The sequence below is a fragment of the Coenobita brevimanus genome, chromosome 23, assembly GCF_032717465.1.
Source record: "Coenobita brevimanus isolate Jiangsu-jjx chromosome 23, ASM3271746v2, whole genome shotgun sequence".
Classification (NCBI taxonomy): Eukaryota; Metazoa; Arthropoda; class Malacostraca; order Decapoda; family Coenobitidae; genus Coenobita; species Coenobita brevimanus.
This window is the reverse complement of record NC_136976.1, coordinates 53,855,062-54,143,419: the sequence shown is the minus strand read 5'-3', so window position 1 is coordinate 54,143,419 and position 288,358 is coordinate 53,855,062. Positions and strand designations below refer to the sequence as shown.

Below are 288,358 nucleotides of genomic sequence, written 5' to 3'. Positions count from 1 at the left end.
CTGCCTTCGTCAGGAGACGGCCTGTATCTGCTCCCGCCTTCATCAGGAGACGGCCTGTAGCCGCTCCAAAGGTGTCCTTCCTGAGAGGGTCTGTAGCTGCTCAAACCGCCTCCTGAAGGAGACGGCCTGTAGCTGCTCTAAGGGTAACAAGGAGACGCCCTGTAGCCGCTCCTGCCTTCGTCAGGAGAAGGCCTGTAGCTGCTCCGAAGGTGTTCCCCCTGAGACGGCCTGTAGCCGCTCAACATTCTCCCTGAAGGAGATGGTCTGTAGCCGCTCCCACCTTCATCAGGAGATGGCCTGTAGCCGCTCCGAAGGTGCCTTTGGGTCTGCTGGCAGCCACCCACTTTCCCAGGCCATGGCCAGTAGCCAGGCCTTGGCGACAGCCTGTAGCCGCACCCCTAGGAAGCCACGGCCAATAGCCAGGCCCTACGGCAGGAGACGGCCTGTAACCGCTCCTCCGCCCGGATCTGACACCTGTTCCCGGACCCCTTACACAGAGGGAGTCTTGGACGTAGAGGAGTACTGGAGAGGCCCTGTAGTCTCACCCAGCCTCTGCTCCCTACAACTGGCTCTGGAGGAGACCCATCTGACGGACCCCGACGCAGACCGGTGCTGCAGCCCCTTCCTGTCGGCACCGCCAAGCCCCGGGGACCACAGCCCTCAGGAACCCCAGACCGCCCCCAGGACTCCTGGGCTGGAACTCCCCACACCTCATCAGCGGAGGTCCTCATCCTCCATCAGGAGCCTGAACAACTGATTCAGGCAATTGTTCAGCCCCAGCCCTGAGGACCGCACTCCTGTCCCCAGCCCTGAGGACCGCACTCCTGTCCCCAGCCCTGAGAGCGCGGGACCCTTCGCCACCCACAGCCCTGGACGAGAACAGACGCCCCTGCGCGTGATCCCGTTGCCTCTAGGTACAGAGGCCCCCGGTGGTGCCCAGCCCCGTCAGTAGCGGAGCTGTGCCACCCCTCTACCCGTGCACCTGACCGCCACGGCGCCAGATTCAACCAGAGTGACAATAATTGTGTAGTGTCAGTGATCAAATAGTGCAAAGGCAGAATAGTGAACTAACCCTCTAAGGGAAGTCAGTAATAATACCAAAGTGGTGGAGTGAACAATAGCTACAGTGAACAGTGTATGTGACCAAGGAGTATAAGAGACTGATAAGAGTGGCGGAGTGAGTGACAGTAACAGTTTAAACACAAAATACGAGTCGAGGGTAACGAGGTACTCTACCATCAAAAAATATCTCAAAATACTAAGACCCCAGTGCCTTAAGCAACACTCCCCAGTGAGGAATAACCTTAACAACTCCACACGCATAGAAAACCTGGACTTCCCTAATTAAGGACACTCTGCCTCAAGTGCTATTCACTGTGACCCAAAACAGTATCCTGCAAGATACTGCTAACCATATTTAGACATAAGAGTTTTTAATCGCCTAGTGTACTTGTGCCTGTAACATCTACTCGTTCCCCTGTCCAACTAAGCCATACACGTGTAAGGTTGTTGCCTGGAGTTTTTGTGACCTGCCTCTCTCTTATTTGTCTAAGCCCCGGTCTCGAAAGAGAGGCCCGCTATACGCTAGGCGTTTACGGGACGGGAAGCCCAACCTAAAATACCCCTGTGGCAGGAGGGACACAATCTGGCCGCACTATGGGGTGATATTATTACTCTGCGGCCAGGTTGTGTTAGGAAAAATACTGCCACCGTATTCCCTGCGTGTCGTAAAAGGCGACTAAAAGGGGCGGGGTGAGGGAACTAGGGACCTCCTCCGTTCCTAAAAAGAGACTGGCCAGAGAAAGGGATGGGGGATTGAGTTATCCCCGTACCCTGAAGATTGGGTCTATGAATGTGCGTGGATGTAGTACGATTGAGGCTAAAAGGGAGGAGATTGGGAGAATGTTTATGAGAAGAAAGTTGGATGTGTTAGCTTTGAGTGAAACGAAGATGAAGCGGAAGGGGGAGGAGTCTATGTTTGGAAGTGTGAATGCAAGATTGTCAGGTGTTGATAGAGGAAGGGCAAGAGAAGGTGTGGCCTTGTTAGTGAGTCCGAAAGTACAGCAGTGTGTGATTGAATGGAAGGAGGTGTCATCGAGACTGATGTGGGTGAAAGCGAAATTTGAACGTGAGTTGTGGGTGTTTGTGAGTGCATATGGGCCTGGTAGTGAAAGGGATGAAGAAGAGAGGGAGTCTTTCTGGAATGATGTTGATGAGTGTCTGCAGAGTTTTGGAGCGAATGTGAATGTGGTAATGATGGGAGATCTGAATGCTAGAGTGGGAAACGTAGCAGTTGAAGGTGTAGTTGGTATGCATGGTGTGCCTGGAAGAAATGAAAATGGGGAACGAATGATAGGGATGTGTGTTGAGCGAGAGATGGTGACTGGAAAAACGCTGTTTGAGAAGAAAGATATTTATAAGTATACATGGGTGAGACAGGAGGTTGGAAGGGTTGTTGATAGAGCTTTGATGGACTATGTGATTGTGTCTAGGAATGTAATATGAAGATTGTTGGATGTGAGAGTTCTGAGAGGGGAGGGTGGAGGTGTGTCAGACCACTACCTGGTGGAGGGAAAGTTAAGAGTAGGTAAGAGATGGGTGAGAGCTATGAGGGTTAGATGTGGCAGGGAGGTTTTGAAAGTGAGTGAGTTGGATAACAGAGAGAAAGATAGAGTATCAGGAGAAATTGAAAGATGAGTGGAACGCAGTGGAAGATCAGGAAACTGGCAGTGTGGAGAAGGAATGGCAGTTGTTTAAGAGTGCTGTGGTGGAGCATGCAGAAGAGGTGTGTGGTGTGAGACGTGTGGGTGGTGGTTTAAGAAAAGGAAGTGAATGGTGGTGCGAGGAAGTAACTATGGCTGTGGCTGAGAAGAGACGTACATATGAAGTGTGGCTGCAGAGGAAGGATGAGGTGTCATATGAGAGGTATAAGGAAAAGAGGAATAGGGCGAGAAGGGCTGTCCGTGATGCTAAAGTGCCAGCAGATGAGAGGTGGGGTAGGCGGCTGACTGAGAATTTTCAACAGAAGAAGAAAATGTTCTGGAAGGAGGTGAAAAGGGTGTGAAAAGGAGAGTCTGGGAAGGAAGAGTGAGTAAAACCCCTGGGGGTATGGTTTTTTTTCAAGAATGCTCCCCCAGTATCCCTGCTTGTCGCAAAAGGCGACTAAAAGGGTTGGCAGAGGGTTAGTGTCCCTCCCCGGAAAACAACTAGCTAAAAAGACAAACAAGAAGCCTCGGACAAGGACTGACCAAACGATGACGACCCAGGACCGGACAAAGGACTTGGTAATGGCAACATGGAATGTAAGAGGAGCGAATGATGAGGTGAAAGAGAGAGAGATTGTCCAGGTGCTGGAGGGTGCGAAAGTGGATGTATGTGGAATAACTGAAACAAAATGGGGAGAAGAAAGTGTGAGAGAATGGGAGTATGGATGGGGTATATGTGCAGGAGTAGGTGAGAATGAGAGGGCAAAGGAAGGAGTATGTATAGTTGTGAGTAAAAGATGGAAGAAGAGCATAAGACAGTAGAGATCAGGTGGGTCAAGGATTGTGTGGGTAAAGTTGAAAGTTGGAATACAAATGTGGGCGATTGTGTGTATGTATGCGCCAACGCAAGATCGTGCTAGCAGAGTGAGAGAAAAGTTCTGGACAAATGTGGAAGTGTGCATGGAAAAGTTTGGAAGAAATGAGAGAGTGATTTTGATCGGTGATATGAATGGTAAAGTAGGGAATGTGAAGGTGGATGGAATAGTTGGTGAGTGGAGTGTGCCTGCTGAGATAGATGAGAATGGCAGTGCATTAGTGGACATTTGTGCTGGGAGGGGGTTGGTGATAGCCAATACCCTATACATGGCGAGTGATGAGAAGGGTGGGTGGTGAACTGAATGAAAGGAAGGCAATGATAGATTATGTGTTTGTGGATGAAAGGATGCGAAGATGTGTAATGGATGCAAGAGCTTATAGACGTTGGGGAAGTGGACTTTCTGACCACTACTTGGTGGTGGCCAGAATTAGGATCCAAGGAAGATGGAGAAATAGAAGAAGGGAAAGACGAGAGGAAGGAGTAGTTGCAAGGAGAGTGGAAAGGTTACAAGAGGATGAGAAAAAGGCAGAGTATAAGAGGGAAGTGGAGGAACGATTGGGCAAATATGAATTGGAGCAGATGGGAGACGTGGAAGGTGTGTGCAGGATATTTACAGAAGAAATATGTGCAGCATGTGATGTGGTGTGTGGGAGGAAGAGAAGACGGAGGGGGGTGCAAGGAACAGTGTGGTGGACTGAAGAGGTGAGACAAGCTGTGGCACAAAAGAAGAAAGCATACAATGAATGGATGAGAAATAGGGGCATGGAAGAAGTTGAGAGGCGGAAGAGAGAGTTATATGTAGAAAGAAAGAGAAAGGTGAAAAGATTAGTAAGAGAGAGTAAGAAGAGAGTGGATGAGGAATTTGGAAGGAATTTGAGTGTAAAGTGGAGGGACTGTAAGAAAATGTTCTGGAAAGAGATGAAGAGAGTAAGACAGGGTGGAAGTGAGGTTAGCAATTCACACTTCGATAGCTTGATTTTCAGACCCGCAGATCTTAAGGTTTCCATCACTCGTTTTAACTTACTGAAATGAGTGTCCATGTCCTTGCCCACAATTATTAAGTTATCTAGATACGCCAAGACGTCCTGCCCAGTCATGTCACCAAACAACTGATTTATCATCCTCTGAAATGTCAAAGGAGCATTCAGTCCAAAAGGCATCCGGAGAAATACAAAATGCCCACGGTGAGTGCTAAAGGCAGTGATGGGAAGTGACTTTTCGGTCAGCTCAACCTGCCAATACCCTGATGCTAGATCCAGGCAGGTGAACACGGTATTTCCCTTACCCAGGGACTGTAGTAAGTCTCTGAGATGCGGAATCGGATAGCAATCCGGTACGGTTACCTTGTTCACTTGCCAAAAATCCTCAACAGGTCTCACACCACCGTCCTTTTTAGGCACCAGAAAGAGTGGTGCATTCCAAGGCGAGGAAGAAGGCTGAATGACTTCATCATGAAGCATCTTCTCAACTTCCTCTTCCACTGCTTTCCTTTGGCTGTGTGGTAAACGGTAATCAGGCACATATATCGGATTTGTACCAGGGCACAAACCAATATGATGCTTCACCTTGTCCGTTCTACCCAGCGGTTCTCCTGGAAGTGCCACTACGTCGGAGAATTCTTTAAGAAATGCTAGCAATGGCGTTTTATGGTCAACACTGTCTGTTACCTTCACGTATTGTTCTAGCAATTTTCCTTTCCCAAGACGTGTAGGTTCTGACTGAGTCGTTGTTTGTGATGTAACTACGGGAGAGATCAACTTCCCTTTCGGTGGCACCATAGGACATCAAGTCGCCTATATAACAACCATCTCTGAGCTTAACTGCGCCACCACTCATATTTGTGATGAAGAAGGGGGTCTTCTGGTCTGGTCCAACACTGCTCAGGGTGGATTCCAGCAACAATACTTTATGTTTTATGGTCTCCGATAAGCATGCCAAGTCAGTTCCGTCCGACACATCAGGTACTCAGACAGAAATTCTGCAGACAGTCCGACTGGGTAAGTGATGATTCCCACTCACTATAGCCCTGATCTGCTTCCAGTCCGTACCCTCCGTTTCGTGTTCGTCTGGTGATTCCCTTGATGCTTCACTTGTCGGGGTTACAACTGGTTGAATGGCTCCATTTTGGACACCACTGTCTCCAGCTTTGGTAGCTGAGGGAACAAGGCCCACAAACTCTTTCCCATTAAAGGGAATGGAATGTCCCTGAGGGTTTATAATCACGTTATACTCCTCCATGGATTCAAGGCACAATAATATGCCCGCCCCCGCCGCTGGACCCCCCACAACGCTACAGAGCCTCAGCCCTACCCCCCACCCAAGGAGGACACCACGGTGGGCCAGGTGAGTGCGGGACCAGCCCAGAACAAGACGGGCACTGGGGCACCCCAGCCTTGTGTCCCTCTTCCCCTCGACCTACCCAACCACGACATCGCAGGAATGAGGCACTACTTCTCAACCAGACCAGCCCTCTGCAGGATTGGTGTGGAACTGCACCAGATACAGTCCCAGGCAGTGCCGCGGTAACGGCCATCATCCGTACCGGAGAGGGAACGCCCATCATACGTCCCTCAGCTGCTTTCCCCTGCAGCACCACGGAAACGGCCATCGTCCATACCGGGAAAGGAACAGCCATTGTATGTCCTTCTGCTGTAGCCACATCTGGTGACTGCCTCGGCGAATTAGCTATTGAGCGCTCGCCGACTGGCACAGGAAGGAGTGGGACCATGACGATGGCCATCGTCTGCGTCGGGGAGGGAATGGCCATCGTACGTCCCTCACCCACTTCCTCCTCCTATGGGAGTAGCCCTGGAGTCGGTGAGTTAGCTATTGAGCGCTCGCCAACAGAAGGCAGGAGAGGTGGAGCCGAGGTAATGGCCATCATCCGTACCGGTGAGGGAATGGCCATCGTACGTCCCTCATCCACATCCTCCTCCTCCTTCGGGAGTAGCACTGCGGTAATGGCCACTGTATGTACCGGGGAGGGAATGGCCACCAAATGTCCCTCAGCTACTTCCTGCAGGGCAGGCAGATCCGCAGTAATGGCCATTGTCCGTACAGAGGAGGGAATGGCCATCGCACATCCCTCATCTGCCTCTTCCTCCTTTGGGAGCAGTGCCGCGGTAACGGCCACTGTACGCACCGGGGAAGGAACGGCCACCATACGTCCTTCTGCTGCTACCCCAGAGGGCTGTGGAGCCGCGACGACGGCAATTGTCCACGTTGGGGAAGGAACGGCCATCATATGCCCTTCATCCACAGCTCTGGGTTTCCCCGGAGGGGAAGGTCCCTTGTACGGCCTGCCCTCCACCTCTGGGCTGCGTGGGACGCCCATCTTTCTCTCCCTTCAGGTGTGGTTCCCCAGAGGCACTGCCATTCCAGGAGTGTTGGTGAGGTCCTGTCACTGAAGGCAAGGTCCTTACCCTGCATCCAGCCCCTGGACGACGCTGGTTCCTGACAGACGCCCCGCAGGCAAGGTGCTGCAGCCAACCCCTGATGTCGCCCCAACCTAAGGGCGGCCGCAGTTCCAAGTCTCCCAGGGCCAGCCCATGGACCCCAAGGCAGGACTGCTCCAGCTCCACTGGCCGTTGACCCTCCGCCCGAAGTGAGAGGTGGCAGCCCCAATTCCTGGCCCTGTTCGGTCCTAGTCCCGAGGGCCACCTACCAGGTCGAGGCCCTAACAAGGAAGGGCCTCCCTGCACCCCAGACCAGATATGCGCCCGGGTCACGACGCCCCCGAGAGTGATCCAGTGCCTCCTGTAGGAGGACTCTCCGGAAGGCCTCCCTCCTACTCCCGGGTGCCACCTCAGGTAAACCCAGGCCAAATGATACAGTGACGACGTCCTAACTCCCAGTGTCGTGTGAAAAGACTTAGTAGTGACAGTGACCTCCAGTGATACAGGGCAGTGGGACAGAAATAAAACCCACAAGGGTCGCTACTCCAGTCAACCCTGAGTATTGTGCCTATAACTAAGTTCCCTAGAAATAGAGTGATACCTAGAGTGTGTGACTCCGAGACTAACTTACTACCAACAGTCCAGTGAAATGAAGTATGTAAACCAGTGTCACCACAGCTCTGTGTTATTCGCCCTATATTGACTCAAGTGTAAAGATCATGCTATGTTATGTGTTATTAGAGTACTAAGTTCCCTAGAAACAGAGCGATATCTTAAGTGTGCGACTCGGGGACTAACTTACTAACACTATTCCAGTGAAGTAAATTGTGTAAGTAAACGTCACCACAACTCTGCTATTCACCCGCACGCTAACTCAGTTGTAAAGACTGTGCCCATGATACGTTATAGTAATATTAAGTCCCTTGTCATTTTATCCCAATCATATCCATTGTACCTCTGTATGTATATTGAAAAGAAATTGATCCAAGGCAATAGATGTGTTAAAGTGTCCTGCCGAGTTTTTATGCCCTGTTCCTTTGTAAGTGTTTTACTCCCGGTCGAAAGAGGACCCCTCTCAGTCGCTGGCGTCTTTGGCACGAGTAGTCGATCCAAAGACCACCAGCATAACACTCAATAACCCATCAGCTGGCAGAGGGAAATCCTCAACCACATAAAACGTAGCACATATTACAGGAGATCGTTTATCTGCCCTCAGGGTCAGCGGTATCTGGCTTACGATCTTCATTTTACTCCCTGTCACACCTGTCAGAATCACATCGGGTGCTGATAACGTCCAATTTGATTGAGGAATCAGATGTTTGAGCCTCTCCAGCACTTTACTAGAAATAATGTTTGCATATGTCCCAGTGCCCACCATCAAAGACACCTGGCCTTTGCCTATAATCCAAGGAATCAACAGTAGATCCACCTTCTTAATAGCTGCCACACACGCATTGGTGGATTGTATGATTCTTCGGGTTACTTCTGCGTGCGGCCCTGAGCTTCCCCCAGACTAGCTTGGTTGCCCAGTTTTTCCCGATTGGCAAGAACAATGGGGCAATAGTCCGAAGAATGAGGACACTGCCCATGTATGACGCCATCTTTGCACCTTTGGCTCTATAGCCATGGCCAGGTTTTGCTGTGGAGGATTAGTACTTGGTTGTTTGTTACCCACCTGCTTTTCAGAACTAGGCCCAGAAGTGGCGGTCGAGTTGGCCTTGGCTGCCTGGCGTGCCGCCTTTTTAGCATGCCAACACTTATTTGTGTGACCAGCCTTTTTACACACAGTACAGAATCTTTCATTACGGTTTTTCTCTGTGTGCACGGCTAAGACACTACCGCCCTCTCCTTTTGCCTTCGCTTTTAACTTGAAACTCATGTCATGCAAGGCTATTTCAGGAGGTCTTTTTGTCTGCCCAAGTACCTGATTTGGCCTAGCAGGGGTTAGACAAAGCAAATATTGGAGGTACTCCAAGAGTCTAGCTACCCTCTCAAAAGTCAATCCCCAAGTCGTGTCTCCCCAGCCTAAAGTTAGCAAGGCTTTGTTAGCTTGTGCCCGGAATCGTGCTAAGTCTGTTCTTCGCTCTGCTAAAAATAATTTCATCCGTACTAAATGCCTCAACTCTCCAACTCGAATTCTTCCCGCTCCTTCTGGCACCTTGGCAAAAACCTTTCTAACAACTTTACCTCATCATCCTTCCATCCTCTTTTCCACTCTGATGGCTCTGGAGCTATTTCTTCTACTGATAAAGCAGACCTCTTCGCTCAGACTTTCTCCTCCAATTCCACCTTAGACGATTCCGGTGTCGTTCCTCCATCACTTCCCCCCTCTGACTTCCTCATGGCTGACGCTAAAAATTTCTTCAGCTTATGTATTTTCTGCCATTGCTGGCCTCAATACTAATAAGGCATATGGGCCTGATGGAGTCCCTCCTGTTGTTCTCAAGAATTGTGCTTCTGTGCTTACATCCTGCCTAGGCAAGCTCTTTCGCCTTTGTCTATCAACTTGTACCTTTCTTTCTTGCTGGAAGTTTGCTCTCATTCAGCCAGTCCCAAAGAAGGGTGACCATTACCAACTTACCAACTCTCTAGCTATCGTCCAATTGCTTTAACATCCTGTATCTCAAAAGTTTTCGAATCAATTCTTAACAGAAAAATTTTACAGCATCTTTCCTGTCACAATCTTCTTTCTGATCGTCAGTATGGGTTCCGTCAGGGACGCTCCACTGGCGATCTTCTCACCTATCTTTCAGACTCCTGGTCATCCTCCTTTCGGGACTTTGGCGAAAGCTTTGCCATTGCCCTGACATCTCTAAGGCTTTCGATCGAGTCTGGCATAAATCTTTAATTTCCAAACTGCCCTCTTACGGATTCTATCCTTCTATCTGTGCCTTCATCTCTAGCTTCCTTTCTGATCGATCTATAGCCGCTGTTGTAGACGGCTATCGTTCTTCTCCTAGATCTATCAACAGTGGTGTTCCTCAGGGCTCTGTCCTATCACCAACTCTCTTCCTTTTATTCATCAATGACCTTCTAAGCTGTACATCTAACCTTATCCACTCTTATGCTGATGACTCCACCCTTCACCTTTTCATTCGGTTCCCGCATCGTCCATCTCAGCAGTTACTTCAACAGACAAGGGATGAGGCTATGGCATACCTAATGTCTGGCTTGGCTCGTATCTCTGACTGGGGCAAAAATAATCTGGTTATTTTTAATGCATCAAAGACTCAGTTTTTACACCTATCAACCCGACAAAATCTTCCACATGTATACCCACTAATGTTTAATAATATTCAGCTTAATCCTGCATCATCATTGAGGATGCTTGGGGTTTCATTTACTCAGGACTTATCTTGGAAAGATCATATTACATCTCTTGTAAAATCTGCTTCCAAAAGATTAGGTGTGCTAAGCCGACTCCGTTCCTTCTTCACCCCTGCACAATTGTTGACTCTATACAGGGGTTTTATCCGCCCCTGTGTGGAGTACAACTCTCATGTGTGGGGAGGCTCCCCACATACAGCTCTTCTCAACAGGGTGGAGTCAAAGGCTTTTCGTCTCATTAACTCTCCTCCTCTTACTGACTCCCTTCAACCTCTGTCTCTTCGTCGCATTGTTGCATCTTTATCTCTTTTCTATCATTACTTCAATGGTCACTGCTCCTCTGAACTGTCTGCATGCATTCCTCCACCTCTACGACGGGCGCGTAGCACCCGTCTAGCAGCAAACTCTCACCCCTTTTCTGTCCAACTCTCTAATGCAACAGTTAACCGTTACTCCCAGTCCTTCATTTATGTAACAGGTCAACTCTGGAACTGTCTCCATCTGTCTGTATTTCCTTTTTCTTTTGATCTCCAGTCTTTCAAAAGCAGTGTGTCCAGGCATCTCGAAATGATCGGATCTTGAATTTGGCTCTCTCTTGTATTTTGTTTTTCTCTTGGAAGGAACAACAATTGCGGGCTCGCGGCCTTTGGTTCCTTCTTCCTCGCATAAAAAAAAAAATGCCTGCTTTTGCTAAAACCTGACCTTCAGTAAAATAGGATACTGCTGCGCCCTATTTACAAACCTAAACACCCACGCATCTGATACGTAACAATCACTTTCAGAGGTGTTAATTAGTGCCTCCTTAAACTTCTCATATTCATAACCAGTAGGGCCAGTTTGGAATAGTGAGGCCTCAAGCATCTCAGCTGCTGGGGAATTTGGCTTAATATGTGCTTTAACATGCCAGATCTCCCCATCACTAACAAGTTTCAGACTTTGTATCTGGGCCTCACAATCTCTCAAAAATTTATGGATATCGTGCTCATCTTCCCAGTAAACTGTATACTCGGTTGTGCTGTAGGTAGCACTTTTATACAGTCTAAGCTCAAAGATGACTGTCCGACAAAGGATCCTTGAGACTGCCTAACTGGCGCTACAGGAGGTAAAGTCTGAGGTACACTAACAGTGGGTAGATCAGTAGTTGCCATACTGGGTGCATGCCATTAGGGAGGAGGATTCACCTGAGTTTGCATGCCAATAATGTTAGTATTCATGCCCCATAGATTAGCATAAGGAACATCAGAAAATAAATTATACTGCCCTTGCTGTCCAAAGGTTAATGGTGTACTGAACATGCCCGAGGTGTAAGTGGGTGAGTGGTTGCATTAATATCAGAGATTAGTGGACCTTGCATATCTGGTTGAGTGACAAGGGGTGCTGCTGCAGCCTGTTCCTGAATGTCCTCAGTCACTTCTACACTGGGTGTGCCTTCAGCGAGACTAGTGGCCATTTCGGAGGCAATTTGACACTCAGGAACTGTTGAATAAGTACGACCAGAACGCAAATGCAAAGTGTTTAAGTCTTGTTCACTTTCCAGTTCCTTAGCAGTGTCCTGACTACCTTCAACCCCAAGATGTCCTGCACTCATATCATGTAAGGTTTGAATACACTTATCTAATGTCTCTATCCATTCACAAAATTCTGAGCCTAATTCACTAGACTCCAAGGAAACAGCTCCTTCCGTAGTTGGCTTATTTGTATCTCCCCTTATCCTTCGTTCCCACCTCTTCACCGTATCCATCTAATCCCTGTCAGAAATTATTCCCTTCCCAGTCACAGGAAGTTGACATACACAAATAGGTTAGTTATGGATTTAGCAGTAGAGAACGAAACAGATAAGATACACAGAAAGCACATCTATTTAGGGTAAACTGAGAAACTTTATTTTTACACACACTGCCTAACTAACGTGTGCTGCTTAAAGAGTGTATGTCTTGTGGTATACGATGCATATACACTACCTAGGTGTCAAATGATGCTGAAGTTCCAGGTAGATTCGTACTGCAACTCCACACACTCCTCCAGGTTTCTGTCTCTCCAACCACACGAAGATATTCTCTCTTCTCTCGCCATTAGCATGTACCCCTTTTGATACTGGTGCTCAGAAAACGTTCATTTCTGCAGACATTGTGAAGAAATTAAAGTTACCTATTACTGGCAAGATAAATCTAGCTATTACAGGATTCTAAACAACTAAGGAAGCTCAGTCTTTTGATTTAGTTAGACCTGTAATACAATTAGGCAGATATAAATGCCGAATAACAGCAGCTGTACTTGGTAATATGGAGACAAGTATATATATATATATATATATATATATATATATACAGTATATAAAGACTGAAGGAAACCTCTGATCATCTACAAGGTTGGCTAAACGGAATGTGGAATCAGATATTGTGGAAGATTCCTACATTGGACCTTCAAGAAGAATAAGGTAGTGTTGTTCAAGAGTCCAGGAGGTAACCTTATTAAGGTAAATGTTCGTATTTACACACAACTCCCAAACAAGCTTAAAATTGTAATGCTGTGTTTTAGGGGCCGGCTTCCCGTCCCGTAAACGCCTAGTGTGTAGCGGGGCTCTCTTTCTAGACCGGAGCTTAGACAAACAGGAGGTAGGACACAAAAACTCAAGGCAACAACCTTACACGTGTATTACTAAGTTGGACAGGGGAACGAGTAGATGCCACTGATACAGATACACTGGACAGTTATAACTCTTACGTCTAGATATGGGTTATCAGTATCGCGCAGGATCAAAATGAATAGCACTTGGGGCAGAGGTTTACGTATTATTAGTTATAGGAAGTCTGGGTTTTATATATTCGTGGAGTCGCTGATATTGTTTCCTGTTGGTAAGTGTTTCTTTGGCACTGGGGTCTGGATACGGTTTTAGTATTAGGAGGTATTATCTGGTGGTAGCGTATTCACTATGATGGACCCATCTCTTACTGGGTGGCCGTGTTCGCGGTTGCACTGTCACTGTTACTCACTCAACCATTTTGGTATTATCACTGACTTCCGTTAGATAGTTAGTTCACTGCACTCCCTCTATGTTACTTGGTCACGGACACTGTACTACCACTGTCACTCCTGTCGGATCTGGGCATCGTGGCGATCAGGTAAAAGGGCGGCGGAGGTGTCACAGCCTTACTACTCAAGGGGCTGGGTTCCGCACAGGGGCGTCCTCTCTCATCCGGGGCTGTGGGCGGCAAAGGGCCCCGCGCTCTCGGGGCTGGGGGCAGGAGTACGGCCCTCAGGGCTGGGGCCGAATAACTGCCTGAACTTCTCACTCAGGCGCCTGACAGAGGACAAAGATCTCCGGTGTCGGGGTGCGGGGATCTCCCACCCAGAAGTCCTGGGGGTGGTCTGGGGTTCCCGAGGGCTGCGGTCCCCGGTGCTTGGCAGCGCTGTCAGGAAGGGGCTGTGGCACCGGCCTGTCAGGTGGATCTTCTCCAGAGCCGGTTGCAGGGAGCAGAGGCCTTGGGGAAATCACGGGGCCTCTCCAGTACTCTTCTAGGCTCGGGACTCACTCTGTGTCGTGGATTGGAGAACGGGTGTCAGCTCCTGATGGAGGAGCGGCTACAGGCCGTCTCCTGCTGTAGGGCCCAGCTACTGGCCATGGCCTTCTAGGGGTGCGGCTACCAGCCATCGCCAAGGCCCAGTTACTGGCTGTGGCCAGGGGGAGGGAGCAGCTACCAGAAGACCCAAGGGGACCTTTGGAGCGGCTACAGGCCGTCTCCTTCAGGAGGGTTGAGCGGTTACAGACCATCTCAAAAAGGGCACCTTCAGAGCGGCTACAGGCTGTCTCCTGGTTCCCCTCAGAGCGGCTAGAGGCCGTCTTCTGGTTCCCCTCAGAGCGGCTACAGGCCGTCTCCTGGTTCCCCTAAGAGCGGCTACAGGCCGTCTTGAGAAGGGCACCTTCAGAGCGGTTACAGGCTGTCTCGAGAAGGGCACCTTCAGAGCGGCTACAGGCTGTCTCCTGACAAAGGTGGGAGCGGCTACAAGCCATCTCATTGGTGCTGGCAGGAGCTGGAGGAACAGCTCCACCCCGAAGCTGGTTGGGGATGGCTCGCCCGGAAGGTAGTCTGGTATTCCTGCTATGGTGGCAGCGGGCAAGCTCCGGGTCATAGGGACGCGCGGCCAGGGCGGACTTATGCCGTTGTCTCCCCGAGTCCCGGAGAGTTGTCGTTGCTCCTCTATGGGCTCCTTGTGGGGGTGTCGGGTCGCCACCTGTGGCACTATACTGCATTTTAAAAATTGTACTTTTCAGAAGGATTTTAGTGTTTTTCGTTTGAATCTGATAATCATTTCTGTCGGAAATCGCTTTTTTTTTTTTTTTTTTGCGGTCCCTCCCCTCCCCGCAAGAATAATGGGGGACCTGTGGGAAAGCGGGGTTTTGGGTGAGGAAAACATGCAAAAACGAGTAATTTCCGACTTAACTGGTATCAAAATCAAACCAAAAACACTAAAACCCTTCGGAAAAATATAATTTTAAGCTTCTTAGGGAGTTCGTGTTTCCTAACTGTGGGGCTTCGTCCCCCAGGTCCCCCCAGCCCTGGCCGTGCTTCCTAACTGGGGGGCTTCGCCCCCCAGACATTAACTAAACCCCATCTAACCTAACCTAACCGGGTGTAAATACGAAATAATGTCTTTACCCACCAGTTTACAGCTCCTTGAAGTAATTACGGTAATTTTGCAGCCTTCCCAGTTCATGGCTGGAGACGAACTGACTTTCAAATCCTGCGGGCCCTAGCGTGGAGCGTTTGAAATCCTACTTTGTGATTGGCTGAATCATGTGCGACGCATGCGCTTTATCCACCCACACACATAACACGCACAAACGAACACACACAACTGTCTGACCACTGCAGGGGGAAGAAGGCTCTCTCCCATTGAAAATAATAACAATATAAATTGTATAACTTATCAACGGTTGATGTACGACGGAAGTGACATAGAAGAAAAAATGCTTAGAAATGCGTTAAGTATAAGGTGAGTTAGCCCATTTTCTTGTCAGTGAGTTGGGTGTAAATACGAAATAATACCACCTTATTATGGGTCAACTGCCTTTTCCAAAACAAGTTAAAGGAGAGGCTAAACTAGTAGACTCAGTCTTTGTTACCCCCACACAGTCATTGATGGTAGCTAGAATAGGTACAGAATTAGAACCTACTCAGATAAATGACTTGTTGGATGAAAATATTGAACCTCTACACAAATTGTGGGACCTAGACAGTGTAGCAATACACTCTGGGGAACCAACCCCTGAAGACAAAATACCTTTGGATTTGTGTAATCAGTCTGTGGAATTTAGAGATGGACAGTATTGGGTAGGATTACCATGGAAACTAAACCATTCGGAGTTACCAACAAATTACCAAGCAGCTAAGGCTCAGTTAAATTCTCTTCTAAGGAAGTTGAGAGATAAACCTGAACATCTAACCATAAAAGATAATACCATAAAAGATCAGTTGAAGAATAAATTTATAGAAGAGGTTGAATTTTCTGTTAACCACAAAGAGGGACATTACCACAGCATGCTGTAAGCAAGGATTCAGTAGCTACTCCCATAAGGATAGTTCTCAGTTGTAGTAGTAAAGCGTTCAAGGGATCAACTACTCCCATAAGGATAGTTCTCAGTTGTAGTAGTAAAGCGTTCAAGGGATCGGCTAGCTTGAACGATTGCTTATACTCTGAACCTACACTAACAGAGAAGCTAGGGAATGTGTTACTAATATTTAGAGAGAAACCTTATGCTTTTACAGCAGACATTTTCTCAGAATAGGACTGAGAGAGGAGGATAGAAAATTTACAAAATTCCTCTGGCCTCGTGATCCTCAAAATGAAGATAGTCCATTGAAAACTTACTGTTTCCGATCTGTGCTCTTTGGCTCTTGTTCCATTCCTACTTTGCAACACTTTGAAGCATCATTTTGGAAAGGCCAAATGCCCAGAAATAGGGCAGGCTTTTTACATGGATAATTTGCAAGGTGTTGCTGATACAGAGTTGGAAGCTGTGAAGGCTTATGAATTAGCCATCTGAATGTGGGAGGGCAAATTTGCCGTTATAGAGCTGGAATACAAATTCACCGCATTTGAGGAATAAAATGCAAGAGGACTATCCAAATTCTGACATTCTCAAAATTCAAAATGTGTTATAGGTCTTGTGGTCGCGCATCCTGACCCGGTTGATCACCATCCCCTGTATCCGGAGTAGCCGCTAACACAAGGGGTACCAGTTTATCCATAGTTTTTATGCTGGTATATCCCCTACATTTTATTTTAACGTGTCTCAGCACCCCCTCTGAATCGGGGTGCGTGGAGATCACCTTAGCTAATGGCCACTAGGATCTTGGTTGTTCTGTTCTCATTAAGACCACATCCCCTATCCTAGACGTCAGAGAGGGGACAAGATACATGAAGGGGGTAGGTAGATACCGGTACTTACATACTAAGTGGCCTTAGACTAACCAACATCTTGGTTCACCTTACATTACGAGTGGTCCAGACCGAGGAGGAGAGAGACCTCTTCTCCCTCTCCTGCGGGTTATAAAGGGCTTGACTCTGCCTACAACATATACTCTAGGGCGCAGCCAATGTCACCTTACCAGGGCAGCCCATCTCTCATCTCATTGGCTTCTCACTAATCTAGGGAGAAACAGGAACCAATGGTTGGTAGATCTGCTCTGAAGGGGTTGAGTTTGACAGAACTCCTCCCTCCATGAATCGGTCTCACGATGCTCCGCTGACTCACACTGGGGTGGTCTAGATCAAGGGGCGCTGCCAGGCTTGTTCCAGTTATGCCATGGATTTGCGTCCAAGTTCTGAGGGCAACATGAAAATTTAACCATGCCTACCCCTCATTACTGGCTTAGGGATGTCATCAAGGATCCATTCAGAGGCAGGCAGTCCAGTAGGCCACGGGTCATCGAAAAAAGCTTCCTCCATAATCCTCAGGAAGAAAGGGTCACCGGTTACAGCCAGTTCATATCAGGTAACCAGCCCACGTGCTCCACGTGACAATATTCATTTACATCTTTCAGCACATATTATGGCCAGTAGTTATTAAAGGGAGTGATTTTATGCCCACTGATTGCAATATATATATATATATATATATATATATATATATATATATATATATATATATATATATATATATTGTTTTTTGAAGGAGGTGTGTGGCAAAATCCACCACCCCTTTTTGTTTATTTATAACCACTGTCTGAATGCCATATTACTTGCTGAAAGTGTGTGTTAAGATCCAGCACCTTTTGTTGTTTAAGTACTCTGTAACTTTCTGAGCAGTAAATACCATCAGTCTGATCAATTAATCATGGAGAATGGAAAGTAACATGCGCACGGAGAATGGAAAGTAACATGCGCAGAAGGGATATGCGCGAAACAACTCAAATATATCACCATTCGGTTCCACAGGGCGACACAAACACACAAACCTAACTTCGCTGTCTTGTGTAACATGTTACATTTGCGTAATTTGAGTGTAATGAATGAATCATACAATCTTTAGTAGCATAAGATATATTCCCTCAAGAAAGGTCTCCCTGTCAAAATTTTTCAGCATTTACTTATGAGAGCTCCAGTTTGTCTAAATCTTTAATAAATGTCATTTATTTTTTGCAATCTATGAACCAGAAGAAGTAAGCTGTGCAAGACTAATTTCGGTAGGAAACAAGGAAAACCCCCCCTTGTTTGGCAAAGAATTGTGATTTCCGTGAATTTGGGTAGATTCAAGTTCATTAAGGTGCTTAGCAAGAATGTTCGCTGTAATGAAAACAAGACAACGCTGTCAAGGCTGGTTGCCTGTGGGGTTCGTTCGTGGTCAGTAACCAGTGGTATCAGACAGGGATGTACTGGGTCGACAACTCTTTTCAAAATACTTACATAATTATGAAAGAACTAGAAAGTAGAGGATGTGGTTTTGAAAACGAGCTGTTTAGGATATGTACACTATTCTATGCAGATGACGGGATGCTGTTAAGTCCATCAGTGGAAGAAATGGAAAGAAACATAAGAATTCTAACAGAAGTCGGAGAAAAATGTGGCTTGGAAATCTGTCTATCTATCTATTGCCAGACGCCTCAATCCCGTTTGGGGTGGCCACAAACAAATCGCCTCCAAGTCACCCTGTCCCCTGCCATTTCACTGCCCTGCTCCCAACTCCCACCCCCCTCTCTCATATACCTCTCCATCTCATCCTCGGCCTCCCCCTCTCTCTTCCCCCCTCCACCTCACTCACATACACTCTCTTCGTCAGTCTTTCACCCGCCATCCTCTCCACATGGCCAAACCACCTTACCATAGTGTGTTCCTCATAACGCTTCCTATCACATCCACATCAACACCACAACGCTCCTTTATATCCTCGTTCGTCAGCCTGTGTCTCCATGTGACTCCACAGGCTCCTCTTAAATAACTCATTTCCACTGCTGTCACTCTTGACTTGTGTCCTTCCAACAACGTCCAAGCTTCACTTCCGTACATTAGAGTTGGTATCACAATACTGTCATGTAGTAACTTTCTCACCTCCATGCTCACTTCCCTGTTTCTTATCACTGCTTTCAAAGAACCAGCAACCTTTCTTCCCTGCTGTACCCTTTCAAGCACTTCACCCTCCAAACCTCCATCCTTACTCATCACACTACCCAGGTACTTAAACGTACTCACATTTTCCAATTCCTCACCAAAGGAAAAAGTTGAAGTTGAAGTTGTTGTCGTTATTTATCTGGTCCCACTCTGCCAAATGCGCTCTGCAGGATCATCACGTATTTAAATCAAACGCAATACAAAAATCACATTGCTTATCCTTCCCTGATTGTTGAATCCTCCAGGTCGTAACATTCTGAGAACAAGAATGTCTTTAACTTGTTTTTAGAACTCTGTGCCCTCGATCAGCCTTATATCAAGTGGAAGACTGTTATAAAGTCTTTGGGCAGCAAACTTGAAGGCACGAAAGCCAATATTGGATGAAACTCAGCTCCAACAGTGTCAGTCCAACACTAGCTCGACGAGTGTTGATGCCATCTTCAGATGGTTGAGCCACATGCAACAGGTCTCTCAAATATGATGGGCAACCAGTATGGAGTGCTTGATGAGTCAAAACACACACTTTAAATTTAATTCTGGTCTTGATAGGCAGCCAGTGAAGCTCAATCAACACCGGAGTAATTCTATCACGAGAAACACCTTTAATCAATCTTGCAGCCCTGTTCAAGATATTCTGGAATTTTTTTAGCTGTATCTTTGGCAGATTGCAGTAAATTGAGTTACAATAATCCACTCTGTTAATTACACAATTTATCACAAGTTTCTTCACAGAACCCTCATCTATGTATTTCTTAACAAAAGCAATATTCTTTAAATGGTGGCCAGAGATCCTAACAACATTATTTACCTAGCATTCAGGGACAAGTTACAATCTAGTAAGACACCCAGATCACACAATCTATCAGCAACATCAACTGGATTACCGTTTATATTCTTATTAATATTGCTCAGATTTCTTATTCTGTCCCTGCTGCTTACTATCATGTACTCAGTCTTACTTTCATTTAACTTGAGCTGCTTAAAATCCATCCATTCTCGGACACTCAAAAGAACATTATTTAATTTCACAACAGTGTCATCTATTTCATAAATGGAAAAGTAAAACTGAGTATCATCAGTAAATAACTTAAATTTCAGTCCATGTCTTTCCAACAGTTTAGATAAACCAATTGTTTAAATACAAAACAGAATTGGACCTAGCACACTCCCCTGGGGGACACCTCTACTCAACGTTTCATATGAAGAAAATGAATTACCAATTTATACACAATATTTCCTATCCAACAGGTAGTTTTCTAGATACCTCAATGCTCCATCCATGACCCCAATAGATCTTAAGTCATCTAAAAGCAGCTCATGAACAACAGTGTCAAAGGCAGCACTCAGATCAAGCAAAAACCAACATCGCACATATACCGTTATCAATTATTTCCAGTAGATCACTGACTACAGAACACACTGCTGTCTCCATGAAATATAATTGCCTGTAAGCAGACTGACTATCTGGCAAAGCATTTACATTTTGTAGGTGGTCAAGTAACTGATCTAGAATCACATATTCCAGTACTTTAGATACATATGACAAATTTGAAACTGGTCTGTAAGAACTCAAGCTTTGGTTATCAAGTGCACCCTTCAACACTGGTTTAACAATGGCTGTCTTCCCCGATACAGGAAACTTACATGTAGAAATACTAGTGTTCACAATCATCACCATAATATCTATAAGGCTTGAAAATTTTTCAGTCTCCACCACTTCAGATATAGGCATTGGATCCATTGCACAATATGTCTTCTTAGCTCTCTTAATAACTCGAATAAGAATATCCTTATTTATCATCTTAAAATGCAGCAATTTAAGCTCAGTGACTGACTCACTATCAGCCAGAAAAGGCACTTCAACAAAACTGTTTATTATATTCACAATTTTTTTTTTTTAAGAATCCTAAAAAAGCAACTGCCAGATCACAATCACTAAAGCCATCTGGGAGTTTTTTCTTCTTTGAACATCTAGTTAGATTGTTTAAAAGTCTATATAACTTAGCCATATCTGATCCTGCTTCCTGAATCTTTTGATTATAATATTGAATCTTCCTTCTTCTTACCAGATAATTAAACTGATTTTTAACACTCTTATATTCTTCCCATGCACTCACAGTTTTCAACCTACGCTATTTACATTCTTTACGTCTCTTTTCTCTTTTCATTCTCAATACCTCACTATTAAACCATGGTGACCTATCCTTAACTATTATATACTTTTCTCGGTAAGGACACCTACCATCATATTCATCTTTAGTCACCTGATTATACATACTCATAAGACAGTCCACACACTCAGATTTTAATAATGAATCACAATGTATACAAGAATGATTTAACCCTTCAGTAATTTTCCTGGTCACCTCATCAATCAAAATCTCTGGAGAAAAGTCTGATTTATCTCTAATACAGATTTTTTTGGTCAACCTTGTTCTTAATAGAAAGAGTTTGAAAGTCACAAGCCTATGCACTGGAGAGATTGTACACTCTTCCTCTACATCAACATCACTTATCAGATTTGTAGAAACATCTCCAATAACTAGATCCAGCATATGACCAGTAGATGAAGTTAAAGTTTTCACAATATTTGACAGTTGATAAGATTCCAATAAATCACAGAACCTTATCTTACCACAGTCATCTGGGTCATCACAGAACCTTATCTTACCACAGTCATCTGGGTCATCCATCCATATATTAAAATCACCAACAATGAAAACTTTTAAAGAAACAGTATCAATCAAATCAAGCAGTGCTCTGTATTCTATAAAAACACCAACACTTGATGAAAGGGGTCTATAAACAACAACAAAAGACACCCACTGATTTTGACATTTAAAATTCACTTCCATATATTCAAAACTACTTACATCCAGCCTCCTGAGAACCCTTAGATGAGAAAGAGCATTTGATGCAAACAAACCGACTCCCACCCCCCCTATTCCACTCTGCCTCGAGATGTGAAGAAAGGTGTGTGAGGGAGGAGTCATTTCATTTATCTTAGCACAATCATAATTTTTTAACCATGTCTCTGTTATAGCCATAACATCAAACTCTCCCTCATTTAATAATTCTCTAATCTGAATAGTTTTATTTCCCACGGATTGAATATTCACCAGACCACAATTTAAGAACTCATTGGCATCAGTATCCATGATCCGTGATAGCTGCTACATTCATAATCTCAGCATCCAAAGCTTTACAACATCTAGAACTTAATTTATGATCAGTTTCTGGTCTCTTCTGTCTTATGCAATTAATACACCTGGTAGAGGTCAAGGGACAACTTCTCGTCTGATGATTCTCAGAGCAGATACCACAGACTCTGTGCTGATCCTTAAATTTACATTTATTCTCTGTATGACCATACCTTTGACAATAGAAACAAGTCAGCACATAGTATCTATCACGCACTATATACCTCCCCCACTGTAACATGACTTTATCACCATTATCATGAATTACCTTCCGAATCTCAGGTGTACATCTAAATATATAGTGGTCAGTCCTCCCTGCTGCTTGTTTCTTGAGTAAAAACTTCATTTTATTCCTAACATCAGAAATCAATCTTAACCGTGGATTTCTCTCAATCAGTGCTTCTAAAACATCTTCCTCATCACTATGAACATTACAAATCATAATTTTTGGTTGCAATTTACCAACTTTTTTTGCAACTGCACCCTCTACATTGCTTTGAACTAATTTTGCTGCATCATTCCTAATACTCTCATCCTCAAAGTTAACTACAACATTTCCACCAGGAGAGAATCTGGTATCAATAATTGGAATGTCTCTCAATGCTTTTGCCACCTCTTTCTTCTTATCACCGATTTTGTTGGAATTATCACTAGATTTAATAATAAGCAAATTTTTCTCCTTCACCTTGTCAGCATATGTACCCTTATTCTCACCACTCAATTGAGAAATACCTTTAATGGCTTCATGCAAAAAGTCCATTTTTCTCAAGATGTCATCCAACTTCCCAATCTACACCAGTACTCATATCATCACCTGACGCTTCCAACTCTGCAATCCTCTTCTCACATAGCTGCAGCTCTTCCTCAATCTTCTCCTTCTCCTCCTTTATTTGCTTTAACTCAACCATAGCCTCACAATGGTATTCATAACATGATCTACAGCCCCAAAACAGATTCTTTATATTCTCTTCTTTTAAACCATCCAAATACACACATTTTCGATGAAACTACCTATCACACGTGGAACAACCAATCCAGTCTAGGTTTTTTCCAAATGTATCATTGCAGTTACCACACCGCACTTTCTTTTTAGTGCCGCTGTCCACAGCAGCCATCATTCAGCATTTCTGTTAACAATTCTTACTAGTGACTGCCGCCTCCTCTGTCTTAGCTCTGGGTTCCAAGAGAGATTCAGGCCACCAGGAACACCACACCACGCTCATCAGTCAAAATGTCCACTGCAGGACCAGCCTATCCCGACCGACATCGGGACAATACAGCCAATGTTTCTCTACCAAGTGGCTTTGGCTGTCTGGTAGAGATTGTATGTAGGGTGAGAAGTGCTTGTAAGTGTAACTGTTGTGTTGGAGTGGCTTTGGATGTGTGTGTGTAGTCTGTGAACCAAGTGTTATCGGCCCGTGCCAGCCGACTGGGTGCAAGCATACTTTATAATATGCGACACTGGTTCAACCACAGCACCCCTTATGTCCGCCAATGCAGTACGTGGCCAGAAGAACGCTCCCAAAGTTTGTTACCCTGGTGGGGTGCGAACCCTCGTTCTTCAGTGTACGAAAACACACACTTGACCACTGTAATAGTGCTTCATATGAAGGAAAAACCAGCTGAAACTGCTGCCATACAAGTAAAAGAAAATATAAGTTACTTAGGTGTGATAATAGAAGATAAAAGGAACATGTTTAAAATCTATTTATCTATCTATTGCCAGACGCCTCAATCTCGTTTGGGGTGGCCACAAACAAATCGCCTCCAAGTCGCCCTGTCCCCCACCATTTCACTGCCCTGCTCTCAACTCACACCCCCCTCTCTCATATACCTCTCCACCCCATCCCTCCATCTCATCCTCGGCCTCCCCCTCCCTCTCCCCCCCTCCACCTCACTCACATACACTCTCTTCGTCAGTCTTTCCCCTCCATCCTCTCCACATGGCCAAACCACCTCAGTGCATTCCTCATAATGCGTCCTATCACATCCACACCACAACGCTCCTTTATATCCTCATTCGTCAGCCTTTCTCTCCATGTGACTCCACAGGCTCCTCTTAAATAACTCATTTCCACTGCTCTCACTCTTGACTTGTGTCCTTCCAACAACGTCCAAGCTTCACTTCCATACGTTAGAGTTGGTATCACAATACTGTCATGTAGTAACTTTTTCACTTCCATGCTCACTTCCCTGTTTCTTATCACTGCTTTCAAAGAACCAGCAACCTTTCTTCCCTGCTGTACCCTTTCATACACTTCACCCTCCACACCTCCATCCTTACTCATCACACTACCCAAGTACTTAAACGTACTCATATTTTCCAATTCCTCACCATCCAACCTCGCTGTACATTCACTGACTTCACCTCTCTCAAAGACCATCACTTTACTCTTCCCTACATTCACCTTTAGATTCCGTTTCTTACACACTCTCCCAAACTCATCCACCAAGCCTTCCAGCTCCCCTTCGTCTTCACTCAACAACACAGTATCATCTGCAAACAACAGTACAGGGAGTTTCCAAACACTATCCTCTCTCACCAGGGCCACTCCAACATCCACTACCCTACCTTGTACCTCTTTTATTACCCCATCCATGTACAGATTGAACAACCATGGAGACATGACACATCTCTGTTTCAACCCAACTTTCAAAGAGAAAAATTCACTTAGTTCACCATCCACATCCACTGCAGCCTTCGCACCATCGTACATACTCTTCACAGCATTCAACAACTTCCCATCTACTCCATATACTCTTAATACTTTCCACAATCATTGTCTATTCACCCTGTCATATGCTTTCTCCAAATCCATGAAAGCCTCATACAACCTCTTTCCCTTCTCTAGAAGCTTTTCCACTAAAGATCTAAGAATGAATATCTGATCTACACAACCTCTTCCCTTCCTAAAGCCTCCCTATTCTTCTCCAACTAATTTCTCTGTTCTTTCTGTAACTCTGTCAATAAGTATCCTACCATACACTTTTCCTATTATGCTAAGAAGACAAATGCCCCTATGATTACCACACACTTCTTTTTCCCCTTTTCCTTTGTACAAGGGAATAATTATACCTGACTTCCAATCCTCCGGGACTCTACCTTCCTCCCAGGCCAATCTGCACATCTTCCACATCCATTCTACTACTATCTCTCCCTCATGCTTCAGCATTTCACCACACACTCCATCAATTCCTGGGGCTTTCCCCAATTTAACTTTCTTCATTGCTTCCACAACTTCTATCCTACTGATTTCTTCCTGTCTTCTCACCTCCCTCCTTCTCCCAGCCATTCCCCAGCCACTTATACTCACATTACTTCCATCCTCTGTGTTTAACAATTCCTTAAAGTGTTCTCTCCATCTGCTCACTTTTTCTCCCTTCTCCACTAGTAATCTACCATTTTTATCTTTCACTCCCCTGCTAACTTCACTTCCACCCTGTCTTACTCTTTTCATCTCTTTCCAGAACATTTTCTTACAGTCCCTCCACTTTACACTCAAATTCCTCATCCACTCTCTTCTTACTCTCTCTTACTAATCTTTTCACCTCTCTCTTTCTTTCTACATATAACTCTCTCTTCCGCCTCTCAACTTCTTCCACGCCTCTATTTCTCATCCATTCATTGGTTGCTTTCTTCTTTTGTGCCATAGCCTGTCTCACCTCTTCAGTCCACCACGCTGTTCCTTGCACCCCCCTCCATCTTCTCTTCCTTGCACACACCACATCACATGCTGCACATATTTCTTCTGTAAATATCCTACACACACCTTCCACGTCTCCCATCTGCTCCAATTCATATTTGCCCAATCATTCCTCCACTTCTCTCTTATACTCTGCCTTTTTCTCATCCTCTTGTAACCTTTCCACTCTCCTTGCAACTACTTCTTCCTCTCATCTTTCCCTTCTTCTATTCCTCCATCTTACTTGAATCCTAATTCTGGCCACCACCAAGTAGTGGTCAGAAAGTCCACTTCCCCAACCTCTATAAGCTCTTGCATCCATTACACATCTTCGCATCCTTTCATCCACACACACATAATCAATCATTGCCTTCCTTTCATTCAGTTCACCACCCACCCTTCTCATCACTCGCCATGTATACCTGTGGATCCAAAAGCAGAAAATGATTTTAAAAATGCAGAAAATGGCAAATATAGTACCGGTATATCGAATTATAAGTAAGAGCAGCAATAAATTATTAATTGGAAAAACATTCTGGAAAAGCACAGCACTCCCAGCAGTGCTGTATGCTAGTAATGTAATAAATATAACAGAGGGAGAGAGAGAAAAAATGCAGAAAATAGAAAATAGTGTGTGCAGACAATTCTGGGAGCTCCAAGAAATGCAACAGTGTGCTCAATGAGAGGAGAAATAGGTATTTCTAATATTAAATCAAGAATTGTGGAAGAGAGGATAAAATACTGTATATATATAAAAAATATAAAAGAAAGAGGAAATGAACTATTGGAAAAAATATGGGCTGTGGTAAAAGAGGACCAGGAAAACCGTGGAGAAAAACATCACTAAAATATATGGAAGAAAGTGGAATAGAAATTAGAAACCTGAAAAAGATTAAAATAGTGGAAATAAAGCAAAGAATTAGAGAGAAAGATACAATAAAGTGGAAAGAACAGATGGAAAGTAAGGAGTCATTAGTGATATACAGAAAGAGGAAGGAAGAAATGAAAGAAGAAACATGATAAGAGACCATCTTCAGTAATATGGTATAGAGCCAGAAGTAACTGCTTACCCCTCCAGAACACAAAGAAACACCAAGGAGAAAACACAGTATGTAAAATGTGCCAAATAAAAGAAGAAAACCTGCCCCATTTTAAACCATTTTGCCCTAGTTTACAGGAAGTGAGAAACAGTATAGTAGAGCTGCAGAGACCCAAAATAGAAGACAAAGAACTGGTGATTGGACAGTTTTTATTCCAGGCAGAGAATATTGGAAAAAAGAAAGAACAATTGTATGATATGTGGAAAAAGAGAGAAAAAGAACTGAAGGAAAATAATACAGAAACATAGAGAAGAGGTGTGCTATTGGAAAGGCTATACACCTCAAACTAACCTGAACCTGAACCTGAGTTTACCGTCAGTCTGCTTGGGGTAGGATATTTTTATTCAACGCTTAATAGTTGCCGGATTTTGATGATTTTCGGATAATGTCTGAGGTCTGTGGAGTCTCCCTTTCTTTAGTAAAAAAGTACTAGGAGTAGCCTAAATGAAATATGGAAGTGAATAAATGGCAGTTGTTAGGCTAATATATTGTTTCATCCTTTTCCTCAAGCACAAAGATTAAGATTTCAGACACCATTAAAGATAGAAGGAGATAGAGAAAATCATGAACATAGAGGCAGTTTCATTAGACTAACCTTATATACCTCTAGTACTAGTCTATGTGTACTGTATTTGAGCTTTTTGACAACCATCAAATTTGGGATTTCCTACAGACTTATCATTTCCCAAACGGACAGACTTATCATTTCCCAAATGGACTTATCATTTCACAAACGGACACGGGCTTTCCATATTTCCTATGGGAACAAGTCTTTCATAGTGGTAGGTGGGGGCGCTCATCATCCACTCACTCAATGTAGTGCTGCTCTTGGGTGTCTGCCCTTTCCTCTCCTCCATCCTTCTTTCCTTCCATCCTCTTCTGTCTTTCCTTCATTCTTTCCTTGTCCTTCTGCCTACGGGTAACTTTACACTCCCTCTTCTGTCTTTCTTTCCTTCATTCTTTCCTCTTCCTTCTGCCTGTGGGTGACTCTACACTGAGTGACAAACCAAATGGTTTCCCGTACACCAGGAAACCATTTACTACGCTGGGTGGTAACCATATAACCAAATTTTGGCACCTGGTGGTTTAGTGGGTAATTATTGCACTCCAGTCGGATTGAGCCTGTGAAGGTTTATATCCAATATCCAAGGGATGGTTGGGGTTGATTGCTCGTGTATTGCCACTCAGGGATGAGTGAGGCTGGTCATTCTCATCTTAAATGTCAGGACCAACTGTGTAGCCCAGGGCTCCTACGCTTCTCATGGGGCAATGTAGGATTGGATGATGGATGGATGGTTGGACAAGTCTTTCACAGGTTACCTGTTATTATTCCTGGATTACCACAACTACTGGGGATTTTTACAAATTTACCTCTGAAGACTATAAATGAGGATTTACAATGCATAAAGATTCCGCCCATGTTTGCCAGTAGCCGGCCACATTTAATGTTCCTAACACGAATTTTTAAATTTCAAAATTGGCTATCAAATGTGAGATTAGGTTGGCTTAGGTTTGGTTTCATTAGGTTAGGTTTGGTTAAATCATTAAGTTTCTCATTGCTTTGACGCAGAATACATTAGTGTGTCCAGTCGGTGCAATGGTTGGTACATAACGTGGCCAAAGTCAACTAAACATGGCCAGTCAGAGAGATCGTCGGTAAACATTGCCTGGCCGGTTCCTTAACCCCTACACCACGGGGATGTTTTTGTGCTCCTTGCGCGAGGATATTCGCGCTCCGACTGACTTTTTAAAAATATTTGCCAAAAATCAGTTATTAGTCCTAGAATAGAAAAATTTTATATGCATATGGCACATACCTTCAGCTTTCCCCTGGGATGTTTGTTGAGCCTTTGTCGTCTACCATAGGACTTGTGGAGACTTCTGAAGTTGGGTAACGAAGTCTCCACTTTACGCCTCCCGATACCCCATAATATGGTTACCACTGCCTGATACTATAACTACAAAAACTATTCTATGATTTTCAAATAGTTTGGAATCCATATTCCAAAAAAAAAACACTGTGAAAGCAATGTAAATTACGAGCGCATACTAGCTTTCCTCCCGTGTTGGTTCCCCGATGGTATTCTTAGGCAGAGCTGTCATTTATTATTTATAAACACACACACACTTTATATTCCTAGTACTTTATTACACTTATTTATATATACAGTATTTATCTATAAGTTTCTTTTGGTACTAGTAGTTTATTTTCACTCCAGGCATTCACTTTCTTGTTCTGTATACTAGTGTAGAGAGCGAACCTGTCACTTTCACTTTCGTTACTCCCAGTATTCATACATGCTAGAGCGAAACTTTCACTTTCACTTTCATTACTCCTAATATATATACAGTACTCATATTCTTATACACTACTTATTTACATTTCTATTTACATTCTTTATTTTATTTACATTATTTACATTTCTATTTTATTTACACTGTGTTATGCACTGTCACTTGCAGTAACTTATAAAACTGTTTTCCACTGTTCATTTAATTTACATTCATTGCTTTCACTTGCTGTTTACACATTATTTACTATCTATCTATCTGTAGCCCGATGCCCTAATTCCACAAAGGGTGGCCGCAGACAAAACGCCTTCAAGTCGCTCTGTCACCCACCATTTGACTACCCTCCCCCCAGCTCACCCTCCCCTCCCTCATATACCTCTCAACTCCATCCCTCCACCTCATCCTTGGTCTACCCCTCCCTCTCCCTCCCTCTACCTCACTTACATACACCTTCTTAGTCAGTCTTTCATTCTCCATTCTCTCCACATGTCCAAACCACCTCAGTGTATTTCTCCTAATCTTCTCAACCACATCCACATCCACCCCACAACGTTCCTTCACTTCTTCATTCGTCAACCTGTCCCTCCATGTCGCTCCACACACTCCTCTCAAGTAACTCATTTCCACTGCTCTCACTCTTGACTTGTTCCCCTCTCGCGAGGTCCACGCCTCGCTTCCATACGTAAGGGTAGGGATCACAGTACTATCATGCATTGACTTCTTAACTTCCATACTCACCTCCCTATTTCTCATCACTGCTTTCAGTGAACCAACAACCTTCCTTCCCTGCTGTACCCATTCACGCACTTCATCCCCTAAAGTTCCATCCTTACTCATCACACTACCCAAGTACTTGAATGCACTCACGCTCTCCATATCCTCACCATCCAACCTCACTGTACATTCTATGACTTCATTCCTCTCAAACACCATAACTTTACTTTTGTTTACATTAACTTTCAGCTTTCTCCTTCTACACACTGTCCCAAATTCATTCACCAAACCTTGCAACTCCCATTCATCTTCACTCAACAATACTGTATCATCAGCAAACAGCAACACCGGAAGCTTCCAAATCTCACCCTCATTCATTAGAGCCACCCCCACATCCACTGCCCTGCCCTGCATCTCCTTTACAACCCCATCCATGTATATATTAAACAGCCATGGAGACATCACACACCCCTGTTTCAGTCCCACATTGAGATTTAAAAATTCACTCAGCTCACCATCCACTCGCACTGTAGCCCTAGCTCCTTCGTACATACTCTTCACAGCATTCAACAATTTCCCATCCACTCCATATATTCTTAATACCTTCCACATACCTTGCCTGTCTATTCTGTCATAAGCTTTCTCGAAGTCCATGAAGGCAGCATACACTTTCTTTCCTTTCTCTAGATACTTCTCCACTAAACATCTTAGAACAAATATCTGATCTGCACACCCTTTTCCCTTCCTAAATCCCCTTTGTTCTTCTCCAACTAGCTCCTCTGTCATACGCCTAACCCTATCATTGAGTATTCTGCCATATACTTTACCAGTCACACTAAGAAGGCAAATACCCCTATGGTTACCACATACTTCTCTCTCCCCTTTTCCTTTATATAAAGGAACAATTATACCTGATTTCCAGTCCTCTGGAACCCTTCCCTCTTCCCAAGCCAATCTACACAACTTCCATATCCATTCCACAACAATCTCACCTCCATACCTCAGCATTTCACCACATACTCCATCAATTCCTGGGGCCTTCCCAAACTTGATCTTCTTCATTGCTTCCACTACTTCCATCCTACTGATCTCTTCCTCCCTCCTCTCATCTCTCCTTCTCCCAGCCATTCCCCAACCACTTATACTCGCACTGCTGTCACTCTCTACTTTCAACAAATCCTCAAAGTGCTCCTTCCATCTCCTCAATTTCTGTCTCTTCTCCACCAACAATCTGTTATTCCTATCTTTCACTCCCCTACTATTTCCCCTTTCACACTGCCTAATTTTCTTTACCTCCTTCCAAAACAATTTCTTACTCTCCCTACATTTCACACTCAGATTCCTCCCAAACTCTTCATCCACTTTCTTCTTACTCTCCTTCACCAGTCTCTTCACCTCCCTTCTCCTACTCACATATACCTCTCTCTTCTCTCTCTCATCTTCTCCCCTAACTCTACTCGCTAACCATTCACTATATGCCTTCTTCTTTTGTTCCACAGCTCGTTTCACCTCATCATTCCACCATGTTGTCCCTTGCACACCCTTGCATCTCCTCCTCATTCCACATACCACCTCACACGCTGTGCCTACCTCTTCCGTAAATATCTTACATACGTCATCCACCCTTTCCATCTGCTCTAGCTCATACCTTCCTAATCTTTCTTCCACTATGCTCTTATACTCTGCCATTTTCTCACTATCTTGCAAATTCTCTACTCTTCTCATAGGAGCTGTTTCCCCCTGTCTTCCCCTTCATCTCCTCAACCATTTTCTTTGCAGCTTCACCCTGGCCATCACTGAGTGATGGTCCGAGACTCCATTCCCTCACCCTCTCCACACTCTTGCATCCAACACTTGTCTTCTCATTCGCTCATCCACACACATGTAGTCTATCATTGCCTTTCGTTCAACAAGTTCACCATCCATCCTCCTCATTACTCTCCATGTATACCGGTGGATCATCTTATGTCAATAGTAGGTGTTGGCTATTGCCAACCCCTTACCAGCACAGATGTCCACCAAAGCACTACCATTCCCATCTGCGTCAGCTGGCACACCCCACTGACCAACCACTCCATCCACTCGTACATTCCCAACGTTGCGATTCATATCTCCAATCAAAAGCACTCTCTCGCTCCTCTCAGATTTGTCCATACATGCTTCTACTCTCGCCCAAAACTCATCTTTCATTCTTGCCACTCAGTCCTCTGTCGGAGCATACACACACACACAATCGCCCATGCTTGTATACCTACTTTCATCCTCACCCATACAATCCTTGCACCCACTGTTCCATACTCTTATATTCTCCTTCCACTTCTTGCTTACCATCAGACATTCTCCCTCTCGTGCCCTCTCATTCTCATTAACTCCCGCACATATACCTAAACCATATTCCCGTTCATTCACCCTTTCACCTTTCCATTTAGTTTCAGTCAATCCACATATATCCACTTTTGCATCCTCAAGCAACTGAACAATCTCTCTCTCTTTCACTTCATCATTCACTCCTCTCACATTCCATGTTCCCATCCTCAGAATGTCCTTTGTCCGTTCCTTAGTCGTCAATGTATGGTCCGTCCTGGTCCGAGGCGCTTTATTCGCTTTTTTTAGTTACACATTATTTATATTTCCACTTGCACTGTTTTAGAGTCACCAGAAAGATTGTAGTCACTGTCCATCATTATCATTGATAAATTAGCCAGTTCACGTTCCACAGCAGAGTCACTTAGCCCTTTACCACTTTCCACACGAGGTTTAGTAGGGGTAGAGGTCACAGGGCCCTTTGCATGGGGCTAAAAAGTGGCGGAATTGGACAGGCGCAAATTCAATGTGGTTTCGAAAGACAACAGTAAACTGAATGCTGTGGACTAGGGGCAGTGAAGGGTTGCAAATGTCAGCGTGATGACAGGTGGTAATATATACGCTATGAAATGATTGGCAGGAAATCTAGACAATACATAATAAATTAGGTAATTCCAGGTGAATGTAAATATCACTTAGGCTTCTCCCCTCCTTTCTTATATATATTTTTATTATGAGAACGGGTCATACGGCATATTTCAAGGGGAAATAAACAGGGAAAATTAGCGAACGAGTGCACGTGAGGTGTTGCCAGGTGATAATTAGCCCATTCCAGTTGAATGACAGTATCAGTTACCTTTTCTCTTTCTTTTATATATTATTTTGTATAAGAATAGGGCAAAGGGCACATTTCAATGGATAAAATGAGTGGAAAAATCATCCAGCATTTGTCTAGCGCAGCGCATCTGGTCAGGCAGGAGGAGAGGGTAATGAAGGGAAGGTAAGGAGGGGGGAGTCAAGGACAGGAGAAAAATGGTAAATTGTCAACAGTGGATGGGAGTACAGGTGACAGCAGAACTGAGTATAGCTGGACACTGGTAATACTGATAGATGATACAAGCCACCACTTGAAAGCCCGGGCGAATTCAAAATAACACAGAATCACAAAAGTGACGCCCCACAGTATGATCCCTTGCTCCTTGCTCCCGAGTGTCACGAAAGTGACGTCCCGCGGTTAAGGGGTTAAATACCCCCAGAAAAGGTATATTTTGCCTTCATCCAATAACTTCTTGCACTCACACACACAGTGGAACGATTAACTGTCTGTGTTGTTTATGTACCAAAGGTACTTACCTTGTGATTGTGATTTTGTTATAGATGGAATTGCCGTGCCAGTTTGGTATATAAATGCCTAGACTTTTCTTCTCTGAAATGTGCTCACTAATGAATGTTAATAGTAATGAATTTATGTTTAAATTTAAGTGAAAGGGTGTTTTGGTAGCCTATCATGTTGATGCACATAATGGAGTAATTCAATGTATATTAGCCAATTGCATTAAATAGATTAGGTTAGATTTACAACAGGTTAGGGTAGGTTAGTTTAATACCCAACCCTAAACCCATCCTAAAGAGATGAGATTGAAATTGATTGTTTAGATTGCATTAGTCATTTTCACTGTGTGGAACATGGCTCCATTTACCCATGCTGATCATGATAGCTTTGCCAGTCTAATGGCCTATTAGGCCAGGGTGAATGAGAGCTATCTCTTGGTTTGATTGAACCATCTGCTGTCAAAATAATACCATAACTAAATTGGCAGACGCTGCATGTGATGGTGATGTTATATTGATGATTGAATTGAATGACAAAACCTTAATGGGCACAGTTGACCCCCTGAGAGTACCTTCATCTACAGTACTTTTGACACACCTGAAGTATAAAGTTTAAATGTGATTTCAGCACATGCTTTGTGTAAACAGTAAAACTTACAAAACGGTGAGCACTCTACCAGTGACCTCAAAAGACCCAGTTCTGAAATTTGAACCCCTGAAATCATGCTTGGGTCACCCTGATTCAGACTATGGATTTTTTCCATGTGGCATCATGGGTCATGTGACTTTTGTCTACAACACCATACCAGACAGCAAATTGTCGGATGCCTAGAGAGAGAGAATTGCAGATTCCACAATGGTATTCCACTGTTGTGCCTTCAGGAGTAAGATGTGGCAGAAAGGTAGAAGTGGGGTAAACTGCCGGTTTCCAGCCAGTGAGGACAGGCAACAGAGGTGGATAGCTGCCTTGAAGAGGGAGAATTGGCAGCTGACAGCCTACAGCTGACTCTAGCAGGCATTTCATATCAGATGAGCCACCCTCCACTCCCTCCAACCCTACCCCATCCCCCCAACCACCTCCCAACCACCTCACACACACCGCCACCCCACCTACACCCCCCCACCACCCTCCCACTGCCACCCTGACCCCCCCCCACTGCCACTCCTACCCCATCACCATCCCCACCACCCCTCCAACCCTATCATCATCCCCACCACCCCTCCCACCCCATCACCGTCCCCACTACCCCTCCCACCCCATCACCATCCCCACCATCCCTCACTCCCACCCCCCAACAACCCTGTACCCCCACTTTCAAACTCCCCACACCCCACGCCCCCCAACTCCCCTCCACAAGTCCCCCCAGCCCCCCACAATACCCATCACCACCACCCAACCCCCTTTCCCTCCACCCCTTACCTGTCTCACACCTTACCACCCATCCCCAACCCTCCCCCACACCCTCACCCCCCAAACCACCCTTAATCCCCCCCCCACTGCCATTCAAACCCTACACCCTCTCTCCACCTCCTTCCCCCACTCCCACACCCCCACCCTCCACTCATTCATGAACTTTACTCAAATCCCAGTCAGTATATACGATCCCTCCCCCCTTGGCCCCACGTCAATAATTTACTGATTACCAAGAAATTTACATGTACTGTTTGTCAGTTCCAGCTAGATACATTACACATATTTACCTTGAGGGATGCCCTAGTGAACTTTCACGGGGTGTTCACCAAGCAGTGATAGAGATCGCCATATCTGAGATATGATTTTGGTCTCCCATACTTGAAATGGGTGAATTTCTCCCTAGATGTGGTGTAAGTGTCCAGCCCCAAACACTTTATCTTGTTCCTGTACAGATCTTGGAGGCGTTAATCCAGATTTCTGCATATATCAGACTGTTCAATTTCTGACAAATCTGTCTGGACAGCCAGTATCATGAGGAGTTTGCTGTCCAATATGGAGTCGTAAACAAAACCATGTGATTTCTGTGATGTCACTGGGAAAGGTCTATATATGGGTCTGGGGTTCTATGGCCCTTGGTTTGGACATGATTGAAAGACAAAGAACGCGGCTCTTTTATATACCGTATATAGATTTATCTCAAATGAAACAAAATATCACCAAGGAAAGCTAAAGTAACATAAAACTTTTATAAGAGATATTAGTTTTTTTTAAATTACACCCAACTGACAGACAGTGAACTTGATAGGCTTATTATTAAACTTCAACAATTCAAAGAACTTTCTCTTCTGTGAGTATAAGCATCTCTCATAACTGCTTCTTACATACTTAGTAAAGAGGTGTGGGTGATTCTTCAGGTCTTTAATAGCATATCGTAATTTAGTGGGACGATGTATTTGGACCTATTGGCACTTTTATATCTGCAGGTGGTAGGTGGTGGCAACCATCATCCACTCACTTGATGTAGTGCTGCCCACGTCTTCCTTAGCATTTATCATTCTTTTTCTGTGCCTGCCCTCCTCTCTTCCTGTTTCTCCCATCTTTCCTGTCACTTCTTATTTCTTTTCTTTCCTTTACAGGTGGCTTTACATTGAGTGACAAGCCAAATGGTTTCCTGTAAGCCAAGAAACCATTTACAGTGCTGGGTGGTAACCATATAGCCAAACCATACATGCTTCCTACGTGTCAGCAGGTGGGTTGGTGGAAGGTTTGTGCCCCTCCCCGTAATACAAATAACTCAAAGTCAAGTGACCACCCCTTACGGGATTATGGCGTCTGGTAATAGATAGATAGATAGATCTGAAGCTGTCTCTCAGTCTTTTATTTTATCTGTATTAAAATTAACTCCAAACCTAACCTAACTGCTCTGCCCAACCTGCCCTTACAGCTTTAACTTTAGGTGAAATAATGGATGGAGATACGACTGGACACCTCCCCTCCTTATGATTTGTTGAAAAGTTCATTTGTGATCGTTCTGTATAGAAGACAAATTCCGTCAAATTGCATTAAGTAAATAGTGAACTTAGCTGTTATTTCTGTCTAAGTTAGTGGGGTGTGGTACTAAATTGATACAGTGATTGAAGTCCTGTTTCCAATGAATTAGTGTATTGTTTTGGTTACTTAGCATTGTCGCGCTAGCAGGCCATTCACCCAAGAGCATGTTAGCCTGCTAGGGTAGGGTGAACACAGCCATGGCATCTTGTCACTCAAACCAAAAGAAGCCTAGCATTTCAGTCCAGTTTAAATAATATTTCAGTGGAAATAAATTTTCATTTATCAAACATACCTTACGTGGAATAAAAGTAACTTAGAATATGAGATACTGTACGTCAACTGACAAAAGGAAATTGCCAAATTTGATTATTAAATGAGAACAGATTGACTATATAGTATAGCTCCTACAGCTCAGGGATGCCTTTTGTTATATTCTGGCTGTTAAAGTATCTTATTTATCTTAGGAAAGGTATCCACTGACTGATAATCTTTCAGCTCAGGATAGTAAAGTTTTCATCATACTGAATGGAATAGTGGAGATAGCCTACTTCTGTTCGATTCATCATCAGGGTCTGTCCTAACTACAGTTCTTGTAAACTGAATAGAATTGTCTGGCAGTAGCAAAAATAATAAACTTGTCATCATACTGGGTGAGTGAGTGGAATGTTAGTGCTTTATTGTATAGGCTGGTACTGGTAGCTATTTTGAAGTCTCAGCTGCATTTCAAGTTTTGAAGTATTTTCTGTTAATATATCACCATTTGCTAACACTTTTCATTTGAGACACTTCTGTTACAAATTTACTTCTGCCTTCCATTGAGGTCATTAATCCCTCCTTCCCCCACTGGGGTCATTTGAAATGAAAGTTTCAGAGATCATTTTCTTAACGCAGCATCCAGATTATTTAATGAGTTACTTTTATCAGAAAGCACTCTGCTTCTTAGAAGTCAGTTAAGAAACAACTGATGACTTTCTTTTTCTGATCTCCTTAATGGTACCGGTATTGTTAAAAATGATTACATGGTGTAGAAGGGGCCATTGTTATGATAGAGTTCTGCTTACGAATTCATAACCCGCATTTTTGTGAGGCTTTTAAGCTGGTGCCGTGGCTGTTCTGGCAAGGCAAATTAGACTACTCAAGACTGGTTTAAAGCAGTTGTGCCCCAGAGGCTAGACTGTCTTGAACCGGTCCCGCACACAACAGTGTGTGGTAGCACTGGGTAACAAGGACAGCTATGAGCATTCCATCCCCTGGGGTAAACAGCCAGTACAACAGACTTGGTGGACAGAAGCAAAAGATATGGTAAATATTTTTAAAATTTGATTTTGAACAGCTGACAGTCAGCAGTGACATGGGAGGGTGATATAGATGTGACCTGAAATGAGTACTGTACTTATTTAAATCCAAACTGAAAAAGTCACTTACTTTATTTATGACTGAACTGTGAGGTAGTAATATGTGGAGAGAAATGCAAAGTTTGTGAATATCTTTGTATTGTTAAATTAATAATGGCATATACAACTTTTTCCTGGCAGTAATTACTTAAGGATAAGTGCTGCAACCATTGCTGCATGTTTTTTCATCCCATGGAATTAAAAGGGAACACAGATGAAATATGTGCAGCATGTGATGTGGTGTGTGGGAGGAAGAGAAGACAGAGGGGGGTGCAAGGAACAGCGTGGTGGACTGAAGAGGTGAGACAGGCTATGGCACAAAAGAAGAAAGCACACAATGAATGGATGAGAAATAGGGGCGTGGAAGAAGTTGAGAGGCGGAAGAGAGAGTTATATGTAGAAAGAAAGAGAGAGGTGAAAAGATTAGTAAGAGAGAGTAAGAAGAGAGTGGATGAGGAATTTGGAAGGAATTTGAGTGTAAAGTGGAGGGACTGTAGGAAAATGTTCTGGAAAGAGGTGAAGTGAGTAAGACAGGGTGGAAGTGAAGTTAGCAGGGGAGTGAAAGATAAAAATGGTAGATTACCAGTGGAGAAGGGAGAAAAAGTGAGCAGATGGAGAGAACACTTTAAGGAATTGTTGAACATAGAGGATGGAAGTAATGCAAGTATAAGTGGCTGGGGAATGGCTGGGAGAAGGAGGGAGGTGAGAAGATGGGAAGAACTCAGCAGGATAGAAGTTGTGGAAGCAATGAAGAAAGTTAAATTGGGGAAAGCCCCAGGAATTGATGGAGTGTGTGGTGAAATGCTGAAGCATGGGGGAGAGATAGTAGTAGAATGGATGTGGAAGATGTGCAGATTGGCCTGGAAGGAAGGTAGAGTCCCGGAGGGTTGGAAGTCAGGTATAATTATTCCCTTGTACAAAGGAAAAGGGGAAAAAGAAGTGTGTGGTAATCATAGGGGCATTTGTCTTCTTAGTATAATAGGAAAAGTGTATGGTAGGATACTTATTGACAGAGTTAGAGAAAGAACAGAGGAATTAGTTGGAGAAGAACAGGGAGGCTTTTGGAAGGGAAGAGGTTATGTAGATCAGATATTCATTCTTAGATCTTTAGTGGAAAAGTTTCTAGAGAAGGGAAAGAAATTGTATGCGGCTTTCATGGATTTGGAGAAAACATATGACAGGGTGGATAGACAAGGATTGTGGAAAGTACAGTATTAAGAATATATGGAGTAGATGGGAAGTTGTTGAATGCTGTGAAGAGTATGTATGATGGTGCTAAGGCTGCAGTGTGTGTGGATGGTGAACTAAGTGAATTTTTCTCTTTGAAGGTTGGGTTGAAACAGGGATTTGTCGTGTCTCCATGGTTGTTCAATCTGTACATGGATGGGGTAATAAAAGAGGTACAAGGTAGGGTAGTGGATGTTGGAGTGGCCCTGGTGAGAGAGGATAGTGTTTGGAAACTCCCTGTACTGTTGTTTGCAGATGATACTGTGTTGTTGAGTGAAGACGAAGGGGAGCCACAAGGCTTGGTGGATGAGTTTGGGAGTGTGTGTAAGAAACGGAATCTAAAGGTGAATGTAGGGAAGAGTAAAGTAATGGTCTTTGAGAGAGGTGAAGTCAGTGAATGTACAGCGAGGTTGGATGGTGAGGAATTGGAAAATGTGAGTACATTTAAGTACTTGGGTAGTGTGATGAGTAAGGATGGAGGTTTGGAGGGTGAAGTGCTTGAAAGGGTACAGCAGGGAAGAAAGGTTGCTGGTTCTTTGAAAGCAGTGATAAGAAACAGGGAAGTGAGCATGGAAGTGAAAAAGTTACTACATGACAGCATTGTGATACCAACTCTAACATATGGAAGTGAAGCTCGGACGTTGTTGGAAGGACACAAGTCAAGAGTGAGAGCAGTAGAAATGAGTTATTTAAGAGGAGCCTGTGGAGTCACATGGAGAGACAGGCTGACGAATGAGGATATAAAGGAGCATTGTGGTGTGGGTGTGGATGTAATAGGAAGTGTTATGAGGAACACACTGAGGTGGTTTGGCCATGTGGAGAGGATGGAGGGTGAAAGACTGACGAAGAGAGTGTATGTGAGTGAGGTGGAGGGGGGAAGAGGGAGGGGGAGGCCGAGAATGAGGGATGGGGTGGAGAGGTATATGAGAGAGGGGGGTGTGAGTTGGGAGCAGGGCAGTGAAATGGTGGGGGACAGGGCGACGTGTAGGCGATTTTTTTGTGGCCACCCGAAACGGGATTGAGGCGTCTGGCAATAGATAGATAGATAGACAGAGCCTGTGGTGCCTGTGTTAGCTGGGTGGAGGCACAAATGCAGTGTCTACCCATGAACCAAACCTCCACACTAATCCCCACACCTCATTGTGGGAAGGTGCTGTTAGCTACATGGGAACATTGGTTCACTGCACAGGACAGCCCTGCCAATGGTTGATGGGTCTGCTCAGTCAGACAGACTGGGGTAGAACAACAACAGCAAGAACATGGCATAATAAGAACCCATTATCATGATTCTGATGGTGACACACAGATGAGTTATCACATACAATAATCCCTCCACTATCCGGTGTACCGGTTGATAGCTGCCTTAAGACCAAGGTTGGTGGGCTAATGAAGTTTCCGTCAGCTGAGGCCAAAGGTGAAGCAACGGGGGTGCTGAGTGATCATTTTGGCTCTGAGAGCACTTCTTGCATATCAGAGCCAAAGAAAATGTTGCCTAAAATGACTGTGACAGGCCTTTCCTCTTCCTTGGGTGACTCTGCCATCATCCCAAACATCCTGAGAATAAACAATAAAATTAAGATGCTCGTTGATCGAGGTTGTACCCTCAACCTTCTCTTCACAGGAACAAAGAATGATACCAAAACTGCTGTCTTGAAGATGTTGCCAGAGGTGAGATCCTCTATTGTAGAACAGGGCAATTATATCTATGTGGATCTTACGAGATGCTGTGCTTTTGACAGATTCTGGGTTGCACAGTGTCATCACTGTCAGGGCTTTGGTCATACATCTGAGAGATGTTCTAGGAAAAGTGATGAACCTAAATGTGTCTTTTGTGCTGGAGCCCATAAATCTAAGGATTGTAGTAACAGAAATTCTCCCAAATGCATCAACTACTCCTCTTTAAGACATCAAGATGCTAATTCAAATTCACAGTCAGTTGCCCATTTTGCATCAAGTAGAGATTGTCAGATTATTTTTTCTCATAGGAATAGATTGATGGAAAACACCAGTTTTGACCATTCAAAAATGCTGACTGCATCTCTCTTGAACCAGTTAAGGATGGGTCTTTTAAATATTCGTTCTATTTGTAATATGATAGACTATATTAATGAAACTCTGAATCAGCATGAGCTTGACATTTTGTGCTTGACTGAAACCTGGTTGTATGAGTCTGATATCAATATTATTCGTAGTGCTTTGCCTAAGACACATTCTGTTATTAGTATTCCCAGGCCTGCTGCTGACCATCCGGAAGGAGGCGTAGCACTCATCTGCTCGGCAGCACTTGCAAACGTTTCTCTCATTGACTCAGACCTGACCCCATCTTCATTTGAATATCTTCTTCTCCTTTCGGCTCTCCCCTTAGGGGTCGCCATCAGATCACCCTTCTCCATCTTACTGTCTTCTACATCTTCTTCTCTTACACCTACCACCTGCAGGTCCTCCTTCACAACATCCATAAACCTTCTCTTTGGCCTTCCTCTCTTTCTCCTGCCTGGTAACTCCATTTCCAGCATCCTCCTCCTGACATACTCCTCATCCCTCCTCCGCACATGTCCAAACCATCTCAGTCTCGCCTCTCTAGCTTTGTCCCCAAACTGACTTACGTGTGCTGTCCCTCTAATATGTTCATTTCTAAACATCTTCATTTGAATATATGGAAGTATTAATAAATTTCCATCAGAATACCATTAGAATTGCAATTGTCTATCGGCCAGGTCATCCGGGCACAGATCAAGGTTTTATGGAGGATTTTGGGCAGTTTCTTGAAGGGTTTTCTCTTAAATCTGGAGGGCTTCTTGTTTGTGGAGATTTCAATTATTGGGTTGACAGTCCAGAGTCAAAACCATTTACTTCAGAATTCCTTGAGTTGATCATGCAGAACAGTTTTTTCAATCATGTGAGCAGTCCAACTCATGTCTCAGGACATGTCCTTGACTTGATCTTATCCCCTGTTGGTTGCAGGCATGTATCGGGTGTGGAGGTTGACTCATTTGAGCCCCTCATCTCTGATCATGCTCTGATAACTCTTAGTTTTGATGTCCCGAAGTCCCCATCATATAAGAAGGTCATCAGGTTCAGAAATTACAGGAATGTTGACCGCAACTTGATGTGTCTTGAAATTGATCAACGTTTAAACTCCATTGATTCTTCAAGTCTTTCTTCTAATGAATTGGTTGATATTTACAACAATGAGCTTAGGTCAATTTTCGACCATTACTGCCCTCAGGTAGTAAAAACAATCACTGTACGTGATAATTCTCCGTGGTACGGTCCATCCATTAATTCTTTGCATAGACAACGTAGAAAGGCAGAATGTGAGTGGCGCTTGCAGCAGACTGAAATAACTCGTTTTGCGTTACGTTTTCACTAGAAGAGCAGTCGTTCACACTGTAAAAGCCCAAAAGGCTAGGTACTATCAAAATAATGTTGATTCATGTGGTGATGATAAAAAAAAACTGTCTGCACTTGTGAATGATTTGGTTGGTTGAAGGAATGTAATTGTTAAACCAACTTCTGCATATGATGTCAAATTGGCTTCTGATTTTGCTTAATTTTTTACAACTAAGATATCTCACATAAGAAGTGATTTAGACAGCAGTTCTCCTAGTGAATCATATTCAGTTGACTTCCAACCATGGTGCACAGGGGATCATTTGCTTTCAACATTTCATCTGCTGGATGTAAACAAAGTCAAATGTTACATCAGAGAACTAAATAAAACATTTAGCTCACTCGATCCCTGTAACATGTCACAGCTGCCTGATGTGTATGAGTACGCTGCAGAATTTATCTGCAGCATAATAAATAGATGCTTCTTAGAAAGTAATTTTGTGCAGTCTGAGAAATGTGCTTTGCTTAGGCCCCTATTTAAGACACCTGGCCTTGATGTCGAGGGCATGACAAATTACCGTCCCGCCTCTAACCTGTCTTTTTTATCCAAGATTATTGAACGAGCCATACTCGATCAACTCATACCACTACTGGAACACAACAGAGTTGTTCCTGTTGTTCAGTCAACATACAGAAAATACCATTCAACAGAAACTGCACTAACAAGGATTCATAGTGACATGGTGGCAAACACTTGTAGTGGGATGTCCTCTCTCCTGGTTCTGTTGGATCTGTCTGCAGCTTTTGATACAGTTGAACATAAACTATTGTTGGATGATCTGTATTTTTATGGCATTCGTGATAATGCTCTTTTGCTCCTTAAGTCGCATTTGTCAGACAGATCTCAGAGAATGGTTGTTGATTAAGCTAGCTCTGATTCTGTTCCCATTCTGTTTGGAGTCCCTCAAGGATCAGTTTTGAGTCCAGTTCCATTTACTGTCTACACTAGTAGTTTATCATCTTTACTTGATGCTCACCATGTGTTCAGTCATTTTTATGTTGGCGACACCCCGCTCTGTGTTAAGATGTCAGATATCAATGATACTAAGACAAAGCTTGAATCTCTAATGTCTGATATTAAGATCTGGATGGCTAAGAGGAAACTTAAGCTGAATGATGGTAAAACTGAGATCATCATCATCAGGGGAAACAGAAGGAGTGATGACACTGATAATGCCTTGGCTTTGAACATTGGCGTGTCACAGCTTCATGCAGTCAGTTCTGTTTGAAATCTGGTTGTTTATTTTAATTCAAAGTTAAATTACAAAGTACATATTAATCAGGTTGTCAGAGGGTGTAACTTGCATATCAGAAATCTGTACTCTGTGAGAAAATTCCTGAATAGACGGTGCCTCTTAACATTGGTCCATGCAGTGGTCTTGTCTCATGTTGATTATTGTAATTCACTGTGGGTTGGTCTTCCAAATAATATACTAACAAAAGTTCAGTCTGTGTTGAACAGGGCGGCACAGCTTATCTTTGGTCTCCCCTCCGAGAACCTCGACTACCCTGTTCCTGATTGAGTTGCATTGGTTACCAGTAAAGGCTAGAAGTGAATTTAAATTGTGTCTTATTCAAGGTTCTTAAGTTTGGTGAACCGAAGTATCTTGCTGAATTGTTAAACTCCCATTGGCACACCCGGGTGTAATGTCACTCAGTGAAGATGATTTCTTGCGTCTTAACGAGCCAGGAGCCATTTACCAGTCATCTTTCTCTGATTGTTCTTTTGTTTATAGAGCCCCTAGATTATATAATAGATTGCCATTGTCCATAAGACAATTCTCTTCTGTTGAATCCTTTAAGAGACAGCTGAAAGCCTTTCTTTTTTCAAAATGCTATGACCTGGAGAGAGGTACTATGACGGATGATTATAGGGTTTAAATATTGCCACTCTCATATATTTATGATGGAGCTTGTATGATATATGATAGAGGTCGCAATTCTTGTAGCCTAATTGTAAAAATAATGTACGTGTGTCAAGTGTTAGTGAATTCCCAAAGGAAGAACTGGCGCTTTTGTGAAACAAAAGACCAAATTATTATTATTATTATTATTAATTGAGCCAAAGGCATGTCTAGAAAGTGATTCCTTCCGGATAGTGGGCCCCTGCCTCCTGGACTGGTACTTAAGGACCCTAACCTAGCCTTACCCAGAAAAACACCTACATAACTCCCTACTGTACAGGCATAGCACCTAAGACCCTATTCACACCAATAAGGGACATAAAAGAGTGAAATAAATGCAAAGGAACCAGAGAATGAGGTTTTAGAGGTCTATCTATCTGTCTACTGCCAGACGCCTTAATCCCGTATGGGGTGGCCACAAATAAATCGCCTCCACTTTGCCCTGTCCCCCGCCATTTCATTCCCCTCCTCCCAACTCACACCCCCCTCTCTCATGTACCTCTCCACTCAATCCCTCCACCTCATCCTCGGCCTCCCCCTTCCTCTACCCCCCCACCACCTCACTCATATTCACTCTCCTCGTCAGTCTTTCACCCTCCATCCTCTCCACATGGCCAAACCACCTCAGTGTGTTTCTCCTAATGCTTCCTATCACATCCACATCCACACCACAACGCTCTTTCACTTCCTCATTTGTCAGTCTGTCTCTCCATGTGACTCCACATGCTCCTCTCAAATAACTCATTTCCACTGCTCTCACTCTTGACTTGTGTCCCTTCAACAAGGTCCAAGCTTCACTTTCATACGTTAGAGTTGGTATCACAGTACTATGATGTAGTAACTTTTTCACTTCCATGGTCACTTCCCTGTTTCTTATCACTGCTTTCAAGGAACCAGCATCCTTTCTTGCTTGTTGTACCCTTTCAAGCACTTCACCCTCCAAACTTCCATCCTTACTCATCACACTCCCAAAGTACTTAAACAAACTCACATTTTCCATTTCCTCACCATCCAACCTCACCGTACATTCACTGACTTCACCTCTCTCAAAGACCATCACTTTACTTTTCTCTACATTCACCTTTAGATTCTGTTTCTTACACACTTTCCCAAACTCATCCACCAAGCCTTGCAGCTCCCCTTCGTCTTCACTTAACAACACAGTATCATCTGCAAACAACAGTACAGGGAGTTTCCAAACACTACCCTCTCTCACTAGGGCCACTCCAACATCCACTGCCCTGCCTTGTATCTCTTTTAGTACCCCATCCATGTACAGACTGAACGACGATGGAGACATGACACATCTCTGTTTCAGCCCAACCTTCAAAGAGAAAAATTCACTCAGTTCACCATCCACACACACTGCAGCCTTAGCACCGTCATACATACTCTTCACAGCATTCAACAACTTCCCATCTACTACATATATTCTCAATACTGTACTTTCCACAATCCTTGTCTATCCACCCTGTCATATGCTTTCTCCAGATCCATGAAGGCTGCATACAACTTCTTTTTTTTCGAGGTCAGTATGGAAAGTACAGTACAACATGAAACATTCTGGGTACTTACAACAAGTCCCTGGCCATCTCGATGAATAACCTGCCTCCTCTCAGACTCTGACAGTAAAAAGATGTACCTGAAGCACCTGCAGTAATCAAGTCTTCCACTGAACTTAGTCATTTGCATTTTAAATTCTATTTTCTTAACACTGCGCACTCTGTTCTTACTTGTACTCCATTGTACCTTATTGAAATCAATGTTGCACTCTTCACCTAAGTCTTTGCACTCAGAATTCTAATTTCTTAACACTGCGCACTCGCTTCTTACTTGCGCTCCATTGTACCTTCATGAAATCAGTGTTGCACTCTGCACTTAGGTCTTTACACTCAGAATTCTAATTTCTTAACACTCCGCACTGTTCTTTTCACTGCACAACACTGTAAATTCCCATGTGGTCTAGTGGCAAGTTCTTGCCGTTTATTCGCTGTCAGAGTCTGAGAGTAGCTGATGCAGGTGGCCTAGGGACGCGTTGCTGGGTCGTGGTGATGGAGTATCCACTGCAGACAACTCTGAAGAGAGGTGCAAACTCACGTCCAGTGGCGACTCCACCGTACCTGATGTGCTGGGCTGTGGCTCAGAGAATGAAGGCCTGTTTTGGGGAGGCAGTGATGTAGAACGAGGGCATGGCACAGCGGGGATCATGGATCTGAAAAAACTGTCAGTGGTTGATTGACGCAAGAAACAACGATTTTGGCGATTAGTGATGCTCTTCCTGAAAGTGCGCACTTCCTCCACGAGTCGCAAGGGCCCCATCTCCCTGTCGCAGTCCAGGTGTTCCAGGTAGTCGAGAACGAACTTGACGTGCTCCCGGAGTGCGCTCAGCTTGGGGATGGCTGGAGTAGTGGCATGCTGAGAGGAGTCCACATCATCATCGCTTTCCTTGTCAGAATCTTCGAGCTGGGTACTTGTACCTGCAACTGAAGATGCGATCTCGATATCAGACGTGCTCTGATACCCAGGGTTGCCCTCGTCGTCATCCAACCACTTACGCACTTCGTCCACATCAACGTCATCGCCATGCGCACGAAGACGTGTGTGGAAGTCATCCACGTCGAAAACTAGATAATCGTGCACCACATCGGCTCCGAGAAGCAGATGAGACCAACCATTTTCCAGCGTCCTGACAGGGAATTCCTTCCATGCACTGGCCCAGTTGTAAATGGCAGACTTGATGTTGTAGCAGTGAAAGTTTTCCAAAGTTCGCTGGCCTCGTGTGTCCCGTCCCTCCCTGCGCTCGTCCTCGTCCTCAAGAACAACTATCACATCCAGGAATTTCCTACGGTACAGTCTCTTCGTTGCCACGATCACTTCTTGGTCCATTGGTTGGATGAGAGAAGTCAGATTAGGTGGCAAAAACATGCACCTAATGCGTCCTTTCTCAGCCACCAATTCCTTGTCAGATGATGTCCAGGTGCATTGTTTAAGAGAAGGAGGGCCTTTCCCTGGCCGTGCGGGATTCCCAGTTTCTCCGTCTGGTAATGGATGGTCTCCTTGATGAAGTGCTGGTGAAACCAGTCTTTGAAGATCTTGGCTATGAACCAAGCCTTCAAAGAATGGTACCAAACGACAAGAAGAACATCCATCACCCCATGAAGACACCGAGGCTGCTTTGCATGGCCAAAAATAACGGGCTTGAGCCAGTGCATGCTGTTAGCATTGGCACAACACAAAGCAGATAACCGTTGCTTGCAAAGCTTGCAGCCAGGTACACGCATCTCTGTCTCCGCGGCTAGAGTGTTCATTGGTAAAGAGTGATAGAATAGACCAGTTTCGTCAGTGCTGTAGACTTGACCGAGAGTGGGGCCCTCGCTGTTGATCAAGGCCTTCACCTGCCGAAACTCCTGTGCTCCCTCCTCGTTGACCTCCAGAGCTTTGCCATGGGCCTTACGGTTGGTAAGGCCATGCCGTAACTTGAAAGCAAAGAGCCAACCCTCGGATGCTTTGACGTCTTGGGTGTCGTGTAACCTTGCGAACTTCTCAGTAGCAGCCTTTAGCTCTGTGCCACACACCATCACACCAGCAGCACATTGTTGACGATACCAAATCAACGTGGAGCGGTCGATTTCAGCATACCAGGGAGTAAACATCATCTTCCTCTCCACGTCGCATTTGTTCTTCGATGAGAAGTCAGCCGTGTACTGCATGACTTTGTCCTGGGATCGCTTGTTGTCAAACAATGTAGAGCGGGCCAGGTTGAATTCATGGAAGATGCATGAGGTTGACCATCCCGCGTCCACCTTGTCCAATATCTCCCTCTTCTCCAGAGTCAGAACCACTCCATTCCTCTTCTCAGGTGGCAGGGCCATCATCACACACACGAAGAAGAGGCAGGAAAGGAACAGCAGAACCTGCAGGAATTAGGGCACCACCACAAAAGTGAGCATGTGGGCGGCCATGGCGACGAGTGTGCACTCACGACGAATGACAGGCGGGAAGTGGGGAGGATGCAGGGGCGTTCTAGCGGACGTCAGCGGAAAGACACACCAAAACACAGCTGGTCCGTGCTGCATGCCGAGTTCAAATTATGGGGGTGGAAAAAATTCGGATTTTTTTTTGGGGGGAGGGGGGAATTTTTTGCGTTTTTGGGGCAATTTTGGGGTTACAAAGTCCCGGGACCAAAATGTCTGGTAAGTGGGGGGTCTGGATAGTACAAGGATTACTGTATTTTCTTTGATGTGACATAGAAAAAGCTACTTTGAACACAAATAGCTATGATGTTTGTAGCTAAATTTATTTATCATCATCCCATTCTTTCTGTTTGCATAATTCAGTTGATTCCTTCATGACTTTGCCCATTCAGTCCTAGAGCCAATAGGAGCATCATTAAGGATGGTTTTGGTCTAAAATACCTTTTCGCAGGCATGTACGAGGTCCAGAAAACTTGGCATGATCTTAAAAAGTCTCACGAAAATACAATTATTGTATAGTCATGTTATTGTTTCATGAGTTTGAAGGATTGTGAATTCTTTAGAAGAATGGGGGCCTTTGATAAATAAAAGATCAACCATTATTATTACTGTTATAAGAAAAATGTTCACAAATGATTGGAAATTAATGGGGAACACTTCAAAATATTGTATGTGAATGCATTTGTTGCTTCTGCTGAATATTATCCCTATTTAGAGATGAAAAAAGGGCAGGAGAGAGAGAGAGAGAAGATGGAAAGTCTTGTGGAGAGGAAATAAAGAACATGGGAGATACAGGTAGGCCATGAGATTTATGTTGGACTCAAAGGAAAGGGTGAAGTTTGGAGTACTGGAAGGAGTATATACCCCTTCAGTTTGATACTACTGTACCACACAGCAGTGTTATTTAGCTTTGGAGATTTCAGAATGGAGAGGTTGGATATAGTATTCATTAATCACTGTACTACAGGAGATATCCCGTAAGTTTAATAGTATTGTTTGGAGTTAGGAAAGATAAAACTAAAAGTACACCACCAGACTGAAGGGGTTAAAATTATCTGGATGCAGCAAATTAAATCAGTAACTGCAGTAGTTCAGGCTACCAAACTGGTGCTTTGATGCAGCTCAGGGCATATCTCTTGTAGCCATTATAATAGATATTAAAGATTATTAAATTTAGTTGCACAGCCATATTTAAGGATATTAAACAAAACCCGGCAAAAGCCTAAGTCTGGCATGCTTCAGTCCTAACCCAGGTTGAAAAGGGGGAAGAAAAATACCGGTATGTGGCTTTCATAGATTATGTCTTTTCAGGTTTAATTTATGTATTTTGCAGTAATATGGCTGCACAACTAATCTTAAGGATTACAGTACTGAGTTGTTAAAGGCTGTGTCTAACCTCACCAGTTCAGATTGTCTCTCCAAAGCTGACTACTTTCTGTTAATAGCAAGAATGAAATATGAAAGACATCATCATAGTGCAAGAGTTAACTTAATCCTCTATTATTCAAAACTAAGCACAGTAGTAATGTAGGTTTGGTGTAATCATTAGAGGGTTGATAGGGAGGGTTGATTAAGGCAGGATTAACATTCAGATTTTTTTTTTTTTTTTTAAATTAAATTGCAACTAATGAAATTGGTCTGGAGTTAGTTAGAATTAGATATTATAGTTGATGAGACCATGAGATGCATAATATGTCTTTCTTTCTTCCCTCAGACTGAAGGAGTAACATTGCTTGAGTGAAATTATGAAACCTGTACCAGACAATCAAGATATCAAGGAATCTCCGTTGAAAATAACAGTAGAGATATCTGTTACACAGTATGCTGCACTCCAAGGTAACTTTTATAAGCATACAAAACAGCCATCAGTAGATATATCTTACACAGTATGCTGCACTCCAAGGTAACTTGTAAGCATATAAAACAGCCATCATTTAACCAAGTCACTTTGAGTACTGAATACTATACATTAACATTATATTATGTGTAGAGACCATTGACCATGCTCATATGTGTAACCAACTTCATCTGTCATTTCACATTGCTTGTCAAACATCTCTTACACCAGATCTCTCTTGTAGCTAGTACACAATTCCTAGTTCAGTCATTCATTGTTGCTGTACCCATCCATCTTGACATTCTTATTTCTGTATGTTCCAGTCCACTTGTGTCATATTTTCTCATTGGCCAGGTCTCACTGCCATAGAAAATAACATTTCTAGCACAGTTTGTAAAGCATACCCTTAGCACGAAAGGAGAACCCCTTCATAGTCAGGAGAGGCAACAGTTCCCTAAAATTCTTCTATCCACTTTTCATGCTGGCAGTGGAACAACCCTCTGCATCTTCTGTGCTCAGCATATCCCCTAGGTATCAAAACTCTTCCATGCATTCTAAGTGGCTGTCACCTGAGTCAACAGCCCATACACCCCTGCATACTAAAAATTTCTCATTCCCTATAGTCTGCCACTAACTCCCATATATCTCTTGTGAACCCATCAGTTACGAGTTGTGCACAGAATAGAATTCCTCTTACCACCCTCTTTGCAAATAGCACACAACCTTGCAACGCTGATGAGGAGCCTACGTGTGGTGGCTCTGTTAACCCATACTCTCCCGTTTTTTTCGGGCCTCTCCACCCCCTGAAAACTCGATTTTTTTTTTTTTTTTTTTTTTTTTTTTTTTCAAACATTCCCTTTTGATGAGAAACTCACCAAGAAAGTTGCTTCCATCACCCCTAAGTGCTCCTAAGGTGGGTCCCCCCTCACCTCAGCCAGGTGTTCTGTGGTCGGGCCGGTGCGGCTGCTCCGTTTATTACAGTGGGAAGGAGGAGGGTAACTAATCAAAACCAACCTAAATACGTATATTTACATTTATTTGCTATGAAAGTACATATACATGGCATTGGGGTTGGCTGATTTATCCAGATAATTAAGAGATTATAGTAAACAGAGTTACTGGTAGATAATTCGAACATAATTCAGAAAATATCCTCACCTTGTATGATTCTCTGGTATGCTCACAGTTAAAATACTGTGACCAGTTCTGGTCACAGAGAAACTCGAGAGAGTGCAACAAAGGATGACCAAAATGATACCTAGATTGAGAAATGAACCATACAAGGAGTGTTTAGAGGCCCTGAATCTCTGAACCATAACTAAATGCAGGTTATGAGGAGGTTTAATTCAAGTACAGTATTTAAAATATCCAAAGGACACAATAACATGGCTATCAATAAAGACTTCACAGTTGATAGCTCGAATTATGCTAGAGGCGATGGGCATAAAATAATCGGTAAACAGTTCCAGTCGCATGAAACTAAGCATTTCTCCAATAGAGTTGTAAATATATGGAACAAATTGCCCTCCAGTGTAGTCACTGTGATACAGTACTAAACCCTAAAGGTTGCTTGGATATGTATCTCTCGTCTGCCCCCCAGCTTAGTATATTTACTGCTGAATAACATATTTCTGTACATACAAACTTATTTTTCTTCAGAGCCCAGATGATAAAACCCACAGAACATTATTGATAAATATTGTTAACTTAATGTTACTCTCCTTTTCAGGTAGGTAGTGTAAAATAAGATTTTCTTTCCCTCTTTCTCATGAAATTTTCATGACACTTTTTCTGTGCTGCCTGGTGGTCCTTCTCACTAATTCCTGCCACTTCAGCTGGAGGGTTTGTTGGGGGGGGGGGAGAACCCTCCTGCTTTTCTATCCTTGCCCTTAACTGATAAAATAGTTTTGTTAGTTACAACCCTCTCTATACCAAACAGCCATGAAAGGAACAACAGCTCTGTTGCTGTCTGCTTTCCTTTATTAAAAGAGGGGTAACTCCTTAAGCTGTTTGGGGTTGTTACAGGAGAAACTGAACACAGTCAGTATACCAGGCCAGTACTGTGGGGTGTCACAGAAGACTACCAAGATACCAGATCAGTGCTGTGAACGAGAACAGCAAGAATACCTGTACTAGACTCATACAGAGAACAGCCAGGATACCAGACCAAAACTATGAATTATGTAACTCATGAGTAATGGGATATTGTTACAAGATTACCCAGCCTAACATGTGGGAAGAGGTTTACTGTCCCAGAGTTCTCATAGTCTGCAGGGAAACCATTGTTTCTAAGTGGTGAGCAGGGTTCCCATTCACTTAGTCAGTGCTGAATTGTAGTGGATGCCATGGTGAAGAAGACTGTCCTACTAAGAAGAGCATTGTGGAAGCTTCCAACGTTGTTATGGGTGGATGATAAGTTTTTAGTTATCCCCCCTCCCCGGCATCTTCCGGTTGGTGTTCAGCACATACAGGAAGGAGCCCAGAACAGGAGATAGTGGAGAACTATGAGTAACTTCAAGGAAGTGCTGGAATTTCATCAGCTGCTTAATAATGAAGCAGGTATGAGGAGAAATTATATTGTAAGTGCCTGTTTGTGTGTAAAATATATTGTTGTTATCAATCTTTACAGATAAGGTCAAGTCTAGATTAGGTACCATTCGGCCACTGATGGTAGGAATGTCACCATCTGCTGCAGCCAAACAAGGGTTCCAGGAGCAGTACATCACTCTGGGTACTGAAACAAGCTCATATCCTGCACGTCTAGTCCTTCATAAAAGCTTCACTGAAAATGCAACCATAATTTTGGAAGGTAATGTGTACCGTACTGCATTATGATAGAGAGTTGCTGATTCTTTCTACAGAGCACTTTGTTGAAAGGTTCTTGCACATTTGTGTTTTCATTGTTCTTTTTAAAGCCTTCCCAGCCATTAGAAATTCATATTGTTTATAAAGGCTCCAACATGCTTGCACGTATGGGCCTTGGTCACCAAACACTGGCTGTACATGCTATGCAATCTTTGGCAGCCTCCTTATTCAGTCCCTCATCCCTGAGGTCACAGTTTATGACCTTTTCCCATTTTTTTTTTATTTTTGGTCTGCCTCTTACAGCCGTACCCTCAACATTCACATTTCTCACCTTCCACACCAGTTATCATCCTTCTTCCTTTCAACATGCCCAAACCATCTCAATCTACACCACCTCATCACAACGCCAATACATTCAAGTTTTATGCTTCCTCTCAACTCTTCAGTCACAGTCCTAGACCCCCCCCCCCCAGTCCTCTCACTCAATGACGCACTATACATCCATGTAGTCATTGTCATTTTTGTATGTTTAAGCCCGTGAATATCCACTTCCTCTACAGTCTTGGTCCCATTACCGTGCAGTATTACACTCATAACACCAGCCGCATACAAAGATCCCATAGCATGGAGGGAGAGCCCTCTTAATGCTAGGAGAGACAACAGTTCCTTGAACTTCCTCCAACCACTCCATACCCTAACCACAGAGCTAGCTCAGCCCCACCTCAGCACATAACACATCCCCTTAATAACAAAACTCATGAGAGACTCACCAGTAAGATCAGTTTTTCATGCTTGTCAATCTCTACATGCTCTCCCCAACACACCACACACACAGGATCAGCATCATTTCTCAGCCCATCTGTAATACCACTGTATCTTTTGTGCACCCACTTAATACAAACACTGCACAAGATGACATTACTTCCCACACCCTTGTGACAAACTGCATATGGTCACACTCCCATCCTCTGCTTTGTTACTGCAACCATCAGCCCCAAGATGCCATCTCCCTTGTTTCCCATTTCGTTATTCCACATCCTAACCCTTTCCTTCACCTCCCATTCATTCTCTGCACCCAACACCATGTCATTAGCATACAACATCTCCTATGGAAGTCCATTTCAGAAGTCATGTGAGAGAACTCTGAGCTCTTCAACTCAAATTCTTCCCGCTCCTTCTGGCACCTTGTCAAATCCTTTCTAACAACTTTACCTCATCATCCTTCCCTCCTCTTTTCCACTCTGATGGCTTTGTAGCTATTTCTTCTAGTGATAAAGCAAAACTTTTTGCTCAGACTTTCTCCTCCAATGCCACCTTAGACGATTCTGGTGCTGTCTCTCCATCTCTTTTCCACTCTGACTTCCTCATGGCTGACATTAAAATTTCTTCAGCTGAAGTAATTAATGCCGTCACTGGCCTCAGTACTAACAAGGCATATGGGCCTGATGGAATCCCTCCTGTTGTCCTCAAGAATTGTGTTTCTGTGCTTACACCTGCCAAGGTAAACTCTTTCATCTTTGTCTGTCAACTTGTACCTTTCCTTCTTGCTAGAAGTTTGCTGCCATTCAGCTTGTCCCAAAGAAGGGTGACCATTCCCAGTGCTCTATCACCCAATTGCTATAACATCCTCTATTTCAAAAGCTTTCTATTCCTAACAAAAAAATTTTAAAGTATCTTGCCTATCACAACCTTCTTTCTGATCGTAAGTATAGGTTTCGCCAGGGACAGACCATTGGTGATCTTTTCACCTACCTTTCAGACTCCTGGTCATCTTGCTTCTGGGACTTTGGAGAGAACTTTGCCATTGCACTTGACATATCAGAGGCTTTTCAGTTGAGTCTGGCATAAATCTTTAATTTCCAAACTACCTTCTTCCGGTTTGTATTCTTCAATCTGTGCCTTCATCTCTAGCTTCCTTTCTGGTCATTCTGTAGCTGTTGTAGATGTCCACTGTTCTTCTCCTAGAGCTATCAATAGTGGTGTTCCTCAGGGCTCTGTCCTATCACCAACTCTCTTCCTTTTATTCATCAGTGACCTTCTAAGCTGTATGGCTAACCCTATTCACTCATACGCTGATGACTCCACCCTTCATCCTCCCATTTGCTTCCCGCAGCGTCCATCTCAGCAGTTGCTTCAACAAGAAAGGGATGAGGCTATGGCACACCAAATGTCTGCCTTGGTCCATATCTCTGATTAGAGTCAAAATAATTATTTTTAACCCATCCTGTCTGGCACATCTTCCCACAAACTCTTCCCACAGCTGGGCATTCCTGAGAAAATCATGAAAATTGTCTGTTTGTAAGCCTTCATGTCTCAGTTAATATTTGACCAAAAATAAAAAAACAAAGTGTCATAATACTCACCAATCCTTCGACTTCAAGCTGATTGCATCAGGTGGTCTGTTAAGTGCATGAAGAGAGAGTGAGTGAGTGGGGAGATGGGGTAGTTTTTGTTGTTTTTTGGCGGTGTCCATATGCGTGGCAGAGGTTTGGTGCCACTACCAAGGCTTAGACTAGCCCTCCACAATAATAACACTTCAGTTAACACTTCCAGGAGATAAAAAATCCACTACAAACACTATTTACGTGAAAAATTTCCATAATTGGGCATACTTGCTGCTGGGAGTCCGGTAACCATAGCAATGACCTTGAGGCAGGCTGCCTGCTCGCATCATCACCACACCACCTTACACACACACACACACACACACACACACACACACACACACACACACACAGGTCGCTGACAGAAGCGGAGCTCTTCCTGGATCGTGTGGAAATAATTGCTAAATCAGCAGCGAAAGGGAGACCAGCCTATTGTGATTATGTAAATGAGTGCGTGAGTGGTGGTCCCGTCAATCAATGATAAAAAAAAAAAAAATTGCAATGTCGGTCAAAGAGTACAAGATACAGTGGAAATTCAGAGATTCCATATGGTTGCACAATGGTGGAGGGCGACGGAGCTTTGTTTACACATGGTGAAAAGGAATTTGAGGGTTTCTCTGAAGACGACGTGGGAAGTGGAAGTACTATGTTGAACCAAACAAGAGTAGCTGGAGTAGAGAAAACAGCGGAGAGGAATGTCCAGGAATTAAAAAAGGTATGGGTAGTAATTAGAGAGTTACAGGAACGAACCCAAGAGCAGGAGAGAGAGATCAAAGTTCTACAAAGTAAACTGGAAAAAGTTTGCACACGCAGTGTAGAGCAAGAAAGAGAAGTCACAGAATTGAAAGTGAGTAACGAATCTGCATCAAATTAAATAAAACAGCTCAAGAGGGAGAATAAGAGGTTGGAAGAAGAAAGGGACAGGATGAAAAGTAAACTAGTGGAGTATGGCTCTAAGTCAAGGTTGCAAGATGAGCACATTAAGGAAATCAAGGAACAACATAAGGGGTGGAAGAAATTTCAGGTGGAAGGAAACATAAATTTGAAAGAGATTATAGAACAACAAATTAAGGAAAAGGTGGAGAAGTGGTTAGGGTACTGAGAAGTAGAGAAGCGTTAGTCAGGGATGTAGCAGATAAGAAGAAATGTGTAATAATTTCATGAGTAAAAGAAGAACATATGACAGTAAGATCAGAAAGAGAAAAAGAAGAACCAAGTAAGGTTAAAGAAATAATATCAGTAGTTATGGAGGGTAACAATGACACTCAAGAAGAGATTGAAGAAGTGTTTAGGTTAGGGAAGTACGAGGAAGGGCGAGGCCATTGAAGGTAAAGTTTAAGTCCCAGGTAATGGTAAATGAAATCATCAATAGATCTTGGAAATTATCAGACAAAGAGGGGTTCAAAAATGTTTCGATAAGGAGAGATGCAAATGAGGAAGAAAGAGCTAAAAGAAAGGAGTTAGTAAAGGAAGCAAAGGCAAAAAATGAACAGAGAAGGAGGAAGAGAAGACAGTGTTTTATTGGAGAGGTAGGGATCAGAAATTGAGGAAGTGGTACCAACGGAGAGAAGGAGAGAAAAGGGTATAAAAAACAAAAACAAAATTGAAAGTAGCATGTACTAATGTTGATGGTTTAATATTGGCTTGGTTGGAAATCAATGACTTCTTGAGGGTTCATGAACCTGATGTTATGTGCTTTGTAGAGACTAATTTAAGAGAGGATGTTGATGTCCATATGGGATATGGTTAATGCACACTGTGGAGAAGAGACAGAAAAGAAAAAACGGGAGGAGGAGTGATGATAGCAGTGAAGAACAACATAAATGTAGATACTGTGGAAATGGGAGAGGTTAGGGCTGAAGTGATAAATATGAAACTAGAAACTGGAGAGAATGGTGGGAGAGATATGGCAGTAGTATATGTTCCCCCTAAGACAAAAGCATGGAATGATGATGATTACCAGATGTCGTCAGAAATGCTAATTATTTATAGAAAGTGATTGAGAAAAGCAACAATATAATTTTAATGGGGGACTTTAATTGCAAAGAGGTGAACTGGGAGGAGTGGAACTCGGGAGGCGGTGAAGATTCGTGGGGCACTATATTGTTAAATATAACAATGAACAATGTGATGACACAGTTGGTCAAAGAAGAGACAAGATTCTGAGGTGAGGACACACCAGCAAGATTAGATTTACTGCCAACCAAAGAACCATGTAATAGAATCTTTGAAATATCTTTGTCTTACAGGAAAAAGTGATCATGTGGTCATTGAGTTCCAGATGATAATAGGGAACGCAGTGCCAAGAGACAAGTTTATAGACAGGGAAGATACAACTTTGGGAAAGCAAAATTAACAGGATTGAGAAAATTTTTCGAAAATGCAGATTGGAGAAAATTCAGGGAAACTAGAGAGATACAGAGGAAGTGGAAAATCTTTATAGATCTCTATAATTCAGGAGTGGAAAAATATGTGCCAAGAGTAAGGGGGAAAGAAAACAGGAAAAAGGAGTGGTTTAATAGAAGGTGTATAATAACAAAAAAAGAGAGGGACATGGCATGGAACAACTGGAGGAAGAGAGGTAAAACATAACAAAGGAAGAATATAAAAGAACTAGAAATGAATATACAAGAATATGTCGAGAGGAAGAAAGGAACTTTGAAAAAGGTATAATAGACAAATGTAAGGATGAACCCAGACTGTTTTATAGATTTGTCAATGGCAAATTGAAACAAAAGGAAGGAATCACCAAACTGAAAGTAGATGGAGAGGTCTATAAAGATGCAGCAGTGCAAGCTAAAATAATGAACAAACATTTCCAGTCAGTTTTCACTAATGAAAGTGAGTTTGTGGAAGGGGAGGGAGTGACTAGAAATGTAGTGATGAAAGATATAAAAGTGGAAGTACAGGAAGTGTATAAATTACTGGAAACTCAAGATGTAAGGAAAGCCCCAGGACCAGACGGAACCTCTAATTGGGTACTGAAGGAATGCAGAGAACAACTGGCGGATAAGATTGACGGTTTAATTGTGTGTTCTCTGGAAGAGGGGAAAGTGCCTCAGGAATGGAAAAGGGCAAATGTGGCACCAATTTATGAGGGAGGAAACAAGGAAGAACCCCTGATTTATAGACCAGTGTCCCTAACCAGCATGGTCGCAAAATTGTGCAAGAGAATCCTGAAAGATTGGAAGAGATGAATATTTTGGCTGAAAGTCAGTTTGGATTCAGAAGTGGAAGGTCATGTGTTTCCAACTTGTTGAGCTTTTATTCAAGAACAATTGACGTGCTACAAGAGAGAGACAGTTGGGTGGATTGTGTGTATTTAGATTTGGAAAAGGCCTTCGACAAGGTACCCCATAAGAGACTAATGTGGAAACTAAAGCATATAGGAGGACTGAAGGGAAACCACCTGGAATGGATGAGAGACTTTCTGAGAGACAGACAAATGGGGACAGTAATAAAGGATAGGATGTCTGGATGGAGAGAAGTAACAAGTGGAGTCCCCCAGGGCTCTGTGTTGGCGCCAGTAATGTTCCTGATTTATGTTAATATGGTAGAGGGAGTGAACAGTTATGCAAGTCTGTTTGCTGATGATGCATGAGCCTGAGGAAGGTAGAGGCAGAGGAGGACTGTAAAATGCTGCAGGAGGATCTGGATAGGATACATGCCTGGAGCCAGAAGTGGGAAATGAAATTCAATGCAAAGAAATGTAAAATATCGAAAATGGGTAAAAGTACCAAGAGGCCGTCACTGAATTATTTGATGGGTAATGAACTTTTTTTTTTTTTTTTTTACATCCGACTCTGGGCATAGGCTTCACAGCCTGCTCTCAAGGCCCAGTAGTCCTCCTACATACCATACACCTCTCTACATGTCACCACTTCAGCCCTAACACCCACCGTCCAGATTGATTACATGCTAGGGCAGTCTCATACGGGATTGGTGTATTGGTATTAGCGGGGGTATTTTTATGACATGTCGGCGGGTCTTCTGGTAGATCAGTAAAGTCTGATTATATGAAATTCAAATCCTTTAACTGTTCCCTGCACCCAGCAGGGATTTGAACCTGGGTCCGGTAGGACTGCAGGCCACCTCTCTACTGATTGAGCCACCACCTCCCTACCACAAAATATCTGGAAGAGAAAGATTTGGGAGTGCTGGTCCAGGATAGTTTGTCTCCTGAGAAACATATTAACAAGACAGTTAGAGAGACGTATAAACTCTTGACTAACATAAGAGTAGCATTTCATTACATGGATGAGGAGATGATGAAAAAATTGAAAGTGGCCATGATCTGCCCCAGGTTAGAATATGTGGCAGTAGTGTGGTCCCCACACAAAATGAAAGATATAAACAAGATTGAGAGAATACAAAGAACAGCAACTAAGATGGTCCCCAGTCTGGCATGTCTGTCGTACAGAGGGAGGCTGGAAAAGCTGGATTTGCCTTCCTTAGAGGAAAGGAGAGTTAAAGGGGCGACATGATTGCAGTGTTCGGGACCATGATGGGAGGAGATAAAACTGACAGAGATCTGTTTGTATGGGATAAGAGAGTAACAAGAGGACACGGAATGAAACTGAAGAAGCCAAGCTGCTTGAAGGATATCAAGAAATATAGTTTTCCTTATAGATGTATAGACTTGTGGAATAGCCTGGACAAAGAGATCGTCCAGTCTAAAAACTTAAATGAGTTTAAAGCAAAATTTGACTTGTTGAGAAACAGAGACGGGACCCCACAAGCGTAGCTCATTTCCTGTATATCACAACTAGACAACTAGGTAGATACACACACACATGCACACACACATACGGAGATGTATGTTTGTCTTGCATTGTCGCTAGATTCGGGCACCGCTGTGTGACTAGAAGTCTGAGTACTACAAATACTACTATTATTACTACTACCACTACAACAACTACTACTACAATTACCACCACTATAACTATTGCTGCTATTATTACTACTACTACTACTACTACTACTACTACTACTACAGCAACTACTACTACTACTACTACATAAAACCTAAAAAAATATATCGTGAACAAAATAGTTATACACGTACTGTCCATAATCGAAAATCGTGTATTTTCCACTATAACAAAAAAATTTTCCTGTGATTTAGACCTTTTCATCATAATAAATTTACACACAAAAAAACTTTCAGTAAAAAATAAGGCACTTATTTCAACATGAATCAAACTTTCTGTTTCCATTATTCACATAAATTGACAGAGCTGTGGTGCGAGACACCACGTTTCCTCCTCCCTCCCTCCTCCCGTTCCCCACTCCACTATATTTTCTACTATATCAGTTTTGCTCCTCTGATTTGTACTATTTCATCATAATAACCATACACACACGAAAACTTTCAGTTAAAAATAAGGCGCTGATTTCATCTTTGAAACAAACTTTCTGCTTCCATTATTCACGTAAATAGACAGGGGTGGCGCAAGGCTCGACGCACCACATTTCCTCCTCCTTCCCTTCTCCGCCTCCTCCCTTTCTCCATTCCCTACCTCCTCTTCCATCTCTTCATCCATGCCAATATCCCCCTCTCCAGGATTGTCAGTACCCTCTGAACTGTTCCCAGCATCGGAAATAGCAGATGAACGTACAGGGGGAAACGATGGGAGGAGTCACGTCCTTTTCCCTCCTCACACGACACATAAATATAGACACTGATTATGGCGGATGTTCTCCTGAGAGGAAGAGTCACTTTCTCCACTCATAGTTGGCGTAATGTCACTTTGAGTTCTCTCCCTATCGCACTATTGCTAAGGTCTTTTCTTTTCTGGCCTTTGGACTTTGTTGATGTTGAAATCGGCGGCCATGAGTGCTCACCCATGGGTCTGGACACAGGAAAGAATTTTTGCATAAGTTTATTCATGACAGAGGTACGCAGGCAACTGGAGCGTGGCTGGGATGCATGCTGGAGGGTTGCCAATGGTTTCATGTGGTGGAAATAACCAGCTGAATTTTCAAACAAGGGTGTGAATTACTAGATCATGTATACATGTCACCCGGACAGCCCCGGGAGGACATGTATACATGGCACCTGGATGGGATGGGTTAATGCATCAAAACTCATTTCTTTCATCCATCAACCTGACAGAATCTTCCACAGGAATACCCTCTAATTTTTAACAATATCCTGCTGAATCCTGCATCATCTTTAAACATACTTGGGTTTTAATACTCTTGGGATTTATCTTGGAAGGAACATATTAGCTCCCTTGTAAAATCTACTTCCAAGAGACTAGGTTGCTAAGCCAACTCCAGACCTTCTTTACCCCTGCACAGTTGTTGATTTTATGCACGGGTTTTATTTGCCCCTGTGTAGAGTACAACTCTCATGTGGGGAGGCTCCCCACACACAGCTCTTCTCAACAGGGTGAAGTCAGAGGCTTTTCATCTCATTAACTCTCCTCCTCTTTCTGGCTCCCATCAACCTCTGTCTCTGCCATACTGTTGCATCTTTATCTCTTTTTCTATCACTACGTCAATGGTCACTTCTTCTGTGAACTGTCTGCTTGCATCCCTCCACCACTACAGTGGACACGTAGCACCTGTCTAGCAACAAACTCTCATCTCTTTTCTGTCCAGCTCTAATCCAAGAGTTAACCAGTATTCCCAATCCTTCATGTTATGCAACAGCTCAACTCTGGAACTGTCTCCCTCTTGTCTTCATTTCCTACTGCCTATGATCTCCGGTCTTTCAAACACAATGTGTCCAGGCATTTCGAAATGAGTGGATCTTAAATTTGGACCTCTGTTATCTTGTTTTTGTTTTTTCTTAGAGGGAGCAATTTGCAGGTCACTGGCCTTTGGCTCCTTTTTCCTTGCATTAAAAAAAAAAAAAAAAAAAAAAATGACAACCAATAAGAGGCTCAAGACTGACCTTAATGCATGCCAATATTCACAGAAAACCTATCATTCAAATCTCCATTCATTCTCACCTGGGTGCAAATGCCCACATACAGTTTGCTCACACAGTACCGGTACATGTGATCACAGTGCGCAGATTGCATGGTACAGTACACGAGTGACTAAAAATCATAACCATAAAACTTTGAATGCTTGAGTTTAGCCCACAATATGTGAGGCAGAGGCAAAGAGTGGCCCAAAACCGCTATTTTCCCTGACTGTGCAACCCCCCTCCCCGCACGACGTGCCCATGATGACTTATTAGAGGCTCATGGGAAGGGTGCTCAAGAGGACTCTATGGTAAGATCTTGCCAATAATAGCTTTGACAGTAACGTTTTTGGCAAAAACGGTAAGTTAGAATACTGTAGATACCCAGTTTCTATTATGATGTTTGGATTTACTTAAATAATGCTTATTTTGTGAATGCCAAGTTGTTATACTGCAAGTACATCCATAACAAGTTGAGGAATGAAACAGGCAAACAAGAAGAGATGAAGGAAAGTGTCGAAAATGTGAGCAGTAGCGAGGAGGAGATGGAGGATCCTCCTCTCACCACCTCCCTTGACTCGCCCACCGCTGTCCCCTCCACCACCATGGTCCCATCGTACTCACCAGCTGCCTCACCTGCCATCTCCACAGCCCCACCTGTCTCACATGCTTCACCTGGCATACCTGCAACCCCCACCATAATGACTGTTGCTGCATTCTGGAAGAAATTTAGCTTATGACAGGCAGTAAATTTCTTCATCAAAGCCTGGAATAATACAACATTGGCAACCATTATATGTGTGGTGCAGCTGGGGTGGTGGGGGCTCTCTAAGTGTGTTGCTGAGCCTTGGAACCTCTGTTATTAAAGTCCATCATGCCTCTCGTCTACTGTTTTTAAGGTGTCTGACCATATTTTTGTTATTTTAGCTGTATCTGGAGTATACTCGTGTCGTAAAAATTTTCCCATTATTGTACAGTATCTCTAAGGTTAGGGGTCCCGCCGATATGTTATTTTTCCCATAAAATTATGTATTCACAGTACGCGAAGTTCAGTGCGCGACGTCATGGACTGCCCATCCACTCGCACACTGTGTAAGGGAACTGTAAATAGCCATAACCACTCAGACCAACCACTCATTGATCCCAGGCTTTCTCAGTGCCCACTTCACCACATCCCTAGGTACTCTGTCAAAGGTCTTTGCCAGATCAACAAAAACAAAGTGATCCCTTGGGTATTGCACATAATTGAAACCACATCTAGTGTATGATAACCGTGTGTTTTGGGAAACAGTCTTACTTCTAGTAGGGTTATTCAGTGACAGACGCAGTTTTCTGTATAAATATATTTACATATTTACAAAAGCCTACATAAAACTATTCAAATTTAACTGATCACAGAACTGTTACATAACCTACTGTAGTAAACTGATTGGAATACTGTATTTTCCACTCATTTCCATGCCTTAACAGTTCGTCTTGGATCTGCATGGTGCATCCATAGTCAGCCTCGGGGCTGCATAGACTTCTTCCTAAAGGTTGCACACACTCCGTCCTTGGGGTTTGCACATGCTGTGTCCTGGGGGATGCACATGCTACTTCAGCACTGGCTGGTTGGTAAACCACCCACACACCTGCTACTTTGGTGCAAACTTCCATTTCACTCGTCTATAAACCTCTTCCGCTGGTTCCCAGTCTTCATTTCAACTGGGGTCAACTCATGGTGAAGTGCTGGAACAAAGGGAGGTGCAGCTGAGGGCGTAGTAGTGTATACTTCTGGTTTGACACAGTCAGTGGCTGGTGCTTTTCTGTTCTGTCTCATGCCGAGAACATGACAATATATCTCCTGACTTTTGAAACTCTGTTTCGAGGGTGCAGAGCTGCTTTGAAATACAAATTGAAGGTTCAGTGTATCAAAGCATCTAGGAAGTTCAGTTATTTCAGGTAATCTGTCCAGTTGTTACCTAACAATATTACGATAATAAAAGGAGAGGACCTATGGGATTTATCCTAATTAGTATCAGGCACCTCACATGTAAACCACAGATATCCCTTGTACAACAATTTTAGTTCCACTGAAGACATATGTACATACTTATACAAACTGTTAAGTATCAGAAACACACATAGGCATAGTTAGGTTAATAGAAAATGATGAAAAGAGCACAATAAGAAAAAAATATGTACCATATAGAGTCCTGTGATGGGCTTGAGTAAAGGGTTCTGAGGATAAGAAGTGGAGAGTCAGTGGTCTCCACCACCTGCGATTAACTCCTTGAGTTGGGCCTCATCTTTGAATCCCTCAAAGCCATCAAAAACCACAGATTTTGCACCATCATTATCAGCAGAAACTAGGCGCATGATATTTTTTTTTTTTTTTTTTTTTTTTTTTTTTTTTGCCAAGAAAAAGCACAATAACAGCAGGAGTGTAGAGTTTCATCTAGCAGTGATAATGAAAACCTCTATAACTTAGTGCACGATAACCGTGGGATCATTGTACAGCTCCATTTTCATTCATGTATATTTTTCCTGAAACTGTCAGACCATAAGTGGTCCTTTTCCTGGCATAAATCCGAACTGCATCTTATAAGTACCCTACAGTAAAACCTCGATATAGCGGACTTCAGTAAACCGGAATTCGCTTTTATTGGACTTGAGGAGCTACCAGACTAACGGCCATATTCTTAAAAATAATTCCTTCCCTAAACTTTTCCTTCCCTTCGAAGGATTTTTCTTTCCCTTCAGTATGCGTAAAGATTTCCTTGGAAGGGAAGGAAAAATGTTCAGGTTGGTAGCCCTGTTAAACTAAAATGACCCATCCTGCTGATATTTGGTATGATGGAGCGTTAAATTTATAAACTAATACATCAACACACGCATATCTCGTGCTGGATAATGAAAGCACAACACATTTGAGACGTGGGAGGTGGCCACCACATCTACAGTATACTGTTGGTTTGTATTCAGCCATAAATGTCATTCTGGCCAACACCGCAGCGTGTTCACTCCTCAAGACAATATTTTGATAAATTATATTCGAGGAATATTATTACGCTTAATGTTGTTATTAGTAAGTGTAAGAATCACTTGTTAACGTCCGTCTCGTGTACTCGCATGGCGGCGCTCACCTGTTTTTTTCCTGCTGGAAGACATGAGCCGAACCACACGTGTGACCTTGACGGCAGATTTTCCTTTTTCAGGCAAATTAACAACTAAAATGTTTCTTGAAATGAATCCTCGTTTGACCCTGGCCATAATGTATAAGATTTGTCAGTGTCAGATCATAAAAGACTGGATGAATATCGGAGGTAGTACGTCGTCTGCTCTGTTTATGTCTGGCTTATTGTCTCAGCCGACATGGGTAACACTTTTAGAGAGACAAAAATAGCGCTTAAACATTAGTATAGCGTTGTAAACTGCATCAATAAAATTATACAGTAACTTCTGTCAACATTTTAAATATATATAAGACAATGAACCACAACAGGAAGCACAAAATTTATGAAGGAATTTTTGAAGTGAAGGGTCAAGGAATTCCTTCAAGTTCCAACAATTTCTGCTGCCCAGAGGAAAAATCTTTCCCTTCGCGCGGCCCAGGAAGGGAAGGATTTTTTAAAGAATACCAATTCGGTTAAAGATTTCCTTCCCATGCCTCTACAAGGGAAGGAAATGTTTAAGAATACGGTCGTAAATTCCTGTATATCAGAAAAAGTCTGATAAAGCCAGAAGCAGTCCGGACAGCCTGACCACTTCAGTTATGTTCACTACAATAAGGTAAATAAAAGACATGTTTATCAGTGTACAGTACTGTATTATTATGTATATGATACCATTTGATTAATGTAGTGAAGTTATAACACAGTGTAGTACTGCCATGGTAGTCAAAACAGTTTAAGAACTGTTCATGTGATCCGGACTAATGTCTGATATATCGGAAAAAGTCTGGATTAGCAGGGGGAAGTCCGGATGTCGCTTTTATCAGAATTTCGCATTTTTCGGAATGGTTTGGGCCCCAATTAATCCGTTATAGTGAGGTATTACTGTATTCACTCTTTCTTTTATCATACCGTCTTGGACTGTCTACATTACCTTTATTATCTGGTCAAAAAAATTTTATGCCTCCATTAATTTCTCCTTCTAGAGCAGAGGTGGGGAACATCCAGCCTCTGGGCCGTATATGGCCTGCAAGACCAATTGATCAGGCCCGCGTGGCTCTCCTCTCCTTTCACTGATCCACTTGGTGAACAAGCCTACACCTTTTCTATCCATAATGATCTAGAGCAGCTTGTACAGCACCCTACCCGTATCCCTGACCGCCTTGGAGAGAGCTCCAACATACTTGACCTCTTCCTTACAACTGATCCTTCTGCTTACACTGTTAATCTTTTCTCTCCGTTGGGCTCCTCCGATCACAACCTTATCACATTAACCTGTCCTATCGCTCTGGTACGGCCTGTGGACCCTCCAAAGAAATGTTGTCTGTGGCACTTTGGAGTTACGGATTGGGAGGCCCTCAGGCAGTACTTCTTTGATTTTCCACGGAATGATTATTGCTTCCATGGCCGGGAGACATCTGAGTGTGCCTTGCGCATTACGGAGGTTATTCTCTCTGGTATGGAAGCATACATTCCATTCTCATTTCCTTTGACTAATACAAGAAAGCCTTGATTTAATCATGCTTGTTCTAATGCTGTCCGCAACAAGAAGAGGACCTATAAAAGGTACCGAAGCCAACCCACCCCTGAATCACATCTTTGATATGTTTTTTTTTTTTTTTTTTTTTTTTTTTTTGTGTCCGACTCTGGGCATAGGCTTCACAGCCTGCTATCAAGGCCCAGCAGTCCTCCTACATACCATACACCTCTACATGTCACCACTTCGGCGCTAACACCCACCGTCCATATTGAATACATGCTAGGGCTGTCTCATACAGGACTGGTGTATTGGTATTAGCGTGGGTATTTTTACAACATGTCGGCGGGTCTTCTGGTAGATCAGTAAGCCTGATTTAATGAAATTCAAATCCTTAAACTGTTCCCTGCCCCAGCCGGGATTTGAACCTGGGCCTGTTAGGACCGCATGCCACCCCTCTACCGGTTGAGCCACCGCCCGGAATCGTGCTAAGTCTGTTCTTTGCTCTGCTAAAAATAATTTCATCCGTTCTAAATGCTCTCAACTCTCCAACTCGAATTCTTCCTGCTCCTTCTGGCACCTTGCCAAAAACCTTTCCAAACAACTTTACCTCATCATCCTTCCTCTTTTCTACTTTGATGGCTCCGTAGCTATTTCTTCTACTGATAAAGCAGACCTCTTCGCTCAGACTTTCTCCTCCAGTTCCACCTTAGACAATTCCAATGCTATTCCTCCTTCACTTCCCCCCTCTGACTTCCCCATGGCTGACATTAAAATTTCTTCAGCTGATGTATTTTCTGCCATCACAGGCCTCAATATTAATAAGGCATATGGGCCTGATGGAGTCCCTCCTGCTGTTCTCAAAACTGTGCTTCTATGCTTACATCCTGCCTAGGCAAACTCATTCGTCTTTGTCTATCAACTTGTACCTTTCCTTCTTGCTGGAAGTTTGCTTTCATTCAGCCAGTCCCAAAGAAGGGTGACCATTCCCAACCCTCTAACTAACGTCCAATTGCTTTAACATCCTGTATCTCAAAAGTTTTCGAGTCAATTCTTAATAGAAAAATTTTAAAGCATCTTTTCTATCGCAACCTTCTTTCTGATTGTCAATATGGGTTCCGTCAAGGACGCTCCACTGGCGATCTTCTCACCTACCATTCAGACTCCTGGTCATCCTCCTTTTGGGACGTTGGCGAAAGCTTTCCATTGCACTTGACATCTCTAAGGCTTTTGATCAAGCCTGGCATAAATCATTAATTTCCAAACTGCCCTCTTATGGTTCCTATCCTTCTATCTGTGCCTTCATCTCTAGCTTCCTTTCTGGTCATTCTATAGCCGCTGTTGTAGACGGCCATCGTTCTTCTCCTCGATCTATCAACAGTGGTGTTCCTCAGGGCTCTGTCCTATCACCAACTCTCTTCCTTTTATTCATCATTGACCTTCTAAGCTGTACATCTAACCCTATTCACTCATACACTGATGACTCCACCCTTCACCTTTCCATTCGGTTTCCGCAACGTCCATCTCAGCATTAACAAAAACAAACAAGGGATGAGGCTATGGCACACCTAATGTCTGACTTGGCTTGTATCTCTGACTGGGGTAAAAATAATCTTGTTGTTTTTTATGCATCAAAGACTCAGTTTTTACACCTATCAACTCGACAAAATCTTCCACAGGTATACCCACTAACATTTAATAATATTCAGCTTAATCCTGCATCATCGTTGAACATGCTTGGGGTTTCATTTACTCGGGACTTATCATATTACATCTCTTGTAAAATCTGTTTCCAAGAAATTAGATGTGCTAAGCCGACTCCGTTCCTTCTTTACCCCTGCACAATTGTTGACTGTATACAGGGTTTTTATCTGCCCCTGTGTGGAGTACAACTCTCACGTGTGGGGAGGCACCCCACATACAGCTCTTCTCAATAGGGTGGAGTCAAAGGCTTTTCATCTCATTAACTCTCCTCCTATTACATACCCCCTTCAACCTCTGTCTTTTCGCCGCACGTTTGCATCTTTGTCTCTTTTTTGTCGCTGCTTCAATGGTCACTGCTCCTCTGAACTGTCTGCATGCATTCCTCCACCTCTACGACGGGCGCGTAACACCCGTCTAACAGCAAACTCTTATCCCTTTTCTGTCCAACTCTCTAATGCAAGAGTTAACCATTACGTACTCCCAGTCCTTCATTTATGCAACAGGTCAACTCTGGAACTTTTTTTTTTTTTTTTTTTGCCAACTCTGGGCATAGGCTTCACAGCCTGCTTTCAAGGCCCAGTAGTCCTCCTACGTACCGTCACCTCTACATGTCACCACTTCAGCGCTAACACCCACCGTCCACACTGAATACATGCTAGGGCTGTCTCATACAGGACTGGTGTATTGGTATTAGCGGGGGTATTTTTACGACATGTCGGCGGGTCTTCTGGAAGATCAGTAAAGTCTGATTTCTATGAAATTCAAATTCTTAAACTGTTCCCTGCTGCAGCGGGATTTGAACCTGGGTCCGTTAGGACTGCAGGCCACCTCTCTACCGATTGAGCCACTGCCTCTCCCTGTGTCTGTATTTCCTTTTTCCTATGATCTCCAGTCTTTCAAACACAGTGTGTCTGGGCATCTCGAAATGATCAGATCTTGAATTTGGCTCTCTCTTGTATTTTGTTTTTCTCTTGGAAGGAACAATAATAGCGGGCCCACGGCCTTTGGTTCCTTTTCTGACCACTACTTGGTGGTGGCCAGAATCAAGGTCCAGTTAGGATGGAGAAATAGAAGAAGGGAGGGACGGGAAGAAGGAGTATTTGTAAGGAGAGTGGAAAGGTTACAAGAGGATGAGAAAAAGGCAGAGTATAAGAGAGAAGTGGAGGAATGATTGGGCAAATATGAACTGGAGCAGATGGGGGACGTGGAAGGTGTGTGCAGGATATTTACAGAAGAAATATGTGTAGTATGTGATGTGGTGTGTGGGATGAAGAGAAGACGGAGGGGTGTGCAAGGAACAGCATGGTGGAATAAAGAGGTGAGACTGGCTGTGGCACACAAGAAGAAAGCATACAATGAATGGATGAGAAATAGGGGCGTGGAAGAAGTTGAGAGGCGGAAGAGAGAGTTATATGTAGAAAGAAAGATAGAGGTGAAAAGATTAGTAAGAAAGAGTAAGAAGAGAGCAGATGAGGAATTCAGAAGGAACTTGAGTGTAAAGTGGAGGGAATGTAAGAAAATGTTCTGGAAAGAGGTGAAAAGAGTAAGACAGGGTGGAGGTGAAGTTAGCAGGGGAGTGAAAGATAAAAATGGTAGATTACTAGTGGAGAAGGGAGAAAAAGTGAGCAGATGGAGAGAACACTTTAAGGAATTGTTGAACATAGAGGATGGAAGTAATGTGAGTATAAGTGGCTGGGGAATGGCTAGGAGGAGGAGGGAGGTGAGAAGACAGGAAGAAATCAATGGGATAGAAGTTGTGGAAGCAATGAAGAAAGTTAAATTGGGGAAAGCCCCAGGAATTGATGGAGTGTGTGGTGAAATGCTGAAGTATGGGGGAGAGATAGTAGTAGAATGGATGTGGAAAATGTGCAGATTGGTCTGAGAGGAAGGTAGAGTCCCGGAGGATTGGAAGTCAGGTATAATTATTCCCTTGTACAAAGGAAAAGGGGAGAAAGAAGTGTGTGGTAATCATAGAGGCATCTGTCTTCTTAGTATAATAGGTAGGATACTTATTGACAGAGTTACAGAAAGAACAGAGGAGTTAGTTGGAGAAGAACAGGGAGGCTTTAGGAAGGGAAGAGGTTATGTAGATCATATATTCATTCTTAGATCTTTAGTGGAAAAGTTTCTAGAGAAGGGAAAGAAGTTGTATGCGGCTTTCATGGACTTGGAGAAAGCACATGACAGGGTGGATAGACAAGGATTGTGGAAAGTATTTAGAATATATGGAGTAGATGGGAAGTTGTTGAATGCTGTGAAGAGTATGTATGATGGTGCTAAGGCTGCAGTGCGTGTGGATGGTGAACTGAGTGAATTTTTCTCTTTGAAGGTTGGGTTGAAACAGGGATGTGTCATGTCTCCATGGTTGTTCAATCTGTACATGGATGGGGTAATAAAAGAGGTACAAGGTAGGGTAGTGGATGTTGGAGTGGCCCTGGTGAGAGAGGGTAGTGTTTGGAAACTCCCTGTACTGTTGTTTGCATATGATACTGTGTTGTTGAGCGAAGACGAAGGAGGGCTGCAAGGCTTGGTGATGAGTTTGGGAGAGTGTGTAAGAAACGGAATCTAAAGGTAAATGTAGGGAAGAGTAAAGTGATGGTCTTTGAGAGAGGTGAAGTCAGTGAATGTACAGCGAGGTTGGATGGTGAGGAATTGGAAAATGTGAGTACGTTTAAGTACTTGGGTAGTGTGATGAGTAAGGATGGAGGTGTGGAGGGTGAAGTGCTTGAAAGAGTACAGCAGGGAAGAAAGGTTGCTGGTTCCTTGAAAGCAGTGATAAGAAGCAGGGAAGTGAGCATGGAAGTGAAAAAGTTACTACATGACAGTATTGTGATACCAACTCTAATGTATGGAAGTGAAGCTTGGACGTTGTTGGAAGGACACAAGTCAAGAGTGAGAGCAGTGGAAATGAGTTATTTAATAGGAGCCTGTGGAGTCACATGGAAAGACAGGCTGACGAATGACGATATAAAGGAGTGTTGTGGTGTGGATGTGGATGTGATAGGAAGCATTATGAGGAATACACTGAGGTGGTTTGGCCATGTGGAGAGGATGGAGGGTGAAAGACTGACGAGGAGAGTGTATGTGAGTGAGGTGGAGGGGGGAAGAGGGAGGGGGAGGCCGAGGATGAGATGGAGGGATGGGGTCGAGAGGTATATGAGAGAGGGGGGGGGGTGAGTTGGGAGCGGGGCAGTGAAATGGTGGGGGACAGGGCGACGTGGAGGCTATTTGTTTGTGGCCACCCCGAACGGGATTGAGGCTTCTGGCAATAGATAGATAGATAGATAGAAAAAGAAAAAATCATTAATGCAATTTCATAAACTCATGAACGAATATATATATATATATATATATATACAGGCATACCCCGGTTTAACGATGTAATTGGTTAGGTAAAGCCCCATCGTTAGGCGGGGTATCATATATCGGGATACTTTTAACATGTATTTCAATGTGGACCATTTACCAGCCTTGGGTTTCCCCCCAAACCAGGTCCAAAACCCACCCAGATGAGCCAAAAAACAGGTTTAAAGGCAATCTAAATGGTCTAACAGCTGTCAGAGAAGCTAATCTAAGCCTAACACCTGTAAATAACTCACTAAAAGCAACAAATCAGATCTGAATATCGTCAAATATAAATCTGGAAAAAATTAAGCTTAGTAAACTGTTCCCCAAAATGGCAATGTTCACCCCACCTATGGCTAGAACACATTAATCAAACTCTAAAAACAGTTTATAAATCAACCTAAACATGCAACTTTAGTCTGCGATAACCTCAAAATCGGTAAGAAAAGTCAAAACCCATCATTAAACAGGGATTTGGCCATCATTAGGCCAATTTCTACCCCCATTGTTGAGCCTGGGTATCGCATCTAGGGGTATCGTACATCGAGGTATTACTGTATATACATACAGTATATATATATACACTCAACCCCCTGCTATCACGCACACATCAAATGCACAACCATACATGGTATCACGCACCCCAAGACCGCCATCACGAGTCGAGTTTGAAGACAGGCTAAGCGAAACTTATTCATACGGCATTTCATACGAGGTTTGTAGAGGATACAATGGTTAATCGGAACGGTAACGTGGTAAAATTCCTGATTATAGCACGGGTATTTGGAATGCATCTGAATGGATTCCTGCCGAGGACACGACGGTCAAAACAGTGACCAAAATCCATTCGGCTCGAAAGAATATACTGTATTGTACTACAGCATTGAAATTTACCCTAACACTGAATACTTATTAATATTGTATTTTAGAATAAATATCAATCGTTTTGAAACCTTTATAAAGAGTTAATATTTCTTATGCTGAAAAAACTGTGATGTCGATAAAGTAATCACGTGTTTACAACTGAGACGGGGCTCTGACAACAGTGTGAGGAACGTGTGTGATAATGTCCAAGTTTTGTTCCACTTAAATGTTCCTCAGCCATTCCTGATAAAAGGTACCATGTGATACCCCCTTTAGCTGTGGACACTAAAGAAATGGAGACAGCCAAAGAGATCTGGCGGCAACTACTGTAAGCCACTCCCAAGCCTCGGAACCCATCAAACCACCCAAGCCGTAATCCTTATAAAAGTTTGATGGCCTTTTATGTTGTTTATTTATTCATTATACTGTTGTTATTAATATAATAATGCTCTATTTCATGTTAGAGGAGAGATTGGTGGGAAATCGTAGGCATAAAGTGTTAAAAGTTTGAAAAATGGGCCACCGAAAAACCAATGAGAAATTTTCCCATTGATTGTTCAGTTCAGCTAACGCGTATTCAGCTATCACGTGCGTTACCTGTGACCAATTAGGCGCGATAGCAGGGGGTTGAGTGTACATACATATATATACAGTATAAATATGTTTATATATATATATATATCTGTCTATCTATCTATAGCCCGACGCCCTAATCCTGCAAAGGGTGGCCGCAGACAAAACGCCTCCAAGTCACCCTGTCACCCACCATTTGACTACCCTCCCCCCAACTCACCCCCCCCCTCCCTCATTTACCTCTCAACTCCATCCCTCCACCTCATCCTCGGTCTGCCCCTCCCTCTCCCTCCCTCCACCTCACCTACATACACCCTCTTAGTCAGTCTTTCATTCTCCATTCTCTCCACATGTCCAAACCACCTCAGTGTATTTGTCCTAATCTTCTCAACCACATCCACATCCACCCCACAACGTTCCTTCACTTCTTCATTCATCAGCCTGTCCCTCCATGACACTCCACATGAACCTCTCAAGTAACTCATTTCCACTGCTCTCACTCTTGACTTGTTCCCCTCTTGCAAGGTCCATGCCTCGCTTCCATACATCAGGGTAGGGATCACAACACTATCATGCAGTGACTTCTTAACTTCCATACTCACCTCCTTATTTCTCATCACTGCTTTCAGTGAACCAATAACCTTCCTTCTCTGCTGTACCCTTTCACGCACTTCATCCCCCAAAGTTCCATCCTTACTCATCCCACTCCCCAAGTACTTGAATCCACTCACATTCTCCATATCCTCACCATCCATCCTCACTGTACATTCTGTGACATCATTCCTCTCAAACACCATAACTTTACTTTTGTTTACATTGACTTTCAGCTTCCTGCTCCTACACAGATTCATTCACCAGACCTTGCAACTCCCATTCATCTTCACTCAACAATACTGTATCATCAGCAAACAGCAACACCGGAATCTTCCAAATCTCACCCTCATCCACTGCCCTACTTTGCACCTCCTTTACAACCCCATCCATGTATATATTAAACAGCCATGGAGACATCACACAACCCTGTTTCAGTCCCACATTGAGGTCAAAGAACTCACTCAGCTCACCATCCACTCGCACCGTAGCCCTAGCTCCTTCGTACATACTCTTCACAGCACTCAACAATTTCCCCTCCACTCCCTATATTCTTAATACCTTCCACATACCTTGCCTATATATTCTGTCATAAGCTTTCTCCAAGTCCATGAAAGCAGCATACACTTTCTCTCCTTTCTCTAGATACTTCTCCACCAAACATCTTAGAACAAATATCTGATCTACACACCCTTTTCCCTTCCTAAATCCCCCTTGTTCTTCTCCAACTAACTCCTCTGTCATAAGCCTAACCCTATCAATGAGTATTCTACCATATATTTTACCAGTCACACTAAGAAGGCAAATACCCCTTTGGTTACCACATACTTCTCTCTCCCCTTTTCCTTTGTATAAAGGAACAATTATACCTGATTTCCAGTCCTCTGGAACCCTTCCCTCTTCCCAAGCCAATCTACACAACTTCCATATCCACTCCACAAAAATCTAACCTCCATACCTCGGCATTTCACCACACACTCCATCAATTCCTGGGGGTCTCTCCCAACTTGATCTTCATTGCTTCCACTACTTCTGCCCTACTGATCTCTTCCTCCCTCCTCTCATCTCTTCTTCTCCCAGCCATTCACCAACTACTTGTGCAGACGTCGGAATAAGTTCGTTTCCTTTTCTGCGGACTAAGGTGTTTGTAACACTGCTCGATGGAAAGGTATCCCCTCTTCCTCCCTTCCTCATAGTCCCACACTCCCATCCAACCCCCCCCCCCTCCACTTTTCTCTCCGACCCCATAACCCCACCCGGTACCCTCCATACTCTCGCTCACAGCCAGCTAGGGGTTTCTGTACTTCAAGCACCTCTCTGATTACGTGTAGTCTGAACAACTAATAAAGGAATAGCAGAATATATATATCATAAACCAAATTAGGAAGAGTTTACTACACTGTGTGTGTGTCTGTGTGTGAGAGAGAGAGAGAGAGAGAGAGAGAGAGTTAAAAGACAGGGAGTGACAGGCGGAGAAAGAGAGCAAGTGGTAAAATGAGAAATGAGACGGCAGTTACGGAGAAAATAAAAAGGGGAGAGGCAAGGAGAGAACAACTAGAGTTAAGAAAAGACACACAGATTGAGAAGAAGAGACAGTGAGAGGTGATATGAGATACAAGCAGTGAGAAAGGGAAAGAGAAAAGGAAGGTGTGAATCAAAAGGCCGGGAGACAGGAAAGTAGAGACAAACAGGGAGACAGCTGAGAGAAATGGGAACGGAGCAAACATAGAAATAGGGATAACAAAAGGAGAAAGTGGGAAAGACAGCTACGGAACGGAATACAGAGAATGAAAATGAGAAAAATTAGAAAAAGAGGCAAGGTAACACGGAGGAGGAAGAAAGTGTTATTCTGGCAGGGATGCAGGGAAAGAACTAAGCAGGATAAGACGAAAGCATTGAGGCTGAGTAGAATGAATGACATTCAAGGAAAAAGGGATGGAGAGAAACAGAGAAATTAGAGAAATTTGCAGAGAAAAAGTAGAAATTAAGGGTGGGAAGAAAATAGTTTTATTTTTAGGGCAAGAAAGAGGAGGGGGATGTTAAGATGGGAAGACAAGGGGAGGGAGAGGGAGGGAGGAAGGGAGGGAAAGACAGTGGGAAGAGTGGAATTAGAGAAGAGATTTCGGGTGACGGGGAGAGGCGGAGAGTGGAGAGAGAAAAAGGAGCATGCAGTTATTACTGGTGAAAGAAAGCAGTGACGAAAATGGACTTAGTACAGTACATGAAAAGAAACACGGATAGAGTAATGAAGAAAAAAAGGTAACTCATGTGATACATGAAAAAAGTAAGACAAAGTTGTGACAGGAAGGGAGAAAAAATAGTGAGGTAAGGAGGGAATGACAGAGGGGGAGAGAGACGAAGGAAAGGAAAGAGAGAGGGAGGAAGGTAAGGACTGAGCAGATACCTATAAAGAAAAGGGAAAGAAGGAAAAGGAAACTAGGGACGAGACAAAGGATCCAGAGAGAGGGAGGGGGGGGGGGACAGTACACAGGCACAGACAGATAGGTCGACAAATATTCAGAAAGTGTGCGTTTGTGAGTGTGTGTGTGTGTGTGTGTGTGTGTGTGTGTGTGTGTGTGTGTGTGTGTGTGTGTGTGTGTGCTTCCGTCCCCATGTCACTCCTATAACACTGTTTCATTTTTTCACCTGCATGTTTTCCTCGTCCCTGCTTCTGTTTCTCCTCTCACTCACTTTTTTAATCAGTATTTCTCTTGATTGTTCTTACCATTCCAAGTCTCTCTCTCTCTCGGAATAAAGAGATTGTTCTCACAGTCTTTATCTCCTTAATACGACCATTTCCTGAGTTGCTGTGGAATTTTGGTCGCTTGAAAAAAGACATACGTTGACTTAAAAATAGTTCAGGAGACTAAGGTATCAGGTTCGCCTGAGGGCTGTGGGACTTTTTTTAGTAGAAACTCGTAGACTACGAGGTCAGTTCATTAAAGTGTTTAAAATCTGAATGGATTTCACAATCATTACATAGAAAGTTGCGTACTACTAACATGGACTCGGCACACATGTTGGAGAGAATACTGTCAGGAGCTAGTTGTGAGTTGTTGGTTGTGAGAGGTATTTTTTTGTTTTCACCCTTGATAATGCAGAATCAGTTGTACACTCGTGGGCTTGTATTTTGTAGGAATTCATTGTAGAACTGAAGCTAATCTTGTAGTCTCGCCTGCTTTTGTAGAAATTCACTGTTGATTCGAAGACGAGGTCCGTACTTTTGCTGCCAACCAAATGTCACATTCAACACTATTTAGGTTATCCAGTGAAAGCCTCTGTGACCAATTTTGCCCTGTATACATTCTTTCTAGTCCAGTGATTGGTAGCCAAGTATTCCTCTCTGTTACAACCTTTTTTCTCTTCCTGAAAAAGTCTTCTTTTTTTTCCTTAACTGTGGCTTCTACACCCTCATCCTACCATCATGTTATCATATGTCTTGGAGGGCCCCTTGTCCATCCCCACACTGAACCAGTAACTCTCAGGAGATTGTTCTTGATAGCTCTGCACTGCCCATTAACACTTGTGTATAGAGCTCCCTGTTCAACCACCATTCTACTCACATCATACTGCTTGGTTTTTCAGTTTCCTGTATTTTCTTCCTGGGTGCATAGGTCCACTTCTTCTCCACCTGCTTCTTCAGCACCATGTTACATGTCAGTAATTTGTGTTGCTGCACACACTTCTTGCTTCCTGTAAATTTAGTGTCCTTCAGTAACCTTCTGTCAGCCATCCTGACTAGGATATTGTCAATCTGGTCACTATTACTCCTAGACTCATGTGTAATCAGCCTGCTGACTTCCTGAAATGCATGTTGCACACAGTCAACTTCACTGCCCCCCAGATTTGAGTATCCTTTCCACTTCCATGTTCTGTGTAGCATATGCCCATCCTCCATGCACCCCTTCATATCCTTGAACTGCTGCACCCACTTGACCATTTAAACCCCCACCCAATACTGCAATCTCATCATCCTCCAATTTACCAGCCACACATATCAGATCATCTTAGAATTTATCTTTTTCTTCATCATCCAAGCCAACCTAAGAAGCTTATGCCAATATAACTGAAATCATGAGTTTACCAAATGGTATTTTCACTGCTATAATCCTTTCATTTACTCTCATTGCATTCATGACACATTCCACCCATTTCTACACCAATACACCCACACCACCATATCCATCCACACTTCCTTGCCAAAATAGCCTATACATGTACACCTGAGATAGTAAATTCACGACCACGTACTCTAGGTGTCTGTGTCATCTGTGCTGGTAACACTGTGTGGGGGAGGGGCCAGAGTATGTGGAACATATTCCCCATCCCCCCTCATAATCCGTATCAGGTTTGGTTTGGTTTCGTAAAATTCGTCTGCAATAATGGACGCTATCGACATGGGGTTACTGATCCTAGATATACTGTACTTATCACCTATATCAGTGGAAGGGAATTGTGATATGTGTATTATTAGTTGCAGCATTGGAGCTTTTAATACTACGGCTTGTATGGAGCGGTAATTGGTTCGGATAACAATACAGGTGTCACTGATGCATCTGAGATATCGTGTTAATGGCACCTACGACCACAGATCAGACGCTTGACTTCTGGCCACCAGCAAACGTGGCTCAAGACCCTCAAAAAGTAAGCCTCCGTTCTAGAATTGTTGCCAAGAAACAAGCAAGAATATCTATTGCTGCCATAGCAGAGGATGAAGGCGTGTCCCAAACAACAGAAAAAAAATGGTGGAGGAGGTGAGAAGCAGAAGGCGATCTATGTGACCATCCGAGAGGTGGGAGACCGAGAAAAGCAACACCTGATGACGACCGCAGAATCATTGAGCAGGCAACAAGGACACCAATCATCAATGCTGTGCTAGTCAGGGAGCAACTGCAGTTATTATCCTCATAAACAATACTTCTGCTAAACAATGGGACATCAAACATCACATAGGCAGGAAGGTAAAGATGGTTGGAGGTGCAGTGGTTAGATGCATTCAAGGGCAACAGACACAGCAAGATTGGGCCAGGCAGGCAGCACACTAGTGGGGGTGGGGAAGGACAGGGGGACGGGAAGGGAGATACGCTTGGCAGTGCTGACTCAACAGACGAGAGGAGAAACAAAGGAGAAAATAAATGAGGGAGATGGCACCACGGAGACCTGAGACACAGTCTCTCTCTCTCTCTCTCTCTCTCTCTCTCTCTCTCTCTCTCTCTCTCTCTCTCTCACACACACACACACACACACACACACACACACACACATTGAGAAAAGCAGCAATATAATTTTAATGGGTGAACTGAGAGGAATGGGACTCAGGAGGCAGCAAAGATTCGTGGGACACTGTATTATTAATTATAACAGTGAACAATGTGATGACGCAATGGGTCAAAGAAGAGACATGGTTCCGAGGTGAGGACACACCAGCAAGACTAAATTTACTGTTTACCAAAGAACCTGATGTAATAGAATACTTGAAATATCTGTGTCCAATTGCAAAAAGTGATCATGGGGTCATTGAGTTCCAGATGATAACAGGGAACGTAGAGCCAAGAGATGAGCTTTATAGGCAGGGAAGAGAACTTTGGGAAAGCAAACTTTACAGGATTGAGAAAATTTTTCAAAAATTCAGATTGGAGAAAATTCACAGAAACAAGAGAGATACAGAGGAAGTGGGATATTTTTCAAGGCCTCTATAATTCAGGAGTGGAAAAATTTGTGCCAAGAGTAAGGGGGAAAGAAAACAGGAAAAAGGAGTGGTTTAACAGAAGGTGTATGATAGCAAGAAAAGAGAGAGACATGACATGGAACACTTGGAGAAAGAGAGGTAACAACAGAACAAAGGAAGAATATACAAGAACTAGAAATGAATGCACAAGAATACGTAGAGAGAAAGAAAGGAATTTTGAAAAAGGTATAATAGACAAATGTAAAGATGAACCCAAACTGTTTTATAGATTTGTCAATGGCAAACTGAAACAAAAGGAAGGAATCACCAAACTGAAAGTAGAAGGAGAGGTCTATAAAGATGCAGCAATGCAAGAAGAAACAATGAACAAATGTTTCCAATCAGTTTTCACTAATGAAAAGGAGTTTGTGAAAGGGGAGGGAGTGACTAGAAATGTAGTGATAAAAGATATAAAAGTGGAAGTACAGTACAGGAAGTGTATAAATTACTAGAAACTCAAGAGATAAAGAAAGCCCCAGGACCAGATGGAATCTCTAATTGGGTACTGAAGGAATGCAGAAAACAACTGGCAGATAAGATTCATGGTTTAATTGTGTGTTCTCTGGAAGAGGGGAAAGTGCCTTAAGAATGGAAGAGGGCCAATGTGGTAGCAATTTATAAGAGAGGAAACAGGGAAGGACCCCTGAATTATAGACCAGTGTCCCTAACCAGCATGGTCGCAAAATTGTGCAAAAGATTTCTGAAAGATAGATAGATAAAATATCTGGAAGAGGTGAATATTTTGCCTGATAGTCAGTTTGGTTTTAGAAGTGGAAGGTCATGTGTTTCCAACTTGTTGAGTTTTTACCCAAGAGCAATTGACGTGCTACAGGAGAGAGATGGTTGGGTGGATTGTGTGTATTTAGATTTTAAGAAGGCCTTCAACAAGGTACCCCATAAGAGACTAATGTGGAAACTAGAGCATATAGGAGGACTGAAGGGAAACCTCCTGGAATGGAGGAGAGACTTTTTGAGAGACTGACAAATGAGGACAGTAATAAAGAATAGGATGTCTGGATGAAGGGAAGTAACAAGTGGAGTCCCACAGGGCTCGGTGTTGGCGCCAGTAATGCTCCTGATTTATGTAAATGATACTGTAGATGGAGTGAACAGTTATGCAAGTCTGTTTGCTGATGATGCAAAGATCTTGAGGAAGGTAAAGGCTGAGGAGGATTGTAAAATGCTGCAGGAAGATCTGGATAGGATACATGATTGGAGCCGGATGTGGGAAATGAAATTCAATGCAAAGAAATATAAAATATTGGAAATGGGTAAAAGTACCAAGAGGCCATCATTGAATTATTTGATGGGTAATGAACCAATCACGAAAGCGAGAGAAGAGAAAGATTTGGAAGTGCTGGTCCAGGACAGTTTGTCAGCTGAAAAACACATTAACCCCTTAACCGAGTGGCAAGGTGAAAGATGAGTTTTAGGCGAGAGTAGAAGCATGTATGGACACGTTTGAGAGGAGCGAGAGAGTGCTGTTGATTGGAGACATGATTGGAAAAGTTGAGAATGTACGAGTGTATGGAGTGGTTAGTCAGTGGGGTGTGCCAGCTGAAGTACATGGGAATGGTAGTGCTTTGGTGAACGTCTGTGCTTGTAAGGGGTTGGCAATAGCCAACACCTACTTTCGTCATAAGATGATCCACCGGTATACATGGAGAGTATTGAGGAGGATGGATGGCGAACTTGTTGAACGAAAGGCAATGATAGACTACGTGTATGTGGATGAACGAATGAGAAGACAAGTGTTGGATGCAAGAGTGTGGAGAGGGTGGGGGAATGGAGTCTCGGACCATCACTTAGTGATGGCCGAGGTAGAGCTGCAGAGAAAGTGATTGAGGAGACGAAGGGGAAGACAGGAGGAAGCAGCTCCTGTGAGAAGAGTGGAGAAATTGCAAGATAGTGAGAAAATGACAGAGTATAAGAGCATAGCGGAAGAAAGATTGGGAAGGTATGAGCTAGAGCAGATGGAAGGGGTGGAAGGCGTATGTAAGATATTTACGGAAGAGATAAGCGCAGCGTGTGAGGCGGTTTGTGGAGTGAGGAGGAGATGCAAGGGTGTGCATGGGACAGCATGGTGGAATGATGAGGTGAAATGAGCTGTGGAACAAAAGAAGAAGGCATATAGTGAATGGTTAGCGAGTAGAGGTAGGGGAGAAGATGAGAGAGAGAAGAGAGAGGTATATGTGAGCAGGAGAAGGGAGGTTAAGAGACTGGTGAAGGAGAGTAAGAAGAAAGTGGATGAAGAGTTTGGGAGGAATCTGAGTGTGATATGTAGGGAGAGTAAGAAATTGTTTTGGAAGGAAGTAAAGAAAGTAAGGCAGTGTGAAAGGGGAAATAGTAGGGGAGTGAAAGATAGGAATAATAGATTGTTGGTGGAGAAGAGAGAGAAATTAAGGAGATGGAAAGAGCACTTTGAGGATTTGTTGAATGTAGAGAATGAGAGCAGTGCGAGTATAAGTGGTTGGGGAATGGCTGGGAGAAGAAGAGATGAGAGGAGGGAGGAAGAGATCAGTAGGGCGGAAGTAGTGGAAGCGATGAAGAACATTAAGTTGGGAAAGGCCCCAGGAATTGATGGAGTATGTGGTGAAATGCTTAGGTATGGGGTGAGATTGTTGTGGAGTGGATATGGAAGTTGTGTAGATTGGCTTGGGAAGAGGGAAGGGTTCCAGAGGACTGGAAATCAGGTATAATTGTTCCTTTATACAAAGGAAAAGGGGAGAGAAAAGTATGTGGTAACCATAGGGGTATTTGCCTTCTTAGTGTGACTGGTAAAATATATGGTAGAATACTCATTGATAGGGTTAGGCATATGACAGAGGAGCTAGTTGGAGAAGAACAAGGGGGATTTAGGAAGGGAAAAGGGTGTGTAGATCAAATATTTGTTCTAAGATGTTTAGTGGAGAAGTATCTAGAGAAGGGAAGGAAAGTGTATGCTGCCTTCATGGACTTGGAGAAAGCTTATGACAGAATAGATAGGCAAGGTATGTGGAAGGTATTAAGAATATATGGAGTGGAGGGGAAATTGTTGAGTGCTGTGAATAGTATGTACGAGGGAGCTAGGGCTACAGTGCGAGTGGATGGTGAGCTGAGTGAGTTCTTTGACCTCAATGTGGGACTGAAACAGGGTTGTGTGATGTCTCCATGGCTGTTTAATATATACATGGATGGGGTTGTAAAGGAGGTGCAAGGTAGGGCAGTGGATGTGGGGGTGGCTCTAATGAATGAGGGTGAGATTTGGAAGATTCCGGTGTTGGTGTTTGCTGATGATACAGTATTGTTGAGTGAAGATGAATGGGAGTTGCAAGGTCTGGTGAATGAATTTGGGACAGTGTGTAGGAGGAGGAATCTGAAAGTTAATGTAAACAAAAGTAAAGTTATGGTGTTTGAGAGGAATGAAGTCACAGAGTGTGCAGTGAGGTTGGATGATGAGGATATGGAGAATGTGACTGCATTCAAGTACTTGGGTAGTGTGTTGAGTAAGGATGGAACTTTGTGGGATGAAGTGCGTGAAAGGGTACAGCAGAGAAGGAAGGTTGTTGGTACACTGAAAGCAGTGATGAGAAATAGGGAGGTGAGCATGGAAGTTAAGAAGTCACTGCATGAGAGTATTGTGATCCCTACCCTGACGTTTGGAAGCGAGGTGTGGACCTTGCAAGAGGGGAACAAGTCAAGAGTGAGAGCAGTGGAAATGAGTTACTTGAGAGGAGCATGTGGAGTGACGTGGAGGGACAGGTTGACGAATGAAGAAGTGAAGGAACGTTGTGGGGTGGATGTGGATGTGGTTGAGAAGATTAGGAGAAATACACTGAGGTGGTTTGGACATGTGAAGAGAATGGAGAATGAAAGACTGACTAAGAGGGTGTATGTAGGTGAGGTGTAGGGAGGGAGAGGGAGGGGTAGACCGAGGATGAGGTGGAGGGATGGAGTAGAGAGGTATATGAGGGATGGGGGGTGAGTTGGGAGGAGGGTAGTCAAATGGTGGGTGACAGAGCGACTTGGAGGCGTTTTGTCTGCTGCCACCCTTTACGGGATTAGGGCGTCGGGCTATGGATAGATAGATAGATAGTGGCCTACACCTGGAATTGGCTAATTATCACCTGACAGTGCCTCACGTGCACTCATTCGCTATTTTTCCGTGTTTAATTCCCCTTGAAATACGCCGTATAATCTATTCTCATAATGAAAATATATATAAGAAAGGAAGGGAGAAGCCTAAGTGATATTTACATTCACCTGGAACTACCTAATTTATTATGTATTGTCTAGATTTCCTGGCAATCATTTCATAGCATATATATTAGCAGCTGTCACCACGCTGACATTGGCAGCGTTGCACTCCCCCTAGGCCACCACAGCATTCAGTTTACTGTCATCTTTCAAGGTGAATCCATGTCGGATTCGCGCCTGTCCAATTCCGCCGCTTTTTAGCCCCATGCAAAGGGCTCTGTGACCTCTATCCCTACTAAACCTTGTGTGGAAACGGGTAAAGGGCTAAGTGACTGCTGTGGAACGTGAACTGGCTAATTTATCAATGAAAATGATGGACAGTGACTACGATCTTTCTGGTGACTAAAACAGTGCAAGTGAAAATGTAAATAATGTGTAAACAGCAAGTGAAATCAGTGAATGTAAATATAACTGAACAGTGGAAAATAGTTTTGTAAGTTACTGCAAGTGACAGTGCATAACACAGTGTAAATAAAATAGAAATGTAAATAATGTAAATAAAATAGAGAATGTAAATAGAAATGTAAATGAGTAGCAATATAAGAATACGAGTATATATACTAGGAGTAATGAAAGTGAAAGTTTCACTCTAGCATGTATGAATACTATGAGTTATGAAAGTGGAAGTGAAAGTGACAGATTCACTCTCAGCGCTAGTATACAGGACGAGAAAGTGAATGCTACTTATTTTACAGAGAAATTGATTGCCTACAGTGACAATAAACTATTATTACTGAAGGAAACTTATGGATAAAGACTGCAGATATATATATAAGTGTTATATAGTAATAGAAATATTAACTGTGAGTGTTTTTATGAATAATAAATGACAGAATACCAGCGGCGAACGAGCACAAGTGGGAAGCTGGTACGCGCTCGTAATTTTCATTGCTTTCACAGTGTTTTTTTTTTTTGGAGTATGGATTCCAAACTATTTGAAAATCATAGAATAGTGTTTCTAGTGATAATATCAGGCTGTGGTAATCATATTACGGGTTGTCGGGAATTGTAAAGTGGAGACTTCGTTACCCAACTTCAGAAGTCTCCACAAGTCCTAAGGTACTCGACGAAGGCTCAACAAACATCCCAGGAGAAAGCTAAAGGTATGTGCCATTTGCATATATAATTATAATATTCTAGGACTAATAACTGATTTTTGGCAAATATTTTTACAAGGTCTGTCGGAGCGCGAATATCCTAGCGGGACATGCAAAGAGCGCCAAAACAACCCCGAGGTTTAGAGGTTAACAAGGCAGTTAGAGAGACATATAAACTCCTGACTAATATAAGAGTAGCTTTTCATTATATGGATGAGGAGATGATGAAAAATTTGATAGTGGCCATGATTCGCCCCAGGTTAGAATATGCAGCGGTAGTGTGGTCCCCACACAAAAAGAAAGATATAAACAAGATTGAGAGAATACAAAGAACAGCAGCCAAAATGGTCCCCAGTCTGGCAGATCTGTCATACAGAGAGAGGCTGGAAAAGCTGGATTTGCCTTCCTTTGAAGAAAGGAGAAAGAGTGGCGACATGATTGCAGTGTTCAGGATCATGATGGGAGTAGATGAAATTGACAAAGAAGATCTGTTTTTATGGGATAAGAGAGTAACAAGAGGACACAGAATGAAACTGAAGAAACCAAGCTGCTTGAGGGATATCAAGAAATGTAGTTTTCCTTATAGATGTATAGACCTGTTGAACAGCCTGGACAAAGAGATCATCCAGTCTAAAAACTTAAATGAGTTTAAAGCAAAATTTGACATTGAGAAACGAGACGGGACCCCACGAGCGTAGCTCATTTCCTGTATATCACAATTAGGTAAACACACACACACACACACACACACACACACACACACACACACACACACACACACACACACACACACACACAAGGAACTAGTAAAGGAAAAAAATGACCAGAGGACAGAGGAAGAATGTAAAACTTTTTCTTGGAGAGTGATGGACATGAAAGTAAGGAAGTGGTATGTGAGGAACTAGAAGTGAGGGAAACAAGGGGTATGGATATGACAACGAATAAGAGAGGAATGAGTAAGATAAGACCAGTGCCCTAAATCTTAAGTATCATGTATAGTAATGTGGATGGGTTAATATCCAAGAATGGGGAAATTGGAGACTATATACACTCCATCCTCGTAAATCGCAGCAATTTGGGTCTGACCACTGCCGTGATTTACAAATTCCGTGATTTATGAATAATAACTCATGTGAAAAATTAATTTGGGTCTGGACTTTGACCAACCTGCCCCCACAGCACCCTACCTACGCCCATCTAGGCACCATCAAACACAAACATACAAATTTAAGAATATTCAGTGCATGTATTAAACAGAAATAAGTAATGTTAAGGGATCTCACCTTAACCCTATGACGAAGTTGCGTAAGTGAATGGAGTGGGGTGGTGTTGGGAAGAACTTAGAACCTCTCAGCACTTGTTCTTCCCAAACTCTTTCACTAGCTTTGAAAACTTCCCTCCCTTCTCAACATGACGAATGAGCTCCAAACGTTGACTGTACGACAACGGCGGCAGCCTCTCGACGCCATACTGCTTAGAGCGCTTCATCGGGGGGTCGGGAGGGGCCATGGCAGGTAGGAGGGGGAGGGAAGTTGGACAAAAAAAGGCAGGTAGCTCTCGTACTCCACGGCGACGGTCTGTAGTGTGCGAACTGGCGGGGCAAGAACAACAACAACATGGCGGCATTAGTATGCACACTTGCCACCAGGGACGTGCTGTGATTGGTTGTTGGATCGCGTTTTTCAGTTTGAATGCCGCGGTTTACAGTTCTCCTCGGAAAAGGCCCACTTGGGTGCCTAGGTCCGCGATTTTCATGACTTAGTAGTGACTTAAGGTTGGCGGCAGTCTGACAGCCACTTAGCCATGATTTACGAATCCGTGATTTATGAACACGCGATTTACGAGGATTGAGTGTAAATGAAAATAAACCTGAAATTGTTTGCTTGGTGGAGACTATAATGCCCCAAGATGTTGATACTAAATTGTTTGGATGGAGTATTTATAATATTTGGAGAAAAGATAGAGAAGGCAAGTTTGGGGGAGGTATAATGATTTTAACCTGCAATGACCTAAGAGCAAAAAATATAGAAATTGAAAATACCATGGCTGAACTTTTGGGAGTTGAAATAGATGATAGTTATGGAGAAAAAATAGATGTAATAGTATTTTATATGCCTCCCAAAACTAGGGCATGGACAAAAGAAGATTATGTACAGTTAATAAGAGAATCCATTATTAAACTAAAGATGATACTTGAACAAAGAAATCGAATAATAATAATAATAATAATGGGAGATTTGAATTGTAGAGAAGTTGACTGGGAAAGTATGGATGCTGGGAACAATGAGGAATTATGGGGAAATAAGTTAATGGAATTGGTGATGGAAACCATGTTAACCCAAGTAATTAAAGAAAATACAAGAATTAGGGGTGATGATGAACCATCAAGGCGTGACTTAGTATTCACAAAGGACCCAAATGATGTGAGGAACACAACCTACCAATGCTCCTTTGGTAAAAGTGATCATCTGGTTATTGAGATGGAAGTGGTGGGAGTAAGGGAGGGAGAAAGGGATGAAAAACACAGGAGAAATAGATCCAATTATGGGAAGGCAGACTTAGCTTCCCTGAGGAACTTTTTCCAAAATGTAAACTGGAGTAAAATGAATACGATCACAAATGTTGATGAGAAATATGAGTTTCTGATAGAAGTGTATAAAACAGGAGTTAGTAAATATGTCTCAAAATTTTCTGCAGCTATGGAAAGGAAGAAAGAATGGTTTAACAACAGATGTAGAGTGGCCCATGAGGCAAGAACAAGAGCATGGAATAAAGTGAGAAGAAGGTATAGTGAAAGGGCTTGGGAGGAGTACAAGCAGGTAAGAAATGAATATGTAAGGGTGCGGAGAGAAGAAGAAAGGAAATATGAAAAAGATGTTGTAACTAAATGTAAAAAAGGGCCGAAATTATTTTATAGGTTTGTGAATAGTAAAATGAAAGTTAAGTACAGTATAATATGATTGAGGGATGGAGATGAAACCTATGAAAGAGAAGACGAATTGTGTGAAATAATGAACAACAGACTGCAATCAGTCTGTGTGCTGGAAGAGGAATTTAGGGAACCTGAAATAGAACCCAGGATGACGGGAATGGTAGAAATTACAGGGGACGTGAATGAGGTGTTGCAGCTGATGAGGGATGTGGATGTAAGAAAAGCAATGGGACCAGATGGTGTGTCTGGATGGATCCTGAAGGAATGTGCAGACCAGTTAGTGTGGCCTGTTTATGTAATCATCAAGACTTCGCTGGAAAATGGACAGTTACCTAAAGATTGGAAAAGAGCAAGTATTGTGTCAATTTTCAAGGGAGGAGATAGGGATGATCCACTCAATTATAGACCTGTATCACTAACTAGTATTGTTTGTAGAATCTGTGAGAAAATTATTAGAAAAAGATGGATAAAGTATTTAGAAGAAAATGAAGTGATAACACCAAGACAATTTGGTTTTAGGGAATGGAGATTATGTGTTACCTACCTATTAAGTTTCTACAGTAGGGTAATAGATGTCATACAAGAGAGAGAGGGATGAGTAGATTGTGTCTATCTTGACCTCAAGAAAGCATTTGACAGGGTGCCCCATAGGATATTGTTGTGGAAGTTGAAGACCTTTGGAGGGGTGCATGGGAATCTGTTAAAGTGGATGGAAGATTATTTGATTGGAAGGCAGATGAGAACAGTTATAAGAGACAATGTTTCACAGTGGAGAAATGTGACTAGAGGAGTACCCCAGGGCTCTGTCTTAGCCTCAATAATGTTTCTGATTTATGTAAATGATTTACCAGAGGATATGAATAGTTACATGAGTATGTTTGCAGATGATGCTAAAATCATGAAACATGTTAAAGGTTTCATTTCATCATTGTTTCAGTTTTAAAGGTTCCAACATGCTTGCATGCATCGGCCTTGGTCACCTAATGGCGGCTCTCCATGCTGCGCGATCCATTGAAGCCTCCTTGTTCAGTCCCTTAACCCTGAGGTCACACTTAATGACCTTGTCCCATGTCTTTCTCGGTCTACCCCTCATAACCTCAACCCCAATAGTAACACTTCTCACCTTCCTCACCCAATTATCATCCCCCATCCTCTCCACATGTCCAAACCATCTCAATCTACCTCTCCTCATCACAGCACCAATACACTCCAGTCCCATCCTACCTCTCAGCTCTTCCATCGTAAACCCAGCCCCCCCAGACCTTGGACGCAGGGATGCATTACACATCCACCTAATCATTGTCGTTTCTGTACATCTGAGCCGATGAATATCCTCCTCCTTCACTGCCCCAGTCTCACTACTATACAGCATCACACTCCTAACACGTGCTGCATACAAAGACCCCTTAGCATGTAGGGAGAGTTCTTTCAATGTCAGGAGGGCCAAGAGCTCCCTGAACTTCTTCCAACCACTTCTTACCCTAGCCACAGAGCTAGCTTAGCCCCACCTCCAGCACACAACATGTCTCCCAAATAACAAAACTCTTCCACACACTAAAGAGATTCACCAGCAAGTTCAATCCTTTCACGTCTGACAATCTCCACCTTCTCTCCCTGACACGCTGTACACATAAAATCAACATTATCTCGCAGTCTACCTCTGATACCACTACATCTCTTATGCACCCATTTCTCACAAACACCGCACAGGATGGAATTACAGTAATCCCTCCAATATCCAACGTAATAGAGCCATAGGCAGGTCCGGATAGTGGTCCTGTCCGGATATTGGGCCCCAGCTTATGGACTTATACTTATGGACCCTAACTCAGAGAAACACCTATACAACTCCCTCTGGACATGCATTGCACCTATTTAAGACCCAAATCACACCAATAAGGGACATAAAGGACTGAAATAGATGCAAAAGAACCATAAAATGAGGTTTTAGAGGTGAGTTTATACAATATTAAACATTCTGGGTACTTACAAGTCCCTGGCTCCTGGACTGGTTTGAACCGCCAGTTTGCGGTCCACAGTTAATCCTCTGCACTCTAAATTCTAATTTCTTAACACTGCACAACACTGTAAATTCCTGTGTGTTCTAGTGGCGAGGTATTGCAGTTTATTCTCTGTTTATTCACAAAAAACAAGCACCTGTGGCTTGCACTGCTATGAGCATCTGCTCTTGATCGGAGTTAGACTGTGACTGTTGATGATGGCGGGGTAACAGAGTTGCCAGATCGCAGCGGCCACATTACCAATCTCCTCAACTTTCATTACCAAATTTAACTTCATTACCAAATTCGTAAAGCTAGCATTTATTCTTCACTAATTATATATCTATCTATCTATCTATTGCCAGACGCCTCAATCCCGTTTGGGGTGGCCACAAACAAATCGCCTCCAAGTCGCCCTGTCCCCCGCCATTTCACTCCCCTGCTCCCAGCTCACACCCCCCTCTCTCATATACCTCTCCACCCCATCCCTCCATCTCATCCTCGGCCTCCCCCTCCCTCTTTCCCCCTCCACCTCACTCACATACACTCTCTTCGTCAGTCTTTCACCCTCCATCCTCTCCACATGGCCAAACCACCTCAGTGTGTTCCTCATAACGCTTCCTATCACATCCACATCAACACCACAACGCTCCTTTATATCCTCATTCGTCAGCCTGTCTCTCCAAGTAGAAATACATGTAATCACTCTCCTTATAATTAACACCATGTTGATTATCTTCACGCTATGTAGGGTAGCAGATTAATCAGAGAGAGCAAACAATCCACCATCTCCATCCTGTGTATCCTCATACATGTGAAAAATCCATTTGGTAATGCATTATTCTGATTCATTACCAAACGAATTTTTCATTACCAAATTGGCCCACACTTGGTAATGAAAAATACCAAATGGCAACCCTGACAGGGGAGGGGGGAGGAAGGAAGGGGTGAAGGGACCATGGTGTAACAGCTGTTTGGCGCCAGGCGGCAATTTCAAATTACGGGTGGGAAAAAAGTCAGATCCCCCCCCCCCCAGTTTTTGGCCCATTTTGGGAATATTGGATCCCAGGATGATTATGTCCGGTTAGTGGGGATGTTTGGATATTGGGCATTCGGATATTAGAGGGATTACTGTACTTCCCACGCCCTTGTGGCAAACTGCACGTGGCCACTCTCCCTCGTCTTTGACAGTACGGCCACCAACCCTAGATATCATCACTTTTGTTCTATTGGCATTTACCCTTAAGCCCTTGTGCCCCGTACCATCTCTACACTTCCTAAACTTTTCCTCCGCCTCCCTTTCGCTCTCTGCAATCAACACCAAATCATCAGCATACCACAACTCCCACGGGAGTCCGTTTCTAAAGTCACGTGAAAGGGCTTCAAGTACCATGATAAACAACATGGGACTCAAAACTGACCCCTGATCCACATCACCATTCACGGAAAACTCATCACTCAAATCTCCATTCACTCTTACCTGGATGTGAGCACCCACATACATAGCCATAACCACCCTAACCAGCCACTCCTCCAAGCCAAGCTTTCTCATTGCCCACTTCACCACCTCTCTAGGGACTCTGTCAAAGGCCTTTTCCAAATCAACAAAAACAAAATAAAGATCCCTTCTCCTACCAATATATTTTTCCTGAAGCTGTCGAACAATGAATATGGCATCAGTGGTCCCCCTACCTGGAATAAACCCAAACTGCATCTCATCAATATTCAATCTTTCTCCAGTCTTACCTTCTAAAACTCTCTCCATTGCCTTCATTATCTGATCTAAAAGCTTTATACCTCTATAATTTCCTCTTTCCAGGGCATCACCCTTCCCTTTATACACATTTACAATTACACTCTTCAGCCAATCATCTGGGACAACACACTCATAAATAATCCTATTTATCAGGTCAGTGACTAACCTCACCCCTATATTGCCTGAGGCCTTCAACATTTCGGCAGTCAACCCAGACACACTTGCTGCCTTCCCCACCTTCATCCTTCCAATTGCCTCACTCACAGTAGCAGCATCAATCCAAGGCCAAGGGCCAGACACTGGGTGTGCTGGCTCCAAACCTTCCCTGTCCCAGTCAAACTCCTCATTCAACAACCAGTTATAATGCTCTCTCCATGCATCTTTAATATCCTCACTGTTCACCACTACTCTTTCTTCATCATTCTTCACACACTGCTCACCTATAATATCGCGATTAACCCTCTTCACCTGACCTGCCACCCTAAATATCATATTTTTCCTTTCCCCATGATTTAGGTTATCAAGTAAAAGTCTCTGTGACTCAGACTTTGCCCTGTATACTTCTCTTCTAGCCCTCCGCTTGGCAGCCAAATATTCCTCTTTGCCACCACCCATCTTCCATTCCCGGAAAAGCCTTCTTTTCTCCTTAGCTGCAGCTTCTACACCCTCATCCCACCACCAAGTTACTTTATGTGTTGGTGGTACTGATAGTTGTAAAAAACTGCAAGAGGAGTTGGACAAACTCCACAGATGGAGCCAGACTTGGAAAATGGAATGTAATGCCAAGAAGTGTCATGTATTAGAAATGGGGAAGAGTGAAAAAAGACCTCACTGGACATATAAAATGGGCAATGAGATAATTTGTGAAAGATGAGAAAGACTTGGGAGTGAGTATTCAGGATGACTTGTCACCAGAAAGACGTTTTCGTTTTTGTTTTCATTTTCGTTTTTAAAGGTTCCAACATGCTTGCATGTGTTGGCCTTGGTCACCTAATGGCGACTCTTCACACTGCACGATCCATTGCAGCCTCCCTGTTCAGTCCCTTAACCCTGAGGTCACACTTAATGACCTCGTCCCATGTCTTTCTCGGTCTACCTCTCATAACCCCACCCCCAATATTAACACCTCTCACCTTCCTCACCCAATTATCATCCCCCATCCTCTTCACATGTCCAAACCATCTCAATCTACCTCTCCTCATCACAACACCAATACACTCCAGTCCCATCCTACCTCTCAACTCTTCCATCGTAAACCCAGCCCCTCCAGGCCTTGGACACAGGGACGCACTGCACATCCACCTAATCATTGTCATTTCTGTACATATAAACAAAATCATTTGAGGAACTTATGGATTACTGACCAATATGAGAGTGGCTATTAATTATATGGACGAGCAAATGCTGAGGGAGTTGATAGTGACCATGATAAGACCAAGACTAGAGTATGCAGCTGTGGGATGGTCACCTCATTTGAAGAAGCATATTGATAAACTAGAGAGGGTTCAACAGATGGCAACAAGGATGACGCCATGTTTAAGGGAACTCACCTACGAGGAGAGACAGGAAAAACTGAAGTTACCAACGATACGTTACAGAAGAGAAAGAGGTGACTTGATCACGTTATTTAGAAATGTAAGAGAATTGGAAAGGGTAGATAGAGAGGATCTTTTTGTGTTGGATGATGGAAGAACAAGAGGTCATGACTTCAAGTTGAGGAAAGGTAGATGTCTTAATGATCTTAAAAGGTTCAGTTTCCCAAACAGAAGCGTATTTGGAATGATTAGACGAAGAGGTGGTGCAGGCAAAGAACATTCGTGTGTTTAAAACCAGACTGGGTAAATGTAGATATGGAGACAGGACAACACAAGCTTAGCTCAATTCCTGTATACTGCAAATAGGTAAATACACACACACACAGGAAGTACAGGAAGTTTAAAAATTACTGGAAACTCAAGATGTAAGGAAAGCCTCAGGACCAGATGGAATCTCTAATTGGGTACTGAAGGAATGCAGAGAACAACTGGCAAATAAAATTCACAGTTTAATTGTGTGTTCTCTGGAAGAGGGGAAAGTGCCTCAAGAATGGAAGAGGGCAATTGTGGTACCAATTTATAAGGGAGAAAACAAGGAAGAACCCCTGAATTATAGACCAGTGTCCCTAACCAGCATGGTCGCAGAATTGTGCAAGAGAATCCTGAAAGATAGATGGATAAAATATCTGGAAGAGATGAATATTTTGGCTGAAAGTCAGTTTGGATTCAGAAGTGGAAGGTCATGTGTTTTCAACTTGTTGAGCTTTTACTCAAGAGCGATTGATGTGCTACAGGAGAGAGAGACAGTTGGGTGGATTGTGTGTATTTAGATTTGGAAAAGGCCTTTGACAAGGTACTCCATAAGAGACTAATGTGGAAACTAGAGCATATAGGGGGACTGAAAGGAAACCTCCTGGAATGGATGAGAAACTTTTTGAGAGACAAACAAATGAGGACAGTTGTAAAAGACAGGATGTCTACAGACAAATGAGGACAGTAATAAGGGATAGGATGTCTGGATGGAGGGAAGTAACGAGTAGAGTCCCACAGGGCTCAGTGTCGGCGCCAGTAATGTTCCTGATTCACGTGAATGATATGGTAGATGGAGTGAACAGTTTGCAAGTCTGTTTGCTGATGATGCAAAGTACTTGAGGAAGATAAAGGCTGAGGAGGGCTGTAAAATGCTGCAGGAGGATCTGGATAGGATACATGATTGGATCCGGATGTGGGAAATGAAATTCAACACAAAGAAATGTAAAATATTGGAAATGAGTAAAAGTACCAAGAGGCCATCACTGAATTATTTGATGAGCAATGAACCAATCACGAATGTGAGAGAAGAAAAGATTTGGGAGTGCTGGTCCAGGATAGTTTGTCATCAGAAAAACATTTTAACAAGACAGTTAGAGAGATGTATAAACTTTTGACTAACATAAGAGTAGCATTTCATTACATGGATGAGGAGATGATGAAAAAATTGATAGTGGCCATGATCCACCCCAGGTTAGAATATGCAGCAGTAGTGTGGTACCCACACAAAAAGAAAGATATAAACAAGATTGAGAGAATACAAAGAACAGCAACCAAGATGGTTCCAGTCTGGCAGATGTCGTACGGAGGGAGGCTGGAAAAGCTGGATTTGCCTTCCTTGGAGGAAAGGAGAGAGAGGGGTGACATTATAGCAGTGTTCAGGACCATGATGGGAGTAGATAAAATTGACAGAGAAGATCTGTTTGTATGGGATAAGAGAGTAACAAGAGGACATGGAATGAAACTGAAGAAGCCAAGCTGCTTGAAGGATATCAAGAAATATAGTTTTACTTATAGATGCATAGACCTGTGGAATAGCCTAGGCAAAGTGATCATCCAATCTAAAAGTTTAAAAGAGTTTAAAGCAAAATTTGACTTACTGAGAAATAGAGACGGGACCCCACGAGCGTAGCTCATTTCCTGTATATCACAATTAGGTAAATACACACACACACACACACGCTCTCTCTCTCTCTCTCTCTCTCTCTCTCTCTCTCTCTCTCTCTTTCTCTCCTGACTTTCTCCCACTCTCCCTCCTCCATTTTCCTTTTCTTCCTTCCCTTTGTATTTTTTCAGTCTCTCAGCTTCTCACACTTGTCTTCCCTCACTACCTCATTCTCATATTCTCTTTCATTCCCTTCCTCCCTTGCCTCTCTATCCCTCTTTGTTTTCTTCTCTTCCCCTCACATTCTCCCTTTCTCCCTCCCTCATGTTCCTTTTCTTCCCATCCTCTCTCTTCTTGCACTCCTTTTGTTTCTCACACCTTCTCTTTCCTCCCTCCCTCTTCTCCTTGGCCAGGCGACTTTGACCATTCGGCAGAGAGGTAACATGGCCGTTTCTGCTGAGCAGGTGGGTTAGGGTCTATTACCAGTGCACGGCTTGAGGCCGACCAGGTGACTTTGAACGTTCGGTGAGAAGGCAGACAGCCATTTTCGCTCAGCTGGTGGGGGGGGGTTAGGGGATGGGGGGAGAAGAGAGGGGATGGAGAGAGGACAGGGAGAACCATGCGCACCACGCCACATCCGCTTTCAGATGTGCGCGTTTCAAACCTAGGAAACGGTGGAGTGTTTGGATGAGTGAAACATCGGTCGTTCGCATTGTGGGAATGTTCCCCAATTTTTGTTGTTCGATGTAGTGAGTTGTTGGTCATCAATGTGCTAGATATTGGGGTATGCCTGGACAGCCATAGTTCACACCTAAAATGGTGAAGTAAGTGCTAGCATCTATGGTCATTGGGTAAAACATCTATGTACAGTATTTTTCATCATTATACAGCCGATTCCAATACGATTCTGATTATCGGATAATATTCCCACTCTGATACCTATACCGATAGTAATCAGCTTTTGCGTGCCAATTTACAGCACTAACTATAGCACTTGGCTGTAATTATGTGCTATATTTGATACACTTTATTATTTTATCCCCTTCAGTTTGATGAGTGACTTTTTAATCATTTTAGTGCTCTCTTTCTATTTCTCACATCTTTCCTGTCACTACTTATTGGTTTTCTTTCCGTTACAGGTGGCTTTACATTGAGTGACAAGCCAAATGGTTTCCTGTAAGCCAGGAAACCATTTACAGCGCTGGGTGGTAACCATATAACCAAACCATACATGATCCCTATGTGTCAAGTGGGTTGGTGGAGGGTTAGTGCCCTTCCCTGTAAAACAAATAACTTAGAGTCAAATGGCCACCCCGTACGGGATTATGGCGTCTGACAATAGATAGATAGATAGATAGATAGATAGTCTGGTGATCAATTTTATGTTTTTTTTCATGATCTGTTTTCCTTGGTACGGTATATCCAGATGATTTTACTGAACTTTGAAGAGACCTTTTGGACTGAAGGGATTAGATATATTTATATTGCTTTCATGTATCCACTTTTGTGCAAGAGACCTTCAGTAAGGAAAAATTTACTAAAAATTACGCCACCAGATTCAAGGGAAAGATAAATTGAGCTAAGACCAGAAGAAATTATATAACTGAGATAAGTCCTTGCAATCAGCTGCTTCAAAAACCATCTCGGTTACTGTAAACCAGAGTAGTCGTACTAAATTTTTGTTGCTTTTTTCATTAATTATTAAGGTTATGGAAAGTACAAATGTGATCTGCTTCAGTTTATTGCCTCAAGTTATAGATATGGTATATGTATGAGGAAATTATATTGTGAAAACAGAGTTGCTGTATATATACTGTGTGTATGAGGAAATTAGATTGTGGAAACAGAGTTGATGTATACTGTATGTATGAGGTTTATATTGTGGAAACAGAGTTGATGTATACTGTATGTATGAGGAAATTATATTGTGGAAACAGAATTGCTGCATAAAATAATAACCATACTGATGTGTGGGCAAACATGATAGCATGAGGTAATTGTGCCAGTCTGGACTAAATCCGCATTGGACAAACAACAGACATTATGGGAAAAATGAATAATGTCAGACAAGCCTTGAAAAAGTTCCCCCAAAATTCAGCTTGACTACATTTTGACACAACTAAGATTTTACCAACCATTAAGGTGAGTTGTAATGGGCTTGGGGGGGAAGGGGGAGGGGTTGCTGAGGCTGTAGGAGGTCCTACTGACTCCCTGGAGGAGGGCCCTCAGGATCCTGAGGAGGCCTTTCTGCCTTAGCCTTCCTCATAAATCCCTCATAGTCACACACTGACACATCATCGTCTTCATCATTAGGGGGAAGTGCAATACTGCAATTTGATTGGCACATGTCACGAGTCACGAGGAAGGCGTACTGGACTGGTGCGGCAGTACCAGGGAAACGTTCCTCAGTGTTGGCCATCTTCCCACATGCTCACGGGTAGTAGTACTGGATGCAGCATGTCAGTTCTAGAGAACAACTCCTCGGATTTGTCCCACTTTGCATGGCCAGTCCATACTAGCCCAACAAATCCGTACCACAGTCATAAATTATTTAATTTTTTTGCCGACCATACTGGGTGAGAATAGTACTGGACAAACGTGTACTGGACACGAGGGTACTGTATTTTTGTGCATAAATACTGTGCCAGTGGCATTTAAACCTTCAAGCAAACATTAAATATTGCTGAGTACAGAACATTGTGAGAAGTAAAACCTCACTATATCGGACTAATTGGGGCCCAAGCCAGTCCAAAAAAAGTGAAAGTCCGATAAAAGCGACATCTGGACTTCCTCCTCCTTTTGTTAAGCACAGAGGCTTGCATGTCATTCATTCATTTATTCTCTCTCTCTCTCTCTCTCTCTCTCTCTCTATCTATCTATCTATCTACCCCCTCACACACACTGGGCACTTCTATTTTACTTCACATATTTTTGTCTTCGTCGTCACCTTCATCTTCGCTTTCCCATTCATTTTTACTTTCACTTTCAGTTCACTCTGACATTCACATTCACTTTCATATTTTCTTCCATGCTCATTTCACATTCACCTTCACTTTCACACTCACTTTCACTATCACTCATTTTGAATTTCCCTTTCACCTTCACTTGCAACCTTACTTTCTCATTTTCACATTGACCTTTACAATTATTCACTCACCTTCACTTTTACCCTCCCTTCTTTTACTATCACATTCACCTCCACCTTCACTTTCACTTTCTTCCACCTTCATTTTCAACTTTTCTTTCACCTTCACTTTAACTTCATCTTTGCTTTTACATTCATTTTCACCTTCACTTTCACTTTCACCTTCATTTTCTCCTTGGCCTTTACTTTCACCTTCACTTTCACCATCTTCACTTTTACCTTCACTTTCACCTTCATTTTCATTCACTTTCATATTCACTTTCACCCTCACTTCACCTTCACTTTCACTTTCGACTTCTCCTTCACTTTCACATTCATGTTTACTTCCACCCTTACCTTCACTTTCACCTTCACTGTCACCCTCACTTTCACCTTCATGTTCACCCTCACTTTCACTTCCTACTTCATTTTCACCTTCACCTTCACTTTCACATTCACATTTACTTTCACCCTCACCTGCACTTTCACCCTCACTTTCACCTTCCATCTTCACCTTCACTTTAAGTTGACTTCACTTTCACCTTCACTTTGACATTCACTTTTACTTTCACCTTCATTTTCACCCTCACTCACCTTCCACCTTCACTTTCACTTTTGACTTCACTTCCACCTTCACTTTTACTTTTGCCCTCACTTTCACCTTCACATTTGCATTCACACTACGTTCACTATCACCTTCACAGTGCCTTCACTAATCTTCACTTTTTCATTCTCTCCCGGAGACAAAGAGAAGGGGAGGAAATATATAAGGAGAGAGAGAGAGAGAGAGGAGGGACCAAGATTATGCCTATCTCCCTCATTTGTTTATGCCAAGGGAACGCCACTTGTCATTTCTGTATTTATTCTCTCTCTCTCTCTCTCTCTCTCTCTCTCTCTCTCTCTCTCTCTCTCTCTCTCTCTCTCTCTCTGTTAACTTTGACATTCCATATTCACATGTGTGCTCTCTTTCACCCTCACTGTTACACTCATTTTCACGGTTATTTTCATTTTCAGTTTTACCTTCTCTCTCTCTCTCTCTCTCTCAACGGAGAGGGGACGAGGAGGAAGGGAAGGTATGGAGGAGGAGAGAGAGAGAGGAGGGACCGATGTTATGGTATCTACTCCATTTGTTTGTTTATTCGTTTAGTCAAAGAAAGGACTGCTTCTGGCTTTATTGGACTTTTCCTGATTCATAAGAATTTAGTCCACTTGGCTCCTCGAGTCCGATAAAAGCGAATTCGGCTATATTGAAGTCCGTTATATCGAGGTTTTACTGAATTAGAAAATCATACAATGCTAAGAACTGAACATTGTGGAATATTTGAGAATAATGTAGGGTACAGTACACAGGAATCGATGTTAAATATGATGAAAATGTATTAACAGCATCAGTGAACAGTACAGTACATTAGTGTACAGTATAACAGAACAGTACATCGCTGAATAGTGTAGAGCTCTCAAGAGCAATCTCCTGAGAGTTACTGATTCAGTGGGTGGAAGGACAAGGGGCCTCCCAGATATAAAATAACTTGGTGGTGGGATGAGGGTGTAGAAGCTGCAGTTAAGGAGAAAAGAAGGCTTTTCTGGGAATGGAAAAAAGTTGGTAACAAAGAGGAATACATGGTTGCCAAGCATAGACCTAGAAGAGAGGTTGACAGGTCAAAATTTAAAACTCAGGACTTTTACTTGATAACCTAAATAGTGTGGAGAGAAAGAATGTGATATTCAAGGTGCAAATCATATGAAGAGGGAAAACAGGGATATCGTAGGTGAGCAGTGGATGAAGGAAAGGTAGTGATGAACAGTGGGGATATTAAAGATGCCTGGAGAGAACATTACAACCGGTTGTTGAATGAGGAGTGTAACTGATACAGGGAAGGTCTGGAGTCAGCAGATCCAGTATTTGGCCCTTGGCCTTCGATTGACGGTGCTAATGTGAGCAGGGCAGTAGGCAGGATGCAGGTGGGGAAGGCAGCAGGTGTGTCTGGGTTAACTGCTGAAATGCTGAAAACCTCAGGTAACATAGTGGGATTAGTTACTGACTTGATAAATACTATTATATATGAGTGTGTTGTCCCAGATGATTGGCTGAAGAGAGTAATTGTAATTGTGTATGAGGGGAAGGGTGATGCCCTGAAGAGATTGAATAATTGAGGCATAAAGCCTTTGAACCAGATAATGAAGGTAATGGAGAAAGTTCTAGAAGGTATTATTAGAGAAAGAGTGACTATTGATGAGATGCAGTTTGGGTTTATGCCAGGCAAAGAGACCACTGATGCCATTTTCATTGGTCAACAGCATCAGGAGAAATATATAGGAAAGAAAAGGGCTCTGTACTTTGTTTTTGTTGATTTGGAGAAGGCCTTTGTCATAGGAAAGAAAAGGGATCTGTACTTTGTTTTTGTTGATTTGGAGAAGGCCCTTAACATAGGAAAGAGAAGGAATCTGTACTTTGTTTTTGTTGATTTGAAGGCCTTTGACATAGGAAAGAAAAGGGATCTGTATTTTGTTTTTGCTGATTTGGAGAAGGCCTTTGACAGAGTCTCTAGGGAGGTGTTGAAGTTGGCAGCGAGAAAGCTTGGGATCGAGGAGTGGCTAGTTAGGGAGATTATGGCTATGTAAGTGGGTGCTTGCACCCAGGTAAGGGTGAATGGAGATTTGAGTGGTGAGTTATCTGTGAATGTTGGTGTGCATGAGGGGTCAGTCTTGAGCCCCTTGATCTTTATCGTGGTACTTGAAGCCCTCTCACGTGACTTCAGAAATGGACTCCCATGGGAGATGTACTCCGATGATTTGTTGTTGATTGCAGAGAATGAAAGGGAAGCGAAGGAAACATTTAGGAAGTGGAGAGATGATATGAGGCACAAGGGCTTAAGAGTAAATGCAGATAAACAAAAGTGATGGTATCTACAGTTGGTGGCAGTACTGTCAACGAAAAGGGAAGAGTGGCCACGTGCGATTTGCCACAAGGGCATGGGAAGTAATTCCATTTTGGGGAGTGTTTGTGACAAGTAGGTGCATAAGAGATGTGGTGGTATTAGAGGTAGACTGTGAGATAATCCTGATTTCATGTGTGCAGTGTGTCAGGAAGAGGATGTGGAGAAAGGAGTGATCTTGCTGGTGAGTCTCATGAGTGGAAGAGTTTTGTTATGTGGAGGACATGTCATGTACTGGAGATGGGGCAGGAGCAACTAGCTCTGTAGCCAGAGTGAGGAGTGGTTGGAAGAAGTTCAGGGAGCCGTTGCCTCTCCTGACATTGAGAGGTCTCTCCTTCCATGCTAAGGATCTTGTATCCAGCATGTGTTAGGGGTGTGATGCTGTATGGTAGTGAGACCTGAGCAGTTAGGAAGAGGATATTCGCAGGCTGAAATGCACAGAAATGACACTGATTAGGTGGATGTGCAGTGCTCCCTTGAGTGCAAGGCCTGGGTTGACTAGGTTTGTTGAGAGGTGGGATGGGACTGGAGTGTATTGGATGGGGCTTATAAGTCTGCACTGTCTTACTGAGTACTGCTTGCAGTTACCCGTAAATGAACAAAGCAGTGTGTGAAATATGTTCACAGTTTTTGTCACCATTTGGTGCATTAATATTATTGCCACAATCAGCCTCATACAGCTTTGGCGCAATAACCTGTTGGTACATATAAGAAACCGCATACTTTATGCTCAAAGCTGTAGATTCATATGTCCGCCATAAACGTTATACTCTTCACAATTACTGATGGCATTTTGAAGTCTGCAGACAGCTTCATTCATTTAGCACCACATCTTAGTGTTTCCAACAAGTGCTAAAGAAAAAACTGATACAGTAATAAACATTTTCTTTTAAAAAGAGTAAATATTAATTGTGTAGCTTGGTAATATCTAGGGATTATGTAGAAAACTGAGCGGTGAATAAATTTCAATTGGTTATATTTCAATAAATACCACATATATTGGCAACCACGCCTGTAATGAACACTCATTGCTAACCCATACTATAAGATGCCTCTTGTTAGCTGAATAAATACATCCTAGCAGGAATAAATAAGAAAGAATTACTGTATAGAATTATAAAGTCATCTGATAGTAGCAGAAATTAACCACAGTAGACATTGCACCTGAGGGATTAATGGAGATTGATTTCAGCCCCATTCCTCACCTGAGCTGAGTAGTACAGTACTGTATCAATGAAGAATAACAAAAACTAAATGCATAAAAATAATAATAATAATTTTATTTTAAGGGTTACTGTTGATCATCCATCTGTTCATAATGCAATCCTGTGTTGCTCCAAACTGTTATTACTACTACTACTACTACTACTGTTACTACCACTGCTTCTGCTGCGACAGGTTTCCAAGAGTACGTGACCATTCTTCTTTTGTTATACTTTCTTCCACGTATTAATTTTTTTTTTTTTTTTTTCCTTTTGCAGATGAAATGTGTGGGTCTGAGTTTATTGAAGGTCAAGATGTGAGTGTTTGTACGGACTGCCAGTTTTTGTTTGCAGAGAGTGTGTCATTCTGTGTCCTCATAAATACACAGCTTCAGGGATCACAGGCATTCAAGCAGTATTTAAAAGAACAGCTTGTTGTCTGTGGTGTGATATTATTGGCTGGTATGAAGTTTGTAATACAGTACTTGAGTCAGGATATCATTCTGAAAGTTTTGGATGTCAGGTTTTTTGGACTACAAGTTGATGTGCCTTTTAAATGTATTTTTCAGACACATGTTCATGTAGAAAGTCCTAAAGAACTTAATTCAAAAATGAATAATGTGCATTATCAAGTGACATTTGATAGTATTGGTGGCTACAAGTCAGAGATAGAACAGATACAGCAACAGATTGACATGTTGTTTTCAAATGTTTCATTATGTGTACAGCCAGTAAAGGGAATGTTAATCAGTGGACCTGCTGGATCAGGAAAAAGTTTAATATGCGAAGCATTGCGAACCAAGTACGGCAAGAAGTGCATCTCTGTCAGCCTGGATGATGTCAAGAGTAAATACCGTGGTGAAACTGAGCAGAATTTGAAGCAGTGTTTTGACCAAGCAGCCAGTAGGTATGTATGCTGTTTTTGTTGTGTTCCCAGGCTCATCTGTATGTGAACCTGGTAGCCTGTAGGTTTAAGATGCCCTTTTCATGCAGTCCACCATTGTCTGTGCAGGAAATGAGGAGTTCAGGGGTATTTGTATAACTTGGCAGCTGAGCTGCCCAGTTATATTGTTGCCATTGTGTGAAGGCATCCATCTCCAGCATCTGAGTAGTGTAATGCTACAAAGTGTTGTTGCTGGCAGCTGAACACACTTCCGCTGCTAGAGTGGATTGATCTTAAGGCTGTGTTTCTTTGTGGTTTAGTGATTTGAATTCACCTTTTGAAGTGATACCCTTGGTTTATGTGTTAGGGTTTGATTTTTTTTTTTTTTTTTTTTTTTTTTTTTTTTAATGCCACCATAGTTGTATACCCAGTATTTGCTGGTCATCATCATTGTTGTCATCTTCGTTGATCATCATCAATATTATCATCATTATCATCATTATCATCATCAACAGTCATATTTTCCACCACAATTGGGAAGATTATCTTTCCCTTAATGCTTTTTACTTCAGTAGCCTAGCTTCAGGTCCATAAAGTTTGAAGGACCAAATATGGTAATGATTACAGCCAGTCATGTTTTACCTTCTTTAGTGTGTAGTTGTGAATATTTAAGGCAAAAAAAGTGACCTAGCCCTCTAGCAACATTTTGCATGATAGAAAAACCTCAGCCACCTTTTGGACTTGAACCATTGGTCATAAGGTACTGCCATCTCTGACTCAACTACTCCACCACTCGACCACCAGGAGCTTTGGTCATATGAGATGAATTTTAATGTTTTTTTCAGACAGTCCTTTGTGTAAGTAAGGAATGTGCTCCAAATATAGCTCAGCTTGTCCCACTCAGTTGATACTGTAAATTAAGGGAAAGGGGGAAACGAATTTTATAGGTGGTAATGCAGCTTTATAGTTTGGTAGTTTGGTTTGTAGCTTACCTACCACATAACCCCTTCAGACTCAAGACAACATTCATTTTGTTCCGGCATTATCTGGACTTTTCAACTTGCAGCATTTAGGTGTTGCCAAAATAAATCCATTCATTATTAGAGATCCATCCCAGGTTGAGTAAAATCATGTGGAGATAGCAAAAATAAACCAGTGAAAGACATCCTTTGGCTGGGAAGATTAATAGCAAAAATAGGATATCAAAATGGGTAATATAATGAGGATAGACTGTACAGTAGCTCAGACAAGTATCTGTGTAGGAGAGGGTTGATGCCCTTTGAATCATACATGTAACGTGTGATGTCTCATGAGGGTTGGTACACACGGTTTCACTCACTTCCACTTGGTTCCTATGTCCAGGTTTGTGTTGCTGTATGGGAATTGGGGTATTAGTTTTATATGTGATTACCATCTGCCTGTATAGGAGGACAGGTCTTACCATTCCTACTAACTGGATTAAATGAGGCGCTGAGTGGAATAACCTCTCGTACGCCAAATATAAAAAATGGGAAAAAACGCTGTTGAAGTTTGTTTACTTTCAAAATGCCATATCTTTTCAACCGATAAAGATATTCTGGTGACTTTTTTTTTCAAATTTAGCTGAAAACATCTGCATGCATGTTAGAGTATGTAAATCAATGGCATTTTGAAAGAGCAATACATTATCAGCGTCTTTCTCCCCTTGCCTGACAACAATGAACTGCATTTTCCCCAAAATGTGTGTTATTACAAGCCAACCTGATGATGTATGCATGTACTTTCACAATATCCATTAATATAGCACAAAACCAGCACAAAGAAAAATAAAATATGGCTAAGAAAATCTGTCTGTACCATACTGCTGCCCATACCGTACTGTTGACCTTGAACACTCATAGTTACATTTTCCTCCTACAATATTGTTATTCTAAAACCATAATAAAAATTAATGAACAATGTTATAAGAATAATAACACTTATGTCCTCAAAAATATTGGATTTAATGATTGGCCAGCAACTCAGTGCGTGGTGGCCTGTGGCGCTTGAGTGGTTATTACTAGCATTCTGGGACTTCCCCCATATGGAGCTGACAATAGATGCGTGTCTTAACATGAATACATAAGAAAAATCGACCTTAATACCAGTCGAATAACTGAGCCTGATGTTGGTTTCCAAGGTTCAGGACCTTAGGAAGACAATGCTAAGCCACAATGATTTTCTGACTGGATTATTCAGGCTAAAATGGACCTAATGTCCACCTAGCAGAGTATAAGCACCTTCGTGTGCAGCATGGTCAGTCAGTACCCTCTATGAAATGGGATTTTCACTCTTATTGGGGGCATTTTGTCACATGATTCATTATTGTACTAGTAGAAGAGGGTTTGGGGAATATGTTGGTGTACTTAACTCCAAAATGGCCACTGTGGCGGACAAGAGGTTATTCACAGACTCTGGATGCAGTTTGTATGAATCATTTTGACAAGTAATGTCATGTAATGATCGAATAATGAAAATGAGTTCATTGTTCATGATGCTGGTTCAAGAAACTTCCTGTTGCTGGTTATGAAACACATCAACTCATGCAGGCATGTTGGAGCCATTATAAATAATACGATATGATACAGTAAGGATTAGGGGTATGTTTTTTATACCATTTGTCATGGAACAGACACTGGAAATTCAAGAAACCATTGTTACCCTTTACAGTGGGGGCTACAGCATCTGTGAAATTTCCTGTCAGGTTGGCAGCATCTAAATACCACTGCAGTATGGATTAGGCAAAACCACAAGACTGATGCTGCAAAATGGTGTAGTAACTAGTCATTGGTAAATGTAGGTCACTGCTGAAGTGGAAGCCTAAACTTTCACAGGTTCTGTAAAATAATAGAATTACTGTATCTGTACATTTATTCGTTGTCCAGTTGCCTTTTAAAATATATCTGTGAGTGATTTCATTAAAGTTATTTACAGCATTACTGATATGATTAATGAATACAGCAGCATTTATCTCTGCAAATCAGTGTTTGGCATCCACATTAATACAGGGCTACTCACCACTGACCTCAACAGCACTCATATCCCAAAATTTATCATTCATGGTTTCATAATGTTTCCCATGAAATATGCACAGATACCATACTTGTTTGAGCTGCTGTACTTTCCTTGTAGCTGTTTCCTACAGAACTTTGTTTACTAATGCCAGAGGATGTGTGTAATGGTTGGGGGTGGCTGACATGGGGCAGGGTTGGTCACTGCTTGATCTAGGCTGGATTGACAGTAAACTTTTCTTATTTGCCATTCTCTTCAGAGTACTGTACCATGTTTACTACTGGTGGATGGCTTGCATTTGCTCATTGCACTCAGGTAGGCTGGATTGATGAACTTTTCTCTCTTTGTGTCTCCTGCAGAGCCCCATGTCCATTAATGTTGGATGACCTAGATTTACTTAATTGTATTATACAGGATTTGAGCTAAGCTTGTGTTGTCCATTAGCTTTTCTACAGATATTTATTATCCAATCTAGATTTGAATGCATGGATGCTCTCTGCTTGCACCACCTCTCCCTCTAAATTATTCCAGTTGTCAATAGTTCTCTTTGGAAAACAAAATTTCTGTACATCACTGAGGCCTCAACTCTTCTTCAGCTTGAATTCATGTCCTCTTGTTCTTCCATCAACTTTCACAAAGAGGTCCTCTCTGTCCACACGTTCTATCCCTCTTACTCCTTTAAATATTGCAATCAAATCTCCCCTCTCTCCTCTCTTCTCTCTCAGGGTTGGCAATTTCAGCTCTTCTAATCTCTCCTAATAAGACAACTCCTTCAACCTTGGTGTCCATTTTGCAGCTATCCTTGTATTCGTTTTAGCTTACTGGTATGCTTTTTCAAGTGTGGTGACCATATCGCTGCCGCATATTTCAGTCTCGGTCTTATCATGGTCAACATTAACTCTCTCAGCATCTCTTCATCCAAATGCCACTCTCATGTTGGTCAGTAGCCCATAAGTTTCTCTAGTACAGTAATCCTGTTTCTCTGGTGAAAGGTTATCCTGTATAGTCACACCAAGATCCTTTTCTTTTCATGCCATCCTTATTATTTCATCTCCCATCTTGTACACATACCTTGGTCTCATAACACTGACTCCCATTTCCATTACATAAAACTTATTATGGTAGTGTTGAATTCCGTTCTTCACATTTGACTTCACTTGTTGAGTTTATCTAGATCATTTTGCAATTCCTTGCAACAGTTTACTCCTTTAATAGGTTTAATATGTTTGTATGACCCACGAGGTGTAAGGGCCTGGAGATAGGCTGGATTGACAGTAAACTTCCCTTTTGTCTTCTGCAGAGCTCCATGTTTACTAGTGGCAGATGACTTAGATGATCTTTGTAGTGGGGCTGTAGGAGGTGGTCGAGATGGTGCTAGGATGATCACTGCTCTGCTCCACCTCTTAGATGGTCTGTCCCCAGCCACTTCACAGGGTAAGATTTTGCTGCAAGATTTATCCTTAAACTTTTGTTAACCACTTTGTTACTGTAAATCAGTTCACATCACAAAAATTACTTCCTGAAGATGCACAGTGACACAAATTGCATCATAAAACTTTCTTCTTAAAATAGCACTTGGACATGATTTGAGTCACAAAAATGATGCAAATTGTGTTATGCTATCTATCTATAGCCCGACGCCCTAATCCCGCAAAGGGTGACCATAGACAAAACCCCTCCAAGTCGCTCTGTCACCCACCATTTGACTACCCTCCCCCCAACTCACCCCCCCCTCCTGCATATACCTCTCAACTCCATCCCTCCACCTCATCCTCAGTCTACCCCTCCCTCTCCCTCCCTCCACCTCACCTACATACACCCTCTTAGTCAGTCTTTCATTCTCCATTCTCTCCACATGTCCAAACCACCTCAGTGTATTTCTCCTAATCTTCTCAACCACGTCCACATCCACCCCACAACGTTCCTTCACATCTTCATTCATCAACCTCTCCTTCCATGTCACTCCACATGCTCCTCTCAAGTAATTCATTTCCACTGCTCTCACTCTTGACTTGTTCCCCTCTTGCAAGGTCCACGACTCGCTTTCATGCATCAGGGTAGGTATCACAATACTATCATGCAGTGACTTCTTGACTTCCATGCTCACCTTCCTATTTCTCATCACTGCTTTCAGTGTACCAACAACCTTCCTTCTCTGCTGTACCCTTTCACGCACTTCATCCCCCAAAGTTCCATCCTTACTCAACACACTACCCAAGTACTTGAATGCACTCACACTCTCCATATCCTCACCATCCAACCTCACTGTACATTCTGTGACTTCATTCCTCTCAAACACCATAACTTTACTTTTGTTTACATTAACTTTCAGCTTCCTCCTCCTACACACTGTCCCAATTTCATTCACGAAACCTTGCAACTCCCATTCATCTTCACTCAACAATACTGTATCATCAGCAAACAGCAACACCGGAATCTTCCAAATCTCACCCTCATTCATTAGAGCCACCCCCACATCCACTGCCCTACCCTGCACCTCCTTTACAACCCCATCCATGTATATATTAAACAGCCATGGAGACATCACACAACCCTGTTTCAGTCCCACATTGAGATCAAAGAACTCAGCCCACCATCCACTCGCACCGTAACCCTAGCTCCCTCGTACATACTCTTCACAGCATTCAACAATTTCCCATCCACTCCATATATTCTTAATACCTTCCACATACCTTGCCTTGTGTTATGCAACCTGAGAAAAAAGGTTATAATAAAAAATGCTGCTCAACTGCCAGTTGGGACTCCACCACCTAGGAGAGCATTGTGTACAGAATAGCTCACCCAGAAACTTGTGGCTGTATATACAGAGGTTAATCCCTTAACATTGATAATTCTTTTTTTTTTTTCTTTATACAAGCAGTCTTCATTATAAGTAAGGGATGTTAAAACATCACATCCTTTTACATACAGTATATTGGGGAAAAGCGGTAGTCTAGTTCATAGGTGCTGTGAAACTTAATGGGTAATTTTTCTTAAATTTATTGAGGTCTTAATAGCAAAAAAATTTACTTATCACAAAGACTGCCTACTCTCCTATATTGTTCTGCACACTGTAGACATTTTTAATCAGCTTTTCGAGCTGAAGGGCTAGATACAGGCATACCCCGAGCTTTGGCACATCGCTAACCGACGATTCGCTAGACCAGACAAAAGAAATGGGGAACATTCCCACAATCCGAGTGGCTCCCTTGCTTTGAAATGAACCCGTCTAAATGCATGTGTGGTGGTGCACAAGGCTGTCCTAGTCCTCCCTCCATCACCCTCCCCACCCACCCCCAGTCCCTCCTCCCTCCCCTGCCACACTCAACACTACCAGGCATGTCTCCCTCCCCCAGCCCTGGTTGTCTCCCTCCCCATCCTTCCACCCTCCCCCATCCCCGCTTGTCTCCCGCGTGTTTGTTTGTGTGTGTTTGTGTATTGACGTATTGTGATATACAGGAAATGAGCCACACTCTTGGGGTCCTGTCTCAGTTTCTTAATAAGTCAGATTTTGCTTTGAACTCGTTTAAGTTTTTAGACTGGATGATCTCTTTGTCCAGGCTATTCCACAGGTCTGTGCTTCTACTCTATATGGAAAACTATTTTTCTTGATATACTTCAAGCAACTTGGCTTATTCAGTTTCATTCCGTGTCCTCTTATTACTCATCCATCCCATACAAACAGATCTTCTCTGTCAATTTTTTCCACTCCCATTATGGTCCTGAACACTGCAATCATATTGCCCCTCTCTCTCCATTCTTCTAAGTTAGGCTGATCTAGCTTTTCCAGCCTTGCCCCGGATGACAGATCTGTCAGGCTAGGGACCATCTTGGTTGCTGTTCTTTGTATTCTCTCAATCTTGTGTATATCTTTCTTTTTATGTGGGGACCACACTACTGCTGCATATTCGAACCTGGGGCGGATCATGGCCACTATCAGTTTTTTCATCATCTCCTCATCCATATAATTAAATGCTACTCTTATGTTAGTCAAGAGATTATATGTCTCAATCTTGTTGATGTGTTTTTCAGGTGACAAATTATCCTGGACCAACACTCCCAAGTCCTTCTCTTCTCTCGCTTTTGTGATTTGTTCATTATCCATCAAATAATTCAGGGATGGTCTCTTAGTACTTTTACCCATTTCCAATATTTTACATTTTTTGCGTTGAATTTCATTTCCCACATCCGGCTCCAATCACGAATCCTATCAAGGTCCTCCTGCAGCATTTTACAGTCTTCTTCAACTTCAACTTTCCTCATGATCTTTGCATCGTCAGCAAACAGACTTGCATAAATGTTCATTCCATCTGCCTTATTGTTTACATAAATCAGGAATATTACAAGTGCTAACACCGAGCCCTGTGGGACTCCACTTGTTATTCCCTCCATCCAGACATTCTGTCTGTTTTTACTGTCCTAATTTGTCTGTCTCTCAAGAAGTCTGTCATCCACTCTAAGAGGTTCCCCGTCAGTCCTCCTATGTGTTCCAATTTCCACATTAGTCACTTGTTGGGTACCTTGTCAAAGGCTTTCTCCAGTTCTAAATACACACAATCCACCCCACTATTTCCCTCCTATAGCAAGTCTATTGTCCTTGAGTAGAAGCTCAGCAAGTTGGAAACACACGACCTTCCACTTCTGAATCCAAACTGACTTTCTGTCAAAATGTCCATCTCCTCCAGATATTTTATCCATCTGTCTTTCAGGATAATCTCGCACAATTTTGTGACCATGCTGGTCAGGGACACTGGCTTATAATTCAGGGGTTCTTCCTTGTTCCCTCCCTTATAAATTGGCACCACATTGGCTCTCTTCCATTCCGGAGGCACTTTCTCTTTTTCCAGAGAATGCACAGTTAAACCATGAATCTTATCCACCAGTTGTTCTCTGCATTCCTTTAGTATCCAATTAGAGATCTTGTCTCGTCCCGGGGCCTTCGTCACATCTTGAGTTTCCAGTAATTTGTATGCTTCGTTCACTTCAAATTTTACATCTTTTAACAGTAGATATCTAGTCTCTCCCTCATCTACCACAATTGTGTGTGTGTGTGTATTTACCTTATTGTATTTACCAAATTGTGATATACAGGAAATGAGCTACGCTCGTGGAGTCCTGTCTCTGTTTTCAGTAAGTCAAATTTAGCTTTAAACTTGTTTAAGTTTTTGGACTGGACGATCTCTTTGTCCAGGCCATTCCACAGGTCTATACATCTATAAGGAAAACTATATTTCTTGATATCCCTCAAGCAGCTTGGCTTCTTCAGTTTCATTCCGTGTCCAGTTGTTACTCTCTTATCCCATAAAAACAGGTATCCTTTGTCAATTATATCTACTCCCACCATGGCCCTGAACACTGTAATCATGTCGCCTCTCTTTCTTCTTTCTTCTGTGGAAGGCAAATCCAGCTTTTCCAGCCTCTCTCTGTATGACAGATCTGCCAGACTGTGGACCATTTTGGTTGCTGTTCTTTGTATTCTCTCAATCTTGTTTATTTTCTTTTTGTGTGGGGACCACACTACTGCTGCATATTCTAACCTGGGGCGAATCATGGCCACTATCAATTTTTTCATCATCTCCTCATCCATATAATGAAAAGCTACTTTTATATTAGTCAGGAGTTTATATGACTATCTAACTGTCTTGTTAATGTGTTTTTCAGGTGACAGACTGTCCTGGACCAGCACTTCCAAATCTTTCTCTTCTCTCGCTTTTGTGATTGGTTCATTATCCATCAATAATTCAATGATGGCCTCTTGGTACTTTTACTCATTTCCAATATTTTACATTTCCTTTCATTTCCCACATCCGGCTCCAATCATGTATCTTATCCAGATTATCCTGCAGCATTTTACAATACTCCTCAACCCCTACCTTCCTCAAGATGTTTGAATCATCAGCAGACAGACTTGCGTAATTGTTCACTCCATCTACAGTATCATTTACATAAATCAGGAACATTACTGGCGCCAACACCGAGCCCTGTGGGACTCCACTTGTTACTTCCCTCCATCCAGACGTCCTATCCTTTATTACTGTCCTCATTTGTCAGTCTCCCAAAAAGTCTCTCATCCATTCCAGGAGGTTCCCCTTCAGTCCTCCTATATTCTCTAGTTTCCACATTAGTCTGTTATGGGGTACCTTGTCGAAGGCCTTCTCCAAATCTAAATACACACAGTCCACCCAATCATCTCTCTCATATAGCACGTCAATTGCTCTTGAGTAAAAACTCAACAAGTTGGAAACACATGACCTTCCACTTCTAAATCCAAACTGACTACCAGCCAAAATATTCATGTCTTCCAGATATTTTATCCATCTATCTTTCAGAATTCTCTCGCACAATTTTGCGACCATGGTGGTTAGGGACACTGGTCTATAATGCAGGGGTTCTTCCTTGTTTCCTCCCTTATTAATTGGTACCACATTTGCCCTCTTCCAGAGAACATACAATTAAACTGTGAATTTTATTTGCCAGTGGCAGTATCGTAACCAATGAGGTCTTGCCTAAGTGACGTATTTGCTGCTGCTGTAAAGCTCGAAATTGGGAAAAGTTTCAATACCATCTCAGCACTTCTGCGGCACCTCGGTTTGGGTTACCTTTCCTAGAAGGGTAGTCAAGTTGTACCCCACCTGCTCGTGGTGACCTCGCAGACACCCTGTTTTTTTCGTTTTTTTTTCCATTTCTGTTTTTTGTGCTTTTTTTCCTTCAGTTTTCTTTTTTCCTCCTAAATTAGGGTGACACAAACGGGGGCGGCGCTGCCCGGGTTTTTCCCGGGTAGTATTGTATATACGTTTTGCTGTTGTTGTCATTTTGTTTTGTTTTTTGTTCTCCCTTACCATGAGTAAACAACACCAGTGCCCTTGTTGCAGCAGGTCTGTAGCAAAAAGTGCACAAGCACTGAAGTGCGCCTACTGCAGCGAGTGGATTCATATAGCTTGTGAAAATTTGGACGCAGGCGACTATCCATTCATGAAGAGGAGCCACCAGCTGGGCTTTCGCTGGCTGTGTAGCCAGTGTATTGCACCAGCAGACGAGGTCTTGGCTGGTGGAGGAAGTAGTACCAAGAAGGAGTATGAAGATAAAGTCATTGGGCCAATCTTTCAAGCAATCAGAGACGTATCAAATAGACTGGAGGCACTAGAGACCAAGGTCTCATCACCTATGGCGGTCACACAAGATCAGGCCAAGTCATTTGCGGATGCTGTTCGTGGGTCTCTCGTGGGGGGAGGGAAGGATCTGCCTGGGGGCGTGATTGAGATCAGTGCTCATAGCCAGAAAAAAGCCATTCATAGTCAGCATGTACTGATTGTGAAACCAGAGAGTGGCGCTAGTGCCCTGACAAATCAGATGGGACCAGAAGACATCAGAGGCGTACTCAACTCGGTACCGGTTGACAGCTGCCTTAAGACCAAGGCTGGTGGGCTGGTAATGAAGTTTCCGTCAGCTGAGCCCAAGGGGGAAGCAACTGGGATGCTGACTGATCATTTTGGCTCTGAGGGCACTTTTTGCATATCAGAGCCAAAGAAAATGTTGCCTAAAATGACCGTGGCAGGCCTCTCCTCTTCCTTGGATGACTCTGACATCATCCCAAATATTCTGAGAAAAAACAATAAAATTAAGATGCTCGTTGATCGAGGTTGTACCCTCAACCTTCTCTTCACAAGGACAAGGAATGACACCAAAACTGCTGTCTTGAAGATGTCGCCAGAGGTGAGATCCTCCATTGTAGAACAGGGCAATTACATCTATGTGGATCTTACAAGATGCCGCGCTTTCGATAGATTCTGGGTTACACAGTGTCATCACTGTCAAGGCTTTGGTCATACATTTGAGAGATGTTCTAGGAAAAGTGATGAACCTAAATGTGTCTTTTGTGCTGGAGCCCATAAATCTAAGGACTGTAGTAACAGAAATTCTCCCAAATGCATCAACTGCTCCTCTTTAAGACATCAAGATGCTAATTCAAAGTCACAGGTGGTTGCCCATTTTGCTTCAAGTAGAGAATGTCCAATTATGATTTCTCATAGGAATAGATTGATTGAAAACACCAATTTTGACCATTCAAAAAACTGACTACGTCCCTCTTGAACCAGTTAAGGATGGGTCTTTTAAATATTCGTTCCATCCGTAATAAGATAGACTATATTAATGAAACCCTAAATCAGCACGAGCTTGACATATTGTGCTTGACTGAAACCTGGTTGTATGAGTCTGATATCGATATTATTCGTAATGCCTTGCCTAAGACACATTCTGTTATTAGTATTCCCAGGCCTGCTGCTGACTATCCAGGAGGAGGCGTAGCACTCATCTACTCTGCAGCACTTGCAAACGTTTCTCTCATTGACTCAGACCTGACCCCATCATCATTTGAATTTATGGAAGTATTAATAAATTTCCATCAGAATACCATTAGAATTGCAATTGTCTATCGACCAGGTCATCGGGGCAGAGATCGAGGTTTTATGGAGGAGTTTGGGCAGTTTCTTGAAGGGTTTTCTCTTAAGCCTGGAGGACTTCTTGTTTGTGGTGATTTCAATTATTGGGTTGACAGTCCAGAGTCAAAACCATTTTCTTCATTCCTTGAGTTGATCACCCAGAACAATTTTTTCAATCATGTGAGTAATCCAACTCATGTCTCAGGACATGTCCTTGACTTGATCTTGTCCCCTGTTGGTTGCAGGCGCATATCAGATGTGGAGGTTGACTCATTTGACCCCCTCATCTCTGATCATGCTCTGATCACTCTTAGTTTTGATGTCCCGAAATCCCCTTCATATAGGAAGGTCATCAGGTTCAGAAATTACAACAATGTTGACCGCCAGTTGATGTGTTTTGAAATTGATCAACGTTTAAACTCCATCGATTCTTCAAGTCTTTCTTCTGGTGACTTGGTTGATATTTACAACAACGAGCTCAGGTCAATTTTTGACCATTATTGTCCTGAGGTAGTAAAAACAATCACTGTACGTGATAATTCTCCGTGGTATGGTCCATCCATTAATTCTTTGCGTAGACAACGTAGAAGGGCAGAACGTGAGTGGCGCTTGCAGCGGACCGAAGTAACTCGTTTGCGTTATGTTTTTGTGAGAAGAGCTGTCGTTCACACTGTAAAAGCCCAAAAGGCTAGGTATTATCAAAATAAAGTTGATTCATGTGGTGGTGATCAAAAAAAATTGTCTGCAGTTGTGAACAATTTGGTTGGTCGGAGGAATGTAATTGTTAAACCAACTTCTTTATCTGATGCCCAATTGGCTTCTGATTTTGCTTCATTTTTTACAAGTAAGATATCTCGCATAAGAAGTGATTTAGATAGCAGTCCTCCTAGTGAAGTGTACTCAGTTGACTTCCAGCCACGGTGCACCGGGGATCATTTGCTTTCAACATTTCATCCACTGGATGTAAACAAAGTCAAATGTTACATCAGAGAACTTGATAAAACATTTTGCTCACTCGATCCATGTAACATGTCACGACTGCCTGATGTGTATGAGCATGCTGCAGACTTTATCTGCAACATAATAAATAGATGCTTCTTAGAAAGTAATTTTGTGCAGTCTGAGAAACGTGCTTTGCTTAGGCCCATAATTAAGAAACCTGGCCTTGATGTCGAGAGCATGACAAATTATCGTCCTGTCTCTAACCTGTCTTTTTTATCCAAGATTATTGAGCGAGCCATACTTGACCAACTCTTACCACTACTGGAACACAACAGAGTTGTTCCTGTTGTTCAATCAGCATACAGAAAATACCATTCAACTGAAACTGCACTAACAAGGATTCAGAGCGACTTGGTGGCAAACACTTGTAGTGGGATGTCCTCTCTCCTAGTTCTTTTGGATCTGTCTGCAGCTTTTGATACAGTAGATCATAAACTATTGTTGGATGATCTGTATTTTTATGGCGTTCGTGATAGTGCCCTTTTGCTCCTTAAGTCGTATCTGTCGGACAGTTCTCAGAGAGTGGTTGTTGATTACGCTAGCTCTGATTCTGCTCCTCTTCTGTTTGGAGCCCCTCAAGGATCAGTTTTGGGTCCAATTCTATTTACTATCTACACAAGTAGTTTTTCGTCTCTACTTGATGCTCATGATGTGTCCTATCATTTTTATGCTGATGACACCGAGCTCTATGTTAAGATGTCAGATATCAATGATACTAAGATAAAGTTTGAATCTCTAGTGTCTGATATTAAGATTTGGATGGCTAAGAGGAAACTTAAGCTGAATGATGGTAAAACTGAGAGTATCATCATCAGAGGAAACAGAAGGGGTGATGACACTGACAATGCCCTGGCTTTGAACATTGGCGTGTCACAGCTGCATCCAGTCAGTTCTGTTCGAAATTTGGGTGTTTATTTTAATTCTAAGTTAAATTACAAAGAACACATTAATCAGGTTGTAAGAAGGTGTAACTTGCATATCAGAAATCTGTATTCTGTGAGAAGATTCCTGAATAGACAGTGCCTCCTAACATTGGTCCATGCAGTGGTCTTGTCTCGTGTTGATTATTGTAATTCACTGTGGGTTGGTCTTCCAAATAATATACTAACAAAAGTTCAGTCTGTGTTGAACAGGGCGGCACGGCTTATCTTTGGTCTCCCCCCGAGAACCTCAACTACCCCGTTTCTGATTGAGTTGCATTGGTTACCAGTAAAGGCTAGAACTGAATTTAAACTGTGTCTTATTACATTCAAGGTTCTTAAGTTTGGTGAACCGAAGTATCTTGCTGAATTGTTAAAACTCCCATCGACACTCCCGGGTGTGATGTTACGCAGTGAAGATGATTCCTTGCGTCTTGATGAGCCAGGAGCCATTCACCAGTCATCTTTCTCTGATCGTTCTTTTGCATATAGAGCCCCTAGATTATATAACAGATTGCCATTGTCCACAAGACAACTCTCTACTGTTGAATCCTTTAAGAGACAGCTGAAAGCCTTTCTTTTTTCAAAATGCTACGACCTGGAGAGAGGTACTATGACAGATGATTATAGGGTTTAATTTTTGCCACTTTCATGTATATATGATGTATCTTGTATTATATACAAGAAATGTCACAATTCTTGTAATTGTAAAAATAATGAGCGCTAGTGAATTCCCAAAAGGAAGAACTGGCGCTTTTGAGAAACAAAAGGCCAGATTATTATTATTATTATTATTATTATTATTATTATTATTATTATTAGTTGTTTTCTGCATTCTTTCAGTACCCAATTAGAGATTCCATCTGGTCCTGAGGCTTTCCTTACATCTTGAGTTTCCAGTAATTTATACACTTCCTGTACTTCCACTTTTATATCTTTTATCATTACATTTCTGGTCACTCCCTCCCCTTCCACAAACTCCTTTTCCTTAGTGAAAACTGATTGGAAACATTTGTTCATTATTTCTTCTTGCATTGCTGCATCTTTATAGACCTCTCCTTCTACTTTCAGTTTGGTAATTCCTTCCTTTTGTTTCAGTTTTCCATTGACAAATCTATAAAACAGTTTGGGCTCATCCTTACATTTGTCTATTATACCTTTTTCAAAATTCCTTTCTTTCTCTCTATGTATTCTTGTGCATTCATTTCTAGTTCTTGTATATTCTTCCTTTGTTCTGTTGTTACCTCTCTTTCTCCAATTATTCCACGCCGTGTCTCTCTCTTTTCTTGCTATCATACACCTTCTGTTAAACCACTCCTTTTTCCTGTTTTCTTTCCCCCTTACTCTTGGCACAAATTTTTCCACACTTGAATTATAGAGGCCTAGAAAAATATCCCACTTCCACTGTATCTCTCTTGTTTCTGTGAATTTTCTCCAATCTGCATTTTTGAAAAATTTTCTCAGTCCTGTAAGTTTGCTTTCCCAAAGTTGTCTCATCCCTGTCTATAAAGCTCGTCTCTTGGCTCTACATTCCCTGTTATCACCTGGAACTCAATGACCACATGATCACTTTTTCCAATAGGATACAGATATTTCAAGGATTCTGTTACATCGGCTTCTTTGGTAAACAGTAAATCTAGTCTTGCTGGTGTGTCCTCACCTCGGAACCGTGTCTCTTCTTTGACCCATTGCGTCATCACATTGTTCATTGTTATATTTAATAATATAGTGCCCCATGAATCTACAGTGCCTCCTGAATCCCATTCCTGCCAGTTCACATCTTTACAATTGAAGTGTCTGTCTATCTATCTATCTGTTGCCAGACGCCTCAATCCCGTATGGGGTGGCCACAAACAAATCGCCTCCACATCGCCCTGTCCCCCACCATTTCCCTGCCCTGCTCCCAGCTCACACTGCCCTCTCTCATATACCTCTCCACTCCATCCCTCCATCTCATCCCCGGCCTCCCCCTCCCTCTCACCCCCTCCACCTCACTCACATACACTCTTCTCATCAGTCTCTCACCCTCCATCCTCCCCAAATGGCCAAACCACCTCAGAGTGTTCCTCCTAGCGCTTCCTATCACATCCACATCCACACCACAACGCTCCTTTGTATCCTCATTTGTCAGCCTGTCTCTCCATGTGACTCCACAGGCTCCTCTTAAATAACTCATTTCCACTGCCCTCACTCTTGACTTGTGTCCATCCAACAACGTCCAAGTTTCACTTCCATACGGTAGAGTTGGTATGACAATGCTAGAATGTAGTAACTTTTTCACTTCCATGCTCATTTCCCTGTTTCTTATTACTGCTTTCAAGGAACCAGCAACCTTTCTTCCTTGTTGTACTCTTTCAAGCACTTCATCCTCCAAACTTCCATCCTTACTCATCACACTACCCAAGTACTTAAACATACTCACATTTTCTGTTTCCTCACCATCCAACCTCACTGTACATTCACTGACTTCGCCTGTCTCAAAAACATCACTTTATTCTTCCCTACATTCACCTTTAGATTCTGTTTCGTACACACTCTCCCAAACTCATCCATCAAGCCTTGCAGCTCCCCTTCATCTTCACTGAATAATACAGTATCATCTGCAAACAACAGTACAGGGAGTTTCCAAACACTACCCTCTCTCACCAGGGCCACTCCAACATTCACTGCCCTACCTTGTACCTCGTTTACTGCCCCATCCATGTACAGATTGAACAACCATGGAGACATGACACATACCTGTTTCCAACCCAACCTTCAAAGAGAAAAATTCACCTAGTTCACCATCCACATGCATTGCAGCCTTAGCACCATCATACATACAGTACTTTTCATGGTATTCAACAACTTCCCCTCTACTCCATATATTCATAATACTTTCCACAATCCTTGTCTATCCACCCTGTCATATGGTTTCTCCAAAATCAGGAAAGCCGCATACAACTTCTTTCCCTTCTCTAGAAACTTTTCCACTAAAGATCTAAGAATGAATATCTGATCTACACATCCTCTTCCCTTCCTAAAGCCTCCCTGTTCTTCCTGAACTAATTCCTTTGTTATTTCCCTAACTCTGTCAATAAATATCCTACTATACACCTGAAGTCACCCATTGAAATTATATTGTTGCTGTTCTCAATCATTTTCTGTAAATAACTAGCCATGTCTGACAACATTTCCTGGTATTCATCATCACTGCATGCTCTTGTCATAGGGGGAACGTACACTACCACCATATCTCTCTTGCTATTCTCTCCAGTTTCTAATTTCATATTTATCTCTTTGGTCCAGCCTTCTCCCATTTCCACAGTATCTACATTTACAGTATATTGTTCTTCACTGCTATCATCAGTCCTCCTCCCATTTTTTCTTTTCTGTCTCTTCTCCACAGTTTGTATTTACCATCTCCCATATGAACATCAGTATCATCTCTTAACTTGGTCTCTACAAAGCACATGACATCAGGTTCGTGTACCCTCAAAAAATCGTTGATTTCTAGCCTTGCCGATATTAAACCATCAACATTAGTATATGCCACCTTCCAATTATTTTTACTGTTTTTTTATATCCTCTTTTCTCCTTCTCTCAGCCAGCACCACTTCCTTAATTTCTGATCCATGACTCTCCAATAAAACAGTCTTCTCTTCCTCCGTTCTGTGTTCGTTTTTTACCTTTGTTTCCCTTACTAACTCCTTTATTTTAGCTCTTTCTTTCTCATTTGCATCTCTCCTTATCCATACATTTTTGAACGCTTCCTTGTCTGATAATTTCCATGTTCTACTGATAATTTCGTTTATTGTTGCCTGGGACTTAAACTTTACCTTCAATGGCTGTGCCCCTCCTTCCTCATACTTTCCTAACCCAAACACCTCTTCAGTCTCATCTTGAGCATCGTTGTTTTCCTCTATGACTACTGATATTATTTCATTAACCTTACTCAGTTCTTCTTTTTCTCATTCTGATCTTATTGCCATACGTTTTTCTTTAACTCCTGAAATTATTACACATTTTTCTTATCTGCTACATCCCTAACTAAAGTTTCTCTACTTCTCAGTACCCTAACCACTTCCCTCTCCACCCTTTCCTTGCTTTGTTGTTCTGTAATCTCTTTCAAATTTACATTCCCTTCTTCCTGAATTTTCTTCCACCCCTGATGTTGCTCCTTGATTTCTTTAATGTGCTTGTCCTGTATTCTTGATTTGGATTAATACTCATGTAGTTTGCTTTCCAACCTGTCTCTTTCTTCTTCCAACCTCTTATTCTCCCTCTTAAGCTGTTTTATTTCATTAGAGGCTGATTCATTGCTCACTTTTAATTCAGTAACTTCTCTTTCTTGTTCGTCACTGCGTGTACAAACTTTTTCCAGTTTATTCCGCAGACTTTTGATCTCTTTTTTCCTGCTCTATGGTCCGTTCCTGTAACTCTCAAATTACTGCCCATACCTTCTTTATCTCCTGGACATTCCTCTCCACTGTTTTCTCTACACCTGCTATTCTTGTTTGGTTCAACTTAATGCTTCCATTTCCCACATCCTCTCTCACCATTTGTAAACAATGCACCGTCCCTTTTCACCATGACTCAACCACATGGAGACTTTCTATTTTCACTATATCTTGTTCTTTTTATGACTGAGACTTTTTTTTTTTTTTTTTTTTTTTTTTTTTTTTTTTTTTTAACTTCTGTCCGACGGGACCACCACTCACGCACTCATTAACATAATCACAAATAGGCTGGTCTTCATTTCGTTGCTGATTCAGCGATTATTTCCCCACGATCCAGGAAGAGCTCCATCTCTGTCGGCGACCTGTGTGTGTGTGTGTGTGTGTGTGTGTGTGTGTGTGTGTGTGTGAGTGAGTCGGACAGTGAGTGAGTGAGTAAGATTGAGTGAGTGAGTGAATGAGTAGGTGAGTGAGTGAGTGAGACTGGGGGAGGGGGTAGTAGGGCAGTTTGGGCCCCATGTCACCCTCCCCATCCCTGATTGTCTCACTCCCCATCCCCCCACCCTCCTTCACCTCCACTTGTCTCCCTCCCCCACTTCCACTTGTCTCCCTCCCCCACTTCCACTTGTCTCCCTCCTCCATCCCTGCTTGTCTCCCTCCCCATCTGCCCACCTTCCCTGCCCCCACTTGTCTCCCTTCCCCCACCCCAGCTTATCTCCCTCCTGTCCCCCCCTGCCCTCCCCCACCCCTGCATGTCTCCCTCCTTGTCCCCTTGCCCTCCCCCACCCCCGCTTGGCATGCTGCCAGCTGCCTGCCTGGCTCACAGTTGCCTTGAAGTGTCTCAACACTGCATAGCCCATCATCTTCCCTTCCTGCATGTGATGTTTGATGTCTCATTTTTTAGCAATAGTATTGCTTATGAGGATAATAACATTACCTATGGTGTTCCTTTGTCAGTCTCTGTTGGTTAAGTAAGGAATATGAGAGTTTGGGTTTAGGTCTGGAACGCATCTCTGGCATTACTGTAATATCTTGTGGAGAAAATTGCTTCGATATCCAACATACTCAGCTGACGGAATACTCCCACTTGTACACAAGTGGGGTAGGCCTTTCAGACTTTATTAACTTGTAGAATGCAAGAATTTTTTTCCTAAGGTCAGTAAAATCATCTGGAGGTAATCATCATCACCATCATCATCATCATCATCATCATTGTCATTGTCATTGTCATCGTCATCATCCTGACCTTCTTTTCCACCCTTCGGCAGGGTGAGGAGTAGCAACGTTCAGACATCCCAAGTTTGCCCAGTCCAGTGGGCCATACTTCCATTCACTCATCATTCAAGCCCCCGGAATCATGGCTCGATCTGACATACCAAAAACGTTCACCACATTCTGTAGCTTCATATAAACGTATCCGATAGAGTCAATCCAAACGTCACGTTAAAAACGGGTGCCAAATCCCTGATAGTGCAATTATTTTCATAACATTCATCCCACTAGCTCGATCTCTTATCAGTCCTCTAGCCTCACCGACATCCATACCTCTCTTTCTCACACACTCATCCATCATATCGCTCCACCTTCTCCTTGGCCTGCCTTCCCTCCTCCCTTCTTCAGATTTGCTCAGATATACCTTTTTCACCCCTCTATTGTTATGCATTCTCTCCACATGACCATACCATCTCAGTACACTCTCTTTGATTCTGGTGTCCACAGACTTCCTCACTCCACATCTTTCATGAATCACATTATTTTGTATCCTATCCACTCTCTTTACTTCACATACATTCCTCAGCAGTCCCATCCCCACTCTTGACTTTTCATTTTCATGCCACACCGTAGTCTCACATCCATATGTTTGGCACCAACACTCCTTCGAGTAAAACTTATGCAGCAGCAACACTGAAGTCATTGTTTCTTATCAAGGCCTTCATAGCACCAACTGCTTTCCTTCCTTGTGTCACTCTACTTTCCACTTCTTTTGCACATTTTCCTTTCTTTTCTACCTACCAACAAAGCTCCAGGCCCAGATGGAATTCCGCCAATTGTTTTGAAAAAGTGTTCCCCTGAACTTGCCTCTGTCCTAGCCAAATTATTCAGACTATGCATACTTACTTCTTTATTCCCAAATTCATGGAAAGAAGCCAATATCCACCCAGTTCCGAAGAAAGGAAGTTCATCTGACCCCTCCAATTACAGACCAATAGCTGTCACATCTTCTCTTGGTAAGGTATTTGAAACTTTAATTAATAAAGCATATTGTTAAACATCTTGAATCCAACAACTTAATTAGTGATAGACAATATGGTTTTTGCCACGAAAGATCCACCATTGACATACTCAATCTCTTAACTCATACCATCCATCAATCAATTGATCTTTTTGGAGAAACTCATGCAGTAGCTCTTGATATCTCTAAAGCTTTCGACAGAGTATGGCACCGTTCCCTGCTGTCCAAACTCCCTTGCTATGGACTAACATCTTTTGTTCCTTTGATTTCTTCTTATCTTAGTGACAGGAAAATAAGAGTAAAAGTAGATGATGTATATTCGAATTTCCACTCAATTAACGCCGGCGTGCCGCAGGGATCAGTTCTGGCGCCAACCCTATTTCTGGTTCATATTAATGATCTCTTATCTGTCACTCACAATCCCGTTCACTCATATGCAGATGACTCAACACTACATAGTTCATTCACACTCAGACATCTATTTACAAAGTCTAATATCTCTACCTCTCAACTCAGTACAGCCATCTCCTTAAATCAAGATCTAGCTACAATCAGTGAATGGGGACAAAACAACCTTGTCTCTTTTAATGCTAGTAAAACTAAATATATACAGTTTACTAATAGACAGATATTGCCAGATTCGTACATTACCTTCAGTGCTACTAATATTCCCATCTCCAAAAGTATTGAAATTCTTGGTGTCTCACTTAACAGTGCCCTCAGCTGGACCTCTCATGTCAGATCACTTGCTAAAACCGCCTCAAAGAAACTTGGATTATTGTACAGAGTCCGTAACTTCTTCGCCGATGAGCAGTTAGCTATAATTTATAAGAGTCATGTGCGCTCTCAGCTTGAATATTGCTCACCCTTGTGGAATGGTTGTGGAGAGGTTGCATTAAGACAACTAGACAAAATTCAGAATAAAGCTGTTAGAATCATTAACAACCCTGCCATTACATATAAACTACCTCCCTGCAAGTAAGAAGGAATGTTGCCTCCCTTGCATTATTTTACAGATATTTTTTTCGCAAATGCTCAGACGAAGTTGCGTCCATGGTGCCACCTCTCCATGCCTTCCCTCGTGCTACACGGGCATCTGGTAGCGCTCATGACTGGAATGTCACTCAACCATATTGCAGAACTTCTGCCTATCAGAATTCTTTCATTCCCCGAACTGCATCTCTCTGGAACTCGCTTCCCCAGAGTTGTTTTCCTCCAAATTTCAACCCACAACTGTTCAAGTCTAACTGTTACAGATATTTTATGAATAGAGGACACCAGTAATCTGGTGTATGGATTTTTTTTTTTCCCCATTTGTTTTTCCTTCCTCCGTTCTGTTATTTAAAAAAAAAAAAAAAAAATTGTACAGTACCCAGGTATTTGAACTCTCTCACAAATTCTGGTCTCTCTCCATTCACGCTAACATCACACTGGGAGTCACCTTCTCTCTCAGTTACAGTCACTTTACTCTTTTCAGCATTTACACTCAAGGCTCAATGCTCACAGCAGCAAAACACAGCACTTGTCTACCAAGTTCTTGTCTGGTATTTGCAAGTAGCACTGCATCACCAGCATACATCAAATTTGAGACATTTCATCGATCACCATTCATTACCAACGCCATCCCTCTCTCCATTACTCATGTTTTTACTTCTCTCATCACCCCATCCATATATATATATATATATATATATATATATATACAGTATATATATTGAACAACCATGGAGACTTCACATAACCTTGTCGCATGCCCACATTGATCGTGAACCATTCTAAGTTCCATCCATCCATCCATTGCCAGACGCCATGTATCCCAGACGGGGTGGCCAAGGGCTTAGAGTTAATTGTTTTACAGGGAGGGGCACTAATCTTCCACCAACCGCACTTGACGTAGGGATGCCAACAGCATCTGGTGTTCCCGGGCGGTCACCCTTCCAAGTACTAACCAGACCCAACGTTGCTTAACTTCGCTGATCGAACGGGAAGCGGTGTACTCAACGTGGTATGCCCAAGTTAATAATAGTAATAATAATAATAATACAGAAAATCATCATTAACTCGTGATAATTGGGTTCCAGCCCTCTATGAGTTAGCATTTTTGCAAGTTATCGGGAAGATCTCCCCCCACTCCCTCCAAAAACACATTATACAGAACAGTACGTTAAAAAAAAATAAAACTACTGTAATAGAACCTTACCGTGTTTTGGTACTTCAGGGAAGTATTCAAGCTTAGAGAAGGCCTTTGGCAGGGTGAAGAGGTGGATTTGGGGGCTCTAGGTCACCTTTCTGAACACTTTTCTAATAAAAACACAACACTCTGAGCACTTAACACTTTGAGCACTTAGAGTACACACACTTAGATTACTACATAATCAAATCATATGCAGAATTTCAATGTTGCTGCTTCTCAGAAATTTATTGCTAAATTTGGTTGTTTCTTGCAAATTTAATTTTGTTTATCTGACATGAAAAAATCTGATTCTTAAAAAAATATATACTAACACTCTCACAGTTTTCATACATGTTTGACGAGTATGATCTGCTTACTTCCTCACGGTTTTTCACATTCATCTAGACGTGTATGAACCTATCTATCTATTGCAAGATCCCTTAATCCAGTAAGAGGTGGCCACAAGCAAATTGCCTCCATGTTGCCCTGTCCCCTGCCATTTCACTACCCTGTTCCCAACTCACACCCCTCCCTCTCTCATGTACCTCTCCACTCCATCCCTCCATCTCATCCTTGGCCTCCATCTCCCTCTCCCCCCCTCCACCTCACTCACATACACTCTCCTTGTCAGTCTTTCACTCTTCATCCTCTCCAAATGGCCACACCACCTCAGTGTCCTTCTCTTATTGCTTCCTATCACATCCACATCCACATCACAACTCTCCTTCACTTCCTCATTTGTCCATTTTTCTCTCTCCATGTGACTCCACATGCTTCTTTCAGATAACTCATTTCCATTGCTTTCACTCTTGACTTGTGTCCCTCCAACAAGTTCCAAGCTTCACTTCCATATGTTAGGGTTGGTATCACAATACTGTTATGTAGTAACTTTTTCACTTGCATACTCACTTCCCTGTTTCTTATCCCTGCATTCAAGGAACCAGCAACCATTTTTCCTTGTTATACCCTTTCAAGCACTTCACCCTCCAAACTTCCATCCTTACTCATCACACTACCCAAATACTTAAATGCACTCACATTTTCCATTTCCTCCTCATCCATCCTCACTGTACATTCACTGACATCACTTCTCTCGAAGACCATAATTTTACTCTTCCCTACATTCACCTTTAAATTCCATTTCAACACTTTCCCAAACTCATCCACCAAGCCTTGCAGCTCCCCTTCGCCTTCACTTAACAACACAGTATCATCTGCAAACAACAGTACAGGGAGTTTCCAAACACTGTCTTCTCTCATTTGGGCCACTCCAACATCCACTGCCCTACCTTGTAACCCTTTTATAACCCCATCCATATACAAATTGAACAACAATGGAGACATGACACATCCCTGCTTCAGTCCAACCTTCAAATAGAAAAATTCACGCAGTTCACTATCCACACACACTACAACCTTAGCACCCTCATACATACTCGTAATGGCATTCAGCAACTTCCCATGTACTCCATATACTCTTAATACTTTCCACAATTGTTGTCTTTCCACCCTGTCAAATGCATTCCTAATCCATGAAGGCCGCATACAACTTCTTTCCCTTCTCTAGAACATTTTCCAGTAAAGATCTAAGAATGGATATCTGATCTACACAACCTCTTCCCTTCCTAAAACCTCCCTGCTCTTCTCCAACTAATTCCTCTGTTGTTTCCCTAACTCTGTCAATAAGTATCCTACATATACTTTTCCTATTACATTGAGAAGACAAATGCCCCTGTGATTACCACACACTACTTTTTCCCTTTTTCCTTTGCACAGGGGAATAATTGTACCTGACTTCCAATCCTCTGGGACTCTACTACCTTCCTCCCAGACCAATCTGCACATCTTCCACATTCATTCTACTACTGTCTCTCCCCCATGCTTCAGCATTTCACCACACACTTCATCAATACCTGGGGCTTTCCCCATTTTGACATTCTTCATTGCTTCCACAACTTCCATCTTACTGATTTCTTCCTTTCTTCTCACATCCCTCCTTCTCCCAGCCATTCCCCAGCCACTTACATTCTCATTACTTTCATTCTCTGTGTTCAACAATTCCTTAAAGTGTTCTCTCCATCTGATCACTTTTTCTGCTTCTCCAGTAGTGATCTACCATTTTATCTTTCACTCCCCGACTAACTTCATTGCCACCCTGTCGAACTCTCTTTACCTCTTTCCAGAACATTTTCTTACAGTCCCTCCACTTTACACTCAAATTCCTTCCAAATTCCTCATCCACTCTCTTCTTACCCTCTCTTACTAATCATTTCACCTCTCTTTTCCTCTCTACATATAACTCTCTCTTCTGTCTCCCAACTTCTTCCACGCCCCTGGTTCTCATCCACCCATTATGTGCTTTCTTCTTTTGTGCCACAGCCTGTCTCATCTCTTCATTCCATCATGCCGTTTCCTGCACCCCCTTTCATCTTCTTTTCACCCCACACACCACCTCCCGTGCTGCACAGATTTCTACTATGAATATCTTACACACAACTTCCACGTTCCCCATCTGCTCCAATCCATATTTACCCAATTGCTCCACCACGTCTTTCTTATATTCTGCCTCTTTCTTATCCTGTTGTAACCTTTCCACTCTCCTTGCATATGCTATTTCCTCCCATCCTTCCCTTCTTCTATTTCTCCATTTCAGTTGGACCTTGATTCTCACCTTCACCAAGTGGTGGTCAGAAAGTCCACCCCCCCAACCTCTACACACTCTTGGATCCATTACACACCTTGACGTCCTTTCATCCACACACACATAATCAATCATTGCCTTCCGTTCATTCAGTTCACCACCCACCCTCTCAACACTCACCATGTATACCTATGGATCATTTTGTGCCTGAAGAGGGAATTGGCTCACCAGCCCCCTCTCAGCACAAATGTCCACTAAAGCACTGCCATTCTCATCTATCTCAAGAGGCACACCCCAGTCACCAACTACTCCATCCATCTTCACATCCCCTACTTTATCATTCATATTGCCAGTGTGGCTTTTAACTGTAATAATATTCTTTATGATTTTTTGAACCATATTAATGCTTCCAAGGGGGTTAAAATTGGGGGGTATAAAAAAAATTTCCACCACAAGGGGGGGGAAAAGTGGACTTTGGGCAGGGGTGCGGAAGGAAATGTGGTTTCAAGAGTCCCCATAACACGAAATTTCTCTAACGCGGTAGGGGTGTGGATGTAATTACCCGTGTTAGACAAGGACAGACTATACTTCAGGGCAATGATGGTCAAAAATAGACCTAAGTTCATTTCCATATATTATATGTTCACCATGTCATCGGAAAGTTATTAGTCGATGCTGCCCAGACACGGTCACTGTCGGACGTGTGCTTCCTGGCCATGCCGAGAACCATCTTGCTTTCAGGTGCATAATGCATTACAGATCTGTAATGTCTGCCAGTGAATATAGAGTACTGTAATACAGTACCATTGTGTTTTCCTGGCTGTTAACTACGTGCAAGGTATTAGGTCTGTTATGGAGTCCTCCATGGCTGGCCTAACCTCTCAGGACATCCAGATGGATCCCACTTCTGCTGCTGGGGCAGGAAAAAGAGTGAGGATGAACTTCGCAACTAGTGATGAGGGTGGATCTCTTGAGAAATGGATTAGGCCCTCCTTCCCAGACAGTGATCTCACCAGTGGAAAATGGAACTTAGTTTACATCGCAGGGTCGGTTGACAACACTCCTGTTTTATTGAATCCCTGCAGTTTGTTAGATGCCATCAACAGGTCTCCACTAAATATGTACAGTATTATATTGAGGGTTCACTCAGGGTCTTGGAAAAGGGATCAACCATCAGATTTTGTGTTTATGCAGGTGATGCGGCCAAAATGACTGTGCCGTCAGAGATGCTCATTCAGTTGGGGGACTGGCCTGTGAGATGCTGGTTGGCCCACACACCTAGGGGCGAGTTTTTATTTGGGATAATTAGTTGCCCAAATGTCACAGAGGAGGAACTTTTAGGTCACGTTCGTTGTCATGGCAACTGTTCCTCCTAACTTGTGGAGGTAACCTGCCTCACGGTCCACCCTCTTGGAGGTGAGGATGCAGTGGAGGCCAGGGTGGTAAGACTTAGATTCAGGGGTCCTTTGCCTGAGGAGGTTATCTTTGGCCATTCCTGCTACACTGTGGGAATATATGTCTTTCCCATCCTGTGATGCTATACAGTATGTGTCATCACATCAGCCATGGGACAGTTTTATGCAAAAACAGTCAGGTACTCAAGGTGCAGTAGGTTCCATCCATTGCAATTCGCCATCAGGTGGTCAGTGCACCAATGACCCCTACAGTTTTTTTTGTGGTGGTGCACAGCCAGTTGTCTCTCGTGCCTGTCCAATCTACTAACAAGCGCTTGCTATTCATGAAACTGCCAGAGCCAACCCTTTGACCCTGTCTGATGTTAACACCCGTCTGCGTGCCCTTAACCCCTCCAGACGCTCTCCTCCTAGCTCTAACCCCCTCGACAACGACTACTGCTCCCATCTGGCCATTCCAACCTGTCCAGAAAGGCCTTACATATGCAACAGTGGTTAGCATCCATTTTTCTACATTAGATGACTTTGCTGAAGCTTCTGGTAGTGACACCGCAGCAGTACACAGTGAGGTGGAATGCACAGTTGCAGTTTCCTCCCACTCAACCTCCCAGTCAGTGGTGCTTCTCCACCCTTCCCCTTCTCCCAAGCCTTGATGTCATCGTTCCCACCCAACACAGACCTCTCATCCCCATACTGCACCTGACCCCTCAGGTCTTTCCATCCAGCCTGATGCCTTGCCTGGAACTATACCTGTTGTATCTGTTTCATCATTAGATACTACACCTGCCCCTATCCCAGCCGAGCCGCAGGTTGTCCCTCCAAGCACTCCGGTGAATAGCTCTGCACCTGGCGACTCTCCTGCTCCTCCACATCAACCTGCACTAAGGACAACCTCTCAAGCCACCTCACATTCCATGCCCTCAGGTGCCCATTCCTTGGAGTTCTTTGTGGATCTGCTCATAGCCTTGTCAATGTACAGAAATGGACAGCCCTTCATCGACATCTGTGTCAGCCTCTTGCCCTGTCTCCTCTCTCCTCTCTTCCCATTGATGGCCCCTCACCCTCTTCTATAGACCTTGTCTCAGATGTTATTGGTCTCTGCGAGGCTTGGCTGTCCCTGCATTGTCGTTTGTCATTCAGGGGTTTTACCATCCATCGGACTGATCATCAGGGCGTTGGGGGTGGCATAGCTGTTGCGTTCAGGAAGGACATGCCTAACTTGGTACTACCACTGACCTGGCCCCCTTGAGGAGGTGTTGGAAGTTCTTGCAGTCCATCTCTCCCTCGTGATGGGTTGGATCATGGTGGCTGTTTGCTATAACCCTTGCAAGAACATTGGCCTAGAAGAGCTCTGGGTCTGTTGAGACCAGCTTCCTTCACCCTGCCTCATCCTGAGGGACTTTAACACCAAACATCCCTGCTGGGATTCTCCCCTGGTGCGGGGAACTGGCAACAGGTCAGGATCTTCCCTCTTCCAGTGTCCCTTGGACAGTGGTCTTATTTCCTTACTCATCCCTTTGGGGTTACAGATCCACATAGACCCTCACTCAAGCCTGCCGTCCACACAAGATCTACTGTATGTTTAGGGGACAGTGTTTTTGTGGCTCGGTCATTTGGACTGGCCCATATTTGGGATCTGACCACCTTCCAGTTATTCTGGATGTCCCTGGCCTTTTCCCACCCAGCCCTGCGCCTTCTCATCCACATTGGATCCTCACACGAGTCTCCTGGTCCTCCCTCACGGCGGCCCTCGGTGACGCCGGTGCTTTGCCTGGAGGACCCTTGTATGACCATGTGGCGGCCTTTACTTCCCCTCTGGTTGCTGTGGGTGAGGCAACCTTCTACAGTTCCTCAGCATGCCCCTGAGGCACCGCTGCAATCCCATGGTGGCCGGAGGACTGCACCAGGGTTGTCAGGGCATGGCAGTCTTCTTGGAATGCCCAGCATAAGTGTCCCTGCCCTAGCCACTGAAACCTTCACTGCCTTAGGGATGCAGAGTGGAAGAAGACACTTAACTGAGCCTAGCGTGCTGCCTGGTCTGCTTTCTGCTCGACCCTGTCATTCTCCAGCTTGCCATCATGGACTTGGTAATTTTTTTGGGCAATGAAGGGTTGCTCTACCACCCACTCATATCCCCTGGAAGGAGGGCACCCTTATGGTAGGATTCCAGGACAAGGCTGCCTTCCTGGTCACCTTCTTTGGGTCTCAGTATGGCACCCCTGCACCACTTCTTGGTCCCCAGTGGTTGCTCAGAGTCATTCAGGTAGGCATTTCCTCTTCCCCCCCTGCAGGTTTAGCCTCCCCCTTTGCCCAGGTTGAACTCTCCTCTCCTCTCCTGGGCTTTGTACAGCCCAATAGCATTATCCAACGTTGGGAAGGTGCTGGAGAGGATGGTGTGCCGTCAGCTCTCCAGGTGGCTGGAGCATGACTGCCACCTGGCTGAGGTTCATTGTGGATTTCGCCCTGGGAGGGGGACGTCTGATGTCCTCCTCCAATTTGATTGTCATATCCACCAGATATACCATCATCAGCAGATACTCCTGGCAGTCTTTGTTGATCTCCAGGGAGCCTTTGACTCCGCCTCCCATGATGGGATGCTGTACGAGTTGTGTCATCTCAGAGTCAAGGGCTCTGCACTTGCCAGGGTACAGAGTATTTTGGAGGAGCAAATCTATAGTGTGTCTCTATGGTGTACTTACTCCTCCCCCACCCCAGTCAGATGGCGTGTACCACAGAGATCATGTCTCAGTCCCCTACTTTTTAATGTGTTAATGTCTGATCTGCCTTATCCTCCTGGAGTATCCATCCTAGTCTATGCTGATGATGTTTCTATCCTCTGTAGTGCTGCCTCATCATGGGAGGCCCAACATTGTCTCCAACAAGCCATGGATACTTTTACCATCTGGGCTGCAGACTGGGGACTAACGATCAGTGCGCATAGGAGTGCTCTCATATGCTTTGGACATCAGAGGCTTCCCTCCATGCCAATGCTTCAGCTTGCCTGAGAGCATTTCACCCTATGGACCCTGCACAAGTTTCTGGGCCTCCATCTAGATGGCTCCCATATTGACCATCTTCAATTGGCATGCCTTAGGCACCTAAACATTATGTAGTGCATAGCAGGAGTTGGCTGGGATGCTGATCACAGCACTCTCCTCTGCCTGCATCTGGCATTCATCTGCAGCAAGATCTCTCATGGATCCTCTCTTTACAGATTGGCTGTCCAGACCCACCTCAAGAAGTTGGTTGTTGTCCAGAACACTGCACTCTGCATTGCCCTTGGTGCCTTCAGGTCCACCTCTGTTATTTCACTTCACACAGAGTCAGGGGTGATGCCCCTCTCCATCTATCATATGGAGTTGGTCAGTCAGCTTCTCCATTGCAGTTCTGTCCTTCCCTCCAACCACCTGGTCCCTGCCCTCTACCACTTGCCCACGGTCCTTTGCCAGTCCCCAGACTGGCCACAAGTGTGGTTACCATTCATCCTTCGCAGCATCTGGGCATGCCACACCCCATCCCTTGCCCTCCCCAGTCCTGCCCCAGTGGCCCCTCTTTTCCCTTGTCCCCCCTTGGATGGATTTGTCTCCATTTATCTCACCCTGTCTTCTAGTGCCCTTCCTTAAGTCGGCAGATGCAGTTATGGCATGGGAAATCTTCCTCAACATGGACTCTTCTCTTCATAAGAACTCTTTAAAATTTACACGGAGGGGTCTGACTGTCCTCCATCTTCCTTTGCCTCAGTGGTCTGTTTTAAAATTTACACGGATGGGTCCCACTGTCCTCCATCTTCCTTTGCCTCAGTGGTCTACTTTGAGGGTCTTTCCATGTGCCAGACTTGGTCATTCAGTTGGCGGTATTATGATCTGATGGCAGAACTCCTAGCCATCCTCCAGGCCCTGGAGTATGTGTGGGCCTTCCTCTGCCATCAACCAGTGGTTTTATATACTGACTTACAGTCCTCATTCACCCTCCTCCTCCCAGATTGTCCTGTGACTCATGTCAGAGTTGTCCATGCTGTTATGGAGCATCTCCACCTCCTTGCTACTCCTCCCTGGCACTTCCGCCTTCAATTTATTCCCTTACATGTAGGCATTCATGGCAATGAAATCGCAGACACAGCAGCATGACGGGTACTGACCTCTAGTACATACCAGTTTGTGCCACCAGATACCACCGCATTCCCTAACCTCGCATGTAGTGCCTGCACGTTGTATTGGAATGCAAACCTCAAAACCAATCTTCCTGCTTCCCACCTGAGGTGTTTTCGCTCTGACTCCTGTGCACACCCATGGACTTGCCATCCCTATTGGGCCATTGATGTAGGTATCACCAGGTTACGGTTGGACCATACAAGCCTCATAAGTCACTTGCACCATTTGGTTATGATAGAGCACCCTTGGTGCCAATGGTGTCCTTGGGATGAAACCATTGAACATTTCCTATTATAGTGCCCTAGGTTCCATTCCTTTCGCACACTTCTGAGAGATTGTCTGGCATCTCTGGGAGTTTTTCACTTGTCTCTCCACACCCTCCTGGAAGGAGGTAATGGGGATCCTCAGTTACGACAGCGAGTCATGTGGTACACCTCTGACTTTATCCGAAAATCTAGGCAGCTCTCCTGCATATAACATGAGGCCGTAATCAATCTGCATTGGAAGGGCATTGGACCATAGTCTTGGCTGCGTTCCGTAAACCCACGAGAAGAAGAGAAGAAGAAATCATCAGAAGAAAGATCTGAAGAATCAACGTTGTTTAAATGCTGGTCACTTTCACACCACTTAAGATGATCATCAGTGTTCCTGCAATTTTAAAACCTGATGATCATTTTATAAGAAGGGGGTTTGGGGATTCCATACCTCAAAGTAATCAGAGCATGGTCGAAGATGATGGAATCAATTGAATCAGTCTCTACATCCACTATGCAACTGCAGCCAACAGAGGATAAGATCAAATTGAGGACAAGTCCCAAGATGTGAGCTGATTGATACATGTGATTGAAAATATTACTGTGGTCAGTCAGTTCAAGGCTGAAGAAAAGAGTTTCAGTTATGGGTTGTCAGTCAGTTGATTCCAGAAACAGTCAGTCCACCAGATTTAAGAGATATTTCAAGAAACTGTTCAGACTCCTCCATAAAGCCTTGATCCATGCCAGGATAGCCTAGTTGATAAACAGTTGCAGTTCTGACAGTTTTCTGTTGGAAATTTATTAACCCCTCCGTGGCCGTAGGTCTGGAATTTTACATGCGCCCCTGGCCGACGCTGAGGCCATTTTCTGAAGTTTCAAAATTTGATTTTTTTCCTTTGCCATATTGAAGAGGAAGTTCTGATGCACCTGGCAGTGCAAATTTCAGCTTCCTAGACCCATCCTGTGGCGTGCAATCGAATGTGGAAGTTGCATAAATTTAGGCAGCTGATACTAGTCACACATTGGTATTGCAGTGATGCAACATCACACTTTTTTTTTTTAACCAAAAAACATTGTCAGTGGTGCTGAAAAGTTGTGAAATAACTAGATACACATATTTTGAAGTTTTCAGTACATAATATGCGAGGTTGAATTTAAAAAATTATATTATGAATTTATTTTGCATTTTTCAGTGTTTATTGTGTTTATGGTAGTATCGACTTATTTTTGTAGTCTGGGTGGTAATGTTGGAAAAGGGAGGCAAGAGTTTTTGTTTTCAGACCTAAATGAGGTAAACATCATCTCTTAAGGGTACAGGCTGGACAGCGAGGGTTGAAATGCGAGATGACCTTTCATTCGCACCTTGCACCAGCTGATTAGCAGGAAGGGAAGGGAGGCCTTTCCACCCATGAAAGCCTCATGTGAACATGGAAAACTTTCCTGTTATGCTTGTAAAAGGGAAAGAACATGTAAAATGAATCAAAACAGTGCAACAAACCTGAGCAAATAGGTAAAGATACCAAAAAAAAATTAATTTTTCTTTTATTTTCATGTCTTATGTTTATGCATGTGTTTACTTATAATCGTAAACAGGGTGGGTGTGTGTGTTTCGCAAGGAAGGAGAAAGAAGATATTTTCTGTCTGAGTTGAGATAATGAGTATAGCTATGTGTTTAGATATTGCCATGAGCAAAAAAATCTTGCATCCACTCATCACGGCAGCAGGTGGTGAACTGACAAATGAGGTGTGAGAGCGTGAAGTGAAGGTCAGTTTCATGTCCCAGATGTTCACTCACGTCCCAAAAGTTTTCACAGTTTTCTACAAGTCACACTGCATCGAATGATCCAAACCAGTAAAACAAACCTGAGCAAATAGGTAAAGATACCAAGATGAAAATGTATTTTTGTCTTATCATCATGTCTTTTTTGTTTATGCCTGTATTTATTCATAATCATAAACAGGGTGGTTGTGTGTGTTACGCAGGGGAGGACAAAGATGATGTGTTCTGTTGAGTTGAGGTAATGGGTGTAGTTGTGCTTGTTTAGGCATGGCCATGAGGGAAAAATAGAAAATCCACTCATCACGGCAGCAGGCTCTGAACTGCTTGATGGGATGTATGAGGGTGTAGTGCAGGTCAGTCTGAAGATGTTAAGAACATTCGTCCACTTCCCCAAAATTTCGCCGTTTTTCATAGGCCGTTTCCTCAAACGACTCTTGTGGCCATTTATCGGCTAAACGTCATTCGACGCCAGCGGCCACGGAGAGGTTAATAGCAGAAATAAAAAATATATGCCACTGAACTGAAGGGGTTAAGGCTTATTCTCAATTAGATAGTTTGGGTGTGTTGTATAGTAACCACGTTACTTCATGAGTTTGAATAAGCTTTACCTGTGTAAGGAGATTTAGAGATGGCTATCCTTATTATATGTAGTTACACTTGAAAGCATTGTTCAGCATCACTCTTACAGACACATTGAGCATCAGGTTTACGGTATTAATAATTTGTTACTGGTATTGTCCAAGAAATACAGAGATTGTAATTTCTTGACATCCTTTTTGTAAGTACATTGAACAACTTGTGCTTGATGCTTCACTGTTATCATTCAGGATGGTATCATCGTAAGGAACCATATTTATGTATGCTTAGGAGGCTGTCTAACCCCTATTCCTTAGTGAGTTATTTAGCCTGTTTCACATAATATGCCTTCTATAACTCTTTAATAATGACATTATTTGTACCAGTTGTTGTTGTTGCTCAACCCTGGTCCATCTTATTGAGCAGACCTGTCAATCACAGATCAGCAGCTACCCCTGTGGAGTTGTCTCATAGGTTCTCTACACTGTTGATGTTGTGTCTGCATCTTATTGTGGCATGTACTATGCAGTGCTCCATTGTGTGTGTTATTTTGTGTGGGTCTGTATTATAAGCTGGGGTCATGTCATTTGTGATTCCACCCAACCCAGATCTAAGCTGGTCGCTGAGAGAAGGACTTGTTGATGTCCTGATTTAAGCCTAACTAGATATTCAGCAATCTCTTATTTATCCGTTGTTGCAGTGCCTAACCCAATGCAATCTCTGGTGCTTTTTTGGTCGGCTCTATTAAAACAACATCCGGTGAAATTAGGCAGTATCTGGCTCATACATGGGACTTAGTCAGCACACAGCAGACCCTGCAACATGCCAGCCAATCACAAATACGTTGTGGGAGCGGCCCACCCAGTGCGCCAGGCTTACCATCACTCTCTCGGCCTCTCCTGTGGTCACTGTATAGTGAGGAAGTATCTGTGCTTTGTGCATTTGTGACCCACCCCTATGGCTATGATTTAGCCTGTGACTCCCCCTCCCCCATGCAGGAGTAATCTTTGTGGGAGCCATTCACCACTAGACCACATGGGATTAAGTGCACTGTACAGTGTACAGCATAGTGTACTACTGTACTCTCCAGTGATGCCAACACTGAATGAGTACAGTATGATTATGATTATATAATATACTGTACTGTATTACTGTCCTGTATACTGTATACTGTATCAGTACAGTACTGTATTGTATTTTATGCTTGATTTTATTCTTTTAATCTTGGGTAATATTGTCGGAAAGATTTTAGGATAAAAAGTCGAGACATAGCTTAGGGTAGTGACACACTATCCGGCTCAGCGCCAAATGGATAGCTGATTGGGGTTACCTGTGTAGTACTGTATCTGGTGTTTTGCATTATTCACCTTGGGGGTTGGCTGAATTACGCTGGATAATTAAGAGATTACTGTACTTGATCATACTGTATATATTTAACCCGTTAACTGCTCATGGCGGTTTTTTGGAGGTGTCCGTGGTGCGCAGACATAGGGGTAAAAATGAAATTTCCCAAAGGCCAAATTTTGTCTTAGGAACTGAGAGTACACATGCCAAAGTATAAAGTAACGAAATATTAGATCAATATTTACCTTGGTAAAGCCATGGATGAACATCGAAGTGTCTGATTCGCTGTTGGAATGTATGGTTTTCATTTTTTCGGTTTCAGTGTCGGTTTTGAAGGCTCAAACATGCCTGCATGAGTTGGCCTTGGTCACCATGGCACTATATTCGAAATTCACCTGTGCAGCCAGGGCTGTATTGAGCAGTTGCACTCGGAACAACCCAGGCTGTAGAGAGCAGTTAACAGGTTAAGGACACCTCCAGTGCTTGGATGTCAGGAGGGGGAGGCTTGTAATTTAGTGTTATTATCAAGGTGTTGTATTGCCCTGCACATTAAATGAGAATGAATTTGTTCTTCATGGCAATGTTGGAATATGTGGAGCTGGGATATTGTTGTACCCTCCCTGGGGGTAGGGTTTTTTTTCAAGAATACTCCCCCAGTATCCCTGCTTGTCGTAAAAGGCGACTAAAAGGGTTGGCGGAGGGTTAGTGCCTCTCCCCGGAAAACAACTAACTAAAAAGACAAGCAAGAAGCCTTGGACAAGAACTGACCAAATGATGACGACCCAGGACCGGACAAAGGACTTGGTAATGGGAACATGGAATGTAAGAGGTGCGAATGATGAGGTGAAAGAGAGAGAGATTGTCCAGGTGCTTGAGGGTGTGAAAGTGGATGTATGTGGAATAACTGAAACAAAATGGAGAGGAGAAAGTGTGAGAGAATGAGAGTATGGATGGGGTATATGTGCAGGAGTAGGTGAGAATGAGAGGGTGAAAGAAGGAGTATGTATAGTTGTGAGTAAAAGATGGAAGAAGAGCATAAGACAGTATGGATCACTTGGGTCAAAGATTGTGTGGGTAAGGTTGAAAGTTGGAATACAAATGTGGGTGATTGTGTGTGTGTATGCGCCAACGCAAGATCGTGCTAGCAGAGTGGGAGAAGAGTTCTGGACAAATATGGAAATGTGCATGGAAAAGTTTGGAAGGAATGAGAGACTGTTTTTGATCGGTAATATGAATGGTAAAGTAGGGAATGTGAAGGTGGATGGAATAGTTAGTGAGTGGGGTGTGTCTGCTGAGATAGATGAGAATGGCAGTGCATTAGTGGACATTTGTGCTGGGAAGGGGTTGGTGATAGCCAATACCCTCTTCAGGCATAAAATGATCCACAGGTATACATGGCGAGTGATGAGAAGGGTGGGTGGTGAACTGAATGAAAGGAAGGCAATGATTGATTATGTGTGTGTGGATGAAAGGATGCGAAGATGTGTAATGGATGCAAGAGCTTATAGAGGTTGGGGGAGTGGACTTTCTGACCACTACTTGGTGGTGGCCAGAATTAGGATCCAAGTAAGGTGGAGAAATAGAAGAAGGGAAAGACTAGAGGAAGGAGTAGTTGCAAGGCGAGTGGAAAGGTTACAAGAGGATGAGAAAAAGGCAGAGTATAAGAGAGAAGTGGAGGAACGATTGGGCAAATATGAATTGGAGCAGTTGGGGGACATGGAAGGTGTGTGCAGGATATTTACAGAAGAAATATGTCCAGCATGTGATGTGGTGTGTGGGATGAAGAGAAGATGGAGGGAGGTGCAAGGAACAGTGTGGTGGACTGAAGAGGTGAGACAGGCTGTGGCACAAAGGAAAAAAGCATACAATGAATGGATGAGAAATAGGGGCGTGGAAGAAGTTGAGAGGCAGAAGAGAGAGTTAAATGTAAAAAGAAAGAGAGAAGTGAAAAGAATAGTAAGAGAGAGTAAGAAGAGAGTGGATGAGGAATTTGGAAGGAATTTGAGTGTAAAGTGGAGGGACTAAGAAAATGTTCTGGAAAGAGGTGAAGAGAGTAAGACAGGGTGGAAGTGAGGTTAGCAGGGGAGTGAAAGATAAAAATGGTAGATTACAAGTGGAGAAGGGAGAAAAAGTGAGCAGATGGAGAGAACACTTTAAGGAATTGCTGAACATACAGGATGGAAGTATTGCGAGTATAAATGGCTGGTGAATGGCTGGGAGAAGGAGGGAGGTGAGAAGACAGGAAGAAATCAGCAGGATAGAAGTTGTGGAAGCAATGAAGAAAGTTAAATTGGGGAAAACCCTAGGAATTGATGGAGTGTGTGGTGAAATGCTGAAGCATGGGGGAGAGATAGTATTAGAATGGATGTGGAAGATGTGCAGATTGGCCTGGGAGGAAGGTAGAGTCCCGGAGGATTGGAAGTCGGGTATAATTATTCCCTTATACGAAGGAAAAGGGGAAAAAGAAGTGTGTGGTAATCATAGGGGCATTTGTCTTCTTAGTATAATAGGAAAAGTGTATGGTAGGATACTTATTGACAGTTAGAGAAAGAACAGAGGAATTTGTTGGAGAAGAACAGGGAGGCTTTAGGAAGGGAAGAGGTTGTGTAGATCAGATATTCATTCTTAGATCTTTAGTGGAAAAGTTTCTAGAGAAGGGAAAGAAGTTGTATGCAGCTTTCATAGATTTGGAGAAAGCATATGACAGGGTGGATAGACAAGGATTGTGGAAAGTATTAAGAATATGATGGTGCTAAGGCTGCAGTGCATGTGGATGGTGAACTAAGTGAATTTTTCTCTTTGAAGGTTGGGTTGAAACAGGGATGTGTCATGTCTCCATGGTTGTTGAATCTGTACATGGATGGGTTAATAAAAGAGGTACAAGGTAGGGTAGTGGATGTTGGAGTGGCCCTGGTGAGAGAGGATAGTGTTTGGAAACTCCCTGTACTGTTGTTTGCAGATGATACTGTGTTGTTGAGTGAAGACGAAGGGGAGCTGCAAGGCTTGGTGGATGAGTTTGAGAGTGTGTGTAAGAAACGGAATCTAAAGGTGAATGTAGGGAAGAGTAAAGTAATGGTCTTTGAGAGAGGTGAAGTCAGTAAATGTACAGCGAGGTTGGATGATGAGGAATTGGAAAATGTCTATCTATCTATCTCTATCTATAGCCCGACACCCTAATCCCGCAAAGGGTGGCCGCAGACAAAACTCCTCCAAGTCACTCTGTCACCCACCATTCGACTACCATCCCCCCAACTCACCCCCCCTTCCCTCATATACCTCTCAACTCCATCCCTCCACCTCATCCTCGGTCTACCCCTCCCTCTCCCTCCCTCCACCTCACCTACATACACCCTCTTAGTCAGTCTTTCATTCTCCATTCTCTCCACATGTCCAAACCACCTCAGTGTATTTCTCCTAATCTTTTCAACCACATCCACATCCACCCCACAACGTTCCTTCACTTCTTCATTCGTCAACCTGTCCCTCCACATCACTCCACATGCTCCTCTCAAGTAAAATGTGAGTACGTTTAAGTACTTGGGTAGTGTGATGAGTAAGAATGGAGGTTTGGAGGGTGAAGTGCTTGAAAGGGTACAGCAGGGAAGAAAGGTTGCTGGTTCCTTGCTTTGATAAGGAACAGGGAAGTGAGCATGGAGGTGAAAAAGTTACAACACGACAGTATTGTGATACCAACTCTAACGTATGGAAGTGAAGCTTGGACGTTGTTGGAAGGACACAAGTCAAGAGTGAGAGCAGTGGAAATGAGTTATTTAAGAGGAGCCTGTGGAGTCACATGGAGAGACAGGCTGACGAATGAGGATATAAAGGAGCGTTGTGGTGTGGATGTGGATGTGATAGGAAGCGTTGTGAGGAACACACTGAGGTAGTTTGGCCATGTGGAGAGGATGGAGGGTGAAAGACTGATGAAGAGAGTGTATGTGAGTGAGGTGGAAGGGGGAAGAGGGAGGGGGAGGCCGAGGATGAGATGGAGGGATGGGGTGGAGAGGTATACGAGAGGGGGGGGGTGAGTTGGGAGCAGGGCAGTGAAATGGCGGGGAACAGGACGACGTGGAGGCGATTTGTTTGTGGCCACCCCAGACGGGATTGAGGCACCTGGCAATAGATAGATAATATATTTGATCATGTTTGTGTGGTGATTGTGTATTGCCTTTGTGTGTTGTGTCTCTCTGACAGGGATGTTGTGTATTGGCCCTGGCTGCTGCATAGAACTGTGTGCCTCTCATATCAAGGCAGCCTTTGACAGTGTAAATATCATAGTAGACAAGAATATTAACTAGCCACATGTTGAAATAAACTAGTTAGGAAGATTTGCATGTAAGGCAACAAGAATACCAGCCACGTTGTCTCTCAGTGAGTGATTGAGAGGAAGGATGAGGTGTTATATGACACCTCATCCTTCCTCTGCAGCCACACTTCATATGCACTTCACTTCTCAGCCACAGCCATACTTCCTTGCACCACCATTCACATACCTTTCATACACCACCACCCACTCGTCTCACACCACACACCTTTTCCGCATGCCTCACCACAGCACTCTTAAACAACTGCCATTCTCCTGATCTTTCACTGCATTCCACTCATCTTTCAGTTTCTTCGGATACTCTATCATTTTCTCTCATTTATCCAACTCACTCACTTTCAAAACCTCCCTGCCACATCTAACTCTCCTAGCTCTCACCCTTCCCTCCACCAGGTAGTGGTCAGACATACCTCTACCCTCCCCTCTCAGAACTCTCACATCCAGCAATCTTCCTATTACATTCCTGGACATAACGACCTAGTCCATCAGTGCTCTATCAACAACCCTTGCACCTTCCTGTCTCACCCATGTATACTTATAAATATCTTTCTTCTCAAACACGGTATTTCCAATCACCATCTCTCGCTCAACGCACATCCCTATCATTCGTCCACCATTTTCATTTCTTCCAGGCACATCATGCATACCAACTACACCTTCAACTGCTACATTTCCCACTCTAGCATTCAGATCTCCCATCATTACCACATTCACATTTGCTCCAGAACCCTGCAGACACTCATCAACATCATTCCAGAAAGACTCCCTCTCTTCTTCATCCCTTTCACTACCAGGCCTGTATGCACTCACAAATACCCACAACTCACTTTCAAATTTTGTTCTCACCCACATCAGTCTCAATGACACCTCCTTCCATTCAGTCACACACTGCCGTACTTCCGGGCTCACTAACAAGGCCACGCCTTCTCTTCCCCTTCCTCTGTCCATACCTGACAATCTTCCATTCACATTTCCAAACTTAGACTCACCTTTCCCTTTCATCTTTCTTTCACTCAAAGCTAACACATCCAGCTTTCTTCTTACAAACATTCTCACAATCTCCTCCCTTTTAGTCTCAATCGTACTACATCCATGCACATTCATAGACCCAGTCTTCAGGATATGGGGATAACTCAATCCCCCATCCCTTTTTATGGCTTGTCTCCTTTTAGGATCTAAAAAACAGAGGAGGTGGTCCCTAGTCCCCTCACCCCGCCCCTTTTAATCGCATTTTATGACACGCAGGGAATATGGGAGGCTCGTATGTAGTAATTGTAGTAGTTGTTCCCTAGACAGTCTGGCCAAACATCCCCGAGTCCTTAAGGAAGGGTGTACTGTTTGCAGTACAAAGTGTTCTGCTTCAGTTGTGAGGACCTCCCAGTTGGCTCTCTTATAATTAGTGTATGTGTATCTGTGGCCAGCTATGGTGATTCTGGTTTTGGTAGTGATAATGGTTGGGAGGTGGTCAGAGCCAAGAGTTTTGATCACTCTCCAGGATGTTGTGAGGGTGAGGTTTGAGGAGCAAAAGGTGATGTCTGGGGATGATAGGAGGAAGAAGGCTTGGTGTGGGATATAGGTATGTTGATGGAGATTGTTATGGATGAAACGATTATCTGTTTGGGATTGTAGTACCAGCCCTCTTTATGTGTCAGGGCTGTTGACATGCCAGTCCAATGCCTTGGCGTTGACATCACCACCCAGTATGATGTTGGGTATGTTAATGACGTGGTGTATTTGAGGAGAGTAATTGTGTGGTACCGTGGCGGATGATTGAGGGGGAATGTATGGATTGGCGATTGTTATGTGTGATTTGTTGCCAGTGCGTATTTTGATTGAATGTATTTCTGTTTTGGTGTCATGTTGGTAGGTGGTGGTGACCATCATCCACTCACTTGATATAGTGCTGCCTACTTCTTCCTTAGCCTTTATCATTTTTTTTTCTGTGCCTGCCCTCCTCTCTTCCTATTTCTCCCATCTTTCCTGTCACTTCTTATTGCTTTTCTTTCCTTTACAGGTGGCTTTACATTGAGTGACAAGCCAAATGGTTTCCTGTAAGCCAAGAAACCATTTACAACACTGGGTGGTAACCATATAACCAAACCATACGTGCTCCCTACATGTCAACAAGTGGGTTGGTGGAGGGTTAGTGCCCCTCCCTGTAAGACAAATACAGTAAAACCTCAATATAACAGACTTCAGTAGACCAGAATTCGCTTTTATTGGACTCGAGGAGCTACCGGACTAAATTCTTATACTGTGTATCGGAAAAAGTCTGATAAAGCCAGAAGCAGTCCGGACTGCCTGACCACTTCAGGTATGTTCACCACAATAAGGCAGATAAAAGACAGTACAGTATTATTACTGTATATATATTATCCCATTTGATTAATGTAGTGAAGTTATAACACAGTACAGTACTGCAATTGTAGTCAAAACAGTTTAAAAACCGTTCATGCGATCCATACTGATGTCTGATATATCGGAAAAAGTCCACGTTAGCAGGGGGAAGTCTGTATGTTGCTTTTATCGGAATTTTGCATTTTTCGGACTGTCTTGGGCCCCAATTAGTCCGTTATAGTGAGGTCTTACTGTAACTCAAAGTCAGTGGCCACCTCTTACGGGATTGTGGCATCTGGCAATAGATAGATAGATACTGTCATGTTGGGGGAGAGGTGATTTTGTGTGTGAACTAGTATCTGAAAAGTTGATGGATTGGTGTACCAGGGTGACAAGTCCACCGCCACCGCCGTCAGCCCAGTCTTGTCTGATAGTAGTGACATTATGAAATGTAGATGTTTTTTGTGTCCTGCATAGTTTTGTTTCATGTAAAAAGGCAATATGTATTTTTTGTCATTTGGTGAATTGTGTAAGTTCTTGTTTTTTGGTGTTTATGCCATCTGTGTTTTTTTAAAGAATGTTAATGTTGTGTGTATGATGTGTGTTGGGTGCTGCAGCATGGGGGAGAGGTGTGGGTGTGGGTGGAGGGGAAGGGGTAGGAGAAGGTTTTGATAGAGATAAGTGTTGAGGTGGATTTGAGTGGGGTGGAATGGGAGGGGTTGCAGGATTGGATGGTGTGGGAAGGATCAGTGGATGAGACTGGGGTGTGGAGGAAGTAGGAGAGGAGCTGGTGGGGAGGGATTGAGGGTGGAGGGAAGGAGCATAAGGAGCAGGTTCAAGTGTTTATGTCGAGTTCTCTGGATGCAAGTGTTGTGCAGGTGAAATGGGCCCAGTTCTTGCAGGAATTGCACTGATTTGAACCCTTTGTCTGTCGACTCAAAGTGATGGGTTTTGAGCATGTTGGACATATGTATTTATTGATGGGTCCTGGATTGCTGTCAATGTCTCCGGCTAGAAGAAGTCTTGGAGAAATGACCACCTGAGAGTCATTTCACGTTGTGGAAAAAACAGTGTTGTCGTGTGTGTTGTGTTGGGAGATGTTGCACTTGCCTGGGTGACCGAAGCCACTCGTAGGTTCTCATTCTTTGGAAATTATATAATTCCCTCCAAGGTTTTAGTTCATTTGCCAATTTTTTAGAAATGAAAGAATGTAATTATGCCTGATATCCAAAGAGATTTGAGTTTGATTCCAAGCTGGGACAGGAGAGTTTGATTAAATGAATTTAGTTAAAACAGACTCCAGTGAACTTCTGTATATAAAAGCACTTCCATTAATACCATTATACCAGTTCCAAATGAAACAGCCTAGGATGGACAGTGAGTGTTAAATCAATAATGAACTTTGACATGTGAAGATGTGTAATGTGCAGAATATATGATGGGCGTCAAGGAACTGACACTTAAGTCAGTGGCTAGAGCTGGACACATTAAATAAGATATACTCTGATATTTATAAGGAATGCCATGATCACTTTAAGCTTAGACCATTTCTGTGTAAAACTCCTTCATGCTGCTGGTAAAGATTGACCATTGCTGATACAGTGGTGGTCACAGTGTGGCAACCAGTGTATCTTTAGCAGAGGAATTAGTTGGAGAAGAACAGGGAGGCTTTAGGAAGGGAAGAGGATGTTGTAGATCAGATATTCAGTCTTAGATCTTTAGTGAAAAAATTTCTGGAGAAGGGAAAGAAATTGTATGTGGCCTTCATGGATTTGGAGAATGCATATGACAGGGTGGATAGACAAGGATTTTGGAAAGTATTAAGAATATATGGATTAGAGGGGAAGTTGTTGAATGCTGTGAAGAGTATGTATGAGGATGCTAAGGCTGCAGCGTGTGTGGAAAGTGAACTGAGTGAATTTTCCAGTTTGAAGGTGGGGTTGAAACAGGGATGTGCCATGTCTCCATGGTTGTTCAGTCTGTACATGGATGGGGCCATAACAGAGATACAAGGTAGAGCGGTGGATGTTGGAGTCGCCCTAATGAGAGAGGGCAGTGTTTGGAAACTCCCTGTACTGTTGTTTGCAGATGATACTGTGTTTTTGAGTGAAGACAAAGGGGAACTGCAAGGCTTGGTGGATGAGCTTGGGAGAGTGTGTAAGAAATGGAATCTAAAGGTGAATTTAGGGAAGAGTAAAGTTTTGGTCTTCAAGAGAAGTGATGTCAGTGAATGTACAGTGAGGTTGGATGATGAGGAAATGGAAATTGTGAGTATGTTTAAGTACTTGGGTAGTGTGATGAGTAAGGATGGAAGTTTGGAGGGTGAAATGCTTGAAAGGGTGCAACAAGGAAGAAAGATTGCTGGTTCCTTGAAAGCAGTGATGAGAAACAGGGAAGTGAGCATGGAGGTGAAAAAGTTACTACAGGACAGTATTGTGATACCAACTCTAACATATGGAAGTGAAGCTTGGACATTGTTGGAGGGACACAAGTCAAGAGTGAGAGCAGTGGAAATGAATTATTTAAGAGGAGCATGTGGGGTCACATGGAGAGACAGATCGACAAATGAGGATGTGAAGGAGCGTTGTGGTGTAGATGTGGATGTGATAGGAAGCGTTTGGAGAAACATATTGAGGTGGTTTGGCCATGTGGAGAGGATGGAGAGTGAGAGACTGATGAGGAGAGTGTATGTGAGTGAGGTGGAGGGGGAGAGGGGAAGGGGGAGGCCAAGGATGAGATGGACAGTTGGAGTGGAGAGGTATATGAGTTAGGCTGTGTGAATTGGGAGCAGGGCAGTGAACTGGCAGGGGACAGGGCGATGTAGAGGCGATTAGTTTGTGGCCACCCCATATGGGATTAAGGCGTCTGGCAAAAGATAGATAGATAGACATTATATTGAAGGAGTAGATAAGGGTTGAGTTATTCCTTTTACCACCATAGGTCCCTCCATAAGCATTAAAAAAGTACACATCATTTAACAGCACCAACCTCAGAATGATAACCATCTCATTGTACTGAAGAAATTAACCCTTAAGCCTCAGCTGATGATGTACCTGTTTAACTTTGGCTAATACCAGATGGTTTTGCCTTCCTCTGGAAAACATCCTGACATTTAAGAGTTATGAAGTTTATTATGACTAACACCATAATTTTACATTCAGCTCCGAGCAGTATAGGCCTACCATGTTATCTGGCAGTGTTGCATGCTGGTGAGAGTGTTCGGTCAGCGATTATTTTGGTTATCAAAGCAATATTCCCCATGAGATACTGAACAAAAGCTAGAAATGCATTTCAGGCCCAAACCCAAACTCTCAAATACTATACTCAATCAGTATAGACTGACACAGAAACACCATAGGTAATATTATTATCCTCATAAACAATACTGTTGCTAAATAATGGGACATCAAACATCACATGCGAGAAGGTATGGTGGTGGGATGTGCAGTGTTGTGACCCTTCAGGGCAACTGTGAGCCAGGCAGGCAGCTGGCAGTGCACCAAGTGGGAGTGAGGGAGGGAGGGAGACAAGTGGAGGTAGGGGGGATTGGGGGATGGGGAGAGAGACAAGCATGGGTGGGGGATGGGGAGGGAGACAAGAAAACCAAACTGCTCTACTACCCCCCCCCCTCTCCAGTCTTGCTTACTCACACACACACACACACACACACACACACACACACACACACACACACTGGTGCAGTGGTAACGCTCTCGCTTGCCAACTGGTGGACGGGAGTTCGCGCCTCGCTCAGGTTGCGAAAAGTTTCACTGACGAAGTGGGTGGTTACTGTCCCCCTTGGGCAAGGGGACGGGTGTGTGCGTGTGTGAAGGTCACAGCCTTGCCCTTAGATCGGACTATATGAGCTCTCAGCTCCCTTCCGGGAGAGTAAAAGCTGACGATCACGACCATCAAGTGATCCTGACTGACCCGGTGAATTACAGACACACACACACACACACACACACACACACACACACACACACACGTGTGCCCGGGAGGCAAGCAGGGGTGGGGGAGGGAGGGGGGTTGGAGAGGGAGACAACTAGAATTGGAAGATAGCACGGAGACAGGAAGGGAGACACGCCTGGCAGTGCTGAGTGTGGCGGGGGATGGAGGTGGGACTGTGGGGGGGGGGCAGAAGAGAGGGGATGGTGGGAGGACTGGGAGAGCCTCATGCACCACCACATACGCATTCAGACGGGCTCATTTCAAACCTAGGGAGGGGCCAAGTGTTTGGACTAGTGAATCAATGGCCGTTTGGATTGTGGGTATGTTCCTCCATTTCTTTTGTTTGGTCTAATGAATCGTCAGTTAATGATGCGCTGGATATTTAGGTTTGCCTGTAATGGATGAATAGTATGAGGAAGTGAGTTGTTTGTTCGAGAATATTTTCCTTTGGTTTTCAGGCATAATGATGGTAGGAACAGCGAGGAAGCCAGAGAGTCTTGATGCAGCGCTGCGCCGGCCGGGGAGACTGTCTTATGATGTCACTTTGCCACATCCTGATGTTGCTGCCAGACAAGATATTCTTCATAAGCTTTTAATGGGGTATGCCCGTGTTGGTACTCTGTTAATAATTATACAATAAGTTCTCATTTTATGTCACTCACGAGGGGAATGGGAGTTCTGGTGATTGGGAGAGCTGGAGCTCCTGTTTCACTAGCCATCAGAATATCCTGACCATCCCCCTTTGCTGACCTTTTCAGTATGACACTAACAAGGGAGAGTAGACCAGCATATTTTCTCAGACACTTTACTTTATCTCATGCACTACTCTACATGCACTATACATATCACCCAATGTACCCCACTATGTTACAGGTTGACACCAACTAGGGCATGTCACCAGAAAATTTTGTCCCTGCTACCTGGTGGCGAACCTATTGAGGGGAGGCGTGATGTGGGCTCCACCAGCATTGTTTTTGGGACTGGGATGGGATGGGGCTTGGATCTGTGTTAGAGGGTAGAGGGCATTGTGGCTTCCAGGCTGCCACGTCTGCCCAGTCGAGAGGGGCTCAAATCCAGCACTAACACCTCAGGAGGCTGCCTGTCAGTGGGTGTATAATGGCAGGGCAGTTACAGTGTGTGTGGATGAGCAAATGAGAAGACAAGTGTTGGATGCAGGAGTGTGGAGGGGGTGGGGCAATGGAATCTCGGACCATCACATAGTGATGGCCAAGGTAAGGCTGCAAAGAATGGGTGAAGAGACAAAGAGGAAGACAGGAGGAAGCAGCTCCTGTGAAAAGAGTGAAGTTGCAAGAGAGAGAGAGAAAATGGCAGAGTATAAGAGCATAGTGGAAGAAAGATTGGGAAGGTATGAGTTAGAGCACATGGAAGGGATGGAAGAAGTATGCAAGATATTCACGGAAGAGATAGGTGCAGCATGTGAGGTGGTTTGTGAAGTGAGGAGGAGATGCAGGGATGTGCAAGGGACAGCATGGTGGATTGATGAGGTGAAACGAGCTGTGGAACAAAAGAAGAAGGCATATAGTGAATGGCTAGCGAGTATAGGTAGGGGAGAAGATTAGATAGAGAAGAGAGTGGTATATGTGAGCAGGAGAAGGGAGGTGAAGAGATTGGTGAAGGAGAGTAAGAAGAGAATGGATGAAGAGTTTGGGAGGAATCTGAGTGTGAAGTGGGGGGGAGAGTAAGAAATTGTTTTGGAAGGAGGTAAAGAAAGTAAGACAGTGTAAAAGGGGAAACAGTTGAGGAGTAAAAGACAGGAATAATAGATTGTTGGTGGAGAAGAGAGAGAGAATGAGGAGATGGAAGGAGCACTTTGAGGATTTGTTGAAAGTAGAGAGTGAGAGTAGTGCGAGTATAAGTGGTTGGGGAATGGCTGGGAGAAGAAGAGGAAGGAAGAGATTAGTAGGGCAGAAGTAGCTGAAGCAGTGAAGAAGATCAAGATGGAAAAGGCCCCAGGAATTGATGGAGTGTGTAGTGAAATACTGAAGTATGGGGGTGAGATTGTTGTGGAGTGGATATGGAAGTTGTGTAGATTGGCTTGGGAAGAGGGAAGGGTTCCAGAGGACTGGAAATCCGGTATAATTGTTCCTTTATACAAAGGAAAAGGGGAGAGAGAAGTATGTGGTAACCATAGGGGTATTTGCCTTCTTAGTTTGATTGGAAAAATGTATGGTAGAATACTTACTGATAGGGTTAGGCATATAATAGAGGAGCTAGTTAGAGAAGAACAAGGGGGATTTAGGAAAGGAAAAGGGTGTGTAGATCAGATATTCGTTCTAAGATGTTTAGTGAAGTATCTAGAAAAGGGAAAGAAAGTGTATGCTGCCTTCATGGACTTGGAGAAAGCATATGAAGAGTCAATAAGCAAGGTATGTGAAAGGTTTTAAGAATATATGGATTGGAAGGGAAATTGGTGAGCCCTGTGAAGAGTATGTACAAGGGAGTTCGGGCTACGGTGTAAGTGAATGGTGAGCTGAGTGAGTTCTTTGATCTAAATGTGGGACTGAAACAAGGATGTGTGATGTCTCCATGGCTGTTTAATATATTCATGGATGGGGTTGTAAAGGAGGTGCAAGGTAGGGCAGTGGATATGGGGGTGGTTCTAATGAATGAGGATGAGGTGTGGAAGATTCCGGTGTTGTTTGCTGATGATACAGTATTGTTGAGTGAAGATGAATGGGAGTTGCAAGGTTTGGTGAATGAATCTGGGACAGTGTGTAAGAAGAGGAATCTGAAAGTTAATGTAAACAAGCGTAAAGTTATGGTGTTTGAGAGGAATGAAGTCACAGAATGCACAGTGAGGTTGGATGGTGAGAGTATGGAGAGTGTGAGTGCATTCAAGTAACTGGGTGGTGTGATGAGTAAGGATGGAACTTTTGGGGATGAAGTGCTTGAAAGGGTACAACAAGGATGGAAGGCTGTTGGTTCAATGAAAGCGTTGATGAAAAATAGGGAGGTGAGTATGGAAGTCAAGAAGTCTCTGCATGATAGTACTGTGATCCCTGCCCTGACGTATGGAAGAGAGGCATGGACCTTGCTAGAGGGGAACAAGTCAAGAGTGAGGGCAGTGGAAATGAGTTACCTGAGAGGAGCATGTGGAGTGACATGGAGGGACAGGTTGACGAATGAAGTAGTGAAAGAACGTTGTGGGGTGGATGTGGATGTGATTGAGAGAATTAGGAGAAATCCACTGAGGTGGTTTGGACATGTGGAGAGAATGGAGAATGAAAGACTGACTAAAAGGGTGTATGCAGGTGAGGTGGAGGGAGGGAGAGGGAGGGGGAGACCAAGGATGAGGTGGAGGGATGAAGTTGAGAGGTATGTGAGGGAGGGGGGAGTGAGTTGGGGGGAGGGCAATCAAATGGTGGGTGACAGAGCAACTTGGAGGTGTTTTGTCTGTGGCCACCCTTTGCGGGATTAGGGCGTCGGGTTATAGATAGATACAGTAGATAGTTACAGTGCCAAGGCGCGCTTGGAGGGTGTGCCTATAGCTGTCCTGGCAGGGTGCCCCAGGCCACTGCCACACCCACTGGTCATGGCCGGTGGGCTAAGGTTCCCAGATCCCATGAGTGGACTTGGGACTATGCAAGTAGGCAGGGCCTATGGTCTGTCTCTCCCTCTGTTTAATTTTGATGTCATGACAAAAATTGGTAGAAATCAGAAGCCTGTTTTAATACGAAATCACCCAAGGGGATCAGACTGGAATCCTAGAATGTAGGTAGTTTGAAACGTTTTGTGGAGGAAGAGGTTAAAGCGATGAGTAGGAGGTGGGTGGATGTTGGCTGTGTACAGGAGGTTAGGTATAGGGGAGGATCAGCCAGAATGACGGGGGGGTAGGGGGGGATTGTCGGTATAAGATATTTTGGCAGGGAAGTAATGATGAATATGGTGGTGTGGGTGTGCTGGTTAAAGAGAAAATGGGTAGAATATGTCATGAATGTAATGAGAGTGAATAAAAGGATTATAGTAGTGAACATTTTCTTTGGTAGGCAGACAGTTTCATTTATATCAATATATGCTTCACAGGCTGGCCTGGATGATGAAGAAAATGATAAATTCTTGGATTACTTAATACATGTGGTAAGTGGTATGGGGGATGATGAGACCAAAGATATGAAGGGTAAACAGGGGATGTGCACATGATACAAGAAATGAGGAAGGGGAAACGATACTTGAGTTTGGGGAGGCAGTGAACATAAGTGTGTGCATCACACATGATAGGAAAAGAAAGAGTAGGTTGAATACATACGAGTTTGGGGGAAATAGTAGCCAGATAGACTATTGCCTGGACAGGACTGAAAGGAGGTTGGTGAGGTATTTTAAAGTTATAGGGAGTGAAGAGTGTGTGCAGCAACACAGATTACAGGCATACCCGATATCCAGCAGTGTTGTGTACTGGTGGGAGCATTCAGACAGTGAGTTGCCGGATATTGAAGCAGTTTTCCCCATTAGATACTGAAGAAAAGCCAGAGATGCATTCCAGGCCCAAACCCAAACTCTCATATACCTTACTCAATCAATAGAGACTGACAGAGAAACATCATAGGTAATGTTTTTATCTTCATAAACAATAGTATTGCTAAAAATGTGGGACATCAGGCATCTCATTCAAACATGTTATGGCAATTTATTGATGACATGAAAAATATTTAAGCTAAATAACATCCAGCTTCAGTGCCAAGGTGGTGGTCTTTTGGAGCCTCTTGGTGGCAGGCTGTGCTGAAATTGTAGCTGGACTTTTTGGAATGGCTGTGGTAGTGATGGTGTGGCACATGGGGATGTAGAAAGGTAAGGTGGTAGGAGGTGCAGTGCTGAGATGCGTTCAGGGCAACAGACACAGCTAGAGTGGATGAGCATGGTCCAGGCAGGCAGTGTGCTAAGTGAGGGTGGGGGAGGGTGGGAGGACAGGGAGGAAGACACGCCTGACAGTGCTGAACGTGGTGGGGATGGAGGAGGGACAGGGGGGTTGGGGATAGAGGGAGGACAGGGAGAACTGTGCACACCACCACATCCACGTTTGGAAGCGCGTGTTTCACCCTTAGGGGGTGGCAGAGTGTTCAGACTAGTGAACTGACGGCTGTTTGGATTATGAGAATGTTCCCCAATTTCTTTTGTTTGGTGTAGGAAGTGTTTGGCTACTGGGGCACAGGATATTGGGATATGCCTGTATTGATGTGTGACATGGTGCTTATGGAGCAGGTGGTGCAGAAGTGGACCTATTCTTTATCTATCTCTCTATTTGTTGCCAGATACCTTAATCTCATAAAGGGTGGCCACAAACAAATCACCTCCATGTCACCCTGTCCCCCGCCATTTCACTGCCCTGTTCCCAGTTCACACCCCCCTCTCTCATATACCTCTCCACTCCCCTCCATCTCATCCTTGGCCTCTCCCTCCCTCCCTCTCCCCCCCCTCCACCTCACTCACATACACTCTCCTCATCAGTCTCTCACTCTCCATCCTCTCCATATGGCCAAAAAATACAGAAGTTAAAAAACATAGCAGTAAAGGATGCTTTCTAATGTGAAATGAATAGAGTGGTGGTTGAACAGGGAGCTGTTTGCAAAAGTATTAATGAACAGTACAGAGCTCTCAAGAACAATCTCCTGAGAGTTGCTGATTCAATGTGTGGGTGGACAAGGGGACCCCCCAAGACATGAAGCAACATGGTGGTGGGATGAGGGTGCAGAAGCTGCAGTTAAGGAGAAAGGAAGGCTTTTCCGGGAATGGAAAAGAGGTGGTAACGAAGAGAAATACTTGGCTGCCAAGCGTAGGACTAGAAAGGGGTATACAGGGTAAAATCAGAGTCTCGGAGACTCCTACTGGATGACGTAAATTATGCTTAAAGGAATAATGATATTTAAGGTGGCACATCAGATGAAGAGGGAAAACATGGATATCATAGGTGCACAGTGTGTGAAGAATGATGAAGGAAAGTTAGTTATGAACAGTGAGGATACTGAAGATGCCTGGAGAGAACATTATAACCATTTGCTGAGTGAGGAGTTTGTCTGGAACAGGGAAGGTTTGGAATCAGCAGATCCAGTGTTTAGCCCTTGGCCTTTGATTGATGCTACTATTGTAAGCAGGGCAATAGGCAGGATGCTGGTGGGGAAGGTGGCAGGTGTGTCTGGGTTGACTGCTGAAATGCTGAAGGCCTCAGGAGATATAGGAATGGGGTTAATTACTGATTTGATAAGTATGATTATATATGAGTGTGTTGTCCCAGATGATTGGCTGAAGAGTGTGATTGTAAATGTGTACAAAGGGAGGGGTGATACCGTGGAGAGAGGAAATTATAGAGGCATAAAACTTTTGAACCAGATAATGAAGGTAATGGAGAGAGTTCTAGAAGGTATGATTAGAGAAAAAATGAATACAGGCATACTCCTTTATAATGATGCAGTTGATTAAGTAAAAACCCAGGGTGTTGTATCTCGGGGTAGATTTAACATACAAAGTACAGTATAGGGATGCATTTTGGAGCCTTGGATTTCCCCATCAGCCAAGTCAAGCAAGTCCTCAATCCACCAAAATGAGTCCAAAAAAAAGTTTAAAGTCAGTCTAAATGACCTAACAGCTGTAAAAGAAGCAAACCTAATCCTAAAACCAGTGCCCATCTCGCTTGTACCCAGTCAAGGTCACTGGAGAACGCGATCTCCGACGCGTATTCAGACTCGATAGAGAAGAAGCAGCAGCATTGTATACAATCCCACCATCAGACTGTCCCAGGACAATTAAATAAACATCTGTTATGCATAATAACAGTGTATGAATGATGCAGAATCATCCAAGGTGTGAATTGTTGTGATGGAAAATTGTTGATGTTTTGATGGGGAATTCTCTTGACGGGGAATGAGATCGATGATGAAATTGGGATAGCCTTGTCAACGGCCCCTCCTTATGTCGTTTTTGTTACTGTTCTGGTTGCTGAGCTCCTTTATTTTCTTCTTTCTTATTTTCCAACATTTATTTAGAAATTCCTTTGTATTTTCAAAGCATTTTCCCTTGAACAACCCAAATGTAAATACATGATTTATTGATCGATGATGCACTCGGGATAGCCTTTTCAGCCGCTCCTCTTTCTATCATTTTAGCTACCGTTTTGGTTGCTGAGCTCCTTTACTTCCTTCTCTTTTATATTCCAACATTTATTTAGAAATTGCTTTGTATATTCAAAGTTTTTTCCTTGAACAGCCCGAATATAAACACGTGATTTATCAATGTCACAGTTTTCATCAGTGCATGAAATATTTACTCTTTGAGATTTTCTTAATTAGTAATATTTACAGTTAAATCTCGATATAACAGACTTCATTAGACCGGAATTCACTTTTATCAGAATCAAGGAGCTATCTATCTATAGCCCAATGCCCTAATCCAGCAAAAAGGGAAGTCGCAGACAAAACACCTCCAAGTCGCTCTGTCTCCCACCATTTGACTGTCCTCCCCCCAACTCACTCCCCCCTCCCTCATATACCTATCAACTTCATCCCTCCACCTCATTCTCAGTCTCCCCCTCCCTCTCCCTCCCTCCACTTCACCTACATACACCCTCTTAGTCAGTCTTTCATTCTCCATTCTCTCCACATGTCCAAACTACCTCAGTGTATTTCTCCTAATTTTCTCAATGTTCTTTCACTTCTTCATTCATCAACCTGTCCCTCCATGTCACTCCACATGCTCCTCCCAGGTAACTCATTTCCACTGCTCTCACTCTTGACTTGTTGCTCTCTAGCATGGTCCATGCCTCTCTTCCATACATCAGGGTAGGGATCACAATACTGTCATGCAGTGACTTCTTAACTTCCATACTTACCTCCCTGTTTCTCATCACCGCTTTCAGTGAACCAACAGCCTTCCATCCTTGCTGTACCCTTTCAAGTGCTTCATCCCCTAAAGTTCCATCCTTGCTCATCACACTCTCCAAGTACTTGAATGCACTCATATTCACCATACCCTCACCATCCAACCTCACTGTGCATTCTTTGACTTTGTTCCTCTCGAACACCATAACTTTACTCTTGTTTACATTAACTTTCAGATTCCTCTTCTTACACACTGTCCCAAATTCATTCACCAAACCTTACAACTCCCATTCATCTTCACTCAACAATACTGTATCATCAGCAAACAGTAACACCGGAATCTTCCACACCTCACCCTCATTCATTAGAGCCACCCTCTACATCCACTGCCCTACCTTTCACCTCCATTACAACCCCATCCATGAATATATGAAACAGCCATGGAGACATCACATATCCCTGTTTCAGTCCCACATTTAGATTAAAGAACTCACTCAGCTCACCATCCACTTGCAGCGTAGCTCGAACTCCCTCATACATACTCTTCACAGCACTCACCAATTTCCCATCCACTACATACATGCTTAAAACTTTCCACATACCTTGCCTATCTACTCTCTCATATGCTTTCTCCAAGCCCATGAAGGCAGCATACACTTTCTTTCCCTTCTCTAGATACTTTTCCATTACACATCTTAGAACAAATATCTGATTTCGGGAGCTGTGGTGAAGGAAATGATGGACAGGTACCTAGGTCAAGGACACAGCTCTATACCAATAACTGGTATACCAGCCCTTTCTTGGCCTATTTCCTGCTCTCCAATGGCACTGGTTCCTGTGGCGCAGTGCAAAGGAACCGCAAGTACAGTAAAAGCTCGATTAACCAGAATGCATGGGGATTCTTCCATTCCGGATATGGAATTTTCTGGATAATCGAATGTTACTCTTGGAAATTTTCTGGGAGATCGAGAACTTGGGACTTTATTTCATAAAATATATTGTTCAGTGTTAGATACAGTACAGGTAAGATACAGTATGGGTACACTACAGGACACAAAAAAAAAGGCAGCAAGAAAAATTGTATAGGACTGAACACAAACCAGCAAACATTACCAAAAATTATTTAAAGAAAAGTCTAGCACATGTTACAGGCCAAAATAATTTTGAAAACTTAACTGCATACACTACTTTATCCTGTACTGTATAGAACTAATCAAGAATTATAGGGGGACGATTGGTATCTGGAATATTTTCGACCCCATGCCGGAGTGAATTTGCATTCCGGTTGTACGGATGTGCCGATGCATCGGATGCCGGTTAATTGAGCTTTTACTATATATGCCACGGTTCACACCTGCAACAGAGAGAGGAAGTGTACAGCTCTCAAAATCCAACAGTATTGTGGCGATTGGATGGAAGGACAAGACGGATGTCACTGTGCTGATGACTGTACACCATGGGAGAATGGTCGACGGTTATAAAGTGGATCGCTGTACTGGCAGGAAAATTCGGAAGCCTGATGCAGTCCTTGATTATTATGTCAACATGCATGAACCTGGTTGACAAAGTGACACGCAACAGGGGAACGTTTAGTGCGTCAGGAAGTCAGTACGGTGGTACATAAAGCTCTTCTTGTAGCTCCTTGATGTCACCATGCTCAGCGCTTATAACCTGTGCCTCTTTCGGTCCTAGAAGCAGCTGAAGTTCAGAGAACACCCTTATAATGTGATCTTTCAGCTGCTAGAGAACTATGGGACTCTACAAACATCGGAAAGATGACGAAGGGATACTGCTATGCCTGACAGGTTGACGGCCAGGGAGTATTTGCAGCGCCACTTCCCATCATCAACAACAGCAACTAGTGAAGAAGGGAGAAAGAAACAATTGTTGTGCCATGTCTGCCTGCACACAGGCAAGTGTGAACAGGTGCACCAAAGAGTGACAACAGTGTCCACAGAATGCCTGTTGGGCTTATGTTTGGGAGACTGTTAGACTTCCACTCACACATCCACTTCTAGCCCCTTCAGAAATGTGACTGAACTATTGTAAGTAAATGCTAGAAGATAAGTGTAAGTGTAAGTGACTATAATGTAAGGAATATGAAAGTGTGGTAAAGAGACTGCTTCTCCAACTTCCACACACTCATGCAGTTCTAGGCGAAGTGACTGAACAACTGTAAATATAGTAAGAAAAATGTAAGTGAATAGAAAATAAGGAAAATGAAAGTGCATTGTGTAAGCAGTGTAAATACCTGCTTGATTATAGCAATATTTTCTATCACTTAGTGGTACAGTCTTTTACAGTTTATGATCACACCATATTATTGTATTATCCTTGTAAAGTAATGGTTTTGAAGTGCTAAATCAAGTAAGTTATTATAGTGTGAAAAAAGTGTACATAAGTGGGGCATGTTAGAGGCCAGAGCGAGTGTGTAGGGAACGGGAGGCTGGTGACGGGGCGGTTCAGCTTGCTCGGCGACCAGGGAAAAGGCAAAAATGTCCTTGCATCAACCTATCCTCATGGCTATTTTGGACTATCTAGCACTTCACCTATGGACTCAAAGGTAAGTTGAAAGCTGTTGGCTGCTGATGCATGAGTATTTTTTTTTTTTTTCAATTGCTTGTGTATTTATAGGAAAATTTTTCTATTAAAAATAAGCAGTTTTTCCCTCAATTGCCACATCATGCATATGACATAGCTACACCATTGCCGCAGCGGAGGGGTTAAGTTTATTATTATGCATTCCATGATAGGTTGGATGACAGTTCAGTGGTCAAACATGAAATATTCTGTTGTTCAGTCACCTAGTTGTCCACACTGAATTGTACCTCGTCTGATGGGTGAGAATCCATACCCCTTATAACAGTGTTCACTCCACCTATGACTAAAACACATTACAGTAATCTAAATCTAAAAACAGTTTACAAATCATCCTAAGCACAAAATTAAAGTCTAAAATGTCATCCAAATCGGTTTTAAAAAACCAGAACTCATCGCTAAACCGGGGATAGGCTTATGATAGGCAGAGTTGGATGGTATTTCTACCCCCATCACAATCCCGGGGTACTGCATCTAGGGTCACCGGGGTTTACCTGTACTGATGAGATGCAGTTTGGTTTTATGGCAGGCAGAGAGATCATTGATGCTTATTCATCGTTTAACAGCTCCAGGAAAAAAAGAAAAGGGATTTATAGTTTGTTTTTGTTGATTTGGAGAAGGCCTTTGACAGAGTCCCTAGGGAGGTGGTGTAGTGGGCAGTGAGGAGCTTGGGATTGAGGAGTGGCAGGTTAGAATGGTTATGGCCATGTATGTACAGTATGTGGGTGCTCGCGCCCAGGTGAGAGTAATGGTGATTTGAGTGATGAATTTTCCGTGAATGTTATTGTGCATCAAGAAGCAGTCTTGAACCCCATGTAGTAGTCATAGTAGTTCCCAAGGCAGTCTGACCGAACAGCCCTGAGTCCCTAAGGAAGGCCACAGCCAAACCTGGGCTTTCCCACAGAGCTCTCAAAAAAATAAATAAATAAAAAAAATTTGGTTTTATGCCTGGTACCCCCGAAGGGCTAAGGCATTGCCCCTGGGTAGAGGACTTTTGGATTGGAGCATATAGCATTTTATGACCGGATGCCCTTCCGGGCGTCTGCCAATGACCCATGGATGGATTCGATCCTCTGACCCTTTGCTCAGAGCGGAATGCTCTAACCTACTGAGCCACGGCTGCTCTCAAGGAGAGTATGTTGTGTTGGTGCAGGCAATTTTGTTCAGTGCAGTCTTCCATACTGTGCTTAATAGTATGGGGTGCTGTGTTGCATCCTGGACAGGCATCAGCAATGGAGTCATTCAACCTCTTCTGATAACTCAAAAGGGCTGGATGATGCCCACATCTCAGCCTGGCCAGGTGGATCCTGTCCTCACGAGGGAGGCAGGGTTCAAAAGGGTGGATATCAGGAGGCTGTGCATGCAACTGTGCGTTGTCTTCGAGTGACTGAATGGAGCGGCAAGTGATTTGGGCATGGATATGCTTCTGGAAGTTTGTTAGAGGCAGGCAAGGGGGAAGAGATGACAGTATTTGTGTATGATATCATGTGCTGGGTGATGTTTTGACGTTCTTTGGTGTGTGGGTGGACATGCAGCCATGTTGTGTAGTGGAAGGTGTGTGTTTGTGGAGGCTGCAGTAAGAATTTGTGTGCCTCTCATGTCTAGATGATCTTTGACATTGAGGACTTTAGTTCTTGGTGTAGGTGGTCTGTAGATGTAGTAGCTGTGGAGCCAGTGATTATTTTTAGGGCCTTCATCAGTATGGTCTGTTGAGTGTTGTGATGCATTTCAGTGAGGTTAGAAGCCCAAGCAGGGCTTGCATAATTCATCACTGAACGTATATATTGTTTGTATACTGTGGTGGTGGTTTCTTTGTTGTGACCGGATGTTGTATAGGCAAGTGACCTTAGGGCATTGAGTCTTGGTGTTAATTTATTTATAATGTCTGTGATCTGTTGCATAAATGACATTGATGCGTTGTATTTTACACCAAGGATTTTGTGTGTGTGTGTGTGTGTGTGTGTGTGTGTGTTGTGTATGTTTGCATTTTGGTGTGTATACAGTATGCGTTATGTCGTTTACATAGGAAGCTATGTGTATTTGTGATGTGTGGGGTGTGGGTATGTTCTACATGTATAGATTAAATTGTGTAGGAGACGAAACAGATCCTTGAGGGACGCCATTTGTGAAGTTTCTGATGTTCAGTGACTGACCGGCAAATGTTACATGTGCATTTCTGCCTTCTAAATAGTTTGCCAGCCAACTTTTTGTGCTATTGTGTATGTTTGTTTTGAATATTTTGTTTGTAAGGTTGTGGTGGAGGACGGCATCAAAAGCTTACTAATGTTTAGTGTGGCTAGGAGTGTTCTGTGTGGTGGCCTAGCTGAATTCATGCCATCAAAAACTCTTTGTGTAAGGTCTGTAAGAAGAGTGTTTGTGGAGTGTAGCAGCCTAAAGCCATGTTATGATTGGGCTAGGGGGATGTGAGGTGTAATTAATTATAATACCAGTTGTTCAGTCACTGGAGTGGGTGCCGAGGAGTGTGATGGGGCGGTGTGAGGGAGGTAACGTGGGATCTTTGCTGGGTTTGGGGATAGTGATGATAGTACCTGCTTCCAGATGTTGGGTATTATGTTGTATGAGTAGCTGTAGTTTGACATGTTGGTCAGTGATTGTATGCCTTGTAGTCCAAGGAGTTTAAGGTGTATGTTGCTTATGGGGCCACAGGCAGATGACTGCTTAAGGTTGCTAATGGTTTGCTTTGTCTTGTTGTAAGTGAAGGTTGCACAGTCTGGGTCTGTGGGAAACTGTCTCTTGTGTCGGATGACACATCACTTTTTTTTTTTTTTTTTTTTTTTTTTTTAAATCAGGAAGAAGGAACCAAAGGCAACGAGGTCACAAAACTGTTCCTTCCAAGAGAAAAACAAAATACAAGAGAGAGAGACAAATTCAACATCCATTCATTTCGAGATGCCTGGACACATTGCTTTTGAAAGACTGGAGATCATAGGAAGCAGGAAATACAGACAGAGGGAGACAGTTCCAGAATTGACCTGTTGCATAAATGAAGGACTGGGAGTAACGGTTAACTGTTGCATTAGAGAGTTGGACAGAAAAGGGGTGAGAGTTTGCTGCTAGACGGGTGCTATGCGCCCGTCGTAGAGGTGGAGGAATGCATGCAGACAGTTCAGAGGAACAGTGACCATTGAAGTAGCGATAGAAAAGAGATAAAGATGCAACAGTGCGGCGAAGAGACAGAGGTTGAAGGGAGTCAGTAAGAGGAGGAGAGTTAATGAGATGAAAAGCCTTTGACTCCACCTTATTGAGAGGAGCTGTATGTGGGGAGCCTCCCCACACATGAGAGTTGTACTCCACACAGGGGCGGATAAAAGCCTGTATAGAGTCAACAATTGTGCAGGGATAAAGAAGGAACGGAGTCGGCTTAGCACACCCAATCTCTTGGAAGCAGATTTTACAAGAGATGTAATATGATCTTTCCAAGATAAGTCCCAAGTAAATGAAACCCCAAGCATGTTCAACAATGATGCAGGATTAAGCTGAATATTATTAAACATTAGTGGGTATACCTGTGGAAGATTTTGTCTGTTTGATAGGTGCAAAAACTGAGTCTTTGATGCTTTAAAAACAACCAGATTATTTTTACCCCAGTCAGAGATACGAGCCAAGTCAGACATTAGGTGTGCCATAGCCTCATCCCCTGTTTGTTGAAGTAACTCCTGAGATCGACGTTGTGGAAATCGAATGGAAAGGTGAAGGGTGGAGTCATCAGCGTATGAGTGGATAGGGTTAGATGTACAGCTTAGAAGGTCATTGATGAATAAAAGGAAGAGAGTTGGTGATAGGACAGAGCCCTGAGGAACACCACTGTTAATAGATCTAGGAGAAGAACGATGGCTGTCTACAACAGCGGCTATAGAACGACCAGAAAGGTAGCTAGAGATGAAGGCACAAATAGAAGGATAGAAACCATAAGAGGGTAGTTTGGAAATTAAAGATTTATGCCAGACTCGATCGAAAGCCTTTGAGATGTCAAGTGCAATGGCAAAGCTTTCGCCAAAGTCCCGAAAGGAGGATGACCAGGAGTCTGAAAGGTAGGTGAGAAGATCGCCAGTGGAGCATCCATGACAGAACCCATACTGATGATCAGAAAGAAGGTTGTGATAGGAAAGTTGCTTTAAAATTTTTCTATTAAGAATAGACTCGAAAACTTTTGAGATACAGGATGTTAAAGCAATTGGACGATAGAGGGTTGGGAATGGTCACTCTTCTTTGGGACTGGCTGAATGAGAGCAAAGTTCCAGCAAGAAGGAAAGGTACAAGTTGATAGACAAAGGCAAAAGAGTTTGCCTAGGCAGGGTGTAAGCACAGAAGCACAGTTTTTGAGAACAACGGGAGGGACTCCATCAGACCCATATGGCTTATTAGTATTGAGGCCTGTGATGGCAGAAAATACATCAGCTGAAGAAATTTTAATGTTAGCCATGAGGAAATCAGAGGGGGGAAGTGATGGAGGAACAGCACCAGAATCATCTAAGGTGGAATTGGAGGAGAAAGTCTGAGCAAAGAGATCTGCTTTATCAGTAGAAGAAATAGCTACAGAGCCATCAGAGTAGAAAAGAGGAGGGAAGGATGATGAGGTTAAGTTGTTAGAAAGGTTTTTGGCGAGGTGCCAGAAGGAGCGGGAAGAATTCGAGTTAAGAGAGTTGAGAACATTTTGTACGGATGAAATTATTTTTAGCAGAGCGAAGAACAGACTTAGCACGATTCCAGGCAGAAACGTATAAAAGATGTGATTCAGGGGTGGGTTGGCTCCGGTACCTTTTATATGCCCTCTCCTTGTTGCGAACAGCATTAGAACAAGCGTGATTAAACCAAGGCTCTCGTGCATTAGTCAAAGGATATGAGAAAGGAATGTATGCTTCCATGCCCGAGAGAATAACCTCTGTAATGCGCAAGGCACACCCAGATGGCTTCCAGCCATGGAAGCAATAATCATTCCAGGGAAAATCAAAGAAGTACTGCCCGTGGGCCTCCCAATCCGCATCTCCAAAGTGCCACAGACGATTTTCTTTGGAGGGTCCACAGGCCGTACCGGAGCGATAGGACAGGTTAAGGTGATAAGTTTGTGATTGGAGGAGCCCAACGGAGAGAAAAGAGTAACAGTGTAGCCAGAAGGAATAGTTGTTAGGAAGAGGTCAAGTATGTTGGAGCTCTCTCCAAGGCGGTCAGGGATACAGATAGGGTGCTGTACAAGTTGTTCTAGGTCATTAAGGATAGAAAAGGTGTAGGCTTGTTCACCAGGTGGATCAGTGAAAGGAGAGGAGAGCCAAAGGTGGTGATGAACATTGAAATCTCCAAGAATGGAGATTTCAGAGAAAGGAGAAATGGATAGAATGTGTTCCATCGTAGAAGTAAGATAGTCAAAGAATTTTTGATAGTCAGTAGAATTAGGAGATAAGTAAACAGCGCAGATATATTTAGTCAGAGAATGACACGAAAGCCAAAGCCAGGGTGTAGAAAATTCAGAAGAATCGAGTTCAGGAACATGAGAGCAAGATAAGTTGTTGCGTACGTATACACAACAGCCATCTTTGGCTTTGAAATGAGTATAGAGAAAGTAGGAGGATACAGAAAAGGGTCTGCCGTCAGTTGCCTCAGAAAGCTGAGTCTCAGTTAGAAAAAGAAAGTAAGGTTTAGAGAAGGAGAGGTGGTGCTCAACAGAGCGAAAGTTAGAGGAAAGGCCACGAATGTTGCAGAAATGAAGAAGAAGAGAGTCAGGCAGTGGTTCCAGGCATCTTGAGTCATCACTGGGAGAGGGGCAGAAGATGGGGGCATTTATGCCCCCCCCTCCCCCCCGGGACTCCGAGGCTACGTTATTCGACGCCATTTTTTTTTTAAATTTTGAAAAGGAAGTGTGGTGTGTACTGTGCATGTAGTTTGGTGTTGATAGTTAGAGAAACTTGTATTGGAGAGCATGCTGGCCTACTCTCTGTGTTACTGAGACACTGAAAAAGTTCAGCAAAGGGGGATAGTCGGGACCTAGTCCTGAGGGCTGATGAAACAGGAGCTCCAACTCTCCCTGTCATCAGCTTTCCATCCACCTTGGGAGTACTGCCCTGCTCGACTGGTGCTTCAGTCTACTCCTCCTTGTTATGGGGGTTCAGATGGCTGACACGTGAGAAGTGATTGATAAGAGTGTTTGCTTATTGTTTGTAGTAGTAGTACAGCAGTAGTTGTTCCCAAGGTAGTCTGGCTGAAGTACTGAATCTCTAAGGAAGGCCACGGCCGAAACTGGGCTTTCCCACAAAGTTCTCAAGGAGTGTATATTGTGTTGTTGGTGCAGGTGATTGTGTGCAATTCAATCTTCCATAATGTGCTTAATGGTACTGGATGCTGTGTTGCATCCCGGACAGGCATCAGCAACGGAGTCACCCAGCCTCTTCAGATAACTCAATAGGGCTGGATGATGCCCACATCTCTGCTTGGCCAGGTGGACCCTGTCCTCATGAGGGATGTAGGATTCAGAAGGGAGGATATCAGGAGGCCATGCATACAGCTGTGTGTTGTCTTTCAGTGACTGAATGGAGCGGCGAGTGATTTGGGCATGGATATGCTTCTGGAAGCTGGTTAGAGGTAGGCGAGGTGGATGATATGACAGTATTTGTGTATGATATTGTGTGCTGGGTGTTGTTTTGGTGTTCCTTGGTGTGTGTGAATGTGTTGCCATGTAGTGCAGTGGATGGTGTGGGTTTGTGGAGGTTGCAGCAAGACTTTGTGTGCCTCTCATGTCTAGATGTTCCTTGACTTTGAGGATTTTGTTTTCTTGGTGTAGGTGGTCTGCAGGTGTAGTAGCTGTGCAGTCTGTGATTATTTTTGCCATCTTCAGTATGGTCTGTTGGGTGTTGTAGTGTATTTCAGTGAGTTTAGAAGCTCAAGCAGGGCTTGCATAGTTCATCACTGAACATATATATTGTTTGTATACTGTGGTGGTGGTTTCTTTGTTGTGTCCGAATGTTGTATGGGCAAGTGACCCTAGGGTGTTGAGTCTTGGTGTTAATTTACTTGTACTGTTTGTGATGTGTTGTTTCAATGACATTGATGTATGTTGCACCAAGGATTCTGTGTGTTTGTGTGTATGTGTGTGTGTGTGGTAGGGGAGTGTTGTTTATGGTGAGGTGTGGAATGTGACTATGTTCTGCTGTCCAGTTTGTGAGAAGGGTCACTGTAGATTTGGCTGGGGCTATTGTGAGTCTGTTTGTGGTGAACTATTCATATAGTGTGTTGAGGTAAGGTTGGAGGATGTGTGCGGCTGTGTTTGCATTTTGGTGTGTATATGTACAGTAAGTGTTATCTCTTCTACTTGAGTTACTTGAGAGGAGCATGTGGAGTAACGTGGAGGGACAGGTTGACGAATGAAGAAGTGAAGGAACGTTGTGGGGTAGATGTGGATGTGGTTGAAAAGATTAGGAGAAATACACTAAGGTGGTTTGGACATGTGGAGAGAATGGAGAATGAAAGACTGACTAAGAGGGTGTATGTAGGTGAGGTGGAGGGAGGGAGAGGGAGGGGTAGACCGAGGATGAGGTGGAGGGATGGAGTTGAGAGGTATATGAGGGAGGGGGGGGTGAGTTGGGGGGAGGGGAGTCAAATGGTGGGTGACAGAGTGACTTGGAGGCGTTTTGTCTGCGGCCACCCTTTGCGGGATTAGGGCGTCGGGCTATAGGTAGATAGATAGATAGATCTCTTCTACATAGGAAGCTATGTGTATATGTGGTGTGTCGGGTGTGGGAATGTTGTGCATGTCTAGGTTAAACAGTGTAGGGGACAAAACGGATCCTTGACAGATGCTGTTTGTGAAGTTTCTGATGTTTGATGACAGAATGGCAAATTGTTACATGTGCACATCTGCTTGCTAAATAGTTTGCCATCCATCTTTTTGTGTTATTGTGCGTGTTTGTGTTGAACATTTTGTTTGTGAGGTTGTGGTGGGGGATGGCATCAAAAGCTTTACTAATGTCTAGTGTGGCTAGGAGTGTTCTGTGTGGTGGCCTAGCTGAATTTACCCCATTAAAAACTCTTTGTGTAAAGTCTGTTATCTGATTTTTTTTTAAATGATATTTTAGACTTAAATTTTGTGTTTACACTGATTTATAAAATGTTTTTAGACATATAAATGAGTTTTAGTCATAGATTTCATTTTGGGGGTACAGTTTTACTATGTTTTTCCAGACTTCCTTTTTATGATTTTCAGATTTTATTTTTGGGTTTAAGTGAGTTATAAGCTGCGTTTAGGTGTAGTTTAGCTTGTTTTAAAGCTATGTGCGGGTTTAGGTGAGCTATAGACTTGTTTTTGGACTCATTTGGGTGGGTTTTGGACTTTGTTGGGGGGGGTAATTCTAAGGCACCCAAACGCATCCCTTTACTTTTTGTGTTATAACGTCCCTGTGTAACGATACACCGGCTCGATGATGGGTTTCCCGAAACACATCTCATCGTTATAGTGCGGATGCCTGTATAAATCTTGAGCATTTATTGGTGAACTGATTATTGGAAAGAAGTGTTGTACAGTAGAATTATCACGACTCCTTTGCTTACAGTTGTGTGTTATGGCCACAGCCCACCAATTTATTTTCTCACCTGACACCTTCACTCACCACTCAGCTGTTTTGCAGATAATACAGTAAATATGTACGAATTGCATGGAAAAATAAGCTAAACAAATACATCTTGAGCATTTATTCGTGAACTGATGATAAGAAAAGAACTGTTGTGCAGTAAATTTTCACAACTCCCTTGTTTACACTTATGTATATGGCCATGGCCCACCAATTTATTCCTCACCTGACTGCCGGCACTCCAACCCTCATTTGCCACTCAGCTGTTTTGCAGATAATACAGTAAATACATGCGAATTCCAAATGCAGTAATTCTATTCAACAATGGAAACCTTCATTTCTATAAGCTAGATTTTATGTTTTCTGCCAGTGCAAATGTGTTCTAAGATGTACGAGGTGCTACTCAAAAGTTCTAGTAATTTGAACAGATGGAGCCAACTGTTTGCAGTTTTGCCGTTTCCCACTAGGAGGAGTCAGCAGCACCCCTTGTGCATCAGTGTGGCCCGGCCGTGTCTGTGAGCAGACGTGTTGTTGAGCTAGTCTTACTATTGTAACATGGTGTGTAGGTGGTTTGGCGGTTTTGCAATGGCGGACCTCACAGAACAAAGAACCTGCATCACGTTCTGCTTCACGATCAACAAGATGGCTGCAAAAACTCACTGGTTGCATCAGCAAGCCTTTGGTGACAATGCCATGTCCCATAGCAGAACATTTTTCTGGTACAAGCGGTTCAAGGAAGGATGAACATCCGTCGAAAATGATGACCGTTTTGGACGACTGTCAACGGCAACAACACCAGAAAACATCGGAAATGTTCATCAGGCTATCCTTGCAGAGTGTAGGGGAACTATCCATGATGTTTGTGATATCGTTGGACTGTCATACAGGAGCGTGCAACGCATTTTGTCAGACACGTTGGGCATGAGACGCATTGCTGCAAAATTTGTGCCAAGACTGCTGAGTGACGAGCAGAAGGCACATCGCATTGCAGTTTGCAGGGAGCTCAAGAATCAGGTCAGAGATGATGCTCCCTTCATCTCCAAGGTCATAACTGGTGATGAATCATGGATTTATGGTTATGACCTGGAGACAAAGCAGCAGTTATCGCAATGGAAGTCTCCCAATTCATTGAGGCAAAAAAAAGCGCATCAGGTTCGCAGCAGTGTCAAGTCATTGTTGATCACTTTCTTCGATATCCAAGGGATTGTTCACAAGGAATTCGTCCCACCCGGTCAGTCTGTTAGCAGAAAGTTTTGCTCTAAAGTTATGCAGCATCTGAGGGAGAATGTCCGCTGCAATCGTCCAGAACAGTGGAAGAACAAGGACTGGGTCCTGCATCATGACAATGCCCTCGCCCACATATCAGTTGTTGTCCGACAGTTCCTGGCTCCCACTAACACGGTAGTCATTCCTCACCTACCCTATTCACCTCACCTTACCCCCTGTGAATTTTTCTTGTTTCCCAAGCTGAAATTGCGACTGAAAGGGCATCACTTTGACTCGATTGAGGAGATCCAGACAGAATCGCAGGAGTGATCAAAATCATCACACCCGAAGCCTTCTAGGGATGCACGGACTTGTGGAAAAAAATGCTGGGACCACTGTATACATGCCCAAAGGGACTACCTCAGAGGCGGCAGTGAGAACTAGGAGGTAAGGTAACTTATTTTCCTACAATACAGTATTCAAATTACTGGAGCTATTGCACCTCGTATTTATACAGTACATCATGTTAGAATGCACTTGCAATGGCAGAGAAGATAAAATCTAGCTGATAGAAATGAAGGTTTGCTTTGTCTAATAAAACTACTGCGCTTGCAGTTTGTATGTATTTACTGTACAGTAAAACCTCGATATAATGGACTTCATTATACTGGAATTTGCTTTTATCAGTCTTGAGGAGCCGACCAGACTAAATTCTTATTCAGTACAGTAAACTCGCCCTGAGCACATTCTCACTGAGTGCGCTTGCAATTATACACGGTTAGTGCTGGGATATGTATAAGACAGCGTAAGATTAAAGAACCATTACGAAAACTATAAATTTACACAGCCTTTGAAAGGCCAAATCCTCGAACATCAGCGCAGCACCACTCATGGTTTGTTTTGATTACGTGATCGTGTCCTGCTTTTCTACAGTACTGTATTTGTAAGTTAAATATTTACATTACTGTTTTGTTAAGTTTATGTACAAGTTAAAGTACTATAAAATAACGTTAAAGCAAGAAATAAAGTCTTATAGCCAGTTTACCTGATAGGTGTTGGAATATTGCCTTTTTTATGTGTTTATTAAAGATTTGCTGCACTGATTTTCCACGGTACTGTATTTGCAAGTTAAATATTTACTGTTCTGGTATATAAGTTAAATCACTTAAATAAAGTTAAAATGTTAAATAAAGCCTTGTAACCAGTTAACCTGATTTATATGATTACCCATGATCGACGGGTTCCGAGACAGTTCTCCGTCAGGTCAATTCGCTGTCAGACAATTCCCCGTCAAAACATGTACGATTCCCCGTCAGGACAATTTGCACCCTGAACGATTCCTCGTCATTCTATAAATATACTTATTTCGACTTTGAATTATATTTTACCATCACCCACAGCTGTCTTCATTAATGATGGCGAATTTTCTTGTTATTGTTGTGATGGCGAATTGACTTAACGACAAATTGTCCCGAAACCAATTGGCATCGGAATGTTCCCTTGTGTTTACATATTTGTGTGTTGAAGTTTTGCTGGGCAGTACTGTAAGTTATAACTTTAAATAAACCTTCTAACCACTTAAAGTGCTTCATATTGATTACCAATGGCAAATATCAGCAAAACACCACATTTAGGGGGTCTAGGGAGCAAAATAAGGAGTAGTTAAAAGTTACGTGGTTTCGCGCCGAACGAGCCATGGTTGGAACGAAACCCTCGCGTTAAGGGTGAGCTTGCTGTATATTGGGAAAAGTTTGTTAAAGCCAGAAGCGGTCTGGACTGCCTGACTACAGTCTGGAGCAGCTATAGCGTCGCTCTTATTTTGGGGGAAAAGTCGGCTAAATACAACTTCAGTCAAGATCAGTGACAAATGGACTTCCCCCTTTTTAATGAAGAAAGTACACTGTATTGTGTGCCTTAAAGTACATGACAGTACAGTACTGGTGTAGTATAAGTGCCTTTAAGTTAAATAAGTGCATCATCTACTTCTCCAGTACAATCATCTCAAATGTGCAGACTCTATTAACAGACCACTTCAGCTGTGTTCATTCACCACAGTAATGTAATTAAAACACGTTTAGCAGTGTACAGCACAGTACTGTATTATTATACAGTATATATCATACTACTGTATTTGATTATTGTAGTGAATGTATAATACAGTACAGTACTGCAGTGGTAGTGAAAGCAATTGATGACGCCATAGTGAAAAACCGTTGGTGCGAGCCAGACTAATGTCTGATATATCAGAAAAAGTCCAGGTTAGCAGGGGGAAGTCCAGATGTCGTTTTTGTCAGACTTTTGCTTTTTTTGGACTGGCTTGGGCCCCAATTAGTCCATTACAGTGAGGTTGTACTGTATTATCTGCAAACCAGGTGCGTGATGAGTTAGAGGTGGAATGATGGCAGTCAGGTGAGGAATAAATTTGTTGGCCGCGGCCGTATACATAACTGTGGGCAAGGAAGTCATAATAATTTTACTGTACAACACTTCTTTCCTAATCATTAATTTGCAAATTAATGCGCAAGATTTATTTCTTTATTTTTCCATATTTTTATGAGTAACATTTAATAGAATGGACTTGCCAAGGTACTGTAAGCTATTGCAAGCTCGTTGGTAGTTAAAGTTGGTTTGTTAGGTAGAAAACCATACAGGTGCCACACATTTTCCATCGATGAAGAGCATGCCTTTTTTTCAGTGGATTAATTCGTCTTGCCCTATTCGACCCTTTATGCTAAAAGCTTTCCCATGAGTAGAAGATGAAAATTAAACATAACTTACAATATAGTATTTATACAGTAGAGTAATTCAGTATATAGTGTACTATGTAGTCATCTAGTGCTGACATCAGTGGAGGGTAGAGTTCTACATCGTGCAGTTCTATACAGTGTACATAACCTTGTGTGGTCTAGTGGCAGTACTTACATGTATAGCAATTGCAGAATCACAATAGTGCACTAGGAAGCAAAGATCTGAGAGGCCACAAGCTTTGCAGCAACAACGAGTGAGGCATGGAAGACCACAGAGTAAGTCCTGGCACTAGAGTTTTGCCACCACATGGTCACGAGCAGAGTTCATAGATACTAGTATGTCTTCACTGAACAAGATCCACGAGAGAATGAGAGAGTGACGGTAGGCTTGGCACGCCAGGTGAGTCGCTCCCGCAGTGAATTCTGATTGGCCAGTGCATTGCATACGTTTTCATGGGCTGGCACATTGCTGGGTTTTCCTGGGGGCCAGTTGACTATCGTGTTTGAGTCAGTTGATGTGTCTCGCCGCGGGATATTGCATAGAACCGCCAGTTACTTCCCATTTCAGCCCTGATATTGCATAATGTCGCTGGATATTGCCTTAAAGCTGAGCCAACAGCGCCGGATATTGCAGCGACAGGTAATGGAGAGTTTACTGTAGTTTTATGTAGAATGTGGGTTAGCCATTGTTACTGCACTGGATCTTGTGATTCACGTATCTTATCCTGGAATAGTAAATTACCATGACTGTATTTGCCTCTTTTACTCTAAATCAAATTTTAGTGTTTACCTGGTTCAGTCAGTTTAATAAAGTACAGTAGTTGATTTTGATATTTCTTTGAATTTGTAACCAATCATTTTATTGTCTGTTTCAGTGTTACTCACACCCTGGAGGAGACTGACATAGCAGATATAGCTAAGCAGACCCCTGGTTATGAAGGAGGTGACCTGAGGAATATGGTGGTGGAGGGTGTGATGCAGACCACACCACAGCCTCTCACACAACAACATTTACACAGTGCGCTGGCTGTGGTGAAGCCAGTCTCACTTAAGGAATCTTCCACAGTAACAGCACAGGTCTGGTAATATATTTATTTTTCATTTAACACACGTTTACTTTATACATGTTTAACAGTTTTCATTTATCACACATTTACTTTAAACATGTACTGAAGAGTAGGCCTTAGTCCTGAGGACTAGGCTCTAGCACCAGTCGATCAGTGTAGTACTCCCAGGGGAATGAGAATGCTGGTGATAGTGAGCTGGAGCTCCTGTTTTGCTAGCCATCATAATATCCTGACCATCCACCTTTGCTGACCTTTACATTGTGGCACTAACATGGAGAGTAGGCCAACATACTCTTCCAAACACTTCTGTCTAACTATCTCATGCTCTACTGTACATCCTCATTACATATCATACAATGTACCCCACTACGTCTCAGGGGTTGGCACCAGCAAGGGCATGCAGCCAGAAAACTTTTTCCCACTACCCAGAGGCGGACCTGTTGAGGGAAGGCGTGACATGGGCTACACCAGCTTAGTTTAGGATGGGATGGGACTCAGATCTATGCTAGAGCGTACAACGCATTGTGGTTTGCAGACTGCCACTTCGCCCAATAGGAAGGGTTCCAACCCGAGAGTAATGCCCCAGGAGGTTGCCCTATCAGTGGGTGTATAATGGCAGGGGTGTTACAGTGCCAAGGCACATTGAGAGTGTGTTCCTGTAGGTGTCCTGACAGTGTGCCCCGAGGCCACTGCCACAGCCATTGGTCATGGCTGGTGGGCTATTGGTCCCAAGTCCCATGCCAGACCTGGATCTGTGCAGGTGGGTGAGACCTGTGGTCTGTCTCTCCCTCTCCTTAATTTTAATGACATGGCAAAAAATGAGAAAAGGTGGAATCCTGATGATACTAAATCGCCAAAGGGGATGAGAGTGACATCTTTGAATGTGGGTACTTTAAAGGGTAGAGAAGTGTTAATGCTGGGGGTAGAGTTGTGAGAGGCAGACTGAAAAAGACCTGGGACAAGGTCATAGATTGTGACCTCAGGGATAAGGGACTGAATAGGGAGGCTGCCAGAGATCAAGCAGCATGAAGAGCTGCCATTAGGTGACCTACGAGGTCATAGATTGTTACCTCAGGGATAAGGGACTGAATAGGGAGGTTGCCAGAGATCAAGCAGCATGAAGAGCTGCCATTAGGTAACCAAGACCGACACATGCAAGCATGTTGGAGCCTTTATAAATGAAATGATGTTTAACAGTTAACCTGTTATTCAATTTTGGAACACTTAACACATAACAGTAGTGTTCAGGACGTAAAGGATCTGACATGAAGCAGCTCATGCAAGCTTTTTTTTCAATAAATTTAATTATATGCATACATTTTGAAGGTAGTGGTCCATAATGGCATGTGTCAGTCTCGTTCACTTATGGTTTCTAGTCAGTGTCTGCACGACCTACTTTACTGATCATGTGTTTCAAGTAGCAGAACTCTTCAAAACATTCCCCTGTGAATCTTGCCCAACCTTTATTGCCCTGCATGGACTTTGTACTGTACAGTATAGCATTCTTACAACTGATTATACCTTGCATTCTGCTTTCATACTGCTGCGTTACAGGCCATCTTCCTTGTGATGTAATATCCTTTGTAGCAGCACAAAAATTTTCAACTCTAACTTCTCTGCTCCAATAAAGCAGCTCAAGGACAGAAACAGATAAAAGAGTAATACTCAGCTCACCCCAACAGAATTATAAACCTTGCACAACCCAAGCAACACCATAAATGAACTGATTTAACACAAACAAAAAAACTGGAAAAACTTTGTGGACACCTCTGATTATAGAATGATCAGCAGCAGATTTTGCAGAACAGTAAGATACATCCACACCTCCAAAGTCTCACCCTGACCACTTCATGAAGCCCTACTCAACAGCGATAGAACCATCCCTAGCTAAAAGGGGAAAAATATCAACTAGTAGTAATAGTTGTTCCCTAGGCAGTCTGGTCGAACAGCCCTGAGTCCCTAAGGAAGGCCATGGCCGAGACTGGGCTTTCCCATGGAGCTCTCAAGGAGTGTATGTTGTGTTGCTGGCGTAGGTGATTGTGAGCAATGCAGTCTTCCATAATGTGCTTAATAGTATGGGGTGCTGTGTTGCATCCTGGACTGGCATCAGCGACAGAGTCATCCAGCCTCTTCTGATAACTTAAGAGGGCTGGATGATGCCCACATCTCAGCCTGGCCAGGTGGACCCTGTCCTCACGAGGGAGATAGGATTCAGAAGGGTGGATATCAGGAGGCCATGCATGCAGCTGTGTGTTGTCTTTCAGTGACTGAATGGAACGGCGAGTGATTAGAGTACAGATATGCTTCTGGAACCTGGTCTGAGGTGCGCGAGGGGGGAGAGATGACAATATTTGTGTATGATATCGTGTGCTGGGTGTTGTTTTGATGTTCCTTGGTGTGTGTGGGTGTGCTGCCATGTGGTGTAGTGGATGTTGTTGGTTTGTGGAGGCTGCAGCGAGAATTTGGGTGCCTGTCATGCCTAGATGATCCTTGACTTTGAGGACTTTGGTTTCTTGGTGTAGGTGGTCTGTAGGTGTAGTAGCTGTGTAGCCTGTGATTATTTTTAGGGCCTTGTTCTGTATGGTCTGTTGGGTGTTGTAGCAGGGCTTGCATAATTCATAACTGAACATATATACTGTTTGTATACTGTGGTGGTGGTTTCTTTGTTGTGTCCAAATGTTGTATGAGCAAGTGACCTCAAGGCATTGAGTCTTGGTGTTAATTTATTTGTAATGTTTGTGATGTGTTGTTTAAATGATATTGATGTATTGTATGTTACACCAAGGATTGTGTGTGTGTGTGTGTGTGTGTGTGTGTGTGTGTGTGTGTGTGTGTGTGTGGTAGGGGAGTGTTGTTTATGATGAGGTGTGGAATGTGACTGTGTTCTGCTGCCCAGTTTGTGAGAAGGGTCACTGTAGATTTGGCTGGGGCTATTTTGAGCCTGTTTGTGGTGAACCATTCATGTAATGTGTTGAGGTAAGGTTGGATAATGTGTGCAGCTGTGTTTTTTGTTTGTTTGTTTGTTTTGTTTTTTTAATAACAGAACAGAGAAAGGAAAAACAAATGAATTTTAAAAAAATAATCCATACACCAAATTACTGGTGTCCTCTGTTCATAAAATATCTGTAACAGTTAGACTTGAACAGCTGTAGGTTGAAGTTTGAAGGGAAACAACTCTGGAGAAGCGAGTTCCAGAGAGATACATTATGGTGTGTACTTGTAAGTGTTATGTCGTTCGCATAGGAAGCTATGTGCATCTGTGGTGTGCGGAGTGTGGGTATGTCATGCATGTACTGTATAGGTTAAAGAGTTTAGGGGACAAAACAGATCCTTAGGGGATGCCATTTGTGAAGTTTCTGATGTTTGAAGACTGACCGGCAACTGTTTATTGTGCACATCTGCCTGCTAAGTAGTTTGCCAGCAATCTTTTTGTGTTATTTTGGATGTTTGTGTTGAATATTTTGTTTGAGAGGTTGTGGTGGGGGATGGCATCAAAAGCTTTGCTTATGTCTAATGTGACTAGGAGTGTTCTGTGTGGTGGCCTAGCTGAATTCATGCCATCAGAAACTCTCTGTGTGAGGTCTGTAAGAAGAGCGTTTGTGGAGTGTAGTGGCCCAAATCCATGTTGTGATAGGGCTAGGGGGGTGTGAGGTGTAACTACTGTAGTTGTAGCACCAGTCATTCAGTGATTTTGGAGGGGGTGCAGAGGACTGTGATGGGGCACTGTGAGGAAGGTAACGTGGGTTCTTTATTGGGTTTGGGGATAGTGATGATAATGCTATGCTTCCAGATGTTGGGTATTATGTTGTGTGAGTAGCTGTAATTTGATATGTTGGTGAGTGCTTGTATGCCTTGTGGTCCAAGGTCTTTAACCCCTACACCGCGGGCTTGTTTACCAATGACTTGCGTGTGCCGGGGGGTTATTTGGGCTCCAACAGACTCTCAAAAAATATTTGCCAAAAATCAGTTATTAGTCCTAGAATAATAAAATTACATATGCTTATGGCACATACCTTCAGCTTTCTCCTGGAATGATTGTTGAGCCTTCGTCGCTTACCGTAGACTTGTGGAGACCTCTGAAGTAGGGTAACGAAGTCTCCACTTTACACTTCCCGACAACCCGTAATATGATTACCACAGCCAGATACAAACACTATAAACACTATTCTACAATTTTCAAGTAGTTTGGGATCCATACTCAAAAAAAAAACACTGTGAAAGCAATGGAAATTACGAGCGCGTCTGATCGTCGCACTGGCACTAGTTCGCTTTTGTTACTCTGTCATTTATTATTCATAAAACCCCTCACACTTTATATTTCTATTACTATATAACACTTATATATATCTACAGTCTTTATCCATAAGTTTCCTTCAATAGTATTAGTTTATTGTCACTGTAGGGATTCAATTTCTTTCAGTAAAATACGTAGCATTCACTTTCTCGTCCTGTATACTGGCATTGAGAGTGAATGTCACTTTCATCTTCACTCTCATAACTCATAGCATTCAGACATGCTAGAGTGAAACCTTCACTTTCATTACTCCTAGGGTATATACTCGTATTCTTATAATACTACTCATTTACATTTCTATTTACGTTCTCTATTTTATTTACACTGTGTTGTGCACTGTCACTTGAAATAACTTATAAAACTATTTTCCATTGTTCACGTATATTTACATTCATTACTTTCACTTGCTGTTGACACATTATTTACACATTATTTACAATTCCACTTGCACTGTTTTACTCAATAGAAAGATCATAGTCACTCTTTTATCAATTGTCAGCCCTTTACCTCTTTCCACACGAGGTTTAGTAGGGGGTAAAGGTCACAGGGCCATTTGCATGGGGGTGAAAAAAGGCCTTGAAGTCAGCAAGAAGAAACATACGTACTCTCGCTTCGGAAGATGAGAGTAAACTGATAACGGAGGGCCAGCGTGGAGGCCTGCTTTAGGGGTTATTCAGAGTTACCAATATTGGTTCTTGAAACAGCTAAGTCTAGCACTGATATGATTGGCAGGAAATCTAGACAATACATTATAAATTTGGTAGTTCCAGGTGAATGTAAATATCACTTAGGCTTCTCCCTTCCCTCCTTACATGTATATTTATTACGAAAATAGATTAGAGGCCTACTTAGGAGATATATATTCAGAGCTACCAATGTTATATCTTGAAACAGCTTTGTCTAGCACTGATATGATTGGCAGGAAATCTAGACAATACATTATAAATTAGGTAGTTCCAGGTGAATGTAAATATCACTTAGGCTTCTCCCTTCCCTCCTTACATGTATATTTATTACGAAAATAGATTATACGGCATATTTCAAGGGGAAAAAAACAGCGAAAATTAGCGAACGAGTGCACGTGAGGTGTTGTCAGGTGATGATTAGCCAATTCCAGGTGTATGGCACTCTCACTTACCTTATTTCTTTCTTGTATATATTATTTGGTATAAGAATAGGGCATAGGGCTTATTTCAATGGATGAAATCAGTGAAAAATTCCAGGGAAGATTTACTTAGCGTAGCACGGCCGGGCAGGTGAAAGGATAGGGTAATGGAGGGGGGGTAGGGAGGGGAGTCAAGAACGGGGAGAAATGGCTAAATTGTCAACAATGGATGGGAGTACAGATGAGATTAGGAGTGCTGACTAGTGTTGGACATTGGCAGTACTGATAGATGATACAAGCCCCCGCTTGGAAGCCCGGGTGAATTCAAAATAACACAGAATCACAAAAGCGACGCCCCGCAGTATGATCCCTTGCTCCCAAGCGTCACGAAAGTGACGCCCCGCGGTTAAGGGGTTAAGATATATGTTGCTTATGTTGTCTGGTCCACAGGCAGATGACTGCTTAATCCCTAAACCGCGGGGTTGTTTTGGCGCTCCTTGCATGTCCCGCGGCGATATTCACGCTCCGACAGACTTTGTAAAAATGTTTGCCAAAAATCAGTTATTAGTCCTAGAATATTATAATTACATATGCATATGGCACATACCTTTAGCTTTCTCCTGGGGTGTTTGTTGAGCCTTCGTCGAGTACCGTAGGACTTGTAGAGACTTCTGCAGTTGGGTAATGAAGTCTCCACTTTACACTTCCCGACACCCCGTAATATGATTACCACAGATAAGCAGTGAACAACCTAAGCCGTTTTACAGCTACATCCGAAGCAAAACTGAAGTTAAAGATAAAATACAGTCCATTACAGATGAGAGGATCATCTGTACACAAGAGAAAGATATTTGTGATGCACGAAATAAAAATTTCCAATAAGTTTTTACAGAAGAAAATAATTTTGAAAGAGATGATATGGAACATGCTTGCCCACACATATTACCAGATATACAAATATAAGAAAAAGAAGTACAGGAAGAGTTAAGTAAATTAGACAAAGGAAAAGCATATGGTCCTGATGAAATTTCAGGTTGGGTGCCACATGAATGTGCAGAAGAGTTAACCAGACCATTGTATTTTATATTCAAGGAATCCTAAGATCGAGGTAAACTACCTGATACTTGGAAGAAAGCAAACATTGTTCCCGTATTCAAGAAAGGGAATAGACAGAATCCACTTAACTACCGACCAGTATCACTGACGAGTGGTTTAAATAAGATACTAGAAAAGCTGATAAGAAAAGTTTGGGTAAACCATCTAGAAGAACACAGTATGATATAACAGAAAGGCAGTTTGGTTTTAGAAAGGGAAAATGATGTGTTACTAATCCATTAAGCTACTATGATAGAGTTACAGAAACATTACAGAAAAGAGAAGGATGGGTGGACAGTAACTGTGTAGATTTCAGGAAAGTATGTGACTGAGTACCGCACCAAAGGCTTTTATGGAAATTATACCATCAAGGAGGAATCTGAGGCAGCCTGTACTGTTGGATGCAGGATTTTCTCAGAAAAAGGGAAATTAGAACAGTGCTAAGGGGAAATTACTCATCATGCAAGGAAGAGACTAATGGAGCTCCTCAGGGCTCAGTGCTGGCACCAGTTATGTTTTTAGTATATATAAGTAACATAGACAATATCACTGGAAATGGAAGCTATCTAAATATGTTTGCTGATGATGCAAAAATACAAAGGAAAATTACTAACACAGATTCTTGTTGAGAGTTACAAGAAGAATTATGTAAACTTCAGAATGGAGCAATAAATGGCAATTGGAATTTAATTTGGACAGGTGCCATGTAATTAAGTTTGGTAAAAGTGAGAAAAGACCAGACTGGGATTATAATTTAGGAAGATCAACTCTACACATATTAGAAAGGGAGAAGGACCTAGGAGTGTTTATCAGTAACAAACTATCGCCAACTGACCACATCAGTGAGAAGGTACGTAACATGTATACATTGCTTGCCAGTATGAGAATAGCATTCACATATATAAATGAAGACATCCAGAGAAAGATAATGACATCATTTATCAGTCCAATCCTGGAGTATACATCAGTAGTCTGGAATCCTCATCTCAAAAAACACATAGATAAGATTGAAAAAGTACAAAGGGGAGCTACAAGATAGGTACCAAGCTTAAAGGATCTAAGCTTCAAAGAAAGACTAGAAAAATTGCATCAGCCAACACTACAGGAGAGAAGGAAAATAGGAGACATTATTATGCTATACCTATATAAATGCATCTCAGGTAAAGAGAAACTGTACATAATTAAGTATATGGGGAAGCATCAGCAAGAGGACACGCAAAAAAACTACATAAAAAGAGAGGTGATAAAGACATAAGGAAATTCAGTTTCCCAAATAGGGAAATTGGTCAGAGGAATGCACTACCAAATGAAATACTGTATTGTGTCACAAAACTATTCATAAATTTAAAGATATGTATGATAAAAATGGGTTAATACATGGGACAGTATGAGCTTGACTCATTCCTGTAAACATACAGTTAGGTAAGAACACACACACACACACACACACACACACACGCACACACACACACACACACACACACACACACACACACACACACACACACACTCTCTCTCTCTCTCTCTCTCTCTCTCTCTCTCTCATAGGTGTTTTTACTCTTATCATACTCCCAAGGTCTTAATTTTGTTGCTTTGCTCTTACATTGCATAAATACAAATAACAGTGTCACAGACATTGGAGAAATAAAGCAAATATTTGTTAAAAATTTAAGGTTTTGAAAGTGTCAGGAGTTTCCAGTTGAGGTCAGCCTTCTCATGATAAAAAAAAATATATATTGGTCATGGATTAGGGTCATGATTCATGTGACCTGTATGATGGATTGATGCCTGACAGACCCTCGCAGTCAGGGAATGATTGTATGTACAAGTATTTTTTCACCAGTCATTTAACTGGCTGTGTTTCTGTATTAGGGATGGTTGGAATTTCTTGTTCACCTAATACTGCACCAGGGCATTTGACTGGTCCCCTTGCCTTGGAATGTTTGGAATTCTAGCATAGCCCTGGATCCATATATTCCTGATGGGGGAACATAGGATGACATATTTGGATGGATGGATGGATGCATTATGTAGGTGCCTGGTGGTTTTGAGAGTGATGGGCATCATTTGGGATGTTTATATGCTGTACAGAAATTTGGAACCCCCCTCCCCCCCTGTCTTTTTTCTATTTATGGTACTAGGTGGCAGTATGGTGACACCTTGTTATTCTGCTGAAGAGAGGCTTTTGAAACTGGACGGATTAAGCATTTCTTTCATTAATCCTTTCATCTCTAGGCAAATTTCCTAACCGGAATGAAACTGACTATTAGATGTTGTTGCATAACCCTGGTCTGTCTGGCCAATTAGACCCGTCGACCACAGGTAAGCAATTGCTACTATAGGGTTGGCTTACAGGCACAGTACAACATACACCATGTTGGGATCCAGTGCTCTATTGTGGTAGACAGAGCCTTACCAAGGTCCTTCCCCATGGCAAGGTGTAGGGAAATATGGGAAGGTTTGGTTCATAGGAAGATGCCGCATCTGCTACTCTCCACCCTGGGTGCACAACTCCACCACATGTATAGTCTTTCTAAAATATCGAGATTGGGTGTTGTCCCTCAAGGGAATTCACCCACCCACGGCACTGCCAAATCTGTACCAACACACACCTCTCTGTCTCATGTCAGCTATTTACTCCTTCTAAATGAAATTTATTTACAGTATATATATATATTATTTTCTAATATGGCTATATACTGTAAGAAATGTCTATTGTTTTTAATAATAACAATGGCTTTTTATAAGTACGTCAACACTTGGCAATGTTGCTTTCCAACGCTGTCACACTTGTAAGTGAGTCAGTGAGGGTGGGTCAGGTGTCAGTCTGCAGGTCACTTCCTCTCTGACCGCCATCAAAGATGGAAGCTCCTACCTCTGCTACTTGTATAGACTTTTTATAGAACCGTATAGACTTTTTATAAAAATAAATTCTATAAAATGTTGATTTCGTATGCAGAGAGAGAGAGAGAGAGAGGCAGACAGACAGACAGACAGGCAGACACCCACAAGGCTTTTCCTCAAATATAATAATTCATAAAACTGTATATACTTCTTATGAAAATAAATCTACATAAAATGTAGATTTTATATGCAGGGAGAGAGAGAGAGAGGTAGTGAGCTGGGAGTGAGGGTTGCCCCTTGAGCTTTGTCTCTAATCCGATGATTTGCCCAGTACAATGTTCGGCAGTGTCGCGGGTAGGGAAATTCCCGTGAGGGACTGCCCAAACGATCTTGATATTTTAGAAGGACTGTAGGCTTGTCATTGGTGCTACACTGTCAGTAGCAAGAATGAAGAGAGAGAGAGAGAGAGAGAGATTGCCAGATTAAAAAGGTTAAAAGTGGATCAAGTTAATCTTGCCTTATGCCCTCGCATCATAAGGCAGGAAAGAGGATTGGCTGTTCCCATTTTTTTTAAAGTGCAGGATGACCTATTTAAACTGAGCATGGTGTGTTATAGTTGTCCTGTATTTATGCCTTCTCTTTGTTTCTGGATTCTGTCCCTTAGATGGAAATTAGAATTGGATGATGATGGTGGAGATAAAGGTTATGATGGTGAAAATGAAGATGGTGATGAAGATGAGGATGATCATCATGGTCATGATAATAGTGATGATAACAGGTGATGATGAAAATGACAGTGAAAATAACGATGATGGTGGTGGTGGTGGTGGTGATGCAGCATATAAAACCCATATTGCACCTCAAGTAACTCTCCAGTTTGTTCCAGGTTAGACTGTCAGACATACATGGCTATGAAACACTGAAATCCGAACTTTATGAAGCCATGGACCTAGCGCTAAAGGAGGGTCGAGTGTTCCAGCAGTGTGGCCTGTCTGCTCCTTCCAGGTTCCTGCTTTTTGGACCCCCTGGCTGTGGCAAGAGCACCTTTGTTAAGGCCCTGGCAACCAGTTTCCATCTGAATGTTATTCCTGTTAAGAGGTCTACCATTCTTGGGAAATACTTTGGGGAATCTGAGCAGAACTTGACAAGGATATTCAACCTGGTAAATATTTTGTGGCCACGTGGAGTAGGAAAAGCATCTGCCGTTAACTTCACAACAGTGACATTATTTGTGTACCGTATTATTCTTGCTACTAACAGGACGGTGATATTCAGATTAGGAGAGATACCTGGTAGTGAAGGGAGTAGATACAAACTTCGTACCCTGAGGAGTCTTCCCTGACATCAGTAAAATTTACTGCAGATGGCAAAAAATATATATTTATATATAGATGTCACTGTTTTGAAGGAACTAGACTGTGGTTGCCTGTCGTATGGTCCCTACACCTGGAAGTGAGTACAGCATAATACTGATTTGGCTGTCATTACTCCTTTCACTGTTGTTAACCCCATCAGCTCAAGGACATCTTTTTCATTTTGTTCAACATAGGACAAAGTTTTTCAGATTGGAGGGATTAGGTGTAGCCTTCATGAAACACATTCAGGCTACTGTGATGTTTCATTCATTCATTCATTCATTGCCAGACGCCATGTATCCCAGACGGGGTGGCCAAGGGCTTAGAGTTAATTGTTTTATGGGGAGGGGCACTAATCCTCCACCAACCCCACTTGACACGTAGGGATGTACTCTTATAAAATATAGTCATTGGTATTGATTGGAGTAGAATACTAGAGCTGTCCCTACCATTAGAGAGTTGATGGTGACAGTGTTAATGCATGCAGGCTTTTATGACAAACCTTAGTTGAATGAAATCACCCAGCAGTAACAGGAATAAAATAGTTGTCCTGTCCTGACCACAAAAAGGTTAACTCCTTCACTGCTAGAGTGTTCTCCTAAACTGAAAATAATAATCTGGTAAAAGCAAGAAAATAAAATGATGTGCTGGAGCTGAAGCAGTTAATACTCCAGCAACCACTGTCCATATGAGTGTTATTGCAGTCAAGATGTCCACTGTTCTCGTGATATACAGTAAGTCATTATTATATGCTCTCCCATTTTATTTATGTATTTTTTTTTCCAGTGAAATCCACAAGGAATCACAAAAAGATTGCTTTTTAAGGTTTGGGTGACAGCCTATAAAGTTTAGTTACTATTACTGTATATCACAGTTCATAGCATTGGTTGTATGAAAATAGATGGTTGTATGAAAATGGATGTTATATTCTGGAACACATACATGCATATAATGAGGACTGACTGAATGTGAGCCAGAGCTCCATCTGTGTTCACCCCTACCACACTGATTACCGTATTTGTAAGGTAGTTTGCTTCCCCTGAGTCATTGTTTTATAACCAGTGTAAAACTGTGCCTCATATGAGGCTTGCTATGTGACCCATGCAGACCTTCATTGTGCCTCATATCAGGTCCGCAGCTTGACAATAGTTAACCCTTTAACCGCGGGCTTGTTTCGCTTTTTCTTGCGGCACCCACGGGCATATTCGCACTCCGACAGACTCTCTAAAAATATTTGCCAAAAATCAGTTATTAGTCCTAGATAATTAAAATCACATATGCTTATGGCACATACCTTCAGCTTTCTCCTGGGGTGTTTGTTGAGCCTTTTTCAAGTACCATAGGACTTTTGGAGACCTATGAAGTTGGGTAACGAAGTCTCCACTTTACACTTCCCGACAACCCGTAATATGATTACCACAGCCTGATATTATCACTAGAAACACTATTCTATGATTCTCAAATAGTTTGGAATCCATATTCCAAAAAAAAAAACTCTGTGAAAGCAATGAAAATTATGAGGGCGTATGACCTTCCCACTTGCACTAGTTCGCTGCTGGTGTTGTCATTTATTATTCATAAAAACACTCACAGTTTATATTTCTATTACTGTATAACACTTACATATATCTACAGTCTTTATCCATAAGTTTCCTTCAGTAATAGTAATTTATTGTCACTGTAGGCATTCAATTTCTTTCAGTAAAATACATAGCATTCACTTTCTCATCCTGTATACTAACATTGAGAGTGAATGTCACTTTCACCTTCACTCTCATAACTCATAGTATTCATACATGCTAGAGTGAAACTTTCACTTTCATTGCTCCTAGTATATATACTTGTAATCTTATAATACTACTCATTTACATTTCTATTTACGTTCTTTATTTTATTTACATTATTTACATTTCTATTTTATTTACACTGTGCTATGTACTGTCACTTGAAGTAACTTATAAAACTATTTTACACTGTTCACTTATATTTACATTCATTGCTTCACTTGCTGTTTACACATTATTTACACATTATTTACAATTCCACTTGCACTGTTTTACTCAACAGAAAGATCATAGTCACTCTTTTTCAATTGTCAGCCCTTTACCTCTTTCCACACGAGGTTTAGTAGGTGGTAAAGGTCACAGGGCCCTTTGCATGGGGCCAAAAAGCGGCTGAAGTTAGCAGGAGCGAACTGATGTACCTTCACCTTGGAAGATGACAGTGAACAGATAGGGGTGGGTCGGGGTGGCCTACCTAGGGAAATGCATTACTGCAAACGTCAGCCTCTTGACAGCTGCTAATATATAGCAGTGAAATGATTGGCAGGAAATCTAGACAATACATTATAAATTAGGTAGTTCCAGGTGAATGTAAATATCACTTAGGCTTCTCCCTTCCCTCCTTATATATATTTTTAGTACGAGAATAGATTATACGGCATATTTCAAGGGGAAATAAACAACGAAAATTAATGAACGAGTGCACGTGAGGTGTTGTCAGGTGATAATTAGCCAATTCCAGGTGTATGGCACTCTCACTTAAATTATTTCTTTTTGGTATATATTATTTGGTATAAGAATAGGGCATAGGGCTTATTTCAATGGATGAAATCAGTGGAAAATTCCAGGGAAGATTTACTTAGCATAGCACGGCCGGGCAGGCGAGAGGAGGGTGTAATGGAGGGAAGGTAGGGAGGGGAGTCAAGAAGGGGGAGAAATGGCTAAATTGTCAACAATGGATGGGAGTACAGATGAGATTAGGAGTGCTGACAAGTGTTGGACATTGGCTGATAGATGATACAAGCTACCACTTGAAAGCCCGGGCGAATTCAAAATAACACAGAATCGCAAAAGTGATGCCCTGTGGTATGATCCCTTGCTCCCAAGTGGCACGAAAGTGATGCCCCGCGGTTAAGGGGTTAATAGGGGAGTGCATGTTGCAGCTTCAAGTGTTTAGCCTAATGGAGAGTGTGCATCACAGATCCAGCTGTGTTTATGGGGGTAAGATTCACAGCTCTGACTGTGTTTGTAGGGGAGTGCAACCCACAGCTCAGGCTGTGATTATGAAGGAGTGCAAGTCACAGCTGTGTTTATAGGGAAATGTGAGTCACAGCAAAGGCTGTGTTTTGGGGGGAGTATGTGTGGAGTGACACATATGGATCGAGTAAGAAATGATGAAGTGCGAAGGAAAACTGGAGTTGTCGGGAGATGGCTGGTAGAGTTGAGCAGAGGGTGTTGCAATGGTTTGGGCATATGGAGAGAATGGGTAATGAGCGATTGGTGAAAAAGATAACTAGATCTGATGTGAGAGATGTAAGGCTGAGAGGGAGACCACGAATAGGATGGATGGACAGTGTGAAGAGAGCGTTGGATGCGAGAGGGATGTCTGTTGAGCAAGGAAGAGTGGCTGTGGTGTGTGACAGAAATAAGTAGAGAGAAATTATGAATGAATAAGTGATGACACAGCCCTGGGGGAGTACTACCGCCAAGTTTACGGGAGACTCAAGGAATAGCCTGGATTCCATTTTTTCTCCTAGGCCTTGGTAGCTGGTTACACATCTTTCTGCCTCACACACCAGAGGGCATCAGGCTGCCCTCTTTACACAACATGCACATCCACATTATTTAACATTACCTTAAACCAGTTATCCTCTCTCCAGAAAACACCGATCTTGTCATTACATATCATACACATTCCAGAACACATCCCTGTTCTCCCCCCCCATAAAAAGAACCGTGGCTGCTGCTATACTGGGAATCAGTGCGGTGGTTTCTCGGGTGACCACCACCAGCAGGGCTGGGTTGTCTGCGCAGGGCCCTCCCGGTCGTCATCAAGCGACTGTGCCACCTCCAGTGTTGCGGCACCCTAAATCTGCTCGTCAGTGCGGTAAAATTTTCTTTTGCAATATTAGGGGACTTCACTCCAACATCAACTCTGTTCAAAATTTCCTCCAGTATGAATTCCCTGATCTGCTATTTCTGACAGAGACACTAGTAAGCTCCACCTCTGATTTAGCTAGATTTAATTTTCCTGGTTATATCTTGATTCAAAGTTTCAGACCCAAAGGAGGCGTATGTTGCCTTGCTAAATCAGAAATTGCCCTGGAGGAGATTACTAAATTTAATTGTCCTTTTTTCAACTATTCCATATACAAAATTCTTTTGGTTTTAAATTTAAGTATTTCTGTTGTGGTTATTGTTTCCCTAATGCCCCTTCAGAGCCGAGTTTATTTGACTCTCTGTCTTCACAACTTTGTGTCCTGAACATTAATACTGCATCAGAAATTACTATTCTGGGTGATTTTAATGTCCATAATGTCGATTGGCTCACTTATTCACCCAGAACTGATGACTCTGGTCTTGAATGTGAGCTATTTGTAGACTCATTTAATCTCACCCAATTAGTCAGTCAACCCACCTGTGAACTAGACAACCCCGAACAAAATCCCCACCTATTGGACTTGTTTCTAACAACCATTTCAGATCATTATAATGTCGAAGTGAAGTCCCCCCTCGGATCCTCGGATCATTGTCTGATTCAAGCCACCAGTTTCACACCTACCACACCCTCCTGCTCTGAATCTGTCGTGATGACTAAATGGCACAACGACAGGGCAGACTGGGAGGGACTTCAAAATTTTCTCATGGATGTTCCTTGGACCTCCTCTTTCTCCCATGATGCAAATTCCACATTGGGCCACATACAGGATTTCATTAACCCCTAAAACGCGGCTGTGTATGCCCGACCCCCCCGCTGTGGCGGGGTTGTAGCGGGGTCTGAGTACCTGTGGGAAAATATTTGCCAAAAATCATAGATTAACCCTAGAGCATTAAAATTTTTATGGCATATAGTACTTACATTCAGCTTTCTCCTGAGACACATGTTGAGCCTTCGTGGACTACCAAAGGACTTGTGAAGACTTGCAAAGTTGGGTAACAAAGTCTTCACTTTCACACCTCCAGAAACCCGGTTTTCTTTCTACCACAGCCTCAGTCTGTCACAGTACACTTTATACAACAACGTACAGGTTGTTTGGAATCCGTATTTGTACAATAAGCACTGAAAATAAGGCTAAAATGAACGGAGCGCACGGCCGACATGCAGCGCGGTGGCGATCTTCCCGTCACTATTGTCACATTTGCCTTTTCACGGCAAAAAACACGTATACTACGTTATTTTCCATCATAGTACTTCGCAAACGTTCGCTTGTCACTATTACGGCCATAAAAATCACTGTCACTGCCAGTATTATGGATCGGGACTGAGGAAGACCACCGCGGCGCGAGTTTATTCAGCCTTACGGCAGGCACTTTATTCTTGCTCCGGTCGGCCACTCGCACTTCATTTCTATCGCTCACTTTCACTGGAGCTGTCCGTTTTTTGCCTTATTCATCAGTGTCACTGTCCATTGTTATAAAAATAATATTTTCCACACAACAAACTGTCACTGTCAGAACATAGAATAGGAACATATGCTTTCATCTTCTTACACTGGAGTGACTGTCACTCGCAATACTTATATTATTACTATGTACAATTATTTACACCAAAAAACACTGTCACTGTCAGTGCTTTTACAAGTACATACACTAATTTACACTCATCAGGCTGTCACTGTCAGCACGTAAAAGAAAACTAAACACTAGTATCACTGTCACTCTCAGTATTATTTCAAAGAATCTTACCCTTATTTTCAAAATCTAGTCAGGCTGTGGTAGTCAAAGAAACACGGGTAAGCACAGAGGGGAACTTTGCACTCTTTGCACTGCAAGGAGGTGCGCCTAAAGGTTCTGTCCTGCCTGGTAGTGTGGCTGCACACATGACACCTCCTCAGTGCTTTTCCCCTCTTGGCAGTGGCAGGCAGTGGCTCCAGGCGGTGTCGCTGAAGGTAGGCCTGACACTGTAGGCGGTCTGGAGGTGTCTGAGGGTGGCGTTTGGGACCTGTTGAAAGAACCTGGCCGTAACGCTGAAGCAGCTGGTAGACACAAGTCTTGGAAAATCTTCTGAGAGAGTAGTTTGCTGGCTTCCTGTTCTTGATTTTATACAGGATGAAGGCGTTCAACATGCACATATCAATCAAGTGCAAGAACACCTTCCTGTACCAACGACGATTTTTCCTCAGGCAGTCAATCTCTCCGATCATCATATCAGACTTGTCCACCAGCCGCATATTGACGTTGTAGTCAATGACAGCATCAGGCTTCATCACAGGCTCGCCAGTCCTTCTGTCGACCTTCCCTGTTGCCAGCATTTCCCCCTTGTGTACTGTGGTGAGCATATTCACGACTCTCTTATCATGCCACCTGATCGCAAGCATCTTGTCAGATTTCTTCAGGTGCACGTCTCCCCGCTTTGACTTTTCAGCCTCGGGGAAGGCAGGGTAGTGTGCCTTATTGCTTCTGACAGTGCCACAGGATCCGACGCCGTGTTCAGAAAGGTACTTGGCTAGTTTAGGAGCTGTATAGTAATTGTCCGTATACAGGACATGATTCTCGCCAAAGTACTTTTCCAAAAGCACTTTCACCACAGAACCAGAGAATCCAAGGGGGTCAGTCTTGTCCAAATCGACATTGCTGGCAGTGTAAATGACGAAGTCTAAGATGAACCCCGTCTTGCAATCGCACAGCACGAAAAACTTGATTCCAAAGCGGTGTCGTTTGCTTGGAATGTACTGCACAAACCGAAGACGGACCCTGAACAAAACCAAGGACTCGTCAATCACCACTTTCTTGAAAGGGCGCAGGAACCTCGTAAACTTATCCTCGATCAAGTTCAGGATTCCCCTTACTTTCCATAATGGGTCAGTTTGGGAAGGCTCATCATTGTTCGCGAAGTGAAGGTAAGTCATTAGCTGCCTAAAACGATCGAGGCTCATGTATTTATTGAAAATTGGTGTTGGGCACAGATCGTCGGAACTCCAGTATTCTTCCAGCTTGTGTTTCCAATTGTGGGGCATCAATAACATCAACCCAATAAATACAAAAAGTTCCCTGATCGTTAGAGGCACCCATGCTGCCATCCGCGACGTGGATGGCGTGGCCGCCTCACCTTCTCCTTCGCGAACTGCAGCAGATTGCCCCTCGTACCTGTTTGTCTCGGTACAAATCTGCTCCATTACCTCGTTGTCAAGGAAGGCCAACAGATAGTCCAAGCATTCACCATCCTCGTCGACAGGGAAGTCAGCCTGAACTCCACACCCACTGTCATCAAAGGGCAGATCCTCCGGCACAAAATCTGATCCCTCTGACCACACGAAGGCATCCAGAGTGCCCTGCCTAGGCTGGGAGGTGCTGGGGGCGGCGGGGGGTGAGGCAGGTCATGTGGGAGTGGGTGAGGCAGGCGGTGAGACAGTACGTGAGGCAGAGGCTATCCTAGGTCGTGTTGGTGTTGTGATGGTGGTGGTGGTGGGGACATTATCTGAGGGTTCAAGGTCACTCGCGGTGGCGTGACTGCCGAGTTGCCTAGTGCGAGTTTCCTTACGAGCTAGCCTTACACTAGGGGACAAAGTTCTAGCTCTACCAACACGAACACTTGGCCTACGAAAACGTCTAGTACGTAAAGTAGAACGTCTACTTCCCTTTCGAGGTGGTGAAGGCGACTCAGACGACTCAGGAGACAGGGCAGCAGAAGAGGAGGACGAGAGAATGGGGCTGGGAGTACATGGCGGGCTGGCGGTGGCGTGACGTGGCGTAGGGGACAATGGCAGTGAGCTGGGGTCACCACTCCTTTTTCTTTTTGCCCCCTTCCCATATTCAAGGCCCCTTCTCACAGGAGCCTTCCCTGCTGAGGTGCTAGGCACTGACACACTCACTTCAGGCACAGAAACAGTCACTTCTGGCCCAGACTCTGCACTTGATTGTGTGTCAGACTCTGCCAGGCTTGACCACACACCGACGTCACTGCCATAGTCCATTGAGGCTTTCAATAGTTCACTGGCTATTGCAGAGTCACTCAGGCCCTTAGTAGTTCCTGGTAAGGTTTTGAAGGGGGTTGAGGTCACAAAACCCTTTTCCGGAGGGCTGGAAGGCACAGACTCGGAAGAGCTCGAGTTGGACATGGTGTCACTGTGGAAGATTCGTGTGGACTGATGCTAATCAGGGGCAAACCGCGCAAAAAAATCACAGTGTGACAACTGGGGAAACAAGCGTTTCCCAATAGCAGAAAGTGCTTGCGAGATGACGGCGCAGATTGACACGTATGAGCCGTCCGCGCGTTGCCATATTGCATGACGAGGGAGGGCCGCGCATCGGTGCGTGGGTGGGTAAAAAAAATGATACTTGGCAACAACCGAGGTCAGTAGTACAAAGGTCAAGTGTGCTAAACGTAGCTCACGGGTGGCGGTACTGATAGACAATACCAGCTGGAGCCTGCTTGCCCGCGGTTATTCAAAATTAACTCAAATCGCAAACGCGACGATCCGCCATTCTGTCCTTTGGGCCGACCGTCGCAAATGCGACGATCCGCGTTTTAGGGGTTAAAGTCATTCCCCATCATAGTTACAGAAAAAGATGTAATTCTCCTAAATGGTTTGACCACAATTGTAACAGAACATAAAACAATAGCCTATAACACTTATACACTACAAGGACCAAAACCAAAGAAGCCTTTAACTATTATAAAAATATCAGAAACCATGCCAAAACTATTATCATCATCATCATCATCATTGCCAGACGCCATGTATCCCAGACGGGGTGGCCAATGGCTTAGAGTTAATTGTTTTACAGGGAGGGGCACTAATCCTCCACCAACCCCACTTGACACGTAGGGATGCCAACAGCATCTGGTGTTCCCAGGCGGTCACCCATCCAAGTACTAACCAGACCCAACGTACAATCTTTCTAAATAAAACTTTCTACATAGATAAGCTAACAAACTACTAAACAATCCAAATGATAACAAAATATTCTGGTCAACCCTTAATTCATTCAAAACTAACTTCACTACCACCTCTTCCATTTCACCGTTACAGTGCCCCAGTGGAAATCTAGTGACCCACGTGGAAAAGCCAACCTTCTTGTTGACATTTTTTCAACAAACTCAACCCTAAATTCAAAAAATCATAATATTCCTGTACTTGATTTTGATTCCCCTCAAATACCTCCTTTCATGATTCACACCAGACACGTACAAGCCGTATTACAGAATCTATCAGCAGACAAAGCCACTGGTCCAGATGAAATTCCTTCAGTAGTACTTAAAAATTGCTCCTCAGTGTTGGCTTCTGCCATAGCAAAATTATTACGCTTATGCATCCATACCTCAATTTTTCCAGCCCCTTGGAAAGAACCAAATATCCGTCCTGTTCCTAAAAAGGGGGCAACTTCTGATCCATCAAACTATAGACCAATTGCAATAAATTCCTTTCTCAGTAAAGTTTTTGAGACACTAATTAACAAACACATAGTCAAGCATCTAGAAATCAATAAATTGATCAGTGATTGGCAGTACAGTATAGATTTAGACAGGAACGTTCAACTGTAGATATTCTTTGCCTTCTTACCCATCAGATTAACAAAACTATAGACCAACATGGTGAAACACACACAGTAGCACTTGATATTTCAAAAGCATTTGACAAAGTATGGCACCAGGCCCTATTGTCTAAGATGTCACACTATGGTCTTGCATCACTGGTTCCTCTAATTTCTTACCTTCATAGTAGAAAAATACGGCTCATGGTAGATGGAATTTATTCTCAGTTTCATTCCATAAATGCTGGCATACCTCAGGGATCAGTTTTGGCGCCAACCCTCTTTCTCATACATATAAATGACTTCCTATCTGTCACGCACAACCTAATACACTCTTACGCTGATGACTCTACCCTTCATAGTTCTTTCACATTTAGTACCTCCTTTACACAATTTGATAATATAAATTCCCAAATAAACACAACAATTTCTCAGAACCAGGACCTTTCTAAAATTAATTAATGGGGACAAAAAAATCTGGTCTCATTTAATGCTCAGAAAACTAAATACATTAATTTCTCCAAGTGAGAGAATCCTTCAGACTCTCACGTAATTTTAAATTATGTCAGTATTCCCATATCCACTACAATTGATATCCTAGGTGTTACTCTAAACCCCAACCCAAGCTGGACAGCTTATGTTAAATCCCTTGCTAAAAATGCTTCTAAAAAACTGGGACTTATGTACAGAGTTCTTGAGTTCTTCACTGACGAGCAGATGGCCACAATATACAAGAGTCATGTGCACTCTCAGATCGAATACTGTTCACCACTGTGGAGCGGTTGCATTGAGGCAGTTGGACAAAATTCAAAATAAACCCATAAGATTAATCAATAATCCTTCCATAATGCAGGACCTTCCTCCGTTATCAGTACGTAGAGATGTTGCATCTTTAGCTCTATTTTATCGATATTTTTACCATAAGTGCTCTAACGAACAGGCTTCAATTGTGCCTCCCCTTCACATTTTCTCCCGAAATATTTGGGCAGCTGGGAGCGTCCATGAACTCACACTCTCTCCCCCACAATGCAGAACCTCTGCTTATCAAAATTCATTTATCCCTAGAACCACTACTCTCAGGAATTCACTTCCTGGGAGTTGCTTCCCACATACATTAAATCCTCTCAATTTTAAATCCAATTGTTATAAGTATTTTATGAATGGAGGATGCCTTTAGGCACATGGACTTATTTTTTTTCCATTGTTTTTCCTTCCTCCTTTCGGGGGGGGGGGGGATTTGGTCTGATCAGCTAATCAGGTCAGGTGCGGGTAAGGGGATGGGTCTATTATGATGTGGCTGTTTAAACCAGCTCTGCTGTCGGGCCTTGCTGCAGATATCGCTGATTTCACTGCACAGTTGACCCTCGTGCGATGTGGTGTGGTGAGGATCTGTCCCTTCTCCACTTTGGGGCTAAGATGCAAATGAATGTGTTTGAATGGATGAGTAAATGGGGAGTGTGTTGTCCTGTCTCGGCTACCTCCCTTTCCTTGGGGGAAGCAGCCTAGGTATATAGATAGATAGATGAGTAACTGTTCAGGCTGTGTTTATAGGGGAGTGTGAGTCACAACTCAGGCTATGCCAGACAAGTTTGCACTTCAAATTGCTCACTGTGGAGGATTCAAGGGTGGATTAATGTACACTCTGCAGGTTAACCAGGTAATAGTTTGTGGTGAAGAGAAGCAGGCTGGTAATTTACATTGTTTTGTTTTCTTCCAGCTAATATCTGATTATTTTCTTCACTTCAGAGAAACCCACCACTTAGAAAAGTTAAGAACTATCAGATTAACCCCTTCAGTCCATTTTTTTTTTTTATTCTGGCTACATCCAGACAGTTTCCTTCAGCTTAGAAGAGACATCTTGTATTGAAGAGGTAAATGAAATCCATGTTTTACCCCTACTGGGGAAAAATAAATGAATAGATGAATAAATATATAAATAAAAGCTCTGCCAAACTGGGTAAAACTGTCTGGTGTCAGCAAGAACATTAAAAAGACATTCTCTGGTAGAAGGGATTAAGGCACTGGCTATGACCTTCCAGCTTTGTATTATTGAAGTCAAAAGATCTAGCATTCTGTACAAATACTTCAGGGGAGTTAGTTCAGAGATTGAGAAAGATCTTTTTAACCTCTTGACTCCAGTGTCTCTCTCTCTCTCTTTATCCCATGGCTGTAACATTCCCTTTAAAAGGTTCAATCGACAGGCTGCGACATTCTGTTTAAAATCCATGAATTGATTTCAAAAGTTGCGCCCTGTAATATGGTGTGAGTACTTTATGTATTCATCCGCCCATGCATGCAGTTGCCAGTTTGCCCATTTAGCATCCTCCACACCACATCACGCAGCCACGTGAGCTCAGTTTGCTTCAGGAAGTTATGGCATCTACCGGTGGTCCATTGCATTCACCCCAGCCCTCAGCTTCGCGTGATGTTGCCATGAAAAGAGGTGCTAGAGGCCATATTTCACAGAAAAGGAAGTATTCACCTACTAGTGGCAGCGATTCAAGTGATTCAGGTGTGGAATATGTTGTAAAACCCCCGAATAAACAAGCCAGCATACCATGCCCCAAGCGTGGTGTGATGGGCTTCTATTTGGCCTGGGTTTAGCATCATTTATCCACTCACTCAATGTAGTGCTGCTCTCGGGTATCTGCCCTGTCCTCTCCTCCATCCTTCTTTCCTTCCATCTTCTTCTGTCTTTCTTTCCTTCATTCTTTCCTCTTCCTTCTGCTTACAGATGACTTTACACTTCCTCTTCTGTCTTTCATTCCTTCATTCTTTCCTCTTCCTTCTGCCTGTGGGTGACTCTACACTGAGTGACAAGTCAAATGGTTTCCTGTACACCAGGAAACCATTTACTATGCTGGGTGGTAACTATATAACCAAATTTTGGCGCCTGGTGGTTTAGTGGGTAATTAAGGCACTCTAATCGGATTGCGCCGGTGAAGGTTTATATCCAAGGGGTGGTTGGGGTGTATTGCTCACGTAATGCCACTCAGGGATGAGTGAGGCTGGTCAATCTTATTATCTTAAATGTCAGGACCAACCGCTTAGCCCCGGGCTTCTACGCTCCTCGTGAGGCAACGTAGGAATGGATGATGATGATACTATTTCTGAGTAGTTTTTCATGGATTACTATCACACCTATGTAAATAAGTGATAGAAAGTAAGTGTAAGTGACTGAAATATAAGGAAAGTGAAAGTGTCTGGTGTATGCTATGTAAATATTGATAGTTGAGTTTTTCGTCATTTACTGTTACTGAGTAGTTTTTCACGATTTAGTATCACACCGGTGTAAATAAGTGATAGAAGGTAATTGTACGTGTAAATTACTAAAATATAAGGAAAGTGAAAGTGTCTGGTGTATGCCATGTAAATATCTTTCGTTGAGTTTAGCATTATTTACTGTTTCTGTACTGAGTAGTTTTTCACAGTTTAGTATCACACTATTTTATTTTATAATGTTTGTAAAATAATGATTCAAAGTCCTAATTAAACCATTCAAGATAATGCAAAGAAAGTGGTGCGTACTGTATGGTGGTGTGTGGTTGGGAAATGAAGTGCGGTGAGCAGCGGAGTGAGTGGTGGTGCGTGATGGACAGCTACAGTACATCAATGCAAAAAAAGCATCGAAAATGGTGTTGCTTCCAATTCTCTCTATGGCATCGTAGGAGCATCTAAACATTCACTGATATGCTCATAAATAAGAAGAAAGGTTTTGATTTCTTGTGCATGTTATTTTTTTTTTTTATCTTGTGTATTAACATGAAAATTATTGCATTGAAAATGCGCAGCTTTTGTGTGAATTGCCGCACCAGGGGTATCGCTTTCACCTCTATTGCCGCAGCCAAGGAGTTAAATACTAGATGATTTTATTTGACCTAGGACATTTGTGGTAGTGTAAGAGTTAATGAAAGCTGCATTTAACTCCTATAGTTCAAAAAATCTCTCCATCCATCCATCATCCAATCCTACATTGCCCCATGAGGAGCATAGGAGCCCGGGGCTAGGCAGTTGGTCCCGACATTTAAGATGAGAGTGACCAGCCTCACTCATCCCAGAGTGGCATTACATGAGCAATCAACCCCAACCTCCCCTTGGATATAAACCTTCACTGGCTCAATCCGATTGGAGCACAATAATTACCCACTAAACCACCAGGCGCCAAAAATTGGTTATATGGTTACCACCCAGCGTAGTAAATGGTTTCCTGGTGCACAGGAAACCATTTGGTTTGTCACTCAGTATAGAGTCACCCACAGGCTGAAGGAAGTGGAAAGAATGAAGGAAAGAAAGACAGAAGAGAATGGAAGGAAAGAAGGATGGAGAGGAAAGGGCAGACACCCGAGACAGCACTACATCGAGTGAGTGGATGGTGACCGCCCCCACCTATCACAAAAAAAATCTCTCCAAAATTAGATAATATGAAAGTAGCAACAATAACCTAAATATAATATCAGTGGATTGAAGGGGATAACCAGGTAATGTGTCTTTTAGTTTGTTCTTTCTCTCATTAAACAGTTTTGCCTGGATTAGGAGAGATGTCTGCAAGTGAGAGGATTAGAAATAAAATTCATTAACCCTTTTGCTGCAATAGATCTTTCCTGTTCTGATAAATATATCCTGGAAATAGCAAGAAAGAATCAGAAGATTCAGCCTTCTTACAAAGTACTTTGAGGAATTAGAGCAAAACTTCTTTAGTCAGGTAATATTGTGTGCCCAAGATGATTAGGCTGGTTATCTACCATTAAATGTACTGAACTCAAGTCTGTACACCTCACAAGGGGTTATATGGGATTGATTGTTACCATATATAATCCCTTTTTGCTGTTATTATTATAGCAGTTTCCTATAGTCAAAGAAAAGTGTATACAGTTAAGGTGTCACCGTGTAGGCAGAAAATAAATGCATGGTTGTCTGTGGTAGGTGGGGGCACTCACCATCCACTCACTTGATGTAGTGCTGCTTTGTGTGTCTGCCCCTTCCTCTCTTCCTTCCTTCCTCTTCTGTCTTTCTTTCCATCATTCTTTCCTCTTCCATCTGCCGATGGGTGACTCTACACTGAGTGACAAGCCAAATGGTTTCCTGTACACCAGGAAATCATTGACTGTGCTGGGTGGTAATCATATCAGCAAATTATGGCACCTGGTGGTTTAGTGAGTGATTAAGGCACACCCGTTGGATTGAGCTGAGGTTTATATCCAAGGGGTAATTGGGGTTTATTGCTTACATAATGTCACTCAGGGATGTGTAAGGCTGGTCACTCTCATCTTAAATGTCAGGACCAACTTGCCTGGCCTTGAGCTCTTATGCTTCTCATGGGGCAACATGGGATTGGATGATGGATGGATATTCTAGTGAGTTAAATTGATCCTCAAGCTGGATATAGTTCACAGAGATATAAGTCTGAGGGAATGTTGGGATTTCTTGTTCACGTATTGTCATTCTCCGATGATAACTGCTCATTCTTACCTTTAATATCTTGAAGAATGAGTAGTCTTGCCTTGGGTCCCTACTCTCTCAGTGGTACAGTAAAGGACTGAATGATGAATGTTTGAATTAAAACTCAGGCTACCGGCATCTGTATGAGTAGTATTTAAGTTGAGGTCCAGTATTCTTCAAATATTCTGGAGAATTGGAACAAAACTAGACAAGAATCATCTATGAGGAATATGTTGTAGCAGTTCCTTTCATTATTGAGACTGTATATGTGAACTTAATTCTTCATTGAATTTGCCTGAGGTAAGTGTATATTCTGTACTGTTCATTCATCAGGGCATTCAGGTAATAGTCTTGCTTGCTTTTGCTGTTTCCTCTTCCTTATCTGGATCCCACTTAAATTAAGACCTTTCTTTGTTGCTGTCATTGTCCTAATTGTTTCAGGCCAGAGCTTCAGCACCATGCATCATCCATTTTGAGAACTTTGAAGGTCTTGGTGGCAAGAAGAAACTTGATGATGATGATGGTGCAGATGTAGAGAGTCGCATCATCAACCACCTCAAGGTTCAGCTGGATGGCATTGTTAGCAATGAAGACATCTTTATATTTGCTGAGACCAATCGACCAGATTTGTTAAATACCGTAAGTAGAGCTGCAATTTGCTTTTGAATTGTTCAGCCCAGGGATATGTTTCCTCAGATAAATAATATTATCTGATGTTAGCTACAATAAAGTAAGCAAAATGTTATTAGACAGAGAGGGTTAATAGCATGTTAATGGTTGAAGAAATGCACAGTGGACACTTTCCCCTTTATGGGACAGTTCTCTGGTGCTTGAATGGAGATCAAGGGTTGCCCTTTGTTCATTGTGTTGACGTAATGCATTAAACCTGCTGCACTCATACAGTATATCCCCATCTAGAGTATTGTGTTCAGTTTTGGTCATTTTACAAGAAAGGCACGGAGAAATTAGAGAGGGTGCAGTGAAGAATTATGAAATTGATACCCAGATTAGGGAACAAACCATATGAGAAACGTTTAGAAGAGCTAAAAGTACTTAGCTTGTCAAACCACAGACCACGAGAGGACCTGATTCAGGTACATAAAATTCCAAAGGGACAAGACAGTATGGTGATTGATACATATACAGTGCAGTACAGGCAAACCCCGATTTACGATACTCCTAGATATGATACCTCGGAATAGTGATGGGAGTAGAAATACTACCCTACCCTGCCTATTGTAGGCCTACCCCCGGTTTTGTGATAGGTTTTTATTTATTTATTTTTTTTTTACCGATTTTGATGATACAGTGCACCCTTACACAATGCAAGTTTATGGGTGGCAGAAACCCTCGCATTCTGCGATTTCGCATTGTGTAAACCAAAGAACTTATGGAAAAAATGGTATATGGTGGAAGCCCACCCAGGGCTTGGTCTTCGGGTCCCCTTCCAGCCTACTTTACCCTGCTAATACCTGTACTTTGTCTGACAGTACTTCTAGCTGGACCAACAAATAAAACAACAAACAGAACACCATGTACCCTTAGTTACGTGACTTCTGGGCTTGTTAAGAAGGGAGGGGGGGGGGTATCCGAGGCTGGGGGCGTCTACTCTTGTCCCGCGGAGTGGGGCGCCCCATTGTCACTCTCACTGTCGCTGCTGAGGTCTCCTGGCAGTGCCATAAAGCCTTCAAAGTCGACAGCTGAGACCATGATGAACAGGTGGGTACTGCTATGATGCTAAAACGGACCACAGATGTGAGGTAAAACATGTGTTCTCGTGGCAGTATGAAGGAGAAGTGTCTGTTTACTCAGGCAAGTTGGTAGATGGCATTCAGATAGCTGGCCAGCCTCCCACCATTTTGAATCTGGTTCGTTGCCAGCCACCTAGCTTCATGTGACTGATTCCCATTGTCCACCCCAGCACTCGTAGTAATGGCGGGAAGTCCATTTTAGTCTTGGAATCATACAACCGATTCGCATGTTGGGAAGTTCGATTTGAAGATTTCCCATTTGATAAAAATATTTTCTGGGTTGACCTTGCATTGTAGGTGATTCACACCATGTGAGTTTGCATTGTGTGGGGGTGCACTGTATTTTAGACTTAAATTTTGTGTTTATGATGATTTATAAACTGTTTTTAGAGTATGTGTTTTAATCATATATGGAGTGAACACTGTCATTTGGGATACAGATTCTTGCCTATCAGAAGAGATACAAAACAGTGTGGACAACTAGGTGACACAACAAAGAATATTTCATTTTTAACCATTGAACTCATCTAACCTATCATGGAATACAAAATAATAGTTTTAAATAAATATTAATAATTATGAAAACCTTAGAGAGTAAATTTTTCATGCACTGATGAAAACTGTGACATTGATAAATCATGTGTTTACATTCAGGCTGTTCAAGTAAAAAAGATTTTGAAAATACAAAGGAAGTTCTAAATAAATGTTGGAAAAATAAGAGAGAAGAAAATATAGGAGCTCAGCATCTAGAAGAGTAGCTAAAACGACACACAAAGGGGCCGTTGAAAGGGCTATCCCGATTACATCATTGATCGATAAATCATTTGGGTTGTTCAAGGGAAAATGCTTTGAAAATACAAAGGAATTTCTAAATAAATGTTGGAAATAAGGGAGATGAAAATAAGGAGCACAGCAACCACAACAGTAACTAAAATGACATAAAGAGGGACCTTTGAACAGGCAATCCCAATCATGTCATCAATCGATAAATCATGTTTACATTCAGGCTGTTCAAGCGAAAATACTTTGAAAATACAAAGGAACTTCTAAATAGATGTTGGAATATAAGAGAGAAGAAAATAAAGGTGCTCAGGAATCAGAACAGTAACAAAAACAACATAAAGAGGGGCCGCTGAAAAGGCAAGCCGATCACATCATCGATCGCATTCCCCGTCAAAACGTCAACAATTTGCACCTTGGACAATTCTGCATCATTCATACATTATTATTATGCATTACAGGTTTTTATTTATTAGTCCCGGGACCGTCTGGTGATGGGATTGTATACAATTTTGCTGCTTCTTCTCTACCGAGTTTGAATACGAGTCGGAGATCGCATTCTCCATTGACCATGACTGGGTACAAGCAGGAGAGGCATTAGTTTTAGGCTTAGGTTAGCTTCTTTTACAGCTGTGAGGCCATTTAGATGGTCTTTAAATTTTGTTTTGGACTCATTTGGGTGGGCTTATGACTTTGTTGGGGGGGAAACCCAAGGCTCAAAAATGCATCCCTATACTTTACATGTTAAATCTACCCCGAGATACAGTACCCTGCCTAGTGATGGGCTTTTACTTAACCAGTTGCATCATTAAACTGGGGTATGCTTGTAGTGGCCTCGTTTCTTTAGTACTTATTGCTTTTAGTACAGTAGACACTCAAAACATTCAATAAAAAAAGAAATTACCATATTCCACCAACATTGGAAGCTGCATTCTGAGTCACCCCACTTCTGAGGAGCAATCCAGTAGCTCTTCATTATATGCCTCATCCAACAGATGGTATATGTTAAAGGCAAAAAAGCGTTTGGCGGGCCCAGAGTTGTTGGGAGGGCCGCATGATTTTTTTCCACTTAACAAATGGTCTGACAGTTTGTCTGGGGTCCTTCAAAATGTCCATTAAATCCATTGTCCGGTCTATCGAGTCCATTAAAGCAAGGGTCTGCTGTATTCATTTTGTACTGTTTTATTTTCTTTCATTTTTAAAGGTTCCAACATGCTTGCATGTGTCAGCCTTGGTCACCTAATGGTGGCTTTCTACACAACTTTATCTCAGGCAGTCTCCCTATTCAGTCCCATATTCGTGAGATCACACTCTATAACTTCATCCCAGGTCTTTTTTGGTCCGCCTTGCAACTCCAGCCTTGACATTTACACCTATCACCTTCTGCTTCCAGTTGTCACCCGTTATCCTTTCAACATGCCCAGACCATCTCGGTCTGCCCCTCTTCATCACAACACCAACACATTCAGGTACCATTCTTTCTCTCATCTCTTCAGTCACAATCCTAACCCTCCTGTCTCCTCATTCAAGGTTGCATTACACATCCATTTGATCATTATCATTTCTCTATGTATGAGCCAATAAATATCTTCTGCCAATATTGTCAAGGTCTCAGTACTATACAGCATTACACTTCTAACACTTTCTGCATACAGTGACCCCTTAACACAGAGGGAGAGCCCTCACAATGTCAGAAAAGGCAACAACTCCTTGAACTTCCTCCAACCACTCTGTGCCCTACCCTACCTGTAGAACTTGCACCAGATCTGCCTCCAGTACATAACATATTCCCCAAATAGCAAAACTTTGCCACACCTTCAAGCAGCTCTCCGGCAGGAACAATCTTTCACGCCTCTCAATCTCTTCATGCTCTCCTTGACACACCGCACACATGAAGTCAGCATTATTTCACAGCATACCTACCGTACCTCAAATACCACTATATCTCGTATGCACGCACTTACCACAAACACTGTACAAGATGAAGTTACTTCTCACACCCTTGTGGCAAACTGCACATGACCACATTCCCTCTGCTTTGACAGTAACACCACGAGCCCAAGATATCGCCACTATTGTTATCGCCTGCCTTTACCAAGGCGGAGCGATAATGTTCTTGCCCATGTGTGTGTGTGTGTGTGTTATCATTATATCTCATGAACAGCTTGAGCTGTCGACATGAAACTGTCAGGGTATGAAGATATAGCCAAAATCTTGGTTAAGTTTGAAAATGGGGACTCTCGGTCTAGGTCAAGGTCAGCAAAATGGCAGCCAAAGGTCAACTAGTTTTTATTGCCCACCTTTAGCACCATTATATCTCATGAATAGCTTGAGCTATTCCCCCATCAGGGAGGGTGACGCCACTCCCCAGCCTTCTCTGGGGGGGACGGCTCCCAGCCTCTCCAGGGGGGTGGCCCCCTGACCCCCCCCAAGGGGGCACTGCCCCCCTCCACCCTTGGGGGTAGTGCTGCACCCCAGCCCCCCAGGGGACACTGGCCCCTTGCCCCTTTGGGGAGTCCCAGCCCCCATGGTGGGTTGCCACTCCTCTGTCTGGGGGGGAGGGGCATCGCGCTATTAACTTGGCCAACAGCATATTCTGATGGACGATTAGCATTCAGCGCCTGAATGCATCTCTTTCATTTTACATGCATTTCCTCTCAAACTCATGTACCTTGTTTCATCTCTACACTTCCTAAATCTTTCCTTCATCTCCCTCTCATTCTCCACAATCATCACCCAAGGCATCACCATACAACAGCTCCCATGAGAATCCATGTCTGAGGTCACATGAGAGAGCTTCAAGCACCTTATTAAACAATGAGGGGTTCAAGACTGACCCCTGATGCATGCCAGTGTTCACAGAAAATTTGTCAGTCATCTGAGTGGAAGCACCCTTGTACATTGCCATTATTGCCGTAACCACTTACGAGTCATTCCACGATCCCTAGCTTTCTCATTGCCTAATTCACCACCTCCTGAGGGGCTTAGTCAAAGGCCTCCTCCAGATCAACAGAAACAAAGCACAGCTCCCTCCTCTTTCCTATATATTTTTCATGAAGCTGTTGGACAATGTATTTTGCATCATTGGTCCCTTTTCCTGGCATAAACTCAAACTGCATCTAATAAGTATTTACTCTTTCTATGATCATACCATCCAGGATCTCTGTATTACATTCATTATCTCGTCCATAAGATTTATAGCAATAATATCCTCTTTCTAGGGCATCACCTTTCCCATATACATATTTACATACTCTTCAGCCAGTCTTGTGGAACAGCACACTCAAACATAATCAAGTTTGCCAGTTTCATAATTAAGCCCAGTGAACATGATTGTGTGCAACATGCATTTTAGGAAAGAAGAGAGTAGGTTGATTACATATGAGTCTGGGAGTAATAGTAATCAGATTGACTATTTCCTGGTAAGGAGGGCTGATAAGAGGTTGGTGAACAGTGTTAAAGTTATAGGGAGCAAAGAGTGTGTGCAGGAACACAAATTACAGAGGCATAAATACCAAAAAACAAGAACTCACACGATTCATCAAACAACAAAATATACACATTGCTATCTAACAAGAAACAGAACTATGCAGAACACAAGAAACACCTACATATCATAATTTCACCACCATTAGACAAGACTGGGCTGACGGCAGTGGTGGTCAACTTGTCACTCTGGTACACCAGTCCGCTAACTTTTCAGATACTAGTGCGCACACAAAACTTCTCCCCCCACATGACACCACAACAGAAATAGTGTCAATTAAAATACACACTGGTAACAAATCACACACAACATTCGCCAGTACATACATTTCTCCCCCCCAGTCATCCCCCACAGTACCACACACACCACATCACTAACATACCCAACATCATCCTGGATGGTGATTTCAATGCCAAGGCATCGGCCTGGAATGTCAACAACCCTGACACAGAAAGAGGGCAGGTACTACAATTCCAAACAGATAATCTTTTCATCCTCAACAGTCTACATCAATATACCCATATCCCACACCAAGCCCCCTTCCTCCCATCATCCCCAGACATCACCTTTTGCTCCCCAAATCTTGCCCCCACAACATCCTGGAAATTGGTCAAAACCATTGGCTCTGACCACCTTCCAAACATTATTACTACCAAAACCAGAAGCACCTGAGCTGGCTACTGACACACATACACTAATTATAAGAGAGCCAACTGGGAGGCCTTCACAACTGAAACAGAACAATACTTTGAAACATTAAATAGCACATCCATCACAAACATCAACACTGCTGTGCACACTTTCAGTACAATTATTCAAAATGCAGACAAAAGACACATCCCTAGAGGCAACAGGAAGAGAGACAATCCTAACTTCACTCCAGAAATTCAGGGCCTAATCATTCAACGCGACCCACTACAACTCTCTCCAACACGCCATACACAAGACTGTACAACAAATACAAGAACTCAACACTCAGATAAACAATAAAATATCAGAACAGCAAATGCTAAATTGGAATAATTATCTCAAAACATTTGATCACAACACAAACACCAGCAAACTCTACAAAACACTAAACAGCATCACACTCTCCAGCAGCAACACTGCACAATCACATGCTGCCATCACAACAACAGACACCATACCCTCAAACAAACAACAAGCAAACACTCTCATCAGTCACTTTTCACATGTCAGCCATCTAAACGCCTATTGCAATGACCGACTTGTAATCCGACGCACGAGACAGTTCCCCACAGACCCAGACTTCGCACCTTTCACTTACAGCTGGACAAGGCACATCATTAGCAACCTTAAGCAGTCATCTGTTTATGGACCAGACAACATAAGCAACATATACCATAAACACCTTGGACCACAAGGCATACAAGCACTTACCAACATATCGAACTACAGCTACTCACACAACATAATACCCAGCATCTGGAAGCATGATACTATCATCACTATCCCCAAACCCAACAAAGACCCGATATTACCCTCCTCACACCACCCCATCACACTCCTCTGCACCCCTTCCAAAGTCACTGAATGACTGATATTAAAACTAGTTACACCTCACATCCCCCTAGCCCCATCACAACTTGGTTTTAGGCTGCTACACTCCATGAACACTCTTCTTGCAGACCTTACACAAAGAGTTTTTGATGGCATGAATTCAGCTAGGCCACCACATACAGCACTCCTAGTCAAACTAGACATTAACAAAGCTTTTGATGCCATCCCCCACCACAGCCTCACAAACAAAATATTCAATACAAACAATGCACACTAACACAAAAAGATGGCTGGCAAACTATTTAGCAGGCAGATGTGCACATGTAACATTTTCCAGTCAGTCATCACACATCAGAAACTTCACAAACGGCACTCCCCAAGGATCTGCTTTGTCCCCTATTCTCTTTAACTATACATGCATGACATACCCACACCCCACACACTACAAATACACAGAGCTTCCTATGCGGACGACATAACACTTACATTTACACACCAAACTGCAAACACAGCCGCACATATCCTCCAACCTTACCTCAACACAGTACACGAACGGTTCACCTCAGACAGACTCAGAATAGCCATAGCCAAATCTATAGTGACCCTTCTTACAAACAACAGAACACAGTCACATTCTACAGCTCATCATAAACAACACTCCCTAACCACACACACACACACACACACACACACACACACACACACACACACACACACACACACACAAAATCCTTGGTGTAACATACAGTACATCAATGTCATTTAAACAACACATCGCAAACATTAAAGATAAATTAACACCATGACTCAGTGCCTTAAGGTCACTTGCCCATACAACATTTGGACACAACAAGAAACCACCACCACAGTATACAAACAATATATATGTTCAATGATGAATCATACAAGCCCTTCCTGGGCTTCTAACCTCACCAAAACACACTACAACACTCTACAGACCATACAGAGCAAGGCCCTAAAAATAATCACAGCTTGCACAGCTACTACACCCACAGACCACCTACACCAAGAAACCAAAGTCCTCAGAGTCAGGGATCATCTAGACATGAGAGACACACAAATTCTTGCTGCAGCCTCCACAAACCCACACCATCTACTACGCTACGTGGCAGCACCTCCACACACACCAAGGGACATCAAAACAACGCCCAGGACACGATATCATACACAAATACTGTCATCTCTCCCCCCCTCACCCACCTCAAACCAGCTTCCAGAAGTATATCCATACCCAAATCACTCGCTGCTCCATTCAGTCACTTAAAGACAACACAGCTGCATGCATGGCCTCCTGATATCCACCCTTCTGAATCCTACCTCCCTCGTGAGGACAGGGTCCACCTGGCCAGGCTGAGATTTGGGCATCATCCAGCCCTCTTGAGATATCAGAAGAGGCTGGAAGACACCGTCACTGATGCCTGTCCAAGATGCAACACAGCACCCCATACAATTAAGCACATTATGGAAGATTGCATTGTACACATTCGCCTGCACCAACAACACAACATACACTCCTTGAGAACTCTGTGGGAGAGCCCGGTCTCGGCTGTGGCCTTCCTAAGGGACTCGGGACTGTTCGGCCAGACTGCCTAAGGAACAACTACTACTACTGATATGTGACATGGTCCTGAAGGAGCAGGTGAAGAAGAAGAGGGCCTGTGCACCTAGAGGAAAATATTGAAGTTGAAAAAACAATCAGTAATGGATGCCTTCTGTATCATGGAGAACAGAGTGGTGGCTGAACAAGAAGCTGTTGACAGAAGTGTATGAGCTGTACAAAGCTGTCAAGAACAGTCGCTTGAGTTACTGGTTCATTGTGTATATGGAGAAGGGGTCTTCCAGGACAAGATAACATGGGAGTGGGATGAGGATGTAAAAGCCACAGTGAAGGATAAAAAATTACTTTTCTGGGAATGGAAAGTCGGTGGAAAGAGAGAGGAATACTTGACTGCCAAGTGTTGGGCTAGGAAGGAGATGTACAGGGCAAAATCTGAGTCTCAGAGCCTTTTACTGGATAACCTAAATAGAGCTGAGAGGAAGAATATGAGAGTGAAAGTGGCAAATCTGATGAAGAGGGAAAACAGGGATATCATAAGTGAACAGTCTGTGAAGAATAATGAAGGATAGACTGCGGTGGACAGTGTAGTAAGGAAGTTTGGTCGTAATAAAGAAGGTTTGGAGTCAGTGGATCCAGTGTTTTACTTTTTGTCTTTCATTGATAATGCTACTGTGATCAGAGCAATAGGCAGGATGCAGCTGGGGGAAGGTGGCGTCTGTGTCTAGGTTCACAGCTGAAATGTTGAGGGCCTCATAGGAGTGGGTTTAGTCACTGATTTGATAAATTCAACTATGTAGTGTTGTCCCAGATGGCTGGCTAAAGAGTGTGACTGTAAATGTGTATAAGGGAAAGGGTGATGCCCTGGAAAGAAGAGCTATCTATCTGTCTATCTATCTATTACCAGACGCCTAAATCCCATACGGGGTGGCCACAAACAAATCGCCTCCACGTCGCCCTGTCCCCTGCCATTTCGCTGCCCTGCTCCCAACTCACACCCCCCCTCTCTCATATACCTCTCCACCCCATCTCTCCATCTCATCCTAGGCCTCCCCCTCCCTCTTCCCCCTTCCACCTCACTCTCATACACTCTCCTCTTCAGTCTCTCACCCTCCATCCTCTCCACATGGCCAAACCACCTCAATCTGTTCCTCCTAACTTTTCCTATCACATCCACATCCACACCACAACGCTCCTTTATATCCTCATTTGTCAGCCTGTCTCTCCATGTGACTCCACAGGCTCCTCTTAAATAACTAATTTCCACTGCTCTCACTCTTGACTTGTGTCCTTCCAACAACGTCCAAGCTTCACTTCCATATGTTAGAGTTGGTATCACAATACTGTCATGTAGTAACTTTTTCACTTCCATGCTCACTTTCCTGTTTCTTATCACTGCTTTCAAGGAATCAGCAACCTTTCTGCCTTGTTGTACCCTTTCAAGCACTTCACCCTCCAAACTTCCATCCTTACTCATCACACTCCCCAAGTACATAGACGTACTCACATTTTCCATTTCCTCACCATCCAACCTCACTGAACATTCACTGACTTCACCTCTCTCAAAAACCATCACTTTACTCTTCCCTACATTCACCTTTAGATTCCGTTTCTTACACACATTCCCAAACTCATCCACCAAGCCTTGCAGCTCCCCTTCGTCTTCACTCAACAACACAGTATCATCTGCAAACAACAGTACAGGAAGAAGAACTTATAGAGGCATAAAACTTATGGGCCAGATAATGAAGGTAATGGAGAGATTTCTAGAAGGTATGGTAAGGGAAAGAGTGAATACTGATGAGATGCAGTTTGGGTTTATGGCAGGCAGAGGGGCCACTGATGCCATATTCATTGTCCAATAACATAAGAAAAAATAAAGGAAAGAAAAAGGAGCTGTAGTTTCTTTTTGTTGATTTAGAGAAGGCCTTTGGCAGAGTTACTAGGGAGGTGGTGAAGTGGACATTGAAATAGCTTGGGATCAAGGAGTGGCTGGTTAGAATGGCTATGGCTATGTATTTGGGTGCTCACACCCAGGTGAGAGTGAACATAGATTTGAGTGACAAACTTTCCATGAATGTTGGTGTGCATCAGGGGTCAGTCTTGAGCCCCTTATTGTTTGTCATGATGCTTGAAGCTTTCTCACATGACTTCAGAAACAAACTCCCATGGGAGATGTATGCTGCTGGCCTGGTGTTGATTGTAGAGAATGAAAGGGAGGAGGAGGAAAGATTTAGCAAATGGAGAGATGGAATGGGTCACATCCATCCATCCATTATCCAATCCTATGTTGCCCCATGAGGGGCTTAAGAGCCCAGGGCTAGGGAAGACATATAAGATGAGAGTGACCAGTCTCACTCATCCCTGAGTGGCATTATGTGAGTAGTAAGCCCCAGCCAACCCTTGAATATAAACCTGCACTGGCTCAATCTGATTGGAGTGCTTTAATTACTCACTAAACCACCAGGTGCCATAATTTGGTTGTATGGTTACCACCCAGCATAGATAATGGTTTCCGGTGTACAGGAAACCATTTGGCTTGTCACTCAGTGTAGAGTCACCCATAGGCAGAAGGAAGAGGAAAGAATGAAGGAGAGATAGACTGAAGAGGGAGTGTAAAATCACCCATTAGCAGAAGGAAGAGGAAAGAATGAAGGAAAGAAAGATTGAAGAGGGAGTGTAAAACCACCCACAGGCAGAAGGAAGAGGAAAGAGTGAAGGAAAGAAAGATGGAAGAGGGAGTGTAAAATCACTCATAGGCAGAAGGAAGAGGAAAGAATGAAGGAAAGAAAGACAGAAGAGGGGTTGTAAAATCACCCATAGGCAGAAGAAAGAGAAAAGAATGAAGGAAAGAAAGACAGAAGAGAGAGTGTAAAATCACCCATAGGCACAAGGAAGAGGAAAGAATGAGGAAAGAAAGACAGTAGAGGGAGTGTAAAATCATCCATAGGCAGAAGGAAGGGGAAAGAATGAAGGAAAGAAAGACAGAAGAGGGAGTGTAAAATCACCCATAGGCAGAAGGAAGAGGAAAGAATGAAGGAAAGAAAGAAGAGGGAGTGTACAATCACCCATAGGCAGAAGGAAGAGGAAAGTAAGAAAGACAGAAGAGGAAGGAAGGAAGAGAGGAAAGGGCAGACGCCCAAAGCAGCACTACATTGAGTGAGTGGATGTTGAGCTTCCCGACCTACAAGGCAGATAAAACAACTCTAGGGATGGTGGCAGTACTGTCAAAGCAGAGGGAGTGTGGCCATGTGCAGTTTGCCACAAAGGTGTGGGAAGTAGCTCATCTTGTGCAGTGTTTGTTATGAGTGCATAAGGGATGTAGTGGTATTAGGGGTAGGCTGTGAAATAATGTTCATTTCGTGTGTGTGGTGTGTCTGGGAGAGCATGTAGAGATTGTCTGGTGTGAAAGTATTGATCTTGCTGGAGAGTCCCTTGAGTGTATGGAGGATTTTTTTTTTTTTTTTTTTTTTTTTTTTTTTAAATACTTGGGGAACATGTTATATGCTGGAAGTGGGGCTGGAGCTAGCTATGTAGCTAGGGTAAGGAGTGGTTGGAGGAAGTCAGGGAACTGTTGCCTCTCTTAACATTGAGGGATCTCTTCATGCTAGGGGATCTTTGTATGCACCATGTGTTATGAGTGTAATGCAGTATGTTAGTGACACCTGGACGGTAAAGGAAGAGGACATTCGTAGGCTCAGATGTACCACAGTGACTGTGATTAGATGGATGTGTAGTGCATCCTTGAATTCGAGGCTTGAGGGACTAGAATTGTGTTTGAAGAGCTGAGAGGAAGGATGGGACTTGAATGTATTGGTGTTGTGATTGAGATTGTTTGGGCATGTTGAGAGGATGGAAGATGACAGTAGGATGTGGAAGGTGAAAAGTGTGAACGTTAGGCATCAAGTTGTGAGAGGCAGACCAAAAAAGACCTGAGATGAGGTCATAGAGTGTAACCTCAGGGATAAGGGACTGAATAGGGAGGCTGCCAGAGTTTGCGCAATATGGGAAGGCGTTATTATTATTAATATTTTTTTATTTATTTTTCTGAATGCAGGGAAAGAGGAACCAAAGGCCAGGAGCCCACAAGATTGTTCTCTCCAAGAAAAAACAAAAATGAGGTAACAGAGAGCCATATTCAAGATCCGTTCATTAGGTGACCAAAGTCAACACATGCAGGCATGTTGGAGCTTTTATAAATGATACATCCTGAGGCCTTCAACATTTCAGCAGTCAACCCAGATGCACCTGCCACCTTCCCTAACTGCATCTTGCCACTTGCCCTGATCACAGTAGCAGCAGCTTTCAATAGTCAAGGGCCAAATACTGGATCCACTGACTCTTAACCTTCCCTGTTCCAGTCAAACTCAGTATTCATCAGCTGGTTATAATGCTTTCTCCAAGCATCTTATATCCTCACTGTACACCACTACCATTCCTTGATCATTCTTCACACACTGCCCAATTCTGATATCTCTGTCTTCTTTCTTTATCTGTTTTGTCAACTTAAATACTTCATTCTTCTGTTTCAGCACTATTAAGGCTGTCATGTAAAAGTTTATTAAATTTCCAGTTTTCTGGTAAGTCTACATAGAAAGCAGGAGAAACCATTACAGAGCTGTTTACATTCAAATCAGTTTTTTTTTTTTTTTTTCCATAGCATCTTGTTCCACAGGATGCTATGCATAACCTCTTCCATGCATTTTATTTGTTATTGTTGTTGCATACTTTTATACACTGCATGGTTGATAAATAGTTTTGTCATAATCATGACTTACTGCAATATTCTGTGCTCCAGGATCTGATTCGTCCTGGACGATTTCATGAGTACCACCTAGTTGACCTGCCAGATGCCAGTGCAAGACAGCAGCTGTTTCACCACCACCTCGTTACCTGCCACTTCACAGACGACATTTCAATAGACAGCTTGGTGACAGCCACGAATGCCTTCACTGTTGCTGAAGTATGTTTTTATTTATTTTATTTATTTCCCCCCCCCCCCAAATAGATCCATAGAAAGGACATCCAGGTCAGGATTTAACTGGCATGCTGCAGGAGAACATGCAGCTCAAAAAAGAGCCATCAGGTGAAAAAAAAAAAGGCTGACCCATGCAAGCATGGAACACAGCATATCTTGATTTAGCTGTTAATTGTTCCTGTGGAAAAATTATATCTTCATAATTTTTTTTTTTTTTTTTTTTTTTGTAATTATATATATATATATATATATATATATATATATATATATATATATAATTACTCCACAGATGCACACAAGGGGGAGATCAAGGGTGGGCCTTCATGCTGTAGACTGATGTATATAGTTTAGCCTTGTTGTTCTTATTCAGCTTTTTAGACCTCTGGTGGTGTAGTAAATCAAAGTAATTCAGCTGGCTGTGGCTAAAGGGTAATAATTCCAAGGGGTGATTGGGGTTTATTTTGCTTGTGTAATGCTCCTCAGAGGTCAGCAGCTGGTCACTTATGCCTTAAATGTCTGGACTGAGAAGGCTCCATGCTCCTGATGGGGCAATAATGGATTAGCTAATGGTTGGATGTGAAGATACAACAGCTTTGGTCAAACTTGGACCTTGTTGAGGTAATTTTAGATGTTGTTAATATTCTTCCTATAATTTTATATAGGATACAGTTGAAGTTCAGGCTGTTGAAACTGTGCAGTATGGTTATGCCTTATGTAACTTTTATTTTTTTTACTATCACTTCAGATTTATAATATCTTAGGAGAACTTGTCAGCACCATTCCTTTTTTCCCCACTGTCCACCTTCCCACATTCCACCTTTTCCTCACATTCTGCCATTCCCTTTTGCCCTTATTCCACTTTTCCTTACCTCTCATATTCCACCTTTCCTTCCCTCTCACATTCCACCCTTCCATTCCTCCCACACCCTCTATTTCCCTTCATCCTTACATTTCTTCTCTTTCTTCCTTCCTTTGCACATTCCCTTCCACTCATCTTTGCCTCATTCACCCCACATCCTGTCTTGTTGGTCATAAACTTTAAAAAGTTGTTGAATAATGATGTCTCAGCATCTCATGAAAGCAGTTGACTGTGATTTGAGCTGTGTCCTCTGGGATACTGTACATCACTCATTTTACATTAAACTTGTTAGAAAACCTTAAGGAGATTCTCACACATTTCTTTTAGAGTAAGTCCTCATCGTTAGCCACCTCTTTGTATTTTATTAAGTACCCCATCCAATGGGGTAATTTCTTCACGACCTATTTGTTGTTATTATTGTTATAATATACATTATTGTTTTAATATGCACAACATATCATACACAATGGATTATAAGTAGGCTTAGGTAGTCTAGGCTGCCATACAGTGGGATCTATGCCATGTACAGTTGCAGACATATCAAACAGAAAAACCCAGTCCACCAGCGAGGCAGTGTAATGCTGTCCGCTTCTGGTAACACTGATATATATGGAACTTCACCAGGTTTCGTTGAGTCGCTAGGACGAACTGAACGTGGTAGTCATTGCCATTATGTGCAGTTATTGGTGGTAACACATTATATAAGCAATGTTCCATCAGAAAAAATACTGATAATAACATGTCGTGATTATGGTAGTTTTTAAAAATTATGTCACTCAATACACCCTCTACATAATGGCATTTATTATGAATGACATACATTTCATGAGTACAGTAGTTAAGTTTTGAGTCATGAACCATGCAACAGTTAATAATTCATGAATTTAGCCATAGTTATCAATTTGAATTTGGCTCTCTTTTGTATTGTTTTTGTTTTTTTCTTGGAAGGAATGGTTTGTGGACTCCTGGACTTTGATTCATTCTTCCTTGTAGTAAAAAAAAAAAAAAAAAAAAATCTTCCCCACAGCTATCAATGAACAGAAAATTATCATAACACCCATCCTCCCTCCCGTGAACCTAACATTGGTAGACCTCTGAAATAGAAGCAAGTTTACTACATACAGGAGGTGGTGCCACGGGAGGTGGCAGGGTAGGGGGGTGGGGTACCTGGGAGACAGGGTGAGGATGAGAAAGGGGGCAATAGTGGTCAAACTTGGGGCTAGAGGACAGGGATCATGGGCAGTAGTGGTCGAACTTGGGGCTAGAGGACAGGGGTGATAAGCAATAGTGGTCGAACTTGGGGCTAGAGGACAGGGGTGTTAAGCAATAGTGGTCGAACTTGGGGCTAGAGGACAGGGGTGATAAGCAATAGTGGTTGACCTTGGGGGTAGAGGACAGGGGTGTTGAGCAATAGTGGTTGAACTTGGGGCTAGAGGACAGGGTTGACCTTGGGGGTAGAGGACAGGGGTGTTGAGCAATAGTGGTTGAACTTGGGGCTAGAGGACAGGGGTGATGGGGTAGGGGGCAGTGGACTTTGGTAGACAACAGGAGCTGCAGTGGGATGGACCTATTACACAGTGATGACTGGGCCAAATCATTGTTTTATGGGGAATATGGAATTTTATGTCAGACCATGCAACATGTTGCCACGTGTTATAACTAACCGTCATGGTTTGCAACAATTCACAACACACTTTCCACTGGGTGGCTCAGTAACCCCGTATTATGAGTATGGTGATGATTTGTTGTACAAAAATATGACACGTCCCTACAGTTTGTTGGATGTTACAGCTGTTGTTGTCATTGTGATTGGGAATTACTCTTATTGCTAAAGCAGTATCAACATGGATGACGACTGAAATTGCAAACAGAGTAGGGATAGGGCTATGTAGATTTTTCTTTATCACCAATTAATATGAACAGTCTGACAGTAATGGTGGTTCCTATGATTCTCATTAATATCTGTAGGGCACAGATATAAAATAAAGGTGGATTTACTTAACCCAGGTTTATGTTAACATTTTCTGTATGCCATGTTTGGCTCTTGATTTTACATATTGCCAGTGGTTGTTAGTTATATTTAGGTTCACACTGAGCAACTGTCATATGCCCCAAGCATTCCTCCACAAATCCTTGAGCCAGTAATGGTGGAACAAGGTTGTAATGTCTGAAGTTAAACAGTCCAAGCATGGGCATATTGGATCAATTGTGCCATTAGTCGCTTGTATAAAAATGCAAACACATGCATTATCTGCAGTGTGGTTTGTCATACTAAACAACTGAGTAGCATTCACACTGTATGAAAGGGACAGGATAAAGATAAAAATGAGTATTGGAGCCAAGTCAGCTTTTGTTTATGATTTGGGCATCCACGTCAGGCTATCTCAGATGAAGGGCGCATACTGACGAGCATCATGCAGAACCTGAAAAAGATTGAAATGCAAGTATTCCAAGTGCTGCAAATAAAATACATGAATGTTTATGGAAACCAAGGTAATACAACATGAATGTGGCAGCAGATGATGGCAACTGTAGGCATGCGTTCCACATTTTCTTGACTTGTGAAGCACTCTGCCACCCCTATATAATTACAGTACATTCCAACACACACACACACACACACACACACACACACACACACACACACACACACACACACACACACACACACACACACACACACACACACACACACACACACACACACACACACACACACTAGACGTGAGAGAGGCAAGAAGTACCACACATCGCTTCACACATGGCCAATCTCGGCCACAAATGGTCATACCTAAAAAGTATCTTTATATGAGTCAAGCTCTGTACTAGGTCCAACTAAATGGTGTTCTAATATAAAAGAGGAAGTTAAAGTAAAAGTGTTATTCCAATAACATAATACAAAAAAGTAGTGCAGATGCGCCGAACAAGCATATCAGCTGTTTAGTGTTTACTGTTTTGTCTGCGATGTACAGGAATGCAAAACTTTAAGTAGAATCTTTCTCTTAGTACCACAAGATGACCACCATCTTTAGCAAAGTAAATTGGGAAGGAGTTAAGAAAAGGGATAAAGATAGAAAGCAGAATGATGATTTTTACCAGGAACTTGTGGAAATGGACACATACAATCAGCTGGTAGAACGAGTGTACAGATTAGAGAAGGCATTTCAGTGTGAAATGGATGAAATTAAGAAGCAGTTGCACATGCAGAAGGAGGAAAATGAAAAATTAGTAAACGAGGTTAACAAGAAAGACACAACAATAGGTGAGTTTTTAGTTGAGGTGGGTATACTTAGAAGGAAGATTAGTGAAATGACAAGCACAGTTGTCTACCATGAGAGTATTATGGAAGAGTTCGGAAATGATACAGAGACAATAAGGCAGGCAAGCACTTTGATAGATCATAGTAGTGATATTGAGGAGAAGATAACCCAGGTGAATGAAGCGATGCAAAGCTACAAAAATGATGTGGAAACCACATATCCCGGAATGGTGAAAGTAAAGAAAGACATTGAAACAAGAGTTTCAAGAACATTAAAAAGGAAGTGAAGAAAATAATCCAAAACAATCCTAAATTGGTCAAAGATTCAACAGACATCAACAAATCTATAGTAATCACTGGTATAGAGGAGGAAGAAATAAAAAAATAAGATTTTGAGAGAAAAAAAGAAGATGGCAAATGTAATGAGCATATTGAAGGAAGTATTAGAGGAAATCTGTAGTAAAGACATAGAGGAACATAAAAGGCTAGGGAAATTTGAGAGAAATAAGTCAAGGCCACTGAAAGTAACCTTCCAGAGTGTAAACATTGTGGAGGAGATACTAAAAAAAATGGAAACAAACTTGTGGGAAAAGAGGAATTCAAAAGTATATTGATAAAAAGATGCCTAATTCAAGAGGAACTGGGATTACTAAAAGAGAAGAGGGAGGAGGCAAAAACAAAGAATGAGGGAAGATCAGAGGAAGAGAAGAACACATTTTTTTACTCCCCTGGGGGTAGGGGGGTTTTCATGAATACTCCCCCAGTACCACTGCTTGTCGTATGAGGCGACTAAAAGGGTTGACGGAGGGTTATTGCCCCTCCCCAAAAAAACAGCTAACTAAAACGACGAACAAGAAGCCTCGGACAAGGACTGACCAAAAGATGACGACCAGGGACCGGACAAAGGACATGGTACGGTTCACGATGTGGAATGTAAGGGGTGTGAATGATGAGGTGAAAGAGAGAGAGATTGTCCGGGTGTTTGAGGGTGCGAGAGTGGATGTATGTGGAGTAACTGAAACTAAATGGAGAGATGAGAGTGTGAGAGATTGGGCGTATGGATGGGGTATATGTGCAGGAGTAGGTGAGAATGAGAGGGCAAAAGAAGGAGTGTGTATTGTTGTGAGTAAAAGATGGAAGAAAAACATAAGAGAGTATGGATCACTTGGCTCAAGGATTGTGTGGGTAAGATTGAAAGTTGGAATACAAATGTGGGCGATTGTGTGCGTGTATGCGCCAACGCAAGATCGTGCAAGCAGAGTGAGTGAAGAGTTCTGGACAAATGTGGAAGTGTGCATGGAAAAGTTTGGAAGGAATGAGAGAGTGTTTTTGATTGGTGATATGAATGGTAAAGTAGGGAATGTGAAGGTGGATGGAATATTTGGTGAGTGGGGTGTGCCTGCTGAGATAGATGAGAATGGCAGTGCGTTAGTGGACATTTGTGCCAGGAGGGGGTTGGTGATAGCCAATACCCTCTTCAAGCACAAAATGATCCACAGGTGTACATGGCGAGTGATGAGAAGGGTGGATGGTGAACTGAATGAAAGGAAGGCAATGATTGATTATGTGTGTGTGTGGATGAAAGGGTGCAAAGATGTGTAATGGATGCAAGAGCTTATAGAGGTTGGGGGAGTGGACTTTCTGACCACTACTTGGTGATGGCAAGAATCAAGATCCAAGTAAGATGGAGAAATAAAAGAAGGGATGGATGGGAGGAAGGAGTAGTTGCAAGGAGAGTGGAAAGCTTAGTAGAGGATGAGAAAAAGGCAGAATATACTGTAAGAGAGAAGTGGAGGAACGATTGGGTAAATATGAATTGGAGCAGCTGGGGGATGTGGAAGATGTGTGCGAGATATTCATTGAAGAAATATGTGCAGCATGTGATGTGGTGTGTGGGGTGAAGAGAAGACAGATGGGGGTGCAAGGAACAGCATGGTGGAATGAAGAGGTGAGATAGGCTGTGGCACAAAAGAAGAAAGCATACAATGATTCGATGAGAAATAGGGGCGTGGAAGAAGCTGAGAGGCAGAAGGGAGTTATATGTAGAAAGAAAGAGAGGGGTGAAAAGATTAGTAAGAGAGAGTAAGAAGAGAGTGAATGAGGAATTTGGAAGGAAATTGAGTGTAAAGTGGAGGGACTGAAAGAAAATGTTCTAGAAAGAGGTGAAGAGAGTAAGACAGGGTGGCAGTGAAGTAGGGGAGTAAAAGATAAAAATGGTAGCTTGCTAGCGGAGAAGGGAGAAAAAGTGAGCAGATGGAGAGAACACTTTAAGGAATTGTTGAACATAGAGAATGGAAGTAATGTGTGTATAAGTGGCTGGGAGAAGGAGGGAGGTGAGAAGACAGGAAGAAATCAGTAGGATAGAAGTTGTGGAAGCAATGAAGAAAGTCAAATTGGGGAAAGCCCCAGGAATTGATGGAGTGTGTGATGAAATGCTGAAGCATGGGGGAGAGATAGTAGTAGAATGGATGTGGAAGATGTGCAGATTGGCCTGGGAGGAAGGTAGAGTTCCGGAGGATTGGAAGTCAGGTATAATTATTCTCTTGTACAAAGGAAAAAGGGAAAAAGAAGTGTGTGGTAATCATAGGAGCATTTGTTTTCTTAGTGTAATAGGAAAAGTGTATGGTAGGATACTTATAGACAGAGTTAGGGAAATAACAGAGGAATTAGTTGGAGAAGAACAGGGAGACTTTAGGAAGGGAAGAGGTTGTGTAGATCAGATATACATTCTTAGATCTTTAGTGGAAAAGTTTCTAGAGAAAGGAATGAAGCTGTATGCAGCCTTCATCGATTTGGAAAAAGCATATGACAGGGTGGATAGACAAGGATTGTGGAAAGTATTAATATATGGAATAGATGGGAAGTTGTTGAATGCTGTAAAGAGTATGTTTGATGGTGCTAAGGCTGGAGTGGGTGTGGATGGTGAACTGAGTGAATTCTTCTCTTTGAAAGTTGGGTTGAAACAGGGATGTGTCATGTCTCAAGGTTGTTCAATCTTTTCTACTCTGATGGCTCTGTAGCTATTTCTTCTACTGATAAAGCAGATCTCTTCGCTCAGACTTTCTCCTCCAACTCCACCTTAGACGATTCCGGTGCTGTTCCTCCCTCACTTCCCCTCTCTGACTTCCTCATGGCTAACATTAAAAAATCTTCAGCTGATGTATTTTCTGCCATTGCTGGCCTCAGTACTAATAAGGCATATGGGCCTGATGGAGTCCCTCCTGTTGTTCTCAAGAACTGTGCTTCTGTGCTTACTCCCTGCCTAGGCAAACTCTTTCGCCTTTGTCTGTCAACTTGTACCTTTCCTTCTTGCTGGAAGTTTGCTCTCATTCAGCCAGTCCCAAAGAAGGGTGACCATTCCCAACCCTCTAACTATCATCCAATTGCTTTAACATCCTGTATCTCAAAAGTTTTCGAGTCAATTCTTAATAGAAAAATTTTAAAGCATCTTTCCTATCACAACCTTCTTTCTGATCGTCAGTATGGGTTCCGTCAGGGACACTCCACAGGCGATCTTCTCACCTACCTTTCAGACTCCTGGTCATCCTCCTTTCGGGACTTTGGCGAAAGCTTTGCCATTGCACTTGACGTCTCAAAGGCTTTCGATCGAGTCTGGCATAAATCTTTAATTTCCAAACTGCCCTCTTACGGTTTCTATCCTTCTATCTGTGCCTTCATCTCTAGCTTCCTTTCTGGTCGATCTATAGCCGCTGTTGTAGACGGCTATCGTTCTTCTCCTAGATCTCTTAACAGTGGTGTTCCTCAGGGCTCTGTCCTATCACCAACTCTCTTCCTTTTATTCATCAATGACCTTCTAAGCTGTACATCTAACCCTATCCACTCATACGCTGATGACTCCACCCTTCACCTTTCCATTCGATTCCCCCAACGTCCATCTCAGCAGTTACTTCAACAGGCAAGGGATGAGGCTATGGCACACCTAATGTCTGACTTGGCTCGTATCTCTGACTGGGGTAAAAATAATCTGGTTGTTTTTAATGCATCAAAGACTCAGTTTTTGCACCTATCAACCCGACAAAATCTTCCACAGGTATACCCACTTATGTTTAATAATACTCAACTTAATCCTGCATCATCGTTGAACATGCTTGGGGTTTCATTTGCTTGGGACTTGTCTTGGAAAGATCATATTACATCTCTTGTAAAATCTGCTTCCAAGCGATTGGGTGTGCTAAGCCGTCTCCGTTCCTTCTTTACCCCTGCACAATTGTTGACTCTATACAGGGGTTTTATCCGTCCCTGTGTGGAGTACAACTCTCATGTATGGGGAGGCTCCCCACATACAGCTCTTCTCAATAAGGTGGAGTCAAAGGCTTTTCATCTCATTAACTCTCTCCCTCTTACTGACTCCCTTCAACCTCTGTCTCTTCGTCGCAGTGTTGCATCTTTATCTCTTTTCTATTGCTACTTCAATGGTCACTGTTTCTCTGAACTGTCTGCATGCATTCCTCCACTTCTACGACGGGCGCGTAGCACCCGTCTAGCAGCAAACTCTCACCCCTTTTCTGTCCAACTCTCTAATGCAAGTCAACCGTTACTCCCAGTCCTTCATTTATGCAACAGGTCAACTCTGGAACTGTCTCCCTCTGTCTGTATTTCCTGCTTCCTATGATCTCCAGTCTTTCAAACGCAGTGTGTCCAGGCATCTCGAAATTAATGGATCTTGAATTTGGCTCTCTCTTGTATTTTGTTTTTCTCTTGGAGGGAACAGTATTGCGGGCTCATTGCCTTTGGTTCCTTCTTCCTCACAAAAAAAAAAAAAACATGGATGGGGTAATAAAAGAGGTACAAGGTAGGGCAGTGGATGCTGGAGTGGCACTAGTGAGAGAGGGTAGTGTTTGGAAACTCCCTGTACTTTTGTTTGCAGATGATACTGTGTTGTTAAGTGAAGACAAAGGGGAGCTGCAAGGCTTGATGGATGAGTTTGGGAGAGTGTGTAAGAAACGGAATCTAAAGGTGAATGCAGGGAAGAGTAAAGTGATGGTCTTTGAGAGAGGTGAAGTCAGTGAATGTTCAGTGAGGTTGGATGGTGAGGAAATGGAAAATGAGAGTAGGTTTAAGTACTTGGATAGTGTGATGAGTAAGGATGGAAACTTGGAGGGTGAAGTGCTTGAAAGAGTACAACAAGGAAGAAAGGTTGCTGGTTGCTTGAAAGCAGTGATAAGAAACAGGAAAGTGAGCATGGAAGTGAAAAAGTTACTACATGACAGTATTGTGATACCAACTCTAATGTATGGAAGTGAAGCTTGGATGTTGTTGGACGGACACAAGTCAAGAGTGAGAGCAGTGGAAATTAGTTATTTAAGAGGAGCCTGTGGAGTCACATGGAGAGACAGGCTGACAAATAAGGATATAAAGGAGCGTTGTGGTGTGGATGTGGATGTGATAGGAAGTGTTAGGAGGAACACACTGAGGTGGTTTGGCCATGTGGAGAGGATGGAGGGTGAGACTGACGAGAAGAGTGTATGTGAGTGAGGTGGAGGGGGGAAGAGGGAGGGGGAGGCCGAGAATGAGATGGAGGGATGGGGTGGAGAGGTATATGAGAGAGGGGGGTGTGAGTTGGGAGCAGGGCAGTGAAATGGCGGGGGACAGGGCGACGTGGAGATGATTTGTTTGTGGCCACCCCGTACAGGATTAAGGCGTCTGGCAGTCAATAGATAATTAGATTGCAAGTACAAAAGTGGTACATAAACAGGAGGGAATAAAAAAAGAGGAAGGTAGTAGACCCAAGTCATGACAAGTATGTAAACAAGATGATTAGGTTGATGTACTGTAATGTAGATGGAATGGTAGCGGAATTTCTAGAAATGAATGCTTATATCAAAGAAAAGGAACCACATATTATTTGCCGAACTGAAACAAATTTAGCACCAAGGATATCAAAGGGTACCCTAAAACTAGAGGAATACAGTGAGAAGAGATAGGAACTTAAAAAGGAGGAGGAATTATAATATTAACAAAGAAAAATCTGCAAGTCAAAGAAATAGAACTAGATATGCCCTCACAGGTAGAACTGATTGCCGTAGAGATTGGTACATCTGAAGGGAAAGTAATTGTGGCAAATTTATACATGCCTCCTAGATCAAACGTTTGGGAAAAAGGCAAATATGAAGACCTGGCAGAGAGCACAATTCAGAGTTTAAGAGCATTACTACGTAGAAGAGAGGAGAAATCTGAAAGACTTATACTATCTGGAGATTTCAGTAAAAATATAAATTGGAATACTCTGGATATAAAAATCCAGAAAAGCTGTTGGGACCAAAAGCTCCTGGACCTTGTGCAGGAGTTCTTCCTAACACATCATGTAAAAAAAAGTACAAGAAAAAGAGGATGATGTACCATCAGTACTAGATCTTATTTTTACTAGGCAAGAAAATTATACTGATAATATTGTGTATCACCTTCCATTCAGCAAAAGTGATCATGCAGTATTAAATTGCAACGTCAGGATTGCATATGACATAGTTAACAGTAATGAAAGTTATAAAAAGAGCCGTAACTACAAAAGAGCAACTATCATGACCTAAAGAAATACTTCTTAGAAATATATTGGGAAATAGGGCTCAGAGGACACTATTTAAATGTTATATGTAGTAATTTCTGTGAACTTTATGAAATAGGAGTCCAAAATTACATCCTTCAGCACAAAGAAGGAGAAATTAAAATAAATAAATGGTTTAATAAAGAATGTAAACAATCAGTGTTATATAAAAAAATTCTGTGAACTTTATGCAGTAGGAATCCAGAATTACATCCCTCGGCACAAAGGAACAGAAATGAAAATAAAGAAATGGTTTAATAAAGAATGTAAAAAATCAGAAGAAAAAAAGAGACTTGTTGTGGAATAAATACAGAAGACACAATAGTGAGAGGGGATATAACACCTATAAACAGGAGAGAAATGAATATACAAGAATAAGGAGAGAAGCCCAAAAATACTTTGAGGAAGACATCATAAACAAAAGTAGTGATCAACCGAAGCTATTTTACAGCTACATCTGAAGCAAAACCAAAGTAAAAGATAAAATACAATCCCTTACGGATGAAGTGATCCTCTATACACAAGAGAAAGATATTTGTGAAGCACTAATTAAGAATTTGCAATCAGTTTTTACGGAAGAAAATAATTTTGAGGGGGATGATATGGAACATGCATGCCCAAACATATTACCAGATATACAAATATCAGAAAAAGAAGTACAGGAGGAGTTAAATAAATTAGACAAAGGAAAAGCAAATGGTCCAGACGAAATTTCATGTTGGGTGCTACGTGAATGTGCAAAGGAGTTAAGTAGACCATAATCTTTAATATTCAAGGAATCCTTGGGTCAAGGTAAACTACCTGGTATTTGGAAGAAAGCAAACATTGCTCCCTTATTCGAGAAAAGGAATAGACAGAATCTATTCAACTACCGACCAGTATCACTAACCAGTGTTGTTAGTAAAATACTGGAAAAGCTGATAAGAAAAGTTTGGGTAAATCACCTAGAACACAATGTCATAACAGAAAGGCAATTTGGTTTCAGAAAGGGAAAATCATGTGTTACTAATCTATTGACCCTTTGAGATTCCGATGACGATTTTGATTGTCATTTCAAATCCAACCTCTGAGATGCCAATGATGCCTTTGATCGTCATTTTAATAAACTTTTGTAAAATATTCACCATAAATCACGTTTACGCGACATTACAAAGAGACTCGAGCATGATATCACGGAATTGTTGCTCTATGTGTGGCGGGTACTGCACAGTTGGTGTGACTTATGGCATTGTTTCTTTATCACTTTATTCTTGGCGAATATTACTGTATTCTACAGCAAGGTATATAATTTTTGGTTTTTGCCTAACTTCAGCTTGCACTTTGACTTTTATTTTCTTTGTCTTCCTTTTTTTTAACATACTATGATAAAGTACAACTATTTAGCTTTAAAATAACACCACAACCAGCATCGTATCATAAAAAGTGTATTTACACTGACCGATCACAGAAAACGATTGCGAAACGAATATGTGGCCAAGACTAAATATTGTACCGTACATCTCTTTCCTTTCACTTTACCATGCAGTAAAATGCTAAACTTACCATAATCTATACATCATTGTAAAGGTAATTTATTGTAGTTTTGTGTGGTTTAAACCAGATTTGCATATCTTTATTATTATTTATTTTTTTTTCATATGCTTTTTTCTATGGCAAGGTATAAAATTTTTGGTTTTCACCTAACTTCAACTCGTCATTTTGACATTTATTTTCTTTGTTCTTTTTTTAACATACTACAACAGAGTACAACCATGCAGCTTTAAATTGAAACCAAAACCAACACTTTAGCATGAAAAGTGTATTTACACAGAGGGATCAAAGAAAAATATCGCACTTCGCAGATGTTGGTCAGCATGGGAATGGCTGACCCTAGCACAGACATAATGTGAACGACCCAGAAACCTGATAGGGTTAAGGCGCTATGACAGAATTGCAGAAACATTACAGAAAAGAGAAGGATGGATGGACAGTATCTATCTAGATTTCCAGAAAGCATTTGACAGAGTACTGCACCAGAGACTTTTATGGAAACTGTACCATCAAGGAGGAATCTGAGGCAAACTGTACTGTTGGATGCAAGATTTTCTCAGAAAAGGGAAATTAGAACAGTACTAAGGGGAAATTACTCATCATTGAGGGATGTGACTAACGGAGTTCCACAGGGCTCAGTGCTGGCACCAGTTATGTTTTTAGTGTATATAAATGACATGGATAGCAACATTGGAAATGAAAGCTAGTTAAATATGTTTGCTGATGATGCAAAAATACAAAGGAGAATTACTAACACAGACTTTTTTAAGAAGCTACAAGAAAAATTAAATAAACTTCATGAATGGAGTAATACTGTACATGGCAAATGGAATTCATTGAGGACAAGTGTCATGTAATCAAGCTTGGTAAAAGTGGGAAAAGACCGGATTGGGATTATAAGGTAGGAAGTAAAACCTTACACATATCAGAAAGAGAGAAGGACTTAGGTGTGATTATCAATAACAGACTACCTCCAGCTGACCACATCAGTGAGAAGATACGGAACATGTATAAACTGCTTGCAAATATGAGAATAGCATTCATTTACATAAATGCAGACATGCTGAGAAAGATAATAACATCTTTCATCAGACCAACCTTGGAGTATGCATCAGTAGTCTGGAATCCTCAACTCAAGAAACACATAAATAAGATTGAAAAAGTTCAAAGGGCCACTACAAGATGGGTACCAAGCTTAAGGGATCTAAGCTGTGAAGAAAGACTAGAAAAACTGAATCTGCCAACACTACAGGAGAGAAGGAAAATAGGAGACATGATTATGCTATGTAAATGCATATCAGGAAGGAGCAAATACTGTAGACATAAATGAATATATAACCTGTGGGGAAGCATCAGCAAGAGGACACTGCAAAAAAAATGCATAAAAAGAGAGGCGATAAAGACGTAAGGAAATTTAGTTCCCCAAATAGGGCAATTGATCAGTGGAATGCACTACCGAATGAAATAGTGTGTGCCAAAACAATTCATAAATTTAAAGGGATATATGATGAAAATGGTTTAAGACACAGGACAGTACGAACTTGACTTATTCCTGTAAAGATACAATTAGGTAAGAACAACTAGGTAAGCACACACACACACACACACACACACACACACACACACACACACACACACACACACACACACACACATACACATTATATACCAGTATGTGTGTGTGTGTGTGTTTTGGAATGTATGGTAATTATATAGGGGTGGCAGAATGCTTCACAAGTCAAGAAAATGTGGAACACATGCCTACAGTTGCCATCATCTGCTGCCACATTCACGTTGTATTACCTTGGTTTCCATAAACATTCATGTATTTTATTTGCAGCACTTGGAATACTTGCATTTCAATCTTTTTCAGGTTCTGCATGATGCTCGTCAGTATGCGCCCTTCATCTGAGATAGCCTGACGTGGATGCCCAAATCATAAACAAAAGCTGACTTGGCTCCAATACTCATTTTTATCTTTATCCTGTCCCTTTCATACAGTGTGAATGCTACTCAGTTGTTTAGTATGACAAACCACACTGCAGATAATGCGTGTGTTTGCATTTTTATACAAGCGACTAATGGCACAATTGATCCAATATGCCCATGCTTGGACTGTTTAACTTCAGACATTACAACCTTGTTCCACCATTACTGGCTCAAGGATTTGTGGAGGAATGCTTGGGGCATATGACAGTTGCTCAGTGTGAACCTAAATATAACTAACAACCACTGGCAATGTGTAAAATCAAGAGCCAAACATGGTATACAGAAAATGTTAACATAAACCTGGGTTAAGTAAATCCACCTTTATTTTATATCTGTGCCCTACAGATATTAATGAGAACCATAGGAACCACCATTACTGTCAGACTGTTCATATTAATTGGTGATAAAGAAAAATCTACATAGCCCTATCCCTACTCTGTTTGCAATTTCAGTCGTCATCCATGTTGATACTGCTTTAGCAATAAGAGTAATTCCCAATCACAATGACAACAACAGCTGTAACATCCAACAAACTGTAGGGACGTGTCATATTTTTGTACAACAAATCATCACCATACTCATAATACGGGGTTACTGAGCCACCCAGTGGAAAGTGTGTTGTGAATTGTTGCAAACCATGACGGTTAGTTATAACACGTGGCAACATGTTGCATGGTCTGACATAAAATTCCATATTCCCCATAAAACAATGATTTGGCCCAGTCATCACTGTGTAATAGGTCCATCCCACTGCAGCTCCTGTTGTCTACCAAAGTCCACTGCCCCCTACCCCATCACCCCTGTCCTCTAGCCCCAAGTTCAACCACTATTGCTCAACACCCCTGTCCTCTACCCCCAAGGTCAACCCTGTCCTCTAGCCCCAAGTTCGACCACTACTGCCCATCATCCCTGTCCTCTGGCCCCAAGTTCGATCACAATTGCCCCTTTCATCATCCTCATCCTGTCTCCCAGGTACCCCACCTCCACCCTGTCACCTCCTGTGGCACCACCTCCTGTATGTAGTAAACTTGCTTCTATTTCAGAGGTCTACCAACATCAGGTTCATGCCAGGAAGGATGGGCATCACGATAACTTTCTGTTCATTGACAGTTGTGGGGAAGGTGATAACTATGTCTAATATGATGAATTGTTAACTGTTGCATGGTTCATGACTCAAAACTAACCTACTTATGAAATCCGCGTCATTCATAATGTGTACTGTGTGACATAATTTTAAAAACTTCCCATAATCATGACATGCTATTATCAGTATTTTTTCTGGATGAACATTGCTTATGTATTGTATTACCACCAACAACTGCATATAGTGGCAATGACCACAGTGTTCGGTTCATCCTAGCCACTGAACAAAATCTGGTGAAGTTCCATACTGTACTTATCAGTATTACCATATGTGAGAGGATTGCACTACCTTGCTGATGGATGGGGTGTTTCTGCTTGGTATGTCCACAACTGTACATCGATAGCATCCATCATTGTTTCACTGATGGTTTCATGATTGGAAAGTTAGTCAGGGGGACTCTTATTGCATGAGTGCATGGCAGGATACTAGTTTGTTCTGTGTGTGTGTGTGTGTGTGTGTGGTGTGTGTGGACAGTGCAAACAGTTCTGAATCACTTTTAACCTGAAACATGTAATTAATGGGTAAATAGAAAAATTTTTCTTTTCCCAGTTTTTATTGATGCAATAAATGCTGAAAATTTTCACTAAACACCTTCATTTCTTCAATGAAATTTTTTTTGCCACAGAGGATCAAAACTTCGCATGACCTTGTTAGGTCGGCATTCCTCAACATAAGCCCAACGGAAACTGAATCCATGCAATAGTTTGGGAGCTATGGGCCTTTGAACTGGAATTATTGGCCTCATGGTGAAATCACCTCGTTTTACCCAAAAGCTGATTAGCCAGTTTCCCCACAGTTTACAGTACTAGTTGTGTAAAAAAGTTGAGATATTTTGGAACATATCTGTGACTTACAGTGAGGACTGGCTGCTTAGTGATGCCAATTAGCTACTGCTGAGATGGTTCTTTCTCTTCATTTGATTTCGGTGTTGGTTTTACTCGTATGGTCATGTGATAGTATTTTCTCAGGTACCTTTTGGAAGTATATGTACCCACCCCAAAGGGATGATGATGATGATAATGATGAGAGAGACGAGGAGGAGGATATTGACATTGATAATGATGAGGAGAGGGAGGATATTGACAGTGATGATGATGATAACGAGGAGGGGAGGAAGATATGGACAGTGATGATGATGAGGATTTTGACAGTGATGATGATTATTATGATAATGATGAAGAGCAGAATATTGACAGTGATGACAATGATAGATACTGACAGTGATTGTGATGATGATACATAATGACAGTGATTGTGACAATGGCAGATATTGAAAGTGATGATGATGAAAATGATGATGAGGATGGTAATACTGTCGTGTTGATGATGATATTAGAGAAGTATAAAGTGCTGGTAATGAAACTACTACAGTTATATTTTTTAATCTGTGTGGGATGGTATGTAGTGTACATTTTGTTGCAGCTCTTGCTCTGACATATTAAATGAGGTACAAAGAAATGAAAACAGATAAGCTACTATAATATAAGCAGAATACAGCGGTTCTCTTCCTGTATCATAATGCGGAAATATTACTTTATGGCATATTGGGCACTTGTCATCCTTAATTTTAAGCCTCATTTCCCTTTTGCAGGTGATAGCAGTGTGTGAGGAGGTAAAGGAGGAGGGTAGGAGAACAGGCAGCCTTGAACACGTTGGTGGTGATAGTTGTGTTGTTAGTGCACAGGTGATTGACCAAGGGATTCAAGCCATTATTCCAGCTACTTCAGATAAATTGCATCAAAAGTATACAATGTTTTCTAAGATCTATTGTTCTGGTTGAATGAATGAATGAATTGTAGCAGTCTGCTTGTACCTACTAGTTGTGGTTGGGCAGCTTTGCACATTCAGGACGTGGTGGGTGAACTAATAATATAATGTTGAAGAGAGCCTATTGCCATGGCAATGTTGTTGTTGCTTAAGCCCAGTTTGTCTAACTGAGTAGACCTATTGACCACAGGTAAGCAACCACCCTTATGGGGTTGTCCCATAGGTTCCCTACACCATTGATATTGTGTCTGCATCTTAGTGTGGCATGTGCTGTGCAGTGCTCCATATTATGCGTATTATACGGTATTGTGTAGGCCTATTCTACAAGCTGGGCATGTCATCTGTAATTCCACCCAACCCGAAATATAAGCTGGTAGCTGAATAAAGCTGGGGGATGTCCAGCTCTAAACCTAGCAAGGTGAACTTGATCATCTTTATTTAACCCGTCACGTCCTGAGGCTTTCCGCACCTATGACATCCCCCAGTCCCGAGCCTTTTTGGAAAATTTTTTTTTCTGCTAAAACTTCCGCTTAGGTCGAGAAACGAAGGAAAATTATAAAGAAAGTGGTCCCTGCGGTCTGTAAGTGGTCTGTACAGGTGCAGTTTCCCCCCGCAGGTATCGTATTCTGTAATGGGCTGGATATGCGTTTACGTTTTCTATGGTAAGGAATAATGGGAGAAACAACACACAACACCTCTACATTTATTGAATTTGAACTAATAAACAATAACAGTAACAATATAATGGATTTCAGACACATATATATGAAAAATAAGCATTGTACCATCGCGCGAGCATAGCGAGAGTGGTCCGAGTCGTAACATGCTATATGCTAAGTTTCTGGTATGAGTCAACCTATCATTTTTTCTACTTGTATACTTCTGTTTCAATGACAATTTACCAATTACAACTGTTTGTAAGTGTTTTCAGATGTTTTCATTCATTATGATGACATGCAGCATAAGTTTAGCGCACATCAGCTTAGTAAGCGCACTCGCTATGACTCGTATTTCAGCATACCAAATTGTTTTATCACTTTCCAATTATTTTCCCCTTTACATAGAACCTTTCCTCCACCACTGTAAAGGTTTTCAATTATTTTCATTCATTACGAGGGCATTTAGCGATATGCTAGCGCATATTCACGTAGCAACCACGATCTCAAACACTCGTGTTTCATCATCTACTTTATTTATTCACTCCAATTATATTTTCCCACTTACATTACACACGTTTACACCCCTAGAATGCACTGTACATACTTACTGCCATTATTTATTCAAGTGAGCGTGAGAATATCGCCTGAAAATACCCTCGCAAGGAATGTTTCGTCATACATAATACTCACACACTTATATACTAATTCACTCACACACTTATATACTAATTATTCACTTTATCACTTGCTGACTTTTATTTTAACTAATACGTGCCTTATTCATTCGACTGAGCGTCAGGAAATCTTATCTTTATACACACGCTATGAATATTTGACTTAGAATATACATCATCATATACAATAATTTGAACTTATATTATACCCGTAAGAATGTCACATAATAATAATTATATAATAACGGGCCGTATTTATTGCACTGAGCGACAGAATATCGCATCATACAACCCTCTCTATGTAAGTTTCAACTTAGGGCAGATTTATATACTTACACCCAATGTTTTCACTTATGTTCTACCCGTAATCACTTTATACTAATATTTGGAGATCCACATGACTGATAATTTCACTGAGCGTCTGTCTGTCGCATTTACCTCATAATTTCAGCGTCCTTTCGCATTCACACCATGCTAAAAGTGCAGCAACGTGTGATATTCAGCAAAACATGGGTGAATACACAGACCCACGTCACACTGCACGCACTCATAGCGGGTGTCCTTCCTCTGTGTCGTGAGTCTCACCTGGGAATTACTGCACACGTGACACCTGCGCTGGGGCCTAGGTCTGTTGGGCTGGGGAGGGATAGGAGTGGGGAAATGGCAGCCGGATATTCTCTGGGGATTCTGGGTAATAGGGGCAGTGCGGGGGCGTTGTTGGGGCCTTTCAACAGCATACTTAGCAAAGATTTCTCTTGTGAGCTCCCTCACAAACCCTTCAAATGTTTCCTGAACTCCTGTGGTCATGGCGTGAAGGTGGTGGCAATTCAGAGCAGTGATATCTAGTAAGTGAAAGAACAGTTTCTTATACCACTTCATCGTTGTCCTGGCACACTCTACCGTCGATATCATGGAGTCAGACTGGTCCATGAGGCGCATGTTTATATTGTAATCCATTACACACTCAGGTTTCCAAACACGACGCCTGCTCTCGCTATGGTAATCAACAGAATCAGTACAGTGCATCAAGGGGCGGTGAACCGTGGACAAGAGGCTTACTTCTCTGTTGTGGTTCCACATTGTTGCAAGGATGTTGTTGGCTTTGAAGAAGACAACCTCACTCCTTGCAAGTTTCCGCCCTACCTTGACCATGTGACGCCGGTTCACCTTTACGGTTCCACAGACTCCCGTTTCATGTGTGTGAAGATAACGAGCAAGAAGAGGGCTAGTGTACCAGTTGTCGAGGTAGAGAACGTGACCGCGATGAAGGTAGTCTTGTATCATCGTCTTTACCACTGCTCCCGAAAGTCCTATACAGTACTTCGATCTTCTATTATGTCTGTCTGTGCACCGGTGTACAAGACTATGTCTTGCACGTATCCGGTCCTACAGTCACACATAACAAAGATCTTGAACCCAAAACGGTGCCTTTTGCTGGGTATATACTGTCTGAATGAAATATTGCCTCTCCACAACACGAGACTCTCGTCTATGACGAGATCTCTATAGGGATAGAATGAGGATCGAAAGGTTTGCCTGAGGTGATCAAAGACCAACCGAATTCGCCTCATTTTGTCAGTGTTGTTTGCATTTGCAGGGTCATGAGCATCATAAAAATGGAGGGGACTTAGAATTTGTTGAAACCGATTACGGCTCATCACTTGACCAAATATGGGGGTAAACATAACAGGGTCCCTAGTCCAGTAAGCAGGAATTCTATTCTTTCTTATAATACCCATCAAAAGGACAAGGGCAAAAAATAAGAACATTTCTGGAAGGGAGACAGGGTAATCATAGATCATAGAATGCCTACTCCTTGTTCCCAATCTTTCACTTTCTAGGCGCTGGGCGCTTGCAAACAGGTTTGTTTGATAAACGATCTGATCTGCGAATGCCTCACTGAAAAACAGGTGGAAAAAATCCAACCTGGTGGAATTACTGTGAATACCTGGTGCAATGCAGCCAGATCGCCCTTGCTCAGTGAAGGGGTGAATGAGGGGAGAAAAATCACTCCCATCCTCCCAATCCCACAACACAAATCCCTCGTCCCCATCACCACCTTCGTCTGGGTGGGGAGGAGATCCTGGTTGGGGAGGTGGGGGAGAAGGAGTACGGAGGGCTTCCCCACTGTCACTCCTCTTCCCTCTGTCTTTACCCTTTCCATTTCCCTTACCCTTACGGCCTTGAGGAACATTAGGGGGCTGTGGGGATGAAATAGTTGAATATTGGGGAGCAGAAGACATGCTGGGGAGTGGTTCCTCCCCACCTTCCCCCTCCATTACCACACCACGTGCTCTCTGACGCAACCTTGCTCGACCACGTGTTAGGGGATATTGGGGAGCATAAGACGTGCTTTGGAGTGGTTTCTCCCCACCTTCCCCCTCCCTCACAACCCCACGTGATAATGAACGCACCCGCATTGGCCCACGTGATCCACTCTGCCGCCTCACACTACGTAGGGAGAGCAATGACTCACTCACGTCACTCTCACTTTCCCTAATCTCAGGACTTTCCATTTCACTCCCCACTCCCTCCACTTGACTTCCTAGCTCCCCAAACAGAATGCTAGGCCCATACCTGGTCATACGACGTGGTGTGCGCTCTGGGCCACAATGTGTTATGACCTCCCGTCCATACCACGTGGCAGCACGTCCCACGGCTCCGTCCTCGTCCTCGTCCTCGACCTTGAATTCTCCTTCCAAAGCACGCTGGGGATAGGGATATGATATACCACGTGCCTTCTTTGCCTCCTGCCCCTCTCTAGCAGCACGGTAAGTCACGTACTGCCGCTTCCTGGGTGACGGAACTTCCTCGTCACTGCTGGTGGTTTCTTCCTCCTCTGGCTGCACATAATCTTTGTCCATCTCCTCGTCATCCAGTGGGGAATCACTGTCGCCGGTAAAGGTGTCCAGGGCGACTTGAATCTCGCTCTCTGAGAGACCTCTCTTAGCCATGTCTGAGCAGGACCGTGGCTACCAGGTGAGTGGACGAGTGGCGGGCTAGCGCGGGTCGCGCGGGGTCGCTGAGTGTCCCCGCCTGGTGGCAGGTAGGGGAAGGTCAGGCGAGGGTACGTACCGCAAATCAAGCGCGAAATTTGAAAATTGTCGAAATTATGCACATTGCAATTGCACGACGTACTGGTACGTCGCCGGGACTGGCAAATGCAAATCGTTGCAACGTACCCATACGTCGTCGGGACGGGGTGGGTTAAGGACACCTCCAATGAATTGATGTCAAGAGGGAAGGTTTGTAAAATAGTGTTGTAATAAAGATGTTGCATTTTCCTGCATGTGAAGTAAGTACAGGTATGTAGATGTTTCTTCACTGTTAATGTTGGAATGTCTGGAGATGAAATATTGTTGCAGAGGGTTTGATGATAATGTTTGTGATGATTTTTTTTTTTAATATGCTTTGGTTTGCTGTGTGTGTGTGTGTGTGTGTGTGTGTGTGTGTGTGTGTCTGTCTGTCACATAGTGACAGGGTTGTTGTATATTGGCACAGACTGCTGCATAGAATTGTGTGCCTCTCATGTCAAGGTACCTTGCAACAGAGAGGACTTCAGTTTCAGAATGCAAGCGAGCTGTGGGAGTGGTTTTGGTACAGCCATTGGTGAAGCATAGGGCATAGTTCTGTATTATTTACAAGGTATTAAAATGGGTATTAGATAGGATGGGAGCCCTTGCCAGGGAGGTATAGGTCATTGAGCTAATGTATTGTGTGTACAGTAAGGAGAGTGTTTTGTTTTGTTGCCCAGAGTTTGGCCCTGTAGTTGCCCTGAGTGCATTGAGTCTGGGATGCATCACCTTTTGATGTCTTGAAGGTGACTCCAGTGTCATATGTCACTCCAAGGATCTTAGTGGAGGGTGTGTGTGGAACACATTTTTTAGGTGTAATAAGGGGGGAGTACCTGTATTCATGTTTACTGCTGGTGATGAGTGTGATGGTGGATTTGGGTGAGGCAATTGTCATCCTGTTGTCCTAGACCAAGACAGCAGTGTGTTAGGTTGTCCTCTTGCATTGTGCAAGGCGTGTCTGCGATGTACTGTGTGGTTGTTATGGTGGTGTTATCTGCATATGAGTTAATGTTGGTGTGTGGATGGGGTCCGGGAATATTGGTGAGTGGATGGGGTGTTGAAATATTCGTGGGTGAATGGGGTGTGGGAATATCATGCATGTATAGGTTGAAGAATGTGGGTGAGAGACTGGAGCCCTGGGGAACTCCATTAGGGAAATTTCATTTTGGTGATGACTTGCCCTGGAATGTAACATGTGCTTGTCTGCAGGACAAATAGTTGACAAACCAGGATTTGGTTTTCTTCATGTTTGTGTTGTTTATCTTGGTGTTTAGTTTGAATCAGGGATGTGTTGTATATCTTGATGATTAGTTAGCACTGGGGAACAGCATCAGTCTTTACTATTTATTGTTGTGAAAAATGTGCATCGTACAGGTGTAACAGAGTCAGTGACATCCAATACTTGTTGTGTGAGATTGATCAGTGAGGTGTTTGTAGAGTGCAATGGTCTGAATCCATGTTGTGAAGGAACAAGGGGGACAGGGGGAATGACCTTTTTTTTTTTTTTTTTTTTTTTTTTTTTTTTAAATGCGAGGAAGAAGGAACCAAAGGCCATGAGCCCGCAGTAACAGTTCCCTCCAAGAGAAAAACAAAATACAATAGAGAGCCAAAATCAAGATCCGATCATTTTGAAATGCCTGGACACACTGCGTTTGAAAGACTGGAGATCATAGGCAGCAGGAAATACAGACAGAGGGAGACAGTTCCAGAGCTGACCTGTTGTATAAATGAAAGACTGGGAGTAATGGTTAACTCTTGCATTAGAGAGTTGGACAGAAAAGGGATGAGAGTTTGCTGCCAGACGGGTGCTACGCGCCCGTCGTAGAGGTGGAGGAATGCATGCAGACAGTTCAGAGGAGCAGTGACCATTAAAGTAGCGATAGAAAAGAGATAAAGATGCAACAGTGCGGCGAAGAGACAGAGGTTGAAGGGAGTCAGTAAGAGGAGGAGAGTTAATGAGACGAAAAGCCTTTAACTCCACCCTATTGAGAAGAGCTGTATGTGGGGAGCCTCCCCACACATGAGAGTTGTACTCCACACAGGGGCGGATAAAACCCCTGTATAGAGTCAACAATTGTGCAGGGGTAAAGAAAGAGCGGAGTCGGCTTAGCACACCCAATCTCTTGGAAGCAGATTTTACAAGAGATGTAATATGATCTTTCCAAGATAAGTCCCGAGTAAATGAAACCCCAAGCATGTTCAAGGATGATGCAGGATTAAGCTGAATATTTTTAAACATTAGTGGGTATACCTGTGGAAGATTTTGTCAGGTTGATAGGTGTAAGAACTGAGTCTTAGATGCATTAAAGACGACCATATTATTTTTACCCCAGTCAGAGATACGAGCCAAGTCAGACATTAGGTGTGCCATAGCCTCATCCCTTGTTTGTTGAAGTAACTGTTGAGATGGGCGTTGCAGGAACCGAATGGAAAGGTGAAGGGTGGAGTCATCAGCGTATGAGTGGATAGGGTTAGATGTACAGCTTAGAAAGTCATTGATGAATAAAAGGAAGAGAGTTGGTGATAGGACAGAGCCCTGAGGAACACCACTGTTGATAGATCTAGGAGAAGAACGATGGCCGTCTACAACAGCGGCTATAGAACGACCAGAAAGGAAGCTAGCGATGAAGGCACAGATAGAAGGATAGAAACCGTAGGAGGGCAGTTTGGAAATTAAAGATTTATGCCAGACTTGATCGAAAGCCTTTGAGATGTCAAGTGCAATGGCAAAGCTTTTGCCAAAGTCCTGAAAGGAGGATGACCAAGAGTCTGAAAGGTAGGTGAGAAGATCGCCAGTGGAGCGTCCCTGACGGAACCCATACTGACGATCGGAGAGAAGGTTGTGATAGGAAAGATGCCTTAAAATTTTTCTATTAAGAATTGACTCGAACACTTTTGAAATACAGGACGTTAAAGCAATTGGACGATAGTTGGAGGGTTGGGAGTGGTCACCCTTCTTTGGGACTGGCTGAATGAGAGCAAACTTCCAGCAAGAAGGAAAGGTACAAGTTGACAGACAAAGGCGAAAGAGTTTGCCTAGGCAGGGTGTAAGCACAGAAGCACAGTTCTTGAGAACAACAGGAGGGACCCCATCAGGCCCATATGCCTTGTTAGTACTGAGGCCAGTGATGGCAGAAAATACATCCAATGAAGAAATTTTAATGTCAGCCATGAGGAAGTCAGAGGGGGGAAGTGATGGAGGAACAGCACCGGAATCGTCTAAGGTGGAATTGGAAGAGAAAGTCTGTGCGAAGAGATTTGCTTTTTCAGTAGAAGAAATAGCTACAGAACCATCAGAGTAGAAAAGAGGAGGGAAGGATGATGAGGTAAAGTTGTTAGAAAGATTTTTGGCAAGGTGCCAGAAGGAGCGGGAAGAATTCGAGTTGGAGAGTTGAGAGCATTTAGTATGGATGAAATTATTTTTAGTAGAGCGAAGAACAGACTTAGCACGATTCCAGGCAGAAACGTAAAGATGATGTGATTCAGGGGTGGTTTGGCTCCGGTACCTTTTGTAGGCCTTCTCCTTGTTGCGGACAGCATTAGAACAAGCGTGATTAAACCAAGGCTTTCTTGTGTTAGTCAAAGGATATGAGAAAGGAATGTATGCTTCCATGCCCGAGAGAATAACCTCCATAATGCGCAAGGCACATTCAGATGGCTCACTGCCATGGAAGCAATAATCATTCCATGGAAAATCAAAGAAGTACTGCCTGAGGGCCTCCCAGTCCGTGGCTCCAAAATGCCACAGATGACGTTTCCCTGGAGGGTCCACAGGCCGTACCGGAGTGATAGGACAGGTTAAGGTAATAAGGTTGTGATCGGAGGAGCCCAACGGAGAGAAAAGATTAACAGAGTAAGCAGAAGGATTAGCTGTGAGGAAGAGGGCAAGTATGTTGGAGCTCTCTTCTCCAAGGCGGTCAGGGATACGGGTAGGGTGCTGTACAAGCTGCTGTAGGTCATTAAGGATAGAAAAGATGTAGGCTTGTTCACCAGGTGGATCCGTGAAAGGAGAGGAGAGCCAAAGGTGGTGGTGAACATTGAAATCTCCAAGAATGGAGATTTCAGAGAAAGGAGAAATGGACAGAATGTGTTCCATCGTAGAAGTAAGATAGTCGAAGAATTTTTGATAGTCAGTAGAATTAGGGGATAAGTAAACAGCACAGATATATTTAGTCAGAGAATGACAGGAAAGCCGAAGCCAGAGTGTGGAGAATTCAGAAGAATCAAGTTCAGGAACTCGAGAGCAAGATAAGTCGTTGCTCATGTATACACAACAGCCACCTTTGGCTTTGAAATGAGTATAGAGAAAGTAGGAGGATACAGAAAAGGGTTTGCTGTCAGTTGCCTCAGACAGCTGAGTCTCCGTTAGAAAAAGAAGGTGAGGTTTAGAGGAGGAGAGGTGGTGCTCAACAGAGCGAAAGTTAGAGGAAAGGCCGCGAATGTTGCAGAAATGAAGAAGAAGAGAGTCAGACAGTGGTTCCAGGCACCTCGAGTCGTCACCGGGAGAGGGGCGGACGGTGGGGGCATTTATGGTCCCCCCCCATGGGGACTCCGAGGCTAGATTAAAAGACGCCATTTTTGTTGAATTTAGAATAGGAAGTGTAGTGTGTACTGTGCATGTAGTTTGATGTAGATAGTTAGAGAAATTTGTACTGGAGAGCATGCTGGCCTACTCTCTGTGTAACTGAGACACTGAAAAAGTTCAGCAAAGGGGGATGGTCAGGAACTAGTCCTGAGGGCTGATGAAACGGGAACTCCAGCACTCCCTGTCATCAGCTTTCCATCCACCTCGGGAGTACTGCCCTGCTCGACTGGTGCTACAGTCTGTTGAGAATGAGGTGTTCACTTATTTTGGATGGTGTGCTAAGTATTAGTGTTATGGGTCTGTACGAAGAAGGGAGTGTTGGGCCTTTGTATAGTGATGATTGTTCCATGTTTCCAAATAGTGAGAATGCTACAGTGTGCATAGGAGTAATTGCTGATGTTTGTGAGGGCCTGGAAGCCATGTGGCCCTAAATGATTCAGGTGCAGGTTGTTGATGCCATGCAGCCCTGTACTTGTAGAATTCTTTGTTTTCCTAATAACATTATGTGTCTGTTTTGGAGTGAAGGGATTGCATTGTCACCAAGCAGAAAATACTTCCTGTGGAAAGGACTGCCCATGACTAAATGATATTGTTATGTTGAACAGAGTATAGCCCTGAGAGTTAATGACACTACTATGTTGAGCAGAAAGCATAGGTTAGCAGTAATAATTTTTGTTATATTTGATATGCCGGAGAAAGGTAAAAATCACTTGAATAATACAGTGTAATTAAATGAGTTTTGTGTGTGTGTGTGTGTGTGTGTGTGTGTGTTTACCTAGTTATGATATACAGAAAATGAGCTATGCTCGTGGGGTCCTTTCTCCTTGTCTCAACAAGTAAAACTTTACTTTAAACTCATTTAAGTTTTTTGACTGGACGATCTCTTTGTCCTTCTGCCTGCAGGTGACTTTACATTCCCTCGTGTGTCTTTCTTTCCACTTCCTTCTGCCTATGGGTGACTCTACATTGAATGACAAGCCAAATGGTTTCCTGTACACCAGGAAATCATTTACCACTCAGGATGGTAACCATATAACCAAATTACGGTGCCTGGTGGTTTAGTGGGTAATTAAGGTGCTCCAATCGGATTGAGCCTATGAAGGTTCATATCCAAGGGATGGTTGGGGTTTATTGCTCACATAATATCACTCAGGGATGAGTGAGGCTGGTCACTCTCAACTTAAATGTCAGGACCAACTTGCCCAGTACCTGGGTTCCTACACTTCTCATGGGGTGACATAGGATTGGATGATGGATGGATGGATGGACAATCTCTTTGTCCAGACTATTCCACAGGTCAGTGCATCTATGTGGAAAACTGTATTTCTTGAGATCCTTCAAGCAACGTGTCTTTTTCAGTTTCTTTCCATGTCCTCTTGTTGCTTCCCCATCCCATACAAACAGATCTTCTTTGTCAATTTTGTCTACTTTCATCATGGCCCTGAACACTGCGGTCATATCACCCCTCTCTTCTTTCTTCTACGGAAGGTAGACCCAGCTTTTCTACTCTTTCCTTGTACAATAGATCTGTCAGGCTACTTGGTTGCTACCTTTGTATTCTCTCAATCTTGTTTATATCTTTCCTTTTATATGGAGACCACACTACTGCTACATTTTCTAGCATGGGGTGGATCATAACCACTGACAATTTTTTCATCATCTCCTCATCCATATAATGAATTGCCACTCGTATGTTTGTCAAGAACTTGTACGTCTCTCTGACAGTCTTATTGATGTGTTTTTCAGGTGACAAATTATCCTGGACAACACTCACAGGCCCTTCTTTTCTCTCGTGTTTGTGATTGGTTCCTTTCCCATCGAATAATTCTGTGATGTCCTCTTGGTACATTTACCCATTTCCAGTATTTTGTATATTAAATTTCATTTCCCATATCTGGCTCCATTCATAAATCCTGTCTAATCTTCCCACAGCATTTTACAACCCTCTTAAACATTACTTTCCTCATGATCTTTGCATCATCTGCAAACAGACTTGCATAACTTCATTCCGTCTGCTATATCGTTTGTGTATATCAGGAACGTTACGGGCGCCAGCACCGAGCCCTGCAGGACTCCGCATGTTACTTCCCTCCACCCTGACATCTGGTCCTTTATGACTGTCCTCATTTGTCTGTCTCTTAAGAAGTCTTACATCCATTCCAAGAGGTTCCTCTTCAGTCCTCCTGTGTGCTCCAATTTCCACATTAATCGCTTATGGGTTACCTTGTCAGAGGCTTTCTTTAGATCTATATATACACAGTCTGCCCAACTCTCTCTCCCTCCGAAGCACATCAATCACCCTTTTGTAAAAGCACAGCACCTTAGAGACACATGACCTCCCAGTTCTGAATCCAAGCTGACTTTCTGCCAAAATGTCCATCCCCTCCAGATATTTTATCCATCTGTCTTTTAAGATTCTCTCACACAATTTTGCGACCACGTTGGTCAGGGACGCTGATCTTCACTTTAGGGGTTCTTCCTTATTCCTTCCTTTGAAAAATGGTACCACATTGGCCCTCTTTCATTCCCGAGGCGATGCCCCTTCTTCCCGAGAACACACAGTTAAACCATGAATCTTATCCACCAGTTGATCTCTGCATTCCTTCAGTACCCAGTTAAAGTTTCCATCAGGTCCTGGGGCCTTCCTTACATCGAGAGTTTCCAGTAATTTATTCACTTCCTGCACTTCCACTTTAATATCTTTTAGCACTGCATTTCTAGTCACTCCCTCCCCCTGCACAAAATCACTTTCTTTGGTAAAAACAGATTGGAAACATTTGTTCATTATTTCAGCTTGCATTGCCTCATATTTATGAACCTTTCCTTCTGCTCTCATTTTATTGGTTCCTTCCTTTGGTTTCAGTTTCCTATTAACTGACCTATAAAACAATTTAGGTTATTCCTTACATTTGTCAGTTATACCTTTTTCAAAGTTCCTCTCTTTCTTTACATGTATTTTTGCATATTCGTTTCTAGTTCTTTAATACTCTTCCTTTGTTCTGTTATTACCTCTCTTTCTCCATTTATTCCTTCCCATATCCCCTTCATTTTTTGCTGTCATACTTCTGTTAAACCAATCCATTTTCCTGTTCTTTTTCCCCCTTGCTCTTGGCACATATTTTTCCACACCCGAATTATAAAGGTCTAGAAAGATATCCCACTTCTTCTACATCTCTCTTGTTTCTCTTAATTTTCTCCAGTCCGCAGTGAAGTGATACTATTAACACATTGCTATGCAACATGGCCTTTGGTTAGGTTTTACTTTAAACCAGCCTCTTCCATGGGTTTTACAGGCCTTCAAGGTTGCATATGCCATGTCCGATATCAAAATGGGTTATCCATCCATCATCCAATCCTACGTTCCCCCATGAGGAGTGTAGGAGCCCGGGGCTAGGCAGTTGGTCCTCACATTTAAGATGAGAGTGACCAACCTCACTCATCCCTGAGTGGCATTACGTGAGCAATAAACCCCAACCATCCCTTGGATATAAACCTTCATCAGCTCAATCCGATTGGAGCACAATAATTACCCAGTACCCACTAAACCACCAGGCGCCAAAATTTGGTTATATGGTTACCACCCAGTGTAGTAAATAGTTTCCTGGTGTACAGGAAACCATTTGGCTTGTCACTTAGTGTAGAGTCACCCATAGGCAGAAGGAAGAGGAAAGAATGAAGGAATGAAAGACAGAAGAGGGAAAGTAAAATCACCCGTAGGCAGAAGGACGAGGAAAGATGGAAGGAAAGATGGAAGGAAAGAAGGATGGAGGAGAGGACAGGGCTGACGCCCGAGAGCAGCACTACATTGAATAAGTTGATGGTGTACATTTAATATTCGAGTATAAACTCATACTGTATTAAAAACTTAAACTCATGTTACCGTGAAGTTTATAAAATAGGTTAAAGGAAAGTTACATTTTACTTAAGTCATCACAGCAACTGTCAGTGATTAAAAACCTCCAAAAAGCAGTATCATCTACATCTGACATCATCAGTTCATAAACTTCATCCTGGGTTAAAGTTTCCATTTCTTCATCGTAAGGATCATACTCTGAATTCAAAGGTGTAGCTTCGGCATTGGCTTCCTCTTCCTCATCTACCCACAAATTGTCATCTTCTGTGACATCCACTAAACTGGATATGCCACATTTCTTGAAATAGTTAATAACTGTGTCCACGGGAATATCATTCCATGCCTTGATATTAAAATCACAGCTCATCCAGACCTGAAGCACATATATTCTGACCACTTGTATATGACTTTTTACCACTGATCATCCACTCGTTCCATTGCTCAAGGATGCAGTCTTTAAATGGTTTATTCAGACAGACATCAAGTGGCTGTAGGACTGAAGTTAATCCACCAGGAATATTAGCAATGTCACTGTTGTTTATCACTGTTGGTAATGAGCCCTGCTTCAGATCTGGCAACCCTGCGCTGGGTGGTAATTTGTAAACAACGGTAACAAGTAACAACTAGCCAGTCGCTACTGAGACACACGATGGTGTTCATGGCTTGGGCTCATGAGGTTACTAATCTTTCTTATGTACTCATGACCGTATCCATGGAGATATATTTTATAAAACTTTGCCTTCATATAGAAAATAAGTTGTGTTTGATGGTGATGTTAGTCATTTCAGCAGTTTTTGACAGTATATGTACTATCTACAGGGAAACAATGGTCAAGGTGTTTGGCGATGTTCCCTGTCAGGCCTATGGATCCCATAACCACAGGATGTAGAGGTTAGGATTTTATACCTGGTGCTTAGGACGACCCCCAATTTTGGGGATTTTTTTACGAGGTTCAATAGTCGCCCTATACACCAGCAAGTACGATATTGGTTAATATGTGCAGGCATGCATAGTTGTTTTCATATCTCCCAAATCTACCTGCTTTAGTAAAAACCAATTGGTAATTTTTGTTTAGTACTTCACAAATATCTTTTTCATTGATATAGATTTTCCCCTCCTCCATGACTGACTGTACTTTATCTTTGACTTTTGTTTCGTTTCGTATGTAGCTGTAAAACAACTTTGGCTGATCAATACTTTTATTTATAATGTCTTCCTCAAACTGCCTTCGAGCTTCTCTCCTTATCCTTGTATAATTGTTTCTTGCCTGTTTGTAGTAGTTGTATGCTCTCTTGCTTTTATGTCATCTGTATCTGATCAACAGCAACTCTGTTTTCTTTTTTGCACTTTTACAATTAGTATTAAACCACTTCTTTATCCTTAATTTTGTTTCTTTGTGCTTTGGGACATAATTCTGGACTTTTTTGTAAAATTCACAGAATTTTTTAGATATAACTTTTTGGCTCCTTTTCCCAATCTATATCCTTAAAGTACTTCTTGAGGTCATGATAGTATCCATTCTCATAGTATAGCCTGTTTTTGTAATTTTCATTATCTCTGACTATATCATATGCTATCCTGAAATTGTAATCTAATACTGCATGGTTGCTTTTGCTGAATGAGGATGATGGACAATACTGTCAATTTCATTTTCTTGCCTAGTAAATATGAGATCTAATAATGAGGGGTCTTCTGGTTTGCTTTTTCTGTTGTTCTTTACATGTTGTGTTAGGAAAAGCTCTTGTATAAGATCCAGGAGCTTTTGATCCCAACAACTTTCATAGCTTATTGCATCTAGAGTATTCTAGTTTATATTTGTTAAAATCTCCTCTGTGTGTGTGTGTGTGTGTGTGTGTGTGTGTGTGTGTGTGTGTGTGTGTGTGTGTGTGTGTGTGTGTGCGTGCATGTATGTGTGTGTGTGTGTGTGCATGCATGTGTGTGTGTGTGTGTGTGTGCGTGCATGTGTGTGTGTGTGTCTCTGTCTCTCTCTCTCTCATCCATATATTGTCTGAACCATGTTCCATCATATTACATTGGTGTAGTTGGTGTTGGCAACCATCATCCACTCACTTGATGTAGTGCTGCCTACTTCTTCCTTCATCTTTATCATTCTTTTTTTCTGTCTGCCCTCCTCTCTTCTTATTCACCCATCTTTCCTCTTTCTTTTTAGTACTCTTCTTTCCTTTTCAGACAGCCTTACATTGATTTACAAGCCTAATAGTTTCCCGTGAGCCAGGAAATCATTTACAATGCCGGATGATAACCATATAACCAACCCATACGTGTTCTGTACATGTCAGTAAGTGGGCTGGCAGAGGGTTAGTGCCCCTCCACATAAAATAACTTACTGTAAGACAAACAATCACCCCTTATGGGATTATGGGGTCTGGTTATAGATAGATAAGCTTCAGGCTTCCTATATAAGTACAGTCAATCCTCGTAAATCGTGGCAATTTGGGTCTGGACCACTGCCGTGATCTATGAATTCCGTGATTTGTGAATAATAACTCGTATGTGAAAAATTAATTTGGGTCTGGACTTCGGCCAGCTCGCCCCCACAGCACCCTACCTACACTTATGTAGACACCATCAAACAATCATACAAATTTAGGAATATGCAGTGCATGTATTAAGGGATCTCACCTTAATCCTATGATGAAATTGCTTAAGTGAATGGAGTGGGGTGGTGTTGGGAAGAACTTAGAACCTCTCAGCACTTGTTCTTCCCAAACTCTTTCACCAGCTTTGAAAACTTCTCTCCCCTCTCAGCACAACAAATGAGCCCCAAACGTTGACTGTACGACAACTGCGGCAGCTTCTTGACGCCATACTGCTTAGAGCGCTTCATTGGGGAGTCGGGAGGGGCCATGGCAGGTAGGAGGCAGGGGGAAGTTGCACAAAAAAGGCAGGTAACTATCGTACTCCATGGCAATGGTCTGTAGTGTGCGGACTGGCGGGACAAGAACAACAACAACATGGCGGCATTAGTGTGCACACTTGCCACCGGGGATGTGTGGTGATTGGTTGTTGGATCGCGATTTTCAATTTGAATGCCACGGTTTACGATTCTCCTCGGAAAAGGCCCACTTGGGTGCCCAGATCCGTGATTTTCATGACTTAACAGTGATTTAAGGGTGCCGGCAGTCTGACAGCCACTTAGCCATGATTTATGAATCCGTGATTCATGAACACGCAATTTACGAGGATTGACTGTATATGATTATCAAATATACTGGACTGCATGTTGATGAAGAGAGAAATGTTACTGTAAGTGCAGCATCATTATACAGTGGAAGATCCTAAGTCGCGGCAGTATGAGACTGAGCACACACCACGATTTGAGAATTCTGTGAGTTAGAAATAACTTATCTTATGGAGAAAGTTACTTTTGGGTCTGTCATTTTGAAAAAGTTGCCCCCTTACCCCCAAACTTACATCACACTGGTCACCAGTAAACACTAACAACCTGGAAAAGAAATGAGTAAAGCTTATTTAATAGGAATGAACAATATTGTAAGAGTCTTCCTTGACTCTGACTGACAACATTGCTTGAGTGAACAGGGGAGAGGGGAGTGGTTCCAAGGCTTGAGGCAGACTATGGCCTCACAGCATGAGGCGAGTGTGCTTCCGCCTCCGTGCCACTTCCTCCTCATCAGCCTCCCTCAGGAATCCCTCAAAGTCCAGTGCGGAGACAACAGAAGCAGTGTCATTGTAAGAGTCATCGATTCATTGGGATTAATTTTTACCAAACAGGTGCAGCCTTTCCATATTTTCTTTTGAAATGAGGCTTTCACAGGTTACTTATTATTCCTGGCCTATCACGGCTATTGGGTGTGTTTATAAACTTATCTCTGAAAGCTATAAATGAAGATTTAGAATGCACGATACACTGACACGTCTACTCGGAGCGGTGGTTGGTAAACAATGCGCCAGTTGGAGAGATTGTCCTCATCGAGTCTGTAATGATGGGCAACTTTGGCTTTCTGCTCACTGTTGTCAATTTTCCTTATTACATATAACTTTTGGATGCAAGTTAACATTAGTTTCATCGTCTTCCCCATCCTCATGAAGTTGTAGGCTGAGGAGGGTTACAGTCAGACATGGTAACACTGGGCAGGCAGATGAAGTATAGAGAGAAAATAATCCTCATGTAAATTACAGCGGAACCTCATGTTGACAACAGAGAGGAGACAGTGCACTGAACCTGGCACTGGGGCATCAAGTACGCAAATCCTTCATGCATCGGAGGGAAGCACTGTGATTGGCTTATAGTAAGTGCTTTGCTTGAATATGATTGGTTTAGTACTTGCCATGCTTGACTACGATTGGTTTACGCCTGGCTAGATGCACGGGCTTGAGGGAATGGTATTGCGTATTACATGAGGCATCAGAAAACCATCACCTTTGAGGCTTCATTCGCATATTTTGTGCAATTTCCATGAGTTACTGATATTGCAAACTTGCATGATGTCACCATGTACAGTTAAAGTCCTCTAATCCGGCCACGAATAATCCGAAAATCCCAATACTCCGAATTTGTCGAGGCGAAATTTTTCAAGAATTTTTGGTCTTTTTGAATATTTCTTTTTTTTTTAATTTTTCTGGGCTTCATCTGAGGATTTATCTGGCTTGGACTTACTCTTGGTCTTGGATGTACCTGCATGCAACTATTCATCTACATTTCTATGCATTTCCGGTGAGTAAAACAATAACTCATATCATTGTAGGTGTTTATGTAATGATCATTAACACTCATGATCACTAATTTCTGCATAGAGGTGCCCCCTTCATATCCAATATACTCAGGGAAAATGGCAGGGGGGGGGGGAATGATATGAGCTCCACCCGCCTCTACCCCAGCTCCCAGCCCTCCCCCATACCCTTACTTATCCCAACCCTCCACTTGTCATTTTTAACTGGCATTTACATCTCAAGCTAGCCCCATACTTTTTACTCATAGTCACATTACCAATAAACAAACAAAACACTAGGATATGTAAAAAGTATATACAGTAATATAATTATGAACACGCTGCAGCAAGAAATAATGCATTATGGTAATCCCTCCAATATCCAATGTAATAGAGGCAAAGGCATGTCGGGGAAGTGGTTTTGTCCGGATATTGGGCCCCTGCCACCAGGACTGGTACTGATGAATCCTAACCCAGCCTAACTTTGAAAGCCACCTAAATAACTCCCTACCGGACATGCCTAGCACCTATTTAAGACCCTATTCACACCAATAATGGACATCTATCTATCTATCTATTGCCAGACGCCATAATCCCGTAAGGGGTGGCCATTTGACTTTGAGTTATTTGTTTTACAGGGAGGGGCACTAACCCTCCACCAACCCACTTGCTAATACGTAGGGAACACGTATGGTTTGGTTATATGGTTACCACCCAGCGTTGTAAATGGTTTCTTGGCTTACAGGAAACCATTCGGCTTGTCACTCAATGTAAAGCTACCTGAAAAGGAAAGGAAAGCAATAAGAAGTGACAGGAAAGATGGGAGAAATAGGAAGAGAGGAGGACAGACACAGAAAAAGAATGATAAAGGCTAAGGAAGAAGCAGGCAGCTCTACATCAAGCGAGTGGATGATGGTTGCCACCACCTACCACCTATAATGGACATAAAGCATGAAATAAATGAAAAGGAACCAGAGAATGAGGAATTAGAAGTGAGTATGGAAAATTTTTAGCAGTGTACAGGGTACAGTACTTACAGCATGTCTGTGGCGGCCTCATATAAGGCTCTGGCAGTGGTGAAAATGCTCATGAAGCACGTACAGTAAGCCAGTGTTGTGCTGCACTTAATTCTTTGCACTGTGAATTATAATTGTTATACACTTCACATTCTATTCTAAATTGCGCCACGCCAGTTTCAACCACCAGTTTGCACTCCACACTTAATCCTTTGCACTCTAAATTTTAATTTCTTAACACTGCACAACACTGTAAATTCCCTTGTGGTCTAGTTGCAAGGTATTGCAGTTTATTCACTGTTTATTCACAAAAATGAGCACGTACGGTGTTCATTTTGATGAGCATCTACTCATGATGGTAGTTAGCCGGTAACTGGGGAGGGAGAGGAACAGCAGGGGGCCTGTGGCCTTGTGTAAACACAGCTGTTTGGGCGCCAATTTCAAATTACGGGTGGGAAAAAATTTGGATTATGGGGGGATTATTTTTTTTGCTTTTTGGCCATTTGTGGGTTCCGAAGGTCCAGGCCTAAAATATCCGGGTAGTGGGGTGTCCGGTTAGTGGCCGTCTGGATAATAAAGCTTAATGTTGACAGTAAAACAAAAACGTTAACAACAGCCACCCCAGGCCTCATGCTTCGGTGCTTGCATGCGTGTGTGTGTGTGTGTTTGCAAAGCAGTGCACCCAATACATGAGGCCTGATGTGGCCATTGTTAACATTTTTGTTTTACTGTCAACGTCATAATGCATTAATTTCTTGCTGCAGCATGTTGATAGTTATATTATATACTTTTAACATATCCCAGTGTTCTGTTCTTGTATTAATAGTGGGGCCAAGAGTGTTAAGCATGAAATCAGCTTGAGATGTAACTGCCAGTTAAGAATGATGAGTGGAAGGGGAGGGAAGGTATGGAGGAGGGTTAGGAGCTGGGGTAGAGACAGGTGGAGCTCATTTCGTCCCCACCTTCCCTCTTCCCTAGGTATGTAGGGGTAGGAAGGGGGCACCCCTGAACAGAAATTAGTGATTGTGAGTGTACATATGTCTAATGTTTTCAGAGGTCCCTCCAAGTAGTCCAAAGACCCTCAGTCTGCTGCCATTCGGATTACCGGACTTTTACTGTATTATGAATCGCTATTTAGGATTGCTTGAATTAGGAGTTCCACTGTACTTTTAAGTCCTTCAGCCCAAGGACATCTCTTTTATTTTAGTGTACAAGGAAAGAACTATGTATGAATGGAATTTCACTTGGAAACGACACAGGGAGTGAGTATGTGAAGTTTCACAATTACAATCTTAAGAAAAACAAATAAAATAGCTTTCCTTCTCTTTCAGTATTTGTTATATCCCCCATTGGCCTGTGGATGTTTAATTGCTTCTTGTGTGTAGTGAATTTTTGCATCAGAGAATTGGGTAGAAAAAGGGTGAGAGTGCATTGCGAGATGGATGCTGTGTACCCATTGTAATGGAGGAGGGATGCAAGCAGACAAGGAACAGTGACCATTGTAACAACGATAGAAGAAGAAGAAAAATGCAACACTGTGGTGAAAGCGAGAGGTTGATGGGAGTCAGTATGAGGAGGGGAGTTGACGAGACAAAAAGTATTTGACTCCACTCTCCATAGAGAGCTGTATGGAAGCCAACCCCCCCTCCCTGCCTTCTTCACATTTGAGAGTTGCACTCCACACAGGGGTGAATAAGACACCTATAGAAAGTCAACAGTTGAATATGGGTAAACAAAGTACAGCATCACCATTGCAGACCCAGTCTCTTGGAAGCAGATTCTGCAGGGACTGTAATGTGGTCTTTCCATGATAGGTCCCAAGGTAAAGAGCCCAAGGATATTATGGGATGAAAGACAGATGTGTGTTGTTAAATTTAAAGGGTAGTCTTGTGGAAGATACAGATGTAGAAATTGAGTTTTTGGTGCATTAAAAACAAGTTTTTTTTTTTTTTAATACTCTAGTAAGAAATTATAGCTGTTGGCTACTATGCCTTCAGGCTCAGCAGTTGCCATTTTCTTCAGTGCAAAGTCTGCCTAGTTACCTGAGTCTGGGTACAGCTGACAAGAGGAGTGCCTTCACACAGTTGCAGTATTATAACCAAGCAGCGAGCCTTGGTTATATAAATGTCTCCAACTTCCTCCCTTGCCTTCAAAAGGAGGATGGTGGGGTGGAAGAATGGGACAGTTTTAGCCTGCAGTCCATCAGGTTCATGTTTAGATGAATTAGGGCCACAACAACATCACTTGCAATCAATCATACACAGTCTATGGTTGACAACTTCAACTTTGATGCTTTGTTTAAGGTAGTGATAGATGGACACCCAGTGTTTTTCCATGGAGGAAGTATTGTTGCTATTCCTGAATGATCATCTTCAGTTTTGGATAGGCTTTTTGAAATGTAGGGAATACATACAGCCCACATCAATTCTTTCAGGATCAAAGGGCTCTCATAACCAGGATAAAATAATCTTATACTAATAATAACATACAACAAAAGGATATCATCATAGTGAACAAGTTAACCATATGAGTATGGTCAATAAAAAGAAATAAAATATTTCTGAAGGCTAGACAAAAAATTTTTTACCTGTGCATAATAGTTTACAAAGACAGGTAAAAAACAGCCAGACCCATACAAACCCAGGAGGACTCATCATATAGAAGGACCAAAGGCTAGACTACCATTGGATAGATCACACCATAGTCTAGATCATTTAAGCCATAGGAGACTACCCTACATCCCTGGCATCATTTACATGATAAAAAAACTTCTCCAGCCACCTCCTGACTTCAGGTGATGGTTGTGAGTGGTGTAATTTGAAGCTTATTTGACCTGCAACTGAAAGGTCCCAGATTCTTATTCTCATATCATATATAAAGGCTCCAAGCTTGCATGGGTCAGCCTTGGTCACCTAATGGCAGCTCTCCACACTGCTTGATCTCTGGCAACCTACCTATTCAGTTCAAGTTCTTTTCAGTCTGCCTCTCGCAGCCCTACCCCTGACATTCACACTTCTCACTTTCTGCACCCAACTGCCATCCTTCATCCTCTCCACATGTCCAAACCATCTCAATCTGTTCCTCCTCATCACTGCGCCAATACACTCCAGTTCCATCCTTCCTCTCAACTCTTCAACAGTAAACCTAGCACTCCAGGCCTCACATTCAAAGATGCACAACACACCAATCTAATCATTGTCATTTCTGTACATTTGAGCCTATGCATATCCTCTTCCTTTACTGCCAAGGTCTCAGTACCATACAGCAGTACATTCATAACATGATGCATACAAAGATCCCTTAGCATGGAGGGAGAGCCCTCTCAATGCCAGGAGAGGCAACAGCTCTCAGAACTTCCTCCAACCACTCCATACCCTAGCCACAGAGGGTTTTCAGCCCCATCTCTTGCACATGACATGCCCTCCAAATAATAAAACTCTTCCACACATTCAAGAGACTCACCAGCAAAATCAGTCCTTTCATGCCTAACAATCTCTATATGCTTTCCCTGACACAATGCACACATGAAATCAGCATTATCTCACAGTCTATCTTTAATACCATTACCTCTCTTATGCTCTCAGTTATCATAAATACTGCACAAGATGGAGTTACTTCCCACACATTTGTGGCTAACTGCACATTACCACTCTTCTTTTATTTTGACAGTGCCACCACCAGTCTTAGATATCACCACTATTGTTTTATCCACATTTACTATCAAACCCTTGTGCTCATTATATCTCTCCACATCCCTTTCATTCTCTGCAGTCAGCACTTAATCATCACCATACACCTCCCATGGGAGTCCATTTCTGAAGTCTTATGAGAGAGCTTTAAGCATCATGACAAACCATTAGGGACTCTGACCCTTGATGCATGCCAATAGTCATGGACAACTCACAGTCAAATCTCCAGTCACTCTCACTTGGGTGCAAGCACCCACATACCTAGTATAACCACTAACCAGCCACTCCTCAGTCCCAAGCTTTCTCAATGCCCACTTCAGCATCTCTGTAGGGACTCTGTCAAGTGCCTTCTCCACTGCATCTCTCCACTTTCTAAATCTTTCCTTCACATCCCTTTCATTCTCTGCAGTCAGCACATAATCATCAGCATACACCTCCCATGGGAATCCATTTCTGAAGTCCTGTGAGAGAGCTTTAAGCATCATGACAAACCGTAAGGGACTCAAGACTGACCCCTGATGCATGCCAACATTCATGGACAACTCACACTCAAATCTCCAGTCACTCTCACTTGGGTGCAAGCACCCACATACCTAGTATAACCACTAACCAGCCACTCCTCAGTCCCAAGCTTTCTCAATGCCCACATCAGGATCTCTGTAGGGACTCTGTCAAGTGCCTTCTCCAAATCAACCAAAACAAAACACAGATTCCTTTCCTACATATTTTTCCTGACGCTGGCAGACAATGAATATGGCATTAGTGGTCCCTCTGTTTGGCATTAAAAAAAAAAACTGCATCTCACCAGTAGTTACTCTCTCCCTAATCATACCTTCTAGGACTCCATTACTTTCATTATCTGATCCAAAAGTTTTATGCTTCTATAATTTCCTTCCAGGGCATCACTCTGCCTCTTGTTCACATTTACAATCACACTCTTCAGTCAGTCATCTGGGACAATACACCCATATATAATCTTCCTTATCAGATCTGTAACTAACCCCTTTCTTATATCTCCTGAGGCCTTCAGCATTTCAGCAGTCAACCCAAACACCTATGCCACCTTCCCCTGCATCCTGTCTATTACTCTGCTCACAGTAGCAGCATCAATCAAAGGCCAAGGGCCATTCACTGGATGGGCTGACTCCAAACCTTCCTTGTTCTAGTCAAACTGCTCAACCAGCAACTGGTTATAATACTCTTTCCAGGCATATTTAATCTCTTCATTCTCTATTACTACCTTTCCCTCATCATTCATCACACACTGCTAACCTATGACATCCCTGTTTTCTCATCTGATTTACCTCCTTTCAGCATTATTTAGGTTATCCAGTAAAGTCTTCAAGACTCAGATTTTGCCCTGTATACCTCCTTTATAGCCCTACACTTGACAGCCAAGTATTTCACTCTGTTACCACCCTGTTTCTACTTCAGGAAAAGCCTTCCTTTCTCCTCATCCCACCACCATGTTATCTTATGTCTATGTCTTGGAAGGCCCCTTGTCCATCCACACACTGAATCAATATCTCTCAGATTGTCCTTGAGAGCTCTGTACTGTTCATTTACACTTCTGTCAATAGCTTCCTGTTCAGCCACAACTCTACTCATCTTACTATGGAAGGCATCTCTCACTACTTGGTTTTTCAACTTCCATATTTTCCTTCTAGGTGCATAGGTCCTCTTGTTCACCACCCTCTCCTTAAGCATCATGTCACATACCACTAATTTGTGTTGCTGCACACACTCTTTGCTCCCTCTAACTAAACATCCCTCATCAACCTCCTATCAGTCTCTCTGACCAGGAAACAGTTAATCTGGATACTGTTTCCCCTAGACTCATATGTAATCAACCTACTCGCTCTTCCTAAAATGCATGTTGCACAGTCATGGTAGTTGCCTCCCCAATTTCAAGTATCCTTTTCCCTTTCACATTGCTCATACCATATGCGTATCCTTCATGTACCCCTTCACATCCTTGAGCTTCTTCGTCCTCATGATCATTGAAGTCCCCTTCCAAAACTACATTTTCATCATTCCCATATCACTTACCACACATATCAATTCATCCCCAAATCCATCTTTTTCAACATCTTCCAAGCCAGGCAGTGGAGCAATGAGCATACACTGATATCAATAAAATTAGAGGTCTACCCACCAATATTTTCACTGCTTTAATCCTTTCATTCACTGCCATTACATTCATGACACATTCCAAACATATTTCTTCAACCAGCACACCCACACCACCATATCTATCATTACTACTACGCCAAAATAGCTTGTACCTACCATCCTTCTTGGCAGTCATTCTGGCTTAACCTCCTCACACCTAACATCCTGTACACAACCAACATCCACCCGCCTCCTATTCATAGCCTCCACCACTTCCTTCGCTCAACCCTTCAAACTACCCACATTCTCTGAAGCCATTCTGAATCCATTGGGTGATTTAATTTCCCCAGGCTTGCTCCATTTTCTCATTTCTTTGGTCATTGAAATACCCACCCTGTGGAGCGATCCCGACACCACCACCCCAGGAGGACATGGGGAGGTCACCCCCACCCCAAGAGGAGGTGACGGGGAGACGCATAGGTGTCCCGTGCTACAACGACTCATCTCCCCTGTGACCCTATGCCTCTCTTCCACGCAGCCGAACCCCCAGGAAGTGCCCCGACCAGATGCAAATCCCTCTGACAGGGAGAGTGCTTGCCAGAATTGGGGTGAGACTTGCCCTTTGACAGTCCCAAGTAGGCCCTTGGTAGCAGCATCCACCGGACCTGCCTCCACAAAAGGAAGAGTGACCACCAGAGCTCACAGACCTACTTTACCCCAGGGGAGCAGCGGCGCAGTAGTATCCACCGAATCTACTGCAGGAGGAGTGTCCACCGGATCTCCTTCTGCCACCCACCTTCGGGAGCGGGCGTCTCGGACCGTCAGCCAGACGACCTTCGCCTGCAGTCCCCAGGAGGGCAGATGGCCAGTGGTAGTGTCCACCGGATCTGCCACCAGGGGAGAGACCACCAGTCGTCCCCCAGCTGCACTTTTCCCCCAACAGCAGGAGGTCAGTAGAGTCCATCGGACCTGCTGCAGAAGCCAGAGAGCCCTCCAGGCTTTCCCCTCCTGCTGTCCCTGAGACGAGTGGTCCCCCAGCAGTGTCCCCTGGACCTGTCAGCCTGAGGGAGTGTCCCCCAGATCTCCCTTGACCACTAACCCGGGAGGGAGCCTTGGTAGCGTCCCCCGGACCTACTAGGCAGAAGGAGTGTCCTCCGGATCTCTTTTCTCTGCCCTGGAGTGGAGCTTTGGCAGGGTCCGCCAGGCCCACCAGGCTGAGGGCACATGCCACTGGTCATCCCTCCTCCACTACCCCGGAGACTCCCTACGAGGGTGCCGTCTCTGGCTTAGCCTGCCCCTCCAGAGGCCAAACGAGATGCATCCCTGATGGCCCTCCTCCCGCACCGGGCCATCACCTGTGTTTACCTGTGACGTAGCCCTGGGCATGCCCCAGCGCCCGCCAACGACCCAACCAACACTCTGCAACACTCCTGCTCCCCCTCCCTCATTGGAGAGTACCTGGAGTGGACTCACTGCAAGCCTAGGTGTCCTGTCCCTGCAGCCAAGGCCCTGACACCCCCAGCAGCTGACGGACTCCCCCAGAGCGAGCGGCCACAGTCAACCCATGATACCCTCTCCCTCCTGGCAAGATCGTAGCCTCCGGACATCGAGGGGCGCCTTGCAGCCAACTCCAGGCCCGGACCAGCCAGGACCTGTCCCCAGGACTCCCACCACGGCCAAGGGCCGGCGCTGTGCTGTGTGCCTCTTAGCCCTGTGCAGCCTGTCTAGAGGGCCACCACACTCCCAGGGCCCCCACCAGGAAAGGGCCACCCACCACACAACCCTCCAGCTCAACCCGGACACCTGAGTATGCCACCCAAGACCCACGCCATTATCAAGAACGCACCCCTGATGGCCCTCCTCCCACACCGGGCCATCACCTGTGTTTACCTGTGACGTAGCCCTGGGCATGCCCCAGCGCCCGCCAACGACCCAACCAACACTCTGCAACACTCCCATATAACCCCTAGAGCTACAGACCCTGTGTGAACCCCACCTCCCTTCATCTAGAGTGTCGTACCCCTGGGTATCACAATAATCCCCTTCCCTAATGTGTCCTCAACCCCGGGCGTGTATCCCCTGTGCGACATTCATACTCGACCCCTGTGTAGTGTTCTCTATCCCCCCCTTGCACCGCCCCTGTTTGTGATCCATTGTGTATTGCTCGACACAGCTGTGAAACACTATACCCTGTGTGTAACATCCATGCCCCTGTTTAATATTTGTGGCCCCTATATGTCTCACCCATTCCCCCCTATTGTTATATCGCGACCCCTGTGTCATATAGGTGGTGACTTACATTGTCGTAGTTCTGTGGAATATCCGTCCCCCTTGATATATATATATCTGTACAAAGACTCGTACGGTATACCTTGTTTGTGATATATCTAAGTGCTGTGTAACATACCATATCTGGGTCACAGGTCGTGCCGTTCCCCGTGCAGTATATATCTTGTTTGTGTTATATGACGTGTTGTGTGTTATACTATGTGATATATATATATATATATATATATATATATATATATATATATATATATATATATATATATATATATATATATATATATATATATATATATATATTTTTATATATATATATATATATATATAGAGATATATATATATATATATATTTATACATATTTATATATATATATATACCTGTATATATATTAAAATGCGTGGCTTGAAAAACAGTGCCCCCGGAACCATAGTACCCCCGACGACAGGGCAAGCCAAGAACAGCGTAGTGTGCCCACAGATACACCGACACCCCCACACGGACCCCATGGGGTGGCCGCCACCAGCCACCACCACTCCGGGCAACAGCGACACATGTCAGCCAGGGCCGTGCGCCCCTGTGACATGCAGCCACCACGCCGCCGCCACCGTAGGAGAAGGACACTACCTTCGCGTAGTGGAATTGCTGAGCCGGCTAGGGGTGGAGTTAGAAACTATACTACAGACGCCGCCCCTCTGGTAGAGACGATCTATGGTCGCTCCCAAAGTGTTCCGGTAGAGACGATCTATGGTCGCTCCCAAGGTGTTCAGGTAGAGACGATCTATGGTCGCTCCCAAGGTGTTCCAGTAGAGATGATCAATGGTCGCTCCCAAGTTGTTCAGGTAGAGACGATCTATGGTCGCCCCCAAGGTGTTCAGGTAGAGACGATCTATGGTCGCTCCCAAGGTGTTCCAGTAGAGACGATCAATGGTCGCTCCCAAGGTGTTCCGGGAGAGACGATCTATGGTCGCTCCCAAGGTGCTCCGGTAGAGACAATCTATGGTCACTCCCAAGGTGTTCCGGTAGAGACGATCTATGGTCGCTCCCAAGGTGTTCCGGTAGAGACGATCTATGGTCGCTCCCAGGGTGTTCAGGTAGAGACGATCTATGGTCGCTCCCAAGGTGTTCCGGTAGAGACGATCAATGGTCGCTCCCAAGGTGTTCAGGTAGAGACGATCTATGGTCGCTCCCAAGGTGTTCCGGTAGAGACAATCTATGGTCGCTCCCAGGGCGTGCAGAGTAGAGAGACATTCCCACGGCAGGAGACTGGAGCCCAGGCTTCCTGTCCCAGAGTGACCCAGACAGGCCTCCCAGCCTCCCCTGGTCTCTGTACGCTACGCCTGGCTCTAGAGCAGACGCACCTGATGGACCCCAGTGGAAGTCGCTGCCGCAGCTCTCCCATGTCGGCGCCCCTAGACGCTGGAGACCGCAGTCCCTATTCTCTCTCGGCTCTCCCCAGGACACCCGGACGTGATCTCTCTACGCCCCCACGACGCCGGGACCTATCACAGAGGTTCCTGGAGCTATTCGGCCCCAGTCCCGAGGGCCACATGCCGGAGCCAAGTCCGGAAGCCACGGGAAGTCCAGGACGCGAGAGGACGCCCTTACGAGCTATCCCGTGCCCTCTCAGCACGCCTCGCATTGACGGTGCCCCTAGCCCAGCATGATCACCGATGACATGTTCCTGCCTATCCCCCTGATGAATACATGTGATATTGTAGCACGAGTGATTTAGGTTAAGTGTGATTTCCCATAATGTAAGTATTGTGCAGTGATTTCATATAGTGAATATCGGGGTAAATCAGATCGCAGTGAGAAGTTAAAGGACGAGAGTGTGGAACAAGATCTGATTGACTATACGTGTGAGTGACATCTCTGTTATATAATTAATAAGCCTGTGCCTATAAAGACATACCCCCATTACTGTGAAGGAATATTGTGAAAGGAAGTATTAATAGTATTCTCTCCTTCCCCCTCGCTGTGGAACAAGATCTGATTGACTATATGTGTGAGTGACATCTCTGTTATACAATTAATAAGCCTGTGCCTATAAAGACATACTCCCATTACTGAAAAGGAATATTGTGAACGGAAGTATTAATAGTATTCTCTCCTTCTCCCACGCTACCAATAAATCTTGTTCACCACCTGCTCTCACTCCCATATCTCAAGTAAGTGGTGAGTCAAGGATAAAATCAATTACCAAAGTATTTTGGCTAGTGGAAACCATATAAACTTCACGGCTAATATCTGCCGCCTTCCAGTATTACCATAACTTTCCCCTAGCCGTCACAAGTCACTCCCCGCACCTCCCCTATCTCCTCCTAGTGAGACTCAACCCCCTCCCGCGCCCCCGCGCGCGCGCCTATATTTACTGCACTCCTGATACATTAGGATTGCTTGTGTTGTCATTAGTATCAGAGAAGCAAGTATCCTGCGAGATACCCATATCCTAGATAAGGTTTTATATTGCTATATATTGTGCTGTAATATCTGCTGATTTGTCCTGTGTCTGACTGTGGTAATATATGTGTAAAGGTTGTTGCCTAGAGTTTTTGTGTCCTGCCTCTTTTTATTGCACTAGCTCCAGTCTCGAAAGAGGACCCCGCTCCATGTTAGGTGAAATAGGAACGAGAAGTCGAGCCTAATTTCACCTAGCATTACATATATATATATATATATATATATATATATATATATATATATATATATACAGTATATATATATATATATATATATATATATATATATATGTATACTGTATATATACAGTATATATATATATATATATATATATATATATATATATATCTGTATACAGTAGGTTCGCGCAGTGCGCGTCATCACAGTGCGTGATTCGCATTGTGCGTGAGTGACCAAAAATCATAACCAAAAACCCTTGAATGCGCGAGTTTACCGCACAGAACGTGAGGCAGAGGCAAGGAGTGGCTCAAAAATGCCATTTTCTATTAGTGCGCAACCACCCCTCACACAGCGCGTCACGTGTCGTCTGCTCCTGTTCCTGTTGAGGATGAAGAGGATGCAATGTCAGAAGTGTCAGCATTGGACTTTGAAGGGTTTATGGCCGAAGTGAGTGACTTTGATGCTCCTGGGGAAGGTGCTCAAGAGCAGTCTGTGGAGGAAAGTATTGGTGCGGTGGGGAGTGCGGCACTGTAAGTGTTGCCGCGCCTCGGAACCCCTATTATTTAAGGTCATCAGGCCTGTTATCTACTGTTGTTAAGGTGACTACCCATAGTTTTGTTATTGTAGCTATAGCTTTAGTACAATGAAAAATATGACCTTTATTGTCTCTAAGGGCCAAAAAATGTCCAGGTATGAGGGGGTACCACCCATATGTAATTATTCCCATAAGATTATGTATTCCCAGTACGCGAATTCCCACTGCACGAGGTCGTGGACTGCCCAATCTCTCGCCCACTGTGCGAGCCTACTATATATATATATATATATATGTTTGTGTGTCTGTGTGTGTCTGTGTACAGTAATATTTTGTGTTATACAGTGTTTGTGATTGTTATGCAGCATATTCTGCGCCCAACTTCTTGGGTTCAGATACGGTGTGGGCCTTGGGTTCTTTCTTCTGGACCGGGCTAGAGTATACAGACAAGGGATAGGGCTTAAACACAGGCTAACCTGATCTACATGTATATTACCTTACAAACAATACAACTGTTCACACACAAGTACATGGACAATCCTGTATAAAATACAAGTATGCTATATGACACAATACAGTATAAAATACAATTACACTATATATCACAATACAATACACACAGGTGGCCTGAACACAGTATGACACATGACACTATGTATATCACAATACAGGGCACACACAGGCATGAACATAATATAACACGACACGGTATATCACAATACAACACGCACATGTAGTAAGAACGCAATATAACACAAGTCACTGTATATCACAATACAATACACCTATTTGGTACAAACGCAATATAACACAAGACCCTATATATTACAAAAGCATAGAACACAGAGTCAGGTCAGGTATGTATTGCAGAGAGAGGGAACAACACGCTTGACAACCGAATGATGGTTTGCTACATTGAAATGTACTGTCAATCAGGTATATCACACGAGTCTGTTGCATGGACGTATGTGGATCACTGGGTGGATATTCCACTGCACTAGTCTACTGTATGTCACCACTCGTAAGGCATAGGGGTCGTGATGCACATGTGAGGGATCAGAGGCATTACACAGGGGAGTGTGGGTATTACCTATGGGGCAAGGGGGGGTCGCACACAAAAGAGGGGGGAAAGGGACACAAAAGAATGCACTAAAATACCCACCGCCGCCGGACCACTCACCCCGCCACCCCCCACCCCACCACCACACCACCACCCCAGGAGGACACCATTGCGGGGTTAGTGACCCAGGACAAGAGGGTCACCAGGACACCCCTGTCCAGAGTACCTCTTCCCCGCAACTGTCACAACCAGGTAAGCGGAAAGAGACAACCACCCTGCGAGCGTGGCAGCCTTCACCAGGTTCGGGGTGGGACTGATCCAGAGTCAGTCCCAGGCAACACCGCGGTACGGCCACCGTACGTACCGGGGAAGGAGCGGTCACTGTACGCCCTTCAGTTGTTTTCCCCCTGTGACACTGCCATCACGGCCACCGTACGTGAGGGGGAGGGAGCGGCCACCTTACGCCCTTCAGTCACAGCCACCTCTGGGGACGGCCTCGGGACGTTAGTTATTGAACACGCCCCAACTGGCAGAGACAGGAGTAGTGGAACCACGATCACGGCCACCGTACGTGACGGGGAGAGAGTGGCCATCGTATGCCCCTCATCCACTATTTCCTCCTACTACAGGAGTAACACCGCATTCACAGCCACCGTACGTGACGGGGAAGGAACGGCCACCATACGCCTTTCAGTTACTTCCCGAAAGTGAGGCAGGCCCACGGCTACGGCCACTGTACGTACCAGGGTAAGTAGACCCTCAGCTACGGCCTCTGTACGTACTGGAGAGGGAGCTGCCCCTGTCCTCTCTCCTGCCTTTTCCTCCTACAGGAGTAACATCGCGTTCATGGCCACCGTACATGACGGGGAAGGAGCGGCCACCGTACGCCCTTCAGTTACTTCCCAAAGGGCAGGCAGGCCCACGGCTACGGCCACTGTGCGTGCCAGGGTAAGTAGACCCTCGGCTACGGCCTCAGCAGGCACCGGAGAGGGCACTGCCCCAGTGCACCCCTCTCCTGCCTTTTCCTCCTTCGGGAGCAGCACTGCCAGCACTGTCTCAGTAAGTGCGGGGGAAGGAGCGGCCACCGTACGCCTTTCAGCTGCGAGCCCTAGGAGTCACGAAACCGTGTTCACGGCCACCGTACGCCCCTCATTCGTGATTCCAAAGGTCCTCCCGAAGCAGGAAGTCCCTTGCATGGCCGACCCCCTTCCTCTTGGCTGCGCGGGACGCCCTTTGTCTCCTTACAGGAGCGGTTCCCCGGTGGTGCTGTCGGAGTGGTGGCATGGCCCAGTCCAAGCCCTACCACCTACACCTGGGAGGTCCCTGTCCCTGACGGACACCCGACGGAGGCGGCGCCGCAGTTCACCCCTGACGGCGCTCTCTCCTGTAGGCGGCCACAGCCCCCGGACTCCCAGGCCTGGCTAGCAGCCCCCAGGCCCAGACAACCCGGGTTCTCTCCTTGGAGCCAGAGGCGCCAGGCCCGCCTCCTGCAGCTGTTTGGCCCTAGTCCCGAGGGCCACCTCTCAGGTTGAGGCCCCCAGACCGGAGGGCCTCCCTGCACCCCACTGACGAGGCTCCAGTGTGAGGGCCTCCTCTCAGGTCGAGGCCCCCAGCCAGGAGGGCCTCCCTGCACCCCAATGACGACTATGACCCGGGCAGTGACGCCCCTGCGGGCAGTGCGTTGCCTCCTACAGGAGGGCTCCCAGTATGGCCCCTCTCTCACGCCTCAGACACGCAGCAGGCAATGCCCAGGAAAATACAGGTATACAGTGACCCTAATAACTCTAGTGCCGTGAACAGTCGAGATAGAAGTGCACAGTGATAAGTGACAGAGTGAAGGCCCAAATAATATAAGTTACCAATAGTGTATGGAGATCCGATACTTGGCAGAGCAGAAAATATCAATAACTGTATACATGAGAACTTATAGGAATCGTGGGCTAAGATCAGTGGTGTGCGGGAATCATCAAAGACCTGTGAACTAATGTTACCGCGACTAAGTGACTTTCTTGAGTGTCGCGACCCACACCCTACCCACTTATGATAATATTCATTCCCCTAACTCTTGGTCCCGTCCTCTCCTGGTGTATTGGACTTAATATATAAAATGCCAACTCTGCCTAGAAACAGTACACGGGTATTGTAATATTAAAACCCAATATTAATGTATAAGTGAAGAGTGACGTATTTTGAGTGTAACTGTAACCATTTGTATTGAAGGCTAACTCTGTGTTCCTGTCCCAAAGCATATCCAATATCTCTCTGTTTATATTGTAACGGTGTAGGAATTAAGACAATAGATGTGTTAAGGTGTATGCCTGGTTTTTATGTCCTGTTCCTTTGTGGGTACTTTACTTCCGGTCCGGAAAGAGGACCCCGCTCAGTTACTGGTGTTCTTAGGACGAGAGGTCAGACTAAAAACACCCAGCATAACATGCACTTAGGGGAATCTCGCGGGGTTTGGTACAAATCTAAGATACACAGGGATGTGGCACTCTAGGCGAGGGGGAGGGGTTCACACACGGGGATGTAGCACTGGAACTCACAGTGTAGGCCGGTCATCTGTGGGCACAAGGGGCACACCCAGGTCTACAGCACAGGTAAATGCAGGTGGTGGCGCAGTGTGGGAGGAGGGCCGTCCGGGTGTGTTCCCGGTGCGAGTCTCATACGGCATGGTCTGGGGTCTGGGTTGAGCTGAAGGGCGGAGTGATGGGCGTCCCTTTCCTGGTGGGGGCCCTGGGAGTGTGGTGGCCCTCTGGGCTGGGGCCGAACATGGCTGGGAGGTGCTCATCACGGTGCCTTCCCTTGGCCAAGGTGGGAGTCCTGGGGGCAGACCTGGGCTGGTCCGAGCCTGGGGCCAGCCGCTGAATGCCCTTCGTTGTCCTGGGGCTGTGGTCTCGCCTGGAGGGGGAAGCCATCAGGGGTTGGCCGCGGCCGCTTGCCCTGGGGGAGTCCATCGGTTGCTGAGGGCATCGGGGGCTGCACTGCAGGGTGCCCACCATTGTCTGGGGGCTGCAGTCTCACCTGGAATAGGAGGCCATCAGGGATGGACTGCAGCCGCTCGCCCTGGGGTAGTTCGTCAACTGCTGAGGGTGTTGGGGGCTGGGCTGCAGAGCCAGGACACCTGACATCAGGGTGGTCCTGTCCCAGGTACTCTCTGATGGGGGCCCTGTGGGGGGGCAGTCTCCACTCTCTGTGAAGGAGGGGAGGCGGGAGGGGTGTCTCACTTGGCCACAGAAGGGGCGGGCTGAGCCAGAGACGGTCCCCTCGTAGGGAGCCTCCGGAGTCACGGAGGAGGAACGACTGGTGGCCTGTTCTTCAGCCTGGCAGGCCTGACGGTCCCTGCCGAAACTCCACGCTGGGGTGGAGGAAGGGGGTCCGGAGGACACCCCTTCTGCCTGGCAGGTCCGGGGGACACTGCCCAGGCTCCCTCCAGGGGTAATGGTTGAGGGAGATCCTGTGGAAACTTCCTCGGGCTGACAGGTCCGGGGGATGCTGCCAGGGGACCACTCGTCCTGGGGACAACAGGAGAAGTTCCAGCAGGTCTTCTGTCTTCTGCAGCAGGTCCAGTGAACTCTCCTGCCCTCCTGCTGTCAGGGGAAAGTGCAGCTAGGGGACGACCGATGGTCTCTCCCCCGGTGGCAGATCTGGTGGATACTACCACGGAGCCCACCGCCCTCCTGGGGAGCACAGGCAAAAGTCGTCGAGGTGACGGTCCGAGATGCCTGCTTCCGGAGGTGGGTGGCAGGAGGAGGAGATCCGGTGGATGCCCCTCTTACTGTAGATCCAGTGGTTACTACTGCGCTGCTGCTCCCCTGGGGTTAAGTAGGACTGTGAGTGCCGGCTGCGGCTCTCCTTCTCGTGAAAGCAGGTCCAGTGGACTCTGCATCCGAGCGCCTACTTGGGACTTTCCTAGGGCAAGTCCCTTCCCAATTTTGGTGAATGCTCTTTCCATCAGAGAGTAACACGCTCGATCAAAGTACTTCCTGGTGGTCCAGCTACGTGGAAGAGGGGCATCGGGTCATGGGGGATATATGTCACTGTGGTGTGGAATCCTGGTGTATCTCCCCATTGCCTCCTCTTGGGGTGGGGGCTACCTCCCCATGTCCTCCTCCTGGGGTGGTGGTGTTGGAATCGCTCCACCAGGTGGGTATTTCACCACCGTCGTGGGGATGGAAGTCACATCCCCATGACTGGAGATGGTAAACATCGACAGTAGGGGTGCAATGGGAGGGCGTGAGATGGCGGAGTAGATCTGTCCAGTGGAGTGTGGGCTGGTTTGGCTGCTGGTGTGGGCAATGCTTGATGGTGAGTGTTGATGGTAGGTGTGGCTACTGGAGGAGGTGGAGGAGTTGGGTCATGCCTTTGAGGCATCGCTTGTGTCCTCTGGCCGGAGTCTAAATGACGTGCTTGATTTTCATCTCGGGTGGCAGAGAATGTGGGACATGATGTGTGGTGTCCAGCTGCAGACTGGAGATACGTGAGGTCGCCTTGCTTTTAAGAGGTCATGGAGGGGTCGCCCTAAGCAGCTGAGTAGGGCGGGCCACTGGGATGCTCCACATGGTATGTTGGATTTTGAGGATGAGGAGGGGGAGGTATTAAGGGTTTGGGTGGAAGGTGGGAAGAGTGTTTGGGCGTATCTGGGTGGGGGGCATGATAGGCGGCCCAATCTAGTCCGGATGGTGGTAAGTACTGGCATAGGAGGTGAGGTGTGTGTAGCAGGCGTGCTGGTGGGAGGCACTGTGATTCGGGGGTGGTGGTGATGGTGATGGGCATGAGGGGATGGGCCAGGCAGGTGATGGAGGAGCGGCAGCTTTGGGTGTACGAGGCGACTCAGCCAGGGGTGGCGTGTGGGCGGAATGGGTGGCTGGTGGGTGGGTTGGTGAAGTTGTGGCTGTAGGTGGTGGTGAGGGGGTGGGGGTGGGGGACGGGGAGTCAGGGTGACTAGTGGGAGCAGGGGATGAGGTGGAGTGAGGAGTGGGTGATGGTGATGGATGTGAGGGCGTCGGATGTCCACGTGATGTCAGGGTTGGTGGTGGCAGTGTGGTGGAGGAGGAGTGCGGTGAGGTCGTTAGAGGTGAGTGGGAGGTGTTGGGGGAAGGGAAGAGGTCCAGAGTAGGGGTGGTGATGGTGGCAGGGGAGCTGGGCGAGAATAGGGAAGGGGAGAGGTAGCAGGAGTATGAGTCATCGGGGTCGGGTGGGGGAGTGGGGCATGCGTTAGGTAGGTGAGGGTGGCGAGGTGGTGGTGTTGGAGGTGCATGAAAGCGGCTCACATGGCGTTTTTGGTAGGTGCGTGTGGTGTTATGGTACTGAATGGTGACTTGGTATGGGTTGGGAACTTTTACAATTGTGTAGGGGTCGGTGTAACGTGGAGCTAGTTTATTTGGTGTCGGCAGTGTGGCTACCATAACGGCTTCACCTGGTTTGTAGGGGTTAGTTGCAGAGGTGTCGGGTCTTAGATTTTGGGTGTTTGGGAGTGAAATCCAGCATAGTGCCCCCTGGAGCACCCAGCCACCCCCACCAGGAATACAGCATAGTGCCCCCAGGAACTCCCAGACACCCCCACAAGGAACCCACGGAGGAGCAGCAGCCACACACCAGGATTCAGGGTGACAACCGCATAAGTCAGCCCAGGCCGCGTGCCCCTATGACCTGGAGCCCGCCCGCCGTCGCCATAGCAGGAATCCTGCACTACCTTCCGGGCGAGCCTTCACCAACCAGCTAAGGGGTGGAGCTGTCTCTCCAACTCCTGACAGCACCCCAAAGGAGATGGCCTGTAGCCGCTCGCCCCTCGCTGAGGAATCGGCCAGTAGCTGACCTGAGGGTAATGAGGAGATGGCCTGTAGCCGCTCCGAAGGTGATCTTCATAAAGAGATGGCCTGTAGCCGCTCCGAAGGTGATCTTCATAAAGAGATGGCCTGTAGCCGCTCCAAACCCCTTCTTCAGGAGCCAGCCTGTAGTCGCTCCCACCTTTGCCAGATGGCCTGTAGCCGCTCCGAAGGTTTTCTCCAAGAGACGGCCTGTAGCTGCTCGCCCCTCGCTAAGGAGACAGCCGGTAGCCGCTCTGGGGGTAATGAGGAGACGGTCTGTAGCCACTCCGAAGGAGTTCCCCTTGAGACGGCCTGTAGCCGCTCCGTAGGTGTTCCCCTTGAGACGGTCTGTAGCCGCTCTACACCCCTCCTGCAGGAGACAGCCAGTAGCCTCTTCCACCTTTGCCAGACGACCTGTAGCCGCTCCAAAGGCATTCCCCCAGAGGCGGCTGGTAGCCGCTCACCCCTCACTAAGGAGACGGCCTGTAGCCGCTCTGAGGGTAATGAGGAGATGGCCTGTAGCCGCTACTGCTTCACCAGACGGCCTGTAGCTGCTCCAAAGGAGTTCCCCTTGAGACGGCCTGTAGCCGCTCTACACCCCTCCTGCAGGAGACGGCCTGTAGCCGCTCCCACCTTTGTCAGACAGCCTGTAGCCGCTCCAAAGATGTAGTCAGGACTGCTGGCAGGCACACACCCTCTCAGGCCATGGCCAGTAGCCGGGCCTTGGTGGTCAGTAGCCACGCCTCTAGGAAGCCACGGCCAGTAGCCGGGCCCTACGGCAGGAGGTGGCCAAGAGCCACCCCATCACCCAAGTTTGACGCCTGTTCCCCGACCCCCAGCACTGAGGGCGTAGAGGAGTATTGGAGAGGCTCCATAGTCTCCCTGAGCCTCCGCTCCCTACGATTGGCTCTGGAGGAGACCCACCTGACGGACCCTGATGCAGGCCAGTGCTGCAGCCCCCTCCTGTAGGCGCCGCCCAGCCCTGGGGACCGCAGTCCTCGGGAACTCCAGACCCTCCCCATAACACCCGGGCGGGAACTCCCTACACCTTGACAGCGGAAGACCTCCCCCTCCGTCAGGAGCCTGAATGACAGGTTCAGGCAATTGTTCGGCCCTAGCCCTGAGGCCGCACCCCAGTGCCGAGTCCCGAGAGTTTGGGCCCCTTCGCCAACAAACAGCCCCGGATGGGAGCAGATGCCCCTGTGCGTGATCCGGTGTCCCCTGAGCACGGGGACTCCTGGTGGTGCCCAGCCCCGTCCATAGTGGGCCTGCGCAGCCCCTCAGCTGCACCCTTGAAGCCGGGAGAATTATAGTGACTGTACTGTGTAATAATAGTGATTCAATAGTGCCGAGGTGGAATAGTGAACTTACAGTGATTGACCAAATACTGGAAAAAGAGATAGACACAGTGACGGGCTATACGATAATAAGACTAACACCAGGGCCCTGGAGTAAGTAATAATAATTGGCCGAAAGTGACTCTAAGGCAGAAAATAACAAAGTGAACACGCTATCATCAAACCCTGCCTCATAGTACTATAATTACGATCAGACCCCAGTGCCTTACACCCCTCCTTGTGTGAGAAATAGCCCTAGCCCCTCCACGCGCGTAAAGACCCTAGACTATACTTAATCAGAACATTCTGCCTCGAACATTGTTTTAACATATTTTCCCAACAGTATCCTGCGAGATACTCTTCACCCTATCTAGTTGTAAGAGTTTATGATCACCCAGAATATCGTGTCTGTAACATCTGCTGTTTCCCTTGTCTGACTGAGTAATACATGTGAAAGGTTGTGTCCTGCCTCTCTCCTATTTGTCTAAGCCCCGGTCTCGAAAGAGGACCCCGTTACACGTTAGGTGCTTTAAGTGTGGGAAGCCAAACTTAAAACACCTAGCATTACAGGTAGGTGATGGAGTTTACACTTGAGATGGTGAAGGGGGTTGGAGGAGTGGGGATTGGTGGGTGATGGCAAGTGATGGCAGAGAGGTAGGAGTAGGGGTGCCTCACCGAATACTCGCTCGTGCGGGGTGATGCTATCTTCGAGAGGGAAGGAGTTAATGCCCCACTGCACAATCTTGACGTGTGCGAGCCAATCGTCATTTTGGATTTCTTGTATTCTGGTCTGCACCTGGTTGAGTAGGGTGCGGTGACTTCACTTGCACATGTCATTTCCCTGAGGCCAATATGGTAGGGAGTGGGAGATTTCGTAGCCGAAAAGGGTGGAGAGTTCGGCCCAGACCTTGCTTGTAAACTCCGAGGCATTGTCGGAGTGGAGGGCCTGGGGAATGCCAATGTAGGGAAATATGTGGCAAGTTCGTGCATCTGCGGCAGCGAGGGCATGATGTTCTTTCGCCAGGCAGGCAATCAGGAACTTGGAGTAGGTGTTCAAGAACGTTATTATGTATTTGTAGCCGGATTTGGGTGGGAGAGGCCCGACAACATCTGACAGCAGCTGCCAGTGCTTGCTGGCTAGGATTCTACCGGACGGTGTCTTTATCCAAGGCACGGCTTGGCATGTTCGGATGACTTGCTTAGCGAGTTGGGAGGGGTTTGGGGCCCAATAGATATCGATGAAAATTTGTAGGAGTTTCTTTGCGCTGAGGTAAATCCCATTGTCGGAGTGGAGGTGAATTAAGGTGTCTAGGGCAGTGTATGGGTCGAGGGCAATGTGTCCTGAGTGGGTGCACAGGTGGTCGCTGTGTCTTTGTAGTTTGGAAAACACATGGGCGGGCATCCAGGTGGGGCAGTCTTTTGCTTGCCATTGTTGTAGGAGGGTGGAGGTGGCATGGATGGAGTTTGTGGGGAGTCGAGAGAGGGCATCGGCATGTGTGTAGAGTTTGCTTGGCCAATAGGCTATATCAAAATTAAATTCTTCCAGGGTCTCTCTCCAGCGGATGATCTGGGCATTGTGTGTCTCCAACTGTCGTAACCATTGCAAGGATTGGTTATCAATGATGATGGTGACGTGGGTGCCCAACAGATACGCCTCGAGGTATACCAGGGCCCAAATGATGCCCAGACATTCCCGCTTCGTTGCGGCATAGTTTTTTTGTGCCTGGTTTAGCATGCGGCTGGTGCAGGCAATGATGTGTTCTCTTCCGTACCACACTTGGTGTAATGCTAGGTGTAAATAGGCTCGACTTCTCGTTCCTAAAACACCTAACGTGGAGCGGGGTCCTCTTTCGAGACCGGAGCTTAGTCCAATAAAGAGAGGCAGGACACAAAAACTTCAGGCAATAACCTTTACACGTATATTACCACAATCAGACACAGGACAAATCAGCAGATATTACAGCACAATATATAGCAATATAAAAACCTTATCTAGGACATGTGTATCTCGCAGGATACTTGCTTATCTGATATTAATGCCAACACAATTAAGCCAAGTGTATTCAGGGTACAGTGAATATAGGCGCGCGTGAGGCGCGGGGAGTGTCTCACAATGGGGGGGAGGAAGGGGGGGGGTGCGGGGAGTGACTTGTGACGGCTAGGAGGGAGTTATGGTAATACTGGAGAAAGGCAAGTATTAACAATGGGAATTACACGTTTTCCAATAGCAAAGGGACTTTGGTAATTGATTCTATTCCTGGTTTACACTTACACTAGATACTGGGACGGGGGAGTGTCGTACAGGATTTACGGGTTGCCTGAGTGGGGGGATATATCATTAACATTTTCTCGTATTATTTCTTTAGAGTTTACAGCAGTGGGGGTGTATTACTACGGAGGAATTTCCAGGCGGCACAGTCTTACTAATTGTATATAAGGGACGTCACTCATAAATATAGTTCATCAGATCTGGGTTCACACATTCGTCCTTTATTCTCTCACTGTGATCTTACTTGCCCCGATATTCACTATATTAAGTCACTGCACGATATTACACTGGGTTGGGCAAAGTCACACTTAACCTAAATCACTTGCACTGTTTCTGGGCATCATCACACGTATTCATCGTGGTGGGGCAGGGGCGGGAACACGCCGTCGGCAATCCTGCCGGGCTTGGGGGCACCGCCAAGGGGAGGCGTGCCAAGAGGGCACGGGACAACTCGTAGGGGCGTCCTCTCGCGTCCTGGGCTACCCGTGGCCTCCGGCCTGGGCTCAGGGGTATGGCCCTCGGGACTGGGGCCGAATAGCTTCAGGAACCTCTGATGTAAGTCTCGGCCGGAGGTGGGAGCCTTACGTCGTCGTGGGGGCGTATGGAGATCACGCCCGGGCGTCCTGGGGAGGATCGGGAGAGACTGTGGATTGCGGCCTCCAGCGCCTAGGGGCGCCGACAGGGGAGGACTGCGGCACCGGCTTACACTGGGGCCCGTCAGGTGCGTCTGTTCCAGAGCCAGGCGTAGGGAGCGGAGGCCAGGGGAGGCTGTGAGGTCTGACTGGGCCACTCTGGTACGGGAGGCCTGGGCTCTCGTCTCCTGCCGGGGTGATGTCTCGCTCCTTGCCTCTTTCCGTCCGAGGGGCCCGGCAATTGGCCATGGCTGCCCAGGAGCAGGGCTCTCAGGTGTCGTGGCCCGGCAATTGGCCGTGGCTTGAGTGGGGGAGTCAGTGCATCTTCGTTCACCTTCGGAGCGACAGTGGGCCATCTCACGAGGGCGGGAGCGACAATAGGCCGCTCTACCAGGGCACCTTCGGAGCGACAATAGGATATCTCACAAGGGCGGGAGCGACAATAGGCCGCTCTACCAGGGCACCTTCGGAGCGACAATAGGACATCTCACGAGGGCGGGAGCGACAATAGGTCGTCTCTACCAGGGCACCTTTGGAGCGACAATAGGCCGTCTCACGAGGGCGGGAGCGACAATAGGCCGTCTCTACCAGGGCACCTTCGGAGCGACAATAGGCCGTCTCACGAGGAGGGGAGCGACAATAGACCGTCTCTACCAGGGCACCTTCGGAGTGACAATAGGCTGTCTCACAAGGAGGAGAGCGACAATAGGCCGTCTCTACCAGGGCACCTTCGGAGCGACAATAGGCTGTCTCACGAGGGCGGAAGCGACAATAGGCCGTCTCACGGGGGCGGAAGTGACAATAGGCCGTCTCGACCAGGGCACCTTCGGAGCGACAATAGGCCATCTCACGAGGGCGGGAGCGACAATAGGCCGTCTCGACCAGGGCACCTTCGGAGCGACAATAGGCCATCTCACGAGGGCGGGAGCAACAATAGGCTGTCCCCTGAGGGGTGCTGTCTGGAGTGTCTAGAACAACTCCACCCCTAGCTGGTTCAACAATCCCACTCCGTGAAGGTAGTGTCCTTCTCCTACGACGGAGACGGCGTGGTGGCTGCGTGTCATAGGGGTGCACGGCCCGGCCTGACATATGCCGTTGTTGCTGGGGGTTGCTCCGACTGGTGGCGGCTACCCCGTGTGGTCCGTGTGCGAGTGTCGGCACTTTCCCGGGCATACTGGGCTGTATCTCACTTGCCCCGTTGTCGGGGGCACTATGGTATTCTTCTGTTTCCATTTTGGGGGCACTATGGTGTTCTGTTTCCATTTTGGGGGCACTGCTTTGTAAGTCATGCATTTTACTTGGGCTAGGACGGCCCTGATCGCCACTAGTGACACGTCCGTGTATAAGTGGAAGGGGAGGGTATAGTCTGGGAATGCCATGATAGGGGCGATGATGAGTTTGTTCTTTAAGGTGTTGAAGGACTGTAGGTGGTCTTCTGTCCATATGAAAGGTTCCCCCTTTTTGGTTATGTCATGTAGTGGCTTGGCGATATTTGCGAAACCTTTCACAAAATGTCGGTAGTATGATGCCAGGCTGATGAATGCGCGGACCTCATGCTCGTTCCGGGGTAGGGGGAGATCCGCTTTGCCCGTAGTTTTTCTGGGTCAGGGGCTATGCTTTCTTTGGATATGATGTGCCCCAGGAAGGAGAGGTAAAGCTGGGCCAGGATGCAATTTGATGGTCGAAGCTTGAGCCCGGCTTGTCGAATCCTGAGGAAGACTTGTCATAGGCGGTGGAGTTGGTTGGTTTTACTGAAAATTATCACATCATCCAAATAGGCTAGGCATATTTCCCAGGTGAGTTCTCTAAGTATCGACTCATTTAGCCTAAAGAATGTGGCTGGGGTGTTGCAGAGGCCAAAGGGGAGCACGTCAAACTCGTAGTGCTTCCCGTTGCTGGTGGAAAATGTGGTTTTGCCTCTGTTGCCGGGGTGGATGGGGACCTACCAGTATTCTGATTGCAGGTCAAAGGTGGAAAACCAGCATGCCCCGTAGAGGGAGTCAAGGGATTCATCAATTCTGGATAGAGGGGTAGTGTTTTGTTGTCACGTGGTTTAGGCATCGGTAACCTACACAGTAGCACAGGGTCCCAGCTTTCTATTTCACGAGGACGACGGGGGAGGACCAGGGGCTGGTGGACGGTGATATTATGCCAGCATCTAGCATGTCCTGGAGCTGCCAGTCTTCCTCAGTCCGTTGGTTCAGGTTTTTTCTTTGTGAGGGTTGGCGGATGGGTGGTCCTGTTCTGTGAAACTTGTGGGACAGGCAGGTGGTGTGGCCGATGTCTGTTGGTCCTGACGAGAAGATGTCTTGGAAGTCAGTAGGAGGCATCGAATGCTGTCGGTTTGATGTGGTGAGAGGTGGTCAGGGATGGGGGGTAAGGCAGGGGGGTCAAGAGTGGGGGGAGAGGCACAGGGCTCTGCCTCTTCCATTTCTCTGACTACTGTACTAATCCCTTGGGGAGGGTGAGACAAGTGGTGGAAAGGTTGGCGATGTGCACTGCTCAGACGTGGGGAGGGGGGGAGGAAGACGGGGGACAACAGACAGGAGGCTGTGGCTCCCGTTGGTGGATTTGGGGAGAACACTACAGAGTTTCCAGTGGGGCAGTGCAAGAGAAGCCAGGCATCGTGGTGGGGGAGGACAGTGATGGTGGAGGCTATGGTAGTGGGGAAGGTGGGGTAAGGGGGGGCACGGTGGGGAGGAGAGAGCGTGGGGTGGGTCAGGGGCCTCTCACGTAGCAACCCTGGTCATAAATCTTGTCCACCTCCCCTCACCTCGAGAGGCGGCCCATACACAGACCCCTATCCTGAGCAGTACGAAGATTGTGGCACCTCTCAATCCCTGGTTAATCCCCAGAAAATTACGGAGCCCCTTAGGCGGGTGGTCTGCCTCTGCCCCTCTAGCGGCCTAGACCGCATAAAACAACAAAGTCTTTGTATTCATACAAAGAGATCGTACATATAAACTGAATACAGTACATGCAAAGTTTTCCTATTTTACCTTAGTTCAAGCAAAATTTTTTTACTTAATAAAATGCAAACTATAGCAGGCACTACAAACTAAATATCATGTCACAAAAAATAAGAGAGACTTTATATTCATGTGATGTGCCGTAACATACACCAATGTCCTTTGTTACAGGACCCAGTAGAGAAAAGAGTTAATAATATTCTCCCGCTTGTATTACCGTAAACACAGTGAATTCCCAGTGTCCTCCAACCTCTTTTTAAGAATCTCCTCCTAGCAGCTAGTGTGAACATAAACGAGGAATAGAATCAATTGTCGAAACCCCTTTTGCTATCAAAAAACACTAAGTTTGAATTAATCATACTTACTCCCAATATTACTATAACTCTGCTCTAACCCGCCGCGAGTCAGTCCTCTCAGCCCTCCCCACCCGGGTGAGACCCACTCCCAGCGCTCCCACGCGCACCTGTATTCCCTGTACACCTGTGCACTAGAATTACTGCGTTGGCATCAGTATCTGTTAAGCCAGTATCCTGCGAGATACTAATATCCTAGTTAAGGTTTTATTTCTATACCACATACTGTGTTGTAATATCTGCTGTTTTGTCCTGTGTCTGACTGTGGTAATATACGTGAAATGAGTGGCATACAAAATATTGCCCCCGAAAACGAGGTGAGAGATGAACAGCATAGTGCCCCCCAAAATAAGGTGAGCGACAATCAACATAGTGTCCCCGGAAACGCACCGACACCCCCACCCGGACCCCACGGAGTAGCCCCAATCACACTAGGGGATGCCATGCGACAACAGTGTAAGGCAGCCCGGGCCGTCTGCCCTTATAAGACCCAACCATCGCATCGTCACCCTAGCAGGAGGAGGACACTACCTTCTGGGAATGGGATTGCCGAATCAGCTAGGGGTGGAGCTGCCAAATCAGTTCCAGACAGCGCCCCTCAGGAGACGGCCTACTGCCGCTCCCGCCTTCGCCAGACGGCCAATTGCCACTCCGAAGGTGTTCTCCCCGAGTCGGCCTATTGCCGCTCCTCCCTCCGGCAGAAGGAGATGGTCGATTGCCGCTCCCGCCTTCATCAGACGGCCGATTGCCGCTCCCGCCTTCGTCAAACGGCCGATTGCCGCTCCGAAGGCGTTGCCCTTGAGTCAGCCTATTGCCGCTCCTCCCTGCACTGAAGGAGAATGCCTACTGCCGCTCCCGCCTTCGTCAGACGGCTGATTGCCGCTCTGAAGGCATCCAGATTCGCGCTGACTCCCCCACTCAGGCCACGGCCAATTGCTGGGCCTTGGCGCCTTATAGTTGCGCCCCCGGGCAGCCACGACCAATTGCCGGGCCCCACGGCCAAAGGGAGGTATTACCGGTGTCATCACCCCTGCATGAGGCAGACGCCCAGATCCCCAGCGCTGGAGAAACACAGAGAGGCCTCACGGCTTCCCCGGGCCTCCGCTCTTTACACCTGGCCCTGGAGAAGACCCACCTGATGGACCCTAGTTCAGGTCGTTGCCGCAGCCCCTCTCTGACGACACCCCTCGACTCTAGGAACCGCAGTCCTCACCCTCCCCAGGACACCCGGGCGAGACCTCTCCACGCCCACAAGGTGGCATAAGACCTCCACCTCTGGCCGAAACCTGAGCCAGAGATTCCTGGACCTGTTCGGCCCCAGTCCTGAGGGCCACACCCCTGAACCTAGGCCGAAGACTGCGGGCTCCTGTGCCACCTGCAGCCCTGGACGCGAGAGGACGCCCCTACGAGTCGTCTCGTGCCCTCTCGGCACGCCCTTCCCTGGCAGTGCCCCTAGTCCGGCAGAGTTGTCGCCGGCGTGTCTCCCCGCCGCCCCCATTATATGAGTAAATTATGTTAAGTGTGATGTTGCCCCAGAACTAGTGGATTGACTTATGTTAAGTGAGACGTTGCCCTAGATACAGGTACACAGTGATACAGTGACTTAATATATGTTAAATATCGGGGCGAGTGAAATCACGGGTGAATGAGTAAGAACGAGCAGAGACAGTAAGTGATGAGGAATCCGACTCACTAGTGACGCCCTTGCAGAAAACCAGTAAGACTCTTCCCCAGAGGAATCCTCTACAGTGAAAATACACCCAAGTTCGTTGTTACCAGGAAATAAGAGAGAAAGTGTAAATAATATTCTCCAATTTGTATTACCGTAAATGCAGTGAATACCCAGTGCCCTCCGCTCCCTCGCTTCCTAAAGAATCTCCTCCCAGCAGCTGGGGTAAACGTAAACAAGAGATAGAATCAAATGTCAAAACCCCTTTGCTATCAGATGATACTAAGTTTGAATTAATAATACTTACTAAAATGCCCGCCGTGCCCGCCGCAGGACCTCCCACCTCACCACCCCCCACACCACCACCGAGCCGCCACCCCACCACAACCCCAGGAGGACACACCGGTGAGGTTAGTGACCCCGGGCAAGAGGGTCATCAGGGCATCACGGCCCTGAGCCCCTATTCCCCGCAAGTGCCCCAACCCCAGGTGATCAGGGGAACTGAACTACTGTGCGGGCGGGGCAGTGATCGTCAGAACAGGGGTGGGACTGAAGCCAAATCAGTCCTAGGTAACACCGTATTGACGGTCTTGTTACACCCTCTAGGGCAGAAGGCCTGAGGGCAGGAGGCCCAAGGCTACGGCCTAAATAAAGAGAGATTGACAGACCTAGGCTACGGCCTAACAGAGTGTGCAAAGGGGAAGGCGATCCCAGGCTCTGGCCTTAACACACTAAGGAGAGAGAGTTGCCCTCGTGCATCCCTCTCCAGCTGCTCTTCGGCTACGGCCAGAATACGGTCCATGGTAAAGAGCCCCTGCTACCGTATGTGTAGCGCTACCCAATTACGGAAGCAGCGTCCCGGGGTCGGTACCCTGCCGCAACCGACGGGTGAACCAGTTCGCCCATTAGTCGTCTTCCGTACGGGCAGATACTCGGCTCCGGCCGGGGCACGTACCAGGGTAGAGAATTCCCTGCAGGTAGGATCTGTCCGTATTGGAGAGAGTGTGGCCTCTGTGCCCCTCACTCCGGCTTGTCTCCTACTACGGGAGGGACACCACGCTGGCGGTACCTTGCCACGGCGAAAGGGCGACATCAATCACCCTATAGGTGTACCCCATACGCCGGGCAAGTTCACGGCCACAGCCAAGGTGCGCAATAGGGGAAGGAGATCCCCGGCTCAGGCCTCCAGACACACTCGAGAGACCACGGGTAGCGTGAGTCCTCCTCTAGCCTCCTTCCCTTCGGGGAGCCCTTCGTCACCACCCGGGAATATAGTCCCGGATGAGACACTAGAGTGGTGGCAAGGCCCGATATCGGACCTACCGCCCACACCCGGGAGTTCCTTGTCCCTGACGGAGCCTCGCAGGAGACGCTGCCGCAGTCCAGTCCTGACGGCGCCTCTCCCCCTGAGCACCCGCAGTCCCAGGACGCCCAGGCCCACCTCCGCAGTCCACGACGAAGGCGATCCAGGCTCCCTCACTCCCCGGAGTCGGAGGAAACAGGCCCGACTGCTCCGGTTGTTCGGCCCCAGTCCTGAGGGCCACCGATCAGGTCGAGGCCCCCAGACCACAGGGCCTCCCTGCACCCCACTGGCGCGTATGAGGGCCGCCTCTCAGGTCGAGGCCCCCAGACAGGTGAGCCTCCCTGAACCTAAGTGCAACAGTGAACTACTAAACCCCGGAAACAAGGGGAAAGACAGTGACAGTGACAGTGACCAAGAGAACAGTGATAGTGCTTACACAGAAAATATATTAAACAGTGGCCCACTAGAAACTAGTGCCATCGGGGCAGGAAGTGTATTTTGTCAATTGATTTAGTCCCTCCCCACATCAAGGAACCAGGGAGTTTTCTGTGAGTCCAGAGGTAGGTGCGCGGGCAAGTTGAAAGATAAGTGTACGTGTCTCCGTGACCAGGTGATAGTGTCGAGTGTCGCTATCCGCACCCTACCTCTATTATAGTAATATCCTCGAAACAGACTCTCAATCTCGGTATTCTTAAAGTGAACAACCCCATTTTTATATTACCCTTCAGTGACATAAGGATCCCATTCAATAATATAAAGTTAACAACCCAATTTGCATATTACCTTCCAAGTGACTTGAGAACCCTATTAAAGAACACCCGCGATCTCCCTGTGTAATAGTGATAATATATATATGATCATTTTGTGAAGCCAAGTGTAATCCTGTATCTCTGTTTCTCTATATACTAAATATCATTGTATGTACACTGTTATGAGTAGGACCTAGGTAATAGATGTGATACGGTATACTGCCTGGTTTTTATGTCCTGTTCCTTTGTTAGTGCTTTACATCCGGTCTAGAAAGAGGACCCCGCTTCAGTAGCTAGTGTTTTTACGACGAGAAGTCGGCTTAAAAACACAGCATTACACTTACCCTCTCCCAGTATTACTATAACTCTGTTCTGACCCGTCACGAGTCCTTCCCCCCCCCCCTCCCGTGTGAGTCTCCCCGCGCTCCCACGCGCGCCCGTGTCCCCTGTATACCTGTGCACTAGAACTACTGTATTGGCATCAGTATTAGTTAAGCCAGTATCCTGCGAGATACTAATATCCTAGTTAAGGTTTTATTTCTGTGTCACATATTGTGTTGTAATATCTGCTGCTTTTGTCCTGTGTCTGACTGCGGTATTATACGTGTAAAGGTTATTGCCTGAAGTTTTTGTGTCCTGCCTCTCTTCATTGCACTAAGCTCCGGTCTCGAAAGAGGACCCCGCTACACGTTAGGTGCTTTAGGACCGAGGAGTCGGGGGCCTTTTGCATCTAGCATTACACTATTGGCCAGCGGTGGTTCTTGACCCGGGCGTAGAAGAGAGGTAGTGAGAAATATTTGGCAACATGGCAACTAAACCACACGTACAGTTACCCAAGTCTGACCCCGACCTGTACGATATACACACGTATCTGACAATAATTAAACCCTTACTGGATATTGGCTTTGAAAGTGACCAGCAGAAAATTGCAGTCACACTCCCACTATTGGGCAAAGCGGCGGCGAACTTTGCACCGAAAATCGTCCCGGAGCTCACCTGGCAGAACTTTACAAAGTTCGCTGTTCAAGCCATCACCCCATCATTAGGGACAGTGATGCCTCTATTCCAATTGGATAGTTGTTCATTTGAAGGGGATTTAGATAATACCCTGATACAGGCAAGACGCCTAGTTACTGCTGCCTACCCGGAGGCAGATGAAGAAACCCGGGATCAGCACACGTTTAACACTCTACTTAGAGTGCTTCCGAGTGTTGTTAGACAACACTTTACTATCCACGACCCAACTGGAGACATGGATAGGGATATCTAGCTCATACGGCGCCTCATGACCGCCTGCCCTACTCCCCAGCAAATTAATGTGGTGAAAAAATTCCCACTCAACCCCCGGCTCCTCCAACCATGCCACAACCGCCCATGCCTCACACCAGCCCTACCCCGGCGCCCAGTCCGCCTAGGGCATACCCCTCCCGTCGGCGCCCCGCCCCGCGGGAAAATCCGAATCTGATTTTGGTGAATCCGTGGGAATTCACAGCTTGCAGCTCCCGCTGTCCCCTACATGACATACGGGACCAGCTTAAAGCTGCTCGCCGCAGAACCACAGCCCCGGGTTCACGTACGGTGTCCTCTTTGGAAGGTGAGGCCCCAGAGGACGAACTGGCACCCATGGACGAGCCCCATGCGGGAGAATAGGAGCAGGAACAGGAGAATGGAAGGCCCAGACAGCTGGATTTTTAGGCCTGACCCCGCACCAACCACGGTGGCGGGGGCCATTACCCCTAAGTATCGCCCCCCAGTGTACCACAAGATTAAATTAAACAGCATGAAGGCCAGACTGCTAGTTGATACGGGAGCAGCCAGGTCCTGCCTCTACAGCCACTATTTCTCCCGCCACAGATCGATTTTTGGCCCACTCCGCCCTACTGCCACTCACCTTGTGGACCAGGGGATGGCCCCCTGCCCATCTGTGGGGAGACTCAGGCCGTACTGGTCGACAACCACCAGCCGGTGTCCACCCAACATCAATTCATCATTTTCGACTCCTCCTGCCGGAGCTACGACGGGTATTTAGGACTGGACTTGCTCCAAAAACTCGGAGCTACCATTGACTGCCGCCACCGACAGCTCCAGTTCCATCCCCCACCCCACCCCACCCAGGCCGTTTGCGCCTGCACGCCACAGCCCCGGCCGGAAGATTCGCCCCCTCCCCCCCTCCCATGCCCCCCTCCTCCTCCCCTCCCTCCGCCCCACTCTCCTCCTCTTCCAGTGCTTCCCCCCGCCGCCCCTGCTCCTTCCTTCCCTGCTACCATCTCCGCCGCTGTTACTATTCCCTCTCACCACGAGGCTTGGGTGCCCCTTAACCGGCCCTCCGGTCCCTCTGTTCTGTTTCCCCCCTCCTCCCATTGGGAGTCCTTTCTGCCTGCCTTTTATCTCCCACTTTTCTCCCTCCACACCACACCGCTGTCCGCATAGCCAACCTCGCCCCTTCCCCCCATACCCTCCCCAAAGGGCTTGTTATCGGAGAGATGGAGGAAGCCAAGCCTTGTGCCCCATCCTCCTCTCACTTCCCCGCCCCCTATTCCTGACCATCTCTCCGCCCAGCAGTCAGACACCTTACGTCGCCTCCTCCTGGATTTCCAGGACCTGTTTGCAACAGGATCAGCAGACATAGGGCATACCACATACCTGTCTCATGAAATCCATACGACAGGCCCACCAATCAGACAGCCTTCCCAATGCAAGAACCCCCGACAAAGGGAGGAAGAGGACCGCCAAGGACGTGAAATGATCGAGGCCGGCGTCATTTCCCTGTCCTCCAGCCCTTGGTCCTCCCCCGTCATTCTAGTAAACAAGAAGGACGGCACGATGCGATTTTGCATTGATTACCGTCGCCTGAACGACGTTACCATCAAAGATGCCACTCCTCTCCCACGAATCGACGATTCCTTAGATTCCCTTTATGGGGCATCGTGGTTCTCCACCCTCCACCTCCAGTCTGGGTACTGGCAGGTCCCTGTACACCCAGAACACCGAGGCAAAACAGCCTTTTCCACGAGCAACTGCAGGCATTTCGAATTCAATGTCCTGTCGTTTGGCCTCTGCAATGCTCCTGCCACTTTCTCCCAGCTAATGGAATCTGTCCTGAGCGGCCTCACTTGGGAGATATGTCTGGCCTATTTGGACGACGTCATCGTTTTTAGCCAGATCTGGGCCGACCATTTGCAGCGCCTCCGCCGGGTCTTTCCTAAGATTCGCCAGGCAGGCCTCAAACTTTACCCTTCTAAGTGTGTCCTGGCCGCCAGGACTGTCTCATTCCTGGGACATGTTATCTCCCAGGCAGGAATCTCCCTGGACCCTGACAAGCTCCGCGCCATAGAGGACATATCGCCACCACAGGACGTCCACGGCATCCGCGCCTTCCTAGGACTCACGTCCTACTGTCGTCATTTCGTGAAGGGGTTCACGCAAATTGACAAGCCTCTTCACGATCTGACCAGGAAGGGGGAATCGTTTATCTGGACTGAAGAGAGGTGAGATGCTTTCCAACAACTAAAAGACAAACTTGTCTCTGCTCCCATCGTGGCCTTTCCCGATTATGTCCTCCCTTTTCGCCTCTACACCGATGTTTCTCTCACCACACTAGGCGCCGTGCTCGCCCAGGTACAAGCCAGCCATCTCATTGCATGCACCAGCCACACCCTGAATCCAGCTGAAAAGAATTATGCCGCAACTAGGCGAGAATGCCTCGGCATAATTTGGGCCCTCCAACACATTAGGGCTTACTTTTCCGGGTCCCAGGTCACGATCATCACTGACCACCAGTCCCTCCAATGGTTACGCCAGTCTGACTCACATAACGCTCAACTCGTCAGGTGGCGCGAAACCTTGGAGGAATTTCAGTATGAAAGTTCCCACAGGCCTGGGAAGCTCCACACCAACACAAATGCCCTCTCCCACCTCCCCATCCACACGGTACAGCCAGATCCGGATCTCCTACACCTATGGCACCAAAAGGAAAGGCCCCCCTGGATTCCCGCCCAGCTGTTCACCAAACTATGCCTACAGGGCGACCACCTCCTAACCCCGTCCAGGCATATCCTTCTGACCCCTGACGTGGCACGTGACACCATGTGCCACCTCCATGCCCATAACGGCATCCACTTGGGTACCAAGAAACTAGTACAAGTGTTTAACGACACTTACTGGGTGCCCAACCCCTCCACCCTCGCCAAAGAAATCATTCAAACTTGCCGCACCTGTGCACTGGAAAAAGATGTCACCCAGACCGCCGGACCCTCGGGCCACATCACTGCCCATAAACCCTGGCAACTCCTGGCGATAGATGTAGTAGGCCCCCTCCCTTCCAAATCTGGGTACAAATATGTGATCACCTTTGTGGACACATTCGAAATTTGTAGTAGCTTGTCCGGCGAAAGAGCATCATGCTGTCGCTGTCGCCGATGCCTTTCTCCGACACGTATTCTCTTATTTTGGCATCCCTCAAGCCATTCATTCTGACAATGCCCCAGAATTCTCTGGAAAAATCTGGGAGGAACTTGCCAGAATCTTTGGATATAAAATCTCCCACTCCTCTCCTTATTGGCCGCAGGGGAAAGCAGTGTGTGAACGTAGTCATCGTACTCTTATGAACCAACTATGTACACGCATCGAGGCTACGGAAGACGATGACTGGCCAGCCCATGTCAAAATCATTCAGTGGGGCGTGAATTCCTGTCCCCGAGGGGACGGGGTTTCCCCACATGAGCAAGTATTCGGTGAATCCCCTCTCCTGCTACCACTGCGCCAACACCTGCAACCACCTGCCTCCGCTCCCACTACAGACCCGTTGCACTTTCTGAAGGGCCGACTGCACCACTTACAAAAAACTCTAAACCTCGGCCCCGACACCGCCTCCAACCCCTTCAGCTTGGGCGACACTATTGTCATCGCCCAACTTCCCACCCCCCACAAACTCGCCCCCCACTTCATGGGACCCCACACAATCACCCATGTCCCCAACCCTTACCAGGTTGTCATAGATTACCACGGCACCCTGCGCACCCTCCGAAACTGCCACGTGTGTCTTTTCCACACGCCCACCTCTGCCACCCCAACCCCACACCCCCAACCTCCCCCTGTTCCCGCACCGCCTTTCACTTCCACATACGAGTGCTACGTTTCCTCCTCGCCCTCCCCCTACCACCTCAGCCTCCCCCACCGCCACCACCCCCCGCACCTCACCTGACATCTCACCCGCCACACCAACCTCCCCTCGCTCACCCTAACCCCTTCCCTCCGCTGCCCCACCCTCTCCGCCCAATCCCATGTGTCCCGCCCATGCTGCCACCCCCTCAACACTACCCACTACCACCGCCCCCTCCCCACCACCCTTGCATACGCCCACCCTGACAGCCTCACCCCCCACCGCGCCCCCAACACGCGCAGTAGCCTATACTAACCAACCCCGCCCACCCTGCATGCCCACTTCCCCACCCACCCCCACCCTCAGAACCACCACCACCCGCTCCGGCCGACTCTCACGCCCACCCTTCCGATACACCCATACCCCTACACCTCCTGCCTCCCCACAACTTCACACTATCATGATACATCAAGCCCAAATCCCCTCCACCTACACTCCCCAGAGACTCGCTGCCGCATTACCACGGCACAAAACCTGGCCCCGACCCTCAGTGTTCAGCATACAGCTCCCTACCACACCAGCAACAACAACGACTAGGATGAAGGTGAGACGAGCCATATGGGCGCCTACCATCGGCAAGAATCATTGGCTCTGAGGACCACACCACCTGCTTACCCTCCTCCGCTCCACCCTCACCGCCTCCACACTCTTCCTCACCTGCGACGCAAAACAGGAAGAAAATCCCTATACCACTGCCTGGCAGGCCCTACTACAACACCTTCAGCCTGCATACGCCACCCACGACACTCACGTGTACCACCTCCAGCCACGGGGACGTGACTTTTTCCAAGGAGAGAGTGGTGAAATGCGTGGCATACAAAATAGTGCCCCCGAAAACGAGGTGAGAGAGGAACAGCATAGTGCCCCCGAAAACAAGATGAGCGACAATCAACATAGTGTCCCCAGAAATGCAACGACACCTCCACCCAGACCCCACGGAGTAGCTGCAACCACACTAGAGGATGCCATGCGACAATAGCATAAGGCAGCCCGGGCCTGTGCCCTTATAACACCCAACCATCGCATCGTCACCCTAGCAGAAGGAGGACACTACCTTCGGGGAGTGGGAGTGCCTGATCAGTTAGGGGTGGAGCTGCCAAATCAGCTCCAGACAGTGCCCCTCAGGAGATGGCCTACTGCAGCTCCTGCCTTCGCCAGATGGCCAATTGCCACTCCGAAGGTGTTCTCCCCGAGTCGACCTATTGCCACTCCTCCCTCTGGCAGAAGGAGACTGCCAATTGCCGCTCCCGCCTTTGTCAGATGGCCGATTGCCACTCCGAAGGTGTTGCCCCAGAGACGGCCTATTGCCGCTCCTCCCTCCGGCAGAAGGAGATGGCCGATTGCCGCTCCGAAGGTGTTGCCCTTGAGTCGGCCTATTGCTGCTCCTCCCTCCGGCAGAAGCAGACGGCCTACTGTGGCTCCCACCTTCGTCAGACAGCCAACTGCCGCTCCGGTGTTGCCCCCGAGTCAGCCTATTGCTGCTCCGAAGGTGTTGCCCCTGAGTCGGCCTATTGCCGCTCCAAAGGTGTTGCCCCCGAGTCGGCCTATTGCCACTCCAAAGGTGTTGCCCCCAAGTCGGCCTATTGCCACTCCTCCCTCTAGCAGAAGGAAACGGCCGATTGCCACTCCCGCCTTTGTCAGACGGCCGATTGCCACTCCGAAGGTGTTGCCCCAGAGGCAGCCTACTGCTGCTCCTCCCTCCGCCTGAAGGAGACGGCCTACTGCTGCTCCCACCTTCGTCAGACGGCTGATTGCCGTTCTGAAGGCGTCCAGAGGCGCGCTGGCTCCCCCACTCAGGCCACGGCCAATTGCCAGGCCCCACGGCCAAAGGGAGGTATTACCAGTGTCATCGCCCCTGCATGAGGCAGACGCCCAGATCCCCAACGCCGGAGAAACCCAGTGAGGCCTCACGGCTTCCCCGGGCCTCCGCTGTCTATGCCTGGCCTTGGAGAAGACCCACCTGATGGACCCTAGTTAAGGTCAGTGCCGCAGCCCCTCTCTGACGACGCCCCTCGACTCTGGGGACCGCAGTCCTCACCCTCCCCAGGACACCCGGGCGAGACCTCCCCACACCCACGAGGCGGCGTAAGACCTCCACCTCCGGCCGAAACCTGAGCCAGAGATTCCTGGACCTGTTCGGCCCCAGTCCTGAGGGCCACACCCCTGAACCTAGCCTGAAGACTGCGGGCTCCTGTGCCACCTGCAGCCCTGGACGCGAGAGGACGCCCCTACGAGTCGTCTCGTGCCCTCTCGGCACGTCCTTCCCTGGCAGTGCCCCTAGTCCGGCAGAGTAGTCGCCGGCGTGTCTCCCCACCGCCCCCACTATATGAGTAAATTGTTAAGTGTGGTGTTGCCCCAGAACTAGTGGATTGACTTATGTTAAGTGTGACGTTGCCCTAGAAACAGGTACACAGTGATACAGTGACTTAATTATGTTAAATATCGGGGCGAGTGAAATCACGGGTAAATGAGTAAGAACGAGCACAGAGAGTAATTGCTGAGGAATCCAACTCACTATAGTAGGACTCGCGCACGTTTGCGGCTGTGGTGTGGCCCGCACCTGTGTACAGTGGTGCCACGTTTTCTATACCGTTATCTCTCTCTCTCTCTCTCTCTCTCCTGGCGGGAAATGTGAGCCACCCTGAGTACTTTTGATTCTTTTATAAGTTATTTATAATTGTGCTTTCATTTGTTAATTTGGTTTTGTTATATTTAGTGATGCCGACAATGCATTCAATGCATGCCCCTCTCCTGCCTCTCTCTCTCTCTCTCTCTCTCTCTCTCTCTCTGTAGGGAAGCTATCTGTCAAGGCCACCGACTGGGTGTGGAAGTGTTGCCGCTCGCGAGTGAATAGTTTTTTTTTTTTTTTTTACTTCGGTATTGGCATATGCCTACTATTTTGTCCTACATATTAGCTTATGATTATAAATGTGATTATTCTTCGCCCTTAAAATTATGGTAAAAGCCAGTAAATGTGAGCATTTTTCCCAAGCAACACCTGTACAAGCTATGGTTGGGTATACGGAGGGGTACGTACTTTATTTTAGGCCAGACTGTGGTGTGTAAGTGTTGCCACTCACAAGAATTACATGAATTATTTCTTTTACTTTGGATATTGGCATATTTCTTCTTTTTTCAGGCTCATTATCTTATATCCATAACTGTGATATTATTAGCCACCCTAAAACTACGCTAAAAACCATTAAAAGTGACTACAATATCTTTTAGCAACACTGTACAATATGTATGCCATGTTTCTGTGTTACTGTATAAATATTTTATGCATAATAAGATTACTGTTGATTCATCCATCAAAATACACAAGTGTAAGTTTTATTCATCTGAATTTATCGAATTTGTGATGCCTTGTACATAAATAGCTTCCGTTTCACATCGCAAGTTGGGGAAACGTGGCACCATTGTACACAGGTGCGAGCCACACCACAGCCGCAAACGGTCGCGAGTCCGACTATAGTGACGCCCTTGCAGAAAACCAGTAAGACTCTTCCCCAGAGGAATCCTCTATAGTGAAAATACACCCATGTTCGTTGTTACCAGGAAATAATAGAGATAATGTAAATAATATTCTCCAATTTGTATTACCGTAAACGCAGTGAATACCCAGTGCCCTCCGCTCCCTCGCTTCCTAAAGAATCTCCTCCCAGTAGCAAGTGTAAACGTAAACAAGAGATAGAATCAAATGTCAAAACCCCTTTGCTATCAGATGATACTAAGTTTGAATTAATAATATGTGATGCTGGGTGTTTTTAGTCTGATCTCTCGTCCTAAGAACACCAGCGACTGAGCGGGGTCCTCTTTCCGGATCGGAAGTAAAGCACCCACAAAGGAACAGGACATAAAAACCAGGCAGTACACCTTAACACATCTATTGTCTTAATTCCTACACCGTTACAATATAAAACAGAGCGATACTGGATATGCTTTGGACAGGGACACAGAGTTAGCCTTTAATACAAAATCAGTTACAGTCAAGACACGACACTCTTCACTTATACAGGAATAAGAGGTTCTAATGTTGCGATACTCGTATACTGTTTATTGGCAGAATTGATATTTTATATATTAAGTCCGAAACACCAGAAGAGGACAGGGCCAGTGGTTAGGGGGATGAATATTACCATAAGTGGGTAGCGTGCGGGTCGCGACACTCGAGAAAGTCACTAGTACAGGTCTTTGATGTTTCCCGCGCACTGCTGATCTTGGCCCACGATTTTTATAAGTTCTCCTGTATATAGTTATTGATATTTTCTACTCTGCCAGGTATCGGGTCTCAGTACACTTTTGGTAACTTTAGTCACTTATATTATTTGGGCCTTTCACTCTGTCACTAATCGCTGTGCATTTCTGTCTCGACTGTTCACAACACTAGAGCTATTGAGGTCACTGTATATCCGTATTTCCTGGGCGTCATCTGTTGCGTGTCCTGGGAGTGAGAGAGGGGCCCTATGGGGAGCCCTCATGCAAGGGGCAACGCACTGCCTGCAGGGGCATCACTGCCTGGGACGTAGTCGTCGGTGGTGTGCAGGGAGGCCCTCCAGTCTGGGGGCCTCGACATGGGAGGAGGCCCTAGTACTGGAGCCTCGTTGGTGGGGTGCAAGGAGGTCCTTCGATCTGGGGGCCTCGACCTGAGTGGTGGCCTTTTGGACTAGGGCCAAACAGCTGCAGGAGGTGGGCCTGTCGCCTCTGGCTCCGGGGAGAGAGAGAGCCTGGGTTGCCTGGGCCTGGGGGCTGCTGGTCAGGCCTGGGGGTCCGGGGGCTGCGGCCGCCTACAGGAGAGAGCGCCATCAGGGGTGAACTGTGGCGCGCCTCCGTCAGTGTCCGTCAGGGGCAGGGACTTCCCAGGTGTAGGTGGTAGGGCTTGGATCGGGCCACGCCACCACTCCGGCAGCACCTCCGGGGAACCACTCCTGTAGGGAGACAAAGGGCGTCCCACGCAGCCGAGAGGAAAAGGATCGGCCGCGCAAGGGACCTCCTGCTTCGGGAGGGCCTTTGGAATCACGAATGAGGGGCGTACGGTGACTGCTCCCTCCCCATCACGTACAGTGGCCGTGAACGCAGTTTCGTGACTCCTAGGGCTCACAGCTGAAGGGCGTATGGTGGCTGCTCCTTCCCCTGCACGTACAGAGACAATGCTGGCGGTGTTGCTCCCAAAGGAGGAAAAGGCAGGAGAGGGGTGCACGAAGGCCGCACCCTCTCCGGTACATGCAGAGGCCGTAGCCGAGGATCTACTTACCCTGGCATGTACAGTGGCCGTAGCTGTGGGCCTGCCTGCCCTTCGGGAAGTAACTGAAGGGCGTACGGTGGCCGTTCCTTCCCCGTCATGTACGGTGGCAGTGAACGCGGTGTTACTCCCGTAGTAGGAGGAGGTAGTGGATGAGGGGCGTATGGTGGCCACTCCCTCCCCGTCACGTACGGTGGCCATGATTGCGGTTCCACTACTCCTCTTTCTGCCTGTCGGGGCGCGTTCAATAACTAACGCCCCGAGGCCGTCCCCAGAGGTGGCTGTGACTGAAGGGCGTACGGTGGCCGCTCCTTCCCCTTCACGTACGGTGGCCGTGATGGCGGTGTCACAGGGGGAAAACAACTGAAGGGCGTACAGTGACCACTCCTTCCCCGGTACGTACGGTGGCCGTACCGCGGTGTTGCCTGCGACTGACTCTGGATCAGTCCCACCCCGAACCTGGTGAAATCTGCCCCGCTCGCAGGGTCGTTGCCTCTTCCCGCTTACTTGGTGTTGGGACAGTTGTGGGGAAGAGGGACTCAGGACAGGGGGTGTCCCGGTGACCCTCTTGTTCCGGGTCAATAGCCCCGCCGTGGTGTCCTCCTTGGGTGGCGGTGTGGTAGTGGCTTGGTGGTGGGCTGGGGGGTGGCGGGGTGGGTGGTCCGGCGGCGGCGGGTATTTTATAATACTTACCCTCTCCCAATATTACTAGACCTCTGTTCTGACCCGTCACGAGTCCTTTCCCCCCCCCCCCGTGTGTCTCCC

General features: G+C 44.3%; 1 protein-coding gene and 1 pseudogene across 1 annotated transcript; one reads left to right on the top strand and one right to left on the bottom strand.

Moving 5' to 3' along the window:
- The first annotated feature begins 102,789 nt into the window (after positions 1-102,789).
- On the top strand, positions 102,790-255,173 carry LOC145392712 (uncharacterized). The gene is made up of 11 exons (XM_080267013.1): positions 102,790-103,412; positions 107,719-107,852; positions 148,852-148,993; positions 172,222-172,423; positions 182,638-182,913; positions 198,463-198,660; positions 211,935-212,099; positions 229,049-229,141; positions 254,116-254,526; positions 254,684-254,849; positions 254,971-255,173. Exons 1-11 carry the CDS (start codon positions 102,790-102,792, stop codon positions 255,171-255,173), a joined length of 2,613 nt encoding a protein of 870 aa, XP_080123139.1.
- LOC145393154 (5S ribosomal RNA) lies at positions 125,351-125,471 on the bottom strand (annotated as a pseudogene).
- Positions 255,174-288,358: the final 33,185 nt, after the last annotated feature.

Bases quoted from the DNA above. Each gene is read 5' to 3' on its own strand.
- LOC145392712 (XM_080267013.1), top strand. From the start codon at position 102,790: ATGTGTGGGTCTGAGTTTATTGAAGGTCAAGATGTGAGTGTTTGTACG. The intron at 212,100-229,048 runs GTATGTTTTTAT...TCCCTTTTGCAG, and splicing joins ATGCCTTCACTGTTGCTGAA to GTGATAGCAGTGTGTGAGGA. The intron at 254,850-254,970 runs GTGCCGTCTCTG...GGCATGCCCCAG, and splicing joins CCCGGAGACTCCCTACGAGG to CGCCCGCCAACGACCCAACC.